The sequence below is a fragment of the Pongo pygmaeus genome, chromosome 19 (genome assembly GCF_028885625.2).
Source record: "Pongo pygmaeus isolate AG05252 chromosome 19, NHGRI_mPonPyg2-v2.0_pri, whole genome shotgun sequence".
NCBI lineage: Eukaryota > Metazoa > Chordata > Mammalia > Primates > Hominidae > Pongo > Pongo pygmaeus.
The window spans coordinates 76,033,629-76,254,527 of NC_072392.2; the positions used below are offsets into that span (position 1 = coordinate 76,033,629).

The 220,899-nt window shown below is 46.3% G+C and overlaps 9 protein-coding genes, 1 non-coding gene and 1 pseudogene across 71 annotated transcripts; 6 read left to right on the forward strand and 5 right to left on the reverse strand.

Annotated features, from left to right (window-relative positions):
- Positions 1-12,427: 12,427 nt before the first annotated feature.
- On the reverse strand, positions 12,428-12,555 carry LOC129018514 (small nucleolar RNA SNORA40). The gene has a single exon (XR_008495334.1). It is a non-coding gene; the product is annotated as a small nucleolar RNA SNORA40 (small nucleolar RNA).
- A 10,265-nt stretch (positions 12,556-22,820) lies between these two features.
- On the reverse strand, positions 22,821-37,187 carry AARSD1 (alanyl-tRNA synthetase domain containing 1). Of its 4 annotated transcripts, none has more exons than XM_063656675.1 (13): positions 37,107-37,187; positions 36,411-36,497; positions 36,079-36,210; positions 33,174-33,333; positions 29,121-29,178; positions 28,662-28,818; positions 28,462-28,578; positions 28,108-28,238; positions 27,419-27,485; positions 27,137-27,228; positions 25,992-26,046; positions 24,094-24,188; positions 22,821-23,023 (listed from the first exon to the last, which is right to left on the reverse strand). In XM_063656675.1, the coding sequence occupies exons 1-13, from the start codon at positions 37,170-37,172 to the stop codon at positions 22,888-22,890; spliced, it is 1,353 nt and encodes a 450-aa protein (XP_063512745.1). In that variant the 5' UTR covers positions 37,173-37,187; the 3' UTR covers positions 22,821-22,887. The 4 variants fall into 4 exon arrangements, 3 of the variants coding, with proteins under 3 accessions (XP_063512745.1, XP_054313660.1, XP_054313661.1); XR_008495048.2 differs by lacking the exon at positions 37,107-37,187 and adding an exon at positions 24,766-24,960 and having other exon boundaries at positions 23,004-23,023; positions 36,370-36,442; XM_054457685.2 differs by lacking the exon at positions 37,107-37,187 and having other exon boundaries at positions 36,411-36,581.
- A 4,061-nt stretch (positions 37,188-41,248) lies between these two features.
- On the reverse strand, positions 41,249-52,518 carry PTGES3L (prostaglandin E synthase 3 like). Of its 3 annotated transcripts, none has more exons than XM_054457687.2 (8): positions 52,032-52,479; positions 51,712-51,941; positions 51,221-51,334; positions 51,048-51,114; positions 50,840-50,938; positions 44,774-44,863; positions 43,435-43,488; positions 41,249-42,338 (listed from the first exon to the last, which is right to left on the reverse strand). In XM_054457687.2, exons 2-8 carry the CDS (start codon positions 51,717-51,719, stop codon positions 42,303-42,305), a joined length of 468 nt encoding a protein of 155 aa, XP_054313662.1. In that variant the 5' UTR covers positions 51,720-51,941; positions 52,032-52,479; the 3' UTR covers positions 41,249-42,302. The 3 variants fall into 3 exon arrangements, with proteins under 3 accessions (XP_054313662.1, XP_063512746.1, XP_054313663.1); XM_063656676.1 differs by having other exon boundaries at positions 51,712-51,807; positions 52,032-52,144; XM_054457688.2 differs by lacking the exon at positions 51,221-51,334 and having other exon boundaries at positions 52,032-52,518.
- Positions 51,827-69,892, forward strand: RUNDC1 (RUN domain containing 1). 3 transcript variants are annotated; one of them, XR_010124716.1, is made up of 6 exons: positions 52,244-52,741; positions 58,893-59,051; positions 60,981-61,179; positions 61,962-62,081; positions 62,493-69,474; positions 69,808-69,892. XR_010124716.1 is itself a non-coding variant. In XM_054457684.2 (5 exons), the coding sequence occupies exons 1-5, from the start codon at positions 52,007-52,009 to the stop codon at positions 63,359-63,361; spliced, it is 2,079 nt and encodes a 692-aa protein (XP_054313659.2). In that variant the 5' UTR covers positions 51,827-52,006; the 3' UTR covers positions 63,362-69,847. The 3 variants fall into 3 exon arrangements, 2 of the variants coding, with proteins under 2 accessions (XP_054313659.2, XP_063512743.1); XM_054457684.2 differs by having other exon boundaries at positions 51,827-52,741; positions 62,496-69,847; XM_063656673.1 differs by having other exon boundaries at positions 62,493-69,847.
- A 114-nt stretch (positions 69,893-70,006) lies between these two features.
- RPL27 (ribosomal protein L27) lies at positions 70,007-73,790 on the forward strand. The gene is made up of 5 exons (XM_054457691.2): positions 70,007-70,142; positions 70,420-70,502; positions 71,626-71,795; positions 73,441-73,551; positions 73,640-73,790. The coding sequence occupies exons 2-5, from the start codon at positions 70,422-70,424 to the stop codon at positions 73,686-73,688; spliced, it is 411 nt and encodes a 136-aa protein (XP_054313666.1). The 5' UTR covers positions 70,007-70,142; positions 70,420-70,421; the 3' UTR covers positions 73,689-73,790.
- A 3,692-nt stretch (positions 73,791-77,482) lies between these two features.
- IFI35 (interferon induced protein 35) lies at positions 77,483-85,261 on the forward strand. Its single transcript, XM_054457693.2, has 7 exons — positions 77,483-77,733; positions 82,971-83,069; positions 83,847-83,994; positions 84,067-84,173; positions 84,276-84,462; positions 84,579-84,685; positions 84,913-85,261. The coding sequence occupies exons 1-7, from the start codon at positions 77,713-77,715 to the stop codon at positions 85,102-85,104; spliced, it is 861 nt and encodes a 286-aa protein (XP_054313668.1). The 5' UTR covers positions 77,483-77,712; the 3' UTR covers positions 85,105-85,261.
- A 150-nt stretch (positions 85,262-85,411) lies between these two features.
- VAT1 (vesicle amine transport 1) lies at positions 85,412-93,879 on the reverse strand. Its single transcript, XM_054457692.1, has 6 exons — positions 93,306-93,879; positions 89,978-90,185; positions 89,422-89,592; positions 89,227-89,316; positions 87,105-87,346; positions 85,412-86,942 (listed from the first exon to the last, which is right to left on the reverse strand). The coding sequence occupies exons 1-6, from the start codon at positions 93,843-93,845 to the stop codon at positions 86,859-86,861; spliced, it is 1,335 nt and encodes a 444-aa protein (XP_054313667.1). The 5' UTR covers positions 93,846-93,879; the 3' UTR covers positions 85,412-86,858.
- A 2,455-nt stretch (positions 93,880-96,334) lies between these two features.
- On the forward strand, positions 96,335-103,851 carry RND2 (Rho family GTPase 2). Of its 5 annotated transcripts, none has more exons than XM_054457694.2 (7): positions 96,341-96,563; positions 96,665-97,288; positions 97,787-97,874; positions 99,001-99,110; positions 99,879-100,013; positions 100,246-100,490; positions 100,907-103,851. In XM_054457694.2, exons 2-7 carry the CDS (start codon positions 97,187-97,189, stop codon positions 100,929-100,931), a joined length of 705 nt encoding a protein of 234 aa, XP_054313669.1. In that variant the 5' UTR covers positions 96,341-96,563; positions 96,665-97,186; the 3' UTR covers positions 100,932-103,851. The 5 variants fall into 5 exon arrangements, with proteins under 5 accessions (XP_063512779.1, XP_054313669.1, XP_054313670.1 ...); XM_054457695.2 differs by having other exon boundaries at positions 96,688-97,288; XM_063656709.1 differs by lacking the exon at positions 96,665-97,288 and having other exon boundaries at positions 96,335-96,563.
- Positions 103,852-105,523: 1,672 nt separating this feature from the next.
- On the reverse strand, positions 105,524-200,408 carry BRCA1 (BRCA1 DNA repair associated). 43 transcript variants are annotated; one of them, XM_054457711.2, is made up of 24 exons: positions 200,073-200,362; positions 198,839-198,937; positions 190,616-190,669; positions 179,124-179,201; positions 177,533-177,621; positions 176,786-176,925; positions 172,574-172,676; positions 170,033-170,078; positions 167,931-168,007; positions 163,512-166,937; positions 163,018-163,106; positions 154,502-154,673; positions 148,577-148,700; positions 146,420-146,610; positions 142,832-143,142; positions 139,774-139,861; positions 136,059-136,136; positions 135,522-135,562; positions 129,250-129,333; positions 122,772-122,826; positions 120,828-120,901; positions 119,357-119,417; positions 117,376-117,516; positions 105,524-107,365 (listed from the first exon to the last, which is right to left on the reverse strand). In XM_054457711.2, the coding sequence occupies exons 2-23, from the start codon at positions 198,916-198,918 to the stop codon at positions 117,392-117,394; spliced, it is 5,586 nt and encodes a 1,861-aa protein (XP_054313686.2). In that variant the 5' UTR covers positions 198,919-198,937; positions 200,073-200,362; the 3' UTR covers positions 105,524-107,365; positions 117,376-117,391. The 43 variants fall into 43 exon arrangements, 41 of the variants coding, with proteins under 41 accessions (XP_054313686.2, XP_063512749.1, XP_054313685.2 ...); XM_063656679.1 differs by having other exon boundaries at positions 105,527-107,365; positions 148,577-148,703; positions 172,574-172,679; XM_054457710.2 differs by lacking the exon at positions 105,524-107,365 and adding an exon at positions 114,995-115,314 and having other exon boundaries at positions 200,079-200,408.
- LOC129017322 (next to BRCA1 gene 2 protein) lies at positions 200,343-215,522 on the forward strand. 9 transcript variants are annotated; one of them, XM_063656710.1, is made up of 6 exons: positions 200,368-200,572; positions 203,066-204,011; positions 206,126-206,188; positions 207,510-208,030; positions 213,847-214,112; positions 215,008-215,311. In XM_063656710.1, exons 5-6 carry the CDS (start codon positions 213,930-213,932, stop codon positions 215,161-215,163), a joined length of 339 nt encoding a protein of 112 aa, XP_063512780.1. In that variant the 5' UTR covers positions 200,368-200,572; positions 203,066-204,011; positions 206,126-206,188; positions 207,510-208,030; positions 213,847-213,929; the 3' UTR covers positions 215,164-215,311. The 9 variants fall into 9 exon arrangements, 1 of the variants encoding a protein (XP_063512780.1); XR_010124720.1 differs by lacking the exons at positions 213,847-214,112; positions 215,008-215,311 and adding an exon at positions 210,798-212,659; XR_008495051.2 differs by lacking the exon at positions 203,066-204,011 and having other exon boundaries at positions 200,343-200,572; positions 213,847-215,522.
- Positions 215,523-219,175: 3,653 nt separating this feature from the next.
- On the forward strand, positions 219,176-220,067 carry LOC129017321 (non-histone chromosomal protein HMG-14-like; annotated as a pseudogene).
- Positions 220,068-220,899: the final 832 nt, after the last annotated feature.

A 220,899-nucleotide genomic window follows, 5' to 3' on the forward strand; every position in this document is an offset into this window, starting at 1 on the left:
GATCCACCCACCTTGGCCTCCCAAAGTGCTGGGATTACAGGCATGAGCCACCGCGCCCCAGCCACAGCATTTCTTTTCTTTTCTTTTTTCTTTTTGAGATGGAGTCTCTCTCTGTTGCCCCAGGCTGGAGTGCAGTGGCGCAATCTCAGCTCACTGCAACCTCCACCTCCTGGATTCAAGCGATTCTCCTGCCTCAGCCTCCCGAGTAGCTGGGATTACAAGTGTGTGCCACCATACCCAACTAATTGTTTGTATTTTTAGTAGAGATGGGGTTTCAGTATGTTGGCCAGGCTGGTCTTGAACTCCTGGCCTCAAGTGATCCACCTGTCTCTGCCTCCCAAAGTGCTGGGATTACAGGCACGAGCCACCTCAACCGGCTACCAAATTGTGCATTTTAAATGTGTGAATTTTGTGGTGTGTGAATTATATATCAATAATCCTCTTACCAAAAAAGAAAAAAAAAATTTATATGGCCTCTGAAAGCTTACTTCAACTGGACCTTGTCTACCGCACCTCACCTGGTCACCTTCACATCATTCCACAAAGCACAGCCAATGTCCTCTTGGTTTCTCCAATGCAACACACTCCAGCCCTCCTCCAAGCTTGGGCGTTTACACACCCCCTCCTCTTAGAACACTCTTCTGCCTCTTCACATAATTCACTCCTCCACATCGGTATCACTTTCTCAAGGAAGCCTCCCTGCCCACCCACCACGAGTCATGATCGAGTTCCTCTTCTGGGCCCGCCAAAGCACCCCTTTTACTTTGCTCTCTACCAAACGTCACTTTGTGATTATTTGGATCACGTCCGTCTTCCCCACTAGACTAGGCCCCATGAGGGCAGCTCCATGCCTGCTTTGCTCACTCTTGCTCTTAAACCCTGTGCCTAGCCCTGGCCTAACACATTAGGAGGACTCCAGATATCTTGGTTGAATAATAAATGAGCAATATATTATTGTCTGCCCCTAACTTGGAAAACAAATGATAGGTTCAACAATTCTAGAGCTCCACAAATGACTCAACAAAAACATGTTCGTAGGCACTCCCAACTTGAAATTAGAAGGTTGGAAACTCAGAGGACGGGACAGGCTTAGATAGAAACATTGGCCTCTTCCCAGGAAAGTTCTCTCCAGGAGGTGGGGAGCAAACTCTCTGAGCAGCCAGTTACTGGGAACTCATGACTAAGCTCTGTTGCTGTTTATCAAGATACACACTGACTCTCAGAAGTTCTAGCGTAAACCAAATCCTGCTTCAACCCCATGGGCTTTCAGTGTAGGACTTTTTCTTTTTGTTAGTGATCGCACATCCTACTGGTGGCTTAACCAATTACATTGCCTCAGCCCCTGTGACACTCCAGCTCCCCGTCCCCCTTATGATGCTTCAAGTATCATAAAAGCAGAGAAAAATCATATATCATATATCAGAAAATCATATATCAACTTTTTTTGTTTTGAGGTCTTTCACACACTGAACTAATTTTAATCATAATTGTCGATTATAAATAAACATAATTACTATGTTCCTTTTTTGATGTCAAATTGTTGCAATTTGGACAGTGGCTTCCTTATCCTTCTACCATTGCTGGCCTAAAATCCTTGTGTTCTAGGCCCATTCCAAATTTTCCTTGTTCCAAGACACAGAATCAGCCACCCACTAAGAAGTCTCATTTCCTTTTGATGGGTGCACGAGAGTGGGAGGTTAGTGGAAGAAATGCTGTTAATGGGCTGGGTGCAGTGGCCTAGCCTGTAATCCCAACACTTTGGAAGGCTGAGGCAGGAGGATCACCTGAGGTCAGGAGTTCGAGACCAGCCTGGCCAACATGGGGAAACCCCATATCTACTAAAAATACAAAAAATTAGCTGGGCGTGGTGGTGTGTGCCTGTAATCCCAGCTACTCAGGAGGCTGAGCCAGGGGAATTGTTTGAACCCGGGAGGCGGAGGTTGCAGTGAGCTGAGATCGTGCCACTACACTCCAGCCTGGGCAACAGAGAGAGACTTCATCTCAAAAAGGAAAAAAAAAAAAAAGAAGAAGGAAAAGAAATGCTGTGGCCGGGGCGTGGTGGCTCACGCCTGTAATCCCAGTACTTTGGGAGGCCGAGGCAGGTGGATCATGAGGTCAGGAGCTCGAGACCAGCTTAGCCGTTATAGTGAAACCCCATCTCTACTAAAAATACAAAAATTAGCCAGGCGTGGTGGCAGATGCCTGTAATCCCAGCTACTCAGGAGGCTGAGGGAGGAGAATCGCTTGAAACTGGGAGGCAGAGGTTCAGTGAGCCAAGATTGAGCCACTACACTCCAGCCTGGCAACAGAGCAAGACTCCATTTCAAAAAAAAAAAAAAAGAAAAAGAAAAAGAAAAAGAAATGCTGTTAATGAACTGTATTTTAGGGTCAGAGCCAGGAAATTATATTTCTCTTAAAGGTTATGGGTTCACAATAATGTTTCCAATTGAACTCTATGTTGTAATTTTTTATTCAATATAAAATATTTTCAGGCCAGGCCCAGTGGCTCATGCCTGTAATCCCAACACTAGGAGGCAAGACGGGAGAATTGCTTGAGACCCAGAGTTCAGGACCAGCCTGGGTAACATACCGCAACCCTCTCTCTATAAAAGAAAAAAAAAAGATATAATTGTTTTCATTTATTTTATCTGCAATATTCCTGCATAGAGATTTAATCTTCACCCTCACTGTAATTGCATTTCCTTTACTAGCCCTCATTTGCCTTGCCTAACCGCCATTATACCGTCCCTTTGCTGATGGTGATGTCTGTTGGCTTGGTCTCCTTGTTCTGGTTGACCAGACTATCCTCCTGTTATAAACAGCAGGAAACACAACCCCAAAACACACATATGCACACATTGGAAGCCCACATGAATTTCACATGCATCATTTGAGGCAGCCTCCTGAGAGCCAGTCATCCTTCCAAGACAGTGACTGCTCCGGGAGTAAAATCGTAACTGAGAGAGTCTCAGGGAACTTTGTTGTTGTTTTACTGAGTGGACATTTGGGAAGTTTAAGGTCTTTATTGCTCTGACAGAGTATCTTAACTTAATTTTTTTTGTTGAGACAGAGTCTTGCTATGATGCTCAGGCTGCTCTCGAACTCCTGGGCTTGAGCGATCCTCCTGCTGCAACCTCTTGAGCAGCTAGGATTACATAGGTGCACATCACCATACCTGGCTCTTTATCTTGCTTTTTGTCATTAGAAAAGTATCACACAAAGGAATTACAAAGAAGATCATTTCATTCAGAAATGTTGGAAACTACTGAAAAGTATAAAGATGAAACTAAAAATCACTCCAATCTCATCATCCAGAAATAACTGAGGGCCAAGGCACAGTGGCTCACGTGTGTAATCCCAGCACTTTGGGAGGCTGAGGCAGGAGGATCACTTGAGCCCAGGAGTTCAAGACCTGCCTGGGCAATATAGGGAGACTCCATCTCTACAAAAAAACACAAAAATACAAAATTACAAAAGAAACAAATAGCTGAAGCTAACATTTTGAAAAAAGAAGTAGGCCGGGTGTGGTGGCTCACGCCTGTAATCCCAGCACTTTTGGGAGGCCAAGGCGGGTGGATCACCTGAGATCAGGAGTTCAAGACCAGACCGACCAATATGATGAAACCCCGTCTCCACTAAAAATACAAAAATTAGCTGGGCATAGTGGCATATGCCTATAATCCCAGTTACTCGGGGACTGAGACAGGAGAATCGCTTGAACCTGGGAGGCGGAAGTTGCAGTGAGCCGAGATCGCACCATTGCACTCCAGCCTGGGCAACAAGAGTGAAACTCCATCTCAAAAAAAAAAAAAAAAAAAAAGGAGTACTGAGAATATGAAAAACCTTTTTTTCTAGATCCATCAATGCCTCTTGAAGAGAGTATCAAAAATCAATATGAAACTGAAAGAGCTACTGAACTGCAGACAAAAATTTCATCAGATACATCAGAGATTTCTCTAAAGGTTAAAAAAAATGTGAGAAATATTAAGAGTCAATTGCCTGGTGTGGTGGCTTGCACCTATAATCCCAGCTACTTGAGAGGCTGAGGCAGAAGAATCCCTTGAGCCCAGAAGTTAGAGTTTACAATAAGTTCTGATTGCACTACTGCACTCCAGCCTGGGCCACAGGACAAGACTCTGTCTAAAAAAAAAAAAAAAAAAAAAGAGTCAGTTGTACTATTCTGCTTTGTGGTTTTGTGTATTAATCTGCAATTTATAGAGTTTTAATGAAAAGTCATCAGTGTTGGTAGAATGCTGATTTAAATGTATTTATGAGAAAATGTCACCTTGTCACCTGAGTTAAAACACACTTACAATCAAAATGGCAGGGTAAAAACTGTGGGCTCCAAAGTTCATGCTTTCCCTAATTTCTTTTCTTTTTAAAAAAACATTTTTGGCCAGGCACAGTGGCTCACGCCTGTAATCCCAGCACTTTGGGAGGCCAAGGTGGGTGGATCACAAGGTCAGGCGATTGAGACCATCCTGGCTAACACAGTGAAACCCCGTCTCTACTAAAAATACAAAAAAATTAGCCGGACATGGTGGCGGGCGCCTGTAGTCCCAGCTACTTGAAAGGCTGAGTCAGGAGAATCTCTTGAACCCAGGAGATGGAGGTTACAGTGAGCTGAGATCGTGCCACTGCACTCCAGCCTGGGTGACAGAGCGAGACTCAATTGCAAAAAAAAAAAAAAAAAATACTGGCAGGTAACTGTGTTTTGTTTTATTCTTAACTAATGTTTCTTTTTTTCTTAATCCAGTGAAATTTAGCAATGGGGGGTTGTATACCAACTTTAGTGACACTAATGTTAATAAGTTCTGATGACCCACTACCATTGGACCAGCCTAATGTTTCTTAATGAGAAACATTTCTTTCTGGGTGGTTAAACTTAGTCAACCGTCCCATAAAAATAAGAAGACTCCTCTGTTGCCTAACTAAACAATCAAAAAACCAATTTTTTAATTAAAAACAAAAAAGGTTTAAGATTCAAGCCTACTTTTAGGCTCATCTTCTAAGAGAAATGAGTAAGCAAAGGCTGAGCTATAGTCACAACATCCAGAGCTGCACTTAGTCCCGAAGCACCAGAACACACACATGGGCTGCCTGAGCTCCTCGAGTGCCCCTGCTGCCGCCACTGTCACCAGAAAGAAAAAAATGAGGTTGGTTCACCTGGCAAGTAACAAACGACTTGCTATGAGAACACAGGGTTTTTTGTTAGTTTTTTTTGTTTGTTTTGGGTGGGGGTGGTGGTTTGAGACAGAGTCTCACTCTGTTGCCCAAGCTGGGGTGCAGTGGCGTGATCTCGGCTCACTGCAACCTCCACCTCCTGGGTTCAAGTGATTCTCCTGCCTCAGCCTCCCGAGTAGCTGGGATTACAGGCATGTGCCACCACACCCGGCTAATTTTGTATTTTTAGTACAGATGGGGTTTTGCCATGTTGCCCAGGCTTGTCTTGAACTCCTGACCTCAGGTGATCCACCCGCTTCAGCTTCCCAAAGTATTGGGATTACAGGCATGAGCCACCGCGCCTGGTCAGAGAACGTGGGTTTTGATCAGTAGGAGTTTTACTCGGCACAAGTAAGGAGGACACTGGGCGTGTTCTCCAAAGCAGTGTCTCCCTGAGGGAAAGTAACAGAAAGGTTTCCCAGGGTGATAGAAATGGGAGAGGGTGCATCATTGCTTGTAGAGGAGGGGTCCCAATTGTCCAGATGCAGTGAGGCATCATGCCAGCCCATAGGTTACACGTGATGGTAATGAAGCCGTTGCTCCTGCTGGGGTGCAGACGCTAGCACAGTCATGAGGAAAGTTCACTCTGGTTCCTCTATGAGTTGGGATCTGTCAGGAGCTGGTTCCAACCAACACGGGTACCACATTCCACATAGGGTTTAGGGAAAACAGGCTGCAGAGCAGGAGGCTGTAGAACTGGCTGATGCTCAAGTTGACTAAACCCCTATAATCCTTGGAGACCCTTCCTGTCTGCTTACAGCACCTCCCCATTCCCCCAACACGGCCACAGCAATGAAGGGCCCAGCAAGGCACCCCTAGAGCCTTGTTCCAGCCCCAGCAGAGCATCCTTCACTCCTCTCTTTTCCTCACTCCTCCATCCAATCATCAAGTATGTCCAAAACCCGCTCCTCCCCCAGATCTGAGTCTCCATCTCGTCTCACCAGGATTACAGTGTTGGCCTCCAAACAGATGCCTCCTCCTCTACTCCCTCCTGTGCCTCCCCCTACAGTCTCTCAACACAGCAACTGTGCTGATTACTTGAAAATGAGGGCCTGGTGCGGTGGCTCACGCCTGTAGTCCCAGCACTTTGGGAGGCCAAGGCAGGTGGATCACCTGAGGTCGGGAGTTCGAGACCAGCCTAAGTAACATGGAGAAACCCCATCTCCACTAAAAATACAAAATTAGCTGGGCATGGTGGTGCATGCCTGTAATCCCAGCTACTCAGGAGGCTGAGGCACGAGAATCGCTTGAACCCAGGAGGTGGAAGTTGTGGCGAGCCGAGATTGCACCATTGCACTCCAGCCTGGGCAACAAGAACGAAACTCCGTCTCAAAAAAAAAAAAAAAAAAAAAAAAATAGAACGTCAGACACTGGCCCTGTGCTTAAAACCTTTCATGGGGTGGGATCTCACTCAGAGTAAGAGTTGTCACCTTACAGGGGCCCACAAGACCCCTTTCTCTCTAACTTCATCTCTCCCACTCTTCCCTGCAGCCCCCACTCAGCCCCTCCAGCCCCTGCGGTCCCTGGCGCAAGCCAAACACACTCCAGGCATAGGGCCTTGGCACTGCCCACCCCTCTAGTGTTCTACCCCCAGATATCTGCTTGCCTGATGCCCTCATCTCTGGCAAGTCTCTGCTTATTTCTCAGTTCCCTCCCCTCCCCTCCCCTCCCTCCCTCCCTTCTTTCCTTCCTTCCTTCCTTCCTTCTCTTTCTTCTTTCTCTCTTTCTTTCTCTTTCTTTCAACGGAGTTTCGCTCTTGTTACCCAAGCTGTAGTGAAATGGCACAATCTTGGTTCACTGCAACCTCCACCTCCAGCTTCAAGCGATTCTCCTGCCTCAGCCTCCTGAGTAACTGGGATTACAGGTGCCCGCCACCATGTCCAGCTAATTTTTTTGTATTTTTAATAGAGACGGGGTTTCACCATGTTGGCCAGGCTGGTCTTGAACTCCTGACCTCAGGTGATCCGCCAGCCTTGGCCTCCCAAAAGTGCTGAGATTACAGGCATGAGCCACTGCACCTGGCATTTTTTTTTTTTTTTTGAGTTTCACTGGAGTGCAGTGGTGCAATCAGTTCACAGCAGGCTAGGCTTAAGTGATCCTCCCATCTCAGCCTCCAGAGTACCTGGGACTATAGGTGCACACCACCATACCCAGCTAATTTTTTTTTGTTTTTTTTTTTTTGTATCTTTTTTTAGAGATGAGGTTTTTTTTTTAGAGATGAGGTTTTGCCATGTTGCCCAGGCTGGTCTCAAACTCCTGGGCTCAAGCGATCAGCCTCAGCCTCCCAAAGTGCTAGGATTACAGGCATGAGCCACTGACCCCAGCCTATTTCTGCTTCTTAATAAGATCTTCCAGGACCACCCTATTTAAAATTTCAACCCACCCTACTACCCTCCTCTCCACACTCCTACCTCCTGGATTCCCAATTCTCCTTCCCTTCCCTTCTACCTTTCCTTTTATGTCCCCCTTAGTGCTTATCACTTTTTAACATAATGTATCATGGCGTGGCAAGGTGGCTTACACCTGTAATCCCAGCACTTTGGGAAGCCGAGGTGGGCGGATTACCTGAGGTCAGGAGTTCCAGACCAGTGTGGCCAACATGGTGAAACCTCCGCCCTCTACTAAAAATATGGAAATTAGCTGGGTGTGGTGATGCGTGCCTGTAATCCCAGCTACTCAGGTGGCTGAGGCATAAGAATCACTTAAACCTGGGAGGCAGGGGTTGCAGTGAGCCAAGATCGCACCACTGTAATCCAGCCTGGGTGACAGAGGGAGCCTCCGTCTCAAAAAAAAAAAAAACAACATAATGTATCACTGTTTATATTGTATGTTTACTGTTTATTCTGAGTGTCTGCATCACCAGAACATAAGCTCTACTAGGAAAAGAATTGCTGTTTTGTTCACTAATGTATCTGCTGGCACATGGTAGGCACTTGATATATATTTGTTGAAATTGGTCAATGCTCATGCCACAGCAATTGGTAAATAATTTGAATATATTGCCTGAAAATATCCTATAAAACTATCCTGTAAAAGATAGTCAAAGGAAAAAGAAACAATGAAGCACATCATGGAGAAATGATTGTGGTTAGCAACAATCAACTCTTTATATTCAAAATGATCATACAGGTCGGGCATAGTGGCTCATGGCTGTAATCCCAGCACTTTGGGAGGCCAAGGTGGGTGGATCACCTGAGGTCAGGAGTTTGAGACCAGCCTGGCCAATATGGTGAAACTCCATCTCTACTAAAAATACAAAAATTAGCCGGGCGTGATGGTAGGTGCCTATAACCCCAGCTACTTGGGAGGCTGAGGCAGAAGAATCACTTGAACCCTGAAGGCAGAGGTTGCAGTGAGCCAAGATTGCACCACTGCACCCCGTCTCAAAAAAAAAAAAAAAAAGATTATACATAAAATCAGAGTATCTGTCCGTCCCACTGCTCCTGCCAACCTTGCCTTACCTGACTGCAGGCAGCTTGCCTTTGTTGGTGTAGGAAGTGCACTGCTCCTGCTTCATTAATTCTGAAATTCATTTCAAAATCATAGATTGCTGGCCAGGCGCAGTGGCTCATGCCTGTAATCCCAACACTTTGGGAGGCTGAGGTGGGTGGATCACTGAGGCCCAATGAGGGCAACATACGAGCAAAGCTGGACTGCAAAGACTGGCTTCTGTTGGCATCAGCAGTTGCCTGGGCTATAAACATTGATAAGATTCTCAACACAAACAAAACAGAGATACTGGTAGACAAACAGCAAACAAACAATATTTGATTTGATTCGATTTGTTGGATGAACTCCAGCAAAATAAGAGAACAATTCAAGAAAGAGGAACATATAGGATATAGGAAAGAGTGAAACTGACCGAGGACTGCAGATAAAGACATTGCAACATAACAGCTGCTTTATGTGATGATGAATGTTGAAGTCCTCAGTGAGCTGCAGGCATTAAGTCTTGTCTTCTGGCCGGGCGCGGTGGCTCATGCCTATAATCCCAGCACTTTGGGAGGCCGAGGCGGTTGGATCACTTGAGGTCAGGAGCTCAAGACCAGCCTGGCCAACATGGTGAAACCCCGTCTCTACTAAAAATACAAAAATTAGCCAGCCAGGTGGTGGACGCCTGTAATCCCATCTACTCAGGAGGCTGAGAATCGCTTGAACCCAGGAGGCAGAGGTTGTAGTGAACTGAGATCGCACCACTGTACTCCAGGCTAGGTGACAGGGCAAGACTCTGTCTCAGAAAAAAAAAAAAAAAAAAAAAAAAGAGAAATCTCCGGTTTGGCTAGAATGATGGAGTTAAATGCACAAAATATCAAGCATCAATTTAATTGGAGAAAAACTGAGACTCGTCAAAAATAGAGTTGATAATTTCCAGAAAGCTATAGCTTGTCCCTTGATTTCCTGCTTGTGTTTTGGGAAACGCCATACTCCACATCCCATGGGCAAGTCATCAGAAACCACAAGGGCACAGGACAACCAGAAGCCTCCTTTCAGGCTGGCTGAATGAGGGGCTCTTTCATCTTTTTCTTCTGGCGGAGGCCTTGGCAGCCACAGGCTCACAGCACCCTCTGCTGTTAAATTGCAAAGGATGTTGCCTGAGTTTTGAGACAGACTGCTAAAGGATTCTGGTCTGGGGCAGGAAGAAAATTACATGAGCCAAAGATATTCAAAATTGTTTTAATATCTCTAAATAAGTAAATAAAGAGCCAGGTGGGGTGGTGCCCAGTTACAGTCCTGGCTACTCGAGAGGCTGAGGTGAGAGGATCGCTTGAGCCCAGGAGTTTGAGGCCAGCCTGGGCAACATAGTAGACCCCGTCTCTAAAAAAAATAAATGGGGCTCATGCCTGTAATCCCAGCACTTTGGGAGGCTGAGGTGGGAGGATTGCTTGAGGCCACGAGTTCGAGACCAGCCTGGGCAACAGAAAGAGGCCTCATCTCCACAAAAAAAAAACTTTTTAAATTAGCTGGACATAGTGATGTGAGCCTATAGTTTCAGCTACTCCGAAGGCTGAGGCAGGAGGATAGATGGAGCCCAGGAGTTCGAGGATACAGTGAGCTATGTTGTGCCACTGCACTCCAGCCTGGGTGACAGAGCAAGACCTCATGTCAAAAAAATGTTTAATGTTCTTAATTGATTAATTTTTTAAAAAATTGTTTTCATGCAAAACTTCAGGGTGGGTTAATTTTGCTGGTGACAGGTAGCAATGATAAAGCAAAGAAAAATTATGCAGCTAAACTTTTTCACCAAGGAGATTTTCAGCCTTTTCCAAGCCAAGTGGAAATCCCCAATTCACCCCCACCGAGGTTCCAAAATCAGGAAAAACACACTTTCTAGCAGTGTTAGTGAAACTCATGTAACACTGTCTCTATCGAGATCGAGCCCTGAGTAACAAAAATCGGGAGACAAACAGGCTTAGAATTATATGTAGGGGATTAGGGGCATAGCTTTCAGACCCCATAAGGAATAAACCTCTAGCTTTTCAGTTCCAGCATTTTAATACGCCTACCTGCCCTAACAGAGGTAAAATTAGAGGCTACATGGCAACATTACAATGGAAGGTTTTTACTTCTATTTATAACTTGCTTATTTGGTTATTTTTCCTTACCAAAAGCACAAGACAGCCTCAATATCCTTAAACGCCCCAAGTCCTAAAATTGCTTATTTAACCCTGAGAGATCTAGTTTATAAGATAGAACAGCTATCAGCCATGTACCATTTGTGTGCTCTTTTTTTTTTAAGTCAATCAATTTTTATTCAAGGAATTCCATTTGTGTTGTGATTTCTTCCACTGTCCATCAAGGTCACTTTAGATCCTCTAAAGAGCTGGAGTCAAAAGATTTATCTTCAAGATAGCCCTTTTTAATGAAACTGATGCTTATTTTAATCCAGTTGTCCTGTCAGCCCATGATTCTTTTTTTTTTTTTGCTTCTGTCGTCTCCTTTTAATATGGATATACTGAAGAAGACTTCAAAATTCACCAAGAATCTTTGGGATCTAATTTCTTTTTTTTTTTTTTTTTTTTTTTTTGAGACGGAGTCTAGCTCTATTGCCAGACTGGAGTGCAGTGGCATAATCTTGGCTCACAGCAACCTCCGCCTCCCAGGTTCAAATGATTCTCCTGCCCCAGCTTCCCGAGTAGCTGGGATTACAGGCGTGCCCCACCACACCCAGCTAATTTTTGTGTTTTTAGTAGAGAAGGGGTTTCACCATGTTGGCCAGGATGGTCTCAATCTCTTGACATCGTGATCCGCCTGCCTTGGCATCCCGAAGTGCTGAGACTACAAGTGTGAGCCACCGCGCCTGGCCACAGGATCTAATTTCTTCAACCAATTTACTTTAAGGTCATTTTTAGTGTAGGTGGATCTGCCTGATTCTCAATTTGACACCCTCTCTAAACATGAATTTAGTTCAAATCATATTCATTCCTAAGCGATCGTACTCAAGAATAGTACAGATGTGTAGAATATGCCAATACCTTTAACTCCAGACATCATGTTCTCAAGATAAAAGCCTTTAAAACAAAAAGCCATCCTATGTATCAAGTCAACATGAAATTGGAATATAAAATTAATACAGCTGAGGATTTCCCTCGTATCCCATGCTGTTTAAATATCTATTCTACAGTCCTAGAATCAACTTTTTTTTTTTTTTGAGAGAGAGTCTCCCTCTGTTGCCCAGGCTGGTGGAGTGCAGTGGCACAATCTCGGCTCATGGCAAGCTCCGCCTCCCGGGTTCACGCCATTCTCCTGCCTCAGCCTCCCGAGTAGCTGGGACTACAGGCTCCCGCCACCACGCCCGGCTAATTTTTTGTATTTTTAGTAGAGACGGGGTTTCACCGTGTTAGCCAGGAACCTTTTTTTTTTTTTTTTTAATTAAGAGACACAGTCTGTCTTTGTTACCTAGGCTGGAGTACAGTGGTGCCATCAAAGGTCAGTGCAGCCTCCAACTCCTGGGCTCAATCCTCTTTCCTTAGCCTCCCCTTCCTGAGTAGCTGCAACTACAGGCACATGCCCTGATACCCAGCTAATTTTTAAATTTTTGTGGAGATGAGGTGTTACTTTCCTGCCCAGGCTGATCTTGAACTCCTGGCTTAAAGCAATATTCCCACCTCAGTGTGGGGATTGCAGGCATGAGCCACTGTGCCTGGCCTGGAACCAACCTTTATGGCTATCAGTACGCCCATCAGTTAACTGTCTCAGGTATCAAAATATCCCTTCTTATATGTATCAAAACTCATGCTGAACAATGAGTTCTGGGTTGCAAAAGAGGATTTATTTTTTGCACCTATCCATAAGTCTTTGTCCACAAGTTAAACAAAAACCTACATAAGTGCAGTGTGTGCTCTTTTTAAGTACATTAGTAGACGTACTACTGAGAGGCCACACTGCACGGGGTTGGGTAAGTGGACTTGGGAGCCAGATTGCTAGTTCAAAGATGTGCCCTTCCATTTACTAAGTGACTTTAGGCAAACTCCTTCTCTTAGTGTCTCAGTATCCTCAGCTGTGAAATGGGGATGACATTAAGACCGATTTCGGCCAGGCGCAGTGGCTCAAGCCTGTAATCCCAGCACTTTGGGAGGCCGAGGCGGGTGGATCACGAGGTCAGGAGATCGAGACCATCCTGGCTAACACGGTGAAACCCTGTCTCTACTAAAAAACAAAAACTTAGCTGGGCGTAGTGGCGGGCACCTGTAGTCCCAACTACTCGGGAGGCTGAGGCAGGAGAATGACGTGAACCCAGGAGGCGGAGCTTGCAGTGAGCCGAGATCGCGCCACTGCACTCCAGCCTGGGTGACAGAGCGAGACTCCATATCAAAAAAAAAAAAAAAAAAAAAAAAAAAAAAAAAAGACCTATTTCATGGGGGTTGTTATGATGATTAACTGAGTTAATTTTTATAATGTGCTCAGAACAATGCCTGGGAGAACTATATAAGTGTTGGTTTAATGCCAACCAATAATTAAATGATGCCAGACAATAATACAATAAAAATTACACGATGGTTTGAAGTCGGCTTTTCACTATTTAGACTTGCAACTGACAGACGTTTTTTGTTTTGTTTTGTTTTGTTTTTTTTGTTTCGAGATGGAGCTTCACTTTTGTTGCCCAAGAGTAGGAGTGCAGTGGCGTGATCTTGGCTCACCGCAACCTCCGCCTCCTGGGTTCAAGTGATTCTTCAGCCTCAGCCCCCCAAGTAGCTGAGATTACAGACGCCCACCACAACACTGGCTAAATTTTGTATTTTTAGTAGAGACGGGGTTTCGCCATGTTGGCCAGGCTAGTCTTGAACTCCTGACCTCAGGTGATCTGTCCACCTCAGCCTCCCAAAGTGCTGGGATTACAGGCGTGAGCCACTGCGCCTGGCCTTGACAGAGGTTTTTATCAATCATATCATCTTGTCTGTCTTCATGAGGTCTCTTTCAGGCTGTTATGCCTTGGTCACCCTCTTCTGCTGAGGTCTAACAAAGGGTTTACTTTCGGCTAAGGGGAAGAAAAGTTGGCCTCGTGGGGTCAGAAGAAATGGTTTAGCAGTGATGGAAGAGGCTCTTAGAGTGTAAAGTGACACAAGCAAGTTTCATGTCAGTCTTATTCTTTGCTTCTTTGTAGCTGCCACATAAAAGGTGCCCAATATATGTATGGTTCATTGATGAATCCAGTAACCCCAAGACAATGGTCATCTTCTGTGGCTGGCAGACAATTCCCAGTTCTGGAATTTCTATAAAGAAAAGGCTAGGATGGGCACGGTGACTCACACCTGTAATCCCAGCACTTCGGGAGGCCAAGGCAGGTGGATCACGAGGTCAGGAGTTCGAGTCCAGCCTGGCCAACATAGTGAAACCCCATCTCTACTAAAAATACAAAAATTAGCCGGGCGTGGTAGTACACACCTGTAGTCCCAGCTACTTGGGAGGCTGAGGCAGGAGAATCGCTTGAACCCAGGAGGTGGAGGTTGTGGTGAGCTGAGATTGCGCCACTGCACTCCAGCCTGGGCAACAGAGCAAGACTCCATCTCAAAAAAAAAAAAAAAAAAAAAAGAGAGAGAAAAGGCTGAAGTCCGGGTGCAGTGGCTCATGCCTGTAATCTCAGCACTTTGGGTATGTTTGCTTGTTTGTTTGAGATGGAGTCTCACTCTGTGACCCAGGATGGAGTGCAGTGACATGATCTTGGCTCACTGCAACCTCCACCTCCTGGGTTCAAACGATTCTCCTGCCTCATCCTCCCGAGTAGCTGGGACTACAGGTGCGCACCACAATGCCTGGCTACTTTTTGTATTTTTAGTAGAAATGGGGTTTCACTATGTTGGCCAGGCTGGTCTTGAACTCCTGACCTCAAGCGATCCTCCTGCCTCAGCCTCCCAAAGTGCTGGGATTACAGGCATGAACCACTACACCCGGCCATAATCTCAGCACTTTGGGAGACTGAAGCAGGAGGATTACTTGAACACAGTTCTAGACCAGCTTGGGCAACATAGTGAGACCCCTGTCTCTACAAAAATTTTAAAAATTAGGCAAATGTGGTGGCATATGCTTGTAGTCCCAACTACTCAGGCAGCTGAGGCGGAAGAATTGCTTGAGTCCAGGAGATCAAGGATGCAGTGAGACATGATCACACCACCGTACACTGTACTCCAGCCTGGGTGACACAGTGAGACCCTGTCTCAAAAAAAAAAAAAGAGGGGGGCTTAGGCATGGCCATGTGGTTGGAAGGGAAACCAGCAGACTTCTGTCAAGTAAAGAAAAATATCAAGCTTTTAAAGAATTAAAGTTAACTTTATTCAGAAGTCTTGCTGAGGACTATAGATTGAGGCCTCTAGCCTAGGAGCAGGCTCTGGCCCAGTGTTTCAGACCCCTGCTTATATATAGGGGTGGAGGTTCTGTATGTGCAAAATCCCATCAGACTTGCTAAGAATTACATGAAAGCAGAATCACAGCAAGGTTTGTGTGTCAGAGTACATCTGGTCCTAGATCACAGAGGTATCATCACTAACCCCATCAGATGTCATCTTATGTGTAGGAAAAGCCAGAGATTAAAGCCATTCTTTTTTTTGTTTGTTTGTTTTTTGAGACAGAGCCTCACTCCATCACCCAGGCTGGCATGCAGTAGCACAATCATGGCTCATTGCAGCCTCAACCTCCCCAGGTTCAGGTAATCCTCCCACCTCAGCCTTCCGAATAGCTGAGACTACAGGTGCACACCAACACACCCGGCTAATTGTTGTATTTTTTTGTAGAGACGAGGTTTCACCATGTTGCCCAGGCTGGGGGTCATTCATCTTTTAAGGAATGCAGTGACTCAGGCAAGAGGACAAGAGACATGGGGGCTGTGTGTTCTGTTTTGTTGTCTTCAAAGCATCTTTCTGGAGAGCTGCAGGTCTTCACAGAGTCAGAAGCTTTGGAAAATTATGCTGGCAAGCAGAAATGGGCAAACATAGCTTATGTTTGCTACTTTGTCTCACACTTGTCTAAAAACTTGTGTCGCTGGCTGGGTGCAGTGGCTCACGCCTGTAATCCCAGCACTTTGGGAGGCCGAGGCAGGTGGATCATGAGGTCAGGAGACTGAGACCATCCTGGCTAACACGGTGAAACCCCGTCTCTACTAAAAATACAAAAAATTAGCTGGGTGTGGTGGTGCGTACCTGTAGTCCCAGCTACTTGGGAGGCTGAGCCAGGAGAATCGCTTGAACCCAGGAGGCGGAGGTTGCAGTGAGCCAAGATCGTGCCGCTTCACTCCAGCCTGGGTGAAAGAGCGAGACTCCATCTCAAAAAAAAAAAAAACTGTGTTGTCTATTAAACTATGTTTGCTTTATTTCAGATGGCCTGGATGCTGGAAATTATGAGAAAACTAAATCCTCCCCCAGCCTCCTTTGACACCACCACTACCCTCTCCTACCCTCTTCCTCCCATTATTCTCTATTAGTTTACCTGCTCTCTTCCTCTCAGATTCAACAGAATTTATACTTTTACATGTATTGGATTGTTTCTTTCTTATCTTCCTTCTCCACAGCTGTAAATGCCGTAACAGGGACCACGGCCAGATTACTCACCAGTGTGGCCCCAGTGCTGGGTACAATGCTTGGCACACACTACACTCTCAATAAACATCTGTCGTATAAACAAATGAATTCTGTGATTATGTATCATATGCAGAAGTCAACAATAACACACGTTATGTATTATGAAAGGGAGAACTTGCATTTTCACAGAAGAAAATGCTGATTCCTCCCTTCTTTTCTGAAACACTTGGCCTCTTAAATAATTGATTAATTTTAACTGATACATATAAAATTGTAGGCCAGGAACGATGGCTCACGCCTGTAATCCCAGCACTTTGGGAGGCCGAGGTGGGCAGATCACCTGAGGTCAATCAAGACCAGCCTGGCCAACATGCCAAAACCCCATCTCTACTAAAAATACAAAAACTAGCTGGGCGTGGTGGTGGACGCCTGTAATCCCAGCTACTCAATAGGCTGAGGCAGGAGAATCGCTTGAACCTGCGATGCAGAGGCTGCAGCGAGCCGAGATCATGCCACTGCACTCCAGCCTGGGCAACAGAGTGAGACTCTGTCTCAAAAAAAAAAAATTGTATATATTTATCATGTACAACATGATGTTCTGAAATACGTATATATTGTGGGATGGCTCAATCTAGCTAATTAACATATGCATTACCTCACATACCTATCATTTATTGTGGTGAGAACACTTAAAATCTACTCTCTTAGGGCAGGAGTGGTGGGCTCACACCTGTAATCCCAGCACTTTGGGAGGCTGAGGCGGGTGGATCACCTGACGTCAGGAGTTCAAGACCAGCCTGGTGAACATGGTGAAACCCTGTCTTTACTAAAAATACAAAAATTAGCTGGGCGTGGTGGTGGGTGACTGTGATCCCAGCTACTCGGGAGGCTGAGGCAGGAGAATCATTTGAACCCAGGAGAAGGAGGCTGCCATGAGCTGAGATCATACCACTGCACTCCAGCCTGGGCAACAAGAGCGAAACTCCGTCTCAAAAAAAAAAACAACTACGCTCTTTGCAATTTTCAAGAATACAATACATTAGTTTTCGGTGGTTTTGTTTTTTTGAGATTGAGTCTTGCTCTTTTGCCTAGGCTGGAGGGCAGTGGCACAATCTCGGCGCAATCTTGGCTCAGCAACCTCTGCCTCCTGGGTTCAAGTGATTCTCCTGCCTCAGCCTCCTGAGTAGCTGGGACTACAGGTGTGTGCCACCACGCTCAGCTAATTTTTGTATTTTTAGTAGAAATGGGGTTTCACCATGTTGGCCAGGCTGGTCGCGAACTCCTGACCTCAAGTGATCTGCCTGCCTCAGCCTCTCAAAGTGCTGGGATTACAGGCATAAGCCACCACGCCTGGCCTAATACATTGTTATTCAACACCTATAGTCATTATGTAGTACTACAGTTACCTTAAATTTATTTCTCCTATCTTGGCCAACCAAGGTGGCTCAGGCCTGTAATCCCAGAACTTCAGGAGGCCAAGGCAGGAAGATCACTTGAGCTCAAGAGTTCAAGACCAGCCTAGGCAACATGGCAAGACCCTGTCTCCAAAAAGTAGAAAAAAGTAGCCAGGTGTGGTGGTGTGTGCCTGTAGTCCCAGCTACTCAGGAGGCTGAAGTGGGAGGATCACTTGAGCCCAGGAAAGTCGAGGCTGCAATGAGACAAGATTTCCATTGCACTCCAGCCCAGGAAACAGAGTAAGACCTTGTCTAAAAAAAAAAAAAAGCAAACAAGCCCACAAGCAGACAAAAAAAAATCAAAAAACTTATTCCTCCTATCTAACTAAAAGTGTGTATCCTTTGACCAACAACTCCTCAACCCCTCTCCCTCCTCCAAACTCTTGGCTTTGAGGTTGGTGTTTTAAAATAAACAGGGATATTTACTAACAGGCCTCTGACACAGGTCACTTCTGCAGGGAATTTATGGCTCAGCAAAAGAGAAAGCTGTCCCTGTGAGAGCCTCTTCTGCTCCAGACACAACTCCAGGTCAGTTAACTAAGTCCTACTTATTCCTTAGTTTGAAGCCTGGCACTCTTCCTGTAGTATTTTGCACAGAAGATACAGACCTTTCTAGAGAAAGGAGGAAATTCCTCCATCACTCGTTCCCAAACATCCCTACTTGCCCTCTGTTGAGAACACTTTAGTCATAGTTTGGATCAAATTCAGGAAAGGAATGGGAGACAGAGACGCTTTCTGAAAAAGATTTTTTTCATTAGGGCAAACACTGTCTGTTTTCCCTTTGGTACCAGGTGGGGCCCTGGAGTTTATTTAAGTTCTCATTCAGGGAAAGACCTGGCATTCTAGCATAGCTTGGCCGACTCACTGGTTTCCACTCAGGACTCCAAGGCAGGGTGGAGCGCAGGACACTGGCATAATGCCTTCCTGAATTCAGTCTGTCTGTGCTTTTTGTTGTTGTTGTTGTTGTTGTTGTTGTTGTTGAGACGGAGCTTCGCTCTTGTTTCCTAGGCTGGATGGAGTGCAATGGCGCGATCTCGGCTCACTGCAACCTCCGCCTCCCGGGTTCAAGCAATTCTCCTGCCTCAGCCTCCAGAGTAGCTGGGATTGCAGGCATGCGCCACCACATTCGGCTAATTTTGTATTTTTAGTAGAGGCGGGGTTTTTCCATGTTGGTCAGGCTGATCTCGAACTCCCGACCTCAGGTGATCCACCCGCCTCAGCCTCCCAAAGTGTTGGGATTACAGGCGTGAGCCACAGCGCCTGGCCCTGAATTCAGTCTGTCTACTGCTCTGGGTCTCTTCTACCTGATACCTTTCATCTTTCATACTAACATCTGTTCTAGTTTCTACATGCGTCACCTTAGTGGAAGCTACAGCAGCTGTCTTCAGCAATTTATGGGTACGCACGTAAAAAAATTTCCTTAGAAGCCAAGGAGTCCCCCTTACTATTTCTGTGCTGTAAAGTGGGTTATAGCAATATTCCAGAATATATAACCTGTGTGTGTACCTAAAACTTGATTACTCCAATGAATGAACTCATTTTGTTTTGTTTCGTGGTAAAACTCATAAAAGACAATCCACCCCTTCCCCTGAACACACTCTGTTCTTCTCCACCTCTCCCTGGGGCATTGGATTAGGGCCTCAGTGACAGGCAAGAATGACATTACCAGTTCAAAAACTGCTGGTTTATTTTCTCTTTCTTTATACAACCAATTACCATTTTCACATAATTTGCTCAAGTGTTTATGCCTTTTCTTAATTATTTCACAAGGTTCCTTCCTTCTTAGGACACCCAGTTCATGTCTCCATTTTCAGGTCAAGAAACTGAAGCTCAGGGAGTCTCAGCAGGGAGACCAGACATCCAGGCTACCTTAATACCGTCTGGGTTTCTGACTGCTGTTCTGGCATGAGGTTTGCCTAACTTTGGATATTAAAATTTCATGGTCGCTCTAGGTCTAAGTGACCAGAACCCACCTGAGTTGTAGTGAGCAAGAGTGGCCTCCCAGGTCACTGTTCTTGTTGTTGCACCTGCTGTGTTCTGAATCTTTGTGTACCCCTAAAAATTCATATGTTGAAATCCTCACCCCCTAAGTGGTATCAGGAGGTGGGCCCTTTAGCAGGTGATTAGGTCATGGGGGCAGAGCCTTCGTGAATGACATTAGTGCATTATAAAAGAGGCCTAAGAGGGCTGGGTGCAGAGGCTCATGCCTGTAATCCCAGCACTTTGGGAGGCTGAGGCGGGCAGATCACCTGAGGTCAGGAGTTCGACACCAGCCTGGCCAACATTGTGAAACCCCATCTCTACTAAAAATACAAAAAATTAGCTGGGTGGGATGGCAGGTGCCTGTAATCCCAGCTACTCGGGAGGCTGAGGCAGGAGAATCACTTGAACCTGGGAGGTGGAGGTTGCAGTGAGCCAAGATCGCGCCATTGCACTCCAGCCTGAGCAACAAGAGTGAAACTCCATCTCTGTCTCAAAAAAAAAAAAAAAAAAAAAAAAAGGCCCAAGAAAGACCCCTTACCCTTTGCACCAAGGGTGCAAAAAGATGGCTATTCCTGAACCAGTATTTGAACCTTCACACCAGACACTGAATTTGCCAGCTTCCCAGCCTCCACTGTGAGAAATACATTTTTGTTGTTTATAAGCTACCTAGTTTTTGTTATTATAGCAGTCAGATCAGACTAAGGCACACCCTAAAGAAACAAACACAGAGAGGGACAGAGATCTCACACACAGAGACAGATTCACATGGGTCTCTGTTCAAGGGAATCCTGCTTGAGTCCTTCTACAAAAGGAAGCTTCTGTGAAGCAAATATTTCCCTTTCTCCCACTAATGGACCCATTTTGTATAGCATGAGTCTTACACTATGGTTTTATCTAAAACATGGCACTCTGAGAAAAGCAAGATGCAGAAGAGTATACAATGTGCTACCATTTATGTTTAAAAAGAGGGAAGATTTATATACATCTATTTTTTAAGTACTACCAGAGGGATATATAAGAAATTGGTAACAGGCTGGGCATGGTGGCTCACGCCTGTAATCCCAACACTGGGAGGCCAAGGTGGACAAATTGCTAGAGCCCAGGAGTTCAAGACTAGTGTGGGCAACACGGCAAAGCACTGTCTCTAGAAAAAATACAAAAAATTAGCCAGGTGTGGTGGTGCACACCTCTAGTCCCAGCTACTCAGAGGGCTGAGGTGGGAGGATCACCTGTTCCCGGGAGGTTGAGACTGCAGTAAGCCATGATTGTACCACTGCACTCCAGCCTGGGCAACAGACTGAGACTATGTCTAAAAAAAAAAAAAAAAAAAAAGGCCAGGCACGGTGGCTCATGCCTGTAATCCCAGCACTTTGGGAGGTCGAGGCCGGCGGATCACCTGAGGTTAAGAGTTCAAGACCAGCCTGGCCAACATGGTGAAACCCCATCTCTACTAAAAATACAAAATTAGCTGGGCATGGTGGCACATGCCTGTAATCCCAGCTACTCGGTAGGCTGAGGCAGGAGAATTGCTTGAACTCGGGAGGCGGAGGTTGCAGTGAGCAGAGACTGTGCCATTGCACTCCAGCCTGGGCAACAAGAGCGAAACTCCGTCTAAAAAAAAAAAAATTAAGTGATTGATTCTGGAGAAAGAAATTGGATAACTCAGTGGCAGGGTTAAAGGAAACTTTTGGTAGCACACACCTGTAATCCCAGCTACTTGGGTGGCTGAGGCACAAGAATTGCTTGAACCCAGGAAGCGGAGGTTGCAGTGAGCCAAAATCATGTCACTGCACTCCGGCCTAGGTGGCGGAACAAGACTCTTATCTCCAAAAAAAAAAGTTCCTTTCAGAGTTGGAAGAATAAATAGCTGAACAGAGCCACAGCCACAGGTTATCTCCCCTGGGTGTCAGCTTTTGTATTTCTCCTCTGTTATTTCATCCTGGCTGTCTAGGCCTTAACCATCTTTGTTCTAGCTAAAGCTGTGACTGGATCTTTGTTTTATCACCTTTCCTAAATGTGCAAATCCAGTATTTATAGCCAGGTCTGTGAAACTTCAAAGCCTGTGCTCCTAAACATATTATGTTTCCATTTGCTCTATTGCTGATGAAAGATGAGCTTAAGTCTTCCGTTGATTACAGATTTGTCTGTTTCTCCCTTGAGATCTGTCAATGTCTGCTTTATGTATTTTGAGGCTGTTATTAGATGCATACAAATTTAGAACTGTTAAATTTTTCATCATTACATGTCCCTCTTAATCTCTGATTACTTTAACTCTTTTCCTGTCTGCCCTGAGAATACTCGCCAGTGATGCTTGCAACTGCAGCACTTACCCCAAGAAGGTGACAATGCTGTCAACATTCCACAGTGATACTGTGATTGAAGTAGACAACAGAAATGGAAAGAAAACTAAGAAGCCAGCCGGGCACAGTGGCTCATGCCTGTAATCCCAACACTTTGGGAGGCCGAGGTGGGCAGATCACGAGGTCAAGAGGTGGAGACCATCCTGGCCAACATAGTGAAACCCCATCTCTACTAAAAATACAAAAATTAGCTGGGCATGGTGGTGTGAGCCTGTAGTTCCAGGTACTCGGGAGGCTGAGGCAGGAGATTAGTTTGAACCCGGGATGTAAAGGTTGCAGTGAGCCGAGATTGCGCCACCACACTCCAGCCTGGTGACAGAGCGAGACTCCATCTCAAACAAAAACAAAAACAACACAAAAACAAAAAAATTAGCCAGGCATGGTGGCACACACCTGTAATCCTGTCTACTCGGGAGGCTGAGGCAGGAAAATCCCTTCAACCCGGGAGGCAGAGGTTGCAGTGAGCTGAGATCACACCACTATATCCAGCCTGGGCAACAAAGCAAGAGTCCGTCTCTGGGTGGGGCAGTAGGGGTGGGAAAAAGCCATGTGCCTTTGTAGATTATAACAAAAATATGGGAGCAGTGGACTCAGCTGATCAGATGTTCATTTCTTATCTGACTGAGTGCAAAAGCACAAGGTTTGGTATACATTAATCCACCACCTTCTAAACATTACAGTGCATGAACTAAATTAGAAAATTATCTATTTACAAACAGAAAGTAACCACACAAGCACAATGGAGTATACGGTATGCATTAGCCATATAAATACAAGTGGTAGCGCAACCATTCTGAGTCAAACTATTTTATTGACCAAAAGATTCCTGTGGAAACAGGAGGTGAGTGCCCTAAGCCCTCACTCCTTAGCACTCTGCATGCTGATGTAGTCCTGGAGAAGCGCCTGCGCCTCCATCCGCCGGCTCATCTTGGTGGCCTTGCCCTGAAAACGGCCTTTCTTCCCTGCTCCTTTGCCTTCCAGGACCTCAGCCACCCTGGGGAACAGAGGTATAGTTAGGGAGACTTTGAGGGAAAAGTCACAAAAAAAAACAAGGGCAGCTCTGAGTCTTTTTCCAGGGACTGGGAGAGGGATAAGAAGAGTAGATGACTTCTAGGAATCTTTCTTAAAAACACTTGCACATAGGCTGGGCATGGTGGCTCACATCTGTAATCCCAGCACTTTGGGAGGCCAAGGCAGGTGGATCACCTGAGGTCAGGACTTCAAGACCAGTCTGACTAATAGGATGAAACCCCATCTCTACTAAAAATACAAAAATCAGCCGGGCGTGGTGGTATGCGCCATAATCCCAGCTACTCAGGAGGCTGAGACAGGAGAATTGCTTGAACCCGGAGGCAGAGGTTGCAGTGAGCCGAGATGGTGCCACTGCACTCCAGCCTGGGCAACAAGAGTGAAACTTTGTCTCAAAAAAACACTTGCACATATACACAAGATATATGTACCATCATCACATAAGAGTGAATAACTGGAAACAACATCAGTGTCTATGAATTGGGCTAGATAAATTATGTTAATCTCCAGAGAGCAGGGTGAGCACCTGTAATCCCAGCACTTTGGGAGGCCAAGGTGGGCGGATCACTTGAGGTCAGGAGTTCGAGACCAGCCTGGCCAACATGGTGAAACTCTATCTGTACTAAAAATACAAAAAATTGGCCAGGTATGGTGACGTGCACCTGTAATCCCAGCTACTTGAGTGGCTGAGGCAGGAAAAATTGCTTAAACCCAGGAGGTGGCGGCTGCAGTGAGCTGAGTAGCCTGGGCTCTCCAGCCTGGACAACAGACTGAGACTCCATCTCAAAAAACAAAAACAAATACATTTCATAAAAACAAAAACAAAAACATACATGTGAGATGTGGAGCCAAAAGACCTTCATCTGTCAAACTGGAAATGACAGTAGTAATAATTATCTCTGCTCAGCCCACCTCACGTGCCCATGATGTGAATTAAATGAGATCGCAGATGTGATGGTCCTTTGAATCAATAAAGGAATGTATTTGTAGGATACAGGCTCTACTACATGTGCAAGAGAGTCCACATAGAATTACCTAGGCCCCAGGGTCTCCACAGACGCAGGTGGCCCTGCCAGTAAGAAGAGTCCAGCACCTTTCTCATCGCCCACAGTTAAGAACAGGAGGGTCTCCTAGGAGATAAGACAAGGAGATAAGCCTTGATACTTAAGGATGTAGAGTCAACCCCCCAAACCCTGCACTCTCTTCAATCTTAAGAACAGATTATTTCCCCCTAAACCACCAAGTGATGCTCCTGATGAATGATGATACAGCCCCTCCACACTGGGCCACCAGGGCCAAGAAACTTTTTGAGAGCAACTATGGGAACTTAGGTGAAACATTAAGAAGGCAGCAGAAGACTGCTGATCCTGGCTAAGCATAAAATGCCTTTCATGGTTTCACTCTTGCAAACTTTTCCCCACCACACATCCTTTCCCTGCCACTGCCTAAACCACCAGGTTTCCCTCTGCCTGGCCGCCTCTGCCCCTTGTCTGTCTGATGACCTCTAAGCAGTCTTCAAGGGCCCCTCCCCTGAAACCTCCCTATCCTTCAGGTAATGTGCTCCTCCACCTCTAGCATTCATCACTCTATCATTCTAAATTATAAATGTCGACACACACATTTGTCTCCCAGACTAGAACATGAGCTTCTTGAGAAGCAGTTGTCTATACAGAAGAATTATGAAAAGAGAGATACACAATGCTTTACCCACAGTAGGCATTCCAAAGAAGCGTTCTGGAGTAAGTACAAAAGAGATAGTGGGGCATGGTGGCTCATGCTTGCAGTCCCAACTACTCAGGAGGCTGACGTGGGAGGATTGCTTGAGCCCAGGAGTTCAAGACTGCAGTGAGCCATAATCACAACACTGTACTCCAGCCTGGGTGATAGAGCAAGACTCTGTCTCTGAAAACAAACAAACAAAAGACCTGGAAATCTCTAGGCTAGAGACCATCAGGAGTGAGAAGAGTAAGTAAAGCCAGAGGAAGAGGAAAATGGACGGGGATGGCTTTCAAAGGGGCTTGCCCACTCCTGTATTTACTTTTTTTTTTTTGAGACAGTCTGTGTTGCCCAGGCTGGAGTGCAGTGGCACAATCTCGACTCACTGCAACCTCAGCCTCCAGGGTTCAAGCAATTCTCCTGCCTCAACCTCCCAAGTAGCTGGGTCTACAGGCACCTGCCACCACACCCAGCAAATTTTTGTTTTGTTTTGAGACAGAATCTCACTCTGTAGCCCAAGCTAGAGTGCTGTGGACAATCTCAGCTCACTGCAACCTCCGCCTACCGGGCTCAAGAGATTCTCATGCCTCAGCCTCCCGAGCAGCTGGGATTACAGGCGTGTGCCACCACGCCTGGCTAATTTTTTGTATTTTAGTAGAGATAGGGTTTCACCATGTTGCCCAGGGTGGTCTCGAACTCCTGAGCTGAGGCAATCCACCCACCTCGGCCTCCCAAAGTGCTGGGATTACAGGCGTGAGCCACCATGCCTGGCCTGATTTTTCTATTTTTAGTAGAGATGGGGTTTCACCATGTTGGCTAGGCTGGTCTCCTGACCTTAAGTGATCCACCCACCTTGGCTTCCCAAAGTGCTGGGATTACATGCGTGAGCCACCGCAACCAGCCCACTGATATATTTCTAATATTGGATGCCCAGCACACATAAACCTGAATGGCTTTGAGGAGCTAGAGCTCTGATGAAAGGAGCTCAGAAGCTAATAAACGTCACAGCCCCAGAAAGAGCAATAACATAGATCTAGCTCAACACCTAAAACAGAGCTTGGCATATAGCTAGTACTAAGAAAACAGTATTGAATGAATGGCTATTTCCTACTCCTCATGTGTTCATGTGGAGGGACTTCGGCTCAACTAGCGCCCCTCACTTATGTCTCCCTAGGTCTCTATCCAGGCTGGGGTAGAGAATCTCATGCTCCTCTTACCTCTGACCCAATCTCATTGGCAATGATATTCATGAACTCTGAATCACCCTCCTTCCTACAACAAAGGACACAGACATGAGACCCAGGTTGGAGTGGTGGCTGTGAAACTGCAGGAAGCCTGGCCCCTCCTTCTGAGGCTGGCCTTGCTGCCTATTTGTACACATAAAGTCCCATATCCCTTAGCCAAGAGAGAGTACTGGCTGAGAGCCAGCAAGCTGCCCTTCTCAGCCTCTGCAGTTTGTAATCAACCTCCAGGTTTGTTTCCATCTCCCTTAAATAGGATTCACCAGGATAAGCAGAAATCTGTTAGAGAGTAAAGGAGGTAGGGGACAGTCCTAAAGAGACAGGCTGGACGCGGTGGCTCACACCTGTAATCTCAGCACTTTGGGAGGCCAAGGTGGGCAGATTGCTTGAGGTCAGGAGTTCAAAACCAGCCTGGCCAACATGGGGAAACCCCAGCTCTACTAAAAATACAAAAGTTAGCCTGGTGTGGTGGCACATGCCTGTGATCCCAGCTACTCAGGAGGCTGAAGCACGAGAACCACTTGAACCCGGGAGGCACAGGTTATAGTGAGCCGAGATCATGCCACTGCACTCCAGACACAGTAAGACTCCATCTCAAAAAAAAAAAAAAAAAAGATACAGAGTTAACAGTAAAGATGTTAATATCAAACCCAGGAGGCCTGGTATGTAACATATTTCTTTTTTTTTTAATTTTTTTGAGATGGGGTCTCACTCTGTCGGTCCAGGCCGGAGTGCTGTGGCGTGATCTCCGCTTACCACAACCTCTGCCTCCCGGGTTCAAGTGATTCTCCTGCCTCAGACTCCCGAGTAGCCGGGACTACAGGTGTGTACTACCATGCCTGGCTGATTTTTGTACTTTTAGTAGAGAAGGGGTTTCACCATGCTGGCCAGGCTGGTTTCGAACTCCTGACCTTGTGATCCGCCAGCCTCAGCCTCCCAAAGTGCTGGGATTACAGGCGTGAGCCACCGTGCCCGGCCAGTAACATATTTCTTAGAATCTACTCAACCTTGAGAATACCAGTGAGCAATCCACCTCCCACTGTACACTGCATATAGAGAAGACACTGAGCCCTAAGCCCAACACAGCTCCCCTTCCTTGTGTCCAGCTCCTAATTTCTCACCTGTGTAATACGACCACACCTCCCCAATCTGGACTGTTCCTGAGGCGACGGGCAATGTGCACAGCCAGGTCTCTGAGCAGATTCAGGTTATTCTGAAATGGATATGGTAACTCAGTAGATAAATGGAAAGGATAACAATAGAGAGTATCAGCTTCCCTCCACCTCATTCTCCCCTCACTCCTACTTTGACAAACTACACATCTGCTTAGGCAGAAGACCAAGTCTGCAGAGCCTATTCTAGGCAGGGCCCATGCCCTCTCTACCCTCCACGGAATAAATCACCTTCTGCAGGATCTTGGTAGAGTTCTGGAGCTTTTTCACTGCTTCCACGTGATCCTCTGCTCCACACCTGAAAGAGAAAGGTCAGTGGAGACCTGCACAGCTTCCCAGTTGTTTCTGATGTTGGGGACATAAATCAATAATTTCCTTCTTGCTATGGTGCCTCCCTGCAGTCAGGGACCAGGAGATATTCTGAGGAGGTCTCTTAGGCAACTGGGAGAAAACATACAAAGGAATTAACCACTTTTCACGGTTCTGATTTACTATCCAAAGCACTTGATCTTTTTTTTTTTTTTTTTTTTTTTTTGAGACAGAGTCTTGCTCTATCGCCCAGGCTGGAGTGCAGTGGCACGATCTTGGTTCACTGCAAGCTCCGCCTCCCGGGTTCACGCCATTCTCCTGCCTCAGCCTCTCGAGTAGCTGGGACTACAGGCGCCCGCCACCATGCCTGGCTAATTTCTTTTTGTATTTTTAGTAGAGACAGGGTTTCACGGTGTTAGCCAGGAAGGTCTTGATCTTCTGACCTCGTGATCCGCCTGCCTCGGCCTCCCAAAGTGCTGGGATTACAGACGTGAGCCACCGCGCCTGGCCGCACTTTATCATTTATGATTGCATCTTATCTCCCAGAGGTAAGAGATTATGTCGAAAATCTCAGAAATGGGAGGTAATCGAAGGTACTGAAACAGGCATACTTAAGCAGAGCAGTCAGTGCTTTTTCAGTTCCATGACTTCTCTCCATCCACTTCAGCACCCGGTTCCCAGCCAGAAATATCAGGTTGGTTTTGTTCTTTTTCCCCTTCTCAGTGCCCAGAATCTTAATGACCTACATGAGGCAAGGGGGTAACACACATACACACGTGTGCGCATGCATAAACCACAGCGGATCCTAGAACAGGAGAAACCTGTCTCTTCCTCAGCTCTGAAACAGTGAAGGGGAGATTTCACTTAGGACTCCTCGATTATCCCCCTCTCCCACTCCCAGCCCCATGTGATCCCCTCTCCCCCAATCCCTCTTCTCAGCCACTCCACAGCCGTTCCTCACTTACCTGAAGGTCACTGAGATTGCTCACATGGGTCCCACAGCACATGTTGGAATCAACGCCCTTGATGCTAACAACCCGAATGGGCCCAGCATGATCATCCGGCAAACCCCGGCCTCTCACCTGGACTCAAGGAGAGGGGAAGGACTGTCTGAATCTGATGAGGAATCATTCTGCAGAAACCATCCCTCTGGTTCTACCCTTACCTGCTCCACCTCAGGATCATCCAGGCTCAGTTCTCGGACATTCACAGGCAGCCGATCTCTGATTTTTTCATTGACGCTCTGCTCAATGGCAGCTACTTGCTCTGCAGTCATAGAGGGGGTGTCCAGCTCAATCGCACTCCGAAATCTCCCTAACTCCCTATCAGAAGTAGAGTGGCCACAGGTAACATATCTTAATGAACAAGAAAAAGCTGAAAGATTTTCCTCACTGAACAAGAAAAAGCTGAAAGCTTTTCCTCTAAAAACTGGAACAAGCATACCCTCTCACCACTTTTTTTTTTTTTTTTTGAGACAGGCTCGCTGTCACCCATGCTGCCATTTGGTGGCAATCACAGCTCACCACAGCCTTAATCTCCCCAGCTCAAGCAATTCTCCCGCCTCCGCCTCCCTCCCAGTACTGGGATGGGACTGTCTACAGTTAGTCTTATGCCTCCCACTCACCATGATGTTGTCTTCAGCTTAAATAGATGGTCAGCAACTGCTGTGATGAGATGCTGCCCTAAGCAAAGAGAGCAAGAGACAGGAGAAAACTGAGAAGCCTACATACTCCCACAATGATAAAATAAGAGCTACAATGATAAAAGCACAGAAATTCTCCTTGTTGAAGACCTGCTAAGCACTGGGTAATACACTTTAGATACTTTATTGAAAATCACAGTGAGAATTCTGCAAGAGGCCTTATGATACCATTTCACAGATGAGGAAACTGAAGCCTAGAGAGATCAAATAACTTGCCATGGCAATGTAACTTATGAGAGGTTGGACTTGAACTTAACCTCCTTTTTTTTTTTTTTTGAGACAGTCTCATTCTGTTGCCCAGGCTGGAGTGCAGGGGCTCACTGCAGCCTCCGCCTCCCAGGATCAAGCGATTCTCATGCCTCAGCCTCCTGAGTAGCTGGGATTATAGACGTGCATCACCGTGCCCAGCTAATTTTTCTACTTTTAGTAGAGACGGGGTTTCACCACGTTGGCCAGGCTGGTCTTGAACTCTTGACCTCAAGTGATCCACCCACCTTGGCCTCCCAAAGTGCTGGGATTACAGGTGTGAGCCACTGTGCCCAGTGAACTTAAGTTCCAATATGCAGCATTCATCCATTCAACAAGTATTTATTGAGTACCTACCACACGCAAGGCACAGGGCTTGACATAAGAGATACAGCAGCATCCCTGATTGACAAGAGTGATGACGAGGAGAAGGAAGAGGAAGAGGAGGAGGAAGAAAAGAAGAAAGAGGAGGAACTATCAAGGAAGAGGGAATAAGACAGCCAAAGGCCTTAAGGAAGAAAGAAGTAGCGTATGTCAAAGAAATCCAGAGATGACAAGCACGGCCAGGATGCAGCCAGCAAGAGGTGAAGGGGCACCAGATGAGGCTACAGCAGTAGACAAGAGCCACCCAGATACAGCTTGTATGCCATGGTAAAAAGTTTGGCTTTACATGAAGACCTACAGGAAGCCTCTGAAGAGCTTTAAGCAGAGGAGTGACATAATATTTTCATTTTTTAAAATTTATTTCAGTTGGGTGCGGTGGCTCACTCCTGTAATCCCAGCACTTTGAGAGGCCAAGGCAGGTGGATCACGAGGTCAAGAGTTTGAGACCAGCCTGAAACAACGTAGTGAAACCTCGTCTCTACTAAAAATACAAAAATTAGCCGGGCGTGGTGGCACGCACCTATAATCCCAGCTACTCAGGAAGCTGAGTGGCTTGAATCCCAGGGGTGGAGGTTGCAGTGAGCCAAGATTGCACCACGGCACTCCAGCCTGGGCAACAAAGTGAGACTCTGTCTCAAAAAAAAATAAAAATAAAAAATAAAATAAAATTTATTTCATTTTACATATTTATTTTTATTTATTTTTGTTTTTATTTATTTATTTATTTTTTTTTTTTTTGAGATGGAGTATCGCTCTGTCACCCAGGCTGGAGTGCAGTGGTGCAATCTCGGCTCACTGCAACCTCTGCCTCTCGGGTTCAAGTGATTCCCCTGCCTCAGCCTCACAAGTAGCCGGGATTACAGGTGCACACCACCATGCCTGGCTGATTTTTGTACTTTTAGCAGAGTCAGCGTTTCACCATGTTGACCAGGTTGGTCTCAAACTCCTGACCTCAGGTGATCTGCCCACCTCAGCTTCCCAAAGTGCTGGGATTACAGGCATGAGCCACCACGCTCAGTCTGTTTTTATTTTTCTTGTTTACATTTCCACTTTAAGTTATATTTATTTATGCCGGGTGCGGTGGCTCAAGCCTGTAATCCCAGCACTTTGGGAAGCCGAGGCGAGCAGATCACAAGGTCAGGAGTTCAAGACCAGCCTGGCCAACATGGTGAACCCCCATCTCTACTAAAAATACAAAAATTAGCCGGATGTGGTGGTGCATGCCTGTAATCCCAGCTACTCAGGAGGCTGAGGCAGGAGAATCACTTGAACCCAGGAGGCAGAGGTTGCAGTGAGCCAAGACTGTACCACTGCACTCCAGCCTGGGCGACAGAGCAAGACTTTGTCTCCAAAAAAAAAAAAAAAAAAGTTATATTTACTTTTTTGAGACGGAGTCTTGCTCTGTCGCCCAGGCTGGCATGCAGTGGTGCCATCTCAGCTCACTGCCACCTCCGGCTCCTGGGTTCAAGCAATTCTGCCTCAGCCTCCTGAGTGGCTGGGACTACAGGCATGCACCATCACGCCCAGCTAATTTTTGTGTTTTTAGTAGAGACAGGGTTTCACAATGTTGGCCAGGCTGGTCTCGAACTCCTGGCCTCAAATGCCTGACCTCATGATCTGTCCGACTTGGCCTCCCAAAATGCTGCGATTACAGGCGTGAGCCACCGCGAGCAGCCTACATTTATTTTCTGAGACAGGGTTTCACTATCTTGCTCAGGCTGGTATGGAATTCCTAGCCTCAAGCCATCTTCCCATGTCAGCCTCCCAAAGTGCTAGGACTACAGCAGTGAGCCACAGTGCCCAGCCATTTTTCTTTCTTTTTTTTTGAGATGGAGTCTCGCTCTGTTGCCAGGCTGGAGTGCAGTGGCGCGATCTCGGCTCACCGCAACCTCCACCTCCCAGGTTAAAGCAATTCTCCTGCCTCAGCCTCCTAAGCAGCTAGGACTACAGGCGCGCATCACCATGCCTGGCTAATTTTTGTATTTTTAGTAGAGACAGGGTTTCATCATGTTGGCCAGGATGGTATCGATCTCTTAACTTCATGATCTGCCCACCTCGGCCTCCCAAAGTGCTGGGATTACAGGCGTGAGCCACCGCACCTGGCCACTATATTTTCATTTTTAAGATTGTTCAGCTGGGCGCAGTGGCTCCCGCCTGTAATCCCAGCACATTGAGAAGCCGAGGCGGGTGATCATGAGGTCTGGAGTTCGAGACCAGCCTGGCCAACATGGTGAAACCCCGTCTCTACTAAAAATACAAAAATTAGCCGGGCATGGTGGCACACGCCTGTAATCCCAGCTACTCAGGAGGCCAAGGCAAGAGAATCACTTGAACCCTGGAGGTGAGGTTGCAGTGAGCTGAGATTGTGCCACTGCACTCCAGCCTGGGTGACAGAGCGAGACTCCAACTCAAAAAAAAAAAAAGACTGTTCTGGTGCTATGTGGAGAATGGGCTACAGAGGAGCCGGACTGAATGTGGGGCAATCAATTAGGAAACTGTTAGAGAGGTCCAGGGGGAAGACAGTTAGGAGCTAGGACTAGGATGACAATGACCGTGGAAAGAAGTGGACAGACATTTAGAAAACAAACCAACAGGCCTGGCGGGGTGGCTCATGCCTGTAATCCCAGCACTTTGGGAGGCCAAGACGGGCGGATCATCTGAGGTCAGGAGTTCAAGACCAGCCTGACCAACATGGTGAAACACTGTCTCTATTAAAAATACAAAATTAGCCGGGCATGGTGATGGGTGCCTATAATCCCAGCTACTCGGGAGGCTGAGGCAGGAGAATCGCTTGAACCCGGGAGGCAGAGGTTGCAGTGAGCCGAGATCGCACCACTGCACTCCAGCCTGGGCAAGAGAGCGAAACTCTGTGTCAAAAAAAAAAAAAAGAAAAGAAAAGAAACCAACAGGACTCAGTGATTGGCTGGCTGTCTATGCGTAAAGAGGTATCGGGAATGACTTCCAGAACTTGAGTGACTAGGTGTATGCTGATGCCCTGCGATGAACACACAGGATGCTAATGAAAGACCAGGAGGGAGGGAAAGACTTTTTGTTTCATTCTGGACATTTTGAGTTTGAAAAGGCTGTGAGACATCCAGATGGAGATATCGAGTGGGAAGTTGATAATACCTAAATCCAGCAGTTATTCTAATACTTTTTTTTACTTCAATTGTTCATGTTGCTGTTATAACATTTAGGATATCCTTCCCGAATTACAGCTGATTCTGAATAGTCTGTCTCTTCCAAAAGGTTAACTCCTAGAGAACCCAAACCACGTCTCAGTCATCACAGCATCCCCATACATGGCAACTGCTCCGGTGTTATGTCCTCCATCCCAGCCTTTACCTGAATGCTGCTGCATGTGGTCAAACCTCCGCTCCCAATCTACCCGGACCAGAACCTGGCTTCCTGGATCCAGGGGTGTCTGGGTGAAATGATCAGCCTGTTCCCCGCGGCGAGTCACTCTCAGCACAGAGATGTCATTGATCGTACCATGGTCATCAGGCTGGTGGAAATAAGTAAACTTAATCAATGGCAAGGCAGGGCTCATCCTAACTTCTAGGTACAAAGACCCTCTAGGGTGAGAGACCCAGAATTTGGGCTCCCTAAGGGAGAGAGGGAGAAAGCAATGCCAAGTGAAATGAGTCCACTTTGTTCCATGAGAGGATTCTCAGTCCTTTTCATTCTAAACACCTATGTGTTGTGATCTTCAGAATAACAGAATTAAAGAGATGGTAACTATAGCAACAAAAATTTTAGTAAAACCCGAAGAATCTTAATCCTCAACTCTCATTGCCTTAGTCTAGATTCTTCAGTAGTCTCTAAAATGATCTGATTTTCCCTCCCTCCCTCCACTCCATCCTCTTGCAGTGCTACTAGAATTAGATTCAAAAATGTTTATTTAGGCTGGGCATGGTAGCTTATTCCTGTAATCCCACCACTTTGGGAGGCCAAGGCAGGAGGATCGCTTGAGATCAGACTGGACAACATAGTGTGACCCCACCTCTATGAAAAATGAAAAATTAGCTGGCCATGATACTCCCTGCTACTTGGGAGGCTGAGGTGGGAGAATCACTTGAGCCCAAAAGGTTGAGACTGCAGTGTGCTATGATTGCGCCACTGCACTCCAGCCGGGGTGACAGAGTGAGACACTGTCTCACTTAAAAAAAAAAAAGGGCCAGGTGTAGTGACTCACACCTATAATCCCAGTACTTTGGAAGGCCGAGGCTGGCGGATCACAAGGTCAGGAGATCGAGACCATCCTGGCCAACATGGTGAAACCCCGTCTCTACTAAAATACAAAAAACTAACTGGGCATGGTGGTGCACACCTGTAGTCCCAGCTACTCAGGAGACTGAGGCAGGGGAATTGCTTGAACCTGGCAGACGGAGATTGCAGTAAGCCGAGATCATACCACTGCGCTCCAGCCTGGCAACAGAGCAAGACACCATCTTAAAAAAAAAAAAAGTTCATTCATTTTAAGAAGTTTCAAGTGCCAACTGCTTACAAAAGACTGTGCCAGCCCAAGAATACAATGTAAACAAGATATGGTACCTCATGGAACTTAACAGTCTAGAGAACAGAGGCTGGAAAACAGACAATTGCAATATGACCTATAACATGCCATAATATGAAAAAGTGTTTGATGCTAGAGAACCTCAAAGGAAAGAGACCTAACAGTCTTGGGGAATCAAAAAAAGACTTCCTGAAAGAAATGCTGTCTAAAATGAGACCTTCTATGGATACTTGAGGTCACAGGTTTTCCTTCAGCAGATCAGGGAAATCTTCACATTGGGAAAATCACCATAATAATGACTGATATGAAATTGGCACTTTCTCAGTACCAACTCTACTGAACATGTTCTCTCATGTCACTTATTTGCTTAAGAACCTGAGAGGAGGCCAGGGCAGTGGCTCACACCTGTAGGCCCAGCACTTTGGGAGGCCAAGGTGGGAGGACTGTTTGAGGCTAGGAGTTCAAGATCAGCCTGGGCAATAAAGCGAGACCTCATCTCTACAAAAAAGCAGCCAAGCATGTTGGTTGTGCGCCTGTAGTCCCCACTACTGGAGAGGCTAAAACAGGAGGATTGCTTGAGCCTGGGATTTCGAGGCTGCAGTGAGCTAGATCAGGCCACTGCACTCCAGCCTGGGTGACACAGCAAGATCCTGTCTCTTAAAAATAAAAAAGAAAGAAAATAACCTGCATGGTTCACTGCAGATTCCTGACTGAAGCCCACACACCTTAATACACCTTTTTTTTTCTTTTGAGACTGAGTCTTGTTCTGTCCCCCACGCTGAAGTGCAGTGGCACAATCTTGGCTCACTGCAACTTCAGCCTCCTGGTTCAAGTGATTCTCATGCCTCGGCCTCCCGAGTAGCTGGGACTACAGGCACCTGCCAGTATGCCTGGTTAATTTTTATATTTTTAGTAGAGACAAGGTTTCATCATGTTGGTCAGGCTACTTGGGAGGCTGAGGCAGGAGAATCACTTGAACCCAGGAGGCGGAGGTTGCAGTGAGCTGAGATCATGCCACTGCACTTCAGCCTGATGACAGCGAGAGATTCCGTCTCAAAAAAAGAAAAGAAGAGCCTTTCTCATAATGCCCACCTTTGGTGTTATTATCCTCCTCTTTCATCTTCACAATGTACCTCACTTGCGCTCATGTTGTACCTAGTCCTCATCACAGCACTGGTAAGTATGCTCTCTGCTGTACTACTGTAACCCGTCTATCTCACCTGAACTCCTTCAGCAACATCTTTTTCAGTCCCTAACACCCGAAGCTAATTCCTTCCTTGGAGCCTTTGCACCCGCTATTCTATCTGCCTGAATACTCCCTCTGCCCCCCAGCACCACTAGATAATTGCAAAGACTCACCCCCTCACTTCGTTTAGGTCTCTACTGAAATAACTTACCCTTCATCTAGACAAGCCTCCCATCACTCTCTTTCCCTTTACTTGGTTTTTGTTTATTACTTATTATACCTAGCACACACAGTTGTCTTCAATAAACATTCCACGTATATAAAGGCACTGTGTTGTTCACCGGTTATCCTTACAGCCTGGAATAATATCTAGCATATGTTATGTCTAGATAAGCATTTGCTGATAAATACTTATTAAATGAATAACAAAATGAATTAAACTAAAGCTCATCTGAATTCATTATGGCTGAGAAAAAAGGGGCAGGAGAGCATTTTCTGCCTGAGCACAAAGAAATTGGGGGCTTCCTGGGAAGAGATCGTTTTGGTACCTGTCCCCCGCCCTCAGGGAAAAGCAGTGTGTCTTCCAGCACCACTTGGAAACCACTCAGCACTTCTTTCTTGCCGTTGCTCCCTTCAGTCTGCAGCTCCGCGGGACGGCAGGAGACCACGGTGGTGGTGAACTGAACAGAGAGGAATGAGAGAATAAGCCCTGACCCCAGCCCTAGCCCTCTCCACACCAGGACAGAATCCCATGTTGGCACTCCCTACACGTGGCGCCCTCTTCCCCAAACCGCCTTGCCGGCCCGGCAGTCTCAAGTGCCTCGCCCGTGACGCCGTACCTCTCGGGCATAGCTGTCACGCTGACACCTGAACGCCATACCTGCAGGCGTGTAGGGAGGCGCACGCGCAGAGAAGCCTGGGAGCGAACGGAGAGCGACGTGGGACAAACGTCATTAAGGGCGCGTGTCTGCGCAGAAGCAGGAGGGTAAGGAATGGAATGCGGTTTGGATAAATTTACTGAAAACGCGAATTGCATATTTGCTAGGTTAACGACTGTTCTAAGGCTTTGCAAAGGACAAGGGCAGGAGGAAAAAAACAAACAAATAAACAAAAACAAAAAAACGCGACCTGGACAAGGCCCCCTTGGGGCCCCAGGGATGAAGTATTCTGGCTGCGGAATCCCAGCTGCAGAGAGGCGGGGATGGGACTGGCATGGTTACTGAGCAGCACTGCCCAGTAGAAATAGAAAGCAAGGGGCTGGGGGAGGTGGCTCACGCCTGTAATCCCAGAATTTTGGGAGGTCGAGGAGGGTAGATCACCTTAGGCCAGGAGTTCGAGACCAGCCCGGCCAACATAGCGAAACCCTGTCTCTACTAAAAATACAAAAATTAGCCGGGCGTGGTGGCGGGCGCCTGTAATCCCAGCTACCCGGGAGGCTGAGGCAGGAGAATCGCTGGAACGCGGGAGGCGGGGTTGCAGTGAGCAGAGATTGCACCACTGCACTCCAGCCTGGGCGACAGAGAGAGACTCCGTCTCAATTAAAAAAAAAAAAAAAAGGCCGAGCGCGGTGACTCACGCCTGTAATCCCAGCACTTTGGGAGGCCGAGGCGGGCGGATCACGAGGCGAGGATATCGAGACCATCCTGACTAACACGGTGAAATCCCGTCTCTACTAAAAATACAAAAAATTAGCCGGGCGTGGTGGCGGACGCCTGTAGTCCCAGCTACTCCGGAGGCTGAGGCAGGAGAATGGCGTGAACCTGGGAGGCGGAGCTTGCAGTGAGCCGAGATCGCACCAGTGCACTCCAGCCTGGGCGACAGAGCGATACTCCGTCTCAAAAAAAAAAAAAAAAAAAAAAAAAAAACAGAACAATTTGGCCAGCGTGGCCAACATGATGAAACTCTGTTTCTACTAAAAATACAAAAACATTAGCCAGGCGTGGTGGCACACGCCTATATAATCCCAGCTACTCGGGAGGCTGAGGCAGGAGAATCACTTTAACCCGAGAGGAGGAGGTTGCAGTGAGCCGAAATCGCACCACCGCACTCCAGCCTGGGTAACCCAGCGAGACTCCGTCTCAAGAAAATTAAATTAAATTAAATTTAAAAAAATAGTTTGGGCCAGAGACACAGTGGTTCACATCTGTAATCCCAGCAGTTTGAGAGGCCGAGGTGCCTGGATCAGTTGAGGCCAGAAGTTCGATACCAGCCTGGCCAACATGTCAAAACCCTGTGTCTACTAAAAATACAAAAATTAGGTCGGTGTGGTGGCGGGCACCTGTAATCCCAGCAGTTTGGGAGTCCGAGGTGCCTGGATCAGTTGAGGCCAGAAGTTCGATACCAGCCTGGCCAACATGTCAAAACCCTGTGTCTACTAAAAATACAAAAATTAGGTCGGTGTGGTGGCGGGCACCTGTAATCCCAGCTTCTAAGGAGGCTGAAGCAGGAGAATCGCTTGAACCTGGGAGGCGGAGGTTGCCGTGGGCTGAGATCCCGATACTGCACTCCAGCCTGGCTGACAAAGCGAGACTCCGTCTCAAAAAAAAAAAAAAAAAAAGTAAACCAGGTACTAATTTTTATCTTGTCAAATATCTGAAACGTTTTAGAGAATGGAACACTCTCACTGTTCATAGGAGTGAGAATTGGTACAATTTCATCAAAGAGCAACTTGGTAACAGCTATCAAAATGTTTAAATGTATTTTATCTACTCTTTGACCTAGCAATTCTACTTCTAGAAATGTACCCTACAGATATTCTGGCAAAAATATGTTAAGATCCACATTTTTAAATGTTGATTGCAATATTGTTTGCAAATGGTAACAGACGGCCAGTCACGGTGGCTCATGCCTGTAATCCTGGCACTTTGGGAGGCCGAGGCAGGTGGATCACCTGAGGTCAGGAGTTCTAGACCAGCCTGGCCAACATGGTAAAACCCCATCTCTACTAAAAATACAAAAATTAGCTGGGCGTGGTGGCAGGCGCTTGTAATCCCAGCTACTAGGGGGGCTGAGGCAGGAGAATCGCTTGAACCCGGGATGCGGAGGTTGCTGAGACCGTGCCATTGCACTCCAGCCTGGGGGACAAGAGCGAGACTTCGTCTCAAAAAAAAAAAAAAAAAAAAGAAAATGGTAAAAGACTAACGACCTATGTGTCCCTCAATAAAGAACCTGTGAAATTATGAAAAATACATTCAATGGAATACCATATAGCCATGAAAAAAAATGAGTTAGATCTATATGTTCTGACTTGTAAAGATCTCCAATATATATTAAATGAAAAAGGGCACAATGCAAGATGTGGATGGTATGATTCCAGTTGTGGACACACACATCACATTTGCTAATTATGATTAAGTTTTAATAATATACTGCATATAATATATACTATATGTTTATGTTCCATGTTATGTATTGTTTTGTATGTTATATAATTATACCTTAGAACTACATAGTATAAAATAAATTATAGGTATTATAGTATTTATAATGCAGTAGGGGGCCAGGGATGGTGGCTCAGGCCTGTAATCCCAGCACTTTGGGAGGCTGAGGCATATATTTACATATTTATATATATGTAAAGATATATATTATATATAATATATTTTTATATATTATATATAATTTATATACTATATATTTTATATATTATATATATTTCATATACTATATAATATATTTTATATATTATATATACTTTATATTACATATATATTTTCTATATTATATATACTTTATATTACATATATATTTTCTATATTATATATATTTTATATACTATATATATTTTCTATATTATATATATTTTATATACTATATATATTTTATATATTATATATATTTTATATACTATATATAATATATTTATATATTATATATATTTTATATACTATATATTTATATATTATATTTTATATACTATATATAATATATTTATATATTATATATTTTATATACTATATATAATATATTTATATATTATATATATTTTATATACTATATATAATATATTTATATATTATATATATTTTATATACTATATATTTATATATTATATATATTTTATATACTATATATTTATATATTATATATATTTTATATACTATATATATATTATATATATTTTATATACTATATATTTATATATTATATATATTTTATATACTATATATTTATATATTATATATTTTATATACTATATATTTATATATTATATATATTTTATATACTATATATTTATATATTATATATATTTTATATACTATATATTTATATATTATATATATTTTATATACTATATATTTTATATAGTATATAATATATTTTATATAGTATATATATTTTATATAGTATATATATTTTATATAGTATATATATTTTATATATTATATATACTATATTTTATATAGTATATACTATATTTTATATAGTATATATAATATATTTTATATATTATATATTTTATATTTTATATATAATATATTTTATATATTATATATTATATAATATATTATAAATATATAATAATATATAATATATAATATAATATATTATAAATATATAATAATATATATTATATATAATATAATATATTATAAATATATAATAATATATTATATATAATTAATATATATTATATAATATATTTTATATATTTTATATTTTATTTTATATATTATATAATATATTATAAATATATAATAATTATATATTATATATAATTAATATATATTTATAATATATTATCTAAATATATATTTTAGATTATATAAATATATTTTAGCTATATATATTTTAGATAATATATAATATATATTTTAGATATATATTATATATATTTATCTAAAATATATATTATATATTATCTTATATATATTATATAGTAGATAATATATATAATATACATTAGATAATATATATATTATCTAAAATATATATTATATATATTATCTAAAATATATATTATATATAATATATTATCTAAAATATATTATATAATATATTATCTAAAATATATATTATATATATTATCCTATATATAATATATATTATCTAAAATATATATTATATATATTATCCAATATATATAATATATATTATCTAAAATATATATTATATATATTATCCAATATATATAATATATATTATCTAAAATATATATTATATATAATATATTATCTAAAATATATATATATTTTATAGAGCGAGACAGAGTTTCGCTCTTGTTGCCCTGGCTGGAGTGCAATGGCGTGATCTCGGCTCACAGCAACCTCCGCCCCCCAGGTTCAAGCCATTCACCTCCCTCAGCCTCTGGGAGCAGCTGGGATTACAGGCATGAGCCACCACGCCTGAGTAATTTTGTATTTTTAGTGGAGACAGGGTTTCTCCATGTTGGTCAGGCTGGTCTCAAACTCCGGACCTCAGGTGATCCACCCACCTCAGCCTCCCAAAGTGCTGGGATTACAAGCATAAGCCACCGCGCCCAGCCTACAAAAATATTTTTTAACTTAGTCAGGTGTAGTGCAGTCCTAGCTACCCAGGAGGCTGAGGCAGGAGGATTACTTGAGCCCAGGAAGTCAGGGCTCCAGTGAATAATGAATGTACCACTGTATTCCAGCCTGGGCAACAAAGCAAGACTCTATCTCAAACATAAATAAATAAATAAAATTTACTTTTAAAGTAAATCCTAATAGTTTACCATGAGTTCAAGAGCAAAGTCTATAGGCAATGCATTTATTTTGTTTAAGTTACAATCAATTGTACATATTAGGCACTCAAAAAATGTTTATGGACAAATAGAATAGCTGTTGGACAAATAAACATAGACATTAACTAGAGTAACAATCAGTTTTAAAAGTATAAAGAGGGCCGGGTGTGGTGGCTCGTGGCTCACACATGTAATCCTAGCACTTTGGGAGGCTGAGGTGGGTGGATTACTTGAGGTCACGAGTCCGAGACCAGCCTGGCCAACATGGTGAAACCCCATCTCTGCTAAAAATACAAAAATTAGCTGGGCCTGGTGGTGCACGTCTGTAGTCCCAGCTACTTGGGAGGCTGAGGCAGGAGAATTGCTTGAATCCGGAAGGTGGAGGTTGCAGTGAGCAGAGATTGCACCACTGCACTCCAGCCTGGGTGACAGAGCAAGACTCCATCTCAGGAAAAAAAAAAAAAAAAAAGTATAAAGAGATTTCTAGAGTGTGCAGGAAGCTGAAGTGGCTGGTTCTAGAGATGACAGAATTAGCTATAAGAAATCAGAGCACAAATCTGGGCAAGAGGAAGCACCCCAGCTTGGTTACTAGAGGGAGAAGAGGCTTGCTACCAGGAGGAATAAGTACAAGAAGGAAATAGACAGAGAACAGTTCCTAGAGATTTATTATAATCTGTTTCTTCTTTGGCTTTTTGCTTTGCCCCATATGCACACATAGTAGAGATTTCTATAATCTGCATTCTTCTTTGGCTTTTGTTTTGCCACATACACACACACTCAAATAATCAAGTGGCCTAAACACAGAAATTAGAAACCAATCAGTAAGAAATCAGAAGCCCTACCAGTCTACCCCTCCCCGACCCTGCATCTGATGTGGAGCCATAGTCAAGTGCCTAGGAGGAAGACAAGCTTGAAGGACGACCCTTAATAAAGAGCTTCTAGGAAAGTTCAGAGATCTCAGAGGAACTTGGTGCACAGCCAAAGCGCTGACAAAGGCCTAGGCGCTAGCTTTCTACAACAACTGGAAAATAGCCACCGCTGCCTTCCCAGCTTTGCTGTCACAGAAAGTTAATTACTTGTTGCATCAGCACTGTCAGAATCATCCTAGGGGGAAAAAAAAAAAAGACAAAGCACCTGTAGACCCTGCAAAGCAGGAACATTTGTGTTAACAAATACTGCTCCCTCCCTCCTGCTCTCCAAGTTTCTTTTTGTGATTTCCTAAACCACCCAACTTAGGGAGCTCATATGGAAGGTTTTAACTTACTTTGGATATTAAGTAAACCAATGCTACTTTGTCATACATCATTAGTTTCAGGACTTTTTTTTTTTTTTTTTTTTGAGACAGGGTCTTGCTTCATCACCCAGCTGCAGTGCAGTGGCATGATCTCAGCTCACTGCGACCTCTGCCTCACAGTCTCAAGCGATCCTCCCACCTCAGCCTCTTGAGTAGCTGGGATTATAGGCTACCATGCCTGGCTAATTTTTGTATTTTTGGAAGAGACAGGGTTTTGCCCTGTTGCCCAGGCTGGTCTCAAACTGCTGAGCACAAGCGATCCACCTGCCTTGGCCTCTCAAAGTGCTGGGATTACAGGCGTGAGCCACCACGCCCACCCTAGTTTCAGAATTTTAATTAATGCTATTGCTCCTTACAGCTGGGGTAGGTCTTCTCTAGGATGGAGAAACAGAGGAGTAGATGGAAAGCAGGAGGGTCTTGCTCGGGTTTTCTAAAGCCTGGAGAAGAATATTAGCCTTCTTGGGCCAGGCGTGGTGGCTCACGCCTGTAATCCCAGTACTTTGGGAGGCCGAGGCGGGTGGATCACCTCAGGCCAGGAGTTCGAGGCCAGCCTGGCCAACATGGCAAAACCCTGTCTCTACTAAAAATACAAAAATTAGCTGGGCGTGGTGGCGGGCACCTATATTCCCAGCTACTCAGGAGTCTGAGGCAGGAGAATCGCTTGAACCTGGGAGGCAGAGGTTGCAGTGAGCCGAGATCGGGCCACTGCACTCCAACCTGGTCAAAAGAGTGAAACTCCTCCCCCACCCCCCAAAAAAAGAATATTAGCCCTCTTGGGTCAAACTCAAATTTGGTTAACAGGCACTGAGAACTTCTGTGTGCTAGGAACTGGGATAGGAGCTCTCTAGTGGGTTATTTTTAAGGGCTATAAAGAAACTGAAGGGTTGAGGGGAAGGCTTTACTTACATCCAAATCATCCATGGCAGGTGGAGGTCTCTTGGTGCTGACCTTCTTCAAAAGCTAGTGGGAAGAAAAAATAATCATAAGGGAGAAGGGAGTGAAGGAAGAACAATCTGCACATTGATGGTCCATAGAAGAATGGTCGCAGCCAGAACTGGTCAGGCAGCTACTCCCATCTTTAAAACATCACTGGAATTAATTTGAGAAAAGTTAAATTGACCCCCTTCTTAAAAGAAAATTTAAACACAAATCCAGATTGGAATCAGCTAGGGTTTTATAACTGAAACCAAATAATATAACGACAGTGTATGATTTATTGGGGGCCAATTATTTATGATGTGAGTTTTTATACTGCTAGTTTTAACTTCCCATGAAGTTGTCTGGCTCAACACACACACACACACACACGCCGGGTTTGGTGGCTCACATTTGTAATCTCAGCACTTTGGGAGGCTGAGACAGACAGATCACTTGAGGCCAGGAGTTCCAGACCAGCCTGGCCAACATGATGAAACCCCATCTCTACCAAAAATACAAAAAAAATTAGCCAGGGGTGGTGGCGCATGCCTGTAATCCCAGCCACTCAGGTGGCTGAAGCACAAGAATCGCTTGAACCTGGGAAGTGGAGGTTGCAGGGAGCTACTGCACTCCAGCCTGGGAGACAGAGCAAGACTCTGTCTCGAAAAGAAAACCACACACACAGGCCAGGCACGGTGACTTACGCCTGTAATCCCACCACTTGGGAGGCTGAGGCAGGTGGATCACCTGAGGTCAGGAGTTCGAGACCAGCCTGGCCAACATGGTGAAACTCCATCTCTACTAAAAAAATACAAAAATTAGCCAGACGTGGTGGTGGGCACCTGTAATCCCAGCTACTCAGGAGGCTGAGACAAAATTGCTTGAACCCAGAGGCGGAGGTTGCAGTGAGCAGAGATGGCGCCATTGCACTCCAGCCTGGGCGACAGAAAACCACACACACACACACACACACACACACACACACACACACACACACACACACACACACACACACACACACACAGAAAATAGGAGAACAAGAATTACAGAAAAGTGGAAAAAGGTTTTGTCAAAATTCTTCAGAATACAGGCTCTACACTGAATAATAAGTGAATCAATGTATATAATTTCAATAATATTCTTTCCTCTCATCCCTATTAAATCAACATTGCACAAAATACGTAAAGAATATCAGCATCAATGAGTAACCTGCCTAGACAGCTTGCATATCTCTGCTTGGCCCCAGTGACAATCCTCCAGAGACATGTGTGCAGAGAAACACAAAGAATGATCAAGTGGGCAGAACACAGCAGGTGTTGTCTCTCACCTCTGCATAATGTTCCACATGAGCCAGCTCCATCTCTTCATCCCCTTCCCAGTCTCTCCAGTTATCAAAGTCCACAGACAGCCACACTGGCTGCAAGAAGAAGCACCAAGAGTCACAGGCAAGGAGGACAGGAGCAGGAGTGTGTGGGAGAGTGTGGGCATATGCATGGGAGCACGCTTGGGGAAAAGAGGGTCAGTAGGTCCATAGTCCTCCCAGCTGCACCGCTTTGACCAGCCCCCTCCAGGTTCCCATGTCATCATCATCATCCACAAAGATCTACCAGGAACCTGCCAATCTACACACAAAGCTAGGCATGATAGAGTCTGAAAATCTCAGAAGTCCTACCCTCCGGCCAGGTGTGGTGGCTCACGCCTGTAATCTCAGCACTTTGGAAGGCGGAGGCAGGAGGATCACAAGGTCAGGAGTTCGAGACCAGCCTGGCCAATATGGTGAAACCTCATCTCTACTAAAAATACAAAAATTAGCCGGGCGTGGTGACGGGCACCTGTAGTCCCAGCTACTTGGGAGGCTGAGGCAGGAGAATCGCTTGAACCCGGGAGGCGGAGGTCACAGTGAGCCAAGATCGTGCCACTGCACCCCAGCCTGGGTGACAGAGCAAGACTCCATCTCAAAAAAAAAAAAAAAAAAGAAGTCCTACCCTCCAGGAGCTGATTGACTGAGGAGACAACACATCTGGAAAGATAATTGTATCATAAAGCAACATAGGAGTCAACCAATAAGACAGACAAGTTGCAGCCGGGCGCAGTGGCTCACACCTGTAATCCCAGCACTTTGCGAGGCCAGAGTGGGTGGATCACCTGAGGTCAGGAGTTCGAGACCAGCCTGGCCAACATGGTAAAACCCCCATCTCTACTAAAAATACAAAATTAGCTGGGCATGGTGGCACATGCCTGTAGTCCCAGCTACTTGGGAGGCTGAGGCAGGAAAATCACTTGAACCTGGCAGGTGGAAGCTGCAGTAAGCTGAGATCGCGCCACCGCACCCCAGCCTGGGCAACAAGAGTGAAACTCTGTCTCGAAAAAAAAAAAAAAAAAAGACAAGCTGCATTCCATGGAGTCAGAGACAACCCTTCAAGGTCCATGTTCCAAAGTTTCCACATTTATACAGGGAAGAAGTTATTCACTCCTTCATTCAAAAGATATTTATTGGCCGGGTGCAGTGGCTAACACCTGTAATCCCAGCATTTTGGGAGGCTGAGGCAGGTGGATCACTTGACGTCAGGAGTTCGAGACCAGCCTGGCCAACATGGTGAAACCCCGTCTCTACTAAAAATACAAAAATTAGCTGGGCATGGTGGTGGGCACCTGTAATCCCATCTACTCTGGAGGCTAATGCAGGAGAATTACTGGAACCCAGAAGGTGGAGGTTGCAGTGAGTCGAGATCATGCCACTGTACTCCAACCTGGACGATGAAGTGAGACTGTCTCAAAAAAAAAAAAAAAAAAAAAAAAAAGGATATTTATTGAATACATACTATGGCCAGACTCTCAGCTTGACACTGGGTTTATAAAAATGTTCCGGCCGGGCGCAGTGGCTATCACTTATAATCACAGCACTTTGGGAGGCCAAGGCACATCAATTGCTTGAGCCCAGGGGTTCGAGACCAGACTAGGGCAACATGGCAAAACCCCATCTCTACAAAAAATACAAAAATTAGCCAGGCATGGTAGCACACTTCTGTTGTCCCACCTACTCAAGAGGCTAAGGTGAGAGGATTGCTTGAGCCCAAAAGGGCGAGGCTGCTGTGAACCTTGATTATGCCACTGTACTCCAGCCTGAGTAACAGTACAACATCCTGTCAAAAAAAAGGTCAACACACTGTCCCAGCCATTTGGAAGCAACCTGGGGAGGGAGATATAAATAAAGCACTATAATACAGTTGAAAAGTGTGGTGGTAGAGTTATATAGGGGACATCATGGGAACCCCAAAAGGAGTTACAAGAACCCAGGTTCCTGGAGTGGCAGGGCCTTGAAGGATGCACAGGGATTGGGTGGGTGAAGGTAGTAATGATGGTGACTTTTCAGGAAGAAGGCATACCTTGAGCAAAGGTACAGAGGTGAGAAACAGCCTGGTTTTTGCAAAACAAACAAAACACAACAGTCTGCTGTGGCTAGAAGATAAAGCTTGGGGCAGAGTGTGGGATGTGCTAGTGTGTTATGTTATGGTGCCTGGATCTCAACCTAAAGGGCAGGAAATCAAAAGCTCAAATACCCAAGAGAGTCAGGGAGGTAATGAAAAGGAGCAAGTGAGGTGAAGTACATGATCCACTGAAAACTTCAACTCCAGGCATTTGGGGATGTATATCAGTGGGGCTAGATTCTCCCATTTTTCTTTTTCTTTTTTCTTTCTGAGACGGAGTCTCACTCTGTCATCCAGGCTGGAGTGCAGTGGGGGTGATCTCGGCTGACTGCAACCTCTGCCTCCCAGGTTCAAGCAATTCTCCTGCTTCAGCCTCCGGAGCAGCTGGGATTACAGGCACGTGCTACCACGCTCTGCTAACTTTTGTATTTTTAGTAGAGACAGGGTTTCACCACGTCGGCCAGGCTGGTCTCAAATTCCTGACCTCGCGATCTGCCCGCCTCAGCCTTCCAAAGTGCTGGGATTAAAGACATGAGCCACCGAACCTGGCCCCCACCTATTTTTTTTTTTTTTTTTTTGAAACGGAGTCTCACTCTATTGCCCAGGCTGGAGTGCAGTGGTGAGATCTTGGTTCACTGCAACCTCTGCCTCCTGGGTTCAAGCAATTCTCCTGCCTCAGCCTCCCAAGTAGCTGGCACTACAGGCTTGCACCACCATGCCCGGCTCATTTTTTGTATTTTTAGTAGAGATGGGGTTTCGCCATGTTGGCCAGGCTGGTCTTGAACTCCTGACCTAAAGCAATCCACCCACCTCAGCCTCTCAAAGTGGGAGGGAGGTGGGATTGTGAGCCACCTCTCTCAGCCTCCCATTTTTCAACAGAAGCTTATAGTCTGGATTTTTAGAAGATGCACATTTTTAAATGTCAGCAACTAATAAAAAATTTTTAATGTCAGTAACAAGTCAAAATAATTTCTTTTTTTTTTGAGACGTTGTCTCGCTCTGTCACCCAGGCTGGAATGCAGTGGCACGATCTCAGCTCACTGCAACCTCCACTTCCCAGTTTCAAGCGATTATCCTGCCTCAGCCTCCTGAATAGCTAGGACTACAGGTATGCGCCACCACGCCCAGCTAATTTTTTATTTTTAGTAGAGACCGGGTTTCACTATGTTGTCTGGGCTGGTCTCGAACTCCTGACCTCAAGCAATCCACCTGCCTTGGCCTCCCAAAGTGCTGGGATTACAGGTGTGAGCCACCATGCCTGGCCTTAAAATAATTTTTGACACTGTAAACATTAAAACAAATGTGAGAACCAGATCCAGCCATCAGGCAGTCAGTTTTCAACCTTTAAGGAGGAGATGACTTTGGAGGGCCTTAAGTGGGGGAGCGTCAGAGTCAAATGTGTGTTTTAGACAGACCATGCTGAGGGCAATGCAGAGAATGGATTGAAAATGAGACTGAAAATATGCAACAAACTTCTCACTGTATGTTGGTGAGGCTTGAACTAGGAAGAAATTAAGTAGTGAATTCATTAATATTTAGGAGGTCAGTAGAGCCTGGTTGTAAGCCACTACTAGAAAGAATAAGATTCATCAGGGCCAGGTATGGTGGCTCATGCCTGTAATCCCAGCACCCTGGGAGGCTGAGGCAGGCAGATCACCTGAGGTCTGAAGTTCGAGACCAGCCTAGTCAACATGGCAAAACCCCATCTCTACTAAAAATACAAAAAATGACCAGGTGCGGTGGCTCACACCTGTAATCCCAGCACTTTGGGAGGCCGAGGCGAGCGGATCACCTGAGGTCAGGAGTTCAAGACCAGCCTGGCCAACATGGCAAAACCCTGTCTCTATTAAAAATAAAAAAATTAGCTGGGCATGGTGGTGGGCACCTGTAATCCCAGCTACTCAGGAGGCTGAGGCAGGAGAATCACTTGAACCCAGGAGACAGAGGTTGCAGTGAGCCGAGATCACGCCACTGCACTCCAGCCTGGGTGACAGAGTGAGACTCTATCTCAAAAAAAAAAAAAAAAAAAAAAAATACAAAAAATTAGCCGGGCGTGGTGGCTCACGCCTGTAATCCCAGCTACTCAGGAGGCTGAGGAAGGAGAATCGCTTGAACCCAGGAGGCGGAGGTTGCAGTGAGCCAAGATGGTGCCATTGCACTCCAGCCTGGGCAACAAGAGAGAAACTCGGTCTCAAAAAAAAAAAAAAAAGAAAGAAAGAATAAGACTGATCAATTAATTTCTACAGTGGAAATTACTTCTGGGACTAGAATATAGAAAACAAGAATTGGCCAAGGCCGGGTGCGGCGGCTCACGGCTGTAATCCCAGCACTTTGGGAAGCCAACGCAGGCGGATCACCTGTGGTCAGGAGTTTGAGACCAGCCTGGCCAACATGTTGAAACCCTGTCTCTACTAAAAATACAAAATTAGCCGGGTGTGGTGGCACATGCCTGTAATCACAGCTACTTGGGAGACTGAGACAGGAGAATTGCTTGAACCTGGGAGGTGGAGGTGTAGTAAGCTGAAATCATGCCATTGTACTCCAGCCTGGGCAACAAGAGCGAAACTCCGAATCAAAAAAAAAAAAAAAAGAAAGAAAGAAAGAAGGCCGGGCGCAGTGGCTCACGCCTGTAATCCCAGCACTTTGGGAGGCCGAGGTGGGTGGATCACGAGGTCAGGAGATCGAGATCATCCTGGCTAACATGGTGAAACCCCATCTCTATTAAAAATACAAAAAATTAGCTGGCGTGGTGGCGGGCGCCTGTAGTGCCAGCTACTCTGGAGACTGAGGCGGGAGAATGGTGTGAATCCGGGAGGTGGAGCTTGCAGTGAGCTGAAATCGCGCCACTGCACTCCAGCCTGGGCAACAGAGTCAGACTCCGTCTCAAAAAAAAAAAAAGAAAGAAAGAAAAAAGAAAAAGAAACGGCTGGGCACGGTGGCTCACGCCTGTAATCCTAGCACTTTGGGAGGCTGAGGCGGGTAGATCACCTGAGGTCAGGAGTTCAAGACCAGCCTGACCAATATGGTGAAACCCCGTCTCTACTAAAAATACAAAAATTAGCCAGGCGTGGTGGCACAAGCCTGTAATCCCAGCTACTCAGGAGGCTGAGGAAGGAGAATCACTTGAACCCGGGAAGTGGATGTTGCAGTGGGCTGAGATCGCGCCACTGCACTCCAGCCTGTGCTACGGGAGTGAGACTCCATCTCACACAAACACACACACAAAAAGAATCAAAGGTTTTGATTGTGAGTTGCAGTAAAGGGAAAGACCATGTTCATAGCACTGAAGTGGAGTCTTACACATTTCATCACCTACAACGAAAGTAGTTAACTGGGAGAGATTACCAAGAGAATAAAAAGAGACTCAGGACAAATAGCTAATGTATGCAGGGCTTAAAACCTACATGACGGGTTGACAGATGCAGCAAACCACCATGGCACACGTATACCTATGTAACAAACCTGCATGTTCTGCACATGTATCCCAGAACTTTAAGTAAAAAAATAAGCCAGGCGCGGTGGCTCACGCCTGTAATCCCAGCATTTTGGGAGGCTGAGTCGGGCAGATCACCTGAGGTCGAGAGTTCGAGACCAGCCTGAGCAACATGGAGAAACCCCATCTCTACTAAAAATACAAAATTAGCTGGGCGTGGTGGTCCATGCCTGTAATCCCAGCTACCCAGGAGGCTGAGGCAGGAGAATTGCTTGAACCCGGGAGGCAGAGGCCGTGGTGAGCCGAGATCACGCCATTGCACTCCAGCCTGGGCAACAAGAGCAAAACTCCGTCTCAAAAAAAAAAAAATAAATAAAAATAAAAAACAAGAGAGACTAATACAGTTGGAAAAAAAAAAGATTAGGCAGGACTTGGTGAGTGATTGAATGTTGGCTGGAAAGGAGGCAAGGACAATCCCAGCTGTAACCTGGGTACATGCAGAGAAGGAGCAGGCCACTTTCCACACACCCACCTTGATATCCTCCTTGGTAAGCCGCGGCCAGGCCACCTTTTCCTTCCATTTCCTCACAAAGCAAGTAATAGAGCGGGAAGAGCGCTTATCCTGGGAGTCCTGCCAGATAGAGAGCCTCATTCTTAGGGTCTGGGGTTTAGAATTAATCTCCAGTTTCCCTGGGCAGCCCGGTTTCCATCCAGACCTTACTGTCCCATCTCACCCTTACCTTGGAGTTCACTTTGGCATAGAACTCAATCTCATTGTACAACTCCACTCCATCGACATTCTTGCAGCTGAGGAGACAATAAAGCTGAGGAGATGTAGAATACTCCTTGTGGGGACATTAGGAGAAGGGGTAGGTTCCTGGGAAGCCAGGCCCTCAGACGGCAGGGCCACTACCTGAACACAATGCGGTGATCCTCAATAAGCACGTGGACATCGGTGCTGTCCTCAACACAAAACTCCATGAACACATACCTGGGCCTGTCGTACCACAGGGTCCGGGCGTGCTGCCTGAAGAGAAGTTGAGGTGGGGCTTCATAGGGGTGGGAGAGGGAAGACTGAGGGCATTTGGGAAGGGACTACCCAGGGACATTTGACGCCGCAGTTTTTTCAAAGTGGAGCTAAATGAGACAGAGGGGGTGAAAGGGAAGGGAATGACAGGAGTGGGTGGGTGTGGTGAGTGTGAACCTGGGAAGAACGTGCAAGACTAGGAAACTAGGAGGTCAGGGAGAACATTCAGGTCACACCTTCCCTCACCCCACAGTTACAGAGACCAGGGGTCTGGGGCTCTCATGGGGCCTCACAGAACCTGGAGCGCCCAGAAGACTTGGAGCAGGGAATCTCCAGGGAAAAGGGCCAGGGGGAGCACCGGAGCCGGAAACACTCACCGTGCCATTGCAGCTCCCGCTCCAGGGTGGCATTTAGAGTTCCAGGCAGGGGCCGCTATCTTTAGATCCTGGGGACGCCCCCAGCAGCTGCCTCTCCTTATATGGTCGGGAGAACAGTTGAGAGGAAGAGAGAACGTGACCTGGCAGCCAAAGGATCTGCACTCTGGAGATACTCTGGGAGAGCTTCATCCTTGCAGCCCTTCACCGTGGGGTCTTCAGAAATGCATAGACTAGGAATAGACAACCCATCTGCTGGAACCAGGGCAAAGGCTGCCCTACACGCTACACACAGGGAATGACTTTTCCCCGGTATCATTCACCTGTTTCTCCGACGCGTAGCGCTCAGTGTCTGATTCACAATAGGCGCTCAACAAAACATTATTGTCCTGAATTAAATCCCCCGGGAAGGCGCGCCCTTGGGGACTTCGGTACTTCAGGCCCCGCCCACCACTCCCCTGGGGTTCCCCGCCACCGCGCCGTTGCCATGGCAGCAGGGGGGGCGCGGCTGACGTGCGGCGGTGTTTCCGGAAAGATGGCGGCTATCGAAGCGGCTGCAGAGCCGGTAACGGTGGTGGCGGCTGTTGGGCCAAAGGCGAAAGACGAAGAGGAGGAGGAAGAGGAGCCGCTGCCACCGTGCGAGGCGGTGCGCTGGGCCCCAGTGGGGGCGGTGGCGGAGGCCCGGCCTGGAGCAACCGCGTTTTTGGAAGAGGCGACGGCCGAGGAGCCTGGCGCGGCACCGGGCTCCCCGCCGGATTCGCCGGGCCGGACGCTGCGGCGGCTGCGGGCAGAGCGGCGGCGGCTGGACTCGGCGCTGCTGGCGCTGTCCTCGCACTTCGCGCAGGTGCAGTTCCGCCTGCGCCAGGTGGTGCGCGGGGCGCCGGCGGAGCAGCAGCGCCTTCTGCGGGAGCTCGAAGACTTCGCCTTCCGCGGCTGCCCTCACGTCCTAGGTTACGAAGGGCCCGGCGACCCCGCCAGCGATGAGGGCGATGGGCTGCCAGGGGACCGGCCACGGTTGCGGGGCGACGACCAGGTGAGTGGCTGAAGGGCCGCGAGGGATATGGGAATAGTGGGGTCGTGTGGGTGGCGATCCAGACCGGGATGATGGTGCATGAGGGGAGAAGCCTCCCCGACTCGGTCGGTGAGTACGTGTGTCGGAGACCAGGGAACTGGAGTGCGGGGCCGGCTGAAGGGCAAGAGGACAGAGGCCTGGGAACCTGAGGGTGAGCGGTGTGCACGGAAGATGTGGAGAGATGCCGGTGCGTGATGACGTGAGTGGTAGAGGAGCGGTGAGCGAAGTGAGTCGTTGAGAGGGCAGCAGAGCAGCCAAGAGCAGTGCTGCGCTCACTCACCTTTCCCTCACGTATCTCAGTCTTGAACACTTTTGCTGCTAGAGGACCCCGACTCTGGGGATTGGGAAAATTGGCAAAGGAAAGGAAAGTGAGTTGGAATCTGTGGAAATTTAGGTTAACTCCCTGTCCCTGCTTTCCTGAAATCTAGGCAGTCTTTACACTTCTCTGGGTGGGAGTTTGGGTTAACAGCAGGGTCTCTTAGTAACTGAAATAAACACATCTCTTGATTATATAAATTTCCTAATGTTGGAATTTTGCCTTTTTAAGAGACGGGGGGGTGGGGGTCTTGGTATGTTGCCCAGGCTGGCCTCGAACTCCTGGTCTCAAGCCATCCTCCCGCCTCAGCCTCAGGACTACGGGCGTGTGCCACCGTGCAGGCTATAATGTTGAAATTTTTAAACTCTTCCTCCATCCTGCTTAATCATTAGGCATTCTGAATGAGGTCCTCTGGTAACAAGATCGATTCAGTGTGTCTACCCCAGAAGTAGTGAAACTATGTATAAGACACCAGGTAAACGTTTCCTTACAAGCTTTGCATCTCTGGAAGTGCACAAAGTGCTGGCTTTATTGGAAGTGTTGAGGTACACTGCCTTTTCACTTTAGTTTTTTTTTTTTTTTTTTGAGACAGAGTCTCACTCTGTCACCTAGGCCATACTGCATTGGCGCAATTTCCTCTTACTGCAACCTCTGCCTCCTGGGCTCAAGCAGTCCTCCTGCCTCAGCCTCCCCAGTATCTGGGACTACAGGTGTGTGCCACCACACCCAGTTAATTTTGTTTTATTTTTTGTTGAGACGGTGTTTCACCACATTACCCAGGCTGGTCTCGAACTCCTGATCGCTCAAGCGATCTGCCCTCCTCGGCCTACCAAAGTGCTGGGATTAGAGACATGAGCCACCATGCCCCATCCCTTTTCACCTTTTTATTCTTCAAACTACAATCTGCATGTGGCTTTCTTCCCACTTACGTTGGTTTTAGCCAAGAAGATTTATCAAGCAGATAATGATTTGTTTATTTTAATCTGAACTGTTTCCAGTGCAATCCTGTGTTTACTGTTCCACCCTTCTCCACATACCTACAACTCCTTACACAAGGAGCAGCCACCTCAAACTGCCAGATTTAAGGGCTAGAAAGGGGTGGACAGCACCAAAGGTTCTACGTGATAGGAAGCTCTGTTGTTCATTTTCACCTTTAGAAACAGGCCAACCCCATTTTCCATGATGTGATTATGACACATTGCATGCCTGTACCAACATCTCATGTATCCCATAAATATATACACATACTATGTACCCATAAAAATTAAAAACTAGCCGGGCGCAGTGGCTCACGCCTGTAATCCTAGCACTTTGGGAGGCCAAGACGGGCGGATCACCTGAGGTTGGGAGTTCAAGACCAGCCTGACCAACATGATGAAACCCTGTCTCTACTAAAAATACAAAAAAAAAAAAAAATTAGCCAGACATGGTGACGCATTCCTGTAATCCCAGCTACTCGGGAGGCTGAGGCAGGAGAATTGCTTGAACCTGGGAGTCAGAGGTTGCGGTGAGCCAAGATCGCGCCATCGCACCCCAGCCTGGGCAACAAGAGCGAAACTCTGTCTCAAAAAAAAAAAAAAAGACTGTGTGCAGTGGCTCATGACTGTAATCCCAACACTTGGGGAGGTGAAGGCTGGAGGAGGATCACTTGAGCCCAGGAGTTGGAGGCTGCAGAGAGTTATGATCATACCACTGCACTCCAGCCTGAGTGACAGAGCAAGACCCTGTCTCAAAAAAAAAAAAAAGGAAAAAGAAACATTAAAAAAAAAAAAAAGTAGTGCTCAATCCACCTGCAAGTTGTAATCTTGTATTTATACATTGAATACATTGACAGGTGAACAGGTAGAGGTAGAACCAGAGTAGGGGATATCATTGAACTGAATGATTTACTTCTTACCACTTAGCTTTTTTTTCTTTTTTCTTTTTTTTTTTTTTTTTTTTTTTTTTTTTTGAGACAGGGTCTCACTCTGTTGCCAGGCTAGAGTGCACTGGCATGATCAGGACTCACTGCAGCCTTGACTCCCAGGCCCAATAGATCCTCCTACCTCAGCCTCTTGAGTAACTGGGACCACAGGCGAGCACCACCACGCTCAGCTAGTTTTTGTATTTGTAGAGATGGGGTTTCACCATATTGCCCAGGCTGGTGTTGAACTCCTGGGCTCAAGCAAGCCACCCACCTTGGCCACCCAAAGTGCTGGATCACAGACATGAACCACTGTACCCTGCCAAATTTTTTTTTTTTTTTCTTGAGACAGAGTCTCACCCTGTCGCCCAGGCTGGAGTGCAGTGGCACCATCTTGGCTCACTGCAACCTCCGCCCCCCGGGTTCAAGCGATTCTTCTGCCTCAGCTTCCCAAGTAGCTGGGACTACAGGCACCCGTCACCACGCCTGGCTAATTTTTGTATTTTTAGTGGAGATAGGGTTTTGCCATGTTGGCCAGGCTGATCTCGAACTCCTGGCCTCAAACGCCTGACCTCATAATCTGTCCGACTTGGCCTCCCAAAGTGCTGGGATTATAGGTGTGGGCCACCGCGCCCGGCCCTAAATTTTTATTTTCCACTCTGTTGCCCAGGCTGGTGTGCAGCAGCATGATCACAACTCACTGCATCCTCAACCTCCTAGGCTTAATCCATCCTCCCGACTCAGCCTCCCAAGTAGCTGGGACCACAGGCGCACACTACCATGACTAACTAATTAAAAAATATATTTTTTCTGTACAGGTAGGGGTCTCCCTATGTTGCTCAGCTGGTCTCTGACTCCTGGGCTCAAGCCACCCTCCCACCTTAGCCTCCCTAAGTGCTGGGATTACAGGCATGAGCCACTGCACTTGGCCCCCAATTTTTTTTTTTTGAGACAGAGTCTGGCCCTGTCACCCAGGCTGGAGTACAGTAGCACGATCTCAGCTCACTGCAACCTCCACCTCCTAGGTTCAAGCTATTCTGCTGCCTCAGCCTCCCTAGTAGCTGGGACTGCAGGCATGTGCCACCATCCCCGGCTAAATTTTGTATTTTGAGTAGAGACAGGGTTTTGCCATGTTGGCCAGGCTGGTCTCGAACTCCTGACCCACCTCGACCCCAAATATTTTAAACCAATATTTTCTCTTATCTTACTTCATACTGGAAATGATTTCTGTTATTTTCTGCCTTGCACCAGAGTTCATTGTTCTCTCTTGTTTGCCCACACTCCAGCAAATAGCATATCATAGCTACCATGGCAAGTGACAGAGTTCAACAGACTTGGTCATGAAAATGGAATCAAAATTTATGGCTGATTTCTTTCTTCCCTGACATCATAAAGTTGGGTAACAGTGAGAACAAAAACAAAGACTTTTCCCCAGTTCTTTCTCCTTGGGCTGGTGAGACAACTTTCTCCACTCAGAGTTCATTATTTGGAATTTATCATTCTTTTCTTTTTCTTTTTCTTTTCTTTTTTCTTCTTTTTTTTTTTTTTTTTTTGACAACAGAGTCTTGCTGTGACACCCAGGCTGGAGTGCAATGGTACGGTCTCGGCTCACTCCAACCTCCACCTCCCGGGTTCAAGCCATTCTCCTGCCTCAGCCTCCCAAGTAGCTGGGATTACAGGCACGTGCCACCACACCGGGCTAGTTTTTGTAGAGACGGGGTTCCACCATGTTGGCCAGGCTGGTCTCGAACTCCTGACCTCAGGTGATCTGCCTGCTTTGGCCTCCCAAAGTGCTGGGATTACAGGCATGAGCCACTGCGTTCGGCCATACTTTCCTTAATTCCATTCGGTGACAAACAACAAATGCATGTTGAGAACTTACCTTGTGCCAGACAGTGTGCCTGGCATTTGTGGTTCAAAGTCAAAACCTTTGTCCTTAAGGAGTTCGTAGACTAGAAGAGACAGAATCCTAAACAAATAATGTGATATGAGCTAGACTAGAAATGTGTACAAACTCTAGAGGAAATGTTTAGTTATGCCTGGGGAAATCGGGAAACCTCTTAAAGGAGAACTAGGCCTTCACCAAATGGGGAAGTGGGATAGGGTTCTAACAGTATGCAACTGTGCTCTGAAAGGATTACAGAGGGACTGTCCTGAGAAAAGGCTTGCTTTCATGTTGAGCAAAGTTAAAGCAAGAGGACTGCATTTTAAATACTTAAACAAAAAGTTAATTTGTTGTTTTCTTTTTCTGTTTTTTGTTTTCATTTCTTCTCTCTCGTTACTTACTTCTTCAGGGCTTGGTAAGTACTGTTTTAAGGTTAAATGTAATACGCTGTAGACTTCTAGTTTAAGACTCAGCCTTACCCCTACAAATGATTTGCTGGTTTTGCTTTTTGTTTTTGAGACTCAAGAAACACAAGGAAGAACCAGTGTTTGAGAATACGTTGACAAGACTTTACCACCCTGAAGCATTTTTATTAATTGAAATGCAGAAACTACTGGTGGCCAACAGTTGAAAAAGGAGTCACTAGTCAGCGAAACTTACAGATACTTTTTTTAAAAAACATTATTACCTTCCCATCCCCATTATGTGGCTTTTGGTTTTTTTTCACTGGCCTAGGCACTTGCCTTTTACTCTTTTGTTTTTGGTTTTGGTTTTTTGAGACAGAGTCTCACCCTATTGCTCAGGCTGGAGTGCAGTGGTGAAAACAAAGCTCACTGCAGCCTCAACCTCCTAGACTCAAGCCATCATTTTGTCCCAGCCTCTGGTGTGACTGGGACCACCATGCCACCACACCTGGCTAATTTTTTTTTTCTTTGAGACAGGGTCTTGCGAAGCCTCGACCTCTTGTGCTTAAGCAGTCCTCCCGCCTCGGCCACTCAAGTAGCTGGGACTACAGGCATGCACCACCATGCCCAGCTAATTTTTAAAAATTTTTTTGTGGAGATGAAGTCTCACTATGTTGCCCAGGGTGGTCTCGAACTCCTGGGCTCAGGTGATCCTTTTGCCTTGGCCTCCCAGAGTGCTGCAGTTACAGGCGTGAGACACCACTCCTGGTGCGTTTGATTCTTTTGATTTTTCAGAAGTGGTCTATCGTACATCAAAGGGACTTTGGTGAACCTTAGGAAAGCTGGTTATGAGTTTTTTTTTTTTTTTTTTTTTTTGAGACGGAGTCTCACTCTGTCACCAAGGCTGGAGTGCAGTGGCGCCATCTCTGCTCACTGCAAGCTCCGCCTCCCGGGTTCACGCCATTCTCCTGCCTCAGCCTCCCAAGTAGCTGGGACTACAGGTGCCCGCCACCACACCCGGCTAATTTTTTTTTGTATTTTTAGTAGAGACGGGGTTTCACTGTGTTAACCAGGATGGTCAATCTCCTGACCTCGTGATCCACCCGCCTCAGCCTCCCAAAGTGCTGGGATTACAGGCATGAGCTACCGCACCTGGCCAGCTGGTTATGAGTTTTAAAGCCTCTCTCCACACCCTTACCCCAGATTCTTTTGCAAAATTTGGCTGCACAGAGTAATCAGGAGTTGTGTTATGGTAACTGGCTGTGGAGAATGGCATGTCTTAATTCCTGGGAGGCTATCTTGGCTGAGATAGGTTGTCTCTGCCCTAACTAGACCTTTGGGGGAAAAAAGGCAGTCTTAACAAAAAGCCTCATCGTATTTCCAATGAGGGACAGATGGTTTCTTAAAGAAAACACCCATTTAACAAATTGCCTAGGATGAAATAATTATTCTTACTTTTGAATCTATCATATGAATTGTGTATTTCATTTGGATTATTGGAAACATCTTATATTTTATTGGTCATTACTGGCTCGAGCAGATTCTTAATGTGCCCTGAGTTTCCCTTTTCCTGCATAATAGACCCAATTATTTTCTTGCCTTAGAGTGAACAGGAAAAGCAAGAGCGTCTGGAAACCCAAAGGGAGAAGCAGAAAGAACTGATACTGCAGCTGAAGACCCAGCTAGATGACCTGGAAACTTTTGCCTATCAAGAGGGCAGTTACGACTCACTGCCACAGTCCGTGGTGTTGGAAAGACAGCGGGTGAGCAGACCCCAGAGGAACCTCCACCACTGCCCGAGGTTAACTTGTCCCTTCCAGCATTCACAGGGCATCCTCTCTCAGCTTAGTTCTCCTTCAGCCTTACTGAGAATCCCTCTGCTGGCCCAAATCAAAGGGAAATTTTACTACTATGAGGAACCTTTCTTTGCTCATACATGGAAAACACGGGTTCCAAAGTTTTGTAATATGATAATTGAGCTCTTTCTTTTTGGTGATTGTAATTAATAATAGAAATAAGAATATAATAATAATTTCTTCATTTGATCACTTAAAAAATTCTACTTGGGCCCATCATACAATGTAATCTAGCTTTTTTGTTTTGTTTTATTTTGTTTTTGAGATGGAGTTTCGCTCTTGTTGCCCAGGCTGGAGTGCAATGGCGCGATCTCAGCTCACACAACCTCCGCCTCCTGGGTTCAAGCAATTCTCCTGCCTCAGCCTCCCAAGTAACTGGGATTATAGGCAGGCGCCACCACGCTGGGCTAATTTTGTATTTTTAGTAGAGATGGGGTTTCTCCATGTTGGTCAGGCTGGTCTCGAACTCCCAACCTCAGGTGATCCGCCCACCTTGGCCTCCCAAAGTGCTGGGATTACAGGCGTGAGCCACCGCACCTGGCTGTAATCTAGCTTTTTGCTACCACTCACCACCTTTTGATAAACATGCCAGGAATCCAGACTGACTTTAATACTGTATTTATTTAGGTAAGACCTGGGTAGACAGGTAAATCTCTTAGTAGAGATACAGTTACAACCTCCCCTGCATGTTTCTCTACCCCTGTGCTGTGGCTGTTTTTCTGGCTGGGCTGGAGTTTATGATATCAGATTTTTTTTTTTTTTTTTTTTGAGACAAAGTCTCAGTTTGTCACCCAGGCTGGAGTGCAGTGGCATGATCTTGGCTCACTGCAACCTCCACCTCCAGGGTTCAAGCGATTCTCCTGCCTCAGCCTCCCGAGTAGCTGAGATTACAGGCATCCACCACCATAGCCAGCTAATTTTTGTATTTTTAGTACAGATTGGATTTCACCATGGTGGCCAGGCTGGTCTTGAGCTCCTCACCTCAAATGATCCACCCGCCTTGGCGTCCCGAAGTGCTGGGGTTACAGGTGTAAGCCACCGCACCCAGCCTATTATTGGAATTTTTAATTGTTCCTAATAATGTCACTAGGATATTTTGGCTGTAATGCACCTTGATATTTTATAGAGATTTTTCTTTAGTTGCCTACAGTAGAGCAAGAAGGGATAAGAAGGATTAGAAATTAAGAAAAATCAGGCCAGGTGCAGTGGCTCATGCCTGTAGTCCCAATTCTTTGGGAGGCTGAGGTGGGAGGATCTCTTGAGGCCAGAAGTTTGAGGCCAGCCTGGGCAACATAGCGAGACCCTGTCTCTACAAAAAATTTAAAAATTAACCAGGTGGTAGCGTGTGTCTATAGTCCCAGCTACGGGGGAGACCAAGGCAGGAGGATTGCTTGAGCACAGGAGTTTGAGGTTACAGTGAGCTATGCTCACATTACTGGACCCTAGCCTGGGTGACTGAGCAAGACCCTGTCTCTTAAAAATCAGTATATATTCTCCTTGAAGCTTTTAGAGCAACTAAATATAAGGCTTGTTGGATCATCGGCCACTTTGGATTTTTCATACTGTTGTTCTCCTGAGTGAAATCTGACTAGCCTGGTAGAAATTTACTGTGAGTGGGAGGATCTATTTTTATCAGAGAACTGAGGGTTCTTTTTACTTTAAAAGTAGAGTCTATGTCCTCACCTTGATCAATCAGCAGTTAAGTCATTTACTTTCACAAATTTAGAGGTCTGTTTTTTATTTCCATTTAAGGACAGAAGACATTTTTAGATTCTCCTCCCTAACCCTCTCCCTAAAAATTCCAAAGGGTGTGCTCATTGCTTGTGATTTTGATAGGTGATCATAGATGAGTTAATAAAGAAACTGGACATGAATCTGAATGAGGACATCAGTTCCCTGTCCACTGAAGAGCTTCGTCAGCGCGTAGATGCAGCAGTGGCTCAGATCGTCAACCCAGCCCGAGTCAAAGAACAGTTGGTTGAGCAACTGAAAACTCAGATCCGAGACCTTGAGATGTTCATCAACTTCATCCAAGGTTAGAGGAGGGGATGGGATGAGAAGGGTGGACAGGTGTCATAATAATTATACTTATTCTGAGTACTAGTAAAAAGGTTCTAATTCTGGTTTTTTGGTTTTTTTTGGGCAGGGGGGAGACAGTGTCTCTCTCTGTTCCCCTGGCTGGAGTGCAGTGGCACAATCTTGGCTTACTGCAACCTCCGCCTCCCAGATTCAAGCGATTCTTCCGCCTCAGCCTCCTGAGTAGCTGGGATTACAGGCTCCCACCACCACACCCAGCTAATTTTTGTATTTTTAGTAGAGATGGGGTTTCAGCATGTTGGCCAGGCTGGTCTCATACTCCTGACCTCAAGTGATCTGCCCGCCTCAGCCTCCCAAAGTACCAGGACTACAGGCATGAGCCACCATGCCCGGCCAAAAGGTGCCAATTCTTGATGTACTATTTAAGAGGCTTGATGGCTTAGTAGGGGAGGCAGCATTGGCAGAGTAGAAAGTGCATGGGTTTCAGAATCAGATAGTTAAAATCTCCACTCTCATACTCATTGGTTTTATGTCCTTGAGTATGTTACTAACCTCTTTAGTCTCACTCTTGTCATCCATAAAATGATGATTCATGGTTCATTCACTTAGCAAATATTTATTGAGCCAACTACTGTATGCCAGTCCTCATTTTACACAATTAAATAGGACAAGATTTTGTGAAATTCTTTTTTCTAATAGGCACCATTAAGTATTATTTTTCCTTTAAAGATCTGCCATAAAGGGCTAAATAAGTGTCTCTTCTATAATTTCTGATTCCAGATGAAGTGGGAAGCCCCTTGCAGACAGGTGGTGGACACTGTGAGTGCAAGGCCGGTGGGAAGACAGGAAATGGCTGCAGCAGAACAGGCAGCAACAGACCGCCTCCAGGAAACAGCAAAAGTAAGTGCAGTTTCCAGAACAGGCAAATCTCTAGAGACAGAAAGTAGATGAGTGGTTACCTAGGACTTGGGTGTGTTGAGGAGAAGAGGGGAATGAGAAATGCTAATGGTATGGAATTGCTTTTGGGGAGGATGAAATATTCTAAAATTGATTGCAGTGACAGTTATACAATTCTGAATATACTAAAAACCACTGAATTAAACACCTTAAATGGGTGAATCATATGGTATGTGAATTATATCTCAATACAGCTATTATTAACCAGAAAAAGGAAGTCCAGCTACATCCTGAGTGGCTCTTGCCTTCATGTGAGACCCAGCATGTGGCTCAGACTGATCTCAGGCTGTGATTTGTTGAGTGTAGCTCTGTGCCATCATGGCCTCTCACTGATGAGCCACTGTCTTTTCTAAGCAGCAAAGGCAGAGGATGTGAAGAAAGTCCAGGAGACGGGGCTGCACCTGATGCGGCGAGCGCTGGCCATGCTCCAGATCTTTGCTGTTAGCCAGTTTGGTTGTGCCACAGGCCAGATCCCTCCAACCCTGTGGCAGAGGGGCCAGGCTGACAGAGACTATTCTCCCTTGCTGAAGAGGCTGGAGGTATCAGTGGACAGAGTGAAGCAGCTAGCCTTGAGGCAGCAGCCACATGACCATGTCGTCACCTCTGCCAACCTCCAGGACCTCTCTCTGGGAGGCAAGGATGAGCTGACTATGGCTGTGCGGAAGGAGCTAACGGTGGCTGTGAGGGACCTGCTGGCCCATGGACTGTATGCCTCCTCCCCAGGGATGAGCCTTGTTATGGCTCCTATTGCTTGTTTGCTGCCAGCCTTCTCCTCGGCCCCAGAGGCCATGCACCCATGGGAGCTCTTTGTAAAGTACTACCATGCTAAGAACGGCCGTGCTTATGTGGAATCCCCAGCCCGGAAGCTCTCCCAGTCCTTCGCCCTTCCTGTTACGGGAGGCACTGTTGTCACCCCCAAACAGAGCCTACTGACAGCCATCCACGTGGTGCTGACAGAGCACGACCCTTTTAAGCGCAGTGCAGACTCGGAATTGAAGGCCTTGGTGTGCATGGCACTGAATGAGCAGCGTCTGGTGTCCTGGGTGAACCTCATCTGCAAGTCCGGGTCACTCATCGAGCCTCACTACCAGCCCTGGAGCTACATGGCACACACAGGCTTTGAAAGTGCCCTCAACCTGCTCAGTCGCCTCAGCAGCCTCAAGTTTAGCCTCCCTGTAGATCTGGCTGTGCGCCAGCTCAAAAACATCAAAGATGCCTTTTGATGAGAGTGCCCTAACCCCAGACAATCTCCTTGCTCAGTAGGGATAGATGTGTTAGTCTTCTAGCATAGGAGTAAGGAATCAGAGGTGGGGTTAAAGGCATTTTTCCCAGACCCTGCTCAGGCAGTCGGCCAAATGTGTGCAAAGTCTGTTTTCCCCACCAACTTAGCTCTCAGAAAGATGTGCCGGAGAGACCCTCTTGTTAAGAAGGTTCTGCCAGGCCGGGCGCGGTGGCTCACGCCTGTAATCCCAGCACTTGGGGAGGCCGAGGCGGGCGGATCACAAGGTCAGGAGTTCGAGACCATCCTGTCTAACACGATGAAACCCCATCTCTACTAAAAATACAAAAAAATTAGCCGGGCGTGGTGGCAGGCGGCTGTAGTCCCAGCTACTCGGGAGGCTGAGGCAGGAGAATGGCATGAACTCAGGAGGCGGAGCTTGCAGTGAGCCAAGATCACGCCACTGCACTCCAGCCTGGGCGACAGAGTGAGACTCCGTCTCAAAAAAAAAAAAAAGAAAAAAAGAAGGTTGTACCCACAGTATATGTGTGGGCACTTGTGCTTGAGCCTGTATTAAAGGGATCAGGCCAGGCACAGTGGCTCACGCCTGTAATCTCAGCACTTTGGGAGGCTGAGGTGGGCGGATCACCTGAGGTCAGGAGTTCAAGACCAGCCTGGCCAACATGGCAAAACCCCATCACTACTAAAAATACAAAAATTAGCTAGGTGGGGTAGTGCATGCCTGTAATCCCAGCTACTCAGGAGGCTGAGGCTGGAGAATTGCTTGAGCCCAAGAGGTGGAGGTTGCAGTGAGCCAAGATCATGCCACTGCACTCCAGCCTGGGCAACTTAGGGAGACTCCATCTCAAAAAAAAAAAAAAAAGACATTCAGCTTGAGGCTCCTGTTAGTTAAGCTATCTTCTTTCACTTGAAGCAGGTTTGAGAGGCCTAGGCCAGAATTTAAATTCCTTTTATGAATAGATTTCCCTTTCTTCCTGACCCCAAGGTCAGAGGAGACTATATATTCCATGGCTGCCTCTAAGACTAGGAATAGGAATATCTGAAAACAACATTTCTAAGAGTGGTAACCACAGGTTGATTTTAATATGAGCCCTTTTTCTTGTAGAGGTAAGAAGTAAAATCTTCCTGACAAGGTAGTCCTCTTTTCACGGCACAGACAATGGGCTTTCTGTTTATGAGGAGTGAGAACCGATGTTATTATGTTCTCTAGCAAGTGAACATTCCTCTACTCACCTCCCAACAAGACTAACACAGTCTTTTTAGAAGTAAATATATTCAAGACAAACGAGAAAATCCTGGCCACCCAAGTCAAGTATATACAGGAATACAAATCGGTAACCAGCAGCTGTTCCTCAGGTTGTGACTCACTGAGCACCACTTGTCTTGGAGGCTGGATGATGGAGGACATCTAGTTATAGGTACTGCAGCAGGGATAGGTGCCACAGGAGGATAGGAACTACAGCAGATCACTGTTTCCAGAACAGGGGGAGGAGTATCTCATTGTGAAACAGACTCTAGAGTGGTTCTATTTGGTCTTCAGGATTTTAGCCTCATTAGTTCACATTTGTCATGCAGCTTGTGGTGAGTACTGCTCTAGGACTGGCCAAAAATGGGCAAAATGTATCACTCCAAACACTACTGATTCAGCATTGTTTTCATGTCTTAAAATTGCCACCTGCACTTTGTTTTCTGCACTATTATGTAGTGCATTTTAACTTAAACTTTTTCCAGCAACATGTTACTTATTTAAGATATATTATTGATATTTCATTATAATTAGTTCACCTTCCCTGTGAAACAAGAGAATTGTAAAATGTTGTGGAAAATGATACATATGTGGATGCTAATGAAATCATAGTATTTTGTGTAGCTTCTCTGAAGACCTTAGAGACGTGCAGCTTTGGTTTATAAGTGTTTGGGCCTTATCAGCCCATCTAATCCAGATCAATATTTTTTTGAAAGCTGCCTGTATCCTCAGTCCTCTGTTATGGATCATCTCAGCTTTGGTGGTGGTAGTAGGGGTTTTTTGCCTGAAAAAATTCACTAAAAAGTCCCCTTGGCATGACCATCCCCTCCTGCCCACACCTGTAGTCCCTCCCCACAACAGATGTCATCACACATGCTGCTTTTGGAATTGCACTTTTTTTTTTTTGAGATGGAGTCTCGCTCTGTTGTCCAGGCTGGAGTGCAATGCCATGATCTCAGCTCACTGCAACCTCCGCCTCCTGGGTTCAAGCGATTCTCCTGCCTCAGCCTTCTGAGTAGCTGGGAGTACAGGCGCGCACCACCACGCCCGGCTAATTTTTGTATTTTTAATAGAGACAGGGTTTCACCACATTTGTCAGGCTAGTCTCGAACTCCAGACCTCAGGTGATCCACCCACTTCAGCCTCCCGAAGTGCTGGGATTATAGGCGTGAGCCACCACACCCGGCCAGGATTGGCACTTTTAAATCTGCTTGTCTGGATATCACTTTGGGTGGTAACTGGTATAGCCATATGGCATAGCCCAGCAATCACCCCAGTATTGCCTTTTTCAAATCACAAAAACAAAACTTGTATTAAGGCTTTGTGCTAGCATTACAGGAAGCATTTTCATTTGTCTCATTCTAATTAAATTCTCACTACTTACAAAGTGGGACAGTATTATCCCCACTTTACAGCTGAGGAAACTGATGTGCAGAGAGGTTAAATATTTTGTCCCGGTTTATATGATGATGGAAGACCTGAGATTTGGAGTCAAGTTTCCTGAATCCAAAGCCCACAGTCTATCTTGTCACTTCATTGTATCATGTTGTTTCTAGATTTTGGTTTCTCTTTCTCCTTTATCCACCACCCTCATTCCTACCCTCACTTTGGGGAGGAGAAGGTATTTTCCACACAACTGCCAGAAATTTCAGCTGCCAAAGGACAAGGCTGCAGGGAGATAGGCCGGCAGCCATGACTTTCATGTCCAAGTTCTTGAAACCTAAATGTGTGTATCAACAGAGACAACCCAACAATTCCATCAGCATCCCTGCAGTCAGATATCTGCTAAGCTCTGATATCATCTGTCATTACTGAGAACAGAGCTCTGTCCTTGGCTTAGGGTGAGACAGGACAAGGGAGGAGAGGCAGGCCAGTCCACCCAGATCCAAGGATACGCAAGAATGGAAGGGTAAAGAGCCATGGATATGTATGCAGTGGAAATGTACGGGTGTTGTACAAGTATGATCTGCAAAGTATTGTTAAAGCTGTCTAAGGTTCTCTCCAATCATTCATTCACTATTGATCACTTAGCAACTGCCTGCCTAGACTAGATGCTAAAGAAAGAGATAAGTAAACCTACCGCATGCCCTCAACAAACACACAGTCTAGCAAAGGAGATACCATACCAATTGGAGATTTGGAGAGACTGTTAAAATATAGATTGCTGGGTCCCATCCCCAGAGTTTTTTATTGAGTTGTTTTGGGGTGGGGCCTGAGAATTTGGTTTCTAACAAGTTCCTAGGTTATGGTGATGCTGCTGCTCTGGGAGCCACACTTTGAGATGAAAACCACTCATATCCAAACTAAGATTATGTTCTGTAATAAAGGTAAGTACAGATTGGATTGCTGAGAGAGCCCAGAGAAAGGAGAGATTAATTCTGCCTGGGAGAATTCTGGAATAACCTTGAAGGATGGATAGAATTTGAATAGGATTTTGCCTGGCTACTTGGAGAGGAAGAAAAAGACACAAGGTACAGCCCAGGGGGTATGTCAAGGGTGGAGGAGTCAGGAATTTATGCTGCAGGAAAGGTGGTAAGGAAGGAAAGGAGTGAAAGTTCACACTATTGAATAAGCCAACAATGGATTTCAAGAAAAGTGAAGGACTTTTCAAGAAAAACAGTTGTTTAAAGCTGTTGCTCAAAATAAGATCTATAGATCATACGGCTCCACTCCAGACCAGAATTACTATCTCTAAGGTTGGAGACACTTCTTTAATAAGCATCCTGGGGGCCAGGCGTGGTGGCTCACACCTGTAATCCCAGCACTTTGGGAGGCCTAGGCGGGCGGATCACGAGGTCAGCAGATCAAGACCATCCTGGCTAACATGGTGAAACCCTGTCTCTACTAAAAAATACAAAAAATTAGCTGGATGTGGTGGCGGGCACCTGTAGTCCCAGCTACTCGGGAGGCTGAGGCAGGAGAATGGCGTGAACCCGGGAGGCAGAGCTTGCAGTGAGCCGAGATCGTGCCACTGCACTCCAGCCTAGGAGCGAGAGGGAGACTCCGTCTCAAAAAAAAAATAAATAACAAGCATCCCGGCTGGGCACGGTGGCTCACGCCTGTAATCGCAGCACTTTGGGAGGCCAAGGTGGGTGGATCACCTGGGGTCAGGAGTTCAAGACCAGCCTGGCCAACATGGTGAAACCCCATCTCTACTAAAGATACAAAATTAGCCGGGCGTGGTGGCATGGGCCTGTAGTTCCAGTTACTCGGGAGGCTGAGGCAGGAGAACTGCTTGAGCTTAGGAGGCAGAGGTTGCAGTGAGCCAAGATCATGCCACTGCACTCCAGCCTGGGCAACAAAGTGAGACTCCATCTCAAAAATAAAATAAAAGACATAAGACAAAATTCAGAGGATGTAGTTACTAATTCGAATTGGAGGGTAAGGTGGCTTAGTCCCAGCTACTTGGGAAGCTAAAATGGGAGGATCGCTTGAGGCTAGGAGTTTGAAGCTACATCACACTGGTCAATAGCCACTGCATTCAAGCTCGGCAACATAGCAAGACTTCATCTCTTTAAAAAATGAAATATCTAAGAAAAAGACATTTTAAAAACCATTGGAGGCCAGGTGTGGTGGCTCATGCCTGTAATCCCAGCACTTTGGGAGTTTGAGGCAAGCGGATCACTTGAGGCCAGGAGTTCGAGACCAGCCTGGCCAACATGGCGAAACCCCATCTCTACAAAAAATATAAAAATTAGCCGGGTGTGGCGGCGGGAGCCTATAGTCCCGGCTACTTAGGAGGCTGAGGCAGGAGAATCGCTTAAACCCGGGAGGTGGAGGTTGCAGTGAGCTGAGATCGCGCCACTGCACTCCAGCCTGGGTGACAAAGTGAGACTCTGTCTGAAAAAAAAAAAAAAATTGTAATGGGGCCGGGCACAATGCCGCGTCGCCTGTAATCCCAACACTTTGGGAGGCTCAGGTAGGAGGATCACTTAATCTCAGAAGCTTTTGAGACCAGCCTGGGCAATATAGTGAGTCCCTATCTCTACCAAAAAAAAAAAAAAGTTATTTGTTTTTGTTTTTTTCTTTTAATTACACGGGCATGGTGGCACACACCTGAAGTCCTAGCTACTCAGGAGGCTGAGGTGGGAGGATCACGAGCCCAGGAGGTTGAGGCTGCAGTGAGCCATGATTGTGCTACACACCATTCAGCCTGGGCGACAAAGCGAGACCCTGTCTCAAAAAACAAAACAAAAGCCATTGCAATGGGATCCTGAGGGATACAGGGAAAATTGTATCACTGGAGAGCTTCAGAAGAGAACTGATGAAATCCTGGTTGTTCCACATCTTGCCCAAGACAAATCCTATAGGTTCAGATAAGCAAAACTTGTGAGATAGTTTATCTTTCCCTTAAACTCGGAAAGCACATAAGGTACCATGTGAAAACACTCTTCTGGTGAGTGATGGGAAATAATTCAGTTTGAGAGCCAACTAGACCTAGATTCAGATCTAGATTTGAATGCCATCTATGCCACTGATTAGGATTAACCTCAGACAAGCAATTTATCCTTTCTGAATTGCAATTTCCTCATGTCTGAATGGGAGGAGAATGCCCAAGATGCAGAGTTGTGAGGATTAAACAGGCTGCCGGCTTTTATAAAGTGCTCACATCTTGCGTGGGAGAGAATCGGTGCTCAGGATGGTGACATGGTAAACAGTATGGGCTCAGGAACTGAACTGCTTGAGGCTGAGCCCCAGCTCCACTACTTACCCACTATAGACTTCGGGCAAATCTCTTTAAGCCAGTTTCCTCGACTCTAGAATGGAGATAATAATAGTATCTATTTCTTAGTGTTATGATGACCAAATCAGATGATGTGCATAAATAGATTAACCTGACCTGGCACAGGGTAAGCAGCTGCCATTCTCCTCCTCTACGTCCCTCATCTTTATTCTAGTTGGTAATGTCAGTGACACCACTAGACTCTTTAACTGTTGGGGGTAAATATCCTTTTTGTTTTTTTAAAAACCAAATTTAGCAGTTGGGGGTTATATACCAACTTTAGTGACCCTAACGTTGATAAGTTCTGATAACCCACTACTATCGGACCAGCCACCCTTACTGATCTTTGTCCCTCCCTCTTTAGCTAACAGTGCCCCCGACAGGCACCAATAAATGCCCTATTTTTTCCCTGTGTCTCCCAAGAGAAAAAGTAAATTTCAGATTGTGTTTCCCTTCCTAGCGCCAGAGAAAGGAACTACAACAAAGCCTAGCTGCTGAGTCTAGAGAGCGCAAAGCACACTCGCCCTCCCAGCTCTTCCGTCGGCCGGGACGAGTTTCCTTTGCTCTTGTGTACTGCTGGAGCTGCTAATAAAGCTTCATTCGAATACTTGAGCTGCCGCGCCCTGCGTTCCCCTCATGAGCTTCTTCCGCCCGCAACACGAGACTCAGCACCACACAATCAGCGTGGCAAAGCCTGAAGGGCGGGACAGGAAGTGAGGTCACTCCTCACCGGGGTGAAAGGTTAGCGGAAGTGTCCTCGTTTCCTTTTGCTGTAGGCCTGAGTGGTTGCTGCCGGTGAGTAGAAGCTTGGGTTGAATCTTTCAATCCGCCGCCATCCGCGGCTTGGGGGTCAAGGGTCCGGGCGGCGCCGGGGGCGTTCCTTCCCTAGGTCTTTGGCGGCTACGTATCCGATCCTGTCCTGCGAGCAGGGCCCTCGGGCGGCCTGGACCAAGGCGACAGTGAACACAGTCTGAAGTTCCGGCCCAAGACCTGGGCTTGCTGGCAGGAGTCGGCTCTGGGCGTCTTTGGCTTTACGGATTTTTAAGTGACCCTTTCTCCTTGTTCTCTGCAGAAATGGGCAAGTTCATGAAACCTGGGAAGGTGGTGCTTGTCCTGGCTGGACGCTACTCCGGACGCAAAGCTGTCATCGTGAAGGTATCAGCCTCGCGGGACTCTGCGTCCTTGCATCCCGGGACCAGGCTGGCTGCGGCGGGGCGGGCAGGCTTGGAATTTAAGGCCTGCTTCTGGGGCAGTAGCCAGTGAGCACGGTCAGGGTGAATGTGGGAAAGCTTTTGAGAGAGGAAGAAGCATAAGCATAGTAAAAGCAAATGTGAGCTGAATTGGGCTCCTAACGCATAAAGCCTTCTCCACCAGAGGCTTTAAATATATAGTAATAGTGGCTGACATTTATTGCACGCTTGCTATGTGCTCCCATTGCCTTTCGGGTATTGTCATGTGCAGCCCTTGAAGTAATCATAGGACATTCCTTTTCTTTTCTTTTCTTTTTTTTTTTTTTTTTTTTTTTTTTGAGACGGGATCTCTGTCCAGGCTGAAGTGCAGTGGAGCGATCACTGCAGCCTCGACCTCCCGGGCTCAAGCGATTCTCCCATCTCAACCTCCCGAGTGGCTGGGACTACAGGTGCGCGCCACCATCCCCAGCTATAAGGGGTTCCTTCCTGTTGCTAAGGTTTAGAGGTGTTCTGTTATTTACCTGAAGTGCTGCAGCTGGGAATCTGTAAGAAGAGGAAGAAATTGCTTTTAGAACGTCACGTAGCCCCTCACTGTTTTCCTCTTACCCATGTTTTTGTAGCTTCTTGAGAGATCTCCCTAGGCTCTGGCCACATACACCACTGCGTTTTGCTGTTGTGGGGACACTGGAGTACCCCTGGATTCCCCACTCCCATCTCCTGAGACTGGTCTCTGGAGTTAGGCTCTGGTGTCTTAACCTTGGCTGTACACTTCACTAGCAGTGGAGCAAGGAAATAGATACCAAGTCCTGTGAGCAGTGCTTGGCATATAGCAAGTACTTCTTAAATGTTAACTGTTGCTACTTTTAAATCTCTTACCTCTAATAAGCTGTTCCAGATGCTTCCTGGTGGAGATAAACACTGTTCTGTTTCTCTTTGGTCATTTCTCATAGCTTTCTGTGATTTTTCTCTTTATAATGGTGGATCTTGGAGACCTGAGGGTGGAAATATTTTTTGGACACTGCCCTACTTCTAACACAGGGCCTAAATAGGCCCTCAGTGAATAACAAATGTAATTCTTACTCATTTAGAACATTGATGATGGCACCTCAGATCGCCCCTACAGCCATGCTCTGGTGGCTGGAATTGACCGCTACCCCCGCAAAGTGACAGCTGCCATGGGCAAGAAGAAGATCGCCAAGAGGTCAAAGATAAAGTCTTTTGTGAAAGTTTATAACTACAATCACCTAATGCCCACAAGGTGAGCATTTTAAGAACTAGAATTTAAATTTCTTCTCCCTGCTCTGTTGAATAAGGAGACAGACCTTGCAGCTATTCCAACACCAGGAAGGCATATCATTACCAAATTGTTCATCTTCAACTCATAAAGTGGCTATGGTTTCCAGTTTTGCCTTTGATCCATCTTTTAAGTGTTGGGTAAAGATTGTTTTCCATCCACAGTAAACACAGGCATGGGGTCTGATCTGCCCTCTTCCACTGTTCCACCCTCAAGGATAAATACAATAGGTTTCAAAAAGTCTGTGAATGAGTGAAAGCAAGCCTCCCCCAATTAATTTTACTCACCTGTTGGGCCCTTTAGTCTGGGGACATACACTGTCTTAGTACAAGTGTTTTTGTTTTTGTTTTTGAGACGGAGTTGCCCAGGCTGGAGTACAGTGGCGCGATCTCGGCTCACCGCAAGCTCTGCTTCCTGGGTTCAAGCAATTCTTCTGCCTTAGCCTCCTGAGTAGCTGGGACTACAGGCGCCCGTCACCACGCCTGGCTAATTTTTTTTTTTTTTTTTTTTTTTTTTTTTTTTGTATTTTTAGTAGAGATGGGGTTTCACCATGTTAGCCAGGATGGTCTCGATCTCCTGACCTCATGATCCGCCCACCTCAGCCTCCCAAAGTGCTGGAATTACAGGTGTGAGCCACCGCGCCCGGCCAGTACAAGTGTTTTTTAAGAAGTACAAGAGGCCGGGCACAATGGCTCATGCCTGTAATCCCAGCACTTTGGGAGGCCGAGGCGGATGGATCACCTGAGGTCAGGAGTTCGAGACCAGCCTGGCCAACATGATGAAATCTCGTCTCTACTAAAAAATAAAAAAATTAGCTGGGCATGGTGGCTGGCACATATAATCCCAGCTATTCCGGAGGCTGAGGTGGGAGAATCGCTTGAGTTTGGGAGGTGGAGGCTACAATGAGCTGAGATCGCACCACTGCACTCCAGCCTGGGTGACAGAGCAAGATTCCATCTCAAAAAATAAAAAAGTAATAATAATACAAGGGCAGAGAGAGCTGTTTCTTGGGTGCTGGGATGTGGTGGGGTTGAGGCAGCTAGTTTTTGGGCTGTCATGAGAGTGACTGCATTGGCAGAACTTGAACAATAAGGAAATGATTTCAAGTAGAAAGTTAGCCAACTATCATGATGAAAGTCAAGAAGGCCTAATTTGGCTAGGCACGGTGGCTCAGGCTTGTAATCCTAGCACTTTGCTGGGGGGAGGCCGAGGCAAGTGGATCACGAGGTCAGGAGATTGAGACTATCCTGGCTAACACAGTGAAACCCTGTCTCTACTGAAAGTACAAAAAACTAACCGGGTATGGTGGCGGGCGCCTGTAGTCCCAGCTACTCGGGAGGCTGAGGCAGGAGAATGGCGTGAACCCAGGAGGCGGAGCTTGCAGTGAGCTGAGATCACGCCACTGCAGTCCAGCCTGGGCGAAAGAGCCAGACTCCATCTCAAAAAAAAAAAAAAAAAAGTGAATTTTCAGATGTCATCAGGACATGGCTTTTGATGGTTGCTTCTAAGGAGTCAGACCCTGATTTCCTAGTGTCCTACAAAGATTTGGGCTGTACAGGGGCTCCTGGCAGTATGTGGGCTAATCCTGCCTCTCCACCTTTGTCCCCAGGTACTCTGTGGATATCCCCTTGGACAAAACTGTTGTCAATAAGGATGTCTTCAGAGATCCTGCTCTTAAACGCAAGGCCCGACGGGAGGCCAAGGTCAAGTTTGAAGAGAGGTAAGTAGGCTTTGGTAGTGAATGGTGGAGTATGGTTTCATTATTTCCATTCCTTTCCTCATTGGTGTCCTCTTTTTTTCCCTTCTAGATACAAGACAGGCAAGAACAAGTGGTTCTTCCAGAAACTGCGGTTTTAGATGCTTTGTTTTGATCATTAAAAATTAAAAAGAAAAAAGGCCTGTGTCTGCATGCTGTATGTATTACCAGACTGTGAAAAGGAGAACATTATTGAATAGGAAACACTGGGTGGGCTGGGCGCGGTGGCTCACTCCTGTAATCCCAGTACTTTGGGAGGCCAAGGCGAGCGGATCACGAGGTCAAGAGATGGCCAACATGGTGAAACCTTGTCTCTCCTAAAAAATAGTAAGAATTATCGGGGCCTGGTGGTGCATGCCTGTAGTCCCAGCTACTCGGGAGGCTGAGGCAGGAGAATTGCTTGAACCCGGGAGGCGGAGATTGCAGTGAGCGCTGAGATAGCACCATTGCACTGCAGTCTGGCGACAGCAAGACTCCATCTCAAAAAAAAAAAAAAAAAGACACTGGGTGATGGATGAGGGGCTGGGAAAATGTTAAATCTGCCTTAATGAGATTTACGCTGCCTCTGTCCTTAGCCTGATAATCCCTGTGAAGAATTGTGTAGCCTCCCTGGCTTCTACCCATTACACGCCAGGAGAACCTCTGCCACACACACTCTGCCCCTCCTTGTGACAACCAAAGGCCCCTGAGTAGTGGGGATCAGGTATTTTGATTGAGAACCACTAACCCGAAATTCTCAAACCTTAGCACAGATAGAGATCACCTGGATGGTTTGTTAAACCACGGATTGCTGAAATCCTGCCCTCAGACTGATCCAGTAGGTCTGAGTTTCTAGCAGGTTTTCAGGTGACACTGGTACTCATGCAGGTGAGATGGGGACCACCCTGGAGACCTGCTCGTTGTGGTAACAACAGATGCCTTTGGTGAATCCCTGAGCCTAGAGCAGCTGTATAATAGTACAAGGTAGTGCTCCTCAAATGGCCTGGCTGGCAGAGACTTGAAAGAAAGTGATGAAAGGGGCTTTTGGGCACTGGGTTGTGCCACTACTGTGTAGTGCAGGAGAGACATTTGGCTCTTAGGATCTGGCATTTTATCTCACAATCGACTATAACTGTAGCCATGTTTCATGAATGTAATAGGTGCTCCATCTGAATGGTTCTGTCACTAGAGGGAACGAAGATTCAAACAGGCCAGTTTGCCAAGTCTGCTAGGTACCACACTTGCACTTGGGAACCAGAGGGGGCGGGGTGGCGGGAAGGGGCCAAAAGTAGGATTGGTGAGTAACTGGAAAAAACTTGGGGCTAGGTTATTAGGAAACCTTTTTTTTTTTTTTTTTGAGACAGTCTTGCTCTGTTGCCCAGGCTGGAGTGCAGTGGCGTGATCTCAGCTCACTGCAAGCTCCGCCTCCCGGGTTCACGCCATTCTGCCTCAGCCTCCTGAGTAGCTGGGACTACAGGCGCCCGCCACCACGCCCGGCTAATTTTTTTTTGTATTTTTAGTAGAGACGGGGTTTCACTGTGTTAGCCAGGATGGTCTCAATCTCCTGACCTTGTGATCCGTCTGCCTCAGCCTCCCAAAGTGCTGGGATTACAGCCATGAGCCACCGCGCCCGGCCACTTTTTTTTAAGATGGAGTTTTGCTCTTTTTACCCACCCAGTCTGGAGTGAGGTGGCACTATCTTGGCTCACTGCAACTTCTGCCCTTCCCCGGGTTCAAGCGATTCTCCTGCCTCAGCCTCCCAAGTAGCTAGGACTACAGGAGTGTGCTACCACACCCAGCTAATTTTTGTATTTTTAGAAGAGACGGGGTTTCACTATGTTGGCCAGGATGGTCTTGAACTTCTGATATCATGATCCACCCACCTCAGCGTCCCAAAGTGCTGGGATTACAGGTGTGAGCCACTGTGCCCGGCCAAGAAACTTTTTAATTGAATCTTCTCACACTTAAGTATTAAGGCATCTCTATTGAGACAGACTCCTATTAAGTAGCTTGCCTACTCAGGGTCACAGAAATGGGGCTGAATTTAAAACTTTTGAGGAAAAATACAGCAAGTTTTTTTCCACTCTACCTCAAAGCCCAAGTGTAAATACTATTCCTACTAGGTTTGGATCCATGCTTCTCCGATTCCTAGCCCTGTGACCTTGGGCAAGTTTCTAATGCTCTGTGCCTCAATTTTCTCATCTGTAAAGTGAAGAAAATAGAACCAACTTCATGGCATTGTTTTGAAGAGTTAGTTCATGTAAGGCACAAGCGTGTTGGGCACATAATAGCTCTCCTTGCTGGCCACTGTTAACAGTTTTGTGAACTTTTTTCTTTTTTTTTTTTTTTGAGCCAGAGTCTCGCTCTGTCACCCAGCTGGAGTGCAGTGGCGCGATCTCGGCTCACTGCAAGCTCCGCCTCCTGTGTTCAAGCGATTCCCCTGTCTCAGCCTCCCGAGTAGCTGGGATTACAGGCGCTCGCCACCATGCCTGGCTGATTTTTGTATTTTTAGTAGACACAGGGTTTCACCATGTTGGTCAGGTTGGTCTCAAACTCCTGACCTCAAGTGATTCACCGCCTCAGCCTCCTGAAGTGCTGGGATTACAGGCATGAGCCACCGCACCCAGCCTTTTTTTTTTTTTTTTTTTTAAGAGACAAGATTGATTGTGTTGCCCAGGCTGGCCTCGAACTCCTGGGCTCAAGCAGTCCTCCTGCCTCAACCTGCTGGAACTATAGGCACATGTTACCAGTGGGCCCAGCTGCTGGGATTGGCACTTTTTTTTTTTAGTCGGAATCTCGCTCTGTCGCCCAGGCTGGAGTGCAGTGGCGTGATCTGGCCCAGCTAATTTTTTGTATTTTAGTAGGGACAGGGTTTCACCATGGTGGCCAGGATGGTCTCATGATCCACCTGCCTGGACCTCCCAAAGTGCTGGGATTACAAGGTGTGAGCGACCGCGCCTGGCAGTTTTGTGAACTTGAACTATGGGCTTTATCTGTCCTGATTGTGCTTCTCATTCATTCAGCAATTATTATTTTATTTATTTTTTGAGATGGAGTTTCACTCTTGTCACCCAGGCTGGAGTGCAATGGCACGATCTCGGCTCAGTGCAACCTCTGCCTCCCGGGTTCCAGCTATTCTCCTGCCTCGGCCTCCCAAGTAGCTGGGATTACAGGAATACACCACCACACCCGGATAACTTTTGTATTTTTTTAGTAAAGACAGGGTTTCACCACGTTGGCCAGGCTGGTCTCTAACTTGGGACCTCAGGTGATCTGCCCACCTGGGCCTCCCAAAGTGCTGGGATTACAGGTGTGAGCCACCATGCCCGGCAGTTTTGTGAACTTGAACTATGGGCTTTATCTGTCCTGATTGTGTTTCTCATTCATTCAGCAATTATTATTTTATTTATTTTTTGAGATGGAGTTTCACTCTTGTCACCCAGGCTGGAGTGCAATGGCACGACCTCGGCTCAATGCAACCTCTGCCTCCCGGGTTCCAGCTATTCTCCTGCCTCGGCCTCCTAAGTAGCTGAGATTACAGGAATGCACCTCCATGCCTGGCTAATTTTTATATTTTTTCAGTAAAGGTGGGGTTTCACCATGTTGGCCAGGCTGGTCTCTAACTCCTGACCTCAGGTGATCTGCCCACCTGGGCCTCCCAAAATGCTGGGATTACAGGTGTGAGCCACCGCACCCAGCTCATTCAGCAATTATTTTATCAATGTTCGATGTGCCCAGCATTATTCTAGGCTCTAGGGAAATAATCCATTGACAAAGCAGGGTCTACCAATGGGCTTGTCGGAGATTGCTGGGAATGGTTGATGGGGGCCAGTTTGCAGTTGCGGTGAGGTGGCTTTCCTTGAGGCAGCATGGCTGAGTGAAGTCGACTTTGATGACCAAGAAGGCTCCTCCCAGGGGTGGAGAAGCCTCGGCAGGGGGCGGCATGTGAGCGCCAGAAGGCAGGGATTTCACGGAAATGAAAGTGGAAGCAAACAGCTTGCGAGCAGAACCTCCTGAGGTGTATTTCCGGTCGTGCTGGGGCTGAGAGAGACCACAGCCCTTTGGGGGGTACAAGCAAGAGTTAAGTTGCTGTGAATTCTGCCACCGTGCCCAGCTCTGAAGCCTCAGCTCTTGCCAAACAGACCCATGTCAGCCCCGCTGGATGCCGTAAGTGAGGAGGAGGGAGTTGGGAAGTGGGGAAACAGGAGCAATCCTCTTGGCTAGGAACCTGCAGATATCTCAGGGCCTGGCAGCCAAGCCTCTCCCTGCCCATCTCAGACCTGCTGAAGGGCTGGGGAGAAACACAGGGCTGGGGTTGCCTCTGCCCTGTGGAGTTGGTTCCCTAACCTATTGCCTCAGACAGGAGGAGCTCATTAAATCCTGTGTGTGTGCACTTCTCTGGAGAGAGAATCTGTAGTTTCCATCAGATATTCAGAGGGCTCTGTGACCCAAATAACAATTGTTCTAGGCCGGGCGTGGTGTCTCACGCCTGTCATCCTAGCACTTTGGGAGGCCTGGGCAATACAGTGAAATTCCGTCTCTACTAAAATACAAAAAATTAGCTGGGTGTGGTGGTGTGTGCCTGTAATCCCAGCTACTTGGGAGGCTGAGACAGGAGAATCACTTGAACATGGGAGGCGGAGGTTGTAGTGAGCCGAGATCGCACCACTGCACTCCAGCCTGGGTGACAGAGTGAGACTCTGTCTCCAAAAAAAAAAAAAAAAAAAAAATAGAATTAAACTAAAGGAATTAGGCTGGGTGCGTTGGCTCACGCCTGTAATCCCAGCCAGCACTTTGGGAGGCTGAGGCGTGTGGATCACTTGAGGTTAGGAGTTCGAGACCAGCCTGGCCAACATAGCGAAACCCCATCTCTACTAAAAACACAAAAATTAGCTGGGCATGGTGGCACACACCTGTAATCCCAGCTACTCGGGAGACTGAGGCAGGAGAATTGCTTGAACCCGGGAGGCAGAGGTTGCAGTGAGCCGAGATTGTACCACTATGCTCCACTCTGGGCAACAGAGGGAGACTGTCTCACACACACACACACACACACACACACACACAATTTATATATATATATATATATATATATATATATATACTGTAAGAATTATACTGTAAGAATCACACTAGGTAATCCATAGATTAACACGGTAAAAACTTATCCCACTGCTTAGCACCTACAGAGCATTCAATATGTGTTTCTTCTTAATATTATTATTGCCAACCTTTTCAGAACCCCAGTTCCCCAAGGACAATCCTCTTTTTTTTTTTTTGAGACGGAGTCTCGCTCCGTCTCCTAGGCTGGAGTGCAGTGGCATGATCTCGGCTCACTGCAACCTCTGCCTCCCGGGTTCAAGCGATTCTCCTGCCTCAGCCTCCCAAGTAACTGGGAGTACAGGCACGTTCCACCATGCCTGGCTAATTTTTTGTATTTTTAGTAGAAATGGGGTTTCACCGTGTTAGCCAGGATGGTCTTGATCTCCTGACCTCGTGATCTGCCTGCCTCAGGCTCCCAAAGTGCTGGGATTACAGGTGTAAGCCACCATGCCTGGACTTTTCTTTTTCTTTTTTTTTTTTTTTTTTTTGAGACAGAGTTTCACTCTTGTTGCCCAGGCTGAAGTGCAATAGCATGATCTTGGCTCACTGCAACCTCTGCCTCCCAGATTCAAGTGATTCTCTTGCCTCAGCCTCCCGAGTAGCTGGGATTACAGGCACACACGCCACCACAGCTGGCTCTTTTTTTTTTTTTTTTTTTTTTTTTTTTTTTGAGATGGAGTCTCGCTCTGTCGCCCAGGCTGGAGTGCAGTGGCAGGATATCGGCTCACAGCAAGCTCCGCCCCACAGGTTCATGCCATTCTCTTGCCTCAGCCCCCCGAGTAGCTGGGACTACAGGCACCTGCCACCACGCCCAGCTAATTTTTTGTATTTTTGGTAGAGACGGGGTTGCACCGTGTTAGGCAGGATGGTCTCAAACTCCTGACCTTGTGATCCGCCCGCCTCAGCCTCCCAAAGTGCTGGGATTACAGGCGTGAGCCACCGTGCCCGGCATGGCTAATTTTTGTAGAGACAGGGTTTCACCATGTTGGCCAGGCTGGTCTCGAAATCCTGAGCTCACAGGATCTGCTTCCCTTAGTCTCCCAAAATGCTGGGATTACAGGCTTGAGCCACAGCGCCCGGCTTTATATACGTTAAATTGGGCCATCTTTTTCAAATAAAAATCCAGATTTTTTTTTTTTGAGACAAGATCTCACTGTTTTTTCCAGGCTGCAGTGCAGTGGCTCGATCATGGCTCACTGCAGCCACCTCCACCTCTAGGGATCAATAGATCCTTTCATCTCAGCCTCCCGAGTAGCTGGGACTACAGGCATGTGCCACCATACCTGGCTAATTTTTAAATATTTTGTAGAGGTAGAGTTTTGTCGTGTTGCCCAGGCTGGTCTCAGACTCCTGGGCTCAAGCAATCTGCCTCCCTCGGCCTCCCAAAGTGCTGGGATTACAGGCATGTGCCACAACAACCTGCCCAGATTTTTTATTTCTATTAAAAATGGGAAGATTAGGGGGCCTGGGTCCATGGCTCATGCCTGTAATCCCAGCACTTTGGGAGGCTGAGTTGGGTGGATCACTTGAGGTGGGGAGTTTGAGACCAGCCTGGCCAACATGGTGAAAACCCATCTCTACTAAAAATAAAAAATTAGAGCCGGGCACGGTGGCTCACTCCTGTAATCCCAGCACTTTGGGAGGCCAAGGTAGGTGGATCACGAGGTGAAGACATCGAGACCATCCTGGCCAACATGGTGAAACCCCATCTCTACTAAAAATACAAAAATTAGCTGGGCATGGTGGTGCGTGTCTGTAGTCCCAGCTACTCGGGAGGCTGAGGCAGGAGAATCGTTTGAACCCGGGAGTCAGAGGTCGCAGTGAGTCGAGATCGCGCCACTGCATTCCAGCTGGCGACAGAGCGAGACGCCATCTCAAAATAAATAAATAAATAAATAATAAAAAAATTAGCCAGGAGTGGTGGCAGGTGCCTGTAATCCCAGCTACTTGGGAGGCTGAGGCAGGAGAATCTGTTGAACCCGGGAGGCGGAGTTTGCAGCGAGCTGATATTGCGCCACTGCACTCCAGCCTAGGAAACAGAGGGAGACTCCGTCTCAGAAAAGAAAAAAAAAATAAGGGGCCGGGCGCGGTGTCTCATACCTGTAATGCCAGCACTTTGGGAGGCTAAGACATGTGGATCACGAAGTCATGAGATCGAGACCATCCTGGCTAACACGGTGAAACCCCGTCTCTACTAAAAATACAAAAAAATTAGACAGGCGTGGTGGCGGGCCCCTGTAGTCCCAGCTAATCGGGAAACTGAGGCAGGAGAATGAAGTGAACCTGGGAGGCGAAGCTTGCAGTGAGCAGAGATCACGCCACTGCACTCCAACCTGGGCGACAGGGCGAGACTCCATCCCAAAAAAAAAAGCTGGCATGATGGCACACGCCTGTAGTCCTAGCTACTCAGGAGGCTGAGATGAGAGGATCGATTGATTCCGGGAGGTCGAGGCTGCAGTGAGCCATAATGGAACAATTGCACTCCAGCCTGGGTGGCATTGAGACTTTGTCTCAAACAACGAAACAAAACAAAAACATGGGTAGATTTGCTGTGGTGGGAAACTTCGTTATGGCTAGAAGCGGTTTACCTTAGAAAGGACATGCTCTTCTCAGTGCGTCAGAGTCCCCACCACTCTCTGTCATCCTACATGGCTCTGTTAACTCATTAATGTCATCCAACTGGCCCTTAAAGGCACTGTGTTAGCACTCTCTGATTTACAGAAATATGAATAACTAAGGATCTTTTTCACTATTCATAAACCAGCATAATTTGGTCAAGCTCTAGTTTTCTTCTGCTAAAAATAGAACAAACTCACACTGAATTTCTTTGGTGCCTTCTGTAATGTGCTCCTTTACCATCATTCATTCACTTCATTTCTTCATTCAACACACTTTTACTGGACACATATTTTGTGCCGGAGATCTTGCTGGACACTGGGAATACAGAGATGGTCAGAACAGAGTCCTATCTTTCCAAGAGACCTCATGCTTCTCTGAGCCGAACTTCTTTATCAGGATTCCTAACCACAGGGCGAACTCTGCTCTATTCCACAAAAAAAGGTGCATTTATTGGTATCCCTGGTGTCACTTCCTTGCCTGTGATGTCAGTTCTCTCTCTGGACCCATTCCAGATCACACCCAGCCTAAAAGGTTACTTGGTGTACAGTGGAAAGTGTGACAGTCCAGGGACAAGCTAGAATTGATGGGTAAACTACCTCCCCACTCTGGGCTTCATTTCTTCACTGTAAAGCACAGGTTAGCGGGTGGGCTCTGGAGTCAGACAGCCTAGGGCCAAATGACTTTGGGCAAGTCATTTAACCTCTCTGAGCTTTAATTTCCTCATCTATAAAATAAGGATTGGCCGGGCATTGTGGCTTACACCTGTAATCCTAGCACTTTAGGAGGCCGAGGCGGGCAGATCATCTGAGGTCAGGAGTTTGAGACCAACCTGGCCAACACGGTGAAAACCCGTTTCTACTAAAAATACAAAAATGAGCCAGGAGTGGTGGTGGGTGCCTGTAATCCCAGCTACTTGGGAGGCTGAGGCAGGAGAATTGCTTGAACCTGGGAGGTGGAGGCTGTAATGAGCTGAGATCGCGCCACTGCACCCCAGCCTGGGAGACAGAGCAAGACTCTGTCTCAAAAAAAAATAAAGAAATAAAAATTAAAAAAATAAATCAATAAAATAAGGATCACAGGATATCTATCTTAGATACCCTGTTGTTCTAAGAATTGAATGAAATAATTCATCAGACGGGCTTAGCACAGTGCCTGGCATATAGTAAGTACTTAGTAAATGTTAGTTAAGAATACGACTGTATGACATTTTGCAACTAGTCTCCCCTCCTCTTGGAGGTGTCCCTAATTGGGTTAGCCCCTTTGGGATTGTCCCTCTTCCAAACTCCGGCTGCCCTTCACAGTTAGTCTTGTGATCATGTACTCTTGAGCACTGTTTGGCAGGCCTGAGGGTCGTACCCTTATCTTCCACTGCCTGTGTCAGTGCCGAGCACTTTCTAGCAGGAGCTCAATCAGTGTTTGTTGAACTCTAGATCTGTGATCACGAACAAGTCATGGACACTGCAAAGGCTCCTGCCCTTTCAAGAGCAGCTGAGATGAGGCCAGCCAAGCCCTGGGTGGAGGGGGCCAAAACCAGCCCAGGGCAGCACAAAGGGGTTGGGTTGTTCTTGAGCTTAGCATCAACTCTGCTTTTGGAGCGTCCAGAATAGGCCCCCCTTCCCCTGGGCTTGTTGATTCTCTGGAAGGGCAGGTAGAAGTCTGGTTGTTTCCTTCTGCTTCAACAGGCCCTCCGCGCCCTTCAGGAGGAGCAGGCCAGACTCAAGATGAGGCTGCAGGAGCTGCAGCAGCTGAGAAAGGAGCTCGGGGACTCCCCCAAAGACAAGGTAAGGTGGGAGACCTGGTGCTCGGTAAAAAAAGAGCTGGCGAGGCCGGGTGCGGTGGCTCACACCTGTAATCCCAGCACTTTGGTAGGCCAAGGGGGGCTAATCACCTGAGGTCAGGAGTTTGAGACCAGCCTGGCCAACGCAGTGAAATCCCATCTCTACTAAAAATATAAAAATTAGGCCGGGCGCAGTGGCTCACGCCTGTAATCCCAGCACTTTGGGAGGCCGAGGCTGGTGGATCACCTGAGGTCAGTTTGAGACCAGCTTGGCCAACAGGGTGAAACCCCGTCTCTACTAAAAATACAAAAATTAGCCGGGTTTGGTGGCACATGCCTGTAATCCCAGCTACTCGGGAGGCTGAGTCCGAATTGCTTGAACCTGGGAGGTGGAGGTTGCAGTGAGCCAAGATCGTGCCACTACACTCCAGCTGGGTGACAGAGCAAGACTCCCTCTAAAACAAACAAACAAACAAACACACAAAAAATTGCTGGGGAGTTCTCGGTTTTATTCCTGACTCTGCTACTTCCTTGCTGTGTGACCTCCAGTATGTTACTGGAACATCTGTAAAGTAGAGCTACCCACCTCCCAGGACAAATTAAGATGTTGTATGTAAATTGCCCGGTATGGACCAGACCTGCATTCATCCACTCATTTATCCAGCTTTTCTTTCAGTAAATGTATTTATCTCCAGCACTCAGCATCAATGGAATGGAATTGGAGATGCCTTCCTCCTAGGTGGGAGTGAGGAACACTCCTACTCCCCTCCCCTACTTCCAGGTCCCATTTTCAGTGCCCAAGATCCCCCTGGTATTCCGAGGACACACCCAGCAGGACCCGGAAGTGCCTAAGTCTTTAGTTTCCAATTTGCGGATCCACTGCCCTCTGCTTGCGGGCTCTGCTCTGATCACCTTTGATGACCCCAAAGGTGAGCTCATAGGGAGCCTCAGGAGGGAGGTGGGGAGGATTCCTAGTACTGACCCTGTTTCCCACCACCCAGTGGCTGAGCAGGTGCTGCAACAAAAGGAGCACACGATCAACATGGAGGAGTGCCGGCTGCGGGTGCAGGTCCAGCCCTTGGAGCTGCCCATGGTCACCACCATCCAGGTGATGGAATTACAGAATCCTGGGGCATGCAAAGCATGCCATACACCTGGGCATGGGGAAGTGGAGCTGTGTCTGGGACCACCCCTTGCTGTCTCCCCCTAGGTGTCCAGCCAGTTGAGTGGCCAGAGGGTGTTGGTCACTGGATTTCCTGCTAGCCTCAGGCTGAGTGAGGAGGAGCTGCTGGACAAGCTAGAGATCTTCTTTGGCAAGACTAGGAACGGAGGTGGCGATGTGGATGTTCGGGAGCTGCTGCAAGGGAGTGTCATGCTGGGGTTTGCTAGGGATGGAGGTGAGGGCCATGCAGACCTCCTGCAGGGTAGATGAGGGTATAGGGTGTGGAAGATTAAGGTACAGGGAGAGGAGAGGGCTTGATGCTAAAGGTCCAGCCCTCCTTGTTCCCCACAGTGGCTCAGCGTCTATGCCGAATTGGCCAGTTCATAGTGCCACTGGGTGGGCAGCAGGTCCCTCTGAGAGTCTCTCCGTATGTGAATGTGGAGATCCAGAAGGCTGAGGTAAACAAGAAGGGTGAAGAACAGGGGCTGGGCTGGGTAACCTGTCTGCCTGCCAGGAACTTGCCCAGTGAAGGATCAGAGGCCCCAAATCCCACTGACCTACCTACCCACCACCAGCCTCTCCAGGCCTCCCGACCTCATACCCCCATGGGGCACTGCCTGCCCTACCCCCAGCCCCCAGCCCCTTTCTCCCATGAGCCTTTGCCATCTCCTGGCTCCTTTTCCAGATCAGTTCGCAGCCAGTTCCCCGCTCGGTACTGGTGCTCAACATTCCTGATATCTTGGATGGCCCGGAGCTGCACGACGTCCTGGAGATCCACTTCCAGAAGCCCACCCGTGGGGGCGGGGAGGTAGAGGCCCTGACAGTCATACCCCAAGGACAGCAGGGCCTAGCAGTCTTCACCTCTGAGTCAGGCTAGGGGCCTCCCCTTCTCATCCTCCCCACCCCCCTGCCGAGGTTCTCATACTGGGCTGGGCTTGGGTGCCCATATAGGAGGTCTGTATGTTCACCAACAGTGGGGAGGGATCACACATTGCGAAACACTGCCCAGAACAGTAAAAAGAGCCTGCACGCCATGATGTTCTTCCTCATTTCACTCATGAAAGGAAACGTGATTTGGGTATGGAAAGAGGCAGGGGACAGGAAGCAGCCCGGATCTTCTGCTGGCAGCACTGGCCTTCCAGGAGCTCACCTTCCCTCCACTCTCAGAGGCAACAAGCAGGACCCAGGGTTTGGCTTTTTATTGACACAAACACAAAGGCAGCTGTGGTAATGGAGTGGTGGGGTACACAAAAGCAGAAATCGCACTTCACACATTTAGGCCTCATTTAGACAATGAGGAGGCTGAGCCTGTCCCTCCACCTCCCATTGCAATGGTTGGGGCGATAACCCTCCCTAATCCTAGCTCAGTGAGTAGAGGGAGTGACCTCCCTACCCAGGAAGTCCCCATTTTGGTCGCAGTGGCCCACGTCCTGACCATCCCACTCTGTACTTCCCTGCTCCCTCTCCCCACCCATGTAAACAAAGTTTTGGGCTGAGTTTGATAAGCTGCCTCTCTGCTTTGAGAAGGCAGTAGGGCCTCCCCTAACTGCAAGGGGAATGTGCTTGGATTTTTACTTTGGTCCCAGTACAAGAAACAGACAGCACTGCCTTTCAGAGCTCTGCCTAGTAAATGCCACACATATCTGCAAGGCTGAGGCTTCCCCGCCTTTCTCCTCAACCACCATAGAGAGGACATGGCACAGACCACGATGGGGGCACCTGTTTTTGCCCTGCCCCCGCAGGAGGCTCGGGGCTGCCCCACCCAATGGCACATACACAGATTTTTGGCAGTGTCGTGGGACTGGGGAGGAGCGAAACCCCAGCTCCACCAGAACAAGGAAGGCACTGGGGAGTACAGGGGAGGAGAAGGAGGTAGGAGACAGAATCCTCCCTCCCCGCCGCCACACACACACAAGCACAGGTTTTCGTTGCTAAGGCACTGAGAACAAATCCAGAGAACTCAGTGAAGGGTGGGGGCTCTGTATCCTTCCCAGAGTTGTGACCTAGGGGAGTAGGTCTGATTCCCGTCCTGTTGGAAGAGGCAGCCTTGGTTAAGAATGGCAGAAAACCTGGAGATGGAAGAAGCCCAATTGTGCTTAAGAAGTTGGGGACAGAGGACGAGATTGGGAACTGGTCAAGCCCGGAGGTGGGCGCTGGTTGGCCCAGGCTGAAGGGACACTAGGGAGAGGCAGGTACATGCTGGACTCACAGAGATTGGCCCCATATCCTGAGCTGACGTTTCAATTCTTTGGGGAGGTGGCGGGGCAGGGACGGGAGGGAAGATGAGGCAGAGGTGAAAGCACATGGAACACAACAGAGGGGGACTGGCTAACCTTGGCACAAAAGCAGCACAGCAGGCCCCGGGAAAGGGCGGGGGCAGGAAGCAGCCGGCCTCCCTCTGACCCTCCCTGTCCCCTTGGCAGAGCCCAGACATCCAAATGGTCACTTCCCGACCTCTTCAGAGGTCAGGAAGTGGGGAGGGGCAGGGAGAGCGGTCATCACCACAGAGACCTTCGGGGGAGGGAGGGCAGAGCATTATGACAGAAGCTGAAATGCAAGTCTGGTGGCCAACAGAACGTAGCTTCCCAACTTCTCTCTTCGCTGGTCTCTAGGGTCTCACAGCCACTCGCCCTAGTTCTCCTTCTCTGGCCCTGGAACTAGGAGGACCTTGCCCACATTCTTCTTCTCCTGCATCTGTTTCATGGCATCAGCCACCTGGGGAGGAAGGAAAGATGCGGCTCCCAGTGCTATCCAACGCTCATCCAACAAGAGCCAGTGCGATGCAGGCAGCCCTCCTCTTCCCCAGGAATCTGCCCCTTGGGACCCCAGCCTTCATGAGTCCTACCCAAGCCCTCCCTGCAAAGTCCTCACATTCACCTTCTCGAAGGGCCAGACTGAGTCAATGTGGGGCTTGATGTGGCCCTGGTTGTACAGAGCCAGGAGGCGGGCCACCACACCACTGACCAGCTCCACCTCACCATCCAGGTAGCCCAGGTGGAAGCCACACACAGCCCGGTTGGCCTGCAGCAGCTGCAGAGCTGTCACGCTGAATTGATTCCACCATGTCCGGGCCAGGGCCATCAGGTTCCGTTTGGGGCCCGTCAGCAGGTTGGCCATTCCTGAAGGACAAGGTGACATGGCCTGTGAACCCCCCCAGGCACATCCCTGTGTGTCTGCATCTGTGCTGTCTGTTCCCTGTGATCCCCTTGCAATTCTCCACACCAGTGCCAGGGAGTCATTGGATAATTCTCAAACTGCTGGTTACCAGGCCCAAACCAACCCTGGCTGACTTTAAATTGCTGTAGGGGCTGGGTAATATGGCTCACATCCATAATCCCAGCACTCTGGGAAGCCAAGGTGGGGGGATCACTTGAGGTCAGGAGTTCGAGACCAGCCTGCCCAAAATGGTGAAACCTTGTCTCTACTAAAAAATACAAAAATTAGCCAGGTGTTGGCAGTGCACGGTGGCTCATGCCTGTAATCCCAGCACTTTGGGAGGCCGAGGTGGGCGGATCACCGGACGTCAGGAGTTCGAAACCAGCCTGACCAACATGGAGAAACCCCGTCTCTACTGAAAATACAAAATTAGCTGGACATGGTGGTACATGCCTGTAATCCCAGCTACTCAGGAAGGCTGAGGCAGGAGAATCGCTTGAACCGGGGAGGCGGAGGTTGCAGTGAGCCGAGATCGTGCCACTGCACTTCAGCCTGGGCAAAAAGAGCGAAACTCTGTCTCAAAAACAAAACAAAACAAAAAAAAACCCACAACAATACAAAAATTAGCCAGGTATGGTGGTGAGCGCCTGTAGTCCCAGCTACTTGGGAGGCTGAGGCAAAAGAATTGCTTGGATCCGGGAGGTGGAGGTTGCAGTGAGCCGAGATCGTGTCACTGCACTCCAGCCTGGGTGACAGAGCCAGACACTGTCTCAAGAAAAAGAAAAAAAAAAGCCAGGCGTGGAGATGGGCACCTGTAATTCCAGCTACTCAGGAGCCTGAGGCAGAACTGCTTGAACCAGGGAGGTGGATGCTGCAGAGAGCTGAGGTTGCGCCACTGCACTCCAGGATGGGTGACAGAGTGATACTCTGTCTCAAAAAAAAAAAAAAAAAAAAAAATTGCTCTAATCTTTATGTATTTGCTTGTTTGTTCATTTGTTTGAGTCAGGGTCTCGCTCTGTTGCCCAGGCTGGAGTACAGTGCCACCACACCTGGCTAATTTTTGTATTTTTTGTGGAGATGAGGTTACACCATGTTGCCCAGGCTGGTCTCGAATTTCTAGGCTCAAGCCATCCGCCTGCCCTGGCCTTCCAAAGTGCTGGGATTACAGGCATGAGCCACCATGCCTGGCTTATTTTGTTGTATGAAATACTTTTTTAAATGAAAATGCACCCTGCCTAAGATGCTCAGGGAGGTAGGACAGAAAGAAGGCAGGCTGGTTGTTCAAGAATAATCCCCAAACAAGAATGTAGAATTTGGCCAGGCGTGGTGGCTCACGCCTATAATCCCAGCACTTTGGGAGGCTGAGGCGGCTGGATCACCTGAAATCAGGAGTTCAAGACCAGCCTGGCCAACATGGTGAAACACCACCTCTACTAAAAATACAAAAATTAGTTGGGCATGGTGGCAGACACCTGTAATTCCAGCTACTCGGGAGGGTGAGGCAGGAGAATCACTTGAACCCAGGAGGCAGAGGTTGCACTGACCGAGATCACGCCATTGCACTCTAGCCTGGGTGACAAGAGCGAAACTCCGTCTCAAAAAAAAAAGAATGTAGCATTTGCTATCACTCATATGAAAAGTTGTGACAGAGAATGAAAAGAGCTGGTACCCAAGAGTCAGCAATCTGAATGCAGCATACAGGACCATTCCTAACCCTGATCGTCTACAGAGCACCTGAGTCCTTACCCCTTCTTCATTCAAAAGCCCTGGCCTCTATATCCCACCCCTTAGACCCTCCCTCCTGCCTTCACATGCTCTCTCCATCCCTGGCCCACTAACTCACCATAGGTGACGACTTTGCCCATGGGTTTCAGGAGGTTGTAGCCCTTGGCAGTATCTGACCCACCCAGAGGGTCCATGACAATGTCCACTCCTGTCATAGAGTAGGGCAACCCAAGAACAACATTAGGATCCACAGATCTGGAGCTCCCCTCCCTGTCCTGTGCCTCCCTACCCCCTCCCATATTATGCCCCCCACCTTTAGGGGAAATCTTCTTGATCTCATCCACGTAGTCAGTCGTGTGATAGTCGATGGGATGTGTGACCCCATTCTCCTTCAATGCCTCGTGCTTGCTGGCCGAGGCCGTTCCGAACACTGTCACATTCTCCACTGTACGGCACAGCTGCACGGCAGCCATACCCACACCCCCTGCAGCAAGACACCCATAAGCAGGGGATATGGAGTTGCCCTGGCCACCAACCACTCCATTCTAGCCTCCCAGGGACTCAGCCCGTCACCTTCATTTTGCCTAGGCTCATTTTAGGGCCATGTCTAATTTCCATGACTGAGAAGTGGTGGGGAGGGTAGCTAGAGAGGTGGGGGTGTGGGGTGAGGGCACGTTGCTAAGGATAGCACACCAGACTAGACCTGGTGCCTGAATGTTACCACGGCAACTACACAGCAGAAGCCTCTGGGAGCCACAGGCCAAGGCAGCCTGGTGTTGCCATGACAACAACCCAGACAGGCTGCAGGGAAGGGACCTGGAAGGAAATCTGGGTGGGGTAAGGAGTGATAAAGTGAGGGGACCTGTCACCTGCAGCCATGTGTACCAAGACGCTGTGGCCAGGCCGAAGGTTGCCGAAGTCAAAGAGGACCATGTAGGCTGTAATGTAATTGACGAGCAAGGCAGCAGCTTCCTCAAAGGTCATGGCCTCAGGCATCAGGAAGGTCTGGACCGAGGGCACAGTCACCTCTTCCTGCCACATCCCTGACCGGTTCAACACCATCACCCGGTCTCCTGCCTTGAAGAACAGAAGAGTATCATTCAGTCACTCATTCATTCACCCACAGGCTATTTACTGATTTTCCCCTAGGTACAAGGCCACCTTCTTCCAAATGAAGTAGCAGGAGAAGCAGCAATAGTCATGGTAATAATAATAACATCATCATTAACAACAATAACAACTCACCTTTACTGAGTGCTGACTGAGGGCCGAGCCCGATTTCAAGTGCTTTATATATAATGCTTAATTAACCCTTACATCAGTTCTTTGAGGCAGATACTATCCTTATCATCTTCTTACAGATCTTACATGTCACTATTGTGTAAGATCCCTGAATGCAAGAAGCTTACAGTTAGGGCAGCATGAAGTATTGTGGAAGAGATCAAACTGCTGTGGTTACAAAAGTGGTCTCGACTGTTTACTGACTGTGTGACTTCGGATGCATAAAAATTACTTAATCTTTTTGAGCTCCAGTTTTCTTATCTGTCAATTAGGGCAGTTATGAGGACCAAATGGAAAAAAAAAATTTAGCACAATGTCTGGCACATAATAAGCACTTAATAATGTTAGTGCTTATTAATAATAACAATAACAATAATAATAATAATAATAATAATAGTAATATAATAGCAGCAAGGAAGTCACACAACCAACCAAAAGAAGACGGCACTGTGTGGTCAGGGCCATACCAAAGTGCAGGCAAAGTTCTCTGAGCTCTTACAGCAGGGTGTGGTCACCTCGGGAGAAGTGTGTTTGAGCCAGCACTGGGAGCCCAGAAAACATCTTCACTCAGAGATGGTGCAGGAGGGGCAACAGACAAGAAGGGCTACAGAGGCCTATGCAGCAGTAAAAGGCTTCCCCCCCACCCCCACGAGAGCCTCTGTGCAGGAGGGAAAGGGGACAAAGATAACAGAACCTTTCTCTCCAGCTTAGCAAGTGGGGTCAAGGGAAGGGCAGGGAAAAGGAGGGAGTGTCAGGAGAAAAGACCTCTCTGCGCTCTCTGAAGAGCATGAAGAGGGAGGTGTGGGTGCTGTTCTGGGACAATCCGGGTCTGTCTTGATCCCTGCCAGGAATGATGGGAATTCTGTATATTAACAAGAGTTAGGGTCCATGGGGAAGGGGGATGGGACTGCCACTTACGCCCTCTTTCATGTCCTCAAGCCCCCACACTCCACTGAAGACGAGAACTGAGGGCATGCTGGGGTCTTTCCTTCCAAGTTCTGGCCTGAGATGAGGTCTGGAGAACAAGAACGGAAGCCCTCCACCCAGGGACTCAGGACTAGCAGACACAGAAAAACCCAGGAGAGCTGCGAGGAGTGCATTGGTCATTTAGGGTCATGGCCAGTCCCAGATTTGACCCAGAACAAGTCTCACTTACCCTGGCTCATGCTAACCCTCAGGCCATCCAGATCAGGGCCATGACCCCTCCCCAGCCCAGACACCAGGAGGGAGGAGGAGGGAGAGAGAGAGGGAAGGGCCCTCCCCGCAGAATCCAGGCTCTTACATCAGATTCTTGCCCTGGACAGGATATCCTGTATTTACCAGGCGGAAAGTGTGTGGAGGGGAGGTGAGGTGGGTGGCCTTCAGCAGTAACATGAACTACAACTACCTCCTGAAAATATTCCTCTTAGCCGCCTGCTCAAGAGTGGGATCATTTAGAAGTCAGTTTGAGGGTGGGGCCAGAGCTGAATTCAGAGGAAAGCCTTTAAGGAGAAGCTGTTTGCATGCAGGATGAATCCAACAAACCTGGCTCCAGAATCGGGCTGGCAGGTCTGCAAGAGGCTGCATCTGAGAGGCCTCTCTTTGAGGGGTCTGATTTAAAAAGGAAACCCCTGGCCGGGCGCGGTGGCTTATGTCTGTAACCCCAGCACTTTGGGAGGCCAAGGTGGGCAGATCACCCGAGGTCGGGAGTTCGAGACCAGCCTGACCGACATGGAGAAATCCCATCGCTACTAAAATACAAAATTAGCCAGGCATGGTGGCGCATGCCTGTAATCCCAGCTACTCGAGAGGCTGAGGCAGGAGAATCGCTTGAACCCGGGAGGCAGAGGTTGCGGCGAGCCGAGATCGCGCCATTGCACTCCAGCCTGGGCAACAAGAGCGAAACTCCGTCTAAAAAAAAAAGAAACCTCTAAACAAATGGCGTGCTGAGGCCTCATCCCAGGTCTCTCAAAAAGCTGATCATTTTGAGCTCTCTGGTGTCCAGGGTTGTGGCCAAGATTAATGATAAATGAGAAGGAGAAACAGGCCTGCAGCCTTGGCCAACCAGTTCAAGGCGCCACACCTCTCCGTTCCAGTCCAAACCCCTGGCACCGGGGTTTCTGAAGTGGGGGTCCTCTGCAGGAGGAAGGCAGAGGTGGGTCCCCCCTTCCACTCCCCGCCCCAGGCATTCCCAAGGGCAGTCCCGGGTCGTGGCCCGATGGCTGAGTCACAGGAGGAGGAGATACTGCAGTCACGGGAGACACAGAGCCCAAGACAAAGATCGGGTGACCCAATCCCGCCTCCCCCACCCCAAAACCAGATCGGCGGTGTAAGGCTGGTGGCGGTGGGGTAGCAAAGGCTCTCTCTCCTCCGTGATGGGCGTGTCTCGTCTCTTTGGCCTTGCTTTGGGAGGGGCCGCCTCACACCCCCACAGACCACGGGGCTGCATGTGACCAGGACTCTGGCACGGCCTCTGTGCCCCCGCCCAACCCCGACGACATAGCCCCTCAAGCTCCCTCGGGGAAAGGGGGCACTAACCGTCACTCACAGTCACAGACCACAATTACCCAGAGAGTGTTTGGTGGGTAGGGGTACAGGTGTGGTTTTAAGGGGGGTGGGTGGGTGGGTGGGGACGGTAATGTCGTTATGCGCATGCGCATGGGCGCCTTATTGTTTCCCCCCCACCAGCACAGCTTCTGGGCGGCGGCCACAACTAAAAATGGTTGGGGAAGGGGCGATAATTCCGTCTCCCCTACCCACATAAATGCCGTTCTCCAGGAGCCCCAAAACACAAGTTCCTTGGCTACGCTTTCCACGCTCGTACACCCAGGTCTACGCCAGTTTCTCCCGCCCTGCCACACCCCCGGCGCCCGCCCACTCGTGCCCCACTGCCCCGTGGCCTGCGCAGCCCTGCCCTGCCCTACGCAACCCGCTCACCTTGCGGTCGCTGACTCCCTCGCCCACTGCGATCACAACGCCCGCGCCCTCCATGCCCGGAGTGACAGGCAGCGGCGGGAGACGGTCGTACAGCCCCTGCCTGGCCATGAGGTCTGCGAAGTTGAGCCCGCAGGCCCGCAGACGCAGCGTCAGCTGGCCGGGCCCAGGGGCCGGGGGCGCTGCCGGCCGGCTTTGCAGCTTCACCTTGTCGTAGCCTCCAAAGCCGGTGAGCACTAGGCAGCGCAGCGATGGCGGCGAGGCGGCGGCGGCGGCCCCTTCTGGGGCCGCGGGCTGCTGGGGGTCGCTCGCTGCCTCGGTTTTCGGAGGCGGCAAAGAGGCGTCTTCCCTGGCCCCTGCCTCGGCCGCCGCCACCACAGTGGCTGCCTCCGCTACCTCTCTCTCGGCGGACATGGCTGGGACTCCCGACGAGAGCGCACAGCTGGACTGAAAGTGCACAGCTGGGGAAGGCGGGGCGCGTCGGGAAGAGCCGCGGCTGCGGGATCCAGCGGGAGGGGCGGGGCGCCGGGCGAGGCGGGGCATCGCGCTCAGCCTTAAAGGGCCAGGGCCATAGTGGCGCAAGCTGGGAGAGCACGAAAAGGGGCATCAGGAACGTCTGTGCTCTTGGGATCAAGCCGACTGTAATTTATTGATTCATAGTAAACCTTATTCAAATTGAAAACTATTTTAAGGGATGGGCCTGGCGCCGTGGCTCACGCCTGTAATCCCAGCACTTTGAGAGGCCGAGGCTGGTGGATCATTTGAGGTCAGGAGTTCAAGACCAGTCTGGCCAACATGGTGAAACCCCCTTCTTTACTAAAAATACAAAAATTAGCCGGGCGGTAGTGGCGCGCGCCTGTAATCTCAGCTACTTGGGAGGCTGAGGCAGGAGAATCGCTTGAGCCTGGGAGGCGGAGGTTACCGTGAGCCGAGATCGCACCACTACACTCCAGTCTGGCAACAGAGTGAGACCCTGTCTCAAAAAAACAAAACAAAACAAAACAAAAGGGCTGGGCGGCGTGGCTCACGTCTGTAATCCCAGCACTTTGGGAGGCCGAGGCGGGCAGATTACGAGGTCAGGAGATTCACCTGGCTAACACGGTGAAACCCCGTCTCTACTAAAAAATACAAAAAATTAGCCGGGCGTGGTGGCGGGCGCCTGCAGTCCCAGCTACTTGGGAGGCTGAGGCAGGAGAATGGCATGAACCCGGGAGACAGAGCTTGCAGTGAGTCGAGATCGCGCCACTGCACTCCAGCCTGGGCGACAGAGCGAGACTCCGTCTCAAAAAAAAAAAAAAAAAAAAAAAAAAAAAAAAAAAAGTTAAGGAACAGTCCCAAAACTTGAACTTACATCAGATTTGGAGTTACTTACATCAGATTTGGAGTCAGCCACCTGTGGACTGGAGTCCAACTACATTGTGTCTCAGGCTCTGACTCTACCTTTATGTAACCCAGGCAGGGATGAGACTTAATTCACTGTGGTCTTGCGGTGGCAAAGTAGAAGCATGGAGACCAAGCCTATAAAACTTTCTGACTTTGGTGTTAACGTTCTGTTCCTCATTTTCCCCTCTGTAACACAGTGATGATGCTGCGTGCTCTAGTTATATTTTTATTTTTATTTTTTTGATACAGGGTCTCACTCTGTCACCCAGGCTGAGCGAGGTGGCGCGATCACAGCTCCCTACAGCCTCAAACTCCCGGGTTCAAGCAATCCTCCGACCTCAGCCTCCTGAATAGCTGGGACCACAGGCACGTGTCACCACGCCCGGCTAATTTTATATTTTACTGCTCTTTGCAGAGCAGGGCTACCCCATAGGCAGCGTGCCTAAAGTGGCCAAACCTAGCTAAGTTTTGATTTTTTTTTCTAGAGACAGGGTCTCGCTAATGTTGCCCAGGATGGCCTCAAACTCCTGCAGGCAAGCAAGCCTTGGCCTCCCAAAGTGCTGAGTTTACAGGCGTGAACCACCGCGCCCGGCTTCTAGTTATCTTTACAGAATTATTTACAGCATATATTATTGACTCGAATTGCCTCGATATAAAAAAGCACTTTTTTTTTTTTTTTTTCGAAACTCTGTTGCCCAAGCTGGAGTGCAGTGAGGCAATCTCGGCTCACTGCCATCTCCACCTCCCGGGTTCAAGCGATTCTCCTGCCTCAGCCTCCCGAGTAGCTGGGACTACGGGAACGCGCCACCACGCCAGGCTACTTTTTGTATTTTTATTGGAGACGGGGTTTCCTCATGTTGGCCAGGCTGGTCTCAAACTCCTGACCTCAGGTATCCACCCGCCTCGGCCTTCCAAAGTGCTGGGATTACGGGCGTGAGCCACCGTGCCCGGCCATCTTTTACCTTTTAAAAGTGCTTTTTTGGCCAGACACGGTGGCTCACGCCTGTAATCCCAGCACTTTGGGAGGCTGAGGCGGGTGGATACCTGAGGTCAGGAGTTTGAGACCTGCCTGGCCAACATGGGGAAACCCCGTCTCCAATAAAAATACAAAAAGTAGCCTGGCGTGGTGGCGCGTTCCCGTAGTCCCAGCTACTCGGGAGGCTGAGGCAGGAGAATCGGTTGAACCCGGGAGGCGGAGGTTGCAGTGCGCCGAGATCGCGCCACTGCACTCCAGCCTGCGCGACAGAGCGAGACTCCGCCTCAAAAAAAAAAAAAAAAAAGGGGGTAAAAGATGCCATGCAAATACATATCAGTGGTTTGATTATTGTTAGACTTTTTTTTTTTTCTTTTTTGAGACGGAGTATTGCTCTATCGCCCAGGCTGAAGTGCAGTGGCACGATCTCGGCTCACTGCAAGCTCCGCCTCCCGGGTTCACGCCATTCTCCTGCCTCAGCCTCCCGAGTAGCTGGGACTACAGGCGCCCACCGTGCGAATTTCACCGTGTTAGCCAGGATGATATTCTCGATCTCCTGACCTCTTGATCCGCCCGCCTCGGCCTCCCAAAGTGCTGGGATTACAGGCGTGAGCCACCGCGCCCGGCCTATTGTTAGACTCTTAAACAAGCCTGACTTTTGGGTTTAGCTCTGGCTCCAGCAGAGCAACTCTGGCGGTTGGTTCTTTATTTCTCTTCCTCATCGCCTTGTCCCCAAGCATCCACCAGAGGACGCAGCTCCCCCAAAACTTTCCACCCAGTGCTTGGCTGGAGGAACTCAGTCCACGCTTCTCTGCTAGTCTAGGCCCGCGGTTAAGTCAATGCAACCCGATACCCGGCTGCCCGTTGCCATGGGGACGGAAAGCTATGATGTCACCACCGTCCGGGTGAGTGTGCTGGGGTTCAACCTCCCATTTCCCCAAGACCCCCTGCCAGGACACGGGCGGAGGCGGGAGAGAAAACCAAAAGGCTCCCTCCTTCCCCTTAGCATCTCTCTCCCGCCGTGTTCAGGAAGTGGATGGCTGCCCCAGCTCTTGTCCGCACTGGTACACCTGCGTGCACGCGTGGGTACACAGCAGGCCCGAGCTTCGCGCTTGTGCTGCTCACATTCTACCCCTAAGAACTTCGCTTGAACTCTGCCCTGCCCTTATCTCCGAGCAAGTCAAATAAGCCCGGTTCGGCCTGTCCCAAACAGGCAGGGGCCCCTCAGACCACACCGGCGTGCTATCCCCGGCTCTGGGGCCTCTGTTCCCAGGGCTCCGCCCAGATCTGCTGGGCCCCGCCCCCCGGCTGCGCGGGTGGGAGGCGGGGCCGGGGGGCGCGGCCGCCTGGCTGGGGGCGGGGCGGAGGGGGGGCCGCGGCCCCGGGGCGGGGGCTCGGCGCGGGCCCGCGAGATGCCGGTGTTGGCGGCCCGAGCGGCTGTAGCTGCAGCGGCGGGGGAGGCGGCGGCAGAGGCAGCGGCGGGGCCCGGGAGGGGGGTGGCGTGGGGGACCGGCGCGTAGCCGGGACCATGGAGGGGCAGAGCGGCCGCTGCAAGATCGTGGTGGTGGGAGACGCAGAGTGCGGCAAGACGGCGCTGCTGCAGGTGTTCGCCAAGGACGCCTATCCCGGGGTGAGGGACCTGCGTCTTGGGAGGGGGACACTAAGGCTGCTGGGGGGTGGGTGACAGGGGCCCTGGGGACGGATGGGAATGGGTACTCGGGTAACCAGGGACAAGAGACAGGGGGTCGGAGGACGCGGGGAGGCCTTGAGGGCTCAGGAAGGACTGCAGAGGATTGGGGTGGGAGGAATTAGGGAGCAGGGTGAGATGGATGGGGTTTGGGAGAACCAGAGCATCCGGGAGGGAGAGCGAGGGGAATGTCGGAGGTCCTGGGCAATGGAGAGGGGAAGAACTAGGGGGCTGAAGGGACCAGAAGGGAACAGGAGGAGATCTGGGAGCCTAGCAGAGATTCTGCGGGGGGGCAGGAGCTCCCGGGATCTCCCCTTTGCTCAATCCCAGACTAACTTGTGTCCAGGGGCTGGGCTGGACGGGGTGTGGGAGTGAGGAGGGCATTTATCTGGGGTGAGGACTTGGAGAGAGGATCTCATCTGGATCCATCCGTGTCTGCAGAGTTATGTCCCCACCGTGTTTGAGAACTACACCGCGAGCTTTGAGATCGACAAGCGCCGCATTGAGCTCAACATGTGGGACACTTCAGGTAGCCAAGTCCCTGGGGGTCACCCTGACTTCCAAGGCGGCCCTCTGTCCCCTCCCTTGGCTAGACCCTTAGGTTCCAGGTCAGCCCAGCCCATCCATCCAACAGGAAGGAAAAATCAATTTTCTGCTAAAAGCCAGGGAAACTGAGGCAGAACTTGCAGAGCCTGACAGAAACCATGTCCTGAAGGAGAAAGCCTAGGATCTGAGCCCCTCAGCTGGGTCCTGCCTACCTGGGAAAGTTGGGAAGGAATGGCTTTTAATTTGGAACATGTTTCTTCAGAGATAAGACTGGGTTTAGAAAAGACATTTAGAGGCCAGGTGCGGTGGCTCACGCCTGTAATCCTAGCACTTTGGGAGGCCGGGATGGGCGGATCACCTGAGGTCAGGAGTTTGAGACCAGCCTGGCCAACATGGTTGAAACTCCCTCTCTACTAAAAACACAAAAATTAGTCGGGCGTGTGGCACGTGCCTGTAATCTCAGCTACCAGGAGGCTGAGGCAAGAGAATCACTGGAACCTGGGAGGCGGAGGCTGCAGTGACCCGAGATCATGCCGCTGCACTCCAGCCTGAGCGATAGAGCGAGACTCTGTCTCAAAAAATAAAAAAACAGAAAAGACATTTAGAATGTCTTGAGTGAGGGGTAGTCAGGGGGCTGTTTCTCTCCATTGAACTAGAGAAACCTGAGGTCAAGTCCCAGGAGAATGGGAGAGTGCTCTCCCAGCCACTGCTCTTTTCCTCCTCCCAACATAAGGAGGGTTTTTATTTTTATAAGAGTTCCCTTCGGGACTTTAGACTGCCAAAGCCCAGAAAGCACACGCAACATTTTATGAGAATGTCTATAGATTTTATGAGCTTCTTGAAGGGGTCCAAACCTCAGTCAAGAATAAAAATTATTACTTTTTAAACCACTAGGGAAGCAGAGAGCCGTTTCCCACCATCTGACCTCCCTTCTGCCCGCTCCCCAACTTGGGAAACCCAGACTCCATGATGGGTATTAATGATGGGTATTAATGGTTGCTCTTTTCCATTCTCTGCTCCCAGCATCCCTTGACCAGGATCTGTAAGGTCTCCCATTCCCTTCCAGGCCTGCCATCCACTCAGGCCCCTCATGTCCTGTCTTCCTTCAGGTTCCTCTTACTATGATAATGTCCGGCCTCTGGCCTATCCTGATTCTGATGCTGTGCTCATCTGCTTCGACATTAGCCGACCAGAAACACTGGACAGTGTTCTCAAGAAGGTGGGAGCCTGGGGAAATAGGGCAGCTAGACTGAGGGGGACCAGACACCATGGTCCTGACATAACATGGGCCAGGAGGAGGGAGAGATGGCTGGGGTACGGCCATCAGCTGGTTAGCGAGTGAAGCTCTCATCCCTGCCACCCCTGCCTCCAGCCCCCATCCTTCCCAGCCACCCCCTTCCTGAAAGTCCTCAGAGCTGGATACAGCAGCTAGTGGAGGTGGAGGAGTGAAGGGAGAAGCACTCACAGGATTCCTTCTCTGCTCTTCCAACTCCTTGGCAGTGGGAGTCCCAGATGGAGGGGATGGGATGGGAAGGCTGATCCTGGAGCTCAGGAAAGCCCTGTGGCCTCCTCTCCAGGCCCCAGTTTCCATGAGAAAATCCAGGGGTGAAGGGACAGAAGTCAGCTAGGGCAGCCCCAGTTCCCAGGTGGGGGAGGGGAGGGTGGGATAAATTTGTTCCCAGGAGAGAGTATGGGAAAGGCGAGTGGGAATGGGAAGTTTCCAGGCTGGCAGACCCTTCATAGCCACTGAGGGAGAAGAGTCTGCAGGCCCACACCAGCCCTCTCCTCCCCACTGCTTCTCTTTCACCCCATCCTGCTCTCAACCCAAGCCTAGCATTCTCACCTCCTTCCTCATGTGTGAGAGTCCTAAGGGATACATGGTTTCTGTGTGCTGTGAGGAAGAGAGGGCACACTGCTGGCATGGCGCAAAGTCTCATGCTGTGCCTCCCTCCACCCCTCCACAATTCTCTTTTCTTCTCCTACACAGTGGCAAGGAGAGACTCAAGAGTTCTGCCCCAATGCCAAGGTTGTGCTGGTTGGCTGTAAACTGGACATGCGGACTGACCTGGCCACACTGAGGGAGCTGTCCAAGCAGAGGCTTATCCCTGTTACACATGAGCAGGTGGGACCCTTGACGTCTGACCTCATCCCAGCCTAGACCTGTCACCTCTGCCCCTTCAGTCTCTGATTTGAAAACACCTTACCTGGCTCATCCTTTGTTCTGGCCTGTGACCTCTGACCTGATCCCTTAACTGCCCCCAGCCTTGACATTCAACCCCAGCCCACAGCCTCCATGCCCCTTTCTAAGCTGCAGGCTAAGACCTATAACTTTCTCCCATGCACTCCTTTTCCAGGGCACTGTGCTGGCCAAGCAGGTGGGGGCTGTGTCCTACGTTGAGTGCTCCTCCCGGTCCTCTGAGCGCAGCGTCAGGGATGTCTTCCATGTGGCTACAGTGGCCTCCCTTGGCCGTGGCCATAGGCAGCTGCGCCGAACTGACTCACGCCGGGGAATGCAGCGATCCGCTCAGCTGTCAGGACGGCCAGACCGGGGGAATGAGGGCGAGATACACAAGGATCGAGCCAAGAGCTGCAACCTCATGTGAGGGGCTAGGAGAGGGCAGAGTGTGAAGAGGGGTGGTGAGGGACACAATTGTTCCCCTGCCTGCGCCCAGGCTTCCTGACCTCCTGATCCTGGCTGGGAAGTCAGGGCAGGCAGAGCGAGCAATTCTTCTGGGCAGTGGAGCTGGAGGGCAGAAGGGTATCATCATTTCTCATCTCCTCCTCCCTCCTCTTCTCCAGTGGATGTTGAGGGAGCTAACAGGGCTGGCATCTGGGGCATGAACTGGGATGGGGCAGGTGGGCGTTAGGGAAGCTGGTATCAAATAGTGACCTTGGTGGAGTCTCCTATGTGAAGAGTACCCTCCCTCTCCACCCCCAGTCCCCATATCCTGGTTCTGGCCCAAGGAAAATGTCCATTCTATGACCTTCTCTTTTCCTCTCCTCTCACTTCTGCAGCTATTCTCACACATCTAACCTCTAGGCAACATGCACTAAATTCAAAAGCAAGGAGAAGCCCCTGCCCCCCATCAATCCACCAGCCCTAGAACCTCCCTTGCCTCAACAGTCACCCAATAAAGCCCACATCCATGGAAAACGGCTGTGGCTTTAGTTTTGTTGCTTTTTAAAAAAATCAATCTACCAATCTCTAGCAGTAAGAGGGAAAGTTAGACCTCAGCTGGGGAACTTTCCTGTCCATGTCCACAGATAGAGCAGAGGACAAAGCCATAGGTTGGATCAGAAGTGTCCTTTTAGGAGTCAGAGTTGGGAGAAGGAGACATCCTGGGACTGTTCATCCTAGTTAATGAAGTGGGCAATTCTCAGGTCATTAGGGGGTTTTAGAGCAGACTGACATATAATTAGTCAGCATTTCTCAGCCCAGCCAGGCCTGCTGCTAGTGTGGGAGGGGTCCTGCTCATCATCTGTACCCCTGGCTTGGAGCCTGCTGGTGCCCTGGGGGTTGTGGGGATAAGGAGGCATCAGGCCGGGCGCGGTGGCTCACGCTTGTAATCCCAGCACTTTGGGAGGCCGAGGTGGGCGGATCACAAGTTCAGGAGATCGAGACCATCCTGGCTAACACGGTGAAACCCCATCTCTACTAAAAATACAAAAAATTAGCCGGGTACGGTGGCAGTGCCTGTAGTCCCAGCTGCTCGGGAGACTGAGGCAGAAGAATGGTGTGAACCCGGGTGAACCTGGGAGGTGGAGCTTGCAGTGAGCTGAGATTGCGCCACTGCACTCTAGCCTGGGTGACAGAGTGAGACTCTGTCTCCAAAAAAAAAAAAAAGAAGGCATCAAAAGCCTCCACATCACAGAAGCTACCCCTGTACAGTGTGAAGTTTCCTAAGAGGTCAGTAGTTTGATTCTGGGGTCTCCTTAGAGGCTCAGGCCAGGGACCTTTCTCTCCTCCCATGCTGAGTTCCGTGATGACTTTCAGGGGAGCATCAGCTGTTAGTCACCCCTACCCTGTCCCTTAAAGGAAAGACGGTGGAGAGGACGGCTGAGCGCCTGTTGTCAGGAAAGACAGTGCTGGTCTGTTTTCTCGGGAGTCTGGTTTCAGATTGTCCTGTATTCCCTCCCTGGCTCTGGTCCCACTGGCCTCTTTTCGGTGACATTCTCCCCCAGGAACCATCCCTGGCCCTTCCCTCCCCCAGCCCCAGCCCTAGCCAGTTCTCCCAGACACACTGGAAGAGAACACTGACCTTACCCATCTATCTGCTGGGATCCCACCCAAATTTATAGCCCATTCCTCCCTCATTCATTCATTCAGCAAGTACGTACTGAACACCAACTGTGTGGCATACACTGGCTTGGGAGATTGCAAGGACCAGTCTCTAAGCTTCTGGAAGCCAGCCCAGTTGTGGAAGAGAGGTACTCCAGATGTGAGGGTGCCATGGCTGAGAGATATTTGTACATGTATGGGGTGCTATGGGAGCTCCTTGCAGCCTGAGAAGCCAGTCCTGTGAGCCAGGTCCTGAGGGTTGAAGAGGAGTTTTCCGGGCAGGGAAGGGGTAGGAAAGGCACTCTGGGCAGAGGGTACAGCATGTGTAAACACGTGGAGATGAGAACGAGCATAGCACTGTTGGGGTTCCCATGGCAGGGAGAATAGAAGACAAGGCTAGGAAGGTACACTGAGGCTACTGCAGGGTCCACAGAGGAACCAGAATTTCATTCTCAGGATGAATGAAATCATCCTCAGAGGATGAAGCTACCAGGAATTTCAGGCAGAGAGTGAAGTGATCAGAGTTGTTTTTTGGATAGATGGTTATCTGGATGTGGTGTTGGGGCTGGGAGATTTGGCTCTGAGGTGTGTCATTTAAAATAGCTTCTCGGCAGTGGCTCACACCTATAATCCCAGCCAAGATTCCTCCTTTGGGAGGCCAAGCTGGAAGGATCGCTTGAGGCCAGGAGTTAGAGACTGCAGTGAGCTATGATCATGCCATTGTCTTCCAGCCTGAGTGTCAAAGTGAGACCCTGTCTCTAAAAAAAATAAAAAAATAAAAAATAAAAAATAGCTTCTCCTTTCCCTTATGCCAGGTTCCAGTCTTGAGAGGAAAGGAATCCCCACCCACCACTCCCTGGCTCATCAGATATCCCTATCCCAACCTCTCCTATAGGACTAGTTCATCTCAGCTAGTCTCAAAGATTCTAGGATAACTTCAATGGCATTTGAAATTATCTAAGTGCCCTTGGATAACCACCCCCTCAAACTGAGACCTGGTTAGGGACTGACTCAAAGACCCTGAGTCCTTGGCTAAGGGTACAGGAGAGGGCAGGAGCTCCAGGCCCAGCTAGGTAGATCTCCATCTGTCTCTGAGGACTGACCCTTTCCCCACAAGGACCTGCCATAAAAATCGACTTGTGATTTTTAGCTGAGTGGCTTCTCTTTTCCACTTTGGACTTCTCAGTGCATAGCAGGTTCAAGCCTGCAACCACCAAAGTGTAGAGTGTGGAGTGTTTGTGCCCCCTCTTTCCTCCAACCTCTGTCTCCTGCCATGTGAGCTCAGGGAATGCAAACACATTTAAATATCCATCTAAAGCAAACATAATTAGAAAAATCAATCAGCTGGAGGACCCCCCAAAGTTTAATACATTTTCAATACCACCAGGAATGGATTTTTGGTCCCTTTCTGCAGGTCTGGGTTGCCAGACGTTTTATTTCTGGGGAGGAGGGCTCTGGGCTGAGGAGCTCAGTGGGTGGGAGGAGGGAATGGGACTGTTCCTGATCCTCAAAGGCCTCTGTAGGATGGAGGGAGGGGACCCTACTCCCTTCCCCACCCCAGATGCAGGAGTCATCCAGCTTCCTTCTCTGCAGCTGTTTCCCTCACAAATTAGACACTGGTTTGGGAAACAATGTAGCCTCGTTAAACATTTAATGAAATAAACAACTAATCACACTGTGATGGCTGCCAGTGTTTCTGTTTTTTTTTTTTTTTTTTTTTTTTTTGAGATGGAGTTTCACTCTGTCATTCAGGCTGGAGTGCAGTGGCACCATCTCGGCTCACTGCAACCTCTGCCTCCTGGGTTAAAGCGATTCTCCTGCCTCAGCCTCCTGAGTAGCTGGGACTACAGGCGCACGCCACCATGCACAGCTAATTTTAGTGTTTTTTTGTTTGTTTGTTTGAGACGGAGTTTTGCTCTTATTGCCCAGGCTGGAGTGCACTGGCGCGATCTCGGCTCATGGCAACCTCACCTTCTGGGTTCAAGTGATTCTCCTGCCTCAGCCTTCTGAAGTAGCTGGGATTACAGCCATGTGCCATCATGCCCAGCTAATTTTGTATTTAGTAGAGAGTATTTTAGTAGAGATGGGGTTTCTCCATGTTGGTCAGGCTAGTCTTGAACTCCCGACCTCACGTGATCCACCCACCTCGGCCTCCCAAAGTGCTGGGATTACAAGCATGAGCCACCATGCCCAGCCATTTTTGTATTTTTAGTAGAGACAGGGTTTCACCATGTTGGCCAGGATGGTCTCGATCTCTTAACCTCATGATCCGCCTGCTTCAGTCTCCCAAAGTGCTGGGATTACAGGCGTGAGCCACCACGGCTGACCTAATTTTTGTATTTTTAGTAGAGATGGGGTTTCACCATGTTGGCCAGGCTGGTCCCGAACTCCTGACCTCAGGTGATCCACCCACTTTGGCCTCCCAAAGTGTTGGGATTACAGGCATGAGCCACCGCTCCCAGACTAGTGTTTCTTTTTTTTTGAGAGTCTCGCTCTGTTGCCCAGGCTGGAGTGCAGTGGTCCAATCTTGGCTCACTGCAAGCTCCGCCTCCCGGGTTCACGCCATTCTCCTGCCTCAGCCGCCCCAGTAACTGGGACCACAGGCGCCTGCCACCACGCCCAGCTAAATTTTTTTTTTTGAGACGGAGTCTTGCTCTGTCGCCCAGGCTGGAGTGCAGTGGCGTGATCTCGGCTCACTGCAAGCTCCGCCTCCTGGGTTCATGCCATTCTCCTGCCTCAGCCTCCCCAGTAGCTGGGACTACAGGCACCTGCCACCACGTCCGGCTAATTTTTTGTATTTTTAGTAGAGACGGGGTTTCACTGTGTTAGCCAGGATGGTCTTGATCTCCTGACCTCGTGATCCGCCTGTCTTGGCCTCCCAAAGTGCTGGGATTACAGGCATAAGCCACCGCGCCCGGCCTAATTTTTTGTATTTTTAGTAGAGACGAGGTTTCACCGTGTTAGCCAGGATGGTCTCAATCTCCTGACCTAGTGATCCACCTGCCTCGGCCTCCCAAAGTGCTGGGATTACAGGCGTGAGCCACCTCGCCCAGACTAGTGTTTCTTAACCTAGGCAATCAGCCTGCCTAGGAGGGAGGAGGGGGAAAGACAGGGTGGATGGGAAGAGAGGACTCAAACTCCTGAAACACTTCAGCTGACAAGGGTCCTCCCCTTGTGACTCTGGCCCTCCCAGGAGGTACAGTCGTGGGAAGAGCTTCAGGTTCAGAGGCAGAAGTCCCAGGGCCTGGGTTGAGCTCTGCTGCTTCTTCCCTGGGGAGTCTTTGGTGAGGCCCAGCACCTCTCTGAACCTCAGTGTTTGCACCTAGAAAAGGGGGCTGATCACCACATCTACCTCATTGTGTTGCTGAGCTGATGTCAACTTTTATTCTTTACAACCAAGACACCAAGGCTTAAGTGCTTCTAAGCTGGGCCTGAGGGAGTTGGGAAAGGCTTCTTGGAGGGGTATTTTGTGCTGGGACTTGAAGGCTGGAGGAAGACAGAAGACAGAAAGCAGGAGGTGGTTATGTCTTGTTCCCACACCTATCCTGGGGCCTGAAGAGAGCTTTAGTGACTCCTCCAAAGATTGAGGTCCCTTGGTCTCCATGTTTCTGAACTCGTCTTATTACTTTTTCTGCAGTCTCTGGGTGAGGACTTCATGTTGCCATAGTGACCCTCTCCCTGCTTCAGATGCACTCAGACTTGTCCTGCAGGCTGAGGAAGGTGTGGGGGGAGGGGTCATGTCCCTGAGATTCCCAGTGGGGCAGATACTCTTGGCACAGCTCTCTCCCCCAACTCCACATTCTCTTCCCCAGGAAAAGGTTTAGCGTTTTGTTCTCAGTTTGTTCTACACAAGGCAGCTCCTCTCCTGCTTCCTTCCTTCCAGCCAGGTTCCCAGATCTCCCTCCATCTCTGTCTGGTCAGTCCCTTACCTGCTGTCCTCAAAGCTGTGAGTGAGGGTCAGAGAGAGGGGAGGCTCCAGGTCAGGAGGTGTGGGATGATTCCTGAGTAGCTACCCCCTAGCAGCGGAGAGACAAGAGAACCATGTACACTAGTGCCCCTCCCGACAAGAAAATGCCTCTGCTGTTGACTCCTAAATAACAGATGTCTGTCTGCATATTAATAAGACTGGACGAATAATTGGTGAGTTTTTCATTCAGTGTCAGAATGGACCCGGAGGCCTTATGTTCATGCACACAGACACCCACTCACCCCTGACTCTCCCCTTCCCCCACAGCACAATGAAACAGACACAGACGCCAGCAGGCTTGACCCATAAAGGGGAGGGGCAGACGGGGAACCACCGGGAGGGCTGTTAACAGGAGGGAGACCCCCATGGTTGGTCTGGGTTTGTCAGGTTTCTTTCTTGATCACTGCCTCCCCACCTCCCCGGGGGCAAAAGCTTGCATTTGTGAGATTTCGCCACCCTGCAGAAGGGGCTCAGAGAAGGAGGGGGCTCTGGGGGGACGCAGTCGCTGCCTAGAGGACAGCAACAAAACAGTGGTCTCCTTCAGCAACTTCGTGCCTCCCTTGAGCCTGGAATCAATGAGCCCCTTACCCTGAGTTAGACCCTGTGCCAGGGTGTGAGATGGAAGAACAGAGGTTTTGGAGTCAGGTAACTACAATTTGCTAGCTGGGTGCCCTTGCACAAGTAACTTAACCTCTCTGAGCCTCACCCTTTTTGTCTCTAAGAACACCGACCTTGCAAGATTGAAAGGATGAAATGAGATAAAGTGTATTATGTGTCTGTCTTAGTGCCTGGTTTATAATAGGCCCCAACACATATTTTTCTCTCCCCACATATCCCCAAAACAAACCAAGACACTTGCTAAATTGCTGCCTCTCATGCCAGACCCACCTTTGTTAGGGCACGGGTTAATTAAAAGTCTAGTAATTATCCTAGCTGCCTGGAAACCAAGAAGAAAAGATACAGAGGAACAGAAATAGAGAAAAAGAAAATAGACACAGGAGACAGAATGATGGAAACGAAGGCCCCAGGAACAGGAGACCAGAGAGACAGGAATGGGGGCACAGAGAAGGTATTGTGGGGAAACGAAGTGAACTCTCAAATGACAGTTTAGAATCCAGGCCTGGTGCAGTGGCTCACACTTGTAATCCCAGCTATTCAGGAGGCTGAGGTGGGCGGATCACTTGAACCCAGGTGAGACCAGCCTGGGCAACATAGGGAAACACTGTTTCTAGAAAAAATAAAAGAAATAAAAATTAGCTAAGTGTGGTGGCACATACTTAATAGTCCTAGCTACTCAGGAGGCTGAGGTGGGAGGATCACTTGAACCAGGAGTGCGAGGCTATAGTGAGCAGTGATCATACCACTGCACTCTAGCCTGGATGACAGAGTGGAACCCTATCTCAAAAAAACAAAACAAAACAAAAACCAAACAGGCCCAGTGCTGTGGCTCACACCTCTAATCCTAGCACTTTGGGAGGCCAAGGCTAGAGGATCACTTGAGCCCAGGAGTTCGAGAAAAATGTGGGCAACACAGTGAGACCTTGTCTCTACAAAAAATTAGCCAGGTGTCGTCGCCCACAGAAAGTTGAAGTGGGGGGATCACTTGAGCCTGGGAGGTAGAGGTTGCAGTGAGCTGAGATCGTGCCACTGTACTACTACAGCCTGGGTGACAGAGCGAGACCTTGTCTCAAAGAAAAAGGATCCAGAGGTTAGAGTTTAAAATGCTTAGTTTTGCTATGTTCTCGCTGTTTGACCACAGCAAGTCTCACCTCCTCAGCACCTCAGTCTCTTCTTCTATAAAGTGAAGCGGTGATTTGCTCTCTAAGGTCCCTTCACATTGTGTGAGAACAAGAGTCCCAATGGCCTGGGAGCACAGGGGAGGGGAGGCGGCTGCCCACCCTTCGACACTATTACCCATCGGTCACTTGTGCTCTGTCTCCTCTCTCCCTTGGTAAATGGATCTGCTGCGCCAGCAAACAACTGTCCATTGTGTCCTAATGAGGGACGAGCAGGGAAAACCAATCACTTATGATGCAAATGAGCCGATGGCTGCAGCCTCCTCACATTCACTGAGTGCTTCTCTTCTGCCCAGAGCCCGGCGCCGCCCCAGTTGGGCCTTTCTCCCTAGTCCCAGTTCCCATCTGGTCCTGGAGGAGGAGTGGGGAGGCCCAGACTGGCCTCCCCATTGTCGTTCATTGTACTCCCTGCAAGGAGTTTCAACCCTCAAATCCTCAGAGCCTGGCCCAGCTCCTCTCCCCACGCCAAAGGTGGCTCAGTTTGATTTTTTAAAAAAATCGATTGAAATTCACATAACATACAATTAGCCATTTTAAAATGTACAATTCAGGGGCATTTAGTGCATTCACAATGTTGTGCAACCACCACCTCTGGACTCAGGTTTTATGCCCTCTGCCCATTCTTTCTTTTTTTTTTTTTTGAGACGGAGTTTTGCTCTGTCGCCCAGGCTGGAGTGCAGTGGCAGGATCTCGGCTCACTGCAAGCTCCACCTCCTGGGTTCACGCCATTCTCCTGCCTCAACCTCCCAAGTAGCTGGGTCTACAGGCGCCTGCCACCACGCCTGGCTAATTTTTTGTATTTTTAGTAGAGACGGGGTTTCACCATGTTAGCCAGGATGGTCTCGATCTCCTGACCTCGTGATCCGCCCGCCTCGGCCTCCCAAAGTGCTGGGATTACAGGCTTGAGCCACCACGCCCAGCCTGCCCTCTGCCCATTGTATGCCCCACAGCCTTCAGTGGGACTGGGAAGCTGCTGAGGCCTCAGCAGAGCTGAGGACTAATGGAGGCTGATGAATAGGCTGAGAAAAGCCCAGAGCTGGCCTGAGGTGAAGAGGTGATTCCCACACTTTAGGATGATGTTAGAAGGTTTGGGCTTTGGTGGGAGGGGGACATCACTGCCTTAGCCAGCACAGACCTGTGGCCACGTTGAACTTTTTTTTTTTTGAGATGGAGTTTTGCTCTTGTTGCCTGGGCTGGAGTGCAATGGCATGATCTCAGCTCGCTGCAACCTCCGGCTCCCAGGTTTAAGTGATTCTCTGGCCTCAGCCTCCTGAGTAGCTGGGATTACAGGTGCATGCCACCACGTCCAGCTAATTTTCTATTTTTAGTAGAGACGGGGTTTCACCATGTTGACCAGGCTGGTCTTGAACTTCTGATCTTAGGTGATCGGCCTTCCAAAAGTGCTGGGATTACAGGCATGAGCCACCGTGCCCGGCCCCAGAACATTCTTGCATTCTTTAATTTCCATGGGAATTTTTTTTTTCCATCTTAATTTCTCAGGCATTAGAAACCAGAAGTGGCTCCTGTACAGATCTTGGTTTCCATAGCTTTCAGAGCTTCTGTGGGCTTGGGGATGATCCCATCGGCAGGCTTCTCACTTTAGCAGCTGCAGAAGGCCCTGAGACAGCCTCACAGTCCTTTGCCTGCAGGAAAGACCGCCCGCCACCAGGCTCTAGGAACAATCCTAGATTTTCTACCTAATTTGTACTAGCTTATTCCAGAGTCGTATAGCCTAACAGCTGGGAAGAGTCTCCTAAATTGAGTTTCTCCTGCTAATATACACTGTCATTTGGTTTTATATGACTTTCAAGAGAAGATGGCAAACATCTGCTTACCTGTGTGTCTGTGTTACCTTGGATTCACCCTCTTCCCTCATCTAGGATGCGTGATAATGCTTTAAACACACACAGACACAGACACACATACACACACACACCCTCTGGAATTAACCAGTGCCAACTGCTGCAGCATTGCAGAGAAAAACACTCTATAGTCACAAACTTATCTTCCAGTGCATATCTCCATTTAACTGGAGTCCAGTTAGTTGACTCTCTCTCAGACATAGCCCAGACAGCATAATGAGGGCATTACCATCTGTGGCCTAATGAATATTGAGACTCCTAGGCTAGTTATTTCCAGGTCTGCCACCAGCTCACTGAGTGACCTTTGACAAGGCCCTGGACCTGTTTTAGCACCTATAAAGTGGGGTTAGCAATTTTATCCTACTGAAGTGGGAGAGATAATGGCTGGGATAGTGCTTTGAACCTGCAAAGAAATCATCATGAACACCATAATTATTTCCTCAGTTATTGCAGCAGCAGTCTCTCTGTCTGCCTTGAATGTCCATCATGTAGAAGACCTCGCTGATGGATAGGGGAAAATGTTATTCTGTCTGGGTGGACATTGGTCTAATTAATTACAAAGGGGTAGACTTCATGATAGGCAAAAGAGAATCAAAGAGGCCAGGTGTGGTGGCTCATGCCTGTAATCCCAGCACTTTGGGAGGCCGAGGTGGGTGGATCACCTGAGGTCAGGAGTTCGAGACCAGCCTGGCCAATGTGGTGAAACCCTGTCTCTACTAAAAATACAAAAATTAGCTGGGCGTGATGGCAGGCGCCTGTAGTCTCAGCTACTCGGGAGGGTGAGACAGGGAGAATCACTTGAACCCTGGAGGCGGAGGTTGCAGTGAGCTGAGATCGCACCATTGCACTCCAGCCTGGGCAACAAGAGTGAAACTCTGTCTCACAAAAAAAAAAAAAAAAAAAAAGAGAGAGAGAGAAAATCCTTAGGTGTGGGTTTAGAAGGAGTCATTCTTGGACACTTAGATCCCTTATATTGTTTTTGGAGTAAATCAGGATCATAGAAAAATGGGCGAAAGGCATTGAAGGGAATTAGCATTCCAGAACATGGCTAGTTTTCCAAAGGTCTTGAGAGTAGAACCAGTAGTTGGATAAGCCCTTCAATGCACTGAGTCCATTCATTCATCCTTTACTTCATTCATTTAGGAAAAACTCACTGGGTGCCTAACAAAGTATCTGCTAGTTACAGAGCTGGGTTATATCAAAGATAAAATAATTATGGTCATAAGGGATTATAAGGACCTTCTAGTCAAATAGAGAGGATAAAATATGCACACAAGTAACTTCAATTGAATAAAGTCTCACAAATAAAGCAAAACTTCTGGAGTATTCTAAGTGGGGAGAGATTATGGCCTAGAAAACCTAGAGAAGGCTCTGTAGGGGTGAGGTGGAAGGATTGGGGCCTGTGGAGATGACAGATCAGGACTTGTCTAGTAGAACATAGAGTATGAGCACAATTTATGGGTTCCTATATTTGGTGGCCAGGGTGCCTGAAAAGGAGCAGCAGGTAAGGAATTGGAAAGGTTGTGTTTGGGCTTGGGATGGAAGGTCTGGGGAGATTGGGTGGGGACAAAGGGTCAGAGATATGTATCCTTTCAGGACTCTCTTGTCTTTTCTCATCTCTCTGAATCAGGTACTCCTTCCTCCAATTCTAGCAGCTGGAGGCTCTCACCTGGGCCTGTGGAATCTCCAGCTTTCCTTTTCATTTGGCTAAATTTTACTCAAGGCCCAAGGCCCAGTTGAGATGCCTCTACCAGAAGTCTCCCACAACAGGCAGAGCCTGGCCCCACCACACGGCCCCAAAAGAACTTTTACACCAGAATTCTGCAAGTTTTCTTTGGCTTTCTTTTCTTGCCTTACTCATTGGATAGTAACCAATTTGAAGGTCAGAAATGGAGGTTTTCACCCTCTTTTCCACAGTTACATACATACACACACACACACAGACACACGCATGCCCATACAGAATACCACACAACTGGGCACAAAGTGTCCCCTCAATCATTAACCTTATTGTTTTGTTTTGTTTTTGAGACAGAGTCTCACTCTGTCACCCAGGTTGGAGTGCAGTGGCGCGATCGTGGCTCACTGCAAGCTCTGCCTCCCAGGTTCATGCCATTCTCCTGCCTCAGCCTCTTGAGTAGCTGGGACTACAGGTGCCCGATACCACGCCCGGCTAATTTTTTTGTATTTTTAGTAGAGACAGGGTTTCACCATGTTAGCCAGGATGGTCTCGATCTCCTGACCTCGTGATCTGCCCGCCTCGGCCTCCCAAAGTGCTGGGATTACAGGCATGAGCCACTGCGCCCGGCCCATTAACCTTATTGTTATTCACTGCCTCCCAGAACTGGTTCCCAGCATAATGCACTGGAAAGAGCACAGGGCTTCAGCCTCACACAAATCTTTGAATCTGGGCTCTGCCCCTTCCTTTTGTTGTGTGACCTTGGGTAAGTTGCTTGACCTCTCAAAGCTTCATTTTCCTCATTTGTATGTGGGGAATAGTGCATGGCACTTAGTAGGAGTGTGGCAAATGATAGTCATTAATGATTATTGTTGTTGCTGCTGAGAGCCAGCAAGATCAGATGGTCTACAGGACCCAGGGCTGGGTTTTTATTTTCCTTCCCTTTTAATTTAGTTGTCTTCTTCTCCCATCTGCCCGCTCTGTGTCTTTCCTGTCACCTGTCTATGGGTCGGCCTGCCTCTCCCTCCAGGCTGGCTTTCTCCTCTCCTCAGAGAGCTCGGCTGTTGCTGACTCTCACAGGGTATGGGCTGTGCCTTGCACACCATCAGTCAATAAAGATAAATTACAAAATCATTTGTTTTATTTGTTCTTGTTACCTTGAGGGCTGTCTGAAATTGCCTTTCTTTTGAAAGCCACATTTGCATATCTCTATGCTGGAGTCAAAGGCTGCAGCTGTGGTTTCAATACAATTTAAATATTAATAAAACCTCCTAAACCTTTAGCTGTTTTTTAAAAAAGCAGTCTTGCCCTTCTGCTCCTAGATTGCTAATATAATCTTTGTCCTTTGCATTGTACGGCAGTCCCCCCTTATCTGCGGGGCATATGTTCCAAGACCACAAGTGGATGCCTGAACCCTCGGATAGTACCAAACCCTATACATATTATGTTTTTCCCTATACATACATACCTATGATAAAATTTAATTTATAAATTGGGCACAGTAAGAGATTAACAACAATAACTAATAATAAAATAGAACAAGTCAAACAATACTTAGAATGGTGTACAATTTAAAACGAGTGACTGGTTTCCGGAATTTTCCTTTTAATATTTTTGGACCATGGTTGACCATAAGTAACTGAAATCAAAACCATGGATGAGTTGGGGGACTACTGTCTTTGCTTAAAGGGCCTTTTTGAAGTTAACTGAAGCCAGCTGTTGCAACCTTGTAGCAAAGAACCACTTACCAGCCCACAAACCTTATTTATCCTTAACAAGCCCAATATTCACTACAGACAAAATAATAGACCACAGGTAACATTTTATACCAATTAGCAGCCCCTTACACTAAGTCATTTGTTCTCAAACTTGAGCCTGTTGCAGATTCACAGGTTGCTGGCCCCACCTGTCTGGGATTCAGTGGGTTTGGGAATTTGCATATCTAACAAATTCCTAGGTGACGGTGTTGCCCCCTCACACTCCTATCAGGGGATCATGCTTTGAGAGCCTTTGCACTGAACTGTAAATGTTAAGCTGTCATATCATTTTGAGTCCTTGAAACCATGTCTCCACAGTTCATATTCCCCAGCCACCAGAGTCGGGAGGATCTCTCTCCAGATCTTGATTCCTTCCAGTCCCTTAAACAATTGCTTACATTTTCCTGATCCTCCAGACATTCAGGATCAGCCTGTCTACACCTCCCCAATCCCTGCTCTCCATAGGAGCTGTTTCTAGTTTTCCTTAATTTTCTATTTGGCCAGATTCGTTGCTTTAATTTTCTCCTTGTTACAGGCAGAGTTACAGGCTGTTCAAGAAAACCAGTCATCACTGTAGTGGAAGGGGTTGCCGGCTCAGCCATTTTCCAGTAGTCTTTGATAAGTGAGCCCCCACATTCCCTGGGCAGCAGGCCCCATTCTCTGGGGCTTCTTTGCATAAATCTGCAGCTCCCCCTCATCCTGCCATTCTCTGTGTGCCGTCTGCCTCTGGGGCTGACCTTATCTGCTCCTTGCAGCCTTCAGAGGACACATTCTGGGCAGTTTGGCTCCTTCTGCTCCAACCACCCCAACACTGATTCTTTTCTTTTTCTCCTGCATGTTTTTGAGGTGATACTTTGTTGATGATTCTGGTTGCATTTTTTAAGAGGGACATAATCTGCCAGAGCTCTTCTCTAGGCCCCCTCCCTGTGCCTGCATGATAATCCTTTCTCCTCCTTCCTTTCCAGCTTCTTTGTAGAAGTTTGTTTTGTAAAATGAGATAAAGGCAGTACAGGAACTAGTTCCCAAGTGCTGCTGTGCCCAGAGAGGGCTAGAGATTGTGGGGTGGAAAAGTGGGAGGGAATCTTAAAGTCAGAGGTCAAAGCAACGTGGATTAACTCCATCATCAGGTAGCACTCTTAACCTGGGCCAGGCACCATGAGGCCAGGGCCTGAACTTGACTTCTGGGAAAGGTTATGCAGAGCTTGAAACAGATGGGGTATATATTTGTTAGGAGACCTTAGAGACAATTACAGAAAACTTTAATGTATTTTAGTCATCTTTGCTTTCACTCACTATTCCTGAAAAGGCAGGCTGTACTAGATGGATACTGCTTTTCCTATTAACCCATCAGTGATGGGGTCAGAAGGCTGAGGCCTGGCTTGCCCGCAAGGCTCAGTAGCACTTCTGCTTGCTTCCCGCCTGCCTTTACTGCTAACACCGAGACTCATCAACTCGCTGGCAGGTAGACAGGGAGCTGGCATGGGCCCTAGGGAAGTCAAGCTGTAGGTGAGGATGAACTGGAAGGCTTTGACAACTAAGATACACAGTCATAAGCTGGGAGGCCAGAGAGAAGTGGAAATAGCAGCCATGATCCACTCCTGTAAGACCCTTTGCCTGACATGGGGCTGCTTTTACTGTCTCCTACCATGGCCCAAAAGGGAAGTGAGTGCGAGTTCCCCTCAAAATCTAGTTCTCTCTCCAAATTCCCTTAAGGCTTGAACCTTCTGTCCCGGGGTCAGTGACAGAGGCAGATGGAAAGCTGATGATGGAACAGAAAGGTGGCTTTGGATCTCCATGTAGTCATTTATTAGCTGTGCAAATCTGAGTAAAATCTTACAAACAAGGAACTTGAGATTCAACTCCCATTTTTCCAATGAGGTAACAAATACCCACTTCATAGGGCTATGATGAAGACTGATATAAAATGTAATATTGGCAGTTAGCTCCATTTTCTCTATCTTCCTTCACTGTTTCCAGCAAATACAGCAGGACTGAATTATGTGATGACTTCATTCTCTTTGCTCAAAAAGGATTCCAATCTCTGAGCAGTGTGAGGACCAGGAAATAATGGTAGAGAGTGTCATCTGTGGATTAAGCATGTTAAATACAAGTGGTAGGCAGAATTCTAAAGATGTCCTCCCTTGATTGCTGTCTTCTGGTTATTCATTCCAACACTAATCTAGGTACTGCTGTGAAGGGACTTTGCAGCTATAATTAAGGCTATGGACCTTAAGATATGAAGATCACTTTGGATTACCAAGTGGGTGCAATCTAATCACTTGAGCCCTTAGAAACAGAGAAATGTCTCTGGCAGGAGTTAGAAAGATACAGTAGTCAGCAAGATTCAGTGTGAGAAAAACTTGACCACCCATTGCTGGTTTTGAAGATGGAGGCAGACAGGCCAGGAGCCTAGGAATGTGGGGAGCCTCAAGAAGCTGAGAATGATGCCCAGCCAACAGCCGGCGGGAAACAGGGATCTTAGTCCTAAAACTGCAAGGACCCAGAGCCTCTAGAAGGGAACACGCCCTGCCCTGCGAACACCTTTATTTTGGCCTCATGAAACCTGAAACAAAGAAACAGTTGAGCCACCTCAGACTTCTGACCTTCCAACAATTTGTTTTGGCAGCAACACGAAATACAAAAGGTATTTAAGCTGCCTCAATAAATCCTAGGAGGTAGATACTATCATTACCCCCATTTTACAGAGTGGGAGACTGAAGCACAGTGAAAAGGCTCTGAGAAAGTCGGCTGGCCTAAGTCTCAAGAACAGTCATTTGTGGTGGAAGTGTTTGCTACCAAGTTTATTTGCAGTGTTAACAGCACAACATTTACAAAACGTATTTTGTACAATCAAGTCTTCACTGCCCTTGCACACTGGGGGGGCTAGGGAAGACCCAGTCCTTCCAACAGCTATAAACAGTCCTGGATAATGAGTTTATGAAAAACACTTTTTCTTCCTTCAGCAAGCCAAATTATTTATGAAGCTGTATGGTTCAGCAATAGGGAGCAAAGGGAAAAAAAAATACCTCAAAGAAAGCAACAGCTTCCTTCCTGGTGGGATCTGTCATTTTATAGATATGAAATATTCATGCCAGAGGTCTTATATTTTAAGAGGAATGGATTATATACCAGAGCTACAATAATAAACATTTTACTTATTACTAATGAGGAATTAGAAGACTGTCTTTGGAAACCGGTTCTTGAAAATCTTCTGCTGTTTTAGAACACATTCTTTAGAAATCTGGCAAATATATCTCAGACTTTCAGAAATCTCTTCTAGTTTCAGTTTCCTTTTTTTTTTTTTTTTTTTGAGCCACAGTCTCACTGTCACCCAGGCTGGAGTGCCATGGTATGATCTTGGCTCACTGCAACCTCCACTTCCCGGGCTGAAGCGATTCTCCTGCCTTAGCCACCTGAGTAGCTGGGATTACAGGCGTCCACCCCCATGCCCGGCTAATTTCTGTATTTTTAGTAGAGATGGGGTTTCACCATGTTGGCCAGGCTGGTTTCGAACTCCTGACCTCCAGTGATCTGCCCACCTTGGCCTCCCAAAGTGCTGGGATTACAGGCGTGAGCCACCATGCCCAGGTTTCAAGTTTCCTTTTCATTTCTAATACCTGCCTCAGAATTTCCTCCCCAATGTTCCACTCCAACATTTGAGAACTGCCCAAGGACTATTCTGATTTTAAGTCACATAATTGATCCCAAGCACTCTCCTTCCATTGAAGGGTCTGACTCTCTGCCTTTGTGAACACAGGGTTTTAGAGAAGCAAATTTAGGGAAACCAGCTATTCTCTTGAAGCCAAGACACTCTGTGCTTCCAGCCCTAAGCCAACAGCCTGAATAGAAAGAATAGGGCTGATAAATAATGAATCAGCATCTTGCTCAATTGGTGGCGTTTAAATGGTTTTAAAATCTTCTCAGGTGAAAAATTACCACAATTTTGTGCTCATGGCAGATTTCAAAGAGAAACTTCAAGCAGAAAATCTTTAAGGGACCCTTGCATAGCCAGAAGTCCTTTTCAGGCTGATGCACATAAAATATTTAGTAGCCAGGACAGTGGAAGGACTGAAGAGTGAGAGGAGCTCCCAGGGCCTGGAAAGGCCACTTTGTAAGCTCATTCTAGGGGTCCTGTGGCTCTGTACCTGCGGCTGGCTGCAGTCAGTAGTGGCTGTGGGGGATCTGGGGTATCAGGTAGGTGTCCAGCTCCTGGCACTGGTAGAGTGCTACACTGTCCAACACCCACTCTCGGGTCACCACAGGTGCCTCACACATCTGCCCAATTGCTGGAGACAGAGAACACAAGCAGAGATTAGTGTCAATTCATTCTCCTGGACCAGGCTCTAATCAATCGACTCCAGGGTCCTGGTTGTATGAGTTCTTAGGATTAATGAGGTAGAAGCCATTTTTTTTTTTTTTTTTGAGACGGAGTCTTGCTCTGTCGCCCAGGCTAGAGTGCGATGGCGCAATCTCGGCTCATTCAACCTCCGCCTCCTGGGTTCAAGCAACTCTCCTGTCTCCGCCTCCTGAGTAGCTGGAATTACAGGCACATGCCATCACACCCAGCTAATTTTTGTATTTTTAGTAGAGACGGGGTTTCACAATGTTGGCCAGGCTGGTCTCGAACTCCTGACCTCAGGTGATCCACCCACCTTGGCCTCCCAAAGTGCTGGGATTACAGGCATGAGCCACTGCGCCTGGCTTTTTTTTTTTTTTTTTTTTTTGAGACGGAGTCTTGCTCTTGTTGCTCAGCCTGGAATGCAATGGCACGATCTCAGCTCACTGCAACCTCTACCTCCTGGGTTCAAGCAATTCTCCTGCCTCAGCCTCCCAAGTAGCAGGGATTACAGGTGCCTGCCACCACGCCAGGCTAATTGTTTTTTTCTTTTTTTTCAGATGGAGTCTTGCTGTCACTCAGGCTGGATTGTTATGGTGCGATCTCAGCTCACTGCAACCTCAACATCCTGGGTTCAAGTGATTCTCCTGCCTCAGTCTCCCAAGTAGCTGGGACTACAAGTGCGTGCCACCATGCCTGGCTAATTTTTTTTAGTATTTTTAGTAGACATGGGGTTTCGCCACGTTGGCCAGGCTGGTCTCAAATTCCTGATGTCAGGTGATCCACCCTGAGGCGGAGGCAGGAGAATCATTTAAACCCAGGAGGCGGAGGTTGCAGTGAGCCAAGACTGGGCCACTGCACTCCAGCCTGCTAGGTGACAGAGTGAGACTCCACCTCAAAAAAAAAAAAAAAAAAAGGCAATGCTTCAGGACATAAGTAAGGCCTTGCTCTGAAGAGGCCCTAGGAGTGACTGCTGGTGATGGTGAAAGCCCACAGCCTCTGGCAACTGTATTAACATGAACTTCAATCTGTTAAAGGAAAGCCACCAGGAAAACAGCATCGTAATTTAACGATGTGAAAAAATGTATGTAATATCTTAAGGAAAAAAGCAAAACAGTGTAATTATGATCACATTTTATAAAATACACATGTGTATATATACACACATATGCCTGGTGGAATTTTATGGTGATCATCTCCAAGTGGTGAAATTACTGGGATTATTTTATTGTTTTTGTGTAAATTTATACTTTCTTTTTTTTTTTTGAGACACGGTCTTGCTCTGTCGCCCAGGCTGGAGTGCAGTGGTGTGATCATGGCTCACTGAAGCATCGACCTCCTGAGCTCAAGTGATCCTCCCACCTCAGCTTCCCAAGTAGCTGCGACTACAGGCATCTGCCACCACACCCAACTATTTTTAAATTTGTTGTACAGATGAAGTCTCCTTATGTTGCCCAGGCTGGTCTCGAACTTCTAGGTTCCCACCTTGGCCTCCATCTTGACCTCCCAAAGTGCTGGAATTATAGGCATGAGCCACCATGCCCGGCCTTGATTTATATTTTTGTGATGAACATTCATATCTTACGCCCACCCCATGGAAACAGTTCATGTATTACTTTTACAATATAAAACAAACAACAATAAAAACGTCAAAAAGACATTTTAGCCATTCATTCAACAAATATTTAAAATGTGCCAAGAACTGTGCTACTCAGGCACCAGGTAATGAGTGATAAACCAAACCCATGCAAAAGGACCCCATATAGCACAGGTACATGCAGGCACCTTACCATGGAAGCCATTGTCCTCTGTCCAGGCATCTGGCTGCACAACCACAATTGGGTGGACACCCTGGATCCCCAGGAAGGAAAGAGCATTGAAAGTGTCAAAGCAGGACTACTGGAACTGTCACTTCATCATTTTTTTTGTTTTTGAGACAGGGTCTTGCTCTGTCACCCAGGCTGGAGTGCAGTGGTGTGATCTCAGCTCACTGCCACCTCTGCTTCCTGGGCTCAAGCAATCCTTCCACTTCAGCCTCCCAAGTAGCTGGAACTACAGATGCGTACCACCACCCCTGGCTAATTTTTTTGTATTTTTGGTAGAGACAGGGTTTTGCCATGTTGCCCAGGCTGGTCTCAAACTCCTGGGCTCAACTTCACCCCCGGGATTATAGGCATGAGCCACCACACTCGGCCTTGGCTAATTTTTAATAATTTTTTTGTAGACATGAGGTCCTACTGTATTGCCCAGGCTGGTCTTCAGCTCCCAGGCTTAAGTGATTCTCCCACCTTGGCCTCCCAGTGTTGTGATTACAGGGGTGGGGCACTAGGCCCAGCCCATCATTTCTCTCTTTTTTTTTTTTTTTGAGACTGAATCTCGCTCTGTCGCCCGGGCTGGAGTGCAGTGGCACGATCTTGGCTCACTGCAACCTCCACCTCCGGGGTTCAAGCGATTCTCCTGCCCCAGCCCCTCAAGTAGCTGGGACTACAGGCGTGCGCCACTACGCCCAGCTAATTTTTGTATTTTTTGTAGATACAGGGTTTTGCCATGTTGGTTGGCCAGGATGGTCTCGATCTCTTGACCTCGTGATCTGCCCACCTCAGCCTCCCAAAGTGCTGGGATTATAGGTGTGAGCCACCGCACCTAGCTTTTTTGTCTTTTTTTTTTTTTTTTTTTAAGACAAAGTCTCACTCTGTCACCCAGTCTGGAGTGCAGTGGTGCAATCCTGGCTCACTGCAACCTCTGCCTCCCAGGTTCAAGCGATGCTCACACCTCAACTTCCCAAGTAGCTGGCATTATGGGCATGCTCCACCAGGCCCGGCTACTTTTTTTTTTTTTTAGTAGAGATGGGGTTTCACCATGTTGGCCAGGCTGGTCTCAAACTCCTGACAAGTGATCCACCAGCCTTGGCCTCCCAAAGTGCTGGGATTACAGGCATGAGCCACCATGCCCAGCCTCCAGCCCATCATTTCTTGATGATTTGTTGAAACACAGTATGCTGGGGCAGTCATAGAGAGGAGGGGGAGGGACATATGGCAAAAAGAGTTAGAGGGAGAGTCTTCCCTCAGCATATTTAATATGTGCAGTTCTCAAATCCTTACCCATCCCTTACAGATGGAGTCTTCTGGCACAGGTATGTGGGCAGAGAAGACTTCTGAGGCTACAGTAGGGGCTTCCATAGGGACTGACAGGTGCCAGTCTTGCTCAATCACAGGAGAGAATATTGTGTCCTCCCTCTCTGACAGGGCACCCAATACTTACTGTGCCAAGGGTGAATGATGAAAGCTCCTTCACCACAGAAGCACCACACAGCTGTACTATCCATTCCAGTTGATCTAAACAGGACATTTAGATGTAAAATCACTGCAGTAATCTGCATACTTAACCCAGGCCCTCTACCCTACACTCTCCGGATGAAGGCTTATAGCAAGACCTCTCAATGGGAGAGTCTGTCTCTCTGCTCCAAAGGACAATGGTCTTAAAATAGTAGGGGTATGGATTTTAAGTCAATTTGCCACTGATATGCCATGTACTCTGGTTATCAGTCTCCATAAGGCCACTTGGTATAAGGTTTGATAGTCTCTCAAATAAAACGCTTGAAAGAAAAAAAAAATCGAAAATCTAATTTCCATTAATTTGCTAAATTGCTGGCTAAGACACTGTGTGAAAAAACACCCACCTTCCTTCCCTCCCTTCCTCCCTTCATCCTAATTCTGTGTTGGTAATTGATAATCACGGCCACTGAAAATACCATACTTGGTGGTAATTGCTGTAAATGTCAAGAGATGGGAAGATAATTCATCCAGTCAAAAAAATACACGTTATCCTGGTTAGAGACTGAGCAGGGAAAGGCTACATGCTGAGCTGGAATCCATATACTCAGGGGAATAAAAATCAGAAGAGACCATGGAGATATTCTCTGTGTACCTGGAAAATCAGAACTGCCCAATGGGCTTTGTTGGATGTGTTCTTCAAGACATTCATGTATGTTGCTCTTTCCCATCAGCCCATTTCTGGGAATTGCTGAGGTGCTCCTGTCTGTCTGACTGAACGAAGGTTGACTAACTCACCCCCAAAATAATACTTCCTGGAAACCCCGGTTTCCACTATACCAAAGTAAAAAAACACTGAGAAATCCTTGAGTGGAACTTGGAAATTTCATAAAAATCCAATTGATAACTAATAAAGAGGATGGAAGCAAAATTACATTGCAGTCAGGTTTTCTTGCTGTCACTCATCTGCCTGTGACCAGATGCTAAGGCCTTTCTCTAAGGTGTAAGAGGACCTAAGTCCCTGGGCAGAAGCAGGCACAGGAGGCAAAAGTGGGTAGCTTTTACTGTGAAAAGAACAAACCAAATTTATACACACACCAAGGCCTTTGTGCTCCGCAACTCCAGAGGTGAGCTTTATAGCAGTCCTAAGCATAACATTGTATGCAGTGTCAAGTTTAATTAGAAAATGTTCACGGAGAGGGCTGGGCAGAGTGGCTCACGCCTGTAATCCTAGCACTTTGGGAGGCTGAGGCGGGTGGATCATGAGGTCAGGAGATCGGGACCATATTGGCTAACACGGTGAAACCCCGTCTCTACTAAAAAAAATACAAAAAATTAGTCGGGCGTGGTGGCACACGCCTGTAGTCTCAGCTATTTGGGAGGCTGAGGCAGGAGAATCACTTGAACCTGGGAGGTGGAGGTTGCAGTGAGCCGAGATCGCGCCATTGCACTCTAGCCTGGGCGACAGACTTGACCTCAAAAAAAAAGAAGAAAAAAAAAGAAATGTTCACCGAGAATCTTCCCCTGCTCTGGGCCCGTCCACGGTGGGCCAGCTACTGTGCTTTCTTCTATGTAAGTAAATTAAGATGGTTTAGGAAGAGGAGAACTCCTTCTTGATTTTTACATATCCAAAGTTATTTTCTCACTAATACGTTGGCACTAACAGCAGCTCAACGCCATCTGAACACATAACAAACTGAATCCTAACTATTCACCACCTTCATGCTCTTGAGAAGGGGGACAAGGTATAGCTTTTTTTTTGCCATAGGATAACATTTAGGTGCTGTTTTGTTTGGAGGGTGGTAGAGAAATAGAATAGCCTCAAGAACATCTCAGCAATCTGAGGAACCCCCATCGTGGGATCTTGCTTATAATACTCCACTATGTAAGACAAAGGTGGTGCTGGAACTCTGGAGTTCTCCCAGGCTCTTACCTGTGGGCATGTTGGTGAAGGGCCCATAGCAACAGATTTCTAGCCCCCTGAAGATCTGGAAGAAGAGAGGAAGAGAGAGGGACAGGGGAATGGAGAGAAGGAATATCTAGTTATAAAAGAATATTGGCTTTTATTCAAAAAATAGACTTTCAAAAAGGAAGAGCTTTTCTTTTTCTTCTGTTCACCACCTGATGATTTCTGCTGCTACTTCCCAGGGACAAGCCAGTCCAATGTCCAGAACACTACAGGATTTCAGAAGATCTTTTTGAAGTGCATATGTAGTTGACCTGCACTCTATAGGCATTCTTTGTCATTCAAGGACTGAGCATCTCACTTTTGTCACCAATCAGGCCAAGGCTTCTCCCTAATGATCTCTGCAGGTGCTTTAACTTGTTAGATACGAGGGAAAAAAGGTCCTTCTGTATGTTTAATAAGAGGCTTGGATAGCTAGAAACTCAAAGTTATTGGCTGAAGTTTGATGTTTATCCAGACTTGGTACCTCAAGTACTCACCATGACCCCATCAACAGAGGGGTCTATGTTGATTTTAGGTGTACATGCTCCTTGTCTCCTCTGACTTTTTTTTTTTTGAGACGGAGTCTCTCTCTGTCACCTAGGCTGGAGTGTAGTGGTGCGATCTGGGCTCACTGCAACCTCTGCCTCCAGGGTTCAAGCGATTCTCCTGCCTTAGCCTCCTGAGTAGCTGGGATTACAGGCGCGCACCACCACGCCCGGCTAATTTTTGTATTTTTAGTAGAGACAGGGTTTCACCATGTTGGTCAGGCTGATCTCAAACTCCTGACTTCGTGATCTGCCCGTCTCGGCCTTCCAAAGTGCTGGGATTACAGGCATAAGCCACTGCGCCCGGCCCTCTCTGACTTTCTTCTAGCCCCCTAAACATCTGTTCTTTCCTTCTCACTACTCTGAGAATGGCCATTGCATCTTTAGGCCACCTAAGCAGTTTTTAATCTAGAAGTGAAGCCAGGTTCTGCCTCTCCTCATTGAACTAGTCTGACTGCCTGGTTTCCTGAAGACACAGATCACACTGCACTGCCTCTTCCACTTACAGGGCTTGGCAACACTGTTCAAAACAACTTTCTGTGACAGTCACAATGTTCTATATCTATGCTAATAAGGTAGCCATGAATCACATATAGTTATTGAGCACTGGAGATGTGGTTAGGGTGAATGAAGAACTAAACTTCATATTTTAACTTTTTTCTTTTTTTTTTTTAAGAGATGAGGTCTCATTCTGTCACTCAGGTTGGAGTACAGTGGCACGATCATAGCTTGCTGCAGTATTGAACTTCTGGGCTCAAGCAATCCTCTCGCCTCAGCCTCCTAAGTAGCTGGGACTACAAGTGCACACCACCACGACTGGCTAATTTGTAAAATTTAAATTTAAACAGTCCCATGTGGCTGGTGGCAACAGTGTGGGACAGTGCAAATTCTCATAAACACACTGGCATAGGTTCTTAGCAAATAACTTGGGTATCACTTAAAAATAAACCCTAAAATTGTATCATTTGGATGGATATGATTTGGGTGACTCTCAGTGTCTTGACCTTCCCATTGCAATAAAAAGAAAATTGCCGAGGCCTAAAATTCACCTGGCTTCAAAGAGACTGCGATAGAGAAAAAAATCAGGAAGCTAAAAATACACGGATGGCCTTTTAGAAAGTGGTCACCCTCCCCCTTGACAGACAGATGGACGGACACACACACACACACACACACACACACACACACACTCTTACTTTACCGCCAGAGGGAAAAGAAAGGGCAGCAGGACAAGTCCGTGATTTTTTTTTTTTTGAGACGGAGTCTCGCACTGTCGCCTGGGCTGGAGTGCAATGGTGCCATCTCAGCTCACTGCAACCTCCACCTCCTGGGTTCAAGCGATTCTCCTGCCTCAGCCTCCCTAGTAGCTGGGATTACAGGTGCACACCACCACACCTGGCTAATTTTTTGTATTTTTAGTAGAGATGGGGTTTCACTATGTTGGCCAGGCTGGTCTTGAACTCCTGACCTCATGATCCACCCGCCTCGGCCTCCCAAAGACAAGTCTGTTTGTTTTAAGGGATAGCATCCATCTGTGCCAATCTCACTATCTGTATGAATAAACTGCACCCCCAACCTGTTGATAGGACCTGCATGCTCATAATGCTAGAAGTTCTCCCCAGGCGGCCAGCTGGAGCCAAATGCTGACATGAAAATTACAAAAGATTAGGAATGTTTATATCCAGGCTAACACTCAGTGATGAGGATGTCTAGTTATGAGATAAGAAATTTGAAGTTTCAGGCTTGGCGTAGTGGCTCATGCCTGTAATCCCAGCACTTTGGGAGGCCGAGGCTGGCGGATCACGAGGTCAAGAGATGGAGACCACCCTGTCTAACACGGTGAAAACCCGTCTCTACTAAAAATACAAAAAATTAGCTGGGCATGGTGGCGGGCACCTGTAGTCCCTACTACTCGGGAGGCTGAGGCAGGAGAATGGTGTGAACCCAGGAGGTGGAGTGGAGCTGGTAGTGAGCCGAGACCGTGCCACTGCACTCCAGCCTGGGTGACATAGCGAGACCCTGTCTCAAAAAAAAAAAAGAAATTTGAAGTTTCAGGCTGGGCGTGGTGGCCTGTAATCCCATCACTTTGGGAGGCCGAGGTGGGTGGATCACTTGAGGTCGGGAGTTCAAGACCAGCGTGACCAACATGGAGAAACCCCATCTCTACTAAAAATACAAAATCAGCTGGGCGTGGTGGCACATGCCTGTAATCCTAGCTACTTAGGAGGCTGAGGCAGGAGAATCACTTGAACCCTGGAGGCAGAGATTGCGGTGAGCCGAGATCACACCATTGTACTCCAGCCTGGGCAAGAAGAGCGAAACTTTGTCTTAAAAAAAAAAAAAAAGAAATTTGAAGTTTCACCTCTACATATACATTTCTCTTCCAGAGAAAAATACTATGGTGACATTTAGTATCTTCAGAATGTCATTACTTTGACCACATACTTTCCATTATTGCTATTCTGCATGGAGGAAAAAATCCAAAGCACTAGAATTTCTTTTTAAAGAGGGGAAGAATCTGGTGCTAATACTGCCTAGCATACAGTGGAGGAAAAACAGAGGACTGGCTCACATGGTGCTCCCCTGCGGTAAAGGCAGAAGCAGAAATAAGGCCAGCAGCTTTTCTTGGCATCTGGAACAATTACTTGATAGGCTCAGAAGGTAAAAACAGGCTGACCTCAAGAGTTCAAAACTCCAGGCTTCATTTGTGATCATGTCCCAAAGCAGTTTTCCTTAGGAAATTACCTCTACTGGTTCCCTCTTAAGTTTCTAAAAAGGGACAGAAAGTGCTCAGTAGAAGGATGTTTTGTTTTGGTTTGAGACAAGGTCTCACAATGTTGGCCAGGCTGGAGTGCAGTAGCACCATCATGGCTCACTGCAGCCTCGACCTCCCAGACTCAAGCATTCTTCTCACCTCAGCCTCCTGAGTAGCTGGGAATACAGGAGTGCACTACAACACCCAATTAATTTTTAAATTTTTTTGTAGAGACAGGGTCTTACTATGTTGCCCAGGCTAGTCTTGAACTCCTGGGCTCAAGTGATCATCCTGCCTTGGCCTCCTAAAGTGCTGGGATTACAGGAGTGAGCCGCTGTGCCCAGCTGGGATTTTTTTTTTTTTTTTGAGATGAAGTCTCCCTCTTGTCCCCAGGCTGGAGTGCAGTGGCGCAATCTTGGCTCACTGCAACCTCTGCCTCCCGGGTTCAACCGATTCTCTAGCCTCAGCCTCCCGAGTAATCCCGAGCTGGGATTACAGGCGCTTACCACCACGCCCAGCTAATTTTTGTATTTTTAGTAGAGATGGAGTTTTACCATGTTGGCCAGGCTGGTCTCGAACTCCTGACATCAGGTGATCCACCCACCTTGGGCTCCCAAAGTGCTGGGATTAGAGGCGTGAGCCACCACGACCAACCTGGGATGTTCTGAAATGCCTGGTAGTGCACACTTGAAAAAGGAAGAAAAGCAGACTGGGAACATAGCACTTAGGGAGCTGAGAAAGCAGCCAGCTCAGGCCTGACAGGTAGGTGTGAAATCTTGTAGAGTTCTCCCTGAGAGGAAGTCAGAGTTCTGGCTAAGTCATCTGCTACAATATGATCAGGAGAAAGTCACTGAGTCTTCTTGGGTCTCATCTGCAAAGTTGTTAGAATGCTCCATTTTTTTCCCCTCTGTGAAGCCTTCAACAACTTTTCAAGAAACTATAGTATTGTTGTTAAGAGTTTAGACTTGGAGGCTGGGTGCAGTGGCTCATGCCTGTAATCCCAGCACTTTGGGAAGTCGAGGCGGGTGGATCACTGGAGGCCAGGAGATCAAGGCCAGCCTGGCCAACATGGCAAAACCCCATCTCTAATAAAAGTATAAAAATTAAGGCTGGGCGTGGTGGCTCACCCCTGTAATCCCAGCACTTTGGGAGCCTGCGGCGGGCGGATCATCTGAGGTCAGGAATTTGAGACCAGCCTGGCCAACATGTTGAAACCCTGTTTCTACTAAAAATACAAAAAATTATCTGGGTGTGGTGGCATGTGCCTGTAATCCCAGCTATTTGGGAGGCTAAGGCACGAGAATCACTTGAACCTGGGAGCTGGAGGCTGTAGTGAGCTGAGATTGCGCCACTGCACTCCAGACTGGCCAACAGAATCAGACAAAAAATTAGCTAGTTGTTGTGGCACATGCCTGTAATCCTAGCCACTTGGGAGGCCAAGGCACAAGAATTGAACAAGGCTTGAACTTGGAAGGTGAAGGTCACAGTGAGTAGAGATAGCGGCACTGCACTCCAGCCTGGGTGACAGAGTAAGACTCTGGCCCGAAAAATAAATTAACAAAGAATTTAGACTTGGAGCTAGACTTCCTGAGTTCAACTTCTAGTTCCATCACTTATTAGCTGTGTGACTTTGAGCAACTTATTCAACCTCTCTGAGCCTCAATTTTCACATCTGTAATATAGGCATAATTACAGTACATAGCTCATAGAGCTGTCATAAAATTGTTAATTAGTTAAAACATGGTTGGGCCTTTAGAGCAGTCCTGGCATAAAGTGATCTTTTTTTTTTTTTTTTTTTTTTTTGAGACCTTCTGTCTGTCGTCCAGGCTGGAGTGCAGTGGCGCAATCTCCGTTCACTGCAGTCCCCACCTCTTGGGCTCAAGAGATACTCTCAACTCAGCCTTCCGAGTAGCTGAAACTACAAGTACATGCCACCACGCCTGGCTAATTTTTGTATATTTTTTTTGGTAGAGATGGGGTTTTGCCATGTTGCCCAGGCTGGTATCGAACTCCTTGGCTCAAGCGATCTGCCTGCCTCAGCTTCCCAAAGTGCTGGGATAACAGGAATGAGCCACTGTGCCTGGCCTAGTGAACATTATATAAATTTTAGCTATTATTGGCCGGGCACGGTGGCTCACGCCTATCCCAGCACTTGGGGAGGCCAACGCGGGTGGATCACAAGGTCAGGGGATCAAGACCAGCCTGGGCAAGATGGTGAAACCCTGTCTCTACTAAAAACTACAAAAATTAGCTGGGCGCAGAGGCAGGCGCCTGTCATCCCAGCTACTCAGGAGGCTAAGGCAGGACAATCGGTTGAACCTAGGCGGCAGAGGTTGCAGTGAGCTGAGATCGTGCCACTGCACTCCAGCCTAGGCGACAGAGTGAGACTTTGTCTCAAAAAAAAAAAAAAAATTTAGCTGTTATTAATCACTTCCTCTTCTATGCTTCCACAGACAGCACTGTGTATGGCCTGCTCACAGCATTTACCACACTGCTTTAGAGAAAGACACCCTAAGCTGGGCGTAGTGGCTCATGCCTATAATCCTAGCACTTTGGGAGGCTGAGTTGGGGGGATCACCTGAGGTCTGGAGTTCGAGACCAGCCTGGCCAACAAGCTGAAACCCTGTCTCTACTAACAATACAAAAAATGAGCCCAGTTGTGGTGGCGCATGAATATATTCCCAGCTACTTGAGATGCTGAGGCAGGAGAATCACTTGAACCCGGGAAGTGAGTTTTCAGTGAGCTGAGATCGCACCACTGCACTCTGGCCTGGGCAACGGAGTGAGACTCCGTCTTGGAAAAAAAAAAAAGAGAGAGAGAGAGAGAGAAAGACACCCCAGTGAACTGAAAAGAGCAAAGGCTTTAGATTCTCATCTGCTTAAAGTCCCAGCTCTTCTACTTATCAGCTGAGATCTGAACCCCAGACGGGAATCCAAATTACACAGCCTCTCTAAATCTCTTAGTTTTATCATTCATAAAGTAGAGACAATACTTATTTATGTGGTTGGGATCGAAGAGTGAAAAAAGAACCTGTGTGAAAGTATCTAGCATTGTGTATGTATGTAATAAGTCTTACAAGATGAAGCGGCCCATCTCTGCAAAGGGAGTGGAATACAGAGTGGTGGGGTGAAATTTTTGTCAACTTGAGGGAGAGAGATTTACCTTTCTGTCCTGAGATTCTCTTGCTCGCTTTGGACCTTGGTGGTTTCTTCCATTGACCACATCTCCTCTGACTTCAAAATCATGCTGAAAGAAACCAAACACAAACCATCAGGATCAGAGAAAGAGAAGCTTCCTTCAATGGAAGTGGAGCAGACATGTCATATTTAAGGCATTCAGGCCGGGCGCAGTGGCTCACCCCTGTAATCCTAGCGCTTTGGGAGACTGAGGCGGGCAGATCACTTGAGGTCAGGAGTTTGACACCAGTCTGACCAACATGGTGAAACCTCATCTCTACTAAAAATACAAAAAATTAGTTGGGCGTGGTGGCAGGCGCCTGTAATCCCAGCTACTTGGGAGGCTGAGGCAGGAGAATCTTTTGAACCCAGGAGGTGGAGGTTGCAGTGAGCTGAGATGGTGCCACTGCATTCCAGCCTGGGTAACAGAGCGAGACTCCATCTCACATCTCAAAAAATTAAAAAAAAAAAAAAAAATTAAGCCGGGCGTGGTGGCTCACGCCTGTAATCCCAGGACTTTGGGAGGCCGAGACGGGCGGATCACGAGGTCAGAAGATCGAGATCATCCTGGCTAACACGGTGAAACCCCGTCTCTACTTAAAATACAAAAAAATTAGCCGGGCGTAGTGGCAGGCGCCTGTAGTCCCAGCTACTCGGGAGGCTGAGGCAGGAGAATGGCGTGAACCCGGGAGGCGGAGCTTGCAGTGAGCCGAGATCGCGTCACTGCACTCCAGCCTGGGCGACTGAGCGAGACTCCGTCTCAAAAAAACAAATAAACAAATAAAAAAACAAAAATTAGCTGGGCGTGGTGGCATGTGCCTGTAGTCCCAGCTACTTGGGAGGCTGAGGCATGAGAATTGCTTGAATCTGGGAGGCAGAGGTTGCAGTGAGCCAAGATCATGCCACTGCACTCCAGCCTGGGTGACAGAGTGAAACTCTGTCTCAAAAAAAAAAAAAAAAAAAAAAAATTAAGGCATTCAGAATTGCCAGGCAGTAGCTGAGCACCAATGGCTCACACCTATAACCCTAGCACTTTGGCACTTTGGGAGGCTGAGGCAGGAGGACAGCTTGAGACCAGGAGCTGGAGACTCAGCTGGGCAACACAGTGAGACCCCTTCTCTACAAAAAAGATACATAAAACTTCAGCCAGGCATAGTTGCATGTGCCTGCAGTCCCAATTTCTTGAAAAGCTGAAGCTGGAGGATCACTTGAGCCCAGGAGTTGGAGGCTGCAGTGAACTATGATCATATCACCACACTCCTGCCTGGGCGACAAAGTGAGATCCTGCTAAAAAAAAACACACACACACACACATAAAACAAAAGAAAGAAAGAAAAAGAATTGCTGGGCAGAGATTTGACCAAAAGCAAGTAAAATCATTCTTTTTGGTAGATCAGGTGAAATGACTAGGATCTTAGCTGTTGAAATCAATTCACTGAAGCAAATCTTTCATGTGCAGAAATTAACAATCGGCTTTTCACCTCACTGGGACTTAATGTATTTTAATTTTCAACATCTATCTCCTCTCAAAACATTCACTTAGCATTTAGATTAGACTGCTAATACTGTGCTGTTATAAAGGTAACTGAAAAATTCCCTATCTCCTAAATCAATTGTATATTATCATCTAAGGAAATAAAGGCTTTTCGGATTTCCACCGAGAGATTTACAGTTAACACAACCAAAATGATAAGATATACATTCAATGCACTAAAGAAAGTTAGAGGTTTTTCATAATTACTATTATGACTGGTCACGGAGATGAGAATAAAGAATAATGAGACTGGGAGAAATTTGAGGAAGAATGCTCAGAAACAATTCTGACTGAAACTCAGATTGTAGGGAAGGCCTTATGTGTTGCCAAGAGTACTGTGAAGAAAAATAAAGGCAAGAGTATAACCACTGGCTATTACTAGGGGAATATCTGACATTTCCTAGTTACTTGAATGAGGAGTCTAGTGATAAATTTGTCAGAAGACTCCCATGTTTATAGTCCTCCTTGTACCCCTGAGCTTCATACAATGTGTCCAACTGCCTACTTAACTTCTCTATCCAGATGTCTAGTATACATCTCAAAATTCACACATCTGGCCGGGCACAGTGGCTCACACCTATAATCCCAGCACTTTGGGAGGCCAAGGTGGGTGGATCACCTGAGGTCAGGAGTTCAGGACCAGCCTGGCCAACATGGTGAAACCCCAACTCTACTAAAAATACAAGTATTAGCCAGGCATTGTGGCAGGTGCCTGTAATCCCAGCTACTCGGGAGGCTGAGGCAGGAAAATCACTTGAACTGGGAGGCGGAGGTTGCAGTGAGCTGAGATCGTGCTACCGCACTCCATGTACTCTAGCCTGGGCAACAGAACAAGATGCTGTCACAACAACAACAACAACGACAACAACAACAACAACAACAGCAAATTCTCGCATCTAAAACAGAGTTCCTGGTTCCATTCCTGCTTCCTGCCTTTCCCACTCCCCCATATTCCCTACCACGCCTTCTTTATCTAATTTAATATTACTAACAAGATCTATTGTTCAAGCCAAAACCCAAGTGTCACTCCTTCAAATTCTCTTTACCTTATCCTCCAAATTCAATCAATTAGCAAGTCCTCTCTTCAAACACATCCCAGACCAACCTTGTTTTTAACCATCTCCACACCACCAATTACCACAAGGATAAAATCTGAATTCCTTACCACCAAATTCTATGTGATTTGGCCCTCATCTATGACCTTCTCCCATTCCTTGTGTAATCTCTGCCTCCACATGTAATTTGCAAATTACTCCAGCTACACTGGCCTATATATTATTATTATTATTTATTTTTTTTGAGATGGAGTCTTGCTCTGTTGCCCAGCCTGGAGTGCAGTGGCGCAATCTCAGCTCACTGCAATCTCCGCCTCCTGGGTTCAAGCGATTCTCCTGCCCCAGCCTCCCAAGTAGCTGTGATTACAGGCACGTGCCACCATTCCTAGCTAAATTTTTTTTTTTTTTTTTTTTTTTGAGATGGAGTTTCACTCTTGTTGCCCAGGCTGGAGTGCAATGGTGCAATCTCGGCTCACCACAACCTCCACCTCCTGGGTTGAAGTGATTCTCTTGTCTCAGCCTCCCGCGTAGCTGGAATTACAGGCACGTGCCACCATGCTGGGCAAATTTTTGTATTTTTAGTAGAGACAGGGTTTCTACCTCAGGTGATCTGTCCGCCTTGGCCTCCCAAAGTGCTGGGATTACAGGCATGAGCCACCATACCCAGCCGTGCCCAGCTAATTTTTGCATTTTTTAGTAGAGATGGGGTTTTGCCATGTTGGCCAGGCTGGTCTCAAACTCCTGACCTCAGGGGATCTGCCTGCCTCGGCCTCCCAGAGTGCTGGAATTACAGGTGTGAGCCACTGTGCCCGACCCTTTTATCATTATTATTTCTTGAGATGGGAGTCTTGCTCTGTCGTTTAGGCTGGAGTGCAGTGATGCGATCTCGGCTCACTGTAACTCCTACCTTTTGGTTCAAGTGATTCTCCTGCCTCAGCCTCCGGAGTAGCTGGGATTACAGGCATTGGGATTACAGGCATACACCACCACACCACGCTAGTTTTTTGTATTTTTAGTAGAGATGGGGGTTTCACTATGTTGGCCAGGCTGGTCTCGAACTCCTGACCTCAGGTGATTTGCCTGCCTTGGCCTCCCAAAGTGCTGGGATTACAGGCATAAGCCACCACACACGGCCAACATTGGCCTATCTTTTAAAACATAAACCAAGCTCTGGCCGGGCGCGGTGGCTCACACCTGTAATCCCAGCACTTTGAGAGGTTGAGGTGGGTGGATCACTTGAGTTCAGGAGTTTGAGACCAGCCTGACCAACATGGTAAAACCCCATCTCTACTAAAAATAAAAACTAGTTGGGTGTGGTAGCACGCGTGCCTGTAATACCAGCTACTCAGGAGGCCAAGACAAGAGAATCGCTTGAACCCAGGAGACAGAGTTTGCAGTGAGCCAAGATTGTGCCACTGCACTCCAGCCTGGGGGATAGAGGGAGACACTATCTCAAAAAAACCAAAATACAGAAATCAAAAAACCACATTCATTATTACCTCAAGACCTTTATGTTTGCTATTCCTCTGCCTATAAGATGCATTCCCTCCATTTTTCAAGGACAATTCTTTCTTGTTATTTAGGTCTCAGCTCAATTTTTTCAGAAAGGCTTTCCCTGGCCTCCTTAAATGAAAGTAATCAACAACCTTTATTGCCAGCTAATACTATTCCACTGTTCTGTATATTTCTCCATAGCATTTATTGTTATCTTAAATTCATCTTTATTGTGTATCTCCCCTCGACAGAACCTGAATCCTACCAGGGACTTGGTTAGTCTTATTTACTGTTGCATTTCTAGTGCCCAGCACACAGTAGGCTCCCAATAAATAGCCACCGAATAAAAGTTAAAATCAACAAAAATAATCATTTAATTAATTACGAATACATTGAATTGTGCACAATAGTTTATAAAATTACTTTTTTTTTTTTTTTTTTAAAGACAGGGTCTCATTCTGTCTCACAGGCTGGAGTGCAGTGGCGCGATCTCGGCTCACTGCAACCTCCGCCTCCCGGGTTCAAGTGATTCTCCTGCCTCAGCCTCCCCAGCAGCTAGGATTACAGGCACATGCCACCGCGCTCGACTAATTTTTTTGTATTTTTAGTAGAGACAAGGTTTCACCATGTTGACCAGGCTGGTCTTGAACTCCTGACCTCAAATGATCCACCTGCCTTGGCCACCCAAAGTGCTGGGATTACAGGCATGAGTCACCACACCTGGCCCATAAAATTACTTTCACATTTTATTTTGCCTGATCTGTTGTCACAGAAGTTCTCAGATGGCTGTTCTAAAATTATTCCTCCTCCTACACTCTATCTTATTTACTTCTCACTGTTCTCAGTACTATAAAGTGCAACATCTTTTTGAAGCAATCTGAATTATAAACAGATACATTTGCATGTATATATATGTATATATGCATATGCACATACACACTTTTTTTTTTTTTTTAAGAGACAGGGTCTTGCTCTGTGCAAGTGCAAGAGTGCAGTGGTATGATCATAGCTCACTGCAGCCTTGAACTCCTGGGCTCAAGTGATTCTTCTGGCTTAGCTTCCTCAGTAGCTAAGACTACAGAGGCACACCGCCATGCCCGGCTAATTAAAAAAAAATTTTGTGGAGACAGAGTCTCACTATGTTGCCCAGGCTGGTTTCAAACTCCTGGCCTCAAGTAATCTTCCTGTCTCAGCCTCCCAAAGGGCTGAGATTATAAGTGTGAGCCACTGCATTTGGACTGCATATTAATATGAAGAGCTTTTCTTCAACAACAGTGAACAGTTTTCTACAAAGGTATATGCAAGTGGGCCCACTTCTTGTCCTTATGAATCTTTTCTTTCCTTTTATAAACTCCTTTTCCTTTCTCTTTTCCCCAAAGAAAGGACTGTTTCTTTTGAAATCTACAACAAATGAGAACAGAGGATATCCTGGTTTGCGCTGCAAATTTTTTTTTTTTTTAAGACGGAGTCTCACTCTGTTGCCAGGTTGGAGTGCAGTGGCGCAATCTTGGCTCATTGCAACCTCCGCCTCCTGGGTTCAAGAGATTCTTCTGCCTCAGCCTCCTGAGTAGCTGGGACTAAAGGTGTATGCCACCACGCCGAGTAATTTTTTGTATTTTAGTAGAGACAGGGTTTCACCATGTTGCCCAGGCTGATCTCGAACTCCTGAGCTCAGGCAATCTGCCTGTCTTGGCCTCCCACAGTGTTAGGATTACAGGCATGAGCCACTGCACCCGAGTTTTTTTTTCTTTTGATGGAGTTTTGCTCTTGTTGCCCAGGTTAGAGTGCAATGACGCGATCTCAGCTCACTGCAACCCCCGCCTCCCAGGTTCAAGTGATTCTCCTGCCTCAGCCTCCCGAGTAGCTGGAATTACAGGCATGTGCCACCAAGCCTGGCTAATTTTGTATTTTTAGTAGAAACGGGGTTTCTCCATGTTGGTCAAGCTGGTATTGAACTCCCGACCTCAGGTGATCCGAGCACCTCAGCCTCCCAACGCGCTGGGATTATAGGTGTGAGCCACCGTGCGGGCCTGCATAATTCTTGATGATCCTCATTATCATGGAAAATTTGTGCATTGTTAAGGAAAGTGGTACATTGATGGAAGGAAGCAAATACATTTTTAACTATATGACTGAATGAATATCTCTGGTTAGTTTGTAACATCAAGTACTTACCTCATTCAGCATTTTTCTTTCTTTAATAGACTGGGTCACCCCTAAAGAGATCATAGAAAAGACAGGTTACATACAGCAGAAGAACGTGCTCTTTTCATGGAGTTGGAGAGGTCAGCTACAAAAGAGCACAGGAAGAATGACAGAGGAGAGGTCCTTCCCTCTAAAGCCACAGCCCTTTAATAAGGCTTGTAGCAGCAGTTTCCTTCTGGAGACACAGTTGATGTTTAATTTAAACATTATAAGTTTGCCTGCTGCACATGGATTCCTGCCGACTATTAAATAAATCCCTAGCTCATATGCTAACATTGCTAGGAGCAGATTAGGTCCTATTAGTTATAAAAGAGACCCATTTTCCCAGCATCACCAGCTTATCTGAACAAAGTGATATTAAAGATAAAGGTAGTTTAGTGTTACAATTAAAGACCTTTTGGTAACTCAGACTCAGCATCAGCAAAAACCTTAGGTGTTAAATGTTACGTGTAAAAATGCAATTCTGAGGTGTTAAAGGGAGGAGGGGAGAAATAGTATTATACTTACAGAAATAGCTAACTACCCATTTTCCTCCCGCAATTCCTAGAAAATATTTCAGTGTCCGTTCACACACAAACTCAGCATCTGCAGAATGAAAAACACTCAAAGGATTAGAAGTTGAAAACAAAATCAGGAAGTGCTGTCCTAAGAAGCTAAAGAGCCTCAGTTTTTTACACTCCCAAGATCAATCTGGATTTATGATTCTAAAACCCCTGGTGACAGAATCAGAGGCTGAAAACACCACTAATTTTAACCAGCAGGTATGGATATTTGGAAGTCTAGGGGAGGCTGATATGAGGTTAAGACCAGAGGAAATGTCTGTCCACTCCCTCTTCTCAACACCCATCTTCTAGATGCCAAGGCTAGCTATAGATCTCCATTATAGTGTTCAAGGAATTAGGAATTATCCATGTCAATAGTTTTGATTAATGTGGATGGAGAACATCTATATTACTAGATGGCAATATGTGAAAGAAGAAAACAGTATTGTTGAAAACCTAAATCTGAAATGTCAATGTAATGACAAATTTTCACCCCTAGAATGTCTACCTGGGGAGTCCTAACCCTCTAATATTCCCCTGAGAGGGATGGGAGAATACAGTGCAGAGCTTTTATATAAGTATTTCAGAAAGCAGTAGCTAAAGAATCACTTGTTTATTTCCCAGTGTTTCAAAGACCCTTCTGAAGAACTAAGCAAACTAAAGAAAGACCATTTAGTTTTAAACAGGAGAAATGTATTTAACTAAATCCTAAACACAGCAGGCTATCTGCAAGCAGCAGCAGCAGCCATGCTCCCTCACAGAATTCCTTACAATTTTTGAAGTTTTTTGTTTAACTGCTACAAAAGCCGATTTAATAATATGTATTAAACTTTAAAACTTTAGTTCATTTGTAGTTCAAAGCAAATGTATTGGCTTTGAGTTTAAAGACTGAACTACTTTAGATTTGATTTGCATATTTTTTTTTTGAGATGGAGTCTTGGTCTGTCACCCAGGCTGGAGTGCAGTGGCTGGATCTCGGCTCATGGCAAGCTCTGCCTCCTGGGTTCATGCCATTCTCCTGCCTCAGCCTCCTGAGTAGCTGGGACTACAGGCGCCCGCCACCATGCCCGGCTAATTTTTTGTATTTTTAATAGAGACGGGGTTTCACCGTGTTAGCCAGGATGGTCTCGATCTCCTGACCTCGTGATCTGCCCGCATTGGCCTCCCAAAGCGCTGGGATTACAGGCCTGAGCCACCACGCTTGGCATCTTTTTACCTTTCATTAGCTTTGATGCAAACCTATAGCTTAAGGTATCTTAAATTTTAATGACATTTTTCTCTAAAATAGTAGTTTGTAATAACTTGTTCTGGCACCTGGCTCCAATGAACACTACCCTCTGACCCTGTGGTATAATTTTCACGAGTAAGTGGAAACCTAAGATCTTAGAAGTTCTATGGCAATGTGTCCAAGGGGTTTAGATCCTCTCCTCAAGTGCCTGTATCTCTGTGAAAAGAATCATCATGGGCTGGGCACGATGGCTCACGCCTGTAATCCCAGCACTTTGGGAGGCTGAGGTAGGTGGATCACCTGAGGTTGGGAGTCCAAGACCAGCCTGACTGACATGGAAAAACCCTGTCTCTACTAAAAATACAAAATTAGGTATGGTGGTGCATGCCTGTAATCCCAGCTACTCGGGAGGCTGAGGCAGGAGAATCGCTTGAACCCGGGAGGGGGAGGTTGCAGCAAGCCAAGATCGTGCCGTTGCACTCCAGCAGCCTGGGCAACAAGAGTGAAAAACTCCACCTCGAAAAAACAAAAACAAACAAACAAAAAAAGAATCATCATCAAGTGAACTGGAACACATCCAGAGAACTAATTTTGTTAGAAAGATTTTAGAGTTGAGCCACACAATCTGCATCTTCTGTGTCCTCCATGCACTCGTCTGCTTTCTGGAGCCCCATGAGTGAGTCTTAATCCTGTTCCAGATAACAGTTCTCTTCCGGGTAACAGTTCTTCAGATACTTGAAGACAGTGTCTTATTTCCTTAAATCTTCTCATTTCTTCTTCAAAAGACATTATTTCAAGTTACTTTTCTGCATCTTTACCATCTACCTCTGGATAAACACTCTCCGGTTTGTCAGTGACCATGTTAAAAACCAAGCACGGTGCTTAAAACTGACATCATCTTTCAGGCAGTCACTCCATTGGAGAATACAGTGGGGCTCTGGATCTGTACTTCACTTGCTCCAGACCCTATGCTTGTGTTAATACGGCCCAGTTTCAAATAAGCATTTTTAGCAGCCCTGAAATGTTTACTCAGATTTAGTTTAATAGTCAACTAAAAACTCCCAAAGGTCTCCTGTATTACACAAGTTACAATTAAAACCTTAAAAGAGAAAGGTATAGGACAAATGATCTGTCCCCTTCCTTTTTTGCTTTTTTGTATGTTAAGACTATCTCGGAGCTGTTATCAGACTTTTTTCCTGAAAAACTCTCAACAATACTCAAACTAGGTGTTACATGAAGCTGGGGTCTCCAGGTTTTGCCTCACTTGTTCTTTCTTTTGTTGTTGTTGAGATAGAGTCTCACTCTGTCGCCAGGCTGGAGTGCAGTGGCAGGATCTCAGCTCACTGCAACCTCAGCCTCCAGGGTTCAAGCAATTCTTCTGCATCAGCCTCCCAAGTAGCTGGGATTACAGGTGCACACCACCACGGCCAGTCAATTTTTGTATTTTTAGTAGAGACTGGGTTTTACCATATTGGCCAGGCTGGTCTCAAACTCCTGACCTTGTGATCTGCCCGCCTCAGGCTCCCAAAGTGCTGGGATTACTGGTGCGAGCCACCGAGTCCGGCTGCCTCACTTGTTGTTTTAGGACTTAGGCTCCACCTCACCAGTGTAGTCCCGGCAGGTAGACAGGAGTTAATAGTTGACTATTTCAGCTCACCACCCTCCAAACCTTTTTTTTTTTTTGAAACAAAATCTCGCTCTTGTCCCCAGGCTGGAGTGCAATGGTGCGATCTTGGGTCACTGCAACCTCTACCTCCTGGGTTCAAGCGATTCTGCTGCCTCAGCCTCCTGAATAGCTGGGATTACAGGTGCCTGCCACCACGCCCACCTAATTTTTATATTTTTAGTAGAGATGGAGTTTCAACACGTTGGCCAGGCCTGGTCTCAAACTCCCGATCTCAGGTGATCCGCCCACCTTGGCCTCCCAAAGTGCTGAGATTACAGGTGTGAGCCACCGTGCCTGGCCCACACTCCAAATCTTAACCCAAAACAAAAGGAGGTAAGGAGGCAGCAAAACTATTATTTGTCTTTCATAAAGTAATTGACTGACTATTAGAAGACTATCATCCATGCTATGCTCAACAAATATTCTTATTTTTTCACGGTTTTTTTTTTTTTGAGATGGAGTCTTGCTCTGTCGCCAGGCTGGAGTGCAATGGCATGATCTCGGCTCACTGCAACTTCCATCTCCCCGGTTCAAGTGATTCTCCTGCCTCAGCCTCATGAGTAGCTGGGACTACAGGCACACGCGACCACACCCAGCTAATTTTTTTATTTTTTAGTAGAGATGGGGTTTCACCATGCTGGCCAGGATGGTCTCGATCTCCTAATCTCATGATCTGCCCACCTTGGCCTCCCAAAGTGCTGCGATTACAGGCATGCGCCACCGTGCCTCGCCTCATATGGTTTTATGCAGCAGATGCAAAGTATTCTGTAAAGGTTCTTGGTATACCTGTTTTCATAACAACATGAGTAGTCTCTTCAGTAATTAGATTAGTTAAAGTGATGTGGTGTTTTCTGGCAAACTTGTACACGAGCATCTGAAATTAAATCAAATATTCCATTATCATGAGTTACCTCTAGTACACAGCTCAGAATACTAGTTATCCCACCATGGCATATGTTTACCTACGTAGCAATCCTGCACGTTCTGCACATGTGTCCTGGAACTATTTAAAGTGAATTTTTTTTTTTTTTTTTTTTTAGACAGAGTCTTGCTCTGTCACCCAGGCTGGCGGTAAAATAAAAAAAAAAAAAAAATAGAATACCAGTTATCCTAGCTTTAAGTCTCTGTTTTTCTCAGAAAGGGTACATTTAAAAAATTCTAAGAAACCTGAAGTCTCGGCTGGGTGCGGTGGCTCACGCCTGTAATCTTAGCACTTTGGAAGGCCGAGGTGGGTGGATCACGAGGTCAGGAGATCAAGACCATCCTGGCTAACACGATGAAACCCTGTCTCTACTAAAAATACAAAAAATTAGCCAGGCGTGGTGGCGGGCGCCTGTAGTCTCAGCTGCTCGGGAGGCTGAGGCAGGAGAATGGCGTGAACCCAGGAGGCAGAGCTTGCAGTAAGCCAAGATGGCGCCACTGGACTCTAGCCTGGGCGAGAGTGCGAGACTCTATCTCAAAAAAAAAAAAAAAAAAAAAAAAGATACCTGAAGTCTCAAATAAATAGTTTAATAAAAATTATGTACACATCAGTAGACATAGAATTACAACTAAGGATTCAAAATAATATTATAAACCTACTACGTACCACAAAACTTAAAACTTAAAAAAAATATATATACTGGGCCAGACACGGCGGCTCATGCCTATAATCCCAGCACTTTGGGAAGCTGAGGTGGGAGGACTGCTTGAGCTCAAGAGTCTGAGACCAAGACCAGCCTGGGCAATACAGTGAGATCTCATGTCTTTAAAAAATAAAAATAAAAAAAAGTAAAAAGAAAAAATATATATTAATTTTGCTTTAACAGCAGATATCATTTGATTCCCTAAGATAGTTTCTTTGCATAGTGACACTCTACTGTACTATAAATTTATCACCCTACACTTTATAAGCTGAGAGGTAACTAGCCTACACAGAAAGTTATGCTACAGACATACATAGCTTAAAACCAAGACTCAACCCTCTGATAGTTACGAAACACTGAAATCAGGATGTTACTAAAGGTCAGTGCAAAAGCGATCAATTCTCTCGTAAGAAGGCTTAGAAGGGGTACATATTCTTCCCCAAAGAAATTTAGAGTCCTCTAGCTATTATCTATCAACCAAATAAAAATCAATAGGCAGCAAAAGAAATTAACCAGATCAATTATGGGCACAGTTGACCTAGCTGGTAGGTATTGTCTGATAAATAACTTTGTTTACCAAGGGCCATCATTTACTAGCCATAGCCACAGCCACTCACACCAGTATTTACGTGTTGCACAATACTGCCATGAAGGTCAGGCCATCTTTCTTTCATGTTGACTCACTCCATACTGCCACAGGGCACTGAAAAAAGGCAGGCTAGAGAAGCTAATGACATCCTCCCCCTTTTGCTACCACCCTCTGCCAGGATCATTAGCAATTCTGAACTGATTAATTGCTGAAATCCCAGCCTTGAAACTGTTCAGTTAGAAGAGCAATGCTGAACTGCTGAAAAGATCATCTTAATATGGGCTTCAGAATTAATCATGTGTAATACAGTCAGTAGCTTTCATCATAAATTTACCACACTTCACCAAGTCTGAATAGAGCTCAAAGTTTTCCTCTTCGCTTGTTTAAAGACATGTACCCAAGCCACTTGTAGTCTAATCTGCAGCTCAGAATTGCCTTTGCCAAGAAAGATTAGACCATTTTAGCCATCTCTAAAAAGCTGAACTTGCAAAACAAAGGGATAAAGAACGCTAATTTTCAATGAATAAATAAGGAATTTTGGACATCTGTCAGTGTGCAATAAATGGCACACCCACTACTGAATCCATTTGATAATCTGGTATGTTATCTCATCATAGTTTTAAAGAAATATTCATGCAATTCTTCTTCTTATTATTATTATTTTGAGACAGAGTTTCGCTCTTGTTGCCCAGGCTGGAGTGCAATGGTGCAATCTTGGCTCACCGCAACCTCTGCCTCCCGGGTTCAAGCAATTCTCCTGCCTCAGCCTCCTGAGTAGCTGGGATTATAGGTATGCGCCACCATGCCCGGCTAATTGTGTATTTTTAGTAAAGACGGGGTTTCTTCATGTTGGTCAGGCTGGTCTTGAACTTCTGACCTCAGGCGATCTGACCACCTCAGCCTCCCGAAGTGCTGGGATTACAGGCTTGAGCCACCATGCCCGGCCATGCAATTATTTTTATTATGAAGTGATGACAATGACAATTAATTACAGGGGTGGTAAACTTCTCAGGATGTCTGAAATCCACAAATAGCCCAAGCAGAAACGAGGTTTTGCTGGTCTTAATATTTTAATGGGTATTTTTCCACAGTGTGAAGCAATTCCCATTTCTGGCATTAAGGACCCAAGGTGATGCCAAAATCCTAATAGCAAGGGATGTTGCAGGGCAGAAGTGGCAGGGCAGTCTTACAAGCCAGAATGAAAACAAACACTAGAGAAATGCTACTGTCTGGCAGTACATTTGGAACCCGTCTGAACTTAGTTAAATATGCTGGTAAATTCACCCATGTGAGACAAGGGGGAAAAAAAGATGCCTTCTGGGGAATAAAGCTATACCTACTTGCTTTTACAGATAGAAAGGAAAATTCAAATTCAAAAGTCCTATATCATACCCAAAGTATAGCTTTTCTGCTAATATTTAATAATTATTTTCTCAAGTAAATATATATAAAATTTGCTTTATCTAGATCTAAATTTTCAGAAATTAGTAATCGAAATTAAATTACACAGAACTGTGATTGTTTCCTAGATTTCTTCCTCTAGGTTATTAATTGACAATACCTACATAAAACTCTTTCCAGAATGTTGTTAAGTCTTAGTCATTAGGGAGATACATATGGATACACTCACAAATTCTTCTGGGGTCAGGCCAGACACCACCATGGACATTCTTTTGTTGACCCTTTCTGTTGAAGCTGTCAATTCTGGCTTTTCCCTGCTCACACTTTCTTCCATCGCATTATACCCAGCAGTATTAGTAGTCTGAGGAGCAGCTGGACTCTGGGCAGATTCTGCAACTTTCAATTGGGGTACTTTCAATGCAGAGGTTGAAGATGGTATGCTGCCAACATGAGCTGACTCTGGGGCTCTGTCTTCAGAAGGATCAGATTCAGGGTCATCAGAGAAGAGGCTGATTCCAGATTCCAGGTAAGGGGTTCCCTCTGAAAGGAATGGGAGAAGTTTAATTTACACAATGATGAATGTTGAATTACAAAGTTCTGGTCTCTGTTAAGAATTAAAAAGACCAATGAAGTTAGGTTAAGAGAAAAATGGGTACATGAATACAGTGTTGGTGGAAATCCAAAGTAGCTTAGTTTCCTAAAAAGGAAATATGGCATTATGTAGCAAACACCTTAACACGTGTTTACACTTTCAGTCAACAATGCTAGTTTTAGAAATATATCCTAGGGAGATAAAAGATGTATGCAAAGGTTTAGTCATAGGAATGTTCACTGTAACAATGCTTGTAATAGTATAATTTTAGAAACAATGTAGTTGTCCAACAATAGGAGATTACATTACGATATACCTAGTCCAATGGCGTACTCTTCACCCATTAATTTGAATATAAATGTTGATGTACAATAAAACAGAAATGTTACTAATATATTAAAGACATCTAAGCAATATTATTTATCATGACATTATTTTAAAAAGAAAAGTTTATGGGCCGAGCACGGTGGCTCACGCCTGTAATCCCAGCACTTTGGGAGGCCGAGACGGGTGGATCACGAGGTCAGGAGATCAAGACCATTCTGGCTAACACAGTGAAACCCTGTCTCTACTGAAAATACAAAAAAAATTAGCTGGGCGTGGTGGCAGGCACCTGTAGTCCCGGCTACTCGGGAGGCTGAGGCAGGGGAATGGCGTGAACCCGGGAGGCGGAGCTTGCAGTGAGCTGAGATTGTGCCATTGCATCCCAGCCTAGGCGACAGAGCGAGGCTCCATCTCAAAATAAATAAATAAATAAATAAATAAAAATAAATAAATAAATAAAAGTTTATGTAAAATGACTAAAGAAACACAGAAATATTTTATTATTAAAGAATAAGAGCACAGGCCGGGTGTGGTGGCTCAGGCCTGTAATCCCAGCACTTTGGGAGGCCGAGGTGGGCGGATCACCTGAGGTCAAGAGGTCAAGACCAGTCTGACCAACATGGAGAAACCCTGTCTCTACTAAAAATACAAAAAATTAGCCGGGTGTGGTGGTGCATGCCTGTAATCCCAGCTACTCGGAAGGCTGAAGCAGGAGAATCGCTTGAACCCAGGAGGCGGAGGTTGCGCTGAGCCGAGATTGCGCCATTGCACTCCAGCCTGGGCAACAAGAGTGAAAGTCCGTCTCAAAAAAGTGTACGGGTAATATTTTTTTTTTTTTGAGAAGGGTCTCGGTCTGTCATCCACGCTGCAGTGCAGTGGCACAAACATGGCTCACCTGCAGCCTTGACCTCCTGTACTCAAGTGATCTTCCTGTCTCAGCTTCCTGAGTAGCTGGGACCACAGGTGTTTGCCACCTTCCAGTTAATTTTTTTTTTTTTTTGAGATGGAGTTTCGTTCTTGTTGCCCAGGCTAGAGTGCAATGGCGCGATCTCAGCTTACTGAAACCTCTGCCTCCCGGGTTCAAGCGATTCTCCTGCCTCAGCCTCCCGAGTAGCTGGGACTACAGGCATAAGCCACCAAGCCTGGCTAATTTTGTATTTTTAGTAGAGACAGGGTTTCTCCATATTGGTCAGGTTGGTCTTGAACTCCTGCCCTCAGGTGATCTGCCCGCCTCGGCCTCCCAAAGTGCTGGGATTACAGGCATGCACCACCACGCCCGGCTAATTTTTGTATTTTTAGTAGAGACGGGGTTTCACCAGGCTGGTCTTGAACTCCCGACCTCAGCCCATCTGCCCACCTCGGCCTCCCAAAGTGTTGGGATTACAGGCGTAAGCCACCATGCCTGGCCCCAGCTAGTATTTGTGTTTTTTTTTTTACTTTTTGTAGAGATCAGGTCTCGCTACATTGCCGAGGCTGGTCTTGAACTCTTGGCCTCGAGCAATCCTCCCACCTTGGCCTCCCAAAGTACTGAGATTACAGGCATGAGCCACTGCACCTGTCCTTATTTTATCTTTTAAGAGGTGGCATCTCAGCTTGGTGAAGTGGCTCACACCTATAATCCCAGCACTTTGGGAGGCCAAGGTAGGAAGATTGCATGAGGCCAGGAGTTAGAGACCAGCCTGGGCAACATAACAAGACCCGTGTCTAACCCCACCCCAAATTATCTCTTTTATTCCCTATATTGTCCAATTTGGGGGCAATGAGCTTATAGTAATTTTGTAAGAAAGGAAAAAAAAGTTGAAAAATGTGGCAAATGTTTTATTTTTGTTTCTTCATCCAAGGTAATGACACCATTACTTTTTTCACTTAATAAATCAGCAGATATCATTACCAAATTAAAAACAGCAGAGATGTCATCCTTGAAACATTTCAGAAAATGCCATGGTATCAGGAATTAAGCATAGCTAAGTAGAATGTACGAGATTCCTAAAATGACCCTAATGAACATGGCCAAACACCACATTTGATGCCAAACAATGTCTTTTATGATAACGTGTTTTTGAGGATTAAAAACTTTCTTTACTGATTAAAACTCTGATTTACAAGCCATAAAACACCATTCATTAAAAGTGATTTTTAAGGCATAAAATACGTAGTCATTTATATTCATTAACTCATAAAAAAAAAAAAACTTGCTTTGGGATTTGACTCATTTTCTAATAAAAGACTGGCCTAAAAATTTATTCTTTGGCCTTCGGACTCTTGTCTAACAGTTGAAATAAAATATATGTGTGTATATATATACACACACACACACACATATATATATATATATATATATTTGAGATGGAGTCTTGCTCTGTCACCTAGACTGGAGTGCAGTGGTGTGATCTTGGCTCACCGCAATCTCCACCTCCCGGGTTCAAGCGATTCTGCTGCCTCAGCCTCCAGAGTAGCTAGGATTACAGGCATGCACTAGCACACCCAGTTAATTTTTTTGTATTTTTAGTAGAGACAGGGTTTCACCATGTTGGCCAGACAGGTCTTGAACTCCTGACCTCAGCGGATCCACCTGCCTCGGCTTCCTGGAGTACTGGGATTACAGGCGTGAGCCACTATGCCTGGCCTGAAATAATATATTTAGAGTACACCAAGACTCTCTCATCTTCAAAATCATTAGTTAAACCATTAATTAAAATATAGATGGATTAACAGTTTCAATAATTTTCAAGTAAACCTTGATTAACACTTGAGCTATTTTTCTAAAATGGGCTTAATTAAGTATAACAAAAGTGTCCATGATAGACTAGTACATCTAAAAGCTGGTTAACCAGAATATCTTTATGTAGGATTCAGAGTAAAATCAAAGTGTTTGTTCCATTACAGCAGATGAAATATTACCTAGATCTTGCCTTGGCAAGTAAGATGGTTCCGTCAAATCGTGTGGCCCAGACTCTTCCAGCTGTTGCTTCTCCACATCAACAACCTTAATGAGCTCCTCTTGAGATGGGTAGTTTCCATTCTGAAGACTCCCAGAGCAACTGTGCATGTACCACCTATCATCTAATGACGGGCATTTAGAAGGGGATGACCTAGAAAGATAAATAGAAGGAGAAAACCATCGCCACCAATTGTGAAAGGACAAATCATACTTCCTGGGCAGCCAAAGTATAAATTAAACAGCTCATGTCAGAGAGATCAGACATTACTGGCAAAAAAGAGCCCACATGACAGCCTAGAAGTCTGGATTCATGTTGCCTGCCAATATGTCAGGGTTGACATATAAAATCTCCCCTGAGGGGTTGGGTTGGTCTGAGGCACCATATCTCCTAGCTGTTTAAAAGCAGGTCAGTAGCTGGGTGTGGTGGCTGGTGCCTGTAATCTCAGCTACTCGGAAGGCCGAGGCAGGAAAATTGCTTGAACCTGGGAGGCAGAGGTTGCAGTGAGCCCAGATCACGCCACTGCACTCCAGCCTGGGTGACAGAGCAAGACTCTGTCAAGAAAGAAACGAAAGGAAAGAAAGGAAAGAAAAGGAAATGAAAGGAAAGAAAAGAAAGGAAGGAAAGGAAGGAAGGAAGGAAAGAAAGGAAGAAAGACAGGAGGAAAGAAAGAAGGAAAGAAGGAAAGAAAGAAGGAAGGAAGGAAGGGAGGGAAAGGAAAGGACGGAAGGAAGGAAGGAAGGCAAAGAAGAAAGAATAAAAGCAGGTCAGCAATTTTTACCAAATTACTCACTACCACTCACTCTATACACAATATTCTACTTGAGTCTAAATGGATGTTAGAATCAGATCTCTTATGAAGAAAGTTGATCAATGTCGACATCTCTACACTCATTCTTTCTACTCAGTTTTAGCAGAATTCACAGAATCATCCCTATTGCCTGCCTTTTCAATGTCCAAATTCATTCTAAAAACAAAAGCCAGCTATAAAATATTGTTAGAAAAGCATACACACCCAGTAAAGAGTTCCTCTACTCTTCCAAGTGCTTAGGACTTTGCAAAATAAGATACTTATCAATAGATTTAAAGGGCCTCAGAGGTTAATTAATTTAAACAATTATTGGGTGCTTACTATGGGTCAAATACTAAGGCTAGGCCCCCTGGATTGAAGATGGGTGAGACCTGAATTACTGTTCTCTCTCTCTTTTTTTTTTTTTTTTGAGACGGAGTCTTGCTCCGTCGCCCAGGCTGGAGTGCAATGGCATGGTCCCGGCTCACTGCAACCTCTGCCTCCCAGGTTCAAGTGATTCTCCTGCCTCAGCCTCCTGAGTAGCTGGGATTACAGGCACCTGCAACCACGCCTGGCCCTCCAGTAAGGAAAAGAATGGTACTGGACTACATAGTCCAGTACTGGACTGCTATACAGCCCTGTATTAATAGTGGTGTAAATACACATCTCTGAAAGATATTCTAAATGTTTTCTGGCTTTGGGAGGGCAAGGCGGGCGGACTACTTGAGTCCAGGAATTTGAGACCAGCCTGGGCAACAAGGTAAAACTCCATCTCTACCAAAAATACAAAAACTTAGTGGGTGTGGTGGCGCATGCTTGTGGATCCAGGTACTCAGGAGGCTAAGGTGGGAGGATTGCTTGAGCCTGAAAAACAGAGGATGCAGTGAGCCATGATTGAGCCACTGCAATCTAGGTGACAGAGGGAGACCCTGTCTCAAAAAAAAATAATAATAATTATTAATATTATTATTTTCTGTGGTAAATCAACAGCTAGACTTTTTCTAGAAAGACAAGAATTTTAATTAGGGCAAGGGCTGCCTTGAAGAAGTCTACCATCAGTTTCCAAGCTTGTTCAGGTTTTACCTCCATTATATTTTTTTCTGACCTTCAGAAGGGACATATCTATCTAACTGCACATTTCTCATGTTGTAGCTTATGTTATAGGTTCAAAAAACCTATATAGGATTAAACAAAAGAAGTATCCTAGAGCAATAAAAGTGTATAAATGCCTGTATGCAAAAAACTGGAGAAAGTATGGTGAAAAAAATTAACAATAAGAGTTCAATATAAATAAAGATGTCACAGCATCTTTACATTGATGTTTCTTACCTTTCCACTCCTGGTTCTTTATTTTTATTGGTTGAACTATCTGCAGACACCTCAAACTTGTCAGCAGAAAGGCCTTCTGGATTCTGGCTTATAGGGTATTCACTACTTTTCTGTGAAGTTAATACTGCTTTAAATGGAATGAGAAAACAAATCTACTTTACTGCTTTGTTCTGATAGTGATAATTCAGGTTAGAATACTGATTTTTTTCAAAAGCATTGATCTATGATACACAAATTGGTTTTTAAACAAGTATATCAGGCAGCATTTTATAAACACAAGCAATGCAACAGACAGATGCTAGCACCAAATGGAATTCAATGATTAAAAAATAATAATGATAATAAAAGGAACACTTTAAGACAGGGTAAATAAAGACACCCAGCTGAGACAAGGCTGAAAAAAAAATTTATATTCCTTGGCCCTGAATGATAAAAAAAATATATAACAAATTTTTGTCTCTGCAGCAAAATAAATTATGCCCAAATCCCCTCAGACAACAGGAAAGAAAGAGTACCAGAAAGCACAAAGTACATTATTTTCTCCAACCCCACTGCCTCCACATTAAAGACTGTATGAAATGGGGATTTCAGCTTCTGCATGTCAGGGGTAAACAAGACATGAGTGTCAGACATGAAAGAAAAAACAGGTGACATTTTGCTTCACATTTTCAATTACTGAAAAAAAAGAAAAAAACAAATAAACCCCCTAAACCAACACATACACAAAAAAATCCCAAGGTGCTGGTTGATAAGAAATCTTAAATAATACGTGGAACTAATGATGAAATGGCACAAGAAGGGAAAAATCACAAAAACATACTGAAGGCAAAGTTCTGGCATGTTAGTTCATTTTTTTTTTTTGAGACGGAGTCTCACTCTGTCGCCCAAGCTGGAGTGCAATGGTGCAATCTCGGCTCACTGCAACCTCCACCTCCTGGGTTCAAGCGATTCTCCTGCCTCAGCTTTCCTAGTAGCTGAGATTACAGGTGCCTGCCACCACGCCCAGCTAGTTTTTTTGGTATTTTTAGTAGAGACGGGATTTTACTCGAACTCCTGACCTCAAGTGATCCACCCGCCTTGGCCTCCCAAAGTGCGGGGATTACAGACATGAGCCACTGTGCCCGGCCTAATTCATTTTGTAATATGTTTATTCCTCCAAATGTATCACTTTGTGCCACTGCCTTCTAGGAAGTGGCTTAAAGGCAGAAGTACTTATTTATTTATTTTTATTTATTTATTTTTTTTGAGATGGAGTTTCGCTCGTTGCCCAGGCTGCAGTGCAATGGCGTGATCTCGGCTCACCACAACCTCTCTGCCTCCCAGGTTCAAGCTATTCTCCTGCCTCAGCCTCCCAAGTAGCTGGGATTACAGGCATGCACCACCACGCCTGACTAATTTTGTATTTTTAGTAGAGATGGGGTTTCTCCATGTTGGTCAGGCTGGTCTCGAACTCCCGACCTCTGGTGATCTGCCTGCCTCGGCCTCCCAAAGTGCTGGGATACAGGCGTGAGCCACCGCGCCCGACTATTATTTAATTTTTCAAAGAGATGGGTGTCTTGCTGTGTTGACCAGGCTGGTTTCAAACTCTCTCTTTTTTTTTTTTTTTGAGACAGAGTCTTGCTCTGTTAGCCAGGCTGGAATACAGTGGCATGATCTCGGCTCACTGCAGCCTCCGCCTCCAGGTTCAAGCGATTCTCCTGCCTTAGCCTCCCAAGAAGACGGGATTATAGGTGCCTGCCACCACCCCTTGGCTAATTTTTGTATTTTTGGTAGAGATGGGGTTTTACCATGTTGGCCAGGCTGGTCTTAAACTCCTGACCTCAGGTGATCTGCCAACCTTGGCCTCACAAAGTGCTGGGATTATAGGCATGAGCCACCATACCCAGCCTGGTCTAGAACTCTTAAACTCAAGTGATCCTCCTGCCTTGGCATCTCACAGTGCTGGGATTTTAGGCATGAGCCACCATGCCCGGCCAAGGCAGAAATATTTAATAAGTAAAAACAAATAGTTAAAAATTGCAAATGTCTTCTATTCATTAAAAAGTCACTGATGACTGTAATTCATTTTGAGCTTTTATTAGAAAAGCTAAAGGCCATAAATATAGGTAGAAAATTGAAACAAAAGATTGTATTAATTAAACTGTTTTTTTAAGACACTGGGTAGCTTGGGTGGAAATAATCATTGATTTCCTGAGTTAGTCTTCAAATGCATTATTTATAGTTTCCTTTATGCTTGTCTTTTCTGGACCTGTGAGTTTCTAGGATCGTTAAGACCTCTGTTGAAAGTAGGCAGGATCTAACGATGAAGAGAGGTATCATCCTCCCCACCCCCAATACAGGGTAATAATTGATAAAGGGTAATGTGCAAGTTCCAAGGAATCATATCAAACGGAATTAACCATTGGAAAGAGTTTAAAAAAAAAAAAAAAAGTGGCCAGGTGATGTGGCTCACGCCTATAATCCCAGCACTTTGAGAGGCTGAGGTGGGCGGATCACCTGAGGTCAGGAGTTTGAGACCAGCCTGGCCAACATGGTGAAACCCTGTCTACTAAAAATACAAAAATTAGCTGGGCATGGTGGCGGATGCCTGTAATCCCAGCTACTTGGGAGGCTGAGTCGGACATTTTAGTGAGCCGAAATCACGCCATTGCACTCCAGCCTGGGCAACAAAAGTGAAACTTCATCTCAAACAAAACAAAACAAAACAAAAAAAATGAAAGGCAGAGGGAAGGCTCAGATACGAACACAGCTATTAAAAATTCATTCCTCCTTTTGGCCAGAACCACCATCTTTCAGTAATTCGCCAAAATGACGAACACAAAGGGAAAGAGGAGAGGCACCCGATATATGCTCTCTAGGCCTTTTAGAAAACATGGAGTTGTTCCTTTGGCCAAGTATATGCGAATCTACAAGAAAGGTGAAATTGTAGACATCAAGGGAATGGGTACTGTTCAAAAAGGAATGCCCCACAAGTGTTACCATGGCAAAACTAGAAGAGTCTACAATGTGACCCAGCATGCTGTTGGCATTGCTGTAAACAAGTTAAGGGCAAGATTCTTGCCAAGAGAATTAATGTGCGTATTGAGCACATTAAACACTCTAAGAGCCGAGACAGCTTCCTGAAATGCGTGAAGGAAAATGATCAGAAAAAGAAAGAAGCCAAAGAGAAAGGTACGTAGGTTCAACTAAAGCACCAACCAGCCTGCTCCACCCAGAGAAGCACACTTTGTGAGAACCAATGGGAAGGAGCCTGAGCAGCTGGAACCTATTCCCTATGAATTCATGGCATAATAGGTGTTTAAAAAAAAAAAAAAAAAAAAAAAGACCTTTGGACTGTAAAAAAAAAAAGAAAACTCATTCTATCACCAGAACATTTAGCATATAAATTCCTCTTCTTACTACAGTGGGCCTCACGCAACAACGCAAATAAGATAACTTGAGTTAGAAGTCAATAACTCAATAGAACCTGAAAAACAGAGCAAAACCTTTCTGCTCTTTTTTCTCCTTAATCCTTAATTCATTCTCTGAACAGCAAGCCCAACCTAGGCCTTGTGACATGATGATCTACTTGCTGGCTGGTTTAGGAAAGTCTAAATGCAGAGATCCAGAGTCCAAGTTTCAGAATATTATTGTAGTTCCTCTTAAATCATTCCCTCATCTAGATGTCTTAACATGTTACATTCTTTGTGGATAGGAAGTATGGGCCACACCAAACATTTAATAAACTTACAGACTGCCCACTGTGTGCTAAGCATTGTACAGTGTATTGTGAAGAATTAAGGAAGACACTGGAAGACAACAGATATTAAGAAATAATAAACTAGGCCGGGCACCATGGCTCCCAAGTAGCTGGGATTACAGGCATGTGCCACCACGCCCGGCTAATTTTTTGTAGTTTTAGTAGAGATGCGGTTTCTCCATGCTGGTCAGGCTGGTCTTGAACTCCCAACCTCAGGTAATTCGCCTGCCTTGGCCTCCCAAAGTGCTAGGATTACAGGCGTGAGCCACCGCACCCGGCAACAATATTCTTTTTACTAGAAGTTCTGGCCAGGTGCCATGGCTCACACCTGTAACCCCAGCACTTTGGGAGGCTGAGGTGAGAGGACTGCTTGAGTCCAGGAGTTTGAGACCAACTTGGGCAACATAGGGAGACCTTGTCTGTACAAAAAATAAAAAAAAAAAAATTAGCTGGGTATTGTGGTGGAGGCCTATAGTCCCAGCTACTTGGGAGGCTAAGGCAGGAGGATCGCTTGAGGAGGTCGAGAGGCTGCAGTGAGCTGTGATTATGCCACTGCCCTCCAGCTTGGGCAACAGAGCAAGACCCTCTCTAAAAGGTGAGGCTGAGGTGTGGGAGGATTGCTCAAGATCAGGAGTTCAAGACCAACCTAGTTAACAGTGCGTCCCTGTCTCTACTTAAAAAAAAATTAAAGAAAAGAAAAAATTATTTTTAAAAAGTTCATTTGAGTTTCAGTTAGACTCACACCAGATTTAGGGAGGAAAAGGCTCAAAACTTATGTTGGTATTAAGTTGTGATATCCAAAACAATTCAGAAATTAAGCATTTCAGTTACAGATCTCCAGAAAAAAATAAACACACATATACACCAAAGAGGAGATAGTAGATTTACAGATATTCAAAGTCACACAATAATAACATTTTATATCTTACACATTAGAATTGAAAGTCTAGTCTGTGTTTAGACCGAAGATGGTGAAAGTACCCCAAAGAAGAGTATTATACTGGGGATGGGACTCTGATCTCTCATTATCTGAGAGATGAACTAAATGAAGATAGTTACAAAGAAAGCATTTAAGGAAATACATTTTGAAGCACTGCCATAGCAACAGAGTTTCTAGCTAGCTTCTTTATCCAAGAGCTACTGTTTCTTCCTGAACACAAAAATACTGCAAGGCACAACTGGGGACCAAAGCCACTGTTCTGTATAAGTAGCAGACTTGAGTTCCTAGAAAGACTCCAAGAAAGGTCTTAAAGTCCCCAGTTGGACTGTGGAACAGGGTGCTGAAGAAGGAACTTTAACACTCAGATAAGAATCCCTGAGCTAGGAATGAAGTGTACTTTGGGAGTACTCACCACCCCTGCATGTTTCTAAGCAGCATCCTAGTGGGGACCCCATGCCTAGCATCTCCTATGTGTCTGTGTGTTTGCCCCTATTTAAAAACCTGCCTGATGTATTGTCTTTCCAGTTAAAAACTCAAATTTCCATCTCACTTTCCTTCATTTATGCCATTATTCCTCAGCTCAGTGCTCACTTCTTATAGGAAGTCAGCTCTCATCAACTGCACCTGCCTGGTTACTCCAATGGCATCCTCTCAGAGGTCCATCTGGATTTTTTTTGATAACTGTAACATTGCTATAAAGCACTTGACTCTATTGCATAATTAGGCTTTCTGTGTTGTTCTTTTCTTTTCCTTTTGAACTAACAGGAGCTCTACATCACTAGGCTTTCTGTGGATCAAAGTGCAGTTCCTGAAGTATAGGATGTCTCTCCCTATAAATCAGAAGCACATTAAATAGGTCTTTGCGATGTGACACCAGTGTTATAAGGAATATGTCTGAGTACTTTTTCATAGCTTTCTGAAATTATGGGGTTGCCTGTCACCAATTTCTCTCATTCCACTTAGCTTCCAATAGAGCAAGAGCTATGTTGTATACCGTGTATCTTCCATGAGCTCCCCATAGCATCTACTTGTTGTAGGTACTCAGATGACAACATGAATGACTGCCTTGGGTCCCTCTGACTGGTATATTAGTTGTGAGCAGGGACAAGAACCAAGGCTCCATAATTACCCATGTGCTGAGCAAGGATCATAAAATGTTGGAGCTAGGTCCTTACTTTTCAGAAGGAGATAAAGGGGAAGGAAAGAGTTTTGCTTAAGATATCAGTGTTTGGCCAACAATACACACCTTTTTCTGATGTGCTTTGTTCTGGATTTCGCAGGTCCTCAAGGGCAGAAGAGTCACTTATGATGGAAGGGTAGCTGTTAGAAGGCTGGCTCCCATGCTGTTCTAACACAGCTTCTAGTTCAGCCATTTCCTGCTGGAGCTTTATCAGGTTATCTTGCATGGTATCCCTCTGCTGCAAAAATGATAAATGGCACCAAGAAAATGAAATACTTTGAGAAGCTTTCCATTAAATGAAAATATGTCATACAAAATAATTTTAGCACAGGAATTGAAATCACCTAGTATGGACCTATAAGTTCTGGCTGAACACCTTTTAATCTAACCACATTCATGCAATTAATGCCCATGAAATTATTTCCAAACGATGTTAGTGAGGGAAAAAATCCTCAAATTCCCCCAAATAGACTTGATTTATTGTGATGTCCTTTTGAAGTTGGTTATTTTCTTTTAAAGCTAGGGAGTGAAAAAATAATTAAGGTATTTGAACACTATCGATACTTAAAATTAGCATGAATCTGTTAACATTTTATTTATACGGGCACATTTCAAAGACTTGGTGTTGTGAGATTCATCAGACATTTAGGTTAGTTCATATAAAAATGTGTAATTTTTAGACTGATGTAATGTTGAAAAAAGCCCTCTATCTATGGCATTTTATAAAAATACAACAAATATAAAAATACCATCAGTAATCCTGCCTAGATTACTGGCTTGTGAGGACTCTTCCTTTTCTGGGATTCTTTGAACCTTTAGTTTCTTTTCTTTCTTTCTTTCTTTTTTTTAAGTCTCCCTCTGTCACCCAGGCTGGCACCATCTCGGCTCACTGCAACCTCTTCCTCCCAGGTTCAAGCGATTCTCCCACCTCAGCCTCTCAAGTAGCTGGCATTACAGGTGCTTGCCAAGACGCCTGGCTAATTTTGGTAATTTTAGTAGAAACAGGGTTTTACCATGTTGGCCAGGCTGGTCTTGAACTCCTGACCTCAAGTGAGCAGCCCGCCTCGGCCTCCCAAAGTGCTGGGATTATAGACATGAGCCATTGTGCCTGACCTGAAGCTTTAGTTTCTAACAGAAAAAGCAAAAAGCTAATTCATGAATCTATCTGTTTGCTCAGTTAATTAGACAACTATTTACTATCTATTAATCACCAGGCGCTGTCCTAGTACTGAGGATATAGCCCTCATGGTGCTGCCATTCTAGGCAGGGACATCTCATCTAGAATGTGTCCACCTGGAGATCATTAGCAAGGACCTGTGAGAGGGAAGGATCCAACAGAAAGAGCCCTGAGAAAGCTTGTAAGGATAGTTACTGTTTTTAAAATAATGGGTTTTTTTTGCTTATGGGCTCTTGTTGTTTACTGGTCCACTTCAAAGAATGTGCTAAGTCCAAGTATTGATGAACAAAGAATTTAGGTATGTAAGGAGTTTTCCAAAATATCCTTTTTAAGAATTTATTTTATTTTATTTATCTATTTTTTTTGAGACAGTCTTGCTTTGTTGCCCCAGGCTGGAGTGCAGTGGTGCAATCTTGGCTCACTGCAACCTCCGCCTACCTGGTTCAAGCAATTCTCCCTGCCTCAGCCTCCCAAGTAGCTGGGATTACAGGCACCTGTTACCATGCCCGACTAATTTTTTTTTTTTTTTTTTACACGGAGTCTCACTTTGTTGCCCAGGCTGGAGTGCAGTGGTGCAATCTCGGTTCACTGCAAGCTCCACCTCCCAGGTTCAAGCCATTCTTCTGCTTCAGCCTCCTGAGTAGCTGGGATTACAGGCGCCCGCCACCATGCCCAGCTAATTTTTTGTACTTTTAGTAGAAACGGTGTTTCACCGTGTTAGCCATGATGGTCTGGATCTCCTGACCACATGATCCTCCCGCCTCAGCCTCCCAAAGTGCTGGGATTACAGGCGTGAGCTACCGCGCCCGGCCTAATTTTTGTATTTTTAGTAGAGACAGGGTTTCGCCATGTTGGCCAGGCTGGTCTTGAACTCCTGACCTCAGGTGATCTGCCCGCCTCAGCCTCCCAAAGTGCTGGGATTACAGGCGTGAGCCACTGTGCCTGGCTTCAAAATATACATGTTTAAAAATCACTTTTAGAAGGAACATCAATGGTTGCCAAAAAGTCCAGTGGGGGAGTAGGGCAGGAACACATTGTTTCACTCTCCATTTCTTCTTCTGATCCTTAAAAATGACTTTGCCCTTTACTAAAAACAAGCCATCTTCTTTCTCCTGCTACACTGAGTTCACAATTTTCAGGAGGTTTTTATGACCAGAAAATGTATTCTTAGCTTCACAAAGGTTTCCACTGCTACTCTAACACTGCTTTGCTGCCAAGGTCTGCAGCAACGCCATTGCCACCACGTGGTACTCATGAGTAGTTACATCACTGATCAAACCCTAGCCAAAGTCTTGCCTCAGTCAACCTGGAATGAAAGCACATAGATATCTGACCAAAATGCTTCACAGGCTGTATTACTCACTACTGTCACAACCATCACATCTAACCTCTACGTGGCCATTACATAAATCAGAAAAAGTAGTGGGGTAATTATTAATAGATAACTTCCCTTTGGGTTTCCCAAAGGAATTATTTTTTATAACTTAGACAAATTCCCCAGCAGGTAAGTGGCCAGATACATTAGAGAGAATAAAACCAATAGGTTTCTAAGACTTCTTGATTCTAATTCTGAAGTGCTCCTTCAATTAGCTCTAGTCTTCTACTTCTACTATGCTGCTCTGATCTCTACTTTTAATACAGCTACATTACTGTAGAAGTTCCCTAAAAGCCTTGTTTATCATGTCTTTTTCTTCCATAAAGACCCTTAGTGCTCCATCCTGGCCATCACAGTGAAACCCTGGCTGAGGCAGAAGAATCACTTGAACCCGGGTGGCAAAAGTGTAGGGAGCCAAGATCGTGCCACGGCACTCCAGCCTGGGCAACAGAGCAAGACTCTGTCTCAAAAAAACAAAACAAAACAAAAAAACAAACCCTTAGTGGTATACCACTGCTGAGTTATACTTTTTGAACACTATATAATTGTTAGTCATTACTGCCATTTGGATAAAGTCCAAATTTCTAAACATAGCATTCAAAAGGCCCTTTACACCCTGGTATTATCTCTCATTTCTCCCAACACCCCTCACACAAGTTGTTTTCCTATAACACATGACAACTTTATGTTTCCTGGGAATTCCACGACTCTGTACCTTTACCTTACTTGCTGCCACTCCTCTTTTTCCACTTGGAAAAATTCTCATCTTTCAAGGCTTAGTTTGAATGTCTCCTTAAGTCCCCACCAGGAGGAGCTGTGAAATATGAGAAGTAAGGGCAAGTGGGCAGAATGTGGCTAATTCTAATAAGACTCCTGAAATGCGCAGCACAGTAGCCGGAACTGGTCTGGAGGGAAGCAGAGTGTATATCTGACCCTTGTTTGTTCACATTCATTACATATAAATATATATATAAAACCTTCCCATAAAACATGTGTATTTAATGAGTTAAAACTATTTCTAATGTTCCTACTACTACATAATAAGCCTAATCCAAATACAAGCTGAAGTCTTAGCACAAATAGTGGCTTTATCATGCTAGTTTTGTCGACATGTTGTGACTATTTTCAAATATACAGAAAACTTGAAGCAACTTTGCAATGAATGTTTATATATCTACTACTTAGAATCTATAATTAACATTTCCTATATTTACTTTATCACATACACACACACACACACACACACACACACACACACAGAAGTCGCCACCAATAATCCATCTCCTATCGGGAACAGATGATCTCTCACTACTTGATTTACATTGCTAATGCATTAGTATACCCAAATGGAACACATGACCTTGATAGAAGGAATCTTCCCTTAATCATTTTTGTCTCCCTAATGCCTAGCAGACAGTAAGCACTCAGCAAGTGTTTATTAATGAGAAGATAAATTAATAAATAAGTATAGTTAATCAGTCTTCTGTGAAAACAAACAAAAACCCAGATATCAATGATACCAAATTAGGAATTCTCTATCATCTATATACTTTTTCTCGGTTCAGTACAAAAAGGGAAAATAGTTTTTCCTGCCTGTGCTACTTTAGACGTAAGATAGCCTGAAATCTGACTTCAACTGTTTTGGGTAGATGCTTAGTAAAAACACGTTGCAAAATGAATCCTGAACAAATAGACACATGTCTGGGAATAAGATTAGAAATACAGAAAAACAAGGACATTGTATATTGAATGTCAAATATAATACAGTATGGCTAAGGCAGATGTAATCAGAAATTGCAACCTTAAACTTTAAAACACAATGGACAGAATTAGATGATGGGTATATTGACAGAGTCTCAAACCCACATCCAAAAAGGATCATTGGAATTGCAAACAGAGAAAAGGCCTCCTAAATCTTTTCATCAATTTAGTTGCCATGGCAGTCCTGAAGAAGTGGAGGATACTGGTGACAGCTCAGATACAGAGTGGGGAGTCATCTCAAAGATTTCTTGACAACTCCAAGGGGCTTCAGGTCTAGAGGGATTTGCTCTGTACAGAGAACGGGCAGTAGAAGATAAGCCTTCTCTAATTGTAGTTCTCATAGCAATGCAAGATTTAGATTTTAAAACTGGATATCACCCAGTGTTGGCAAGGTACAGGAAAATGGGAACTGTCATATACCACAGGGGCTGGAAGAGCACAAACTGGTTTAATCTTTCTAAAAAACAATTTAGTAACATGTATCAAACACCAAAATCCTAGTCCCAGTAATTTAGACTAAGGAAATAATCAGGGATGTAGGCAAATATTTAGCTACCAGGATGCCACTATAGTGATGTACATAATAGCAAACTGTGCCTCTTACCCTGAAACCTCCAACATTCAGCAATAGGTCAAATAAATCATGATACACTGGAAATATAGAATTCCATATAGTAATTAAAAATGAAGTCACTTAAGAATTTTAAAGACCCAGGCTGAGTGCGGTGGCTCACGCCTGTAATCCCAGCACTTTGGGAGGCCGAGGCAGGTGGATCACTTGAGGTCAGGAGTTTGAGACCAGCCTGACCAACATGGAGAAACCCTGTCTCTACTAAAAATACAAAATTAGCTGGGCGTGGTGGCACATGCCTGTAATCCCAGCTACTCGGGAGGCTGAGGCAGGAGAATCGCTTGAACCCGGGAGGCAGAGGATGCGGTGAGCCGAGGTCGCACCATTGCACTCCAGCCTGGGCAACAAGAGTGAAACTCCATCTCAGAAAAAAAGAAAAAAGAATTTTAATGATCCAGTAAAAGCTAGATTACAATGTACAGAATTATCTGGATTTCTAATTTTTGAGACAGGGTCTCACCATATCACCCAGGCTGGAGTGCAGTGGCACCATCATGGCTCACCACGGCCTCAACTTGCTGATCAAGCAATTCTACCCCAGCCTCTCAAGTAGCTCAGACTACAGGTGTGCACCACTAAGCCTCACTAATTTTTTTTTTTTTTTTCCAGACAGGGGTTGCCCAGAACGGAGTGCAGTAGCATGATCACAACTCACTGCAGCCTTGACCTCCAGGGCTCAGGCAATCTTCCTGCCTCAGCCTCTCAAAGTGCTGGGATTACAGGTGTAAGCCACTGTGTCTGGCTTCCTGGATATATTTTAAAGATAAAGTATATACAAGCACCCCTGTGCGCACACAGGAATACTAACAGAATATACACCAATAAATTGGTAACCATTTCTGGGTAACACAAATTGCAATTAACTTACCGTTTTAATCATTTTAAGTGTACAGTTCAGTGGCATTAAGTATTTTCACACTGTTGTGTTACCATTGCCACTATCTATCTCCAGAACTTTTTCATCATCCAAAACTGAAATCTGCACTCATCAAACAGTAACGTCCCATTTCCCCCTCCCCAAGTCCCTAGTAACCACTATTCTACCTTCTGTCCTATGAATTTATCTTTTTTTTTTTTTTTTACTGCTCCTTGTGGAGCAAGGCTTATCTATAGGCAATGTACGCAGAGTAACCAAATGTAACTATTCTAGGTATCTCATATAAGTGGAAGCATATAACATGTGTCCTTTGGTGTCCGGTTTATTTCAGTTAACACAATGTCTTCAAGGTTCGTCCATGGATGATTTTTGTTTGTCTGTATTTTCTAAGTTTTCTATGATGCACATATATAACTTTATAAGAATATCAGGCTTTTCTCAACTTCATCTAATCTGACTTCACAAAGTTCACAAAAAAACATCATTCACTTACTAGCAACTAAAAGGGTATTTAAGATTTAGGTGGGAAAAAGAAGCCACAGCAGGATGATTCGAGGGGGTCTGAACAGCTTCATTTTAAGAATGTGCCTACGGCAGGTCAGAGAACATAAGCAAACTGTCTAAGATCACATAGCCCAGTACAGAACTCTCACCAATATTATTGCCAGCAACTGCTGTGTGTGTATTCTGCATAGAACCCTGTGCTGGGAATACAAAGAACCAACCTAATTATTAGAAGTTGTCAATTTAGTGGGAGATAAATAAATGAAAAAAATAAACTGAGATAAGCCTGAATTTTTGCATGAGAACTTGGAAAATTTTGGTGCCACTTCTACAAATAAAAATTAGGAGGCCAGGCCTGGTGGCTCACGCCTGTAATCTCAGCACTTTGGGAGGCTGAGATGGGTGGATTATTTGAGGTCAGGAGTTCGAGACGAGCCTGGCCAACATGGTGAAACCCTCTCTCTACTAAAAAAATACAAAAAAATGAGCTGGGCGTGGTGGCAGTCACCTGTAATCCTAGCTATTTAGAAGGCTGAAGCACGAAAATCTCTTGAACCTGAACCTGGGAAGTGAAGGTTGCAGTGAGCCAAGATTGTGCCACTGCACTCCAGCCTGGGTGACAGATCAAAACTCCATCTCAAAAAAAAAAAAAAATTAGGAGACAGAGCCTGGTTCTATGATGAAGATGATGTTAATTTTTAGATGTTGTGATACAGAATGTTTTTTCTAGACTATTCTGCCTTTAGTACATAAACATTTCACATTACATTACCAAATGGTCATACAAATGGTAAAGCTTTTATTTACTTCATAGGTGACCAAATTATTGGCCTTGACCATTAGGTCCAGAAAGTAAAATTGTGTACTTTCTTTTTTTTTTTTTTTGAGATGGAGTTTCACTCTTGTTGACCAGGCTGGAGAGCAGCAGCATGATCTCAGTTCACTGCAACTCCGCCTCCTGGGTTCAAGTGATTCTCCTGCTTTAGCCTCCCATCTTTCTTTTTTTAAAGAAAAAAGATGATTTATGAGCAATTAAAAAAAAAAATAGGCCAGGCGTGGTTGCACACGCCTGTAATCCCAGCATTTTGGGAGGCTGAGGTGGGATCACTTGAGCCCAGGAGTTTGAGACCAGCCTGGGCAACATAGTGAGATGTTGTCTCTAGTAAAAACTTAAAAATTAGCTGGAGGTGTTGGTGGGCACCTGTGGTCCCAGCTACTCGGGAAGCTGAGGTAGGAGGATCGCTTGAGCCCAGAAGTCCAAGCTACAGTGAACCATGATTGCACTACTCCATTCCAGCCTGGGTAACAGAGTAAGAGACCCTGTGTCAAAGAAACCAAAAGAAAAAAATAACTAGATTTTAAAAGGAAAAAAAAAAAAAAAGAAGAAGAGAAAGAAGTATCCACAAAACAGTGAAAGGCTAGATGGTCTCTATTAGGAAGAGAACCCTATAGTCTCCAAATTGGTACCAAGAATAAACACCAAAATTGCAATTGCTGGCAATAATATTGGTGAGAGTTCTGTACCTGGCTGTGTGGCCTTAGGCAGTTTGCTTACCTTCTCTGACCTGCAGTAGACATATTCTTAAAATGGAGCTATGCAGAGCTCCTTGAATCATCCTGCTGTGGCTCCTTTTTCTCACCTCTCTTGATAAAGTAAGTGCTGTCACGTTTTTGCTATAGGGGAAATGATGTGTTTTTGTTTGTTTGTTTTTGAGATGGAGTCTCACTTTGTCACCCAGGCTAGAGTGCAGTGGTACAATCCCAGCTCGGTGCAACCTCCGCCTCCCAGGTTCAGGCGATTCTCCTGTCTCAGCCTCCAGAATAGCTGGGATTACAAGGCATTGGCCACCATGCCCAGCTAATTTTTGTATTTTTAGTAGATGTGGGTGGGGTTTCACCATGTTGGCCAGGCTGGTCTCAAACTTCTGACCTGAGGTGATCCACCCACCTTGGCCTCCCAAAGTGCTGGGATTAGCAAATGGGTTTCGAAGGTTTAGCTTATTCATTAAAATCAGTATTTAGTATGCTACAATGAGCTAGGCAGTGTGTGTATGTGTGTGTGCGTGTGTGTGAAACAAAAGGTAGTATGAGTTCCATTAAGGTGCTTACAGTCTAATTTAAGGAGACAATGAACCACAAACAATTGTGCTATTAATTCAAAGAGATGATGTCAGCAAACCTAAGAATGTGGGATACATACTACTGAATGCAAAGGACACCACACACACATGCACACACACACACGCACGCTTTTTACCTGAGTGGTTAAAATGTCACTCTGAGAGGATAGCCCTGAGCAGTCTTCAGAGACGCTTGTTTCACTCTCATACCCAGATGCTGCTTCACCTTAAATAATAACAAAAACAGAGGTTCAGATGTAAAAGCAGACTATAAACACTGCAACTTGCTGTGTCTTTCTCTTCTCATTGGCAGGACTGGATTTACTTTCATGTCACACAAAATGATTAAATTCCTTGCTTTGGGACACCAGGATTTCCTTTTATAAAATGAAACCAGAAGTAAGTCCACCAGTAATTAGGATGTTAAAGCTCATTCAGTCAAAGATGACGTCCTAGCTATGTGAAGGACTTTTTTCTATGAAAAGCACCTTAGGAGGAACATGTTTCAAGTTTAAGAAGCAGTTCCTTTAACTATACTTGGAAATTTGTAAAATGTGCTCCCCAAAAGCATAAACATTTAGCTCATTTCTATAAATAGACTGGGGCAAACACAAAAACCTGGTTCCAATACCTAAGTTTGAATCCACGCCTTGCTCTTCTTGATTATTTTCTTCCAAGTCCGTTCCTCTTTCTTCATCATCTGAAACCAATTCCTTGTCACTCAGACCAACTCCCTGGCTTTCAGACTGATGCCTCATTTGTTTAGAAGAACCAATGAAGAAACGATCCTGGGTGTTTGTATTTGCAGTCAAGTCTTCCAGTTCACTGCACTGTGAAGAAAACAAGCTAGCAGAACATTTTGTTTCCTCACTAAGGTGATGTTCCTGGGATGCCTTTACCAATATTACCTGGTTACTGTAGTCATTTAAGCTATTCTTCAATGATAATAAATTCTCCTCTGTGTTCTTAGACAGACACTCAGTAGCAACGGTGCTATGCCTAGTAGACTGAGAAGGTATATTGCTTACTTTACCAAATAACAAGTGTTGGAAGCAGGGAAGCTCTTCATCCTCACTAGATAAGTTCTCTTCTGAGGACTCTAATTTCTTGGCCCCTCTTCGGTAACCCTGAGCCAAATGTGTATGGGTGAAAGGGCTAGGACTCCTGCTAAGCTCTCCTCTCTGGACGCTTTTGCTAAAAACAGCAGAACTTTCCTTAATGTCATTTTCAGCAAAACTAGTATCTTCCTTTATTTCACCATCATCTAACAGGTCATCAGGTGTCTCAGAACAAACCTGAGATGCATGACTACTTCTCATAGGCTGTTCTAGGTTATCTGAAATCAGACATGGAGAGAAGTCTGTATTAACAGTCTGAAGTACTTCTTCATATTCTTGCTTTTTTATTTCAGGATGCTTACCATTACTTCCAGGAAAACTTTGTTTATAGACCTCAGGTTGCAAAACCCCTAATCTAAGCATAGCATTCAATTTTAGCCCTCTGCTTCTACCTAGTTCTGCTTGAATGTTTTCATCACTGGAACCTACTTCATTAATACTGGAGCCCACTTCATTAGTACTGGAACCTACTTCATTAATATTGCTTGAGCTGGCTTCTTTAAAAACATTTTCTCTAATGTTATTACGGCTAATTATGCTCACTGTACTTGGAATGTTCTCGTTTCCCATTTCTCTTTCAGGTGACATTGAATGTTCCTCAGAGTTTTCCTCTAGCAGGTTTTTCTTACATTTAGTTTTAACAAATGACTTGATGGGAAAAAGTGGTGGTATATGATATGGGTTTTGTGAAAGTCCATGTTTATTTGGAGTAATGAGTCCAGTTTCGTTGCCTCTGAACTGAGATGATAGACAAAACCTAGAGCCTCCTTTGATACTACATTTGGCATAATCAACTGGCTTATCTTTCTGACAAACCACAGGAAAGCCTGCAGTGATATTAGCTGTCTGTACAGGCTTGATATTAGACTCATTCTTTCCTTGATTTTCTTCCTTTTGTTCACATTCAAAAGTGACTTTTGGACTTTGTTTCTTTAAGGACCTAGAGTGGGCAGAGAATGTTGCACATTCCTCTTCTGGATTTCCTGGATTTGAAAACAGAGCAAATGACTGGCGCTTTGAAACCTTGAATGTATTCTGCAAATACTGAGTATCAAGTTCACTTTCTTCCATTTCTATGCTTGTTTCCTGACTGTGGTTAACTTCATGTCCCAATGGATACTTAAAGCCTTCTGTGTCATTTCTAGTATCTTTGAAACAACCATGAATTAGTTCCTTGGGGTTTTCAAATGCTGCACACTGACTCACACATTTATTTGGTTCTGTTTTTGCCTTCCCTAGAGTGCTAACTTCCAGTAACGAGATACTTTCCTGAGTGCCATAATCAGTACCAGGTACCAATGAAATACTGCTACTCTCTACAGATCTTTCAGTTTGCAAAACCCTTTCTCCACTTAACATGAGATCTTTGGGGTCTTTGGCATTATTAGACACTTTAACTGTTCCTAGTTTCTCTTCTTTTTCTTCTCTTGGAAGGCTAGGATTGACAAATTCTTTAAGCTCACTGGTATTTGAACAGTTAGTAAAAGAACCAGGTGCATTTGTTAACTTCAGCTCTGGGAAAGTATCGCTGTCATGTCTTTTACTTGTCTGTTGATTTGGCTTGTTACTCTTCTTGGCTCCAGTTGCAGGTTCTTTATCTTCCATGAGTTGTAGGTTTCTGCTGTGCCTGACTGGCATTTGGTTGTATTTTTTTTTCTTTATCTCTTCACTGCTAGAACAACTATCAATTTGCAATTCAGTACAATTAGGTGGGCTTAGATTTCTACTGACTACTAGTTCAAGCGCATGAATATGCCTAGTAGAAGACTTCCTCCTCAGCCTATTCTTTTTAGGTGCTTTTGAATTATGGATATTTAATTCGAGTTCCATATTGCTTATACTGCTGCTTATAGGTTCAGCTTTTGTTTTGAAAGCAGATTCTTTTTCGAGTGATTCTATTGGGTTAGGATTTTTCTCATTCTGAATAGAATCACCTTTTGTTTTATTCTCATGACCACTATTAGTAATATTCATCACTTGACCATTCTGCTCCATTTGGTTAGTTCCCTGATTTATCATTTCAGGAGTCTTTTGAACTGCCAAATCTGCTTTCTTGATAAAATCCTCAGGATGAAGGCCTGATGTAGCTCTCCTTTTACGCTTTAATTTATTTGTGAGGGGACGCTCTTGTATTATCTGTGGCTCAGTAACAAATGCTCCTATAATTAGATTTTCAGTTACATGGCTTAAGTTGGGGAGGCTTGCCTTCCTCCGATAGGTTTTCCCAAATATTTTGTCTTCAATATTACTCTCTACTGATTTGGAGTGAACTCTTTCACTTTTACAAATTAAAGCCTCATGAGGATCACTGGCCAATAAGTCTATTTTCTCTGAAGAACCAGAATATTCATCTACCTCATTTAGAACGTCCAATACATCCGCTACTTTGGCATTTGATTCAGACCTCCCATCATGTGAGTCATCAGAACCTAACAGTTCGTCACTTCTGGAAAACCACTCATTAACTTTCTGAATGCTGCTATTTAGTGTTATCCAAGGAACATCTTCAGTATCTCTAGGATTCTCTGAGCATGGCAGTTTCTGCTTATTCCATTCTTTTCTCTCACACAGGGGATGAGCATTCAGGTCTACCTTTTTTTCTGTGCTGGGAGTCTGCCTATCATTACATGTTTCCTTACTTCCAGCCCATCTGTTATGTTGGCTCCTTGCTAAGCCAGGCTGTTTGCTTTTATTACAGAATTCAGCCTTTTCTACATTCATTCTGTCTTTAGTGAGTAATAAACTGCTGTTCTCATGCTGTAATGAGCTGGCATGAGTATTTGTGCCACATGGCTCCACATGCAAGTTTGAAACAGAACTACCCTGATACTTTTCTGGATGCCTCTCAGTTGCACGCTTCTCAGTGGTGTTCAAATCGTTATTACTGGGTTGATGATGTTCAGTATTTGTTACATCTGTCTCAGAAAATTCACAAGCAGCTGAAAATATACAAAAATAACAAGGTACTCAAAAACTGAATTGTCATTAAAAAAATACATACTTCATACACCTTGGAGGTGGAAATCAACCAACTGGCTATATTTAGAGAAACTAACCTCATAAACTACCAAGTATACTGAAGATGTAGCTCATACTCTTTCATTTAATTCCTATTTACGTAGATTATTTCCACTTAGGATCCATTAAATTTTTAATTTCAGAATTTTCCCTATGCAGAAACCACACCTCCTATTTCTCTAACATCTAAGACTGAATTAAAAGCAGATTGGCCATCAGAAAACCGGATCTGATGTACTCTAAAGATGACTGGCCATTAAGTCTACTTAATACTCTGTTCTATCTACAGACTTACCACTCCCTATATTTAAAAACCAGTAGGCAAAAGATGAAACACAAATACACCAATTAAAAGCAAAGGGCAGGCCAGGCACAGTGGCTCAAGCCTGTAACTGCAGCACTTTGGGAGGCTGAAGTGGGCAGACTGCTTGAGTCCAGGAGTTTGAGACCAGCCTCGGTAACATGGTGAAACCCCATCTCTATAAAACCACAAAAAATTAACCAGGTGTGGTGGCGTGTGCCTGTAGTCCCAGCTACTCAGGAGGCTGAAGTGGGAGGATAGCTTGAGCCTTGGAGGTGGAGGTTGCAGTGAGCCAAGATTGCATCACTGCACTCCAGCCTAGGCAACAGAGTGACACCCCATCTCAAAAACAAAAAAACAAAAAAAACAAAAAAACAAAAAATGAAAGGGCAACAATCAGTTACAGAAGGTCTTATTATAGCTAGATTAGTCTAGTACCATTTAAATCTATCAGACCATACCATGACATTTGACAAACAATGATACTCTAACTCTGCCAAGAGATTTTGTGGATTGTAAAGGCCCCAAATGGTCTTCAGAATAATCTAATTACAGTACTGTATCTACCCACTCTCTCTTCAGTGCCTGTTAAGTTGGCAAACTTTGCCATTACCCTTTTTTGCAGAATCCAAACTGATTTCATCGCTGGTTCCTTGAGGGGTGATTTGTAGCAATTCTTGATCTCCCACACTATAGGGAAAAGACAGAGTCCTAATGAGAAACACTAGTTATATGTATGCAAAACTGTCAAATGACCAAGATCAAATATTTTAGCTCTTTCAGTTACAGAAAGCTGACCAATCTTATTTAGTTAGTGAAAGCTGCTCTCTCCTTTAGAAACTTCTAGTTGAAATGAAATGGTTGCTGGGCACGGTGGCTCATGCCTGTAATTCCAGCACTTTGGGAGGCTGAGGCGGGTGGACCACTAGAGGTCATGAGTTCAAGACCAGCCTGGCCAACATGGTGAAACCCCATCTCTACTAAAAATACAAAAATTAGCCGGCTGTGGTAGCGCGCGCCTGTAGTCCCAGCTACTAGAGAGGCTGAGGCAGGAGTATGGCTTGAACCTGGGAGGCAGAGGTTGCGGAGAGGTGAGATCACACCTCTGTACTCCAGCCTGGGCAACAGAGCAAGACTCTGTCTCAAAAAAAAAAAAGAAAAAAGAAAAAAAGGAAAGAAATGGAATGGTCAATTAACCGGGCGTGGTGGTGTATACCTGTAGTCCCAGCTACTCGTGAGATTGAGACAGGAGAATCGCTTGAACCTGGGAGGCGGAGGTTGCAGTGAGCCAAGATCACACCACTGCACTCCATCCTGGGGGCGACAGAGTGAGCCTCCGTGTCTCAAAAAAAAAAAAAGAAAAAAAAGAAATGGAATGGTCAAAGACTGAGGATACACAGCCACAAAAATCAGAGCAGGAACACTGCTTCATGGACGTGCAAATGAAAGCCAACATTTAAATGACAGCCAAAAGATAGTTTTTAAAAACATTTAAAAGTATATCTTAATGAGAAGGCAGGAGCAAGGATATCTAAACAAAGGAAACACTAGGATTGCAGATAACCCAACAGAATACAAACCACCACTTTGCTACACTACTTTCTGTGCTGCTTTTCAGTCTAAAAATCACTTCCTTCCAATTGTGAGATGAGGGAAGTCATTTACAAACAAAAACTGACAATATTGCCATCATAGTTCAGACTAGATCTTATACAGGGTTGAGCGGGCATGGTAGCTCATGCCTGTAATCCCAGCACTTTGGGAGGCTGAGGTGGGTGGATCACTTGAGCTCAGGAGTTTGAAACCAGGCTGGCCAACATGGCAAAACCCTGTCTCTACTAAAAATACAAAAATTAGCTGGGTGTGGTGGCGTGTGCCTGCAATCCTAGCTACTTGGGAGGCTGAGGCAGGAGAATCGCTTGAACCGGGGAGTTGGAGATTGCAGTAAGCCGAGATGGCACCACTACACTCCATCCTGGCAACAGGGCAAGACCCCGTCTCCAAAACAAACAAACAAACAAACAAACAAAAAAAACAATAAAAACAAAACAAAACAAAAAAACCTGAGTCAAGCAATAATTCCTAAGGCAGGTAGGTAACATAGTTGGGGCTGCTTGTATATTATTATATAATATACAGACAAAGCTTGAGAGATATGTGGAAATAAGGAACAGAGGAAAGAAAGAGTTGAAAATGAAGTCCTTGAACATTTTCATCAGTCACAATTACTGCTATGTCAATATTACTGTACATGAGGAACTTAGAGAACAATCTGCTAGAAGCAAGCATGTGCAGAGTTCTACTGTTATCCTAAATTCCTTTGGACAGTGCTAATAACTAAATCCAACAAACAAAAAGGGTATTTCCTCCACTATAAAATGAGAGAACTAAACTAGATGATCTCTAAGGTTTCTTCCAATACCATGATTCCAGTCTGGAGAAACACCAGCCTACTTGAGGGAGGAAGGTGGGAAGAGGGAGAAATTCAGAAAGAAAGGAAACAAAAAACTGTGGGGTATGCTTAGTACCCGGATGATGAAAAAAATCTGTACACAAAATCCCAAGTCGTGTGTTTACCTATATAACAAACTGCACATACATCCCTGAACCTAAAATAAAAGTTAAAATATTTTTAAAAAGAGAGAAACATCAATCCTTAATATTAACTAAATAGGAAAATACCAGCTTCATAGACAAAGGTTCTCTTTGACTCACCTGCAATAAGTTGCCTTATTAACCGTATCTTCAGAAGAATCAGATCCTAAAAAATTTCCCCCAAAAAAATAAATCAATAAAAGTTTTCTTAATTAAAAGGGTTAAACAAAAAATGTACTTGTTGAAAAACAGATATTCAACTAGAAATATTTACTGAGCATCTACTGTGGCACGTACAATGCTAGTTAAGCTAGTACGTAATACAGAGAAGTGGTTAAAGGCACGGGCTTGGCCAGGCACAGTGGCTCTCACCTGTAATCCCAGCACTTGAGGAGGCCGAGAGATGGATGGATTATTTGAGGTTAGGAGTTCGAGACCAGCCTGGCCAACAAAGTGAGACCCCGTTTCTACTGAAAACAAAAACAAAAAAAAAGCACAGGCTCTGACATCTAACTTCCTAGGTTTGAATCAAGGCTCAGCCACTTATTAGGTTTAATACCTTGGAAAAATTTCATAACCTCTCTGTGCTTTAATTTTCTCGTCTGTAAGATAAGTATAATAGGAACAATCTCAGAGGTCTGACAAGCATCTAATGAGTTATACAAGAAAAGCACAACAGTGCCTGGAATATAGTTAAGTGCTCCTAAATATCAACTACTGTAACTATTTTTACAATGCCTGTTGTCTAGGAATTTACGATCGTAAGGGGGGAAAACAGTAAGTGTTATGATAAATAGATGGTGGTGCCTGGGAGCTCAAAAGATGGCTACCCTTTTTAATTATAAATATATTCTAAAAAAAATCCAATTTGAGAGCCCAGTTTGAATTCTGAGCTCAGCAGCTCTTTTTTTTTTTTCTTTTTTTTTGGAGATGAGGTATTGCTCTGTCACCCAGGTTGGAGTGCAGTGGCATGATCATAGCTCACTACAGCCTCAAACCCCTGGGTTCAATCTATCTACTCACCTCTGCCTCCTGAGTAGCTGGGACTACAGATGCACACCACCACACCCAGCTAATTAAAAAAAATTTTTTTTTGTAGAGATGAGGTCTTGCTATGTTGCCCAGGCTGGTCTCAAACTCCTGGCTTCAAGCAATCCTCTGCCACTGCTGAGATTACAGATGTGAGCTACTATGCTGGCCTCAACTCTTCTTTTTATAAGCTTAAAAAAATTTATTATTTTTAAAAATTATTATTTTTTTGAGATGGAGTCTCACTCTATCGCCCAGGCTGGAGTGCAGTGGTATAGTGTTGGCTCATTGTAACCTCCGCCTCCCTGGTTCAAGTGATTTTCCTGCCTCAGCCTCCCAAGTAGCTGGGATTACAAGCATGTGCCACCACACCCAGCTAATTTTTTTTTTTTTTGTATTTTTAGTAAAGAGGGGTTTCACCAGGTTATCCAGGCTGGTCTCGAACTCTGACCTCAGGTGATCTACCTGCCTCAGCCTCCCAAAGTGTTGGGATTACAGGCATGAGCCACCGCACCTGGCCAAAAATTTATTATTATTTTAAAAATAAAGACAGGCTTTCTCTATGTTGGCCAGGCTGGTCTTAAACTCATGGACTCAACCAATCCTTCTGCGTCGGCCTTCCAAAGTGTTAGGATTACAGGCATGAGCCATCCTGCCCAGCCAAGATTCAGCTCTTTTTTTTTTTTGAGATGGAGTTTCACTCTTGTTGCCTAGGCTGGAGTGCAATGGTGTGATCTCGGCTCACCGCAACCTCCGCCTCCTGGGTTCAAGCGATTCTCCTGCCTCAGCCTCCTGAGTAGCTGGGATTACAGGCATGAGCCACCACCCCGGCTAATTTTTTTTTTTTTTTTTTTTTAGTAGAGATGGGGTTTCTCCATGTTGGTCAGGCTGGTCTTGAACTCCCGACCTCAGGTGATCCGCCCACCTCGGCCTCCCAAAGTGCTGGGATTACAGGCGTGAGCCACTGCGCCTGGCGATTCAGCTCTTCTTAAAAGGATTCCTCATCTAGTACAATTTATCTTGGAACTAAATACTGTAGCAATCCATCATGTTTTTTCTTATTGCTACTCTCCATCTTTCCAAAACATATTTACACATATTTAAAACCAGATATTCTTTCTTTTGCTCTCTCTTTTTTTTTTTTTTACATGGAGTTTCGCTATTTTTGCCCAGGCTGGAGTGCAATGGTGCGATCTTGGCTCACCGCAACCTCCACCTCCCGGATTCAAGTGATTCTCCTGCCTCAGCCTCCCGAGTAGCTGGGATTACAGGTATGTGCCACCACACCCGGCTAATTTTGTATTTTTTGGTAGAGACAGAGTTTCTCCATGTTGGCCAGGCTGGTCTCGAACTCCCGACCTCAGGTGATCTGCCCACTTTGGCCTCCCAAAGTGCTGGAATTACAGGTGTGAGCCACCATGCCTGGCCTCTTTTGCTCCCTTTTTAAAGTAAGATTCTTCAAGGTGGGAACTGCGTCTTTTACATTATTTATAACTCACCATAGGGCTCATAAAATTCACTTCCCAAAGCTGCCTACCACAAATACAAATTATTACCAAGATTTTTGGCAAAACTATAAGATAAGCAATCCAGCAATTATTATTAAATACTTAAAAAACCTGAGACAGTTACCCAATTCAATGTAAACAGACTTCTTTTGAGGTTGTATCCGCTGCTTTGTCCTCAGAGTTCTCACAGTTCCAAGGTTAGAGAGTTGGACACTGGGACTGGTTTCCTGCTAAACAGTATGGTAAAGAACAGTCAGGCAATTGTTGGCCAGTTCTGTGCTTTTCCTCCTGAAGAGAAACTTGACACCATGGACAAAATAAATTGACCATCATCAGTCAGCTAACATGTATGATGCCTGGAAAAAATGCCCGGAAATTTACACACTAAAATGTCTGGGGCTGGGAGCGGTAGCTCATGCCTATAATCCCAGCACTTTGGGAGGCTGGAGCAGGACTGCTTGAGGCCAGGAGTTCAAGACCAGCATAAGCAACAGAGTGAGACCCAGTCTCTACAAAATAATAGTAGTAGTAATAATAAAATGTCTGGGATATGTGTGATTTGAATATTTTTTCTTTCTGTTGTCTTAAATTTTTCAAACCTGATTATGTATTATTTGTGTAATTTTTGAAGTATTAATATAGCATATTTTGAAGCTGATACTTGATATACATTCCAATCACATCTGATAACTTTTTTTTTGTTTTGGGGGTGTACAGAGTCCTGCTCTGTCACCCAGGCTGGAGTGCAGTGGCGCAATCTCAGCTCACTGCAACCTCCGCCTCCTAAGTTCAAGAGATTCTCCTGCCTCAGCCTCCTGAGTAGCTGGGACTACAAGTGCGTGCCACTATGCCTGGCTAATTTGTGTGTGTGTGTGTGTGTGTGTGTGTGTGTGTGTATATATACATATATGTAATCCCAGCACTTTGGGATATATGTATATATATATATATTTTTTTTTTTTTTTTGAGGCAGTCTTGCTCCGTTGCCAGGCTAGAATGCAGTGGCGCGATCTCGGCACACTGCAACCTCCACCTCCCTGGTTCAGTTGATTCTCCTGCCTCAGCCTCCCGAGTAGCTGGGACTACAGGCGCACGCCACCACGCCTAGTTAATTTTTGTATTTTTAGTAGAGACAGGTTTCACCATGTTGGCCAGGCTGGTCTCACACTCCTGACCTCAGGTGATCTGCCTGCCTCGGCCTCCCAAAGTGCTGGGATTACAGCCATGAGCCACCGTGCCTGGCCAATAACATTTTTAAAAAGGATAAATGATGACAGTAAAACCCCAGCACTCCTAAGAACATTTAGTATAGGAACGAGTATTTAAAAGCCCAACATTACTTTTTTTTTCTTCATTTTTGAAAGATATAGCCTTTCTATATCTTTTGAAAAATGAATGCTGGTACTATAAGAACTACTTTTATTTTACTTGTATTTTTTTAGACAGAGTCTTGTTCTGTTGCCCAGGCTGGAGCGTGGTGGCATGATCTCGGTTCACTGCAACCTCTGTCTCCTGGGTTCAAGTGATCCTCCCACCTAAGCCTCCCAAGGAGCTGGGACTACATGCGCACGCCACCATGCCGGGCTAATTTTTGTATTTTTTGTAGAGGTGGGGTTTCACCACATTGTCCAGGCTGGTCTTGAACTCCAGGACTCAAGATATCCACCCGCCTTGGCCTCCCAAAGTGCTGGGATTACAGGCAAGAGCCACTGCGCCCAGCTAGAACAATTACTTTTTTTTCTTTTTTGAGACAGAGTCTCACTCTACCGCCCAGGCTGGAGTGCAGTGGCGCGATCTTGGCTCGCTGCAACCTCGGCGTCCTAGGTTCAAGCAATTCTTGTGCCTCAGCCTCCCGAGTAGCTGGGATTACAGGCACGTGCCACCATACCCAGCTAATTTTTGTATTTTTAGTAGAGGTGGGGTTTCACCATGTTGGCCAGGCTGGTCTCAAACTCCTGACCTCAAATAATCTGCCTGCCTCAGCCTCCCAAAGTGCTGGGATTACAGGTGCAAGCTACTATGCCCAGCCCCAGAATGATTACTTTTTAAGATCTCCATCATTCATGCACATATAAGTAACAACAAAGCAAATCACTACATTTTCTTTAACAATTACACCTTTTAAGTTGAAGTAATTTTCCCTTTTTTTTAAAAGATAGGGTCTCAGTCACCTGCGCTGGAGTCCAGTGGCACAGTCATAGCTCAACTGCAGCCTTGACTCCCTATGTTAAAGCAATGCTTCAGCCTCAGTCTCCCAAGTAGCTAGGACCACAGGTGCATACCACCATGCCCAGCTAAGTTTTTTTTTTTTTTTTTTTTTGAGACAGAGTCTCAGTCTGTCGCCCACGCTGGAGTGCAGTGGCGGGATCTCGGCTCACTGCAAGCTCCGCCTCCCAGGTTCACGCCATTCTCCTGCCTCAGCCTCCTGAGTAGCTGGGACTACAGGAGTCTGCCACCACGCTCGGCTAATTTTTTTGTATTTTTAGTAGAGACAGGCTTTCACCATGTTAGCCAGGATAGTCTTGATCTCCTCACTTCGTGATCCACTTGACTCGGCCTCCAAAAGTGCTGGGATTACAGGCGTGAAACTTTTTTTTTTGTTTTTTTTTGAGACGGAGTCTCGCTCTGTCGCCAGGCTGGAGTGCAGTGGCGCGATCTCGGCTCACTGCAACCTCCGACTCTCAGGTTCAAGTGATTCTCCAGCCTCAGCCTCTGGAGTAGCTGGGATTACAGGCCCACGCCACCACGCCCAGCTAATTTTTGTATTTTTAGTAGAGACCAGGTTTCACCATATTGGCCAGGGTGGTCTCAATCTCCTGACCTCATGATCCACCGGCCTCAGCCTCCCAAAGTGCTGGGATTACAGGTGTTAGCCGCCGCGCCAGGCCAGTTCTTTTTTTTTGCAACTAGATCTTGCTTTGTCGCCCTCGCTGAAGTGCAGTGGAGTGATCATAGCTCACTGTAGTCTACATCTCCTGGACTCAAGTGATCCTTCTGTCTCAGCTTCCCAAGTAGCTGGGACTACAGGGACACACCACCATGCCCAGATAATTAAAAAAAACTTTTAATATAGACAAGGACTTGCTATGTTGCCCAAACTGGTCTCGAACTCCTGAGCTCAGGCAATCCTCAAGCCTCCTAGTGCTGGGATTACAGGCGTGAGCCACGGCACCCAGCTAATTTTTTTTTTTTAATTGTAGAGGCAGTGTCTCACTGTGTTGCCCAAGCTGGGCTCAAAGGACCTCCTACCTCAGCCTTCCAAAGTGTTGGGATTATAGGCATGAGCCATGGCACCCAGCTGAAGTAATTTCCAAATGCTTAAAAATATCAGTGACCTTATGGCTGTTTTAGATAAGCATCACAGAGCACATAAAGCTCCAAAGCAAGGAAGGGCCTATAAGAGCTCTCTTTTTTGGCCAGGCTTGGTGGCTCACGCCTGTAATCCCAGCACTCTGGGAGGCCAAGGAGGCTGGATCACCTGAGGTCAGGAGTTCGAGACCAGCCTGACCAATATGGTGAAACCCCGACTTTACTAAAATTATAAAAATTAGCCAGGTCTGGTGTCGTACCCCTGTAGTCCCAACTACTCAGGAGGCTGAGGCAGGAGAATTGCTTGAACCTGGGAGGCAGAGGTTGCAGTGAGCTGACATCGTGTCACTGCGCTCCAGCCTGGGCGACAGAGTGAGACTCTGTCTCAAAAAAAAAAAAAAAAAATCTGTCTTTTTGGTGTATCTGATGGGGATCTTGCTATGTTGCCTGGGCTGGTCTCAAACCTGGACTCAAGTGATCCTCCCATTTCAGCCTCCTAAGTAGCTGGGATTATAGGTGCATTCACCTCACCTGGCTGTAAGGTCTCTCTCTTGATTATATCAGGTACCCTGACCTTCTCTGAACTCTAACTGATTAGAACACTTGTCTAACCACTTAATATACCATCTTTCCTTCTTCACTAACTTTTTATATAAATCTATGAGCATCTAGCACATTCACTAACATATTCACAATGCTCAATAAAGAGATGTTGCCAGAATAAATGAAAATGGTTTTACCGGCCGGGCACAGTGGCTCACACCTGTAATCCCAGCACTTTGGGGAGCCGAGGTGGGTGGATCACCTGAGGTTAGGAGTTCGAGACCAGCCTGGCCAACATGATGAAACTCCGTCTCTACTAAAAATACAAAAATTAGCCGGGCATGGTGGCGCATGCCTGTAATCCCAGCTACTAAGGGGGCTAAGGCAGGAGGACTGCTTCTAGCCTGGGCCACAGAGCAAGACTCCATCTCAAAAAAAAAAAAAAAAAAAAGAAGAAGAAGAAAACAAAAACAAATGGTTTTACCAAGGAAGGATTTTCGGGTTCACTCTGTAGAAGTCTTTTGGCACGATTTCTGTAGCCCATACTTTGGATGATAGAAACTTCATCTTTTAGATGTTCAGGAGAGTTATTTTCCTTTTTTGCAAAATTATAACTGTTTGCATCTGTAAAATACAAGGGAAAACATTATGTTTGCAGTTAGAGAAAAATGTATGAATTATAATTAAAGAAACCAAGAGAAACCCTATGTATGCTCTTTGTTGTGTTAAGACAATGCATTAAGGTTACCTGTGATTTTTTTTAAAAAATCAAATTTTAAAAAATCAACTGGAAATTTTACTCCTAGGAAACAAAAACAAATACACAGACCATCAAAGTTATTTAGAGTCCTTGTTTTCTACCTTAACACTAAGAAATTTGCCTATCAATACTGTATTTCACTAAAGCTAAGACACCAACAATGTAAGTTGCACTATTATTTTCTGTATCACTAAGAAAGAAAGCACACAAATTAAACAAATGACACACCCTCAATAGTAAAATGTTCCCAATTTCAGAGATGTTAAGATGTGAAAAATGTGCACCTTACGATTGATAAAATAAGGTGTGAGACCAGTGGGAGTAATTTTTTAAAAATAGATTACAGATACAGAACTAAAATTAACCTAGACTAAAAGGTCTTATCACCACGTCATAGAAAGTAATTGTGCAAACTTCCTGAGTTTTCATGGATAGCACTTGAGTGTCATTCTTGGGATATTCAACACTTACACTGCAAACCTGTGTCAAGCTGAAAAGCACAAATGATTTTCAATAGCTCTTCTACAAGTTGACTAAATCTCGTACTTTCTTGTAGGCTCCTGAAATTAAATTGTTTGAGAAACACACTCAGCAAGTGATTATCAACCTTTTAAAGACACTAAAATAAGAAAAGACATGTAAACAAATAAAAATAAGATGCAGCAACAGTAGAAAACCTCTATAATCAATACATCATTGACATCTGTATAAACCGTGTGACAACAGTGATTTAGTAACTTTTTGTCATTCATTTAAGCCTACCAAATGCCTAAAATTATCTGATATAATACTGCCCTAAATCCACAGCAGATATAATGCATTGCATAGAAAACTCGAGTACTTTTTTTTTTTTTTTTAATTTAGAGACAGGGTCTTGCTCTATTGCCCAGGCTAGCATGCAGTGCCACAATCATAGCTCACTGCAGCCTCAAACTTCTGTACTCAAGCTATCCTCCCACTATTGCCTCCCAAGTAGCTAGGACTATGGGCATATGCCACCATGTACATTTATTTATTTATTTTGTTGGTAGTGATGGGGTCTCACTATGTTGCCCAGGCTGATTTCAAACTCCCGGACTCAAGCAATCATCCCACCTCAGCCTCCTAGAGTGCTAGGGTTGTAGGCATGAGCAATCACACCCTGCTGAGCTTACTGTTCTTAACATCTGAACCCTGCCCAATCCCTCACTGTTAGTTCTGCCTCTCAAGGATTTCTGTCAAATTATGATTATATGTCTTTGAAAACACATAGATAACAATGTCCAAAGGGAGATTTGGGTTTAGTAAAGTGGAATTAAAACACAATTCATTCATTCCTTTAAGCATCTGAGTGCCTACTATGTACCAAACTTAGGAAAAACAGTGTTGAGACAGACAAAGTTACTACTCTCATAGAATTTACATTGTAGCAGAAGAGATACACAATATATAAATACATTGTGTTTGTGTAAATAATTAGATAGAAATAAACACACACCTGTGACCCCAGCACTTTGGGAGGCCGAGGTGGGCAGATCACCTGAGCTCAGGAGTTACCAGCCTGGGCAACATGGTAAAACCTCATCTCTACAAAAAATACAAAAATTGGCTGGGCATGGTAGCATGTGCCTGTAGTCCCAGCTACTTGGGAGGCTAAGACAGGAAGAGGCTGGGAGACAGAGGCTACAGTGAGCCGAGATCACGCCACTGCACTCCAGCCTCAGTGACAGAGCAGGACCCTGTCTTAAAAAAAAAAAAAAGAAAAGGAAACACAATCAAAAACATAAAAACAAGATTAGCAGACAATGGGGGCACGGCGATACAGCCCTACTTTACATAAGTCTGCAAGTTTTTACGCTAGAAGCATTAGAGAAAGGCAGTAAGTTTCTAATACCTGTATAAGGCAGATGTCCCATAAAACTTTCAGGAAAATAACTTTGGAAATAAATTACTGTCTGCTAAAAACTCTTTTATAAATTTTTCTACTGATGAATGGTTTTATAGGAACGCTATGTTATTAAATAATTTCTACTTTTTCCTACTGTTGTTGCTTCCAACCTAGCATCATTACCAAATTATATACCTTTTGGTTATATCATTCTTACATAAAGGACACTGTGAAGGCCCTTTCTTCTGGTTGAGAAGTTTCAGCATGCAAAATCTATAAATTATAAAGAAAGAAAGAACAATTTAATTTACTTCCTTTTGTAGAGAGAATACTCAAAAGGCAAATAGCCATGAAAAGATAATCTCACAACTGCCCTTAAGAGCCATTTAAAAAGTAATGGCAGGTGCGGCCGCCCCGTCTGGGAAGTGAGGAGCGCCTCTGCCCGGCCGCCCCCTCTGGGAAGTGAGGAGCGCCTCTGCTCGGCCGCCCCGTCGGGGAAGTGAGGAGCGCCTCTGCCCGGCCGCCCCGTCTGGGAGGTGAGGAGCGCCTCTGCCCGGCTGCCACCTGGTCTGGGAGGAACTGAGGAGCGCCTCTGCCCGGGCGGCCCCGTCTGGGAAGCGAGGAGTGCCTCTGCCCGGGCGGCCCCGTCGGGGAAGTGAGGAGCGCCTCTGCCCGGCCGCCCCGTCTGGGAGGAGAGGAGTGCCTCTGCCCAGGCGGCCCCGTCTGGGAAGCGAGGGGCGCCTCTGCCCAGCCGCCCTGTCTGGGAGGTGAGGAGCGCCTCTGCCCGGCTGCCCTGTCTGGGAGTTGTACCCAACAGCTCCGAAGAGACAGCGACCATCGGGAGCGGGCCATGAGGACGATGGCGGTTTTGTTGAAGAGAAGGGGAGGAAGTGTGGGGAAAGGAAGGAGAGATCAGATTGTTGCTGTGTCTGTGTAGAAAGGGGTGGGCATAGGAGACTCCATTTTGTTCTGACTAGGAGAAATTCTTCTGCCTTGGGATGCTGTTGATCTATGGCCTTTCCCCCAGCCCCCTGCTCTCTGAAACATGTGCTGTGTCAACTCAGGGTTAAATGGATTAAGGGTGGTGCAAGATGTGCTTTGTTAAACAGATGCTTGAAGGCAGCATGCTCTTTAAGAGTCATCACCACTCCCTAATCTCAAGTACTCAGGGGCACAAACACTGCAGAAGGCCGCAGGGTCCTCTGCCTAGGAAAACCAGAGACCTTTGTTCATGTGTTTATCTCCTGACCTTCTCTCCACTATTATCCTATGACCCTGCCATATCCCCCTCTCCGAGAAACACCCAAGAATGATCAATAAATACTTCAGAAATTAAAAAAAAAAAAAAAAAAAAAAAAAAAGTAATGGCAGGTGAATTACAAGCAATAGTTTCCTAATTGTTTTTGGATGCCGCATAAGCAAAAACCTAAACTACATAAGCAATGATCTATGAAAACTGAACTTACATGCATATGGCTTACTGTTATGATCACATAAAACTTAATAAAAGTTAATATGGCATATTTAATGATATATTCATAATTATTTCATGCTGCATAATCAAATATAAACGGTAAGTAGTTCATGTAAGATGCTTATAATTAGTTTAAAATCTCAACACCTCACCACAAAGCTATAGTAATCAAGAAAGTGTGGTAATAGCATAAGAATAGACACATACATCAATAAAATAGAATTGAGAGTACAGAAATAAAGTCATACATACATCTGTGATCAAGTGATTTTCAACAATAATAAATACCAAGACGATTTTTCTTTTCTTTTCTTTTCTTTTTTTTTTTTTTGAGACAGAGTCTCGCTCTGTCTCCCAGGCTGGAGTGCAGCAGCATGATCTCGGCTCACTGCAAGCTCCGCCTCCTGGGTTCACGCCATTCTCCTGCCTCAGCCTCCCGAGCAGCTGGGACTACAGGCGCCCAGCACCATGCCCGGCTAATTTTTTTATTTTTAGTAGAGACGGGGTTTCACCGTGTTAGCCAGGATGGTCTCCATCTCCTGACCTCGTGATCTGCCCGCCTCGGCCTCCCAAAGTGCTGGGATTACAGGCGTCAGCCACCATGCCTGGCCGACGATTTTTATTTTCTTAATTTTTTTTTTTTGGAGAGAGACTTTCACTCTATCACCCAGGCTGGAGGGTAGTGACACAATCTCGGCTCACTACAACCTCCACCTCCTAGGCTCAAGCAATTCTCGTGCCTCAGCCTCCCAAGTAGCTGGCATTACAGACATGCACCACCATACCCAGCTAATTTTTTGTATTTTTAGTTTCACCATGTTGGCCAGGCTAGTCTTGAACTCCTGGCCTCAAATTGATCCATCTGCCTTGGCCTCCCAGAGTGCTGGGATTACAGGCATGAGCCACTGCGCCCAGGCCAAAGATGATTAAATGGGAAAATAATATGTTTTGTGTTTCTAACAAATAGTGATGGGACAAAAATATAACCACATGTAAAAGAATGAAATTATACTCCTATCTCACACCAAATAACAAAAGTTAACTCAAAGTGGATCATAGACCAGAAGTAGAGAGAGCAATGGTGATGATAATTAAAAGCAGCAATTAACTCATACAACCAATATTTACTATGTCTAGTACTATTCTAGATGGAGGGGATTCAATAGAAAAGCAAAATAAGATCCTGCAAAATAAAACATAAAGGACATAATATACTGGTGAAGGGGGTGACTAGGTAGGGATTAAATAGCAGACACTGACAATGAAGAGACCCAGGAAAGGAAAGATTAAGGGGCTAAAAAAAAAGTCACTGGGGCTGTGCACGGTGGTCCACACCTGTAATCCCAGCACTTTGGGAGGTGGGTGAATCACTTGAGGCCAAGAGTTCAAGACCAGCCTGACCAACATGGTGAAACCCTGTCTCTACTAAATATACAAAAATTAGCTGGGTGTGGTGGTGGTGCACTGTAGTCTCAGTTACTCGGGAGGCTGAGGCATGAGAATAAGTTGAACCTGGGAGGCGGGGGTTACAGTGAGCCAATATCGCACCACTGCATTCCAGCCTGGGCAACAGAGTGAGATTGTGCCAAAAAAAAAAAAAAGGCATTGGGAATTGTGAGAGAAGACACTTAGAGAATATTTTTTACTACCCAGGTAATTTAACATTTATTACCCTCTCTTGGCCGGGTGCAGTGGCTCATGTCTGCAATCCCAGGAGGCCGAGGCAGGCAGATCACTTGAGGCCAGGAGTTTGAGACCAGCCTGGCTAACATGGTGAAACCCTGTCTCTACTAAAAATACAACAAAATTAGCCAGGCATGGTGGGCACATGCCTGAGTCCCAGCTACTTGGGAGGCTGAGGCATGAGAATCACTGGAACCCAGGATGGCAGAGGTTGCAATGAGCTGAGAGAGTGCCACTGCACTCCACCCTGGGCAACAGAGGAAGACTCTGTCTCAAAGAAAAAAAAAAGGGCCAGGCGCGGTGGCTCACGCCTGTAATCCCAACACTTTGGGAGAGGTCAAGAGTTCGAGACCATCCTGACCAACACGGAGAAACCCTGTCTCTACTAAAAATACAAAAATTAGCCGGGCGTGGCGGCGTGTGCCTGTAATCCTGGCTACTCGGGAGGCTGAGGCAGGAGAATCTCTTGAACCCAGGAGGCGGAGGTTGCAGTAAACTGAGATCGCGCCATTGCACTCCAGCCTGGGCAACAAGAGTGAAACTCCATCTCAAAAAAAAAAACCACAAAAAAAACCCCAACTATATCTATCTATCTATCTATCTATCTACCTACCTACCTACCTATCTATCTATCTATCTGTCTGTAGTCTTGAACTCCTGACCTCAAGTGATCTGCCTGCTTCAGCCTCCCAAAGTGCTGGGATTACAGGTGTGAGCCATTACACCAGGCTACTTTTTATCTTTATTTTTGTACAGATGTGGTTTCACTATATTGCCCAGTCTGGTCTCGAACTCCTGGCCTCAAGTGATCCTCCTGCTTCGGCATCCCAGCGTGCTGGGATTACAGGCATGAGCCATCAAGCCTGGCCTTATCTTCATTTTTATAGAGTAGAGGCAGGCTTGTCCCAGATCACACAGTAATTAAGCAATGAAGGTTATATTGGATCCAGAATTGGATTGTAGCAAAGCCCACAATCTTCCTTTTTTCTTTTTTGACAGGGAAACTAAGTCTGGAGAGAGGCACCCACAATCTTCCTACCAGAGACTTGGGTCCTTCTTCGCCGATATAGATGCTTCAAGTACCACAATGCACCCGAGAAAACAATGACTCTATAGTTTGGAAGATGAGGCTGTCAAAAAGCTACCTCCACTGTACATAAGTACCTTTAAAACTCAGAATAGAGGCTCCCGCTCCTTCAGAATCTACAAATACTACATATACTCTAGTATAATGGATCAAGGAGGCATCAAGCATTACTCCAGCAAATAGTACAATTGAACAATTCAGAGCAGGGGTAGGGAGGAAATTCCCTTATGATAGTACTGCAGAATATAGTACAGTAGAGTGACAAGCTAAGCTGTCTCGTGCTGTAGGCTATACAATTATATAAATAATTCAGTGGAACTAGATACGCAAAAATCAACCAAGATAAGGATTCGAATCTTTTTTTTTTTTGAGACGGAGTCTCGCTCTGTCTCTCAGGCTGGAGTGCATTGGCACAATCTTGGCTCACCGCAAGCTCTGCCTCCCGGGTTCACGCCATTCTCCTGCCTCAGCCTCCCGAGTAGCTGGGACTACAGGCGCCCGCTACCACGCCTGGCTAACTTTTTCTAATTTTAGTAGAGGCGGGGTTTCACCGTGTTAGCCGGAATGGTCTCGATCTCCTGACCTCATGATCCGCCCATCTCGGCCTCCCAAAATGCTGGGCTTACAGGCGTGAGCCACCGCGCCCAGCCTCAAATCTTTCTTTATGCTAGAAAAAGAATACATGTATAAAGGTTGTTAACTAAACTCAAAAGAAAATGAACTTGTATATGACTTGAAAAGACTGAGCTAACTAAAATAATGGCCAGGCATGATGACTCACACCTGTAATCCTAGCACTTTGGTGGGCATTCTACTGCCGAGGTGGGCAGATGGGTTAAGCCCAAAGTTCAAGACCAGCCTGGGCAACATGGCGAAACCCCGTCTCTACAGAAAACACAAAATTTAGCTGGACATGGTGGTGTGCACTTACAGTCCCAGCTACTTGGGAGACTGAGGTGATAGGATCGCTTGAGCCTGGGAGGCCAAGGCTACAGTAAGCCTCATGATCGCACCACTGTACTCCAGCTTGGACAACAGAGTGAGACCCTGTCTCAAAAAAAAAAAAAAGTAGCTGTTGAAAAATTTACGTTACATTTATGGCTCACATTCTATCTCTTTGAACAATGTGGTTCTAGATCTTCAAAAAAGTATTACAGGCTGGGTGCGGTGGCTCATGCCTATAATCCCAGCATTTTGGGAGGTGGAGGTGGGCGGATCACTTGAGTTCAGCTCAAGACCAGCTTGGTCAACATGGTGAAACATGGTCTCTACTAAAATAAAAGGCTGGGCGTGGTGGCTAATGCCTGTAATCTCAGCACTTTGGGAGGCTGAGGTGGGCAGATCACCTGAGGTCAGAAGTTCGAGACCAGCCTGGTCAACATGGTGAAACCCTGTCTCTACTAAAAATACAAAAATTAGCCATGCATGGTGGTGCACGCCTGTAATCCCAGCTACTTGGGAGGCTGAGGCAGGAGAATCACTTGAACCAGGGAGGCAGAGGCTGCAATGAGCCGAGATTGTACCACTGCACTCCAGCTTGGGCAACAGAACAAGACTCCATCTCAAAAAAAAAAAAAGTATTACACATTGCATTTTTTGTTTGGAAAGTTCAAACTAATGCATGAATGCCTTGAGAAATTTTTTCTAGATTGGTATTATTATCTTTTTTTGTAGGCTTCATAAAAGATTTCAGAACTGGCTGGGCAAGGTGGCTCATGCCTGTAATCCTGGCACTGTGGGAGGCCAAGGCGAGCAGATCACCTGAGGTCAGGAGTTCGGGACCAGCCTGGCCAACATAGTGAAACCCCGTCTCTACTAAAAATACAAAAATTAGCTGGGTGTGGTGGCACATGCCTGTAGTCCCAGCTACTCGGGAGGCTGAGGCAGGAGATTTGCTTGAACCCAGGAGATGGAGGTGGCAGTGAGCTGAGATCATGCCACTGCACTCCAGTCTGGGCAACACAGTGAGACTCCGTCTCAAAACAAAAAAACAGCCGGGCGCAGTGGCTCACACTTGTAATCCCAGCACTTTGGGAGGCCAAGGCGGGTGGATCACGAGGTCAGGAGATCGAGACCATCCTGGCTAACACGGTGAAACCCTGTCTCTACTAAAAATACAAAAAAATTAGCTGGGCGTGGTGGCAGGCGCCTGTAGTCCCAGCTACTTGGGAGGCTGAGGCAGGAGAATGGTGTGAACCCGGGAGGTGGAGCTTGCAGTGAGCCGAGACTGCACCACTGCACTCCAGCCTGGGCGACAGAGCGAGACTCTGTCTCAAAACAAAAAAAACAAAAACAAAAAAAACAAAACAAAACAAAAAAAAGATTCCAGAACTTTAGGCTTGCTTGGGTCAATAAAGTTGTTTTATTTTTAGCAATTAGAGTTTATCCGTAGAAAATACAATTAATACAATCAGAGCATGGGGGTATCGCTCCCAGGCTTCCAGCTTTCTCATCACATAGATCAAAGTGTTATTCAGATTATATTGATATTACAGAAGAGATTTCATGAAAAAGTCGATCTATCACATGGGCATTATACTGGACTTTTTTTTTTTTTTGAGACGGAATCTTGCTCTGTCGCCCAGGCTAGAGTGCAGTGGCACGATCTCAACTCACTGCAGCCTCTGCCTCCTGGGTTCAAGCGATTCCTCTGCCTCAGCCTCCCAAGTAGCTGGGACTACAGGTGTGTGTCCCCATACGCAGCTAATTTTTGTATTTTTAGTAGAGATGGGGTTACCATATTGGCCAGGCTGGTCTCGAACTCCTGACCTCGTGATCCGCCCACCTTGGCCTCCCAAAGTGCTGGGATTACAGGCATGAGCCACCACGCCCGGCTTTGGACTTTTAATTCTAATATACCATTCAAAACACAATTTAAAATATGGCTGGCCCATCTCTACAAGAAACTTAAAAATTAGCTGGGCAAATGCATTGTACCTGTAGTCCTAGCTACTTGAGGGGCTGAGATGAGAGACTGCTTGAACCCAGAGTGCAAGGTAAAAGTGAACTATGATCGCACCACTGAACTCCAGCCTGGGTGTCAGAGGGAGACACTGTCTCAAAGAAACAAAAAAAATATATATGTATCACACACACACATATATATAACATATTTATATTATATGTATACACACACATATATCTTTATGACTGGTTCTTTCCTGACTATCACAATCTTCATTAGTAGGGGTTTCAAGCTTCTCACTCTTCTCCAGTTGCCAACTCTAATCCTCTCAATCTCAACAGCTGTCTTTTTTTTTTTTTTTTTGAGACAGAGTTTTCACTCTTGTCGCCCAGGCTGGAGTGCAATGGCGTGATCTCGGCTCACTGCAACCTCCGCCCCCCAGGTTCAAGTGATTCTCCTGCCTCAGCCTCCCAAGTAACTGGGATTACAGGCATGCGCCTCCACGCCCGTCTAATTTTGTATTTTTAGTAGAGATGGGGTTTCTCCATGTTGGTCAGGCTGGTCTCGAACTCCTGACCTCAGGTGATCCACTTGCCTTGGGCTCCAAAAGTGCTAGGATTAGAGGTGTGAGCCACCGTGCCCAGCCTCAACAGCTGTCTTTACCTCCAACTTCACTGGGCTCAAAGCACCTCAGCATCTTCCTATAGAATTACTCTCCTTTTCCTTCATTACTGTTTATGAGTAATAATCAACTCTTTCTGACATCCTTTTTCTATTTCCAATCCCTTCTGCCTCCTCTTGGACCTTCTCTTTCTTGCAAATGGCTTCCCATCTTTGAGGGCTTCTTCCTTTTCTAACACAACTCCTATACACATATGCAAAGTTAGTTTATTTTTCCTGGATGTATTTTCTTTTCTTTTCTTTTTTTTTTTCAGATGGAGTCTCACTCTGTTGTCAGGCTGGAGTGCACTGGCATGATCTCGGCTCAGGGCAACCTCTGCCTCCCAGGTTCAAGTGATCCCCCTGCCGCAGCCTACCAAGTAGCTGGGACTACAGGTGCGTGCCACCATGCCAGGCCAGTTTTTTGTGTGTTTTAGTAGAGACGGGGTTTCACCATTTTGGCCAGGATGGTCTTGATTTCTTGACCTCGTGATCCGCCCACCTCGACCTCCCAAAGTGCTGGTATTACAGGTGTGAGCCACCACGCCCGTCCTCTATTTTCTTTTATTTGTACATTTGCTCGTATTATTATCTCTGCCTATAAGCCTATAATTTCCTTCTTCCACAAGTTCTCAAAGCAACTATGTTCATAATTTAATCTCTCTTATTTTGTTAAGAGACAGGGTCAGCCAGGCGCAGTGGCTCATGCCTGTAATCCCAACACTTTTTAAGGCCAAGGTAGCTGAGGTCAGGAGTTTGAGAGCAGCCTGGCCAACATGGTGAACACCCTGTCTCGACTAAAAATACAAAAATTAGCTGGGTGTGGTGGCAGATGCCTGTAATCCCAGCTACTCGAGAGGCTGAGGCAGGAGAATCGCTTGAACCCAGGAGGTGGAGGTTGCAGTGAGCCAAGATCACACCACTGCACTCCAGCCTGGGCAACAGAGTGAAACACCATCTCAAGAAAAAAAAAAGACAGGGTCTCACTCTGTCATCTAGGCTGGAGTGCAGTGGTGTGATCATAGCTCACTACAGCTTCGAACTCCTGGCCTCAAGTGATCTTCCTGCCTTGGCCTCCCAAAGTGCTGGGGTTATGGGCAGGACCTACCACACTGGGCCCCTGATCTTTTCTTAAGTCACTGTAATAGTATAGTATGTTCAGCATTTGATACTCAAGGTGACAAGAAAACATACAGTTCATTCCAGAAAGATTCTCATCCAGATAAATTGAAAGCCCCAGTGCTTTAAAGGTTAATCTTTAGCTATCTGTAGTAAATACTGGGACTTTTTTTTTTTTTGAGTCTCCCTCTTGTCGCCCAGGCTGGAATGCAGTGGCATGATCTCAGCTCACTACAACATCCACCTCCAGGGTTCAAGAGATTCTCCTGCCTCAGCCTCCTGAGTAGCTGCAATTATAGGCATGCGCCACCACGCCCAGTTACTTTTGTATTTTTAGTAAAGAAGGGGTTTCACCATGTTGGCCAGGCTGGTCTTGAACTCCTGACCTCAGGTGATCCACCTGCCTCAGCCTCCCGAAGTGCTGGGATTACAGGCCTGAGCCATTGCACCTGGCCAATACTGGGACTTTGTAACTTTATTTTTCCCCCAGGCTGGAGTGCATCGGCACAATCACGGCCCACTGCAACCTCCATCTCCTGGGTTCCGGGGATTCTCCTGCCTCAGCCTCCCGAGTAGCTGCAACTACAGGTGCATACCACCACGCCCAGCTAATTTTTGTATTTTTAGTAGAAATGGGGTTTCACCATGTTAGCCAGGATGGTGTCAAACTCTTGACCTCAAGTGATCCGTCCACCTCAATCCCTGAAAGTGCTGGGATTACAGGCTGGAGCCACCATGCCTGGCCTTCTTTTTTGAAAGTATTGACCTGTGAAGAAATTGGTCCTACACCATAGGCAGTTTGAGAACTACTGCTCTAGAGGCTACAAAATTATTAAACTAAAAAAAAATTTTTCTGTTTTTTGAAACGGAGTCTCATTCTGTCGCCCAGGCTGGAGTGCAGTGGTGCCATCTCGGCTCACTGCAACCTCTGCATCCCGGGTTCAAGCGATTCTCCTGCCTCAGCCTCCCGAGCAGCTGGGATTACAGGGCTGTGCCACCATGCCCTGCTAATTTTTGTATTTTTGGTAGAGAGAGGGTTTCACCATGTTGGTCAGGCTGGTCTCGAACTCCTGACCTCGTAATCCGCCCGCCTCGGCCTCCCAGAGTGCTGGGATTACAGTCGTGAGCCACCGTGCCAGGCTATACTAAAAATTCCCGAAGTAGAGAGATAAAGCTGTGTTGTCTTGGCACATGTCCAGGGACCAGGGGCTGCGGAATCAGATGGAAACTGCTGGGAACAGATTTAGGCCAGTGGCGTGACATGGGACAGGGAAAAGAAAGACAGTGGAAATGAGCTTCAGAATTCTTACTGGGACAGAAGAATGGGAAGAAGACAGAATTCAGAGGAAGGCACCAGCCAGCTGGCAGACTTGTGTTCAGAGGGTCTCTCTCCAAAGGGAACAGGTTTCCTTCAGCTTCAGCCAGCCTTCATTATCCTTAGAGGAGCAGCTGTTCCCTTTTTTAGCTTATGGAAACATCCTAAGAATCTGATGAAAATTATGGACTATCTTCCCAGAAAAATGTACATGGCCATAGTTTTGAATACAATTTAAATATAATTCTAGGAAATTCATAAAGACTATTCATAAACCCCAAGTTAAGAACTCTGGAATTTAAAAATTCCTCAAAGGATACATAAGAAATTGATCATTGTGGTTGTCTGGGGAGGGAACAGGGAGGCAGGGGTTGTAGGGTAAGAGGGAAGTATACTTTGCATTATATACCTTTTTGTGCTAATAAACTTTTTACCAAGTACATAGTTTGTACCTGGTACCAGGTTATGTACCAGGTACATAAATACTTAAAAACAAATTAGTTGACATTTAAGGTAAGACGTGAGCCATAGCTTAACATAAAGAAAAGGAGAAAGCCCACTTGTTCTACTAAATTACCTACTCTACTTTTTCTGAAATTCTTTTATTAAGAAACAAACGTTTTCATTTCAAAGGGCAAGATCATCAAATACGTAAATATAACTTGAATCACTGCTATAAATGAATTTTGGCCTAAATAGAAACTAGTATCAGGTCCTTTCCTGTCTTCACAATGATTACAAAGCAGGCAAACACTGACCCTTAGAAGGGGGAATGCATAAGGATATGCAGAAATGAACAGAAAGGAGAAACTGGGAAGGCTCAAACACAATGTGCTTATTTCACAATTGCTTACAGTTTGCTTTCACTGGTGGACACAAAAAATACAAAACACTGTTCAAAATGATGTTACATCCTAATAGATAATATATGTCAGTCGGGTGTGGTGGCTCACGCCTGTAATCCCAGAACTTTGGGAGGCCGAGGCAGGTGGATCACAGGGTCAGGAGTTCGAGACCAGCCTGGCCAATATGGTGAAACCTTATCTTTACCAAAAGTACAAAAATTAGCCAAGCATGGTGGCGGGTGCCTGTAGTCCCAGCTACTTGGGAGGCTGAGGTAGAAGAATCGCTTGAACTCAGGGGGCGGAGGTTGCAGTGAGCCAAGACTGTGCCACTGCACTCCAGCCTGGGCGACAGAGTGAGACTTTGTCTCAAAAAAAAAAAAAAAAAAAAAAGATAATATATGTCAAAACTTTACCAGGAAGTATGATTACAACCAACTTTTGATGACTATATACTCTCTGAGAAAGAATGAAATGGAGTTGGATTTTTCGTTCTCACTTAATTGAAGAAAGTAAAGCTTCTATAAAGTTAGGTGTTTCCTGGGTTATGAAGGACAAAAACAAAAGCTAATAATGGAGCCACATAACACATTCAAACTTACTTGCAAAATATGTGGTCACACTTTGTGGAGACAGGTTCCTTGATCAACTCCAGACTAGCAGGGTAGGGGGGGAAAAAAGAAAATAAATGAGGCTCAATAATTTATTTAAAAATAAAGCTATTCTTAGTGAATAAGTTCAACTTTGAGCTGTTATTACTGAGTCAACATAAGGCTTCAAGTTCATTCAATATTTATTAAATGTCTGCTGTGCCAGGAACTAAGAATATAGCAGAGAATACGATCCTTACCTTCAGTGAGCTTTCAGATATCAAAACAGAATTATACTGATCCTTTCAATACTCTATACTATCATCAGCATTTAAAAGATTAGTTGATAATAGTTTGTACGAATTCATTTCCAGTGATATATTTTTCTGCACTATCACTGTGGGTGCACATCTCATATCTTAAATCTAAGCTCCATAAAGACAAAATTTTGTGCTTATATTTCTTTTGAATTCCTTCCTAGCGCTTTTTTTTTCGTTTACTGTAAATGCCTTTTTAACTTAATATCACCCTGGTCCAACAACCATCAACTCATGGCCAAGCTGTTTCACCCATATCCACCCCTACCCCAGATTATTTTAATTATTATTACTTTTAAGATAAGGTCACACTCTGTCACCTAGGCTGGAGTGCAGTGGTGCAAACATACCTCACTGCAGCCTTGAACTCCTGGGCTCAAGCAATCCTCCCAGCACGGGGTTTACAGGCATGAGCCAAACCCAAGTGTCTTCTTTTTTTTGAGATGGAGTTTCGCTTTTGTAGCCCAGACTGGAATGCAATGGTGCAACATCGGCTCACTGCAACCTCTGCCTCCCAGGTTCAAGTGATTCTTCTGCCTCAGCCTCCCAAGTAGTTGGAACTACAGGCGTGCGCCACCACGCCCGGCTAATTTTTTGTATTTTTAGTAGAGATGGGGTTTCACCATGTTGGCCGGCTGGTCTTGAACTCCTGACCTCAGGTGATCCACCTGCCTTGGCCTCCCAAAGTGCTGGGATTACAGGCGTGAGCCACCATGCCCAGCCCCAAGTGTCTTCTAATCTATAGGTGTCCCTTACTTTTTCTCCCTTGTCATTTATTTTTAAAATTAGGTCATTTGACCTGTGGAGTTTCCCCCATTCTGGATTTTGCTGATTGTATAACCCTATGGTGAGGTTTAACTTGTTCCTCTAGCCTTATTTCCTGTAAACTAGACTTACAGGCTTAATCACATTCAGGTTCAACTTTTTGGCAAGAACACTTTGCAGATGGTACTGTGTACTCTTATTAGATCACTTCAGAAGAGGCATGATGTTTGGTTTGTGATTACTTTGTAAAAACAGTGTAATAAGTACTCACTAAAGGAAATTTAGAAAATAATAAGCTTAAGGCCGGGCATGGTGCCTCATGCCTGTAATCCTAGCACTTTGGGAGGCTGAGGTGGGTGGATCACCTGAGCTCAGGAGTTCCAGATCATCCTGGACAACATGGTGAAACCCTGTCTACACTAAAAATACAAAAATTAGCCGGGCGTGGTGGTGCATGCCTGTGGTCCCAGCTACTTTGGAGGCTAAGGTAGAAGGATCGCTTGAATCCTGGAGGTGGAGGTTGCAGAGTGAGCCAATATCGCGCCACTGCACTCCAGCCTAGGTGACAGAGGAAGACTCTGTCTCAAAAAAAAAGAAAATAAGGCCAGACACGGGGGCTCATGCTTGTAATCCCAGCACTTGGGAGGCCGAGGCGGGCGGACCACGAGGTCAGGATTTCGAGACCAGCCTGGCCAACACAGTGAAACGCTGTCTCTATTAAAAATACAAAAACTAACTGGGCATGGTGGCAGGCGCCTGTAATCCCAGCTACTTGGAAGGCTAAGGCAGGAGAATCGCTTGAACCGGGGAAGTGCACGTTGCAGTGAGCCAAGATCACGCCACTGCACTCCAGCCTGGGCAACAGAGCTGGACTCCGTCTCAAAATAATAACAATAATAAGCTTAAAAATAAAAACTTTAGAAAATACATCACCCAAGTTCCCATCCCTACCTGTCTATCCACAAAACCAAGGCATTCCTGAGATTAGTTCATTTATTATACTAATATAACAAGTGTTTATTAAGTATCTACTACTATATTCAAGTACTATTCTAGGAGATAGAAATACAGCAGTTTACAAAATAAAGCCTGCTCTCATAGAGCTCATATTCTAGTGTGGTAGATAGTTGATACAGAATTAAAGAATACATGGGAATAAGTGTATTAAAGAGAAAAATTAAGCAGGGTAAGGGGAAACAGGTAGTTCAATATCTATTTGGGGGTGAGATGTACATGGGGGGAGTCAGGAAAGGTTTCACTGAGGTGAGACTAGAGGATAGCTTAATAATGTAAAGAAACACACTATGCAACAATTAGGGGAAGAGCATTCCAGGAAAGAGGGAGCAGAGAAGGCAAACACTGAGCAGGACCATGCCTGTGTATGCAGGACATCAGATAGGTCAAGGTGCTAAAATGTAATAATCCAGGGGGATATTGTAGGGAAAGACCATCAGAGAGGTAGCTGGTAACTTCTGGTAGGAACCTGCAGGCTATTTTAAATCTTTAGCTTTATTCTGGTCTTTTAATTTTCTTTTTTTTTTTCAGGCAGAGTCTCGTTCTGTCGCCCAGGCTGGAGTGCAGTGGCACGATCTCGGCTCTCTGTAACCTCCACCTCCTGAATTCAACTGATTCTCCTACCTCAGCCTCCCGAGTAGCTGGGACTGCAAGCATGCACCACAATGCCTTGGCCTCCCAAAATACTGGGATTACAGGAGTGAGCCACCATGCCGGCCATCTTTTTAATTTTTAATATTAATTAATTTTTGTAGAGACAGGATCTCACTATGTTGCCCATGCTGGTCTTGAATGCCTGGCCTCAAGCAATCTTCCTGCTTCGGCTTCCCAAAGTGCTGGGATTACAGGTGTGAGCTACTATACCCGGCCTTTAGCTTTCTTCTGAATGTGAACCTTTTTTTTTTTTTTTTGGGAGATGGAGTCTCACTCACTCTGCTGCTCAGGCTGGAGTGCAGTGGTGTGGTCTTGGCTCACTGCAACCTCTGCCTCTCGGATTGAAGTGATTCTTGTGCCTCAGCCTTCCAAGTAGCTGGGACTACATGCGCGTGCTGCCACACCCGGCTAATTTTTTTGTAGTTTTGGTAGGGAAGGGGTTTCACCATATTGCCCAGGCTGGTCTTGAAGTCCTGACCTCAAGTGACCCACCTGCCTCGACCGGGATTACAGGCGTGAGCCACTACACTTAGCCCTAAATGTGAATTTTTGAAACGGATTTTTTGGATAAAGTCCAGGCAAGACATCAAAGAACGACTAACCTGGCAGTGTGACAAGAATGTGGTTCTTTTCATTAAATATTTAACTTTTTAGAAAAGAATCACAAGGGCCAGGTGCGGTGGCTCATGCTATAATCCCAGTATTTTGGGAGGCCAAGGTGGGCCAGCCTGGGCGACAGAAAATCCATCTCAAAAAAAGAAAAAAAAAAAGAAAAGAATCACAAGAAAAGCTTGGGGATAGTAACCTTATTGTGAAGGGTTGTAATACAACTCTTGTAATCATGGGGTTTCTGACGTAGCACAGGGCAGTGAAAAGAAAAACAATGAACTAAGTCAGGAGGCTGGGTTTCTACTACCAGTTGTGTATATAAGCAGAGCCACCTTGGGCTAACCACTCTACCTGAACCTCAGTTTCCTTCTCTGTCATTCACCCTGCCAGTCTCCTTGGGCTATTACAAGAATAAAATTAAATGCGACTTGGGAAAATGCTTCACAACCTGAGATGACTTGGGAAAAATGCTTCACAACCTGAGATAACTTGTACCAACATTGGTATTATTACTGGGACCAAATGTGACTTTAAAAAGAAAAACAACCTTGACAAAGAAAACTCTGATTGGTTACTAAATCCCTATTTCTGAGATAAGCTACATTTCAAAGAAATTCTCCGTAAAAGAAAAATTGGATTCAGTTATCATACCAGATGGCTTTCATTCTCACCACTGACTCAATTCTGAAATAATTATATTTCAGTATGGTAATTATAATCTAAGCTATATAAACACGCTGTAAACACAAACTTTGAACAGACAAAAACTCCAATATGTAAAAAGGTAATGAATGTTGAAGGAAGACTGTGAAAAGGGAAAAGGAAAAAAATTAAAATGTTCCTCTTCTAGGTCCCGATGAGAGTATATGTTTACTATAAAAATGATTCAAATATTTTAAACACTTTTCAAACCAGGCAGTATTTTAGGCCTACTGTATATTTGCATTTTGAGCTTCCAATACGGATAAGTGACTGGAAAAAGCAGCTAGGTTTAAGGTTGAAAAACAACAACCCACCGGGGAACACATTTTAGCAAATTCTTCTGAAAGTCAAAAATGTTATAGTCATAGGTAAAAAGTTACAAAGAACTACCAGTCGTCAGAAATAGCTGCCAATAGTGACTTAGAAGCCAGCAGAAGGAATTTTAGTTCAAGAAACCTAAAACAGGCTGAAAACCTTACCTACCCTATAGCTACCACAAATAACACTGTTTCCAGTCATGATCAGGAATCACATATTAAGACATAAGTGCAAATTGTGCTATACTGTACTGTATTAAAAGGAAGTGAAATATGATCCCCATCATAGAACTTTCCATACAAATGAATGTAAAACACCATTAAAAATTAGTCTTAAGGCCTGGCGTGGTGGCTCACACCTGTAATCCCAGCACTTTGGGAGGCCGAGGTGGGCGGATCACGAGGTCAGGAGGTCGAGACCATCCTGGCTAACACGGTGAAACCCCGTCTCTACTAAAAATACAAAAAATTAGCCAGGCGCGGTGGTGGACGCCTGTAGTCCCAGCTACTTGGGGGGCTGAGGCAGGAGAATGGCGTGAACTCGGGAGGCGGAGCTTGCAGTAAGCCGAGATCGCGCCACTGCACTCCGGCCTGGGTGAAAGAGCGAGACTCCGTCTCAAAAACAAAACAAACAAACAAAAATTAATCTTAAGCCAGGCGCAGTGGCTCACGCCAGGACTTTGGGAGGCCGAGGCAGGTGGATCACGAGGTCAGAACTTCAAGACCTGCCTGACCAACGTGATGAAACCCTATCTCTACTAAAAATACAAAATTAGCCGGCCACGGTGGCGTGCGCCTATAATCCCAGCTACTCAGGAGGCTGAGGCAGGAGAAGCGCTTGAACTTGAACCTGGCAGGCGGAGGTTGCAGTGAGCCAAGATGGCACCACTTCACTCCAGCCCGGGCGACAGAGCCAGACTCCATCCCAAAAAAAAAAAAAAAAAAAAAGGTCCAGGCCGGGCGCAGTGCGCAGTGGCTCAGGACTGTAATCCCAGCACTTTGGGAGGCTGACGCGGGTGGATCACAAGGTCAGGAGATCCAGACCATCTTGGCTAACATGGTGAAACCCTGTCTCTACTAAAAATACAAAAAATTAGCCGGGCATAGTGGTGCGCGCCTGTAGTCCCAGCTACTTGGGAAGCTGAGGCAGGAGAATGGCCTGAACCCGGAAGGCGGAGCTGGCAGTGAGCCAAGATCGCGCCACTGCACTCCAGCCTAGGCAGCAGAGCGAGACTCTGTCTAAAAAAAAAAAAAAAAAAAATTCTGGGAGCGGTGGCTCACGCCTGTAATCCCAGCACTTTGGGAGGCCGAGGCAGGAGGCTCACCTGAGGTCAGGAGTTCGAGACCAACCTGACCAACATGGAGAAACCCTGTCTCTACTAAAAATACAAAATCAGCTGGCGTGATGGCACATGCCTGCAATCCCAGCTACTCCGGAGGCTGAGGCAGCAGAATTGCTTGAACCCGGGAGGTGGAGGTTGTGGTGAGCCGAGATTGTGCCACTGCCCTCCAGCCTGGGCAACAAGAGCGAAACTCTGTTTCAAAAAAAAAGAAAAAGAAATTAATCTAACAGGAAACAGGAAAAAAGCAATGAAAAGGTAGAAAACATAACAGTTGACTGAAAATAAGAATTTAGCATTTTTAGTCTTACATCTTTAATTTTTATGTATCTGAGTTTTTAATTGATGGTTTAATTTGCCAGAATGAGAAAGAACATCCTATTTTTATGACTCTCTCCCATGGAAATGTAAACATAAATGGATTCAAATGCCACACTATTAAGGATTTTTTTGATCACTGATTGTCATGAGTAAGTTTTGTGCTTTTTCAAAAGCAGTTTTTTCCTACAATGTCATTTCCTGCTTCTCTGGCTCTGATTTTCAATAAATCGATAAATTGTGAATCTTGTTTTCCTCTTATTTTTGTTTAGCTACAATGTTGAAGGGCAAGGGAGAGGATGGTTATTTATAAATCTTGTATCTCTCTGAAAACACAACATACATTTTCCTTAATCTGATTAACTTGACTTCAAATATGAAAAACAACTTTCCTAAAGCACAAAAGAATTTACCCTTTTTTATTGTGGGTAGGAGGCAATGGTACGACTTTTCAACTTATTTTTTGAATGTTACTCACTACTAACCATCACCATATTTTAAAAAATTAAAGAACTAATTTAGTTCAGTTTATTATTTAATTTATTTGACAAATGTTTGAGTGGCAATTAGGTCCCAAGTACCATTTTAACTACTGAACATACAGATGTACGTAAACAAAACAAAAATCTCTCCCATACTGGAGTTTACATTCAGTGGGACTACAGATAAAAAATGGATACATTACATAGAATGTCAGCTATTAATCAGTGTTACGGAGAAGCAGCAGGAATAGAAGATAAAGTGTGTGCTGGGGGTGTTGTAATTTTAAATAGGGGTGTCTGGAAATGAAAAGGTGGTATTTCAATCAAGATTTTTAGACCATGGCTGGGTGCAATGGCTCATGCCTGTAATCCCAGCACCTTGAGAGGCCAAGGGGGGTAGATCACTTGAGGTCAGGAGTTTGACACCAGCATGGCCAACATGGCAAAACCCTATCTCTACAAAAGAAAAATACAAAAATGGCCGGACGCGGTGGCTTATGCCTGTAATCCCAGCACTTTGGGAGGCCCAGGCGGGCGGATCACAAGATCAGGAGATCAAGACTATCCTGGCTAACACGGTGAAATCCCGCCTCTACTAAAAAAAAAAAAAAAATACAAAAAATTAGCCGGGCGTGATAGTGGGTGCCTGTAGTCCCAGCTATTCAGGAGGCTCAAGCAGGAGAATGGCGTGAACCTGGGAGGCAGAGTTTGCCGTGAGCCGAGATCGCGCCACTGCACTCCAGCCTGGGCAACAGAGCGAGACTCCATCTCAAAAAAAGAAATACAAAAATTAGCTGGGCATGGTGGTACACACCTATCGTCCCTGCTACTCTGGAGGCTGAGGTGGGAGGATCACTTGAGCCTGACAAGGTTGAGGCTGCAGTGAGCTGTGATAGCACCACTGCACTCCAGCCTCTCGACCGAGATCCTATATAAAAAAAAAAACCTCTGCATTTCATTGTATGTAAATGAGTATGTAATTTCATTGTATGTACACAGCCAGTTTCAAACAAGGTTCTTCCAAATACCTATCCTCTCAACGACACCAATCATCCATGATTTTTTTTTTTTTTGAGATGGAGTTTAGCTCTGTCGCCGGAGTTCAGTGGTGCCATATCGGCTCACAGCAACATCCGCCTCCCGGTTCAAGTGATTCTCCTGCCTCAGCCTCCCGAGTGGCTGGGATTACAGGCACGTTCCACTACGCCCAGCTAATTTTTGTATTTTTAGTGGAGAGGGGGTTTCACCATGTTGGCCAGGATGGTCTCGATCTCCCGACCTCGTGATACTACCACCTAGGCCTCCCAAAGTGCTGGGATTACAGGCATAAGCCACCGCCCTCGGCCTCATCCATGATTTTATTTTGCCATTTCAAGTGATTGAGCTTGTTTTAGAGCTGGAAGAAAAGCCAAAATGCCAGTTAATCTAAACTAGATTCCTGCCCCAGTGCAGAACCAATCAAGACAGAGTCCCTGTCTTTCCCGGACCACAGGATTTGTGTTGAAAAGGAGAGGAGTGGGAGAGGCAGAGTGGATGGAGAACAAGGAATCATTTTCTATATTTTTAAAGTTCTTCAGTTAAGAAAATCAGCAATTACAATAGCCTAATCTTACTAGACATGTCTTTTCTTCCCTAGTATGTAAGGTCAATTCTGTTCATTTGCATAGGAGATAATCATATAGGAATCCCAAATTAATACCCTCTTGTGCTGACTTACCAGATGGGACACTCTAAGATTTTCTGCATAGCATTAATGACATTTTGTACTTCTTCAACGCGAACAGCAGATAAATCCATTTCTTTCTGTTCCAATGAACTTTAACACATTAGAAAAACATATATATATATATATATATCTTTTCAAAAGGTTTATAAAATGACAACTTCATTTTACCGTTTTAAAATAAAGTAAATTTAAGATTTGGAAGGTTTTAGAATAATACAAAATGCTTTATTTTTAAAGGTTCTAGAAGTTGCTTTTTGTAATTAGACAACATAAATTCTGCATTTTTTCACATATGGCTTCCAACCCCTTGGGTCTTTTCCTTTCTCCAAGAAAGAGAAAGCTACAGAGGAGTGACTGACCGGGTAGGTGGTGGTAGCCTTAGCTTTCTCCAGTGTTTCTGGCTCTTTTCTTTTTCTTGCATAAAACCAAAATCAACAACGACCAAACCAACACCAATCAACGCCTCCCCACCCCTAACCTTTCCCAGTGACCTGCTCTCATCTCAGGATCCTCCTCAAGCACATCCCTGCCGGCAGCATCTGTTACTACTGACGCTCCTCTACTTCCCGCTTGCGCTTTCTCAATAGCGCAAATGGATCCAGTTCTTAAGTTCTCCCTCCCACAAAATCCTGTCTCCTCCCCTTCCCAGACATATTCCTGGCACCTCTTCTTCCACAAGGTCCCATCCTCATACATACCAGCCGGTATTTTTTTTTTTTTTTTTTTTTTTTGAGACAGAGTCTCGCTCTGTCGCCCAGGCTGGAGTGCAATGGCGCGATCTCGGCTCACTGCAACCTCCGCCTCCCGGGTTCTAGCGATTCTCCTGCCTCAGCCTCCTGAGTAGCTGGAGCGGCCCCACGCCCGGCTAATTTTTGTATTTTTAGTAGAGACGAAGTTTCACCATGTTGGTCAGGCTGGTCTGGAACTCCTGACCTCGTGACCAGCCGATGTTTTTATAGACATGGCGTCCCCCTCAAGGCATATACCAGTTCCTATCACGAGGATTTCCCCTGGGACACACCGTGCCCCCTTCCTGATCCTCAGCGCTTCCCTCGCGACCTACAAACTGCCCCCCTCCCCAGGGTTCACAACGCCTTACGCCTCTCAGGTTCCGCCCCACCCCCCCTCAAAGAATACCCATCTGTCAGCTTCGGAAATCCACTCTCCCACGCCAGTCCCCCAGAGCATCACTTGGGCCCCTGTCCCTTTCCCGGGACTCTACTACCTTTACCCAGAGCAGAGCGTGAAGGCCTCCTCAGCTCAGGGGCCCAGTTATCTGAGAAACCCCATGGCCTGTCCCCGGTCCAGGAAGTCTCAGCGAGCTCACGCCGCGCAGTCGCAGTTTTAATTTATCTGTAATTCCCGCGCTTTTCCGTTGCCACGGAAACCAAGGGGCTACCGCTAAGCAACAGCCTCTCAGAATACGAAATCAAGGTACAGTCAGAGGAAGGGAGGGACAGAAAGAGCCAAGCGTCTCTCGGGGCTCTGGATTGGCCATCCAGTCTGCTCCCGGATGACCTAAAAGGAAAGAGACGGAAGAGGAAGAATTCCACCTGAGTTTGCCATAAAGTGCCTGCCCTCTAGCCTCTACTCTTCCAGTTGCGGCTTATTACATCACAGTAATTGCTGTACGAAGGTCAGAATCGCTACCTATTGTCCAAAGCAGTCGTAAGAAGAGGTCCCAGTCCCCCACTCTTTCCGTCCTAATGGAGGTCTCCAGTTTAGGTAAATATAAGGAATAAGGATTGTTGGGGGGTGGAGGGAAATAACTATTTCCAGCATGCGTTGCGGAATGAAAGGTCTTCGCCATAGTGTTCCTTAGAAACTGTAGTCTTATGGAGAGGAACATCCAATACCAAAGTGGGCACAATTCTCACGGAAATCCATTGGATAGATTGGAGACCTGTGCGCGCTTGTACTTGTCAACAGTTATGGATTGGCGTGTTGGTTATGTTTTCGTATTTTGAAAGCAGAAACTAGGCCTAAAAAAGATACCTACAACTCTTAGACTACAATTCCCATCCAGCCCCACGAGTCTGGGGCAAGTAGTCCTCTAAGGTCAGTGGCCCGCGGGGACGCAGTGAGCGCCGAATTTGCCTGGGGAAGGGGCAATCCGCTGTGGCCCATGTCTGCGCACTCGTAGTTCCGCCCCTCAGCCCCAGTGTTTGTTATTTTTCGGGTTCAGGTTGCTTTTGCCCCGTCTCCGTTGACGCAATCGCCACCAGTCAATGGGGGTGGTCGTTTTGAGGGACAAGTGGTAAGAGCCAATCATCTTGGCGAAAACGCGGAGAAACGGGACTAGTTACTGTCTTTATCCGCCATGTTAGATTCACCCCACAGAGATAGCGGCAGAGCTGGCAGCGGATGGTCTTTGCATTGGCGCCTCCCGGGGGGCGGGAAGCTGGTAAGGAAGCAAGCTGGGTTAGCTAGGGGTGGGGTCAGGTCACAGTAAGAGGGTTTGGAGAAGTTCAAGGGAGGAATCCTGCAAAGAAGAAGGGCGACTTTTTCCGTGTCTCGGGACAGCTAATCGTTTTAAGTGACAGGATGAGAGAGCCCTTCGTGTTCTGAGGGACCGAGTGGGCGAAAAGTGCCAGAGAGGTGGAGAGTCTGTGGTTCAGAATGAGAGGTGACAACGTGCTAGCAGCCCTCGCTCTCGGCGCCTCCTCGGCCTTGGCGTCCATTCTGGCCATGCTGGAGGAGCCCTTCAGCCCGCCACTGCGCTGTGGGGGCCCCTCTCTGGGCTGGCCGAGGCCGGAGCCGGCTCCCTCTGCTTGCAGGGAAGTGTGGAGGCAGAGGCGCGTGCGGGAACCGGGGCTGTGCGCAGCGCTCGCGAGCCAGCGCGAGTTCCGGGTGGGCGCGGGCTTAGCGGGCCCCGCACCGCCGGCCCCGGGCAGTGAGGGGCCTAGCACCCGGGCCAGCAGCAGCAGAGGGTGCGCCGGGTCCCCCAGCACTGCCGGCCCGCCTGCGCCCCGCTTGAATTCTCGCCGGGCCCCAATCGCCCCGCACAGGGCAAGGTTCAGGACCTGCAGCCCACCATGCCCGAGCCCCCTCCCAACCCCGGTGAGCTCCAGCGAGGCCTTAGCCTCCCCGACGGGCGCCGCCCCCTGCTCCGCAGCGCCCCGTCCCGTCGACTGCCCAAGGGCTGAGGAGTGTGGGCGCCCAGCACGGCCCTGCGCAGGATCCACTAGGTGAAGCCAGCTGGGCTACTGAGTCAGGTGGGCACTTGGAGAACTTTTATGTCTAGCTTGGGGTTTGTGGATGCACCAATCAGCACTCTGTATCTAGCTAATCTGGTGGGCACTTGGAGAACTTCTGTGTCTAGCTAAAGGATTGTAAATGCACCAATCAGTGCTCTGTGTCTACCTCAAGTTTGTAAACACACGGATCAGCACTCTGTCCAGCTGAAGGTTTGCAAATGCACCAATCAGCACTCTGTGTCTAGCTCAAGGTTTGTAAACGCACCAATCAGTGCTCTGTGTCTAGCAAATCTAGTGGGGACTTGGAGAATTTTTGTGTCTAGCTAGAGGGTTGTAAATGCACCAATCAGCACTCTGTGTCTAGCTCAAGGTTTGTAAACGCACCAATCAGTGCTCTGTGTCTAGCAAATCTAGTGGGGACTTGGAGAATTTTTATGTCTAGCTAGAGGGTTGTAAATGCACCAATCAGCACTCTGTCTAGCTCAGGGATTGTAAATGCACCAATCAGCACCCTGTCAAAACAGACCAATTAGCTCTCTGTAAAAATGGACCAATCAGCAGGATGTGGGTGGGGTCAGATAAGGGAATAAAAGCAGGCTGCCCTGCTGGGCGCGGTGGCTCGCGCATGTAATCCCAGCAGTTTGGGAGGCCTAGAGGGGTGAATCAGGAGGTCAGGAGATTGAGACCATCTTGGCTAACAGGGTGAAACCCCGACTCTACTAAAAGTACAAAATATTAGCTGGTTATGGTGGTGGGTGCCTGTAATCCCCGCTACTTGGGAGGCTGAGGCAGGAGAATGGCGTGAACCTGGGAGGCGGAGCTTGCAGTGAGCCCAGATTGCACCACTGCATTCCAGCCTGGGTGACAGAGGGAGACTCTGTCTCAAAAAAAAAAAAAAAAAAAGCAGGCTGCGCAAGCCAGCAGTGGCAACCCACTCTGGTCCCCTTCCACAGTGTGGAAGCTTTGTTCTTGTGCTCTTTGCAATAAATCTTGCTGCTGCTCACTCTTTGGGTCCCCACAGCCTTTATCTGCTGGTAACACCCACCACGAAGTTCTGCAGCTTCACTCCTGAAGCCAGCGAGACCACGAACCCACCAGGAGGAATGAACAACTCCAGACAGGAGGAACGAATAAACTCCAGACCTGCCACCTTAAGAGCTATAACACTAACCGCGAAGGTCTGCGGCTTCACTCCTGAAGCCAGCGAGACCACGAATCCACCAGAAGGAGGAAACTCTGAACACGTCCAAACATCAGAAGGAACAAACTCCGGACACATCATCTTTAAGAACTGTAACAGTCACCGCGAGGGTCCGCAGCTTCATTCGTGAAGTCAGTGAGACCGAGAACCCACCAATTTCGGACACAAGAACATCCGGCTTCTACTGATGGAAGGCCATGACTCCTCAGTAGAAAGAGGGCCCAGGCAAAGAAAATGAGAGAGAGTCTTCGGGGTGGTGACACTGTCTTGGGAACATGGAGTGCTAGGAAACGATAACTGGAAGACTAGGATGAAGTCTGCAAGTTAAAAAATAACACCACCCATACATCCTTCTCATCCCATCCTCCTTTTTTCGAGACCCAGCTAAAGAGATCTTGGTTAGGGACCTTTGGTTTTGGAAAGGCACTGTTTCTCCTTTTTGTCAAACACTCAACTTTCAGGCCACACTTTTTTTTTCGAGACAGATTCTCGCTTTCTCAAAGACCAGCCCAGGCTAGTCTTGAACTCCTGAGCTCAAGCGATCTTCCTGCCTTGGCCTCCCAAAGTGCTGGGATTACAGGCATGAGCCACCGCTCCCGGCCTCAGGTCACACATTTTAAAGCTTGGATAACTTGGCTTGTACAGGCCTCTGGTGGAGACAGTAACCAAAGCTCAGGTTGCCAGGTTTGTTTCATTAAAGGGATTTTGTTGAGGCTGAAAGAAAAAAAATTGACGTGGAGGAAAAGCTAACTTGTGCCAAGACAAGGTGAGTCAGTGGCATGGACTTAACAATAATGTCAGTTATGAAAGCTGAAGGCCTAGGACCCAGCTATCTGACTCTACTGGCTGTAGACCTAAGGGGCAGATAGGGTTAACCATAGCTTTCGTGTTTACACACGTTCAAGATTAATGCTCTTGCTGAAAGAATTTTTTTATATGCCAGCCAAAGAGAGTTCCTTATGGAGACCTGGATATGGTCCAGCTAAGCTAGAATCTCCCACTTTCTGTTTTCTCTTAGTTGGCCTACCAACTGGAGGAGCTCCAGAATATCTAAATTAATTTCCAATTGTGTAATTTGAGAAAAAGAGATGAAGATTAATTTCCCTCACGAGTAGGGAATTGTGTTTCTTTTTTTTTCTTTTTTTTTTGAGACGGAGTCTCGCTCTGTCGCCCAGCGTGGAGTGCAGTGGCATGATCGCGGCTAGTGCACTGCAAGCTCCATCTCCTGGGTTCACGCCATTCTCCTGCCTCAGCCTCCCGAGTAGCTGGGACTACAGGCACCCGCCATCACGCCCAGCTAATTTTTTGTGTTTTTAATAGAGACGGGGGTTTCACCGCGTTAGCCAGGATAGCCTCGATCTCCTGACCTCGTGATCTGCCTGCCTCGGCCTCCCAAGTGCTGGGATTATAGGCATGAGCCACCGCACCTGGCGGGAAGTGTTTCTTAAAGTTGGAAAGTGGTATTTCAGAATATCCGCTTTTGGCAGACTGAGTCAGTCACTTCATTTTCCTGATTTTTTGCCTAAGGTCCTGGGGAATTGACAAAGATTCTGCCCAAATTTTAAGGACCCCAGTAATTACATTTCATATGAATGAATACGTCAGCAGGACTGTATTTTGGTGGTGAACTTGGTTCTAGGTAGAAACAAAGAATGGAGAAAATTGGGGGATAATTATCTCACGATTTCAAAAAAGTGCCTGATCTTCACAGACTTCAGGGTCCTTAAAATAACAGTCTTAATTGTAGTGTTTTACAGGGTAGTGCATTACATTGTCAAAAACAGTACAGGTTTATGGTTCTAACGACTGGTTTATTATTTTTAAAAATGTTTAATTGAACTTAATTTTTTTAAGGAGACAGGGTCTGGCTTTGTTGCCCATGCTGGTCTTCAACTCCTAGGTTCACGATCCTTCCACCTCAGCCTCCCAAAGTGCTAGGATTACAGGCATGAGCCACCACACTGCGCCAATTTTTTATTTTATTTTTGAGACAGAGTCTCACTCTATCACCCAGGCGGGAGTGCAGTGGCATGATCTTGGCTCACTGCAACCTTGTCTCCTAGGTTCAAGCAATTCTCTTGCCTCAGCCTCCTGAGTAGCTGGGAATACAGGCCTGCGCCACTACACCCAGCTAATTTTTGTATTTTCAGTAGAGACGAAGTTTCACCATGTTGGCTAGGCTGGTCTCGAACTCCTGGACTCAAGCGATCTGCCTGCCTCTGCTTCCCAAAATCCTGGGATTACAGACATGAGCCACTGTGCCTGGCCGTTATTATAATATTTTTTATATTTGAATGACATTTTGAAAGAACATTTTTAATTTGATCCTTATAGTAACACTGTGAGATCGGCAAAGCAGACATATTAGACCTATTTTACAGATTAAAGAACTGAAGCTCAAAGGTGAACTGACCTGTTCACATTTTTATGTCTAGTAATGGGCCAGAGCTGTGTCTGGAACCCAAGTCTTCCCATTTTTTGTGCACACACACACACACACACACACACACACACACACACACTTTGCTGTTCTGATGAGATGACATCTCATTGCTTTCAATTTGCATTGTTCTGACCACCAGAAAGTTTGAAAGTCTTCTGAGGTATTTGTTAGGTGTTCTGACTACTTCTTCTATGAATTTTATGTATACTTTTTCCTGGGTTGTTAATTGTATCATTAGCAGTTTTGGTGATACTCTGGATGTGTTGCAGATATTAACCCTTTGTTATGGGTTGTGATGGTTGTTTGTTGTTTGTCTTCTGATTTTGTGGATTTTTTTAACCACATAAAATATTTAATATGTAATGAAATATGCCCAACTCATCCTTTGACTTCTGTGTACATTATAACCTGCCTTTAAATGTGTATTTCTTTTGTAGGTAAAAGTTTCATTTGATCTGAATAGTATTCAAATAAAATACCTGGATGAGGAAAATGAAGAGGTAAAGTATATTATGGTACTTATTGCTAGGTGTTCAGAATAGGGATCTTATTTCTCCAGTGATATGGGCTTTAATAATTCAAAGTAGTGTTTAGCTCATTTGTGTCTCAAAAAAATAATAATAATAAAATAAAAACAACGAGACATTCAAGAGATGTGGGGAGAAGGACCAGAAGATTCCATTGAAATCCTGCTCCCCAGAAGGGTGGGAACAGTAAGGACAAAAAACTGCTGTGGTTCATTATGTTTCATCCCCATTTCGCTTCATTTTATTGAACCCCATCTCTACTAAAAATACAAAAAATTAGCCAGGTGTGGAGTTGGGCGCCTGTAGTCCCGGCTACTTGGGAGGCTGAGGCAGGAGAATGGCGTGAACCCAGGAGGCGGAGCTTGCAGTGAGCCGAGATTGTGCCACTGCACTTCAGCCTGGGTGACATAGCGAGACTCCGTCTCAAAAAAAAAAAAAAAAAAAGAGTATCAGCTTTTTCTTTTCTTTTCTTTTCTCCTTTTCTTTCTTTGCTGTGCTTTTTGTTTTGGGACAGAGTCTCACTCTGTCATCCAGGCTGCAGTGCAGTGGCGCAACCTCTACCTCCTGGGTTGAAGCAATTCTTGTGCCTCAGCCTCCCAAGCAGCTGGGACTACAGGCATGCACCACCATGCCTGGCTGATTTTTGTATCTTTGGTAGAAATGGGGTTTCACCATGTTGGCCAGGCTGGTTTCGAACTCCTGGCCTCAAGCAATCCAGCGGCCTCAGCCTTCCAAAGTTATGGGATTACAGGCGTGAGCCATTGTGCCCAGCCAGGATATCATCATATTTAATCCTCACATCAACTGATATTTGCCCCAATTTACAGATGAGGAACTGAGGCTCAGAGAGGTTTTGGTACTTGCCTGAGGTTACACACTCTGGGCTCTCTGCTTGGGGCTGAGGGCCAAGGGGGCTTGTGACTGACTTCTCTTTCCTGAACATCAATAAAATTCAATTTAGAAATTTCTGTCTTCAGTGCTATCTCGAGGGGCCTGTGAAAAATGCTGACTCGGTGGCAGCTGTTTTAGCCCCATACTTATTGGGTTGCCCTGAGCCCCACACTGTTTTAAGGAAGTCCCAGCAAATAATATGGGATAGAGGTGAGATTCAAACCTAAGCAGCCCTGGCTCTAAAACCCACTGAACAAAGCTGCCTCTCCAAGTAGAATCAGAAAGAACTAGGTGAGAATCCTACTTCTAGCACTTACTAGTTCTGTGGCTGTGACCGCCCCCCGCCGCCCACCAAGTTACTTAACCTCTTTTTTTTTTTTCCTTTTTCTTTTTCTTTTTTTAGAGATGAAGTCTCGCTCTGTCACCAGGCTGGAGTGCAGTGGCGTGATCTTGGCTCACTGCAACCTCTGCCTCAGGGTTCAAGCAATTCTCCTGCTTCAGCCTCCCGAGTAGCTGGGACTACAGACGTGCGCCACCACCATGCCCAGCTAATACTTTTTTTTTTTTTTTGAGATGGAGTCTCGCTCTGTCACCCAGGCTGGAGTGTAGTGGCACGATCTTGGCTTACTGCAAGCTCCGCCTGCTGGGTTCACGCCATTCTCCTGCCTCAGCCTCCTGAGTAGCTTGGACTACAGGCGCCCACCAGCACGCCCAGCTAATTTTTTTTTCTTTGTATTTTTAGTAGAGACGGGGTTTCACTGTGTTACCCAGGATGGTCTCGATCCCCTGACATCGTGATCTGCCCACCTCGGCCTCCCAAAGTGCTGGGATTACAGGAGTGAGCCACCGCGCCTGGTCAATTAACCTCTTTTAAGCCGGTTTTCTCATCCATACAATGGAGATAATGGCAGCACCCACTGCTTGGTAAGGAATATTAGGTGAACACAGGTGCCTATATGGGTTCCTCCATTTTCCATAAATGTTAATTCCCTTACCCCTCATCTCCTAGGTTAGTCCCAGAGGACAGATTTGAAGTTTGAAAACAGAAAGTAACTGCCAAAAGGGATTATTTAGGGTAGAGATTCTCCCCTTTTATTATGCTTTAGGTCCTCAGTGGTGAGGGCAGGGGACAGGAGAAGTGGGATCAAGCCCAGATTCTTGGATCTCATCGTAGAGTGACTCTTCAGGGTTAGTGTGGGGCTTAGGATTCTGCATTTTGGACCTGTCCCCAGGGCATGCTGATGCCTGCAGTTCTCCTGTCTGGCTTTGAATAACTCTGGGTAGTGCTTTAAATCTAAGCTGACATACCAGTGGGATGTGAACTGTCCTTGCAAATGTTTTGAGCCCTTCCTACGCTGGCCTCCAACTCTGCCTTGCTCAGTCTGTCTTCAGCTCCCCTTCCATTCTGGCCTTTTCCCTTTCCTTTTTCACTTCCTTTTTTTCACTTACCTTTTTTTTTTTTTTGAGACAGGATCTCACTCTGTCACCCAGGCTGGAGTGCAGTGGCATGATCTTCGCTCACTGCAAGCTCCGTCTCCCGGGTTCAAGCAATTATCATACCTTAGCCTCCTGAGTAGCTGGGACTACAGGCGCACACCACCACACCCAGCTAATTTTTGTAGTTTTAGTAGAGACAGGGTTTCACCATGTTGGCCAGGCTGGTCTCAAACTCCTGACCTCAAGTGATCCGCCTGCCTTGGACACTCAAAGTGCTAGGATTACAGGCGTGAGCCACCGCGCCCAGCCTCCTTTTTCACTTCCTACCTTCCTCCCCACCTCTGGGTGTACCCTCCCCTGAGCTCAGCCTGTATTTCTATCTGCTGGCCACTTACCAGCCAGTCCCTTAATCTACGATGCCCTTTACTCACCTAGAAAGCTCACATCAAAAGTCGCCTCCTCCAGAATACCTCTCGAGTTCTCCTCTCTGGTCCCTTGACCCTTTGCAGGTACCTTTTTTCTTGTGCAAGTCACATGATAATGTAAGGGTTTTTTAATCCCATCCGGAGCCTGCCTGGTGGGCTTATGGTCCATTTGTGGAAACATGCATTTCCCTCTCCTCCGCCCCCCTCCTTCATGATCCATGCTTTAAGAGCTTCTCCAAGGCATGCAGAGCAAGCTGAGAAGAGGTAGACAAGCCTGCAGACCTTTCAAAGAAGCGGGGTGGCTTGGGAAGTAAGAGAAGTCCTGGAGATAGGGGCTCCTAAAAAGCAGACGAGATTACCGAGGACTTCCCCACAGCTCCAGCACACAGCAGCTGCACAAAAATGCAGTGGAATTACTGAGGGACATGTGCTTGATGGGGGACAGGGAATGCTTGTGTCAAGCCACCAGGGATCATGCTGTGCCAGTTGTGACCAGATAGACTATCCTTTTGCCAAGGTGGAAGGATTTCCCTACTAAATCCCTTACTTTCCACTTTGTTTAAAATGAGTTTAACACCAAGAAAATAGTTGTCTCTATGTCCTTATTTCTAATCTTCCTGCTCAACCATGAACTGCACTAAACACACTCAGACTCATCTAACCTAAAATTGAGAAAGGGAGGTTCTCACTCCTGGAGAGAGAATTACTGAAAGGGCGGCCCTCATACAGCTCAGGGTCATACCCCCAAGAGCTGGTTTTATATGTGAAAGCAGGCACTGGGACCCTGACCTTTGCAGAGGTAAGGGGGACACTTTCCTACCCAGAGAGGCCAAAGGAGCACAGGACGCCCAGGCCGAGGGCAGTGAAGCTTGCAGACCCAGGCTGTGCAACCCCCAAAGCAGGTCTCCTCACGGGATAGATAGACTATTGGCCCCAATTCCTCAGCCCTACATGCACCCACCGCTTGCCATGGTTTCGTTGTGGGTGGAGGGTACTTCCGCAGCCCCTGGCTTTGGGCTTGCCCACATGGCTTGCTCTGGCCATGGAATGAAGCACAAAGGAAAGCCTGCCAGTTCCTAACCCATGCCTGAAGAAGCCCTAGGGGGTTTTGCGGGCCCCGTGCACTTCCACCTTCACCCAGAAGGCCTTCTCTGATGCAGCCGCTGCTTCAGCCTCGGCCCAAAAGGATCGGAGCCCCCTGGCCGATCCGCAGGCCTGCAGGGAGCCACAGCACAGTGGCCGGCCCAGCGTTCAAGCCCAAGCACAGGCCTGCGAGAACCTTGTTCCAGCCACCGTTTGGGATGGTTGATTAGGGCACGTTGCTGTGGCGGTAGCTCACCAATCCAATGCGTGCACCCGCTCCTTTATTAGGCTATAGGGCCAGTGGCTGTGACAGGGACCTGATAGAACAGTGTGTTAAATAAGGAGCTTTTTTTTTTTTTTTTTTGAGACAGAGTCTCACTCTGTCGCCCAGGTTGGAGTGCTCACTGCAACCTCTGCCTCCTGGGTTCAAGCGATTCTCCTGCCTCAGCCTCCCAAGTAGTTGGGATTACAGGCGCCTGCCACCACGCCCAGCTAATTTTTGTATTTTTAGTAGAGGCGGGGTTTCACCATGTTGGCCAGGCTGGTCTTGAACCCCTGACCTCAGGTGATCCGCCCGCCTTGGCCTCCCAAAGTGCTGAGATTACAGGCGCCTGCCACCACGCCCGGCCAATAAGGAGCTTATTGAGCTATCATGTCGTAATCCGGTGGAGAAGTCAAGGGCTAGTGTAGGGGCTCTGGCGGAGACTGTAGCCTTCATCCGCGTGGAACCTCCTGATGGTTCGCAGGTCGCGGTCTTCGGAGCCTCCAGCCCCGTGAGCCCGAACAGTCCACAGGGCGGCGCCAGACCCTCTTCCCAACACCACCCTCTAAAGCCTCGGCTCCAACCGGTTCCACTTCTGCTTCAGGCTCAGGATTTTCACTCTTCTCGAATGTGGGTGGCCCTCCCCTGATCTTCTGAATCGCAACAGCATCTCCCTCCCTCCAGGACCTCAGAGCCAGAGCTGGGCGAGAGGCCCTGACCTCCGGGGTAGGGTGGCAGCATCCCTGTGAAGGTGCGGTCCTGGCTCCCATCCCCAGGCGCCCGGCCTCTCCCACCCTTAGCACCCTGCTCACCTCCAGCTGAAGATGCCAGGGCACCTCTGCTTCCTCCCTGCCCTCTGCAGTACTGCAGAGTGAACATAAAAGGGCTTAATACAGGCTTTGCCGGGCGCAGGGCTCCTGCCTGTAATCCCAGTACTTTGGGAGATCCTCAAGGCGGGAGGATCACTTGAGAACAGGAATTCAAAACCAGCCTGGGCAACGAAGTGAGGCCCGTCTCTAACAAAGACCATGAGAAATAAATCTAGAAATTGGATAGACTGAAACAGGCAATGAGGAAAGGATTCCCTATTTAATAAATGGCGTTGGGAAAACTGGCTAGCCATATACGGAAAACTGAAACAGGACCCCTTCCTTACACCTTATACAAAAATTAACTCAAGGTGGATTAAAGACTTAAACATAAGATCTAAAACCATAAAAACCCTAGAAGAAAACCTAGGCAATACCATTCAGGACATAGGCAGGGGCAAAGACTTCATGACTAAAACACCAAAAGCAATGGCAACAAAAGCCAAAATTGACAAATGGAATCTAATTAAACTGAAGAGCTTCTGCACAGCGAAAGAAACCACCATCAGAGTGAACAGGCAACCACAGAATGGGAGAAAATTTTTACAATCTACCCATCTGACAAAGGGCTAATATCCAGAATCTGCAAAGAATGTAAACAAATTTACAATAAAAAATCAAACAACCCCATCAAAAAGTGGGCAAAGGATATGAGCAGACACTTCTCAAAAGAAGACATGCAGCCAACAGACACATGGAAAAATGCTCATCATCACTGGCCATCAGAGAAATGCAAATCAAAACCACAATGAGATACCATCTCACACCAGTTAGAATGTCAATCATTAAAAAGGAAACAACAGGTGCTGGAGAGGATGTGGAGAAATAGGAACACTTTTACGCTGTTGGTGGGACTGTAAACTAGTTCAACCATTGTGGAAAACAGTGTGGTGATTCCTCAAGGATCTAGAACTAGAAATACCATTTGACCCAGCGATCCCATTACTGGGCATATATCCAAAGGATTATAAATCGTGCTGCTATAAAGACAAATGCACATGTATGTTCATTGCTGCACTAGTCACAATAGCAAAGACTTGGAACCAACCCAAATATCCATCAATGATAGACTGGATTAAGAAAATGTGGCACATATACACCATAAAATACTATGCAGTCCTAAAAAATGATGAGTTCATGTCCTTTGTAGGGACATGGATGAAGCTGGAAACCATCATTCTGAGCAAACTATCGCAAGGACAGAAAACCAAACACCACATGTTCTCATTCATAGGTGGGAACTGAACAATGAGAACACTTGCACATAGGGTGGGGAACATCACACACCAGGGCCTATAGTGGGGTGGGGGGAGGGGGGAGGGATAGCATTAGGAGATGTACTTAATGTAAATGACGAGTTAATGGGTGCAGCACACACACCAACATGGCACATGTATACCTATGTAACAAACCTGCACGTTGTGCACATGTACCCTAGACCTTAAAGTATAATAATAATTAAAAAAAAAGAATAAAAGAGGTCCCTTTTTCTGGGAGATTGGGAGATTGATGTAGGGGAGCGAGCGTGTGAGTTGGAAGGGAGGCGTTGAGGATCAGCCGTTTAAAGCAGCATACAAGGATGTTCAAGGCTAGAGATCCACAGGTGTATTTTCAGAAACAACGGAATTTCCTGGCTGGGCGCAGTGGCTCATGCCTTTAATCCCAGCACTTTGGGAGGTCAAGACCAGCCTGGCTAACATGGTGAAACTCTGTTTTTACAAAAATATATAAAAATTTAGCCAGGCATGGTGGTGGGCGCCTGTAATCCCAGCTATTCGGGAGGCTGAGGCAGGAGAATCATTTGAAGCTGGAAGGCAGAGGTTGCAGTGAACCAAGATCATGCTACTGCACTCCAGCCTGGGCGACAGAGTAAGACTGTCTCCAAAACAAAACAAAACAAAAACCCAAAATAGGCCGGGTGAGCTGTCTCTCACCTGTAATCCCAGCCCTTTGGGAGGCTGGGGCAGGTGGATCACCTGAGGTCAAGAGTTTGAGACCAGCCTGACCAGCATGGTGAAACCCTGTCTCTACTAAAAATACAAAAATTAGCCGGGCATGGTGGTGCATGCCTGTAATTCCAGCTACTAGGGAGGCTGAGGCAGAATTGCCTGAATGCAGGAGGCAGAGGATGCAGTGAGCTGAGATTGTGCCATTGCATTCCAGACTGGGCAACAAGAGCGAAACTCCATCTCAAAAGGAAAAAAAAGAAAAAGAAAAAAACCCCAAACAAACAAAACCCCTGAACGTCCCTGTGGGCACCTTTTCTCTGGCAGCCTTTTTCAATGAGGGCTATGTTTTCTCCAATACTATATGGCCTGCGGACCGCTCAGCTTTCATTCCAGTGAAAACATTCCAGAACAAACTCCGGGTCAATCCCAGGTGTTTCTCCAATCAACTCAAGGCATGATTGTGTGTCACCTGCTGCCCAGCTAGAATGACACCTCTCCAGGCCTCTGACTTAGCTAGGTCTCCACCATGTGACTCCACCGTAGACTCCATGCCTTCTTCTTTTGCAAAGCCTCGGACACCCAAACACCTACCAAAAGTGGGCAGGGTGCCAGGACACCTCCAAGTATAAGTGGGGCTCCCCACCATGCCTGGATGTGGAGTTCTGCTGCAGAGTGGTGGCTGCTCATGACACTCATTTCACCCCTTTCTGTGCAGGTGCCAGAAGCCCAGGAAGTGCACATCAAGGCTCCCTTGCCAGCAGGGTGCTGCCAATAAAATGTAGTCACGTGGAATTTGGAATGTGGAAAGGAGGTAGAAGTCATCCTTTCCTCCCCTGTAGCAGCAGGCGTGCGGGCTCTGGTGGTCAGCTGGACTCAATACTCCCCCACCAGTCACCAGCCTGGGGACCGTGGGGCTGCAAGGACCTCAGCAGCGGTGTCCCAAGTTTCCTGACTTCTTCCAGCCTCTGGAAATCAGCTGTGGTAAAATAGCCTGAAAGCCAGTGGTGCAACCCCCTCCCCCCAACCTTCACCACCTCTAGCCCCTCCAATGATAAGCACTAATTGCCTATATACAACCCCTTCTTGTTTGAAATATCTAGAGTAATTTCTGTTTTCCTATCTGGGGTAGTGTAACATAAGAAGAAATATACATTTGGTCTCTGCCCCCAGTTCCTAACACAAAGCTCCTAAAACCCTTGGAAATTCCTGAATGATGGGGGTGCTAGGAGCATTGTCTTTTTTTTTTTTTTAATTTATCATTTTTCTTTTCTCCCAGGTGTTTTTTCCTTTTTTTTTTTAGATTACGGGATACCTGTGCACGTTTGTTATATAGCTAAACTTGTGTCACATGGGTTTGTTGTACAGACTATTTTGTCACCCAGATACTAGGCCTAATACCCGATAGTTTTTTTTTTCTTTTCTTTTTTTTTTTTTTGAGATGGAGTCTCACTCTGTTGCCCAGGCTAGAGTGCAGTGGCATGATCTCGGCTCACTGCAACTTCCGCCTCCCAGGTTTATGCCATTCTCCTGCCTCAGCCTCCTGAGTAGCTGGGACTACAGGTGCCTGCCACCACGTCCAGCTAATTTTTTATGTTTAGTAGAGATGGGGTTTCACCATCTTGGCCAGGCTGGTCTCGAACTCCTGACCTTGTGATCCACCCACCTCGGCCTCCCAAAGTGCTGGGATTACAGGCGTGAGCCACCGTGCCTGGCCAGTACCCAGTAGTTTTTTTGGCTCCTCTCCCTCCTCCCACCCTTCACCCTCAGGTAGGGCCCAGGGTCTGTTGTTCCCTTCTTTGTGTTTATGAGTTCTCATCATTTAACTCCCACTTATAAGTGAGAACATGTGGTGTTTGGTTTTCTGTTCCTTTCTTAGTTTGCTGAGGATAATGGCCTCAAGATCCATCTGTGTTCCTACAAAAGAGATGATTTTGTTCTTTTTTATGATTGCACATCTTTTTTTCTAACATTTGGTCCTTCACCTTGGTTCCTGACACAGGGATTCCTAAATCCCTTGGAATTTTCTGCATGATAGGAGCGTCCTTTGTTCTCATGAGGTGACTCTTGGTGGGCTCCTTATTTGGGGACTGGTCACCAAAAATACCTAACTGTGGTTGGAAGCTTAGTGCTTTCAGCCCCATTCCCCATCCTCTGGGGTGGGGAGCAGAGCTGGAGCTTGATCATGCCTATGTGACAAAGCCTCCAGAAAAATCCTTGAAAGACAGGACATGGAGAGCTTCCGGGTTGGTGAACACATCCATGTGCCGGGAGGATGGTGCACCCCAACTCCACAAGGACCCTTCCAGACCTCACCCTGTGTATCTCTTCATCTGGCTGTTCATTTGTATCCTTTAAAATATCTTTTGTAATAAATCAGCAATAGTAAGTAAACTATTCTCCTGGGTTCTGTGAGCTGTTCTAGCAAATGGTCAAACCTGAGGAGGGAGTTGTTGGGACCTCCAATTTATAGCCAGTTGGTCAGATGCATAGGTGACGCTTGGCCTTGCATCTGGGGTCTGACGTGGGGGTGGTCCTGTGTGACTGAGCCCTTAACCTGTGGAGTCTGTGCTCACTATGCTTAGGGCTTCTCTGCCTTTGTAGTGTCCTGTCTAGAAGGCCTTTCCTTCCTCTTTTCTGTGCAGAAAACTTTTCTTCCACTTCCCTTCTAAGCCATCCCTTACATCTACTCCTTTCCAGCCGACCAAGAGCAGAACCACGGCTGGCTCCACTGCCACCATGCTGTCCCACACTGTCTCCTCAGGATGTATTCAGATGTCCGGCCCTCCCCCCAGTCTAGGAGCCCTTTGAGGAAAGGGATGCTGTCCTAGTCAACTCTTTCCCAGCGCCAGGCACAGCATCTGGCACATTCCATCTTTTTCATGGACTCTCCCCAGGCGGCCTGACCTTCCCTCCTCTGAACTGCTGCATTTCCTGTCTGCATCATGTTTGCCCTAATCAGACATCATCTTATTTCATCATCCTTTAAAAAATGCTTTATTTCTCTGGCAGATTTCATTGAATCAGAATTTTCGTTCATTTAGTAGCTGTTAGCCTTGTGTCCACCTTTCTGTGGCACTCAGGTCTCACTTAAGAGCTGGCCCTCTGAGCTATGGTTTGCCATCAGTGAGATGGAGACAGAGGCAGCCCTAGGCAGTCATGTTTTGTTCCACCCGACCCTGGGCACCCCTCCCCCTTCCAGGCTACTGGCAGGGATGGGCACCAGCCTGGGAGAGACAGCTCATCCACAGGCTGGCCCAGCAGAAACTCTGGGCTCAGACAAAACTGCTCAATTGAGGACAAACTGGGCAAAATAGAATCTTACTTTGGGAGTTTTTAGAAATATGGTTGGGGTAGCATTGGGGAATAATAAGAATTGTAGCCAGGCATGGTGGTGCATGCCTGTAGACCCTCAGCTACTCTGGAGGCTGAGGCAGGAAGATCTTTTGAGCCCTAGAGCTTGAGGCTGCAGTGAGCTATGAATGCACCACTGCACTCCAGGCTGGGTGACAGATCAAGACCCTGTCTCAAAAGAAAAATGTGCACATTTGAGATACATAAAAAATTTTTTGTTATATAAAAAAAATTATCGCCGGGCGCGGTGGCTCACGCCTGTAATCCAGCACTTTGGGAGGCTGAGGCGGGCGGATCACGAGGTCAGGAGATCGAGACCATCTTGGCTAACATGGTGAAACCCCATCTCTACTAAAAACAAAAAATTAGCCAGGTGTGATGACGGGCACCTGTAGTCCCAGCTACACGGGAGGCTGAGGCAGGAGAATGGCGTGAACCCGGGAGGCGGAGCTTGCAGTGAGCCGAGTTCACACCACCGCACTCCAACCTGGGCGACAGACTGAAAAAAAAAATTAAGTATAAAAATGTGAAATTATGTAAATATGCCAAAATAGGAACCTGGAGGTGCTTGGAATCCAGACTTTGGGAGCCCAGCAGTGCAAGGATCTCTAGTCTTGGCTTCTTTTTTTCTTGAGATGGAGTCTTGCTCTGTTGCCCAGGCTGGTGTGCAGTGGCCCAATCTCAGCTCACTGCAACCTCCGCCTCCTGGGTTTAAGCAATTCTCCCTGCCTCAGCCTCCTGAGTAACTGGGATTACAGGCGCACATGACCATCCCCAGCTAATTTTTGTACTTTTTAGCAGAGACGGGGTTTTGCCATGTTGGCCAGGCTGGTCTTGAACTCCTGACTTCAGGTGGTCCACCCACCTCAGCCTCCCAAAGTGCTGGAATTACAGGTGTGAGCCACTGTGCCCAGCCTAGTCTTGGCTTCTTGTCAACTCCCTGCTTATGTCCAACACTCACCCCTATTACAGAGCTGGTGTGGGGGAGTTTCTGTCCTGGTGACCTAACAGTGTAATTAAAGTGCTTAGCACTGTACCTGACTACTGCTGGTGCCCAACAAACAGCAGCTGCCATCATTCTCACCATCTGTATGTTATTGTTATTGACTCTTTGATGGCAACCATGGCTTATACCCCTTTATCTCCCTATGCCCTACAGCCGGACAGAGGAATGGTTAAGAGGCTTTGAGTCTAACAGTGCTGGCTTAAAACCGTAACTTGTTGTTTTGGATGTGTGGCCTTGGACACTTGGGCAGGTCACCTACGTTCTTCGAGCCCTGTATCCTTATCTGTCAGATGATGATTTTAAAAACTATGCTTCCATGGATTGCTGGGCTAAATCATATAAGACTGTAAAATGCCTAACCCAGGATTTAGCATCAAGTAAGCAAATTGTAAATGGTAGCTGCTGTTCTGCCTATGACTACTTAGTCTTGTGCTTTACTTTTTATTTATTTATTTTTAAGACAGAGTTTCGGTCTTATTGCCCAGGCAGGAGTGCAATGGCGTGATCTCAGCTCACCACAACCTCCACTTCCCAGGTTCAAGTGATTCTCCTGCCTCAGCCTCCTGAGTAGCTGGGATTACTGGCATGTGCCACCACGCCCAGCTAATTTTTGTATTTTTTTTTTTTTTGGTAGACACGGGTTTCTCCATGTTGGTTAGGCTGGTCTTGAACTCCCAACCTCAGGTGATCTGCCTGCCTTGGCCTCCCAAATGTTGGGATTACAGGCATAAGCCACCACGCCCGGCCTAGTCTTGTGTTTTAGACTCAAATATTTGTTGGCCCACTGAAGTCACCACACAGAGAAAGACGCTTTTCATTCTCAGTAAGGAACTTTGGGAGATAACTGGGGCAGGCAGCTAAAGAACAGGTGTCTTTTGTCCGACATCAGCAAACTCATCGAAACCAATGGGCAGCTCACTTTGCTTAGAACCCCCACAGCATGCATACAGGGCTGCTTCCTAGTCACACTGCTCCTGGGAGGGGGGTGCTGCTGTTCTGCAGTTAGCGCTGTTCTTTACTTGCTATTACTGAACTGCCAGCGTTCATTTGTGTTCAGTTAGGTAGATGACCAATTCTTGTTCATTCAGATTTTCTTTTGCTCACTAATGTATTTAACGTTCACTAACTTACCAAATGTGATTTATTAGTGACTTTTTATTTGAAGATGGAGTGGAGGAATCCTTGTGCCTTCTGCAGCATTCTGCTGCCGTTATGGAACAGTGCAGCTACGGAAGTGCATCAGCGGGGGATGGGGAGAGGCTAGGGCAGTACACGTGAATGGAGAGGTAGCCCCACCAGTATGTTTTCTGAAATACAGTCCCGCAGAGGGCAGTCTTGGGAAATTACTGCTCTCACACACTCTTCTTGACCCTATCCCTCCAGCACCTCCCTGCTATCCAAAGGTTGGGATTTTTAAAAAGAAAAATAAATTATAAAAAAAAACCAGGCCAGGTGCGGTGGCTCAGGCCTGCAATCCCAGCACTTTGGGAGGCCGAGGCGGGCAGATCACAAGGTCAGGAGATCGAGACCATCCTGGCTAAGATGGTGAAACCCTGTCTCTACTAAAAATACAAAAAGAAATTAGCTGGGCATGCTGGCGGCTGCCTGTAGTCCCAGCTACTCGGGAGGCTGAGGCAGGAGAATGGCGTGAACCCAGGAGGTGGAGGTTGCAGTGAGCCAAGATCGCGCCACTGCACTCCAGCCTGGGTGACAGAGCGAGACTCCGTCTCAATAAAAAAAAAAAAGTGAATTTTCCACCATCTTGTAAGGGCGAAAAGCCCCCTACCACGTCTGAATGAACATTCATGCATGGCCTTGAGGGCTTGGGAAAAAGACAGGGCTTGGCCACACAGTGCAGGTAGGCCCAGTGATCCTACGAGAGGGGCCAGGAGGTGGTAGGTCCTCTGTGGGCAGGAGGTCAAGTATGTGGTATTATACTTGATGAACCAGGGGAGAGGGCACCAAGAACAATGATATTTAATTGTAAAATAGGCACAGTGGCTCACACCTGTAATCCCAGCACTTTGGGAGGCCAAGGCAGGTGGATCATCTGAGGTCTGGAGTTCGGGACCAACCTGGCCAACATAGCGAGAGCAGCTCCGGCAGCGGGAGGAGTGGCAGCAGCCAGGCAGCCCAGCTTCACAAAGGCTGTAGGCACACTGCGGCCAGCAGGCACCTGGCACCCACCTTCCCTGCTGCCAGGATGCCCAAGAAAAAGGTCAGCTCCACCGAAGGTGCTACCATGGAAGAGCCCAAGAGGAGATCAGCGCAGTTGTCAGCTAAACCTCCTGCAAAAGTGGAAGCGAAGCCGAAAAAGCAGCAGCGAAGGATAAATCTTCAGACACAAAAGTGCAAAAAAAGGGAAAAGGGGAGCAAAGGGAAAACAGGCCGAAGTGGCTAACCAAAAAACTAAAGAAGATTTACCTGCAGAAAACAGGGGAAACGAAAACTGAGGAGAGTCTAGCCTCTGATGAAGCAGGAGATAAAGAAGCCAAGTCTGATGAATACCCTAGACCATGACTTATCAGTGGTCCCTGTCTGTCTCCCTTCTTTACAATCCAGAGGAATTTTTTTTTTTTTTTTTTTGAGACAGAGTCTCGCTCTGTCGCCCAGGCTGGAGTGCAGTGGTGCGATCTTGGCTCACTGCAAGCTCCGCCTCCTGGGTTCACGCCATTCTCCTGCCTCAGCCTCCCGAGTAGCTGGGACTACAGGCGCCTGCCACCACGCCCAGCTAATTTTTTGTATTTTTAGTAGAGACAGCGTTTCACCGCATTAGCCAGGATGGTCTCTATCTGCTGACCTCGTGATCCGCCCGCCTCGGCCTCCCAAAGTGCTGGGATTACAGGCGTGAGCCACTGCGCCTGGCCTCCAGAGGAATATTTTTATCAACTATTTTGTAAATGCAAGTTTTTTAGTAGCTCTAGAAACATTTTTGAGAAGGAGGGAATCCCACCTCATCCCATTTTTTAAGTGTAAATGCTTTTTTTTTAAGAGGTGAAATCATTTGCTGGTTGTTTATTTTTTGGTACAACCAGAAAATTGTATAGGATATTGAATTATGGGAGGCTTTGACAGTCTCGGGTGTCAGCTTAACATTCCATAGATGGGGGGTTAGTTTTTATATCCTGTAATACAAAGCATATTAAATGGCAATATGGAGTCAGTCCTGCATTTAATGTCTTGAACATTTTCAATTACTTCCACCCCCATGTTGTTTTTTAGTAGAATTGTTTCCTAAAGAAAACCACTCCTTGATTATGGCTCACCCTGTCGGAATTGTGTGCACTCTGTAACATCTTTGGTTGTGGTAGTCCTGTTTTCCTAATAACTTTGTTACTGTGATGTGAAATACTAAAAATTTGAATATGTAGTATACATGCTATTCAGTTGTGAACTGTGGGCCATACATAA

Bases quoted from the DNA above. Each gene is read 5' to 3' on its own strand.
- RUNDC1 (XM_054457684.2), top strand. From the start codon at position 52,007: ATGACTTTTCCCCGGTATCATTCACCTGTTTCTCCGACGCGTAGCGCT. The intron at 61,180-61,961 runs GTTAGAGGAGGG...TTCTGATTCCAG, and splicing joins GTTCATCAACTTCATCCAAG to ATGAAGTGGGAAGCCCCTTG. The intron at 62,082-62,495 runs GTAAGTGCAGTT...TTTTCTAAGCAG, and splicing joins GCCTCCAGGAAACAGCAAAA to CAAAGGCAGAGGATGTGAAG.
- RPL27 (XM_054457691.2), top strand. From the start codon at position 70,422: ATGGGCAAGTTCATGAAACCTGGGAAGGTGGTGCTTGTCCTGGCTGGA. The intron at 71,796-73,440 runs GTGAGCATTTTA...CTTTGTCCCCAG, and splicing joins AATCACCTAATGCCCACAAG to GTACTCTGTGGATATCCCCT. The intron at 73,552-73,639 runs GTAAGTAGGCTT...TTTCCCTTCTAG, and splicing joins AAGGTCAAGTTTGAAGAGAG to ATACAAGACAGGCAAGAACA.
- PTGES3L (XM_054457687.2), bottom strand. The intron at 44,864-50,839 runs GTGGGTGTGTGG...TTCTTCTTGCAG, and splicing joins TTACCAAGGAGGATATCAAG to CCAGTGTGGCTGTCTGTGGA. The intron at 43,489-44,773 runs GTGAGAGACAAC...TCTTCCCACTAG, and splicing joins ATGTGGAACATTATGCAGAG to CTTTTGAAGAAGGTCAGCAC.
- AARSD1 (XM_054457685.2), bottom strand. From the start codon at position 36,566: ATGCAATTCGCGTTTTCAGTAAATTTATCCAAACCGCATTCCATTCCT. The intron at 28,579-28,661 runs GTAAGGGTAGAA...CCTTGAGTCCAG, and splicing joins ATGATCCTGAGGTGGAGCAG to GTGAGAGGCCGGGGTTTGCC. The intron at 28,239-28,461 runs GTAAGTGAGGAA...TGCCTCATGTAG, and splicing joins GCAATCTCAGTGACCTTCAG to GTCATTAAGATTCTGGGCAC.
- RND2 (XM_054457694.2), top strand. From the start codon at position 97,187: ATGGAGGGGCAGAGCGGCCGCTGCAAGATCGTGGTGGTGGGAGACGCA. The intron at 99,111-99,878 runs GTGGGAGCCTGG...TCTCCTACACAG, and splicing joins TGGACAGTGTTCTCAAGAAG to TGGCAAGGAGAGACTCAAGA. The intron at 100,014-100,245 runs GTGGGACCCTTG...CTCCTTTTCCAG, and splicing joins TCCCTGTTACACATGAGCAG to GGCACTGTGCTGGCCAAGCA.
- IFI35 (XM_054457693.2), top strand. From the start codon at position 77,713: ATGTCAGCCCCGCTGGATGCC. The intron at 83,995-84,066 runs GTGAGCTCATAG...CCCACCACCCAG, and splicing joins CACCTTTGATGACCCCAAAG to TGGCTGAGCAGGTGCTGCAA. The intron at 84,686-84,912 runs GTAAACAAGAAG...CTCCTTTTCCAG, and splicing joins TGGAGATCCAGAAGGCTGAG to ATCAGTTCGCAGCCAGTTCC.
- LOC129017322 (XM_063656710.1), top strand. From the start codon at position 213,930: ATGTGGAAAGGAGGTAGAAGTCATCCTTTCCTCCCCTGTAGCAGCAGG. The intron at 214,113-215,007 runs GTAAAATAGCCT...TTCCTTTCTTAG, and splicing joins GCCTCTGGAAATCAGCTGTG to TTTGCTGAGGATAATGGCCT.
- VAT1 (XM_054457692.1), bottom strand. From the start codon at position 93,845: ATGCCCCGCCTCGCCCGGCGCCCCGCCCCTCCCGCTGGATCCCGCAGC. The intron at 90,186-93,305 runs GTGAGCGGGTTG...CTGTTCTTCAAG, and splicing joins AGGGAGTCAGCGACCGCAAG to GCAGGAGACCGGGTGATGGT. The intron at 86,943-87,104 runs GTGAATGTGAGG...CTTCCTCCCCAG, and splicing joins CAGTCTGGCCCTTCGAGAAG to GTGGCTGATGCCATGAAACA.
- BRCA1 (XM_063656679.1), bottom strand. From the start codon at position 198,918: ATGGATTTATCTGCTGTTCGCGTTGAAGAAGTACAAAATGTCATTAAT. The intron at 177,622-179,123 runs GTATATAATTTG...ATTTAATTTCAG, and splicing joins AAGAATGATATAACCAAAAG to GAGCCTACAAGAAAGTACGA. The intron at 143,143-146,419 runs GTAATATTTCAT...CATTCCTTTCAG, and splicing joins CTTGCCAAGGCAAGATCTAG to AGGGAACCCCTTACCTGGAA.